This window comes from Centropristis striata, chromosome 3, assembly GCF_030273125.1.
Source record: "Centropristis striata isolate RG_2023a ecotype Rhode Island chromosome 3, C.striata_1.0, whole genome shotgun sequence".
Classification (NCBI taxonomy): Eukaryota; Metazoa; Chordata; class Actinopteri; order Perciformes; family Serranidae; genus Centropristis; species Centropristis striata.
In genome coordinates, this window is record NC_081519.1 from 12341097 (window position 1) to 12619868 (window position 278772).

The window sequence follows — 278772 nt, forward strand, 5'->3', positions numbered from 1 at the left end:
TCTTTTTTTATAAATGATTTAATCTTGTATGACAAAAAGTTTGATTAGATTTCACAGTTAGCTTTATCTGAAGGCTATTCAGGGGTTAATTATAAACACACTCACAATTAATACCATAAATATGGGATTTGGTTTGAAATGTAAAAAAAAATATCTCCCTCATTGTATCTAGCCAAGCACATAGCACTAAACAGATTTGAATAGAAGGTTGTTAGGTCGTAGGTCATTATAATAATAATAATAATAATAATAATAATAATAATAATTTGGATAATAATAATAATAATAATAATAATAATAATAATAATAATTATTATTATTATTATTACTATTATTATTATTATTATTATTATTATTATTATAACATAACTTTTCTTTGATGTCTTCATCTATGATAACTGTAGTCTGACTCCACCCAAATGCACAGATTTGCAGTTAAATCTTTTCATCTCGACTGATTCTTTGGAAAATTTAGTTCAACTGATAAATGATCATCATTTTCCAGTTGAACTACATTCTTCCAAAGAATTAGTCAGGCCTGTTTGGTGTTTCCACATCCCCTTTTGTTGATGTGCACAGTCCAGCAGCAATATCGAAAGAAATACTATGAATTTCATATCCATGCAGCAACTTAGCTGATATGTTAAATTATCTGATGTTTATTGATTCACATTCTTAAAACGTAACACCCAAGTCAGACAATTTATCCAAAATAATTATTTCCTAACTTCCCACGAAGGGGACATTTTGAGCAATCACCATATCCTTAGTATCTAAAAATAGCAGAGAGCATTAGTATTTTATGAGCTACAGAGGTTTCACTGTCTGACAGCTGTATATCGATTGAGTTTAGCAGTGAGATGAGAGTGTTCTCCAGGGAAGTCACTTCAAATGTTGATGGATCTCCGGTGTAAGCGTTCAGTGAAGACGTCTGTTCATAACCCACAAGGCTGCCATGAATATTAACTGTCAGAAATATAGTTTTTGGTCAGTAGCTGCTTGTAAGTTGAGGGCAGAGGGCATCGGTGAAGGGCTTTCATATCTTCTGGACAAGTGTCTACACCACATTTGTAAACAGAGCTCTGACCTTAGATGAATATATTTTACCCTCAGAACAGTAAATTATAAGAAGCGGCATCTTATCTTTACCAAATTAATCAAAAGTGCAAGAGAAAAAGGAACATAAGAAAGCAGTTTGTCTGACTTATATATAGACTGACAGATCCTGCTTCATGTTTCAGATACACACGTCTTCTGGACATTTATTGACTTTCTTTCACTCCAGGGGAGCAGCCTTCATCTCTTCAGAGCCGCCTGCAGGGAGTGTGTACACTATATTCCTGTGGCCCGCAGGCAGCCACTCAGGGCCTGTCCAGGACACCAGAGCTTCTATTAGCTCAGTCTTTGCAGCTCTCTTAAATAGTGATTTATTTGAAAAAGGGATCCACATTCAAACAAATGTAAATGTAGCTGATAGGCTAACTTTCATCTGCTGTCCCTTTGTCTGATGTTGCTAGGTAAGCTATATTAATAAATGTACAATTGTTAAAAACATACTACATTGGGGTAAAAAGCATATAGTTAAACAACATGACCAGACGAAATCCAGCGAGAGATGATGCAGACACAGTTTGAGTAGTTAGGTTTAAGGTGCAAATAGCATCAGTGTTGACATTGTTCATTCATAATAAGCCATTTCTTAACTTACACTTAAATTAATAATATATAATGAAGACTCTTTGTTCGTGATACTGAATTCCATTGATATGATGCTCAATTATTTGCAGCAAAAAGAGTTAATTCAACTTTATGATCAGCAAATTTCAATAAATGACAAAAAAAAAGGAACATTGTTTTGCGTAATTCAGGAAGCAGTGTGTGCCAGATGGCATGGGTTTCATCATAAACATGTAAGTCATCGTTTAAATGTCAAACATCCCTTACAGGGAATCTAGTTTGACAGTTTGGGGAACTTGTATATTCACTTTCTTGTCGTCACTGTGAGATTACCACAAAATGACTGAATTTTCCAGGAAGTGGCAGCTTCTGGCCAAGAAATAGTAAAATTTGTATAAACAAGTTTGTTATTGTTACATTTCAAATTAAACAAATGAGATGTGACATGTTTATCATAGAATGATGGTAGATGCATTTTGCAACATTTGGACAGAGCCAGGGGAGCAGTTTCCACTGTTTGTTCTAAGATAAAGGTGTTCTGTGGAGTTTTTGTGGAAACAAACAAAAGCTTAATTTACATTCCAGCCTTGGTCTACCGGATTCTGTTTGTTCTTGATATATCGCAAATAGGTTTATAAACCAAGTAAATTTCTGTCCGTAAGGTTGGGGTTGGATGGGCAACAAACACACTGTCACCGAGGATTTTACCTTACTAAACCTAACCATATGGTTTTGTTGCCGAAACCTAACCAAGTTGCTTAACAAATGTGTTCATCAAAACCATTTTTTTTCTTTTTCTAAACATCACAATTGATTTTGTTGGTTAAACCTAACCAACGTCAATACATTTGTATAATTTAAATTTGTATTAATTTTGTTTTAAATTGCAACATGGACCAGGTGTTTAAAAATGTGGCCGTAATTTGGTAGAACATTTCCCTTTAAACATAATAGAGAAATTACAGCTAAGGGTTATCATAAAGAAACTACCTCTGCCTCAGTGTTATAACCATAGACTGTATAAAGGTTATAACAGAGCATACTGTTGTCAGTCAATCTTTAGTAAATCACAAGAGGCTTTATCAAATCTTGCAATATTGATGTTCCACCTCTATTCAAGGGCTGAATCTAGATCAGCCAGTCAGTCAAACGATGCTCTCACATCTCCTACGGAGTGATGATTTCTCGCTCAGAATTTGGTTTGCAAAAATGGTAGCAGATGTTTCATGAAAATATTTACGCTGTCAAATATTTCCTCAGTTTCCCTTCAGTTGTTAAGTTATGTTTAGTCAATGCCAACAACATGTCATTCTCGTTATATATTGATTCTCACTTCTCATAATAATCTCATGCAGAAGAGACACTACTGTGTTAGTTATGTTCACTTATGTTTGGAGGAATGTTTGTAGAAAGACCTCTCTCAGAAATGTCAGACAGCAGACTGATGATGATTTTGGCCGAGACTAACGGTTGGCTGATTCTGAGTTTTTGCAGCTTCACTGACGCTATCAGTTTTCGAGTTACTGAACAGAAGATTCAGGTCAGCCTTGAAAACAGTTAACATTCACACATCACAGGCTGACAAAACCTTGATATAAAACCACAGATTTCTAGATTACAATTCTGCTTTACAGCTCTGCTCTTAGGTTCATGTTGTCTGTGGTGATGATGACTGATTACCTTGCGAAAATGATCTAATCGATTCAGTGGTACTCTCGGCAAACATGATAGCTCTGGATGTTTTCATTTCTCAGCTATCTCTGGTTTTACCCCAAACCATCACACAAACACACACAAACACACACATACACGCGCAAGCTGAAAACATTAATGATAGGTCAATATTTTCTCACACCTCGCATATCCCGCAGCTTCTGTCCGACATTGATCTGCTCTTCACAGAGAGGAGACGGCAGGATTTCGCCTGTGTCTGTATGATCCCTGTTTCATCTCAAGATACAACACCGCCTCTGGAGGACTGTGAAAATTAAAGTATATATTGTAAGTTGGCAGGAGGTTAAGTGATTTGAGAGCCTGACAGAAAGATGTGGCTGGCTGCATGAATAATGTTTCCTCAGTAACTACAGAGGCAGTAAGTCAGTAATGTGTGGCTAGTGTGGTCTGTAGCTGATGTTAGTGTGAGTTTATAAAGGAAGTGGGTGATCCACAGTGACACATTGGTACGGCTCTGAAGTCTCAACTTTGGCATTTCTGCCATCACTAACTTGTTTTTTGGAGCCAGAAGTGACCATATTTGGACAAGACTGGTGGTCTGTACTGGCAGCCTGACTGCTCCTGGCTTCTGGCTAAGCTGTGTGAAGTTTCTGCTAAGAAGTTAGCTTCCATAATTTGAGGTAAACCAAAACCAAAACCAAAACCAGCTATTTAATGTACGCAGTCCCACATCTGCATGGCATTGCTATGCCTCTATCCTCAGGTTCCTGTAGTAGTGGCTTAGTAATTACAAGGTAGCCACGCCCTATAGTATACCCTGTTTTATAATTTATGTTACTCTAAAAGGGACCATAATTTACAAAGTGAACATAATGCAGAAGATTGTAACTAGTGATTAAGAACATAAACTTGTTAGGAAAATGTCTACTGAGGGAATAAATTAAGTGACAAGTAGGATCATTTTTTCATAGACTAATGTAACTTTAGGCTCATTTGAACTGGCTTCACTTTTCACACCTGGAGGCTACATCCACTTCTTATATACAGTCGATGGTGATATCCAACAATCAGTTGTTTCAATGTAGAAGGTCTTGACAGATAGATAATTTAACTCAATGATGAAATTATACACTGTAAATGTTATGTAATACTTTCATTATTTAGGAAATTGTATTTCTGCTTCAAATTCCCCTTGAAACTGACCTTCTTGAAACAGAAGTGCCACATATTAAAAACTCAAGGCTATTAAGTACTCATTCCCTCTTAAGTCAATGAGGCCAATGTTTCTTGTGCCATTAAGAGTTGTGGCTTTACACTAATATGATTTGCCATGTGGACTAATTACTATATATAATCTCGGAAAATCCATAATAAGCCTCACAGGAGGCATTCATTTGTCCATAATAGGATTACAGACCTCAGTCACAAATACCATCAACAGTAGGCTACATGCCCACTTCACCTTTATTTCCCCCTCTTACTTCCAGCTGTAGAAAGGGCTGGAGGGAAATGGTTGGACATAAAATTCTTCTAGAAATTGAGTTGTTCAAAGGATCACAAGGGTGATACACATATAAAGAAACAAAAGAATTGAAGTTTGAGAACAAGTTTAAAAGAGAAAAAGGTAGATCAGAGAGGTATTTAGAGAATTATTGCACTACAGTCAAATGTCTGGATATTCAGTCAGATGCCCAGAAGATGAGTCATGCGTCTGGGTCTCATCCTTTCATCTTCCTTCCTCTGTTCTTCCTCCTTTTTTCTATTTAACTCATCTTTACCGCTTTTCTTACGCAATAATATCCTGTTTATTTATCCCTTCTCCACCTCTGCACACCTCACTCCTTCCATTCCCCCACCCCATCTATCACCTCCTCCTCCGCTCCCACTCTCTCCTGCAGCCTAGTTCTCTCTTGGCCCTGCCATCATATTTCACGGCGGCCTTTTAATGTTGATGCCAGCCGAGGTGCACATGCACTGCCATAAGTCCTCAGGATTACATGGCCAGCTGTATTTCTGATCCCCGTACCCAGGCAAACAGGAAAATCTGTGTCTTTTTACACCTACTGTCTGTGATCGCCTGTAAGTGGCAAAATAAATCACCCAGCTTTGAATTTCATGATGCTGTGAGGGATAGGCATTAGATGACACACATGTTGCTGGCTCTCCTTATGACCACAGTTTGATAAAACAGATCAGAGGTGTGCTGGGTGTATCTGACACTGTGGAATAAAAATCTATGAAGTTAAAATTTCATGTATGAAAATGCCTAGAGCATATTTCACACAGAAGATGTTGTGAGAAATCTCACCACTGACCGTTTGCTAACCCCTGCCTCTAGAATAGTGGCTATCTGTAGCTTCACAACTGTAACTAGACACTGAGGCTTGTCAAGCTTGTGTTTCTCAATATGTCAAAACGTGTGAGGCTCTAAAAGAGCTGTCACAACACAAAACAAGACAAAAAGTGAAAGGAAAGGATTAAACAGTGGGTTTATTTGCTTCAATGTGAGCTGCAAACATTAGCATGCTTGGCTAGCTAGCTAGCCACTTTAATAGTGTTACCCTGCGTTCATGTGGTGTGGGAATAATCCAAAAAAGAGTTCTTGACTGGAACTACACATGCCCCCAAAAGTGTGAAGAACAGTTCAGAAAGTTAGTGAAATGTTTTGTATGACTCGGCATCATATTACGCAGAAACATAGTCGACATAGTGGATCAACGGTTTGCTCACATATTTTGTAATTTGGTATTAGGTTTCTGCCCACAGAGAGTGATTGAGCTCTTGTTCATAGAGTCCATGTTGTGTCTACGGTATGACTTAAAGCTCTTAAATGACGTACCAACATGGGAAATTGGACCATCTGAGCTGCATGTGAATACCATTACTTCCAAACCCAAGGAGCATATAGTATCTATCATTTTTGTGACTCCACAGGTTAATTAACCCTGTTCAAAGTCACAAAGCCATACTATAATACTGAGGCTAATTAGTTCTACCCTACAAAAACCTTGCTACTCCTTTATTTCCATGTCTTCTATGAGTCATCAACTTGTGAGCATGCTAACTTTTTTACCTGTGAAATGTAGCTTTAGCTTCAGCCTTGTAGCATTTTATCATGTAGCCCTCATATTAAAGACCCTTTGACATTTTTTTTGGTTTAAAAATTAAATCAGATGGTAACATTAGAAAGACAGCATTTTCAGTCAACTCACAATTCAGGCATAAACGCAACAGTTATCATTCTAGCTGACACAGCTGTTTAAATGACAAATGAGAAGCTTTTTCTCTCCTATGTAAAACACCATAGTATCACCCATTGTTTAAAAAATTATTGTGAATTTCAAGTGAAATCTGCTACTGAAGTGATTGTAAATGTGCATGTGCCTTGTGAGAATGGGAGGCTTGATAGGTATAGCGACAATAGCAACAGCGTAGCAACAGCAAATACAGAAGCGTGACTTATATTTTCCATCACTTAGCTTTAAATGTCACCATGACCCCATTTGGGGTCTGCTAGGATATCTTTGCAATATTTTCTTACTTCTACCCAAACCCTGATGTGAACAGCTCATTTCCCACTAATATTATTATAATGTCATTATCATTACTATGACCTATATATGTGTGCCTCTTCACATTGCCCCCTGCAACACTGAAACCATTTTCAATTTAATTGAATTTAGTTGAATCATTTACTTATTGTTCCATACTGGAAACTACTACCAGCACCTGTTATGGTGCAGCTTGCTTCCTGTTGTTGTCCAGCACTTGTTGGTTATGTATTTATAGTCACATGCTGTTTTTACAAGATCCTTTTATGGCCTTTCTGCTTCACCAGACAGTTTTAAGTGGTGAATCACATGAGTAATGAACGGATGACATGCAACATATGAGTTACATGAATCAGTCCTCACATCTGCCCTCTCTCTAGGTGTTTGTTTGTTTGTCTTTTTGATCTGGTAGCTTTGCCTGTGATATCCACTAAATTCCTGCTCAATTGAATATCATTTATCAATTCTGTCCAGAAATATTGAATTTGGCTTCAGATTCATCTACATTTTCACTCACAGGAACCAATTTTCTAGCCAACTTTCATAAGTAACTACAAGAACTTTTATAGATGCGTCATCCTTCCTTTCATTAATTTTTTACTGTTTTTGGAATTACTGTACTTTAGTTTGGCTACTACTCTGTGTTGACAGAGGGAGAAAAAAGGGGCAAGAGAGAGCAAACAAGAGCATGACGAGGAGGAGTCTTGGTTGACTGGGCGCTGAGTTTAGTGGGCCTCATTAGAGCTGAAGCTTTATAATAGAGGATACTTGCTAACAACCTCGGTGCTCTGACCCCAGTGAGGCGACGGGGTGCAGAGATGACAGGCTTGGATGAATACATCAGGATTAGGGGTGCCCCACTTGGGTCGCTGGGGTTCATCTGTTGTCCCTCCTAGAAAAGATTTATCCTGATGAAAGATTTACCCTGAAAATCAGTAACATTAATAGACTCATCCATTAGTCGAACTGGCCGAGCTCCAGGAAATGATTTAGGCAAGTGATGGAATTGATTTACAGCACTCTTTCTCCAGCATCCTGCCAAAAGCTGGACTGATTATTAGAAGACAATAAATACTCTCAAGCCAGAAAGATGTATCCATCCTGTACGTAAAGCCATTTCATTACTGTTGCCACGATAAAAGAAAATTGTAGTGAATTTGGGGATAGCAGCTATCTTGAAACTTTATCTGGGGAAAAACCTGTCCTTTAGAATAGGCTCATCTGTCTTTTGAAATATATAACAGTTTATTCTCCACAGCCTTTTCCTAGACACTGACTTCCTTTAGTCAAGCTTGAAGGCAGGGTTCATACCAGTCATGCATCTGTGGAGTATAAAATGAAATGAGAGGCTGTTTAGAATAAACGATAAGATCAATAAGATACTGAGTGTATCATCAAAGCTCTCCCTCTTCCACTCTCCATCTAAACAACCATCTCTCGTTCACCCTCATCTCTATGCAATTTCAAGGTGCGCTGCATCATTTCCAGATACTCAAATGCCTTATTATTCATTACTGTGTAAGAGCTCTGGAGAGATGTGCATTTGGAAATGATAAACTCACCCACTGCAGGTTTACAGTGACCTTGGTGAGTGAGTGTACAGTGAGTGTAATTCAGTTTGGTTGTGCTGTGTGCACGCAGTCTTGCTGTTATCTATCAGAGATCTTTCTTCTATTTTTTCCTTCTGAAAAATGGCGGAAACATAATATATGCCCCTGATATCTACCCTTGTTTTCCAATATAGTTTTGTTGCAGAGTTGCAATATGATTAGAATGCTATATTTTTCATGATATTTTGTATTGAATGCATTTTGAATTAACAATACCAAGGCATCTTTTGTTTTTGCTTAAATCACCCCAAAATCAGAAAATCCATATTTTTCCTCTTATTCTTCCTCCTACCTGTGATATATGATATATGACTATATTTTTTTTATCCCGCAGTGGGGACATTTTGTCATCACAGCAGTTCAAGATACAGACACAAAAAAATACATACATTTCTGCTATTTATCATTTATTATTATTAATAAATAAAAATAAAAAGTTTGTTTTCCTGAAAGTACTTTGCATTTTACAGATATAACACATTGGAGAAAATATATTTTAGCTATTAAATAGGTTAAATATGTTGTTGCATGTATGTGATGCTATTTATCAATCTAGAATCCAGATTGTTTCGTTGTGAGTTGCTCAGTGTTGGAGATATCAGCTGTAGAGATGTTTGCCTTCTCTTGAATATGATGGAAGTAGATGGCACTTGGCTTATGGTCCCAAAATATACATAATAAAACTCAACAGCAATGTCTCTTCCCAGAAATGATGACCTGGTTACTCAAGATCCGCACCCATTGTTGTGAGCAGTTTCATGGAGTAACCATTTTCCTTCTACAGAACTAAACCTGCCAACTTTATTACTGCACAGAAGAAAGGTGCATCTACTCATGGACCGGGGTTTGTACTCATGACAGCAGACGATGTAAACATTATTCTCCTCAGCTGATCTGTAATGTTAGCTAAAGTTAGCTAGCTTCTTTTTTTTCTTTTTTGTGCTTTGAGCACCACAAGCCAAGTACCATCTAGTTCCATTATGTTTGAGAGAAGGCAGGCATTTCTCCAATAATTGGCAACTCTCACTAAAACTACTAGATTAACGTTTGCCAGTTTATTCAGTACACATTATAGAAATTATGGGTGAACAGATTACCTGTCAGATAAGTATTTCTTAAGAACCCAGAGATACCAAAATGTGAAGAAAACCCCTCAGCTGTTAGAGCTTTTTACATTACACTTTGGAACATTTTGTGAACACACAGTGAAAACGTGACAAGCTGCCAAGGAAAAAACATAATCTTGATTAAAGTGTATGTTTGGGCACATCCATGCAAACATCCCTCAGCCTCAGAGGTAACTCTTCATTTAGTGCAGTCAGTGATGAAGCTAGGTTTATCAAAATGTCAAAAGTGAAAGGCAGGAGCAAGCTGAAGCCAAGACACGGAATCCTTTGAGTCTGCGAGCGTCTCGGCCCGGTTCCTCGGAGAGGAGCAGTCAGTCATGGTGGAGGGTTTCTGCATGACTGGTCAGACTGTTCTTTGAGGCAGTGACGTTTCAAACAAATGTCAGAGCACCGACCACCACATTTACAGCGATAACACTGCTGCAGCCCATAGCTGTCCAAAGCGACAGCATTTCAGCTCTCTCTTCTCTCTGAATAATATCACACTTCTCTTTCATGTGCTCCAAACTGCGCTGCTGTTGAAAAGCACTGCTCTAGAGGGACACAATATGAAAGGCAAAATAGTGCTTACCATTTTCCTATGCTTGAGATAAGCCTCTTTTTGTGTAGTGCGTAAACAAGATATGATTTATGCTTTTTCCTTTCTCTTGTCAACCTTTTTGTGAAAGGTTTTGTAAAAGGTCACCTGGATGGATGTTATATGTTCATTGCAGTCTTAATGTCCTGTTATCATGTTTTCCTAACCTGCGATCTCAACCCGCCATGGTGTCTGAAACCCTACAGTGCTGACATTTGTCACTGCAAAAGTGTATCACAGACACAATGACCTACCTGCAGAGAGACAGGCACAGTCAATTAGAAGAACATTTGTGTCAGTGTCATATGATGTAAATCAGTGAAATGCAGCAAACATCACATTGTGGAATTCAGCTGCACGTATCCAAAATATTCTGATGGGACAACAAACACTAACCCCCCATGGCTGCATACAGATCAGAGGGAGGCACACATAGAGCATAGAGCTTCCTGATGGTTTGACACAACATAACAATCATTACACACTGAGAGCAACATGGCATTCACAGTACAATCAAAGCCAGTGGAGGCTGAGGAAATGAAGGGAAACAACAGAAACAACAGTTTCAAACAGACAAGTCATAATAACAATTGATCAATAAACAGATGCACATTATTTGTTTATAATATATATATATATATATATATATATATATATATGGGAGCCAACCTCAAGCGACCATTCGTGCAACATTTTTCAGCCCAGGTGGTTGCCACTTGGTTCGCACTCCCACCTCAAATATAGCTTGGGACAGTGGCCTTACGCTTCAAATCAAAAAATCAAAGTGAAAATCAAAATCAAATGACTCTCTACATTTTTATCACCAGTTTTTGCAAGTCAGGTTCCCCACGTTACATGCATACATTGTCTTTCCATAATTGAAGCATGGAGCCAATGACCAAGCTGCAACTTGCTGGCTAGCTGTTTTCTCAACGCATTTTCATCCTAACTCATCAGGTAGGCACCACTTTGCTTCGGTTTTGGACTAGCGATGATGTGTCACTTTTCGCTAGTACACAGTTGCTGATAAAGTTGGAATAATTTGTTTTCAGACACAATCCTTAACTGTGGTTTCATTTTCAAATCAAAATCAAAATCAAATCAAAATCAAAATTACTTTATTCATCTCCAAGGGGAAATTCAGTTAGTCTGGTAGAATCTCTTGAAGAATGAGACAGCCTGATGGCTGTAGGAGCGAAGGATCTTTTGTATCTCTCCGTCCTTTTCATTGTGATATGTTTTGAAGAGATTGATTAATAAAGTTTTGAGAAGGTATAAACTGTATCTGTCAAGAATAAATCACATTGTCACAATCACTTCATGGAAAGAGGCACAAAAATATATTTTATTCCAACTTTATGAGCAAGCATGTATATGCAGGGTGGGTTTCAAAATAAACTTCCATGTTCACAGGAACTTTAAGCAATACCACTTGACTTTTCAACTTACTCTTTGCAATAAAGTTAATGATTTCCCAAAAGTTGCACTACACCTTTAGTGTTAATTGTGACAGTTGTTTCTAAAGACATTGTGGCAGCAAAGTGTCAACATGCCAAATATCCACTCAGCTGATGAGCTCTTGGTCTGAGCAGAGTCCTCATATAGTGACATTCAGTATTTTTAGTGTCCTTTCAAGTATAAAAATAACAGAAGGCCTTTCAACCGCCAGCACTATACATAAGTGATGGTATGCTGTCAGCGAAACTCCTTTTAGTGAGTGACATGCATGTTTTTTATAATCTCAAGAGGACATATACCCTCCTGTGTGACTCTATACTGTTTGAACATGAGGCTGCATCGACCTAAATTTAACCTGGTAACACTTGATTTGAGTAGCTTAATAAATTCTGTTGTAAGGTATGGAAATAATTTCTCTCACTCTGAATTCTAAAATCATAGAGCAATGACTTTGTTGCAATTGGATCCAGGAGTAGAAGGATAAAAATGATTACTGACATCCACATACAGTATATAGGTCGACCACAGATTTATGTGGAGGTCGTTGTAACAGTTCAGTTGGGAGAGACACTGTTCGGTTCCAGTGCTGCGTTGTGCAGCATTACAATGAGCTTCTGCTCTCAGTCTGTCTGAGTCGATACAGGAGCCAGAGGAGACGAAATAGAGATCAGAAGGGAGAAGGAAAATATAGGGACAGGGTTCAGACGAGAGACGACAAGGTAGATTAGGAGTGAGAGAGTGAGCAGAGGTAAAGAAACTCCAACATGTCAATATCTGTTTGTTTACCCTCCATGTGATAATAATGGAAATGATCTTGATTGTTGCAATCATGTTATTTTTAGCCCTGTGTGGAGGGAGATTTAGAAATTATTTCTTGTGATGAATATAGTTTTTAAATTTTAACCTATTACATATTTTGATTAAATACCTTAATTAAAGCTTGTTTCGGTACACTGCTCGTCTCACTCTTTTGGACTCTCTGATATATGTGTGCAACTGGCTCTGACGGGGTCTTGATGGTGGGTGGACACTGTTGGAAAATTAATTTTGACAGTATCGGTTTTAGTGAACCCCCATAACCAAACCTCTACACCATAGATCTGCTGACAGCAAGGACTTGTGTGGGCACGTTTGCAATTTATAATTAATCTTACATCCGAGTGCCATAACATGGCAACTCTAGGCAGTGTGTTGGTGCTCTTGCCTCTTAGGTAAGCAGTTTTCTTAATGAAACTGACCTTCAGTAAATTGCTACTCAAGCCCACTGTTTCTTCTGCTTCAATCAGTTGCTGCATGGATTTAAAGCAACAGTTTCACATTTTTGGAATGTTTGATTAACCTAAACAAACAATATGGTGTAAAAAAGACACGCTGTGGTTGTGTGCAGGAGTATTTTTTCTTGACTTTCCTTGAATACTCCAGCACATAAAAACCAGAACAAGTCCTTTTTACATTTAACACATTAAACAAATGGATTACAACAAAGAGAGCTGAAGTGAAACCAGAACTTCTGTTTTATTCCAGAAGTAAGAAAATCTTAAACATCATTGTAGCCTAATAACCTAAATCAAGGGTTCTCAAAGTTTTGATGACTGACTGCCAATTTAGGAAGACAGAATTACGATTAATTGAACCTTGATTATTAATTAAGACTATTAATGTACTATTATTTCCATATTCTCATAGATCACTGACATGGTCTCTATGCATGCAAACAATGTTTAAAGTTGGGGTATTTTTTCTATTGAAATAGTGCAGACTTTGTGATTTTAAAGAAATTTAAGAAACATACACAGATGATCTCTTTTGTGGTTATTTCTTGAATATTTCAAACTTAAATCAAATCACTTGAAATGAAATCATCATATTTAGTTTTTAGTAGTAAATAAAAATACTTGCATTTCTTGCAAAAGTTTTTCCACAGTGTTTACATTTGACTTCATTTTGTTTGATGTTGTCTTCCCTAAAGACAAAATGTGTCATGGCACTTCTCTTGGGTACAAGCCGCAAAATTAATGGCCAGGGGAAAAACTACATCAGCTAGAGGTTTTGAATGTCAGTTTCAATTAGTCTTTGACTAATTGCCCAGTGCTAAATGCACACATCTCACTTCGGCATTACACCGCCAAGCTGTGTGCGCAAATGTTAACTTTAGCTAACAGCACTAGCCTTGATGAGAGAATGTAATTCCAGGTACCACTAACTGATTTATGTTGGGCTTTTATAGGAACTCAAAGTTGCTTTACACAAGGCATGAAACAAATACAGATACAAAATTCAGAGAGCAAAAACAGAAATGAGAGTTTATGAGTTCAGGTTTGGCGGTGGGAGTCAGGTCTTGTAAGCTGTCTCGAAATGGTGGGTTTTGAGGGATATTTGAGGGTATTTGATTTTGAAGGAGTGGAGTGAGTCTGAATTGGAGGGAGAGAGTTCCAGAGGGTTGGGGCAGCAGTGGAAAAGTCTCTGTCCGCAGCGGTGCAGTGCTTTGTCCTGGTGATGGAGGTCAGGAGGTTGGCGTCAGAAGTTCTGAGGTGGCGGTTTGGGGAGTGATATTGGAGGAGGTGATTGAGGGCTTTGTAGGTGATAAGTAGGATCTTGGAATTGATTTGGTGCTGGATAGGGAGCCATTGAAGGTGCTGAAGGATGGGCGTAATGTGTTACTATTAGTGGGAGTGGGTGAGCAATCAGGTAGCTTATTCAACGTATTGTAGTTTTTGTTGGTGGCTGCTTAGAATGCTATTGCAGTAGACCAGTCTGGAGGTTATAAATGCATGAGTGAGTGTTTCAGCAGCAGAGGACGAGAAGGCAGGATGTGTCATTTCCAACAAGACAGACACCTGTTAAGGTGGCACAGTAGCTGAGTATTGTATTAAATATAATATATTGAAAGTGAAAGAGCTGAAATGGGACTGTACATGATTAAAATATAATGCAAGCATTTCATGCCACGTTCAGGGGCCACAAAACATGTTTCTGAGGGCCGTCATTGGCCCTCAGGCCACACTTGCAGCCTCAAGACAGAGGCTACGTTTACACGAGGACGGTCTGAACAGAAGACGCAAAAGTGGCGTCGCGGTGACGCAAAAGTGTGTGAAATCCGATTGTATGCAGCCAGGCGGCATTACTTAAAGCGATAAGAGCATCTTTGGGCATGCAGAAGTTTTCACGCCACACATTTTCATCAGCTACTCCTTCCACAAAGTTATCCACTAGATCTCCCAGGTCTCGTTCACAGCCGTCTGGCTCGCCTCCGACGAATTGCTGCATCCAAAATATGATAGAGGTAATTCCAGATCCTTCTCTGTTCACTAATACTATCTCTACATATCCTGTACATTTTGTGGAAAGACTCCTGTAAGTTTATTAGAGCTGCCAGAGAAGCTTGAAGGTCCGACGCATGGAAATAATCCCACGTTTGTTTGTTTTCCTGTACTGGAGCATGTATGTGACGTAAACACGTACGTGACGTGAGCAGATCAGATCAGAGTTTTGTGTCTTGTCAGTGTAGACGACACGCTACGGCGGAGCGTATTTAACTTTTCCACTTTGGAAGGTGGTTTCAGATTTTTGCGTCTTTAAGCCCCCAAAACGCCGTCACCGTCTAAACGAAAGGCACTTCTGATAAAATATTTTGTCATTTTTACCCGCGAGCGTCCTCGTGTAAACGGGGCCAGAATCTTACCGGACAGAGTCAACGTGTCATGTGTAATAGCAAGTCTTGTCGTGGGTGCTAATGTGTTAGAAGATGGAAAGTAGGGCTGAAGAACATGCTTCTTTTTTAGATCAATGAAAGTAATGCTGAGAGGCGTATTGCATTGTGTTACAGAAGCTCGTGGAACAGAAGCTGTAGCCTGGCCATGATGTCAGGACTGTTGCTCTCATTGGTGAGATTCAGAGGTGCTTCTGGGCGGATTTCATAATCTTACAACACACCAAAGCTGTTTCCCCCTGTTTCCACTCTTTATGTCTCTTGACTCCAGCTTATACTTACCAAAATGTCAAACTATTCTTATGAAGTCAGAAAATACACAGCTACAAACAAAACCGGTTTTATCAGGTTCCCTTTTGATGCAACTGGTTTCACTTTGAACTTACAAGTAATTTCCAAAGTCTCTGCAGGCATCTGAACCACTAATCCTATTTTTTTCCCCTCAATGGCTCACTTTCACAGCAAGCCCCCCTTGAAAAAAAAGTGTTTCTGTTCATGACAACTTTATTTTTGACAATTTGCTTTATCTCAATACATTTAAGTCTGTATTAACCAAGAAGATTTACATTTGTGGTATGAATTGTTATAAAAAATAGTTTTCTTCACAAACTGTCTGAGAGAGACAGAGACAAGAGGAACAAGTCAAAGCTCCGAGCAGTAAAAGGTTTTGGATTGGAGCACAGCCTTTGTGGTCTTTTTAGTCTATGATCAACGTGAATGTCACATTGCGTACTAAGAACGCATAGTAAATTGAGGTTGACCTTATTAAAAGTGAAAAAATACAACATGTATTCCATCCTGCAATATCTTTTAGAGGGCAATATAATGCCAAAGGCTTTTTGGTGGGTTTCTAATTCATTTAAATTCTGGCAGCCCTCTAAAGGTGCTGTGAACAGACTGACCTTGTGAGGTGTGATTGAGTAGAGATATTGTAATGCCGAGCGAGATTTTGTTTGTGCTACATCTCGATTTGAATACATTTCTGATTAAAATGGAAAGTTGGTTGTTTTCTATTCAAACAACACAGAATCAGAAGGAGAATTGTTTCAGTGAAGTGGAGGATAAAGGGATTTAGTTTAAAAGGATGCTTTTATTTCTTGCCTTTGACTAATTTCTCTTTAAAGAACTGTCACAATGTTCCAGTCATTTGCTCACTTTAAAAGACCTGCAAAACAAGCTTATTTTTTTGTAGCAAGACAGAAATGCGACACAAAGGAGAAAGGTTGCAGCAGGATTTCATGCTAAGCCAGAAGACGATATGTTGGTTCAGCAGCAGGGCTCTTAAAGTACACCACTGAGAGGGAACAAATAGTGATTTGGTCTTAGGGAGAAGGAAATTACTATTTTTAGTCGCAACTGAAAAACAGCAGCAGCATTAGATCCGAATAACGGCCTTTCTTCTTATTACACATGAGGAGGCAAGCTTTCCCCCCCAAAATGACATGATGCTTAGATTAGGTGTCGAAACAATATCTGAATTCATCTTTCAAGTAGCTGAATCACTGTGTTTTGTTTTCTGGCAGACCGGCCTCATCCAAAAAAAATCAAGTAGATCACCTGTGCAAGCAGCTTATTACAAAGCATGTTTATGTTTGGTACTAGGTAACAACCTCTGGCTGTAGTAATTAACTTTGACCCAGAAGACCAAAAACAGATGATAATTAAGTCTTGACAGGAATTCTTTGACCCTAGATCTGTCCGTCAATCACAATAAAGAGAGGCAGCAGCAGGATGATAGGCTAACAATGTATGTGTAACCCTATACTATTGGATAGAAGTGACCAGCACCGCTCCTAACAAGACTGACAGCTCCAGACAATGACAGCAAGGAAGCTATGAGTGAGCGTGGGAGTGGGAGTGGATGTATGAGAAATAAGACACAGGCCAAAGCATGCAAAAGAATAATATTCCTTACTGAACATTTGCTCAAACATCATAAGTCAACACTAAGTCATTTTCACTTCAATAGGTAAATATTTGAGTACAACCATATCACATACTACGCCAGATATTATTTTTACTGTAATCATGATCTTTTCCTAAACCTACCCAAATAGTTTCATAATATTAACCTGCCGCTTTGGATGTTATCACAGGATTGAATGGGTGTTTATGAGCGGTTATTATCCCACGTATGTATGGGTGAGTAGGGACCTACTCCACCAGCAGCTCATTAGGGTTGGGTACAGAACTCTGTACTTTTAAAGGTACTGACCGAATGATGTCAGTACAGTTTCACTTTAAAACAATCGGTACCTGATTTTGGAGAATGTTTTATGTTATTAAGAAAATGTTAAATAGAACAACAATGAAATTGAAAAGTTTGGACTTTTACAACTGAAAAAGTTTTTTGTTACCACAGAGAGTAATGTCTAGAAAAAAGGTACTGTTATGTACTGGTACCGAATTCCAGGTGGACGAGGATGTGGATGAGTCTTTCACCCAGGACACCACGGTTCAGGTCCCATGTGAAAACAAAATTCAGCAATGTTATTTGAATTAATGTCACATGTTTAGCTAACTAACGTAACTATGTAAATTCATGACTGTTCAACAGCGTCACATAGAACAATCATATGTCTATCTATATCATATGTTGAGACTCACTGGCAAGCTATTCTGTTGTGTAGATGGACATGTTGTTTTCTGTGGATAAAACGGCCTATTGTTTATGTTTTTTTGAAAACTGCAACACAACTTAATTCTGACAATGTCAATTTGCCTTTTTGTGTGTAAATCACATCATTCTTAGAAAAAACAATCATTTTCCATCATTTTAATGTGAACATTCACGCTCTGAAGCATCTTACTACAGACGTCTTGGGCTGGAACTTCACAGCCTTGTGGCTGACAGTTTGGAGATTAAGATTTTGGCGAGCTCAGTGGAGAAATGAGACAAAATCAATCAGAATATAAATCTATTTACATTCAACCCCTAATGCCCAACATCCTTTTGTTGTGAACAAACTCATTTCCCTGGCGACTCATCTGAATGATAGATGGACGGTGCCAAGGTAAACCACAGACTCGTAGCTCATAGCGATGTGAGGGAGAGGACAGAGTGGTGCAGAATTTAACTAGAAATATTACATCTATTTAAGGAATGCTAAAGCATAAACTTTGCCTGGCAGGGTGGGGAAATGTCATGTTTTATAGCATGTTTTCTCATATCAGTGTTTGCTGGCTATTTGGAAAAAATTGTTGCAGTCAAAGAGTTGATCTGGTCTCATTAACTGTGATCAGGCTCCAGCAACTGCAGAGCTCAGTTTTATGAAGTCATGCACTGACTCAGATCCTATCATGACTCTCCACTTTAAAACCTGATGCATTGATAATGAATGAATTGTCATCACGAGCATGAAATTACTCCACTATGATATTATGATGTTGAGGTAAGTAAGTTATAAAAGAAAATGTTATGGGTTACAGTTCTTAATAATTACCAGAACTTCATTTTAGTTTCAGTAGTTTGTCATGGAGAATTCTACTTTACTTAAACCTGTTGTATACTATGACAAATACAATAATCATGATGGTAGAAATGTGTTGCCAGAAAAAAACAACATTGTTTTCCTATGGTACATCGAGCCTGCCCTCACACACCATAATTTATACTGTCTTAATACTGTACATTCACATCCAGCTGTTTATTTTGTATGTAATGTTGACCAAATTTAATAATTTTCCACACACACTATATAACTCACTGTTCATACAAAGCTTAACAAACATGCACTACATAATTACACCAATTACTTTTTATTCCTGCAATTGCTGCTGCCGCAAAGCTGTATATAAGCACTATATTTATATATTCTTGACCATATGTACATACTCAGAGCTTGGGACTGGGACATATCAAAAGTTGATATTGGTAGTATTTAATTACAATGAACTATATAATACATGGTCACCCCATTATTGAAATACTAATGTGGTGAGTATAATGTAGTTTTCTATGCTGATAAATAGGATAGCTAGCTAGTTAGCAGTTTGTCCGCTTGACGCACTTTGCCTCAGCATTTTTAGCATGTCTCAGTGTGACTGAGCTTGTAAAGTCTTTTTAATTAGTTCAGTCAGGTGAAAAGCTTTGATGAGGAAAGTGCAACTGGAAGTTTGAACGGAAGGTGTCATAATGGGCCAAATTGACAAATGAAACATGTAATTTGATTATTTGACATGTGCACACTGGTAATTTTAAAATTAATCTACTACTTTCTTCTGTCTTCAGAGAAGCTTGAAATCGATTGCAGATTTAGTGCATTTTGTTTCACACTTATTTACTACAGTTACTTTTCAAAAGACTTCACCATGTCCTGGTTGTTTGGAACAAACCTCCTGTGCCCATCAAAAAAACCCCTTTGCAATCAAAACACTGTTCTGTTCCACAGTCCTGGACTGAAAAGAAGTAATAATCAAAGCTATACTATTGACCCCAAGCTGATGCTGAAGCCTTTCAATTTTCCAGACCACAGCACAGGAGCAGATCTCATATTTGCTTCTCTTCCCAATGAGCCAAACTCAGATGATGTAATGGGAATCATCAAAACCAGCATTGTTAGAGCAATGTTATAGTTTTCTCCATTAACTAATTGGGATAAATATGCTGGCCAAGTTCCTGGTTCATCACACTTAGAAACTCACACACACAGCAAAAGCTAATGGCCTATGTAATAATTACGTCTCCAGGTATTTTACACCTTTTGTAAAAACACACAGCAGTTTATTGTGTGTGTGTGTGTGTTGCCCTGAACAGCTGTGGCACCATACTGATTTTCTAAATTAAAGGCAGTCTCTTGAATAGATACAACTGTGCGGGACATCACAATATTCAACAGATTAAATTCAATTTTGTGTTCCGCATGTATCTGATTAATACCTTCAAGGTTTATTGCATGAGGTTCAAGCAAGAAAAATATGGGGCACCTGTGCAAAGGCAGTTCTCAAGCTGTGGTTATTGATACTAAAATGGGGAGTGTTAAATTCTAAATGCCAAATGCGAACTCTGAATTGCTTGTTGAATCCCCTGTTTTCTGAACGGACTAGATTTCACACTTCGTCATTTTAAATGTGAAGCAGAGATTCAGTGTTTGCTCAGTACATCACATCAGTGATAGTCGTATATCTGAACCCTCTGACAACACAATGCTAACGGCTCAACTGTCTTAATGAATCATGCTAACAGCAGCAGCTGGACAGATGCTTTCTTGTATGCAACCTGTGAAATCTCAGGCTAAGCAACAATCTTTCTCATCTCATTGATGATGATGATGTGATATCCCAACTGCTGTGAGACATCTTACTGTGAAATATGTCCAATACATGTCGGCATGCTTGCTGCAAAATAATCCCCCAGGTCCTGCTGAGACTATCACAGTCTGATTATTATGTAGCTCGCTTCCTCCATCAGAACCTTTTCACTTCCACACGCTTGTTTGCTTGTTGTTAACACGCCTGTGGAAGTGAGGCGGTGTAGACTGATAGATAGGTCACTAGAGGTGCACTGTGCTCAGGGAGAAAACAATGAAGAGAAGACACACACACCGAAGACAGTGTTCTCACCGGGAGAGGAGCTGACAGGTAAGGGCACAGCTGTCGGAACAATACCCAGCTCTGTCAGAGCTGTGGCTGTGAAAGAGGCTGACTTTATGCAGCATTTACACATGGGATACTTCCTATATTGTGAGGGAATCAACCCATGTAAAAAAAGGCTGTTCTCATCCACTGTTCATAAGAAATGAAGCCTAATGAGGGGGAGGGGGAGGCCAGGTGATGCAGTATAAAGAATGACAAAGTCCAACTAAGAAGGAGGTTGGTCGGACTAAACAAACACAAGGCTTCTATCCAAGACATATTTCATAACTTAACCCTTGTGTAATGTTCATATTGTTGTTACTCAGCCAACATTTGTGGGTCGATGGACCCGTTGCATTTTGTGGCTTTTAATGCCTCACAATCAAACACTTTTATGTTAAAATACTGAACAGATGATGCACAACAAAAGCTGAACACACGAACACAGAGTAAATATATCAGTCAAGACAACACATCAGCCCCATTGAACACATGGCCTTTAGCCACTAGCCTATACAACACTTGAGGGGCAGAGCTTTACTGTGTGTGTGTTGCAGATATACTTTTTGCACTTGATGCATGTATATTGTGTTTTCCTGTCCATCTTGGGTCCGCACACTTCGCGGTTCCCACACAAGGTTGCAACATTGTTTGTCAACACTGTCTGCTCTCATTTTCTCGCACATTTGACCCTCTGATGTTCTGTGTACCTACACTCTGTCCTCCTCCTGTCTAGGCCTGCTGTGTGTGTGTGTATGTGTGTGTGTGTGTGTGTGTGTGTGTGTGTGTGTGCGTGTGCGTGTGCGTGTGCATGTGTGTGTGTGTGTGGTACACAGAACATCAATTTCCACACTTCTATTTTCCCCGGGTCCAGTGGACCCGGACATCTTATATGTAATAGAAATGTGTAGGGGGGGTGTATGGTGTGTGGTCATTAAATATGTATTCTGATATATGTTCTTCACAGAAAATGAGCCAAAGTCAGTGAGTCTCAGTTTGAAAAATTAATTAATTGTATCATTTTTCTTTTAATAAAAAATTAAAACGGGTCCCACAGACCCGAACACCACACAAGGGTTAATGCAAGTTACGTAATAAACTTAGTTATTGTGACTCAGACCATGAGCTTTTCCTACCCAACCACATTGTTTTTGTTGCCTAAACCTGATCAAGTAGTTCAAATTTACTTATATGAACCAAAAGCATCCTAAACCTATTGAAGAAGATTTTTTTTGCCTGCAAAGGTTTGCACTGCAGGGGTTTGTGCAGACACAGTGTGCGCACAAAAATGTAATGCATAAAGCGTGGTGCATAACTTTAAATCTTAAAAACTGCTGTATGATGATAGACTGTTTCAAATAACATACAGTAAATGTATCTATGTATCTTCTGTGTTTTTCACTAAATTAGATAAATAAATGATTAAAGCAATGAGTAAAGTAAAGTAAATATCTGAATGCTTAGATAAAGAGAGACTGTAATTAAATTAAATATCTTACATAGTACAGCAAATAAAGTTGCATTATAAAGAGTACATATTATGCCCATTTTCATTTTTGTATTGTATGTTTCTACAAGAACATGGCTTTAAATGTTCAAAAAACACAATATTTTTCTCACATTATCTGTCTGAATATACATGTTTTCACCCTCTATTTGTTTTTGTCTTGTTAAGCCCTCCTCTCAAAAAAGCACAGTTCGCTCTGATTGGTCAGTGTTTCCTGATATCAGGCATCTGCACTTTCTGTAACCTGAACTGTCATTGCAGCTGGGGAATGACTGTAACAGCACTGCAGCTGCACTTTCTACCCTAATATAGTGTAGATGTGACATCACAACCTTTCAGAGGTCCTGACAGCTCATTTAAAAGCAGTTTCTGAACACATATATGTGTATTTCTCTGTGAATTGAGTTTTTTGATACTTTAACAGTATTTATAAAGCACATTGACCTGCTTTATAATCATAAAATACATGGAAAGCTCACTTTAAAAAAAATGTGTTTTAAAATGTCAGCCACTCATTAGTTCTGCAGACTCTCACGTGGATGTCTTTCAGTATTTGAACAATGATAATGAGCAGATATGTGTGTTTATGTTTCTTATCTTCTCAGGAGGTACTCAGTAGAGGAGTGAAAACAGATTTCGAGGGATTTAAAGATCCCCTTTCCACAGACCGTTGATCCAGAGCATTAGCTTCATGGCCCAGAGAGACCACCGGTGAATGTCATTACCCAGTCCGACTGGACACAAACTAAACCTTCAATCTGACCTCAGTGTTTACCTATCTTCGAAAATGCATGACTTCTCTCTCGTTACATCAGTTTAAAAAAAAATGTTTTCTGATGTTGGAAAAAATGGAACTAGTTTCAGCTACGGGTCGCTGAGCTGCTGCTCTGTTCTAAATCAGCAGCTTCCTCTCTGGTAATATTTTACATTACCACAGCTCCCACCAAAGCCACATAATCTTCTCACAGCATACTATGCAAAACAAATTAGCACAATATAAAAGGAGACAGGGTTGAAAGGACGCCTGAGGTGCAGGAAGACGTGAGACAAACACACACTCAAACAATTAAGTCATTTTTTGCACACAAAAAGATGATGTTTACTCATTATTGTGCTCCATGTGTGATCTGCTGAAAGAGATACTGTAAACACTGAATGGCTGCATAATTAGCATGTTGTTTACCAGAACCTGAGACATGAAACAAGCCATTTCCTGGGTTTGTATAATCAGAAATAAAATGTGGTGAGGAAAAATACTCATACATGAAATGTATTGTTGAAAATGCTGTATAAAGATATCTGCATCTAAATATACATTCAAATACACAATTATATAGTGTAGTAAGAATGTATCTGTGTGTTATTGCTCGAAATGGTATAATGATCAAAAGTGAGAAAAGCAGCAGTACACCCAGAATCATTATCTCACCGTTTCACTACATTCCTGATTTCATGCACAAACTCTTCCCTACTGTCCATTCAATAACATCTAACCAGCAGCTGTATCACTTGGTTTATTATTAAGTTTATTCTGTTCAGGGTCATGGTGGTTTGAAGGCTATCCCAACATGCACTGGACAGGTTGCCATCCATCAGAAGCTATAACACAAATAATAAAAGACAAACACATTCACACCTTCCGGCAATTAAGAGTTTATCTTTCGACAGTGGGAGGAAACCGGAGCCCGAAGATGAAACATGATAATCAATCACACAAACTCACCAAGTAGAAGTTGCTGCCGTGTGTCTGCACAGCCTTCTTTAGCCATGTGCAGAGGGGGCACCTGCATTATGAGGTCTCAAGTGTCCTTTTATTTTTATGGAGGCCTGTCAGTGGCCCTTATCAAAAATTAAGTTTTATAACTAAGTTCAGGAACAATGACCACACCTTAAACACACCCAATTTCTGCCACTTAAGCACACCTCATCTGTTCCATTCGTTTTGGTCTCTGTTTGTCATATCCTTCCCACCCAAAGGAACCCCTTTTCTTCCTTGCGTTGTCTTTCTCTTCGTCATGCCATCTCTTGTCATCATACTAACTCCTCTCTTTGTTTGTTAGTTTTCCGGAACCTGAAACTCTTCCCGTGCAAAGGCTCGGCCAGAGGCAACTCCATTCCCCCACAGGACTCCCCAAGTTTTACCTTAGCATCCGACCTCAGAGGATCCCGGTCCATCGTACCTCTTTCCGATCCCAAACCTACACCTTTATCCCTCTTGACCCTTACCCCCTCATCCCCACAACCCTTCCCTTCCCTCCCCTCTTCTCTCATCCACTCATCCTCTTCATCTAACATCCCCCAACCCTCCTACTCAGTCAGAGAGAGCCCATACATGACCTGGCTGCATCACATGATGACCTGCAGCAGGTGAAAGGTCATCATGTGACGTGACCTCCGTTTTGGTAACGTGCAGCTGTGACGCAGGACGCTGCAGACACACAGCGGCAACATTTAGATGGTGAGTTTGTGTGATTGATTATTATGTTTAATTTACAGTCTTGGCGTTATGCAGAGTCATAATAGCGGTCCTGAGTGCTGCTTCTTCTGATAAATAATTGAAGCACACTTGTTACTTTTCAGTATGCAGTATTGATGTGTTTTGTCATTTAATGCTGTCTACTTGTGAAGCCATCAGCTCTTAAATAGCATCAATGGGCCTCTAAAACACGACATGATTAACATGATCTAATCTCTGTTGCACGTACTGTATTTCTCCTTGAAACACAACCTCATTAGCTAATGTACTGTAATGCACAATGTATTTCGGCCAAAAACAGGTGGAGTATATTATTGAATTTGTCTCGAGTGATTTTATTCTGTTCAAGCTCTGGTATTTGTATGTCATACTTTGACTGTAGTTTTGTCTGAAATGTAATAACCATGGATCTGCTGCGCATGAGAAAGTTGTTATCATTTAATCATTGCAAAGTAGAAAGTTGAAGTCAAAGTCAAACTGTGTAAAGTCAAAAGCATGCACGATTGATTCCAAAAGTGATAATATATAATTGGATTACATTGTCAGGGTTATATTGGAACAATTAACTTTTGAGGTTCTGGTAAATTATGTTGAAATCTGATCCAAACTATTCAAACCCCTTCAGGACTTTTGTATGTAATCTCAAGAATCTACTGATTGTGTATCAAGATGCTATCCTGTTGTTCCCTTTAAAGCTTATGTGATATTCAAAGTTTTTATCTTACTGATATTACATTTCAGTTATATTTGATCTAGTGTGTCTTCAGATTTAGAGAAAATAAAACAAACATAACATCTAAGGACTACTGTAGTAGACATGCTTTCCTCATCTGTCTCAACCTTTAATGTTTGCAAGACATTTCCAGTCTTCATCACAATCATAGTGAAGCTCTGAATATCTTACCAGACATTTCTCTTAGGGCTTCATTTGAAGTGGAGATTTCAATTTGAACTCTTAAACTTGAAATGGTCATCATGGTAATACTTTAAAACCAGCTGGTTCTCCGCTCAGCTTGACTGAGAAAGAAGAAAACCTCAGAGGAGAAAATACTCACTTTCATGTTCAGACATCATTCAAAGTATTTTTTTCCAAATTAAAACATAACATATCTTCAGCACTGAATGCAGATGATTAGGGAGGGAGAGGAGCATGCTTGGCCGAGACAATGTAAGCCTTACTGACTTCTGCCTGTGATGCTGCAGTTCAAATAAACACCATATTAGTGCATAGCAGAAACACCAAAAAACAGTGAACTGAATGCTAAAACTACTATAATTTAACTGACACCTATATGACAGTGACATTATAGGCATCGACTTTATGTCAGAATAGTTGTATTGTATTGGATTGTATAGGATTCTACAGGTATACCTAATAAAGGTAAATTATTTCCCCCCTTTAATAATACTAATTGGTGTTGTATTATATATCGTTGGATAGCCTGATTAGTCATTTTTACAACGAGGAAAAACTTGTAAGGATCGTGCATTCATGGAATGAGCAACATAGCAAAACGTATAGTACCCCCCCCCAAAAAAAAAAAAAAAAAAATCTCTGGAAGACAGCCTACGGTTCCTCAGTGAAGCAAGGGTGAGGAACCGGTCTTCTTGGGGTGTTGTCTTTCTGGGACGCCCACTTCACAGTCGGTCTTTGATTTCACCAGTCTCACAGAACTTGGACCTAAGTTTGGAAATGGTACCAGGTCTGACCACTAAATAATTCTGCCACTCTGCATACTGGAACACCAACTTCCAGTTGCCCTATTGCACAGGCCTTATCATGAAGGGACAAACATAGCATGTTCATGCTTGGAGCACAAGGTTGCACTCATGCACACTAGTGCTGTCAATCAGGTGCCAATCAGGTCACACACCTGGCAGCACTTGAAGCTCAGAACAAGAGTGAACACCAGCAGGAGAATATTGCAGGGGATTTCGACACATTTCTTTGAGCACTACCCACATGTTTAGCTGTGTTGCTTATTCCACGAATGCACGATCCTTACGAGTTGTACCTCATTGTAGAGGTGACTAATCAGGTTTTCCAACACCGTAAAATACTATACCAATTGGTATTTTCAAAGACGAGGAATTGTTGACCGAAAATAATGTTTCTAAACCTTTTTTGAGGAGTTTATATTATACAACTGTTTGCAAAGGTTGGTAGCATTCTCTGCGGAGAGTATAATGGGTGGAATGCCCCTTTAAAATCAATAAAAATACAGCTTTACTGGAAGGTAAAACAACCAAGGAATGTTTCACATATGTCATTTTTATCACGTCAGCAGCAGACATTCCTCTCAGGATTAACAAGCCTCCCCCTGCCTCAAACATTCACGCTCCACTGAATATTTAGCTCTGTTTCTAATACTAACACACACACCTGCCATGCCAGTGTTTTATGGACCATAACTGTAATGAAAATAAAGGCTTTGTGTTCCCAAAATAAGGAATTAAATTAACTCAGTTAAGTCTCTGCAGTTACTGTGGCTCTACAGTCTGTGTGTGCAGTAAAAAGGCAAACAGGCATCTGTTATCAGTGATCCCTTCACTCACCATCTGAACTTGAACCAATCTGCTCCTCCCATCACTGGCATTTTCAATCTCTATTCCATCTTCACTTTAATCCAGCTTGATGCTTCTACCTGATCTCTACTCCTCTCCTTTAATATTGCACGAGGGCATCTGTGCAACAGTCAAGGTCACACAGTGGCACTTGAGAAATGTTTTTTAAAGTTTCCCACTAGATGAAGTGTAGAGGTGATGCATCTTAAATGGTCATTATTATATAATGTGTCATCTTCCCACTGAGGGGGGAAACGGAAGATCCCTGTATGTCCTTGGTCTGTTCCTCTTGAGGTCATCAGGATTGGTTTATATCTTGCTCAGATTCTGCATGAAAATGTCATTGAATCTTTTTTAAAAATGCTTTTAATTAATAAATATTTTTTTTTATTATATTCCAGACAATTGTTGTCCATTGCAAGTTTTTTTTAAATACTTTTTATACAAGTTAAAAAATCAATAACAGATAATCACTAAGAGACATAAAACTCAACATCAAACAAGGGCAAGATTGAATAATATGCCATTATTTATAGTATCAGAACATTTCTTAGGGAGAGGTTTGAAAATAGCATGTTTTTGTACATATGTGCTGAGTCACAGAACACAGTAATACATCTGATATTGAGTACATACTGTATCCTTTTTTTGTTACCGGATTTGATGCAGTGGATCGGTGCAGTCGTTCTATTACAGCTAGACTCTGGAATTTTCTCACACTGGTTAACGAAAACAAAGTTAGTTCCAACGGAATTCCAGATAAAAACAAGTGGGTGGAAGTACAACTTGGTACATTTGAATACAGCCTCCAGAGACTAAATGTCATTATCTATTGATTTGGTATGTGCACTACTATGTCCAACTTGAGTAGTGTAGAAAAAGTTCTCCATGGAGACATTGTGCAGTAAAAAAGACAACTAAATGACATGAAAACAGGAGAGGTTAGATTATTGACTTTTTGAAAAACAACACCTTGGAGGACCCCCTGATACACCATCTGTAATGATAAATATCTTTATACCGTAATGTCTAGGAAGACCTTGGGGTGCCAGAACTGAAATAATGCATGGAGAGAGGTTTGGCTCTTTACCTACTGAAGCAGCACACCTGAGAGCTGTTGAGTGGAGCTTTGCCAAGCCAATCTTGAGAGAGAGAGTGAGGTGTTGGATTTGTTGTTTTGGGCACTCTTCCATCCACCTTTTACCCATAAAATAAATCGTGAATTGCCTTCATTATCAGAAAATTGTAGGTAAATAATCTTTCATCTTTTTTTTTTTTTTTTTTTTTTTTACTTATGAGTGACAGTGCAGCCATAGAACGTATTAAAGAAGTGGGGGTAGCCACTGTCACGTCACCCATTGGTGTGTGCTGGATTATGGTTTTGAAGCCTCGAGTTTGGCATTCTGGTCATCTCCATGCTGTTTTTTGGAACAAGAAGTGACCATATGTAGCCAAGAGGCTGTGGACAAGGCGCTTAATAGTTAGCTAAATGCTAGCACTAGCTGCAGTCGTTATCTTGGTTAGCAAGGTGCATCTGCAATTAAAAATGAACAGCCGATGCCTTAGTGTTATTTTAGTAGCTGATGTTGTGGAAGCAACCTGTCAAACACAAGGTAGCCACACCCCCAAAGTATACCCTGCTTTATCATCTTTTTTACTCTAAATAGGACCATAATTTACAAAATGAACACAATGCTGTGTTGACCAAGACTTAAAACTAGCAATTGAGTACATAAACTTGTTCAGAAAATGTTTAGTGAAGAAATAAATTAAGTGAGAACTGTGGTCATTTTCTCATAGACTTCTTTTTGGCAGCCAGTGGAGTCGCCCCCAGCTGCTCAGTAGAAGAATGCCGTTTTAAGGCCATGATACTGTGAGGTCAGATTGTGGTGATTTCCCGCAGGGTTGCACAGTGTTGGGGGACTGTTCCTCACATAACCTGTTTATGTGACATCATGTTTTTACCCTCAACCCCAAATATAGTAGACTTTATATTTTCACTAAGGCACTTCCATCACTTTTCAGACCCAAAGGTTGTTGCTTTGCTGCAATGTGAAAATACTCTCAGCAGAAGGTCTATTTAGTAGCTTCTGGTGAGACACAGGGCATTTACTGCAGATGTGGGAGTGCAGATATGCTGAGACACCACACATATGGCTGGTAAACAAGCTTTGGGGGCCTAGTGAAATTCATTTTTTTCATTCTGTGTTTCCTGCAAATGTGTCTTCCTCTCTTATTACTGGAGTGTTGGTTGCACAAATAACATATGTCATGTATTTTACAACTTGCCGGTTCCGTCGGGTCACATCGATCCAGCCTCAACCAGTCCCGCCAATTTAACGGCTCTGTTCCTACCTCTAAATCCGCTACTGGAATCCCAAAACAACAGAAGGGTTATGAATTTCTGATGTGACAGAGATGGTGATTCAGCATTTTGTGGGAATGGTGATGATCGAGCTTTGCGAAATATGCATGGAGCTTTTTCAGAATTCAGTTAGTTATTTCAACAGCAATTTAACAACAAATAAACAGTGACTTAGCACTTAGTCGTCACATGATCTATTGAAGGTAATAAGACCATCTTTTGGTGATGCTACAATAAAGAAGACAGCAATAAAAACTCTTAATTGTGTTATGCTACATAATGACAAAAACCCGTAACGTCATTATCATATTTTTCTCCTCTGATAATGGTCTGGACTAGACCCAGTAATAGTACAGCAGTGTAATGTTTGTTTGTTGCTGTGTATTCAGTATATAGGACATAATGAAGGAAACATCAGACCCATAACTCAAGTATTTGGCTGCCATAACATTACATATTTAGTTTCACTTCTATTCCTTTTAATCAGCCAGTATTACTTCACATGTCCTAAATACATTTTCTGTTGAGGTGACAGCTCCGACACTTACAGTATGACACTGATTCTGCTAATGAATCTGCTCAGCAATTATGTCATCAGGATTATATCAGCTTGAGACTAAATATTTTTTAACAGAAAGCCTGTGTTACTAAGACACTTTTCAGTTGCACTATTAGAAAAGTATTTATAATAATAATTGGCCCATAACATTTAAAAGCACTATAAAAATTGGATGTATTATTATTATTATTATTATTATTATTATTATTATTATTATTAATAATAATAATAATAATACTTATTATTATTTTTATTGTTATATTATTATTGTTATTATTATTATTATTATTATTATTATTATTATTATTATTATTATTATTATTATTATTATTATAACTTGGTATCATCTTGGGACATCGGGGTGTTTAGCCTCTGTGTTGATCATGATCATTTTTAAATAAAAATAACATATTTCTTTTTAAATATTTTACTCTACTAAGTCCTCCAGATCTTTGGAATAATAATACTAAATCACTGCAATGCCCCTGTAAACTTTTGGTATTGTGAATTAATTATTTAAATATACTCACAGATTGCATTGTCTTTGTATTTATTCTATCATGTGAGCATTTAGCTTTTCTGTGTTGCTTTATAATGCTTTGTTGTCAACAGTTTGTGTTATTTAATTGTTCAGATATAAGAATGCTTCTCTTAAGCACACTGTCAAGTTTTGATTCATTATCTTAGGGACTCACAGAGGTGGAAAAAGTATTCAGGTCCCTTATTTAAGTAACAGTACTATTACCACACAGTGAAACGACTCCTCTACTGCATTCAAAACTTACTTCAGTAAAAGTACAAAAGTATCAGCATTGAATTGTACTTAAAGTATTAAAAGTAAAAGTACTCATTATACAAAATTACCCACTCAGATTGTTTTATATATTCCAAATATATTATTGGATTATTATTATTATTATTATTATTATTATTATTATTGATGCATTTATGTAAGCAGCGTTTTAATTTTCTCAAGGTTGGGTTAATTTTAACTACTTAACATACTGTCATGAGGTTTAATTGAAAAAAAGTCTACTCAATTTAAATGTATCATGTTAAATGACATAAATCTTGACCTGAAAAGTAACTAAAGCTGGCAACTAAATGTAGTAAAGTAAAAAGTATGAAGTTACATAAAATGGAAATACTCAAGAAAAGTACAACTACCTCAAAATTGTACTTATGTACAGTTGGGTAAATGTATTAAAAAACATTCCACCACTGGGGGCTCTGACATCTTTATAAGGTGGTTGTTCTTTGTGTGAATGCACATACAGTACTATATAAAGGTTTATTCAAACCGAAATAAAGTAAAAATTCCAAATTGTGCTAATTACTTGTAATATTGATGAGATGGGAGGCAGCAACACCAGCTTTAGTTATTGCACTGATTACAGGTTTTCAATTTGAGCTCATATTTTGATTTATCCTGCAGCAAATGAAGCGCTGTAATATGAGGCTCATCCCTGCAGCAAAGTGTCTGAACAATTCCCCTCATTTACACAGGGCTGGAGAGGGTTGATGAGGAGCTGCACGTTCTCTCCTTAAATTATCATGCTTCAACAGCCGCCACACAGATTCTACACAATAGACCCCAATGCACGCTGGAAAACATCCAGCAGGCCTGTGGAGGATCATTTCTTGGAAAGACAGAGAGAGAGACAGAGAGAGACAGAAAGTTGCTTTTAGACAGAATATTGATTTTACCTGCAGAGCAGAGAAAACGATATGCTGTTTGAAATCATGATCACTGCAGCTATAACATAAAAACATTCAGACTTTTACTCAAAAACAGACTGACGCCTCTATTTGGACAGTGACATTAAAAAATATATTCAAAGTGACATTAGTTTGGAATTTAATTCAGTTGAGTTCAGTTTTGATCAAACCTTTCACATCCCATCTGGTGTCTCAATGACACATGCTGTATAGATATAACAAACAGGGCACAGTAATGGCTTCAGAGTGTGGATCAGCATCATTATGAACAGCACTCTTGTTTAATTTCCACCACGAGTAGTCTTTGTAAAGCAACTGCTTAATTGCAACATGTGGTTTAAAGTTATTAAGTAAAAAGGCTGTATTACATGAGTAAATGAGTGCAATTCTATGAGACAATAACAAATTCAAGTAATAATGTTGCATCACTGGTTTCAGGGTTTATGGCCTCTGTACTTGTATTAAGATTATATAAGCCTTCAGTCCAATAAAACGGCCCTCCCCTCAGTACTGAAGAGGAGTTTGAGCAGAGTGATCTTTATAGACTGTTATCTGTATGAGAGCATTGCTGCTTTTAGTCTGGCAGTGTAATGCTATACAAAAGAATGTGATTGCACTATAAAGAATAAACTTTCATTATTCAACATTCAGAGTGAAGCTGTTTCCTTTTACCTCTGCATGACCTTTGAACAATTGCATGGGCTTACACTGAAGTTAATGTCAGACAGAGCTTTTTGGTGCTGTAGTGTCTTTGCAGCCTGGCTCTGCCTGAAGAAAGGACTTATCCAAACACAAAGTCTCCTGTCTTAGCCAGATCTGTGACAGAGGAACTGACTCAGTTCCTCAGCCAGCCAGAGCTGCCTATTACACCTGCTGCCTGTCTGTGTGGGGGCACAGACTGGAGCTGACAGTCTGCAGCTAAAGTGGGCCATGGGGAAAAAATTGGCTTAACAATTCTGTCTCGTGAAAAATTACATTCCCATACAACAAAATTGCATTTTCAATTATATGTCGTGGGACACTCAGTTTGCAGTTTTAAACACCTGGTTAAAGTTGTGAATTGAAACAAAACGACAATAAGGTTTAGGAAAAGATCATAGTTTAGGTTCAAATAAGTTTGCAAGGTAAATTAACTCACGAGCATAAGTTTAAATAAGTATGTGTTATTTTGGTTTAACATGGGACACAAACAGCACTCTTGGGTGAAAGCCCTCTCTTTCTTCCTCTATTTTCTCATCCATTCATCTCCTCCCTGTGTGTTTTTCGATTAGAAACAAATGTATTCATTCATTCATTATCTTTCACCGATTATCCGCACTCGGGTCGAGGGTGGCTGGAGCCGATCCCAGCTGACATTAGGTGAGGGGCGGGGTACTCCCTGGACAGGTCACCAGACTATCACAGGGCAGACACATAGAGACAGACAACCATTCACACCCTCATTCACTCCTACGTGCAATTTTTGTCAGTGGGAGGAAGTCGGAGTACCCGGTGAGAACCCACTCTGACACAGGTAGAACATGTAAACTCCACACAGAAGAGCCGCAGGCAAGAGTGCTTACCATTACAGCCAAAACATGTTTTATGATAAGTCAAAAGTAAACTTAACCAAGGAGAAAATGTGTTTCTCTTGAAATTGAGACTGGAAGTTTTCTTTGTATGGGAATGCTATTCTTAGAGAGGGACTGGTTTTAATTAAAACAGCTTCCAGATAACTTGTTACACTCTTGTGATTATTGAAGTTTGGATTCCAGGCAATGCTGTTGTACATCTGCATACAGTGTGTAGAAGAGACTTCCTTGCTGTTGTAAAAAATAATACATTATTGGTATTTCTCTCATGGCTCAAAGGAGTTTTTGTCACTGAGTGAAGAATTGTTCCCTAGAAGTTCCCTAGAAGACTTTGCTCAAAAACAAGAGTTTTTATGATATTTCTGCTGTGACTGATTGCAGACAGTCTCAATGAATCACATAAAAGACATGGCCATGTTAAATAAATATTAGGTTGTTTCAGCCAAGATAAGGCCTTTAAAATGTAATGACTGAGAAACAAGTCAACAGTCTTTCCAGTTGAGCACTCTCACACATTTCTCACAATCTTTTTTTTGAGGAGGAATGGTAGTAACTTACTGTTCATGTTTGTTTATGTCTGTTCATGTTTTTAATGTTTATGAGTCAGAGTAATGGAAACCATTGATAGAGACCACCCGGTTGCTGCCGACAAAGATCCCCTCAGTTACAAGGAAACAATTAATCTTCAGCTTGTTCTATTTTTAAATGTCATTAAATTCAGATTGTTATTCACTCTGATTACAAATGATATAAATATGAACAAACATTAAACAAATGAACAGCAAATAAAATGCATAAGTACCCAAACAGGATGACCTATTGTCATTCTTTTGTCCATTTGGGAAGCAAATATGCTTCAAGTGTCAGATATGATCCAAAGTCAGTTAACTTCTCCAGCACTCCTGGCAAATACTATTTGCCATTGATCTATTAAAATATTAAGAATTTAATTTAAGCAGTATGAAAATAAATGACAATATATGAGTATGATAAACTGTAAAGTTTTATCTTAAGCATCTTTTTTTTTTATGGTGAATAAATTGAAACTCTCCCGTTTTTATGAAAGCTCTGACTTGTTTTTTTAGTTCGAATTCCAAGTCAGTTTACTTTTTCTACAATATTGAATTTCTGAAATTAAAATGCCAGACACAATCCTTTACTGTGAATAGAATAGGGAATAGATTCCACCCCAAATCAAGTCACATTGCTTATTAAAGGAGTTGTACACTGTGACTTTCAGAATACACAATATTCCTCCACACGGCTCCCACTGGAGTTTGATTGGCATTCAGAGTCTGGGCCGGACTCTCCGCTGACATTACAGGCAAACACGGAGGTAACATCGTATTGCCACAGTCAGTTTTAATCAGCAGTGCTAACAGCGTTAACCATGCTAAAGATGAAAACAGTGCTGACAAGCTAACAGTGTTAGCTCACACTTTAAACATGCATGAGCCACTGGCCAGGCTACAGAGAAATTCGGATTACAACACACAAGGATTGTGACTTCATTCACTGCTCACAATGCCATTATTCCACTATATCTTGACATAGGAACATCGTTTGCTGCTATATTTATGTTCTGAATCAGAATCAGTTTTATTGCCAGAATCAGTTTTTATTTAGGTTTTCACATACAAAAAACATACAGTACAAAGAGTTTGCTATGTTATACTGGTGCAGAAAAACAAAGTGCTAAAATATATAGAGATTAAGGTAAATGCTGCAGCATATTTTCTGCCTTTTTTCACCTGAAAAACATATTGCCCGTCTCCGTTCATCACTCTCCTTCTCTCGTTCTTCACTCTCTGAAACATTGATCCACGCTTTTTTCACCTCCAGAGTAGATTACTGCAATAGCATCCTGTACGGCATTTCCACCAAACTACTCAACAAACTTCAGTACATTCAGCACTCTGCTGCTCGCCTACTCACCTGCACCCCCTCCCGTGACCACATGTCCTCCAAAACCTTCACTGGTTACCAGTCCAACAACGCATCCACTTCAAAATCAACCTCCTCACCCACAAAGCCCTCCATCACCAGGCCCCCTCCTACCTCACTGACCTCCTCCACCACCACACCCCTTCCTCTGAGGCCAATCTCCCGTCCTCTCTCATCAGGACCAAGCACTGAACCTGGGGTGACAGAGCTTTCTCAATAGCGGCCCCCTCCCTATGGAACTCTCTCACAAAAAACATAAGAGACTACTAACATCCACCCACCTTCAAAAAACTTGTCAAAACCCACCTATTTACAACGGCTTTCAATGTATGACCAATGCTGTTGATTTTAATTGTTTGCTTTTATTAGTAATTTTCATTGTGTTTTAACTGTAAAGCGTCTGTGAGTATCATGTAAAGCCCTCTATAAATAAAATGTATTATATATAGAGAATATGAAGAATACAAAAAGTCAACATACAAAAAACCCCCCCCCCATAAACGTTATTACTGCTGTATATAAGACTCTTAAAGTCAATCAAACACATAAAGAGCTGTTTAAAATAAGTACACACATGTTTTTGAATCTCTGAAACAGTGTTTACTGTATGACAGACTTTTATAGAAAAGAGAAGAAAGTACAACTGTAGACAACGGTCAATTGAAGTCAATATGAGGCTTCTACCACCAGTTTAGCCAGTTTCTTACCCTTACAGTCTACTGTATCTGTGGATTCTTTTAAATTTCAACAAGAAATATCAGTTTAGACAGGCATTTAGTTGACTATATGTAACTGGTCAACTAGATGTCCAGGCTTTAATTATGTTTTCTTGATGTATTGTGTTTTTCTGTGTTTGCCTGTATGTTGTATTATACCTTTATAAAGCACTTTGTGGTTTTCTTTTCCTGTGAAAAGCACTTTATAAATAAAATGTACTTACTTACTTACTTTTGACTGTGAAAAATGTGAATTACATCTCTAAAACAAATTGACATTCTTACATCATAAAGCCAAAAGATTACAGGCACATCTGCATTGTTTTCTGTAGAAGGTTGTTAAAAAAAATTGAATTTAGCTTAGAGTGTCCCTGGTCTGTACCCTAAAGATAGATAGATAGATAGATAGATAGATAGATAGATAGATAGATAGATAGATAGATAGAGACAGAGAGAGAGAGAGAGAGAGAGAGAGAGAGAGAGAGAGAGAGAGAGATTCATTTTCTGACCTTTACTGGACTCAAGGAGAGGGATATAAGCCTCATTGATCGTTTTCTATCTCTTAACAACCTGTCAGAGTAATTTTGCCACCGAGATTTGAGAAGATGGCAAGTTTGTCCAGAAACTGCACTTCATTTTGCAATCACATGCAATGCATATGAAGGCGTTACATGTACTCAATTTTTGTTAACAACATGTGTGTATATATGCTTCCTCTGTGTATGCAAAATCCTGCCTTATGCAACTTGTTTATGAGTCTCATTTGCATCTATATAGGTTTTTGTGTGCACATCTGTCTTCCAGCTGCAGTTCTCCACTGATTCCAATCTGATGTTGTCCAGTATTGTTTTATTATCTCCCTCCAACATAAAGCATTTTGTCTTCATCCAGTTTCCTCTCTATGCAGCCTCTCCAGAATGTCAAGGCTTTAATACTTTTCACCAAATCGTCACTTCAGGCTGCAAGAACAGTCAGAAGTGGTCAAATCTTCTGTTAAAACCACATTTGGGAACTTAGTGGTCTAAATAAGTATTTTTTTTTGTCATATATAATTAAGTCTTAGTGGAAAAAAGGGAAATATTGTGTGATTTGCCTTGCAGTAACGTCGTGCATCACTGGCTATGCACCTGTCATGTGAATGAATGTGTCCACTCCCATAGAGGGCGAGCTTCCAGTCGCACATGTGACTTAGCAGAGAGAAGATACTTTTAATAATAATTTGAACTCCCAAGGAAACATATCTAATCTGAAATCATTTCACAAGAAGCAATAACCCCGAGGAAAACAAACATTTGCCTGTCTTGGGCCAACTAAATCAAGTAAAAATAAAAAGGAGATAACCCCTGATGGTTGTGGGTGATGGCGCAATTATAAAAATGGCTCAGCTTCAGCAGGAAACGACACTATTTTGGACAAATTCTGTTTATTTGTTCCGTTCTTTGACAAATGTCAGACTGTTAATCCGCACTTTGGGAACCCGGTTGTGACTCATTCCGGGGTCCGTCCTGTCACTCCGCCCGCAGGGGCCACTTCATTCTCGGAATCGGACCATATGGAGGAGACCAAGTTTTGCGTCTTGCGCGCCAGCTCCGTGACCTGGATCTGATCCTAAAATAATTCTGAGCAACAGACACCTCTGCCTCTGTGGGGACATAAAACATGCCAAGTCAGGGTGTCTCAGTCGGTGCCCACAAACTCCAACAGGGAACTCCCTCGCCGTGTTCGGACTGTTTCTCCGCTGAGCGCGCACTCTTCCAGCATCCGTGAACATGCCGTCGTCTCTGCCTTCCTCTAAAGCCCTGTATATCGGGATGGAGGTAGTGATCGCCGTGTCGTCGGTCATCGGTAACGTGATGGTGGTCTGGGCTGTGCGTATTAACCGGTCTCTGAGGGACACCACGTTTTGTTTCATCGTCTCCCTGGCCTTGGCTGACATTGCAGTCGGGGCTCTTGTCATCCCCCTCGCCATAACCATCAGCATCGGACTCCAGACGCACTTCTACAGCTGCCTGCTGGTCGCCTGCACAGTGCTCGTCCTGACGCAAAGTTCAATCCTGGCGCTCCTGGCCATCGCCATCGACCGCTATCTGAGAGTCAAAATACCCATGAGGTAGGCCGAAAGGTGAATTCTTCTAGTTTCCAATATCTTGTCTCATTTACAGAAGCCTTTGTGTCTGGACCGCTGCTCGGACCAAGGGCACCCACCAGAGCGGTCATGCACGATTTTCATTACAGCTCCAACGATAAATGACTGTAATATGTAAAGTAAAGGTGTGTCTAGTCATTTTAATTAATTAACAATATCTTTAATGTGGAGCTGCGTTAATCTGCTCTGACTTATCTGTGATATCTCAGCTGGAGATGACACTGCCTCTGTGATAAAAGTCAATGCCATTTTATAAAACCGTTTTTAATAGAGGTTCTAATTATATGTAGACCTATTTATCATTATTTATTCATGTCCACGAATTCATTCATTATATATTCCCAATTATAAGATGTAAACTGAAACAAAATAATTAACATATTAATCAGAAAAATCTACTTAAAATCAATAATTAACACAGATTGTAATAATTAGGCTATAGGGTTGTTTATACATAATTATATGAAGCCTTATTATGTGTTTTAGCTGCAAATGGAGACTATTTATACAAGGCATGGAAGTTCCATACAGACAGATGTAGATCAATAAAGATTACTTTGGTGTAAAATAAAAGGACAGTTCATTCTATCTACATATTTAGGATTTATATTGGCATACTCAGATTCTGATGAAAGGTCCAGGTCCTTTCGGCACTTTTAAAGCTGTTGAATTTCACATCTGTTTGGAAGCCAGCTGTTTTCCAGCCTGAGCTAAACACACACAAGAAGCACGTGGAGGTCATAAATGTTGTAACTCTTTCTTTACTCCTTACAATCAGGTTTGTTATCAACTAACTTGATGGTAAGCAGACATTTTGGTTGCATGGAAACACAGATTTTTTTTAATTGGCACTCAGCTTGCTTTACCCATATATTTAGTGAAAACTCAAGTTTCCACTTCCAGTTCCTTAATTGGACAGTGAGCCTGGACGAGTCTGGCAGAGAATGCGTGATTGGTCAATAGGCTCATGGTGGCTGCTTGATGGATTGCATAATTTCCCAAGCTGGCAACCGACACACACACGCACGCACACATAGACACACACACACACACACACACACACACGCATGCACGCACACGCACACACACACACACACACACACACACACACACACACACACACACCGCACAGGAACAATCAGTAGTATGATTTCAACACTACCGGTGTTCCTGTTATTTATCAGGGTGCATTTCAGCCCTTGTTTTCCACACAGTGGGGTGTTAGTGTTATAGGTGCCCTCAATTTTTGACACAAAGTGCTCTTATTTGTCTTTTACAAATTACTTTAATACCTAAAAATCTGTGTTTTGCACAGTTCTTTACATGGTTATTTTCACCTGTAATGTCAGAAAACAAAAAGCCATGACTCCCCCTTCTTGGTGAAAGTGGTATTGTACTCTACTGGATTTAGTAACATTATTAATATCTTACAGTTTTCCAATTCAAAACAGGATAAATGGGACAACTTTGTGCATTGTATAAAAATATTGTATTGTAATGATTGTAAATATTGGTTTGAATTATGTTCTGTATGAGGCCATATAATATTTCTCCTCAGGATTAGCTGAAAAGGTGTTCTGCACCCCCACCACAAAGAAAACACTTTATCCCAAATCTGACAAAAAATCCCCTCCATCTTACTGTTGATCCATTTTTTTGCAAGACGCTCCCATCAGGACATGGAAAAATTTTAAACACCAGTGAATTGTTTTTTTTCTGTCTCCTGCTAAGTGATAATGGAGCAAGTCCCCCTCCCTAAACCACCCCTGAGACTCTAGAGGAACACAGTATGACAGACGCTGATTGCTTTTTATAGCGGAGGTGGTTTGGAAGCAGTCATGATAAGGGTGGTGTGTCTGAGATTTGAAAATGCCACAAGTATTGTTAGTGTGCTTAGTTGGATGATGGGGTTTTGCAGGTGGGAGATGGAGACGGAAATCCCACAGGAAAGTAGAGATAGATGGAGGACAGTTGTGTCCAGAAAGTGATTTTTTGGCAGATGGACAGCTAATCTGTATGCAGACAGTCAGCCAAGCTTCACGAGCGGCTGGACAGAGAGTTAGAAATATACAAGTCGAGATAAAAACTGTCGTCACATATGGAAATACTCCAGACTACAGATCCTTTGAGTATTCATTCATACCTCCTGTGTTGTGTCTGTCTCACCCTGTCTGAACTCCTGTGTGTGTGTGTCCTTTATAGAGAATAAATGGCAGGGACACCTTAGAGAAAGCACACAGGGAAGAAGAAATATGACAGCTTGGCTCTGCCACCTGTCTCTGTGTGTCTCTGAGTTACCTTTAGCGAGGATAGCCAGGGAGCAAGCATGATATGAAGAGGGAAAAAATGTGAATCACAAGTGAAAGAGAGTGAAAATATTTACTCACCCCTTTGTCTGATTGAGTCAGCACTCACTGTTAAAAAAAAAGGTTGAATTACCAAAATCAACAGCCCAGTCTACCACAGGAATCTTTCATGTCCGCTTGAGAGTGACTCATCACAGACCTATCCAATAGCAGACCATTGTGTGGGAGAGAAAGGACAAGTGACATCCTTCGAAAAAAAAAAAAAAAAAGGTCAGCAGATGTATTAGCCAACAACTCCCACGCTTTCCTGGTGGTTTCTTTCCAGGGAAAGGAGTTCAAATTAAAACGTCACCTGCTGCCATCACACAGAGTTACAAAGAGAGAAGGAGTGGTGTTGCAGGGATAACTCATTTTGGTTGGCCAACCTAGAAGTTAGCAATGCCCAGTTTCCCTTCTTCTGTGCAGAAGGACTTCCAAGGACATGATGTGGATCTGAGAACTCCACCTATTATGCCTGGACCTCCACAACGTTCCAAAATATTAAGTCAGATATGTGCTAAACCCAGTGGAAAGCCATGTGCAAAACTACGTCATGTCTAATTAACTGTAATTTCCCAGCTTGGGATAAATAAAGTATATCTATCTATCTATCTATCTATCTATCTATCTAAAAGGGCCTTGACCCTTGTCTGCTTTTGCCACGCCAGCGTAATCAAATGAGATTACTTCTTCATGAAGTGAAAACGAAAATACGAAGCAACGTTGTGCCCTGCCATCAACTTCCCTCGAAAGTACTGGCTTTAAACTTCATGCCAGTTTTTGTTTGATGATGATAGGCCGAGGAAAACTGGAGATACTGTGAAATATATTTAGAATAAAGATATATAACTAGATGTTACCCTCATTTTAGCTGTTATCTTTTATGTACAACCTGTCTTCACATTTGCAATATTTAAAATTTTTCACTGAGCAAAATTGCATTTTTGAAAGTAAGAAACCATTTATTTTTTTGTGCTTTTGGGGTTCAAAATGTTGAGAAAATAAGGTGAAGTTGTGCTGGAAGAAATAAAGCCAACATGGCATGGTAAACATTTTTTTCAGTGGTATATACAGGCAGAAAAAAAGTATTCAAAAACAGCAAAAAAAAAAAATAGCCCAAGACTCCAAAGGGTAAACATTTATCATTATCCTGTAACCATCACTTGGGGAAACACTGGACACTGTTCAATAAAAGTTACATTGTCAAGCTTTAAGAGTTGAAACAGCAGCCCTAGATAGATTTGCTGACATTATTAGCATCACAAAGAGAGTATCTGTTTTAAATCTCTATTGTAGTTATTTGTATGATGTTTTGGACTGAATTAAAAACAAGATCTTCTCCTTTGTTGCCATAGCTACAAGCGGGTGGTGACTCCTCGGCGAGCTGGAACGGCCGTGTTGTTGTGTTGGCTGGTGTCCATCATAGTGGGCCTCACGCCCATGTTGGGTTGGAATAACCTTCAGCTTCTCCGCGACAATGACTCCCTGATCACCGATGACCTTTTGGTGACATGTGAGTTTGAGACGGTCATCAGCATGGACTACATGGTCTACTTCAACTTCTTCGGCTGGGTGCTTCCCCCGCTGCTCCTCATGCTGGCCATCTACGTTGAGATTTTCTATATGATCCATAAGCAGCTCAACAAGAAGGTGAGCATTTCCTCTTATTGTGGTTGCTTTGTTTGATATGCTGCAAATTAAACACATTTTTTTGTGTCTTGGTAACTCACCAAGTTTAGCGCGTATCATTAAGGCTAAAGCTGTGGCTGGAGTTCAGGTCAAGTCAGGGGTGTATTGCTGCATGTCAACCCCTCTATCTCCCTGCTTTTTCTAACTGTGTCTCTCACTATCAAAAATAAAGCAGACATTTAAAAAAGACAATTATTTTGCTTCCTAATGTGTACTGATTAGACTAAATCTAAATGTATACGCTGACGATCCTCTCCTTTATCTCTATGCAGGTGACAGCTAGCCATACGGACCCCAGCCGTTATTTTGGCAAGGAGCTCAAGCTAGCCAAGTCACTCGCCCTCGTTCTTTTCCTCTTCGCAGTCAGCTGGCTTCCTCTTCACATCCTAAACTGCATCACCCTCTTTTGCCCTGCCTGCGATAAGCCAATGTTCCTCATTTACATCGCCATCATCCTCACCCATGGCAACTCCGCCGTCAACCCCATCGTGTATGCTTTCCGCATCAAGAAATTCCGCACAGCGTTTCGGAAAATCTGGAAACAGTACGTGCTTTGTCAGGATCCAGTTGGACGGCTTCCTCAAAGAGGGAGCCAGAGAGGACAGAGTCATGAGAGGAGGCTGAGGCAGAATGATGATGACGATGATGATGTGTGACCCTTGGCAACTAATTGGATTGCTGTGTAACTGTTAAGTTTCACTCCACTGGTTCACAGAATGGAAAACACTCTGGCTTTATTTTCATGCTCGAGGGATTACTGGTCCAGATCGGCCTTAATGGCATCGCCGGATATCAGAGGATTGAAAGAGAAGGGGGGAACTCCATCATGGACTGATGGATTTCTTCTGTCCAACTCATTCTAAGAAGGCATGATGACAAATCAGCATGGAGATGGAATAAACGTCCTCGATAAGACTGATTGTTTATTTCTCCACTGGCTGATAGAATGAAGATGATGTCATATGAGATAAGGGGATTCTCATCAGTTTTCAAACACAAACCTGTCAAACTTGAATCAGTAAGTTAGCACACGTGGTACAACAGTAGTGTATGCTGTATTGCATTTTTGATCTGAATTAAAACTCGCCTTTTTATGTAAATTAGTTAAGCATCGTATTATGTGCTACATTTACATGCTTAGTTCTGTGGCCTTATGGAAATGAAAATGTGATTAAGAGGAACTAAGACTCTGATGATAGTGTGAATCTGATAAAAAAAAAACGAAAGCAGGAAGTTTGCGCAACCAGCTTGGTGCTTTGAGACAGACCAGGACACTGGACGGACTGTATGCTGACTGCATGGATGAAAAAACATAAAATCACTTGGAATTACAACCCAGGATCTTTGGTGGGATAAACATGTGGACTCATGGCCTTTACAGATGCATGTGAAGGTTATGTTTTTTTGGTCATAACTGAAAACATGCAAGATAAAAGAAAAATACTTATTAATATTATTAGTAACTGCAGGACTATGAATCAAAGGAACGCCGGACCTCCTCCATCCAATAAGCCTCATTTGATCTGGGTGATAATTTAATCCTATTATGTACCTCTACTGTACATGCATTAACAGGTATTCCTCCAAGATTAGCAGTTTTTTTCAGTTGTATTTTAACATTTATCTTAGAAGTAGGTATACCAATGTAACATCACCTCTCTGTCATTTCCAGGGCTGACATAAAAGCCACCAAACTTCATTGATGAAAAAAGAGATTTTACCTCCCTGGTCTACCACTGCCTCGATCGTATAGCTTGTGCTTTTGTGTGACTTTGGTGTTTTTGAGGGTTAGTTCAGAATCACTCAAGTCAACAATAAAATGAGCAAGATTTGACATAAATAGAGTACATGTTGAGATAGGACTGCTGACACTTACAATATGTACTGTATGTAACTAATATATGTATAAATGTTAATCGGAGATACTGTATAAATTTCACCTCACTGAGCCAACAGCTGTTTATATCTGTCACGTCCTCTTACTGCTGTTTATTTAGTAGGCTGTTCAAAATCAAGCATTTCATTAGATTTTTTTAATGATATAGACAAATGGAGACAGTAAAGTAAGCAAAAATGTGACAGCATATGGCGAGCCCTGATTTAAATTCATAATGCACTAGCAGGTGGAAGCATTAATATCCAGTCTGCGCTTTATGACAGAAATAGCATCTCACTTTGTCTCCATGCTCCTCTGTATCGAGGCTAAAACCATCAGTTGTGGGGGGCATTTTCTCATGTGCATACATTGATCTTCTGTCACTTGGCAGAGAGGTGCTCGTGTGTGAATAAGTGAAACGGTTATGGGGAAAGAGTCCAAGGGAGAGGTGGGACTGGGTGGAAGGATTATTCTGTTTACAAGGGAAGGCGAGAGTGCAGCCGAGGAACTAATCAGAAGGCTCTGCGGAGGTCAGCATCAAGTTCACTCTGATGCTTTCCCATCAAACAAACAGGCCTGTTAATGTGACCCCGGTGATCTCTGTCTTAAACCTACTGTGACACTATGTTTTACAACAAACACACACACACACACACACACACACACACACACACACACACACACACACACACACACACACACACGTGTACTCATTGTATTTCCAATGCTGCTCTTGTAATAATGTTTCCATGTTATTCTTTTCTCACTTTGTGCTCTTGTGGTTTGCTTTTAAAGCCGTTATGTGTAGAAGTAGGCTAGTAGGCTAATAGAAGCTATGAGATACTACAACAATAATATATTTAAACTTATTTTTGAGTGAGTTCGTAGAAAAATTTGACAAACCAGAAGGAAATTGGTTAGCATGTTGCTTTCAGCCCATTCACTCTGTGTCCTTGAGTCTGGACAAGGTGTCGGGGATGGGGTTTGACTGTATATAAAGATGTATGACGCGTCTCCGCTGCCTCCCACTATACAAAGATCAAAATATCCTGGATCGTGGCACTGCCATCTTGGTGGTAATCTGTGCAATAGTGCTCTGGTGGTAGAGCTGCGGTATCGAAGTCCCGCCTTCACACCCTCTAGCAATTGCGAGTCAGTCGCAGCTGTCAATCATCAGAAATTATTGGATTTGTAAATTATAAGAAAATGATCAGAAAACATGAGGGGGCGGGGTTTATGACCTATACTGCAGCTCGTCTTTCATGGAGCTGTCATGTCATCTGTCTTTATGTACAGTCTATGGGTTGAACATATCTAACACGGTCTCTCTTTTGATTCTACCACTGTTGGTGCCAACGTCAGACATTATTAATTCTGCACATAGTGGCTTTAAGTTTTGATCTGTTTACTTTGACTGAACTGGTGTGAAAAATGATTTGTGCAATATTCTTGGATGTACATTAACGATATCAAAAGAGAATCTGTAGCTTAGATGTTGTACATGTAGACACTGTTAATCAGAATCAAGGGCAGTATGTGCTAATATGTTGAGCTAGATGGAGTCAAAACATGGAAATTGGACTCTTAATCTTGGCTCAATGTGAACATTTTGTCAATGCAGTTTATGTTTACTGCTGTGCTGTTGGAGAATACACTTACACTGAACAATAGAGAAATAAAATAAAGCTGCTTTTATAAAGGACCCTGACTTCCCAGAATCTGATGACAAAACTTTTTCAGAAGATCTTGGCAAGTTGTAAGAACATATTTGAAATATAAGAATATGTCTTCTTATCTCTCTCTGTCCCTCACACACTCATACAGGCGAAAAAGTTTATGTATGTATCTGAAATCACAGCTTTGTCCCAAAGGGCTGCACAATTATCAACATATATGACTTACTGTATGATACAAACACACAGATCAGTGTCCATCAAATACTTATAGACTGGAAATCTATAAATTGATGTCAGGACATTTTTGTTTGTCTGTATTTTTTTTTATTTTTTTTACAAAACTTCCAGGAGAAAGATGTAAATTGAATAGATTTTTTCACAGCAGTCATTTTAAATTACTGTCTTCAATAACTTAATCAGTTGTGGCACTGCATTTCTTACAGGGCCATGTTTCCCACGGGTCCTTGAAATTGTGGACAGTTTGAAAGTTTTTGGAAACCGATGAGATAAATAGACATAGGTCATTCAAAGTGCTTGAATGTAATATTCCTGGGTCGATGAGTTCTGCTGTTAAAAGGTGCAAGAATTCATTTGTTTAGGAGCAAAAAAGACACAAGAATGTGCTTCAGCTTTGTTTGTGTGACAATGAAGTGAAGCTTCATAGTATAATACATCTCTTCAAGGCCCCTTAGTCTTTATCCAGGAATTGCTGCATGTCTGCAGAGTGTATGGAGTTTTGCCATATATAAATGAGGTGTTTCTAATCAGCTCCTTGATTATTATGGTGCTTTTAAATGGAACATAGACTTAAAGGCTGTCTGTTGGAACTATCCGCTGGATAGAGAATGGATTCCAGCTCTGTCTGGGGTCAAAGATTAATTTCCCCTTCATCCTGTAGAGCCTTTAGCTGTGGATCTGCTTCCCAGTTGGTTTCATACCTGGCGGCGTGCCTGGTCCAGAACTCCCCCGCCATGTCTCACAGAGTTAGTATTGAGTTGACGCAGACAGCCAAACAGCAGCAGGAGAATGAGGTGACTGTGCCAACAGCTTGACTCTGGGAGTCATGAAGATCTGCTACAAACAAATAATGCATTGGCTGTGCATTACTAAAAACAAAGAAAATTCATGTTTACTTCAAATTACTTGTTTTGTGAAGAAGGTATAGCAAGAATTTCTCACATATTTACGCACGCTTGACTTTCAGCCTTCCTCACAGAGGTGAAAATTTACAGCAGATGCCTTTACATTCCAGTGTGAACGGCAGCCAAAGAGCTGCAGCCTCTGTGATCACGACACAGAAAAACAGATACAACAAAAAGGTTTTGTTTTTTTATCCGTCCTTTCCTCCAAGCATACATTCTGTTAAAGGAAGAGAAACAGATAGCATATAAAATGAGATCCAGCTTCCTCCTCTTTTCCCAAACAATCACTCTCTCCATGTACATCATGTTGCTATGGCTGGTTTTTAAATATAGGTGGCTTCTTACACACTGGCATCAAGTGATGGAAAGTGGTCAGTGCTGCACTCTGCTGGTTATTGTGCAGTAATGCAATGATATATGAGGCAGGGATGTGGAGTTTAGCGCTTAAAGGTCCCCTATTACGCTAGTTTGAACTGTGTAATACATGTCCAATGGGCCTTTAAATCAAGATTATGAACTCAGTTCTAAAAAAACACACAAATCCAACCTCACTGAGCCTCAGCAAGGTTATACTTTCTTTACTTAATGTTGTAAAAATACATGAATATTGGTACAATATTGTGCAAGTGTGTGTACTACCAGGTGTAGAATAAAATACTGCCAACATTTCTTATTTTCAAATTTTATTTGTGTAACTAATTGAAGAATATATGCTTCATCGGTCTTAAAAAGTAGCCTACTCACTCTCCATGTGTTCAAATATGTGTTGTTCTGTGATCACATATTGGAGAATACAGATTTAACTGACTGGTGATGTCAGAAGTCAGTATCAGATAAAACACATCTGCTTGCAGTAATTTCATCTTTACAGATCCAAAAATTTGCTCTCATCTTAAACAGATAAACAAAGGGTTTCAGTTAAGCCAGTTTTCATAGAAACCCTCCAAACCTGCAGTAAAACTATTACATGTTACTCTAGAAATTAGCCCATCCATGTATTGGCATTTTTTGTTTATAAAATGCTAAAACATGCTTGTTTGAAATATATATAAAAGCATAAAACACCTCAATGTCATATCCAGAATGTAAGAATTCACTAGCCATTCTCAAAGTTTTTATTGAATCATTAAAAAAAATACAAAAAAAAGGATCCCTTTTAATCACGTATTTAACAAGCTGCGAGGACAAACAAAGCTGCTGATAAAACATTGAATGGTCTTTGTGCTCTTTCAACCCTGCACGTGTGAACAAAATGTTTAACTTGTAGCTACAGCAAGATATCACATATCACACACAGATATATCAAATGTGTTCCACTTTTGATGAAACAAACGTGTATAAAACGATGTAAGTGCACATTTATATTTGAATATTTCATTTAAAATGTTTCATTGAATGTAAACACGTTTGAAATGTTGCACTATTCCAAATATAACTGTATGTGATTAAGATTAAGACATTTCAAAATCAGCATTTAACAGCTCAAGACATATTCAAATACCCGTATATGTGTTGTGAAAAAAAAGGTAAGCCACAGAAAACACACTGAAATCACAGCCCCAAAATGGCTTTACCTGATTGAAGTCACACAGTTTATACAGATGTGTGAACATGGTGGGTTTAACAGCTTAATTGCTGCAACTTGCAGAAATTACAATGACTTGGCTAGAGCTTTGCTGGCACTGTGATTTGTTCATAAAAAGGCAAGCAAAAAGAGACATCAGCAAAATTAAATAATTAGTGAGAAATGTAGGAGCACCATAAATTAACCTGCATGTGTGAAAATGCATGAAATTGCAGCCTGATCACTCAGAAAACTCCTCTGAAGACAATCAAAAATGTATACTCGTGTGACATGGAAGTGTCGTAGTGGAGAATAAATCCAGTAGTATCGTGTGATATTAAGTGCCTTCTAATGACAAATAACATGACATGAATGAAAGCTTGTTTGCTTTATAATAACCCTCTTGGAATAACAATTAATTCATGTTATATATCAAGAAATGCAAGTCAGAGGGAAGTGAAACAATTTCTCTCAACGGCAGCTGACACAAATTAAATCAACTCTCATTTATGGTTATAACACACATGATTGCATTAAGATGATGCACTTGCATCACGAGAACACAGATTGTCTAAAACAGAAACTGTGTAAAGCGCTTGGGAAATCTAATGAAGAAGTTTAGTGTGTGTGATCAGATGTCTGCCTACGTGATCAACAGACAGATACAGATTCTGGCTCAACAAGGTCATCTGGTGAAATATTATTCTTCAGATGGGTGCATTTCATACAGAGAGGCTGGTTTGGTGAATTCATTTTGAAGTGTCTGCCACTTTATCCTGAAACAAAGCAAACAAACACAAAATTTGTGTCAAGAACTCACAAGTCACTCAGAACGAAACTGGACCTCAAGACCCAAAACAGAACTACAGCTGAAGGATGCAGATGAACACGTAGTGGTTTAGGGCTGTGGTTTGAATCTTTAACTTCCTGGTTACTCAGTTTGTGGAGAAATCAAATGACATTTTGCAGAAGACTAAAAACAGTAAAGTTTTGTATTGCAACATACTAATAGTTGGGTTTACTTAACATTCAAGAAGTAATTGGCTTCAGTATTAATGCAGACTTGGCACAATAAACACAAATACAAATTCTACATGTGATCAAAATTAAAATGACTAAAAATAATGGTTCCTTCAAACTAAAGAAATTGGTTGTTGGTTATAGGGCTGCGTGAGAAATCAAATTTTATTTTACATTACAATTTTTGGCTTCCAGCCAAAATGAAAACAAGATAATAGAGATAAAATTATTATTCTGTTTTATAATGATGCTCTAATTTTTGTGAGTGTTATAAATCAAGCCCTTTCCTTTGTAAAAGAGCACTTTTACCCATTTTTGCTGAGTTACAACCAGAACAGGGCTGTTGTTTTCAGTAGGATGTAACAGTGCCTTACAACATAATTGATCATTTGATTTTAGATCTGATTTATTATATATATATATATATATATATATATATATATATATATATATATATATATATGTGTGTATATATATGTGTATATATATATATATATACACATATTAGATAAATTAGATTTAACGTTCAACAAAATACACTGTTAATGATAGACTATGTAATCTGATTAAATAATCCATATGGACCAAAATAATTGTCCCATAACTGAGCAGTCCTAGTTGGTTGCGGTCTGTTGTTTCGGCACTGGTAATATAGAGAAAAGTATGATCTAAGATACGCAGTTTGAATAACAGATCCATGAGTTAGGTTTCACTTACAGTAAAACTATATTTAACTTGTCTACTATTTCCTGTAAATTTAAGGACGGTCAAGTCAAATCTGCCTAATGCAGCTGGTGAAAGAACTGCATTGCATTTTGATTTCACAAGAGTTAAACTGGTGTCAAGGAAGTAGTGGAATGACTGTAACTGGGTGGCAGGAGGGCACAGTGCTGCATTCTTTCAGTCATTTGATTTCCAGTCATGTGGGGTGGTTAACAAAAATGAAAGAAGAAAACTGTAGACTTAGGAATGCTTGTAAAGTAAGGGATGGGAATGAAAAGAAAAAAAGGAACCTAACTTACATGACATGTAGAGAATACAAAACCTCCAATAGTGATGTCATCAAATAATTGATGTTTGTTGTTTCAGATTCAACAAATCAATGCTTCCTTTTTTCTTCACTACTGTCATTATATTGCACTTAAAGGTCAGTGGTTGAACAATGTGAAAGGAAACTTCCTGGATTCATCTAATTAATTCCTCGAATTAGTATTTGCAATGCGTGCACCACTGTTTAACTTGTATAAAAATAGATGTCATAAATATAACAGTCAGGTTCCAAGGGCTGATGCAAACCTTGACCTTTGCAACAATAAACATCGTATCTCATGTCCTTTACCTTTTATATTTTTATTTTCCAGCTGTTCTGCCCAGTGTGAGTAATAATGTTTTAGAAAAGAAAAACATTCTTACCCATCCACCTTGCTGAGTCACCCAAGAGCCCACACGCCTGTTGAGGAATGAAGTCATGACATTCTGGACTTTACTTTTAAGCTCTGGGCATGATTTCTTGACATAAAGTCCAAAGGCCACTGAGGCCCTGATCAGCTGCATCTCTGAAGCCACTTCTGCCTTCTGGGAGGCCTGAGTCTGGCACAAGGCTTCCACACCATGGCTAAATGCTGTTTCTAAGGCCTGTGGAGAGATGACAGGAGTACAGATACTATACAGCAAAGAACTCAATACAAATACATTTTAAGGTGGGTCCTGACTACACCTATAACTCTTTTTAAAGTGCAGAAACAAAGAAAAACCCATCCAAATCTAGACAAACACCAGATTATCTGCATGGCTGGGAAACACTGAGGTTGGGTGTATAAATCACTGTAAAAAAAAACAATTTACAGTGCATTTGCACAACAAAAATAGTCAGCTGTAGTAAGAAAACTGACATTAGTCATCAAAGATCTATTGTACAGTGTTAATCTGTGTGTATGTGTATGTGTGTGTGTGTGTGTGTGTGTGTGTGTGTAAAGCTGAAAAAAGTCTGATACATCTAGATAAGCCTTAACTGATCCCCAGAGTGGCCATTTAGTTGTCACAGCAGCACACACGAGAACAGGTAGAACAGGAAAATAGAAAAAAAAACTAAAATAAATGATTAGAGGTATATAAAATTAAAATAAACCCTTGTCTGAAGCATTCACTATGTGTACCTCTTGAGCTGCTGCTTGCTTCAGTTCAGTCAGTGCAGTTCTGAATCTGGGGTCATCATTCAGGGAATCAGCCACACTCCTCAGTTTATCAGCTATCAGCACGGGGTCAAAACCATCATCTGAAAATGAAAACATAATATCCTGTTTTAACAGTCAGTAATAGCAGCAGGCTAAATATATGCACACACACAAGTATAAAGTGATTCACATATAGGATAAAATACACACGTATATCCTGATCATCAATTGTTAACAATTTCTCATGCAACAATGGCAGAAAATGCCGTTTTCATCATGTCAAAAATGAAAAATTTGCTGCCTTCTCCGTTTTATATCATATCAAACTAAACAACTTTGACTTTTGGACTGACAAAACAAGACATTTTAAGACACCACCGTCGTCTTTGTATACAAGCAGACATAGCTAAATAGATACAAACAAATAAGCTCCACTTGACACATAGCCAAGACGATAATTATGGCACACGAGCAAAAATAGACAAAACTAAAAGGTGTAGAAAGTATAGAACAATAATAAAATAAGCAACAACCTGTGCTGAGAAAGGAAGAGTGATGTGAAGGAGCCTTTAGTGTGAGAAAAGGGTCACCCGTTTCAGGGTTGAAAACATAAGGAATGGACACTACGTGTTAACGCTATCTGTCCTGAACAGAATATCGACGGTACCAGAAAACACCCTGAGAGAGCCTAAATATTAGCCTAGCACTTTGACCTGTCTGTCTTGTTCTGTAGCTTACCTTAGAAAATGAAACTTCACTGACAGTCATAGCATACACACACTGACTCAGTACAGTCAGTTCTCCCTCTCATACTCGCATATTATATAATGAACAGTCAGAGAAAAAAACAACTAACCACTGCACGGAGCTGGGCTGTCAACCTCCAAACTAGCTGCATCTAACATGCGACATTCAAGTTCCTCCTCGTCCTCAAGCAGACATTGAATAATTCTGCTCGTCTGCCACTCGACAGTGACTGCTGTAGGAGCCATTGTTGCTCATAAAACATCAACTGAGCGACTGATCGCGCGCAGCCGCAACACAGAAGAGGGCTGGGTCCTGATCGGTTACTACGCTTGAACTTCCGGTGTGCGAACAGGGGTCAAGCTGCAGTCACGTCTCACCTGTGTTTCAAACCCAGAGCAGAGTAATGAGGTGAAAATGAACTACTGGTCAACTATATGTTTGTTTAGGGCTGTAGAGCTCTTCATTGAGATCAATATGTGACTTTAATGTGTTTAGTTAACACTGGTAGACAGCATATCGTCACACTGTTAAATAATCGCCGAAGTCATTTTTTCTTTTTTCTTTCTTTCTTTTTTTCTTTGAAGTAACATTAATGCTCATGATACTTGTCATGTCATGTTTCTGACAGGCTTGTGTGACTCTTATGTAGACACCTTCAAAATAAAGTGTTACTATATCTTGCTTAAGTCACAAAGGCATGTTCAAAAAATTGCCTAAGTCATTTATTTCTCTTAAGTTGCATAATTTACACACCGTGTTATTACTATGCCAATAGCCATCCTTTGTTGCATCCTTTTTGAGTGAAAAGTTTTTTGTGTTTCCTGCAAAACGAAAATGACTTTATTACTTTATTATTTTAACAGGGTGACGATATGCAAACAGCACTCTATTGCACGTCCCCCTACATTTTAGCACAGATATTTGCCTGTGAAATTTAAAGAGATATATTTTTGGAGGCATCTATCCATGCAGATAGTTTTGTCTAGGTGTTGAGATCTGAAGTCTTTATTCATATCATGTGTGAAATGATTACAGGGAAGCAGTTGTTGTCAATAACATTTCAGGCCTTAGACACCCTCCAACAATGCCCATTAAACTATAAAAAGAAAAAGAAATCAAGCAAATCTGAATCTAAGACAGCAAATGGTGCTAGATGAACATAGGGATAAATATGATGGGCATGTGTATGTGTGTTGACAGCATTGAAACCGAATGAACTGAATGTAAACAGGAATGTAAATAAGATCTCTGTCTCAACCTTTAGTACATATGAGGTCAATTGACTTTAACTGCTGGTGTACACATTACAACATTAAAGAATTCTTAAAAAACAGCAACACAAAATATCTTTCCAGAATCAGTGACTGGATGAGAGAATGATCCACCAAATTAACTGTATATTATTAAATATGAAGTGCCAAGAAGTAACTCCTATGAAAATGTGTGTTTTGGAAACATTCACCTCCATTGTCTTAGTGCAGAGGGGGAAATATCAGAGAGTGGTCCCACAATCTCTTGACAAATAAAAAATATTTGCATTAAAGCTGCAGCATTTTAGACAGGAGGTGTCCACCTTACCTGACAATGACTTACCTCGACCCTAGTTTATATAATGATTGTGGCATGTGATCGGCAGTATCAGCTCATGTTTGCACCAGAGGGAATTACAAAGTCAGTCAGCTTCCTCAGAACTGGATTAAAAGTAGATGGTGTGGATATAAGCATCCATCTCTCTATTATTTGTAAACGCGTATCCTGTATGAGGTCATGGGGGACACATAGGGATAGAGACAGACAACCATTCACACTCCCAGAACCAGTACCACAGCTGCCAAATTACCAAAAAAAAAAACACTAAAAATAATGGAACACAATGAAGAGGAACCATTTGCAGGGTTGGAATAAAAGGCCCAATAAATTGAAAAAATAAAAACAAAAAATCAGGTAATTAACGCTGCAAATAATTAATTTAATGTGCATTTACAGGACATCAGGACATAAATCCCACTGGGTTATATTCTAGCCATAAATAGAAAATTATATACACCTGGGGGACCAAGACTGATACTAGCTGGATATAATTACTGGGCCTAATTAACTACATCAAGGTTCAGAAAGCAACTTCAGTGTGAGGCCTGTGGACTGATAACCATTGCCTTGTAACACAACATTTTTGTTATTCTGCAAAATGAACACCTATGTTCATCTCTTAAACTAAAATAAAAAAAACTTTTGTTGAGGCTAATTTTGTTGGTTGAATGAAGGTGACAATCACTGGGATGAAATAAGATGAATCAGGTGATTTCTCTTATAAACTAAATTATTTTTTGTATATTAGGGGAAGCTCAGTCCATACAAAGCACTGGGAACATTATGCTCTGGAAGCCAGATTAGACAACCCTTTTCTAGCTTATTTTAAATAAGTAAGTAAGTAAATAAGTAAAAGTTTTGCCCAGATTTGACCACTGATCACCACACATGTACACTTACACACTACCTCCAGAAGATGGCGACCTTCACCTACTGAAGATGTTCTTCGCTGAGCGCTGCCCCACCCTGGTTCACACACACTGTGACTGAAAATAAATTGAACTTGATCACCAAAACCATTCTATTTTTTTCCGCAGCATCTACATTATTCACATTGCTAATTATAACAGATGTCCCCTGGTGTTCATGTATCTATGTAAGAGCCTGATGTGCAAACATATCAGATTGAAGCACAACCAAGAAGCGCCATTGGATCACAGTTCCACTTAATACATGCACAATAAGCTTTTCCCACCATCAGACTGACTGGTTCAATCACCACCAGTGAAGTGTTTGAACCCTACATCGGTCACTCGTCTACAAGCAGAATCAACAACACACAAGAATGCTTTCGCCATATTTGTCCTGCAGTGCAGGCAAAAGACAACAAATAAATTATTCAGTGTTGATACCATTGGGGGATTAAAAAAAAGTAACTCATGCTGTACCTGTCATAATTCGTAATCCAAAAAGACAGATCATTAATAACCCAGATTGTGAAGTGTGTCACAATCAGACTCAGGCTAATTCAATAATTTAAATAACCTGTCACCCCTCTGGGCTCCTATCAGTTCATATGTTTTGTACGTTACGTCACCTGGTTTGAATGTTATCAATCCATTAAATGGCCATCAGTGGTTATCACTACCATAGATTTGAGGTGGTAGGGTCAAAATATACCAGTGCAGAGTTGTTATTATCAATTGATAAGCCGGATCACTGCAGGGAGTTTCAAAAGTGTCAAGGAGCGACCTCTAGTGGCCGTAGTTATTATGATGGAGACGCAGAGGAAGTCATTTGACATAGTCTAACGCATATAAAGTCGACATGAATGGATGGGTCAAACACTGTTTATAGAAGACCCTTCTAAGAGACTCTGGCTTGTGGCTCTTCTGTGTGGAGTTTGCATGTTCTCCCCGTGTCAGCGTGGGCTCTCTCCAGGTCCTCTGGCTTCCTACCACAGTCCAAAAATTTCCCATAGGAGTGAATGAGAGAGTGAATGGTTGTCTGCTCTGTTAGTCTCGCGTCCTGTCCAGGGTGTACCCGAGTTCAGATAAGCAGTTAAGGATAATGAATAAATGATTACTGCCCATTCAAATTTAATGGTTACATAAGTGAACTTTTGTGTGCAATTTATAAATGTAATTGTGATATGTCAAAAACAAAATGCAAAAAAACAAAAGCAAATGCAATCTACTATTACATCATAGTGTAAATACTCGGCACCCCTATTGCAAACGATTAAAAAAATACACACAATGTTACCAGATAGAGTATACTAAGTACGCTGTGGCTGATTTAGTTAATCTAGAGATAATGTACAGATCTGTTTGACTCCATCGATCAAACGGTTAAAGAGTACATCATTCCAGTTAACCAATATTTTCTTGGCTGACTACAGACCCTGCAGTTTTGTTGCATGGGACTGTAATTTGCTGCTGATTTTCACTATTGGTATTCCTCTCTCTCTACACAGGGCCAATCACTGATCAGCCTGCTCGATATTAACCCACCTTCGCCTGTTGAACCCTGCATCTATCTTGTGGCATTAAAGCCGAGATCCAGCCACAAACCAGCAGCACCAGCAGCACCACAGACTCCACTCCAAATCAATTAGATTAAGGCAAAGCTGGGAGGTCTGTTAAACCAGTTGTGGTGTTTAATTGCATAAAACTGGTCACATCATGCTTATCCTAGTAAAAAAAAAAGGGGAAAAAAAGCTGTTTGTGAGGACAAGAGGAAAAAAAAATGAAAGAGCATGTTTCATCCACACATTGTACTCTGGGATGTCAGAGAATGATATGAAAATTGGGTTGCCCAGTCATGCAATTCCATTTCTTCTGGAAAGAATAAAGTCTTGATTAGGAATCGTGCACCAAGATAATCAGCGGGGATGTCACACTCACTTCTGTGCTGTCTGATACAATAAAGTCGGTGTGATGCCATACACACAGAAAACTGCTTGCAGATGAAAAATAACACATCAAAGCTTGTGTACTTCTCCATAACAGGATTCCCAAATGTTAACCGGATCATGCAAATATGTAAGGTTAAGTATCATAAACTACATTATACATAAGGAGATTATAGGGGCTTTAGTTATTTGGTTATCTGGTTTAGGTATTTTGCTTATTTGTGACATTACAGCACCAGCATTCAGATTATAGAGCCCCTTCAAATGTGCAAATCTTCAGAAAACTTTAATAAGAATAATGCTGGTGTCAGGAGAAACTCGTCACATATGAAATGTTATGATGAAACCAACTACAAAGACCAGAAATAAATGCAAGGTCTGGGAACTCGTTAAAATCTGATATGGTGGATGATGTGAAGGTGGTTGAATTACATTTCAAGAATGAAGGTGATAATTTAATCAATTCTTCAAAGTGCATTTGCCAAATGTTTGCTCTTACTTACTTAAAAGTCTCAGAAGACCACATTTAACGGAAAACATTATTTGCATTATTTCTCATTAATGTAAAGAAAATAACAAAGAAAACGAAAGATCTTAAATAAAGCACCCGATAGATACAACTGTGAAGGCAAAATACATAAAGTACATGAGGCAAAGAGGAGACAGTCTCTGCTGATGGATCCTTTTCTCTGACGTAATAGCTTCCGCTGCCATGGAGGTTATGTTTTTGGTTCGGTTTGTTTGTGCGAAAAAAATACAGGCCTTTCATGAAATTAAGTTGAAGGTTGTAGCATGGGTCAAGGAAGAACCCAATACACATTTTAGAGCACATTCGAATTATGAGGAAAATACACAAGAGAGATATTGCCAGACAGGGCATGGCCTTGACAGAGGTCTGCACTCTCCCAGTGCCCTTCAAGTTAATGCTGTGATTTTAGTCTCAGGTGAATCAGAGGCATCAGACAACGCAGCATGGGATTCAACTGAGAAGCTGGTGGGAGACCAAACAAATCCATAGATAAATAAAACAAAACAACTAAGATAGGCCTTGACAAGAGAACAGAGTAGTTAATTAACATAGACAATATGGCAAAGAATTAAAACTAACTTTTTAAGAATAAATATAGTGGGGTAGACTGGCTGATGTAGAGCAGCTCAGCATGTAAAGTGAGGTCGCTGAAGGTGACGGATGGTCAGAAAGGGGATAACCAGGTCTGGAATAAGAAGAGATTGATAAAGCAGAGGAGGTAACTTTGACACCAATTATAATGACATCAATAAATATTACACAGTGGCAGTGTGTACAACTAATACATACATAGATACAAAGAGGTTGTTTTGTTTTTATTTTGTTTTTTCTTCTTTTTTTGCTGGGACAGTTAGATTGTTTAAATTATATGTTGATTGTAATTCAATGATTGTAAATATTGCTTTCTTTTATTGTTATTAGTTTTTCTTTTCTTTTAAAATGAATTACAGAATTATAATAATTTATTGTAAATATTGCTTTCCTTATCTTGTTATCTTTTTTCTGATGCTTGCTTTGGCAATATATACATTGTTACGTCATGCCAATAAAGCCAATTGAATTGAATTGAATTGAAATTACAAAGAAAGAGAGAGTTTGCTGGGTAAAGAAAGACATGTCACATGACTTACATGACTGTTTCTGACACCATAAAACGAGGCTGGTGATGTCTGACTGTGAATCTTTGGATGCACAGCTGCCAGCAACCTTGGTGTGTTTTCTGAGTTCATGATTGTAGCGCCAAAGGGAGTCATTTCTGTGGCTTTTGCATTATTATAGAGAGAACAGGAGAAGCCAGTGAAGAGAGGCTTTCGATTCTATTCAGTGTAGCTGGGATCCTCTTCTCTGGCTCTGTGTGATGAAATACCTGATGAATAGTTGCAGGGGTTTGTTCCTCCAGTGCTGGCACCAGTAAATGTCCCCAGCATATCACTCTGCATTATTCCACCTTATTGCACTGTTTCACTCTGAAGATCTTTTATGTTTTGATAAAAGCACATGCGTTTGGCTTTAAATGGCTCTCATTGAATCATGTTCTCTCCAAAATTTAAATTATTTGTTAAGTTAAAAATAGATAGTATGGCTTAGCGCCACTTCCTTTTGTGTACCATTGTATCCATGTTGTCTGCTACTACCTCCTACTCAAGTGCTAAAATAATAGAGTAAAGTCTGCTTAGCCATGGTGAAAATGCATATTTACTAAAGTAGAAATATAAGGCGTACTTTGTGTGTTTTTCATTTTAGGTGCCATAATACTTCTGCACCACTGCAACTAAAACACAAACATTTGACTTTTTATCCCACTACATTTATTTGACACCTTAAGTTACAAGTACTTTTCACATTAGGTATATTGTATACCTAATATATATACAACAACCATAAATCATGATGCATTATTACATGAGTTTAAAAAAAAAAAGTGCTTTATGAATAAATGTCATGACTTGCCTAGATGGGAAATTCACATGCTAGCCTACTGCAGTATGTTGAGTTATTATTATCAGCTCCACATTTTCCAGCTGTTACATTAAAGTAATAAAGACATCAATAATTCAAAACATCATTCTGAAATGACGCATTTTGCATGATATACTACCTTGACATTTGGTACTTTAAGTGTGTTATATTTTAATGTTAATTATTAATAATAGTTATAACAACTCCGGTTACTCTTTGAACGCTGGACTTTTAATTTCGGCTTTTTGGTAGACTACTGCTAGCTAGGTTATTTTGTTTAGGTATCTAGGTAGGCCTGCATCTTTCACCACCGCTGCTCAGACAGTTCAATAGACGACCGCTGCTAAACTCCACATATTGTAACCATATTGTGATTGTAACGCACTCTGAATCAAACGCACCTTTAGCAGGGAGACGGGCTGTTCAAACTAACACCCTGCAGCTCAGTTAGGTCGTGTGCTACTTTGCTAGCTTAACCTCCACAGCAAACACCTGCTAGCTCACCTGTCTCCCTGTCCACGTGGCTTCATGGAAGGGCTGATGGCGCTCGTGCTGCTCTTTAAACAGGTGATTATTTGGTTTCACTGTAGCTTGAGTCTGGAGTTTTTCTTTGCTACAGCTGTTCCCAAAGGACCCTCTGCTTGGACACCTAGGACCACTGCTGCACTTCAACAAGGTATGAGCTTACTTTTGTCTATGTTTATGCTAATATGGATGTCAAAAGTGGACATTGACTGTCCTTTCAGGTTTGTGTCCTCTGCAATATGAGGCTCACACTGCTGCTAGCTAATACTTTGCATTAGTATGGCTGTTGTATTGCATGTGCTTTTTGTTGTTTGTCACATTATTTATTATGATAACTGATCGTTTTGGGTCTCTGCTGATAGTTAACCTAACGTGAAGCTATAAATATTCATGTTTGGCCATTGTGAGTTATGGGCTGAATTGATTTATGCTCAGGTCGTTGCCTTTGTTTTCTATCATCCTACTGCAGACTCAAGTTGGAGGTATTGGATTTTGGCTTTAGGGACGTAAACTATTGTCTCATTGTTCATATAATTATGTACTCGCCTGCAGTAATGCACACTTGTTCCCTTGTAATATTGGCTATAAGGGAAAACTTAACATGGCTTGTCATGTAGGACACTTTTCGACACACTTGAAAGTGTTGCAGAGTGATTTCAATTTTAACAGTGGGTCAAAGTTTACTTTAGAAATTTCTAGAAAGTGCTAAGCTCCTGTCTACTGCTGCTTCACTAAACTGCAGTCATTTCTGAGGTCAAGCTTATAAGCACCTGCTAATGGAGCTCTGCTTATCACACTATTACATATCACAAGAGAAAAACATGTGCCCCAACCATGCCTTTCCATGCCTTTGACAGTTTCATTATTACATGTTTGTGTTTTATTTATGATTATCGGCTGCATACCTGTCATCTTCTTTACCTGCTGCTGCACATTAAGTGAATTCATGATTTATCCATCTCAGCTCATTAGATTGCATTGGAGTGGAGGTGCTTTGTTGGGATCGGCCACATGGTGTCTGCTGTCTGACCGACACATGGTAGATTCCATATAATAGCTGGTGTTCAGATTTGCATCCTTTAGTTTATTTTTCTCACTCCTCGGTTGCTGCTGTGCTGCTCTTGTTGTTTTCTTGTGTAGAATGATGAGGCCGGGGCCGAGACTCCAAATATCAACACTATACATATTTCATGTGTGTGGGCTGAACTGAGTTAATATTTATATGTATGGAGTTAGCTGAATGTTAATTTTACATCCTGAATCATTCAGTGCCTCTAAGCAGCATACGTCATAATGTTGTCATATTGCTATTATTGGTGCCTCCGATTGGTATTTTAAGAATCACAGAATTATATTTTTCTTAACATACTTTACATATACATATTTTTATACTGTATGAGTAATATTGCACTTAATTTCATTATGCATTGTATAATGACAAAGATATTCTATTCTATTCTATTCAATTCAAGAGTAGTTACAAAGCAGCAGGTATTTACTTACTTTTGGACCATTGTCATCCCAAACCCATATTTCCCTCAAATCAGGGCTCGGAGGAACCACCCATTATATAGTTCCAACTCTGCATTTCTCTACGAAGGGACTAAGATAGCTTGGAATACATGGAAGATTTGTTTAACATGGAAATTGATTATAGACGTAGTTATAAAAATAAAATTCACAATAATACATACACATCGACAAACATCGGAAAGAAGGGTAAGTAGTTGTTGATGTTCAGGCTAAGGTTGGGCTGATGAACAATGCCGTCATCCATTGCAGTGGCAACATTCAACAAAATTTTAAAGCCCCGCCCCCCCTCCACACTTAGACCTGACAGTGGTCAGGTGGCTTTAATTAATTGCTTAAAATTAACAATTGTGATTTATTTTCAACAGAGAAAAGTAGAAGAGAATTGATTTCAACTAATAATGTTAAAGAACGCACTTGTTTTTACAGTCTATGTAATGCACTAATTTCTGGCAAAAAAATAAGATGATGATTATTCTTAATGGTAGTTCTTAAGTTTGGATGGCTTGCTCAGACAATATCATGCCAATTTGGTAGACATTGTCAAACCCTAGTTCAGGCGGTCACTGGACTGTAAACCTGATCGACTTTGTGTGTGCGCCACGTATAATCCACAGACACAAGGATGTCATACAGGGACTGTGTGGCAGTAAAATCTATCTCCAATGTATATTTAATTTTCTTAATGAGCATTGTTTACAGATTTGTTTAGGGTTCAAAGTTCAGTGCAGTGGTGAGGGAGCAGCTCATGAATTATTGAGCAGCGATTGGAGGTGATTGACAGCGAGGTTACATTTACGTGACAGCTTACCCTTGATGGTAAAGATCGAGGCTCAAGTTTTAATTGTGTGTTTTGGTTTGTTGATTCTCTGGAGGAAACAGACGTGGACTTTCAAGTACATTAATTAATTCTCAAGGATTATATACTTAGTTCTTCTCTACTTGTTTGCTGTTTCTTTTACTAATTATCCTCTTCACATTACAGTTTGCACCTCCTCTCCTCTTTAAATACCCTACAGCACAGGCCTCCAGATAATGAGATGGAAAGCTAGGGAATTGCGGCCTATTGACCAATTAGGGCATTGTGTTGCTTACTCTTTGTAGCTTCAATTAACAGTGGTGCTGATTAATTTAAAATATCCTCATATTTACCCTAAAACCACAGAGTTTTTAAATTACAAACATTATAGTCTGGTTTTCTAAAGTTTATCAGATGATTTGTAGTTTTTGACATTAAGTTGTTTGTGAACATGTGAGCTATTTCTGTTCTGTTTTATCTTTTGAGTAAGTAAATGTTTTTCTCTTCAGCGGTCCAGCGGAATACCTACAGACACTCTGACCTCTGTGTCGCCTCACATGCACTGTGATGTTTACGATATCCAGTCCTACATGGAGTTAGTAGCACGAATGGGGGGAGGGGGGGGAGAAAAGCTCCTGCCCTTTGTGTCTGTGTGCGAGTGCCCTTTTCAAATGGCAAATCAAAACATTTGTCCTCATTTGTTGTCATCGCTAAAATAGAAGAAATGTCATAAATGATGATTTTCGCCCAAAACCTTGTTTTACTTGATATCCAGTTTCTGTCAACAGACCAGATGAAAGGAATATATGATAAAATCTAAAGTTATCCAAATAAATGTTCTGCAGCAGCTTCAACAGCCATGAGTGCACAAAGATGCTTTCAGACAAAGGTCACCAGTTAATCCAGCGACCAGCTGATCCGTTTGCTCCGGAATGTTGAACACATAAACACAAAACTTTGTTGCCTTGTTACAGCATTCCCTGTCAAGTGTGATATCCAAAACTTCGACAAACATTGACTCCAGTACCAACCTCGCATGCAGTTCTACCCCAAGGTCCTCTGAATGTAGGTCATGCCAGACGCCCCCTCAAAAGGTTGCATGTCCTCACCAGGTGTGTGAATCACCTCAGCTGACTTCCCTTGTTATGAGAGGAGCAGCTGCATGGAACTCCTGTACTCCTCACTTTATCTTGTGCAGAGTGAAGCCTGACCTCTAATGATTGTATCTGCAGTGTCTTTCATTACCCACAGGCTGTAGCCAGAGGGACAAAACTTGTAAGTTTGCAGCAGCTACAGTGAAGAGGACAGGAGCATAGATTGTTGAGGTCTTGCGACTGCATTGAATGCATTAATTAATTAATCTTTATGCATCACTGAACTCCCTCGGGACTGCTGGTTCCCACTTATCTTCATTTGTTGTCCTGCTCCAAAAAGACTTGCTTCTTTAGGGGGCCTCATTTGCGTGAGTCACCTTTTTTTTAAGTCTAAGAGAGACCGGGAGGAAAAGTTTCACTGGTGTAAAGAACTAAGGACAAGCAAAAGGAAACAGCATATATATATATATATATATATATATATATATATATATACTGAAAGACCTAGTGTTTGGGAGAAAGGATATTATTAATAGATTGACAACAGCATATATAATCTGACAAGTGACTGAGAGTGATTGTCTCTGCTAGAACATCTGTCTATCCATCCATTTTCTGAAACTCTGAATGGGCTGATAAGAATACTAAACTCAAATATATATTTCAGTTGTCAAAAAAGCACACGAAATATGAGAAAAGAATATTTGATTTTGGGAAAGAAAATGCAGCTTTCCTGACGTTGTCTGCCTGCTGTGTTCTGTGTGGGCCACGACACACAATTTACAAGCGTGAGTTGTGTACCAAAACTTTAACTGCCCACTGTTAGAAACATGTGTTTAGGTTAGCATGCAACAAGCATGCATGAGTGGGTATAGCAAGCAAAAATTAATAGAAGACGAGAATAAAGTGTCGACATTGCTCCACGGCTATAGTCTATAGTCGTGTTGCCATTAACCAATTTTTATGCGCATTATGAACATTTGCTTGAGAAAAGTTTGATGGAAACACCAAAAATCAATAAAGGTCTCGCTTGAGGTTTTTTTTGTCATTTTCAAAAATAGTTAATGTGCTAAACAGGAGATGGAAACGCCTTTTCCGAATAAGTTCTGATGTAGCAAACATTTAACTCACGACTGATTAGCTGTTTCCGCTCTGCAGGTCATGACGAGCTGACATGAAAGAAAAATTATCTATATCTATCCATCTATCCATCCATCCATCCATCCATCTATATCTATATTATTTCTTCTTCATTGTTGGTTTCTTATTTTTGCATGAGTTTTATCCATGCTTGTTCTGTCAAAGTACTTTGTGAACGCTGTTTTTAAAGGTGTTATATAAGTAAAGGTATTATTATTATTATTATTATTATTATTATTATTCTACTGTTTACTGACGGATTAGCCTACAGCGATACAGTACGTATATGCAGCTTTGTTTATTTGCTCTAAAAATAGTTAATGGAAACAATCCTAATTCAGATTTTCTTTAATGTGAAATTTCAAAATTTTGCTTCAAAATTTGCTTTGACTCTAATGGAAACACGGCAACAACAAGGTATTCTCCACCAGGGCAAGAAAAATATAGCAATGTGTAGTTATTTAGATCTTTCAAAAGATTTTTTTTTATGTTGTCTTATATTCTAATAGATTGAACCAATGTGTTTCTCTAGAAGGAAGATTTGAATGGCATATTTTGGCAGTCCTAGTGATTGGACAAGGACATCTAGAAGGCAGATGTGGAAAAATAAATCCACGGAAACAAAGACAACAGAGACTGGCTGGGATAGCAAACAATTTGGTTTCATCCAAAACTTTCTGGATAATAAAAGCTTCACTCGTGAAAAAGGATTATCATGGGGATTTGTCACTCCCTGTAATCATGTAAACAGCTTATCAGACTGTTGCTTTACTCACAGTTTTGGCTGTAGACTCATTATTACCTAGAGACTAACACATCTGTTTAATCTCATCGATGTTGCAAAGTTGTGTCTTTGATTTCAAGGGGCCAAGATACTCTAATATTTCTAATAAGCTGGCTAGCTTCAGTACTTACAATAAACAATAAACAGGCAGCTTGACATCAGCCTGCGACTTAGAAAGATGTTTGCCCAGCTGATTTATGATTGTAGAAGTCAGCTCACTCATAGATATTTTTTCCATGTACTCATTGGCTAAGATATTTGTTGGGTGAGATTTCTGAGTGAGTCTACACTCACAGTGAGGTTTTGGCTACTGAGAGTGTGTGTTTAGAGCTCAGTTAAGATGCTCAGGGCTTAATTCAGCTCAACATCTGTGATATTAGCCACTCATTTGATGACTCCAGCGACTGCCAAGTCAAATTACTGCTTCTTTTGGCAGTGGTCAGATAATTGTAAACTTCCCAGCTGCTTCTGCCATCATCATCTCATTTGTGGGAGACATTGTAGCCCCAGAGTATGGCCACAGTGCTGCTGCAAAAGGTTAGAGGCAACCTGCTGTCCTTTGCCAAAGCACAAGTGTTGTTTGATACCGCCACACATTAGACAACACGGTAAGGGCGAAGGGCAAATGTGGGCCTACTAAAATAGAAGTGGAAAACTGTTCTGTGTGTTCTGTGAAACGGATCTTCTCACTGGCTAGAGAACAAGCTGAAACATTAGGAGGTTCCTTGATGACAGTTTGGGATTTGAGATTCGTAGTTAGTGCTGTAAATTTGAGTACTGTAGGGATGCCCAAAGCAAGTTTTCTATGGCACGATCCAAGTCCAATCCAATACTTTACATTCACCATTAAATACCCACCCCACCTTTGCACACTACTTAATCCAAATACTGAAGGTTCAGGTTCAAAACTATGAACGAATGCAACTCCCTGAAAGAGACAAAGTGATCAGCTAGAGAGAAGATGTAGCAATACAAGAACAAAGTGCATGTTTTACTAACTGCAGTGATGACACTCCTCAAGATCGTGCACTTCACGGTTTAGACACACAATAAACCTTGCAATGTCCTCAAAGATGTATGGCAAACTTTCCAAATGAAAATGAAGACCTACACCCAAACTGAGAGACTGTTGTAGTGGATGGGTCCCCAGAGAGTCTGGCTCCATCACTGTGTCCAGCTAGCTCCACAGCTAAGCTAAAGGATGCAGTATCATGTTGTCCAGATTGTTGACAAGAAAGCAACGTGGCGAGAAAGCAGCCAGGTGCAGCAGGTTTATGCAGGGTCGCTCCTAGTCTAACCAGGATCCCAGATTGCTTACCTCACTTCTGCTTCTTTTGACATCGCCACCACTGAGCCAGCAGTTCTCACTGGGATGGAGCTAGATTATCTGCCTGACCAAAAAATATGCCAGTGCTTAAAACCTCCATTTCTTACTCTTTGCTTTTTTTGTATGGATTCAAATAATAAAAATATAGCATGTTAATTGGCAAGCTTTAAATCTGCTGGATATTATATTTTTTTCAACCTTTGGACATGCTAAGCTAAGCTAGCGGCCACCGGCCAGAGAGGGAATATGTCGATCCATTCCTTTAGTTACTTTCAGTCACAACCATCCACATCCAATTTTAGTAACAAACCATTACAGTATACACTCCCACACAGACAAACACACACTGTAAGAGTAACAAATGAAGACCATTGGCAGTAAATGTTTTTCACACACAGTACAGTTAATAGGGACTTTGTGCTTGACATCTGATTCTTTGTTTTTAAATGTTGTTTTGGTAAACAAGTAGTTGGATACCAGTTTTATTTATTTATTTTAGTTCCTGAAGTTTGACATTCCTTTACTTTTTTAAACCAGGGGTAGCTGCTTGAAAACTTTATTGTGCAAGGTAGTGCAAGGATTTGTACTGAATGCATGTGACTCGCAGGAGCAACAATACAACAAAGGGCACTTACAACAAAAAGACATTTAAGGAGGATGACACTGGAGCGTACCTTCTTTTTATCCAGACCTTATTTGGCTAACCTTTTATGCTCATTAGTTTCTGTCTGCCTGAATTATTCTCTCAGCCTGTGAATAATTTGGTGCGGTAACTTGTCAAGTACAAAAAAGTCCATCCAAAAACTTTGCAAATTACTTTCTTTCCCCCTACCTTGTTATTTCCACTTGACCCAGAAACTAAATATACTCCAGAAATCTCTCGAGTGTGTTCAAATGTATTTCTTCCAGACAGGAAATTCCACTTGAAATGTGGCCAGGAGAGCCCAGTTAAATACCTGCTTTTTAGACTGAAGATGGATAGAACTTTTTTGAGATGATGTATGCATATGTTAATTGTCAGTGCAGCGTACATCACTTGCTATGTTCTAAGCAGCAGTACTCTGCAGCTGCGAGGCTGCTGTCAGCTCAAGTCAGATGCTTTATTTTTTTTTAACATTAAGTTTTGGGTTTGATTCAGTTCTGTGACAGCTGTTCCCTTCCAGCCCCACAGACTGCTGAGACAAGGTATCTTCATACAACATAATTCAAACTGAATATTTTAGGAGGGACAAAACTTGTGTGAGGAAGGAATGTGGAGGACAGTTGGAAATCCACCACACTTTATACAGTACTGTTCAAAAGTCTTAGGCAGGTGTGAAAAAATGCCTAGAAGAATTGATGCTGGTTTGAAGGCAAAGGGTGGTCAGACTAAATATTGATTTGATTTAGATTTTTCTTCTGTTCGCTCATTTTGCATTTTGTCAATTGATAAAAACGAAACTGTTAACATTTCTATTTTTAAAAGCATTCTTATTTTACAGCATTTTTCACACCTGCCTAAGACTTTTGCACAGTACTGTTCCTCACACTCTGCAAAGGGTAAGAACGATGGCAAAAAATGCACTTAAGTGTAAGAAGATATTTGCATTCAAAGTGTGCCTAATTTAGGGGACTTATATAGGGGACTTTTAAGGGACTTCAATAACCATCTTTTTTTAACTATTTTTTTTTTTTAGATATCAGATTTAATCAACCATATAGATGTGTGTGTCTGTGACTTTTTCTTCACTGTCTTAATCTTCAAGTCTAATGAGTTTAATGTTATCCATATATTAAAATGCATACTGAAGACAAAGAAGAATCAAAGCATTGCTCAAATATTAATAAGTGTCTTATGCCTATATTCCATGGCATGGTTCGGTTGGACTCAACTCACCGGTCACCAGGTCCTTTTTTCAATTCCATTTTCCACTGCAAATAGTTCCGAGTCTGCGGAATTCTCAGCTGATCAGCTTCATCGACCCCATGTGAAACCACCGTGACATCATCCAGCATGTTGTTTTGACATAGGAACATTAACATGACTTCTGCAGACTTTTATATTTTTATTTTGTAGGAATACCAGTGTTGTGAAAGTGATGTATAACTGGAATGTTTATGATGAGTTTCCCTCGAGCAGTTAGCACTCAGCCCCTCTCAGTTTTATCAGCAACCAGCAGCCTGAAGTGAACTTTGTTGTTGCTGAGTTTAAGTAACAAATTAGAACACTGACCACTGAAATCAAAGTATAACGCTCCAAGAACTTTTATAAAAGTAGTCATTTTTTAATTAATTTTCAATTAAGGCAATCCAATACAAAGCATTTCACAACCCACCATATGACAATAATCATGTACAATAAAAACCCATTTAAAGGAAAGTAGGGAGTCATGCAAATCAGAAAACTGAAGAGATAAATTGTGGGTTTAAACAAAACAAAACAAAATGTAAAAGTGTTAACTGTAACATGCTAACTTTGCTACAGTTTTTAACCACCGTTGAGACAAGAAATGTTTGGAGAACCAGGCACAAGAGAGAAGAAATAGCAAACAGTCCACAGAGCTTACTGCCATGTTTGGCACTGACATGCATGGAATCTGGTTGGGCTGGTTCCTATTATACAGACGCGGCACTGTTCCATGTACCCCACGAAAAACATGCAGTCGATCCATCACAGTAATAAATCAGGGCATAAGAGGTCACCGTATTGACACAGACGACTGGAGCGATGGCTTGTCTTATAAACTCCAAAAATAGATAAATAAATATCTTAAATACAGTAATATTCCCAAAAATATATCAAACATATACAATGAGCACTCCTTGTGAGGATAAAGTGCTGTTGGGATCTATTTGCAAACCTGCTGTTCATACACTTTACATTCTGATAGAAGTCCACTTTTAACTTGTCACTTCTGTTTCCCTCTTACACCACACAACAATTTACAAGCAAATAGCCGTTTGCCATTTTGACCACCGTGAAATAATTTCCTTTCTTCAAACCCAAGAGCCATACTTATCCACCTGAGCTGCTTTTCTGTACAGGACTAAATGAGATGCAGTGACTGCCTTTCACATTATTAAGGCCTTTTAGTTTGCTACATTAGATATTTGAATAGAACCTTTTCAGCTCAGATTAATTCTGCTTCTGCCTCACTTTGTCACTTTAAACCGAAAGGACATCTTTTACAATCTATTATACCCTTTGTAGCATTGTTTTTTTGCGTCTGTTTACTCTCCATTCCAGTGAGGGGCGCATGAAGGTTAAAGTAGTAAACAAAACAAAGTGAAAATGGAGTAATGAGAGAGTGACAAAAATGTAGATAAAGCTTTGCCTTGAGTTAAATGCTAACATCAACATACAATGACAGCACTAAAATGGTGGTGTTTAGCAGGTAATGTTAGATGGGACACAATGTGCTCATGAATGTACCTGTTTTCACCCTCTTTTTTTGAGTGCGCCTGTCTCTTTAAGCCCCCACGCTCCCAAAAAAGCCCGGTCTTCTCTGATTGGTCAGTGTTTTCGGCTCTTCCGCATCTATGATATTGGTTTCTGCGATGTCACTGCAGCCAGGAAATGACTGCAACAGCACAGTAGCAGCACCATGAAAATTCTACCATGAAAAATTACCAATAAAAGCATATATGCCAAAATCGACACATTGATCGTGTAGCAGCAGGAAAGTAATCTGTAGTTTCTGTAATTTAACAACATTGGCAGCCAAAATTTCAGGTTTCCCTGACATTAGCCTGTAGCTACATGTAGCCGTGTATGTAATGTAAACACTGCAGTAACATGTCTGTAGCAGATGACCATATAAAAAAACAATTGGAAATGGAGTGCTCAGAAACCTGAGGTTTTTGCTCACTGGGATTACTTTTACATATATTTTTTTACCACATCATTTGAGACTTTTGCCACTTTTAATATGAACATGCAACATTTTTACATGATATACTGCATATGACAGAAAATAACGGAAAGCGTAAAAGCCCCATTAACCATGTTCACTATCTCACTTTAGCGCTTTAGCATGCTAACATTTGCTATACGGTTATAAATAAAAGTATTGGACAAATCTGAAAATTCAACCTCAAGATGGTGTTACAGGAAAAGTCAGGGAGGCACCAGTGTCATTTGAATTTATCTTCTGGGAATATTGTCTGAAACACATTTCCGATACATGTGGAGACATTTCAGTCTTGATCAAAGACATTAGCATCAGAATTGTGGTGTTTATCTGCCTACTGAATGACTTTTTCTATTAGGTGTTCCATTCCTTTAAGTTTAGCTTAAAAGCTATAAAGAACAAGAAACATTTTTACTGCAACATGAGCAGAAGTACTATGGGACTTGTCAGATGGCAAACATGAAGGGAGAGAAGATCTGAGTGCTGCATTGTATTCTGTACAATTTTAAAAATAAAAATAGCTCCTTGTGGTTGTTGAAATCCTACATGTGTACTTCTTGATCATGGATCAATGATGATCATATCTTTAAATGTCTTAATGTTTACAGTATGATCTCTGCATTTTTGTAGGGCAAGACATCATAGGACCGTCAGGACTCACAACTTGTTGTTGCATCATGGTGCAACGATGCGTCGTTACTGATGCGGTAAAATTGGATTTGATACTTGAAAGCCAATTTGTTTTTGTTTTTTTCTCACTGAACTGACGTCAGAGATGGTAGGAGGCTACAGAAAGCCAAACTAAGATTAGCACAAAAGGATCCCTCTTTCCCCTGTGGAAAAGCACAGTGTTAATGCCTTTACACATGAGAGACTTACTTATGTACTGAAAGTAATGAACATAAATCCTAAAGCTCTGGAGACCACTTGTGAACTGTTTCCCACCAGAGGCTTGAAATACACTGCAGCAAGAAGAACTGGGCCAGATGAAATGTAAATCTCAAGGGAGGAACACTGGCTGTGATAGTAGCGACAGTGTGAAGTCCATGACTGCGGCGGTTATGTGGCTTGTGATGCGTGGCCACAGGGGGCTTACGGATTTCCATTGACATGAGAGTCAGTGTGGTATCATGTCAGGACTGGATTAAGCTGCCATTGGGCCTTGTAGCCCCTATGGTTGCTTTGTGTCAGTTAGTTATATTTTTTTTAACAAAAAAATGTTTTAAATATGTAACATGTAAGCATCAACTAAAATGGGAGAGCTATGAAAATGTAATCATTGCTTTAGGACCCTTCCCAACCCGTGTATATTGTGCTTTAGAGGCATATATTACCTAAAAATGACAAGTTGTCAAATCACAACAAAGTAATGTGGAGCAGTTGCTTACTTTGTCAGGTTGGTTCTTCCGCTATCTCTCTTCTATCTATTTTGCCAGGGCACCTTCACTGCATGCAGGACTTTGCGCTGCCTGAGACCATTATGAGTGGTTTTGGAGCGTTGTTTCTCTTAACCCAGAATGATAGGTTGGACTACTTTTATGGTAATGTTTTCTGTAATTACTGTATATTACAAAACCAAATGAAAAGAAACCAAGGTTAGGATTAACTGGGTAATGTTTCTCATGTGCAACATCATCCTGTGTGATGGGAATTTATTCCTACTAGATTTGAGCCTTAAACAAGCCTGAGTCATATTGTGAATGCTTCAAATACATTTGGCTTGCATGAATAAATTGGGTACTATTTTCAGAATGAATGAATGAATGGCAGCAATTAAAATGATTAAAACATGATTTACCTGGTAGAAGAGTTGAGCCAGTGTAAAAGATTTCAAACCGGTTTGTTATTACGTCAAACACTGGAGCGGACCAGACCACTGCACGGAATTTTACCATTCGGTGTTGCACTTCATTGAGCTGCCACTTGGTGGCAGTAATGGAATTTTAGGCTGGTTTGCAAACTGCCAGTAAACACTAAACATGAGAAAAAGAAGAAGCAGTTGTTGACATTGGCGTAGTTTTAGTTCTCTTTGAGTTGAGTATGTTTTTAATTCTTTGCCAATGAGGCCAGCCTTTTTAAATAAGGTGCTGACCGTTTATTCTGCACTGACCACATCATATTGCTTTTTTTGTCTGGTGGCCTGAGAGTTGAAAAATTTTAAACCTTTGGTAAAACGTTGCACTTGTCACTGTTTTTTCAGCTGTCTAATCACAGTGGAGGAGGGGTTGGGCAAATAACACAAAGACCAACTGTCGTACCCTCCTGATACCCAGGTTGCTGATGCAGGCATTTTTTTTATTTGCCAGAAGATGGCATAATGATAAATGCAGAATCAACTGGTTTACATAAAATCAAACCGGTTTAAGCTTGTACACTGGACCAAACTGGATTTCCCCACACTCTAACTAGTAGCATAATCTAAAATAATCTTGTCTTTGATATAAAGACAGGTTGTGCTTTTTAAATGCAATCACTTGAAAATAATTGGTGACCTTTTCACAGATCTATCAAATGTCCATGCCACTCTGAATAACACTGGAGAATAAATATAGTGGGATATGGGGAATTTACTTCTCATACAACATGCTCTTATAAACATTTACCTAATAAAGAAGAGGAGACACCTCATAATATGAAAAGCCTGATTAATGTTTGTCACATAATAAACTGTAAACTACACACCTGTACTTTTTCCTCCATCATAACTGATGCATTAGAAGATATGGAGATACTCTCCAAATATAAAAACTAATTCCAGAAGGGAAAAGGTGCCTAAAAAATATCACTGGATTAGGCCACACAAATGGTTGACAAGCAAGGCTAAGGTCAAAGTTCACATGTCCTGATACAATTTGAGAAACAATCACAAACAGGCACAAGTTTTGACCACAACATGACCTTTTTGAACCAACCTGCTGTCAAATTTAGACGTGAAACAGTCACTGCCAGATGTGTCCGATTAAAAGGCTTTCAACAACGAGTCCTGGAAAGTTTGAGTCCCTCTTTAAGGGAAATCATCCAAATGAATATATCACAGAAAAACAAACCAGGAAAAAGAAGCTGCTCCGATTGTCACTGGGAGGATACGGCACAAAATTCGACACCCATTACCTGGTGCGTCGGCTCCTGTTTGCACCAAAAAAACTGGATGTAGTGAGTTCCCACTGGACTCTTGAGTGGCTGCTGCATGCTGTCAGTCCTCAGTGAAAAGCCAAGAGGAGGGCTTCAGATCTGTGTGTGGTAGTGTGTGTGTCCGGGTGGTGTGTAGGGAGGTGGTGCCGGGTTGGGTTTGATCCCCCGGCTCTTCATGTAAGAGATGAACTGGTCTGGGATCTCCGCTAACACGTCTTTAGCGAGTCGAGCCATGCTCAACACGTGGTTGCCTGTCCGGTCCATATAATCTCTGAAGGGAACAAACTGAGGAAGAAGAGAAGAAAGTGGAATATCAATATGTTTATTGACAGCAGTAACTTAAGGGACTTGATAGCATGTGGTTTTCTCTGTCTAGCATAATTCCATCTAGGGTTTTTGGATTACTGTTGTAGTGATTCATGAAAAGCTCTAAATACTTGATGACAATGTACACAAGTAGGTTTTGGGAGCAGGGTGGTATACTGAATGGAGAAATCCAGAGGGCTCATGTTTAAGCCCCTTTGTTCGTCAACATTTGCCAGACTCTGCCAGCTTTAGTATGCTGATCTGTCACTAATCCTGTGCTGCGGCTCCCCTCAGGAGTGAGAGAAAATAAGTGAACCCAAATGAAAAAATAGGGTTTTCTGCTAGGGTTTGATGAAATTACTTTGGATATTTCTGTCTTTTGTATTATTAGTCCTAGCACATCAAGGTTTCTCCAGGAAACTGATTAGCAAAGGAGGTAAGCTACCCGAACTCCTTTCCCTACTGTTCAGTCATTAACTTATTAGTTTTGACATGACAGAAACAAAAAGATGATGAGTTGGTTGAAAGACCTCTTGTTGTGTGACGTATAAAATCAAACTTTTTGCGTGCTTGCAAAGCTTGGAAAGCACACAGATGTCAGATCTGTTGGCGTTGCAAATGCCAACAGATGGTGTTTTGTCAGAAACAGACATTTTAATGTACAAGCACAACTGAGGCAACAGCATGAATGTACTCAAATGTAAAAAAAAATATGACAGCAGGTAATATAATTCACTGTAAATACTGTTTTCTGGGTAAACCGATATTGGAACCCATCGGCTATCATTTGATAACCATTCAACCTCTGGGGGCAAGGACTCCTATTTCTGGGTCTCCAGAAGCTGGTAGATATCTGGGCTGAAAATCTTACATGTTTTGACAATAGTAATGTTTCACTAAAGTCAAATCGAATTTTGAAGAAAATTTCTTCCACTGGTTCAGAGCAAATAAACAAAGCTGCATAAATATATCTGTCAGAAGATGGCAGTGTGATGTGTTGTTGTAGGGTAATACTAGCAGTAGAAGAGTGTGCGAGAAAGAAAACAGTAAAAGAAGAATAGATGGTGCAAGAGAGAATTAAAAAAGAGTTTGCTAATCGGACAACTTTTGCCACCCATGAGAGTAAATATGTCTTCAGCAATTAAGATTAAATTGGGCAATTTATGATTGTCCTTTTGGGTTTTCCCGTCAGAGCGGAAACAGCAGATCAGTCATGTAATGACAATGTTCGCTACGTCAGAACTTATTGGATAAATTGTTTACATCTCCCGTTTAGCGCATGAACTATTTTTTCCCAAAAGACAAAAACCACTTCAAGCAAGCGGAAAAACTTGTATGCGCATTTTCAAAAGTTTTATCAAATTTTGGGGTTTCCATGAAGATATTTTCATTTTCAAAATGTATAAATTACTTGATGGAACATGACTACTGTTTCAGTCTCATTAGCAACTTGAGATGCTTATAACAGGATTGTTTCACATGTTTTATATGCACTGTTCATAATTATCTCCTTTAGTTAGGTTTACTAACTTAATAAAAAACTAAATTGTCGTCAGATGATAACTGATGGGTTCTAAGATTGATTATTTCGTTCCGCCTCTTTTGTTTATCCACACAGACTGTTGTGACTACTCACAGTCAACCCAAGCCTACTCAAATGCAATTGATTAATACTATTTGGTCTACTATCAGAAACCAGAACACTTCTGATACCAAAATATGGTCCCTTTCCTGCAGATTCTGCATTCATCTGCAGCATTTGACTTTAGAGATTACAGGGTCATAGACTGCATGAATTCATGCTTGATTTATTGATATTTATTTATTGATAATAAAATATGAATATTTTGAGTTATTTTCGAAATTCTGTGTTTGTTTTTCAAGCTCCTGGTCTCGATCTGCAGAAAACATTAAAGTTTCTTTTCATGAAAGTTTTTTTTCACGCTTTAAAGGGCAGTCACCTGAACAATGTCTCTCTCTGCCAGTTTCCCCCGGGACGAGATCCTGATGTCATCACCATCCAGCTCCACCATAGCTGCGGGAAACAAGTTCACACACATGCATGACTGCACACACACAGCGTGAGAGCCGAGCAGAAGCAGCTGTCTTTAGGGCAAAGACAAGGCTGATACACTATTGATGTACAGGTTTAGTTATAATAAATCATATTATTGTCACATATTTTTGCTTTAGCATTAGTGAAGAAGAGAGAGTGTTGAGCTATGCAGCTGTAATCTGGCTTTATTGCTCGTCTAATCAAGCAATAAGTACTTTATTACAGTCTCTGTGCAATTTAGAATCATCTGTACTAAACACTGCAAACCTAGCAATTAACCTCAGCCATTTCTTCTACAGTCATGGCTGCATCCACCCACACGTTCCCTCCTTTACTGACTCAAATGAGTTTGTACAGAGATTTTCTCTCGGGTGTTTTTCTGAGTTGGTGCCAGAGAGGTTAGCGCTGGCTGTAACAGTAATAAACTATGAGCTGCATGAATTAAAATGTCAATTATTGGCCAATGTTTTAATCTGTTTTAACTGACCTGATTGATGTAGAATATGACAGAATATGACACCGCTTCAATTTCCAAAATGTTTTTACTATGACCTGACTATGACAAAATTAAGAGAATATTTAATGTCATTCATGCAGCACTTAAAAAATGTAGGTCACCGTACCGTCAAATTCAGCCTGACCCACTCCAACTATGATGATGGACATGGGAAGCTTGGCACCCTGCAGAGAAATCAAAAAAGCACAAGTTAAAAGTTTTTTCAATGAACAACATTCACATATTGTCCTTACAGAGAGGAGAAAAGCTTGCCCACATCACCACTGACCTGAAGCTCTCATTACTGTCTATCAGAAATTATAGCCGTAACATGCTCACCAACGTCGGCTACAACCCCATTAATGTTCTGTATCACACTTTAACAAGCTGATTGACCTTTAAGTTAAGACAAGGCCTCCCGAGAGAAAATCAGAGGGCGAGCTGGAGACCGGAAGTCAGAGAAAGTCAGCGAAACACGGAGATGCTTCAACAGAAAGTTGTCTTTATTATTTCTTTCTTTGTTCGCAATGTTTTATGTACCTGAATCCAATTTTCTGTCGTGCGAATGCTCCCCGGCTCTTATCTTGGGTTGACACACACTGTATTTGCCCAATGAATGGTGGTTATCTGGCTGGGGAGTGGAGATTAAACTCACTGACAACACTAACAGCATCCACTGAGATAATGGGACAACAGGTCAGCAGTATCCGCACTGAAGCTCTTTTAATAGCCAAAGAAAACCAATCAAATTTGTCTGACTGAGGTAAGATGTTGTACAGCAGAAGATGTTAGCTGTTTTATTGAGTTTCCTTTTAGCAAAATGCTCTGAGTGAATTTGATTTCCTTCTGGTAAACAGTTACACTGTGTTTATGTCTAGGGCTTTTATTGTGAAAGTTAAGAACAGGAGGAATGGCTCTGGTATGTGCTGCTTTTGTCAAGGTTGAAAGGAGTCCGTTCTGTTTCATCTAATGTCTTTATTCTTGGTGCAAAAGCTCAGAAAAATCGACCTCGTTCCAAAGAAATTTGCAGCATAACATTCTATAATTATGACAAGAACAGAACAGTGCGAGAATATATGAATTAAGCGCATGGAAAATGCCTCTTGTGAAAAGGACTGTTGAGGCTTAAAGGAGACATCAAGGTGTCAGTTTATCTATCTGTGAACTGATAAGGTCTTGGCATGGCAGGTGTGGTATGGTGGCCTTTGTGAGCTGGGGGAGGAGGGAGAGGGAGGAGGTGCTAGCATCAATCAGTACAGCGACCATCCTCAGTCACCGCCCAGCCACTCCCAAGTCACAAGTCAGGTAACACTACTGTTAGTGTCTCTTCTGTGGAGGGTTACTTTCTCCAAACTAAAAACAAAACATGGATTGAAAATCGGCCAAACAGCAAAAGATACCAAAATTTAGGCCTGGAAAATAAGCCATGTTCTGTTCTGCATTATGTCAGACTTTGTCTGACATAATGCAGAACAGTTGGATATCAGTATATTTTTACTTGTACATTCAATTATACATGTATTAATAAATATCGTTAGCCTCATAGCATATTTGCCTAAGTCATATTTGAACGTTTTCGGGAAACAAGAAACTACACAATTTTTAGTAAGCCCATTGGTATTTTTAATTGATATTGTAACAGTAAGTTCAAATAGAAGTGTGAACAAGTTTGCATAAAAAAATCAAACACATCGATTTCATAACAGATAAAAGTGACTTAGGCAGAATATGCCCTGACTAAGACAATTTTTCTCTTACATATAAATAATGTAGTTTGGTTTGTATGTAGCCGCAAAAATAAGTCAAGGAGATGACTAAGGCAGAAAGTGATTTTGGACTCTAACAGGTGTTCTGATAGGGAGAACATAGGCAATAAGGCAGAAAGATGCAGCAGTGGTAGGAGAGTAAAGTTGAAAAAATGACTTAGGCAATTATGCTAACGATATCATAAATTAACACTTACATTGCTTTCAGCCAAACCAGCCCTTGTACCCTACATCCTGACACACTGTGTGTTGCAGTACATTTTTCCCTTCAGGCAAATAGACCACCTTTTTTGTCCTCCTAGAATCATCTTTATGAATAAAATCTAAAACATCTGACTTTAAATGCAACTAAAGTGACGATTGAGTCACAGTGGCTGCACTGCACCCTGACGGGCAATGTTAGTGTCTGTTGTAATTCCTGCATGTAGATGGATGGCACCATAAATGTTCAAGACAAAAGCTGCTATTATGTATAATGACTTTTTTTCTGCAGTCATATTTTCACAAAGTGCAGTTTTATCTCTGGCACGAGACAAATGTACCGTGGCAAATCAGGCAACCTCTTTTGCCACGGGGGTGCGAGCAGTTCCTGTCGACTCCACCTCAGCCGCAGCACATCAGCGCGATTATCAGTGTTCAACACAACTCCTGTCAGAGCCTGTCCTCCCACGCACATGCACACACAAACACTTACACTTGCGGATGTATGCGCACACATCAAATGCCACCAAAAATAACCTGGCAATCTACCGTGCCCCACTTTTGCCATTCTCCTGTCAGAGATCCAGTTTAATGAAACATCAAAACACAGCATCAATCAACACTCAACAATTCACTCTGCATGTGCTGCTCAAATCCAAACTCATGCATGTGCGTGCTTTGATGGGTGTGACACACACACACACACACACACACACACACACACACACTGGTTTATGGATATATGTTCGGAGAGGTGACTGTCCTGTCAGCAGAGGGGGTCACCTGAGTCACTGACCGTCTCTCATTGGCTATTTTAGAGCTCAGCTCAGGGAAGGCAGCAGATTGAGGACACTTTAAAACAAGCTGCAGCTTGTGCAACGAGTGCAGCCTCTATCCCTTCATATGTTAACAGACTAAGCAGTGTTGAAAAAACAAAGTTTTTAATGATTCCGAATACTTAATGTGATCACATGCAAATGATTTATCCATGATCACCTCACATTGTTGTTGATTGTTTTTATAATAATATGCTCATTGTCTTTTTATGCACTGCTTCAAGTGTTTTACTTTACTGACTTTAATTTTGAACTAGTCTAATCACATGTTTACACTGAGAGAGCACATACCTCTGCCAAAACAACAGAGTTCTTAAAGTTTGTTGATAATATAACAGAAAATGTTAGATATCCTGCTAATTAACGAGACAAACCCCATCTTGGAAGGGGTAACAACCTTCATTAAAGAGTAATTGCCAATTAAGGTGCAGTATTTAGTCACACATGTCCCTGAGGGCCCAGCATTTGTAAAGCCTAACCTTGTTCACGTTGGCAAACCAATAAATACGTGTCTGAATCTGTCACTGTTTTAAAGCTCCTGTTTTTAGACCGATGCAACTTTAGCATCAGTGTTTCTGCACAATATCATGTTGCATTTTAGTTTAAATGCAATTTAAAAAAACAAGTCAGCGAGAGACATTTAGAGTCAGTTGAAGGTGGAGACGATGGGCTGTGGAGCCTTATCTAGAGGTCTGAACGGTACTTGTTGCTGTTCTGTATATATGGAGATTTTTCTCTTGGTTTCACATCACCAGGTATTCTGTTACCACTTGCACAAAAAAATCCTGCATCCAACTGTGAAGTGAAGTACTTTTGGTGGGCCCTGGCACTGATAAAGAGATGAAGCACAAAACACTGACAGATAACAAGAAGAAGATGCGAGAAGAAAGAAATGAAAGGCAGCAGAGAGTTTTGTTATAAACTGAATGTGGTGACAGAAGTTTGAAGAGAGAGCAGATGAAGAGATTAGATCTGTGAGAGGGTACGAGATGGAAAGAGACAACAAAAGTCTTTGTATTTGAGAGCGAGGGCTCCACAGACAGAAAGACAGCAGAGGGACTCGAGCTGAGAGCAGAGGAAGGGGATGCTGAGTGATTGACAGCTGGATTTATGTAGTGGAACAGATTCTGTTGTGATTGATAAACCCCCTTCTTTTCCACTCTAGTGCCAACCTCCGGTCCTGAGAAGTCACTGGAATGCCTTTAACCTGCATTCAGGTTTTAATGACCAGCAGGGGGCGACTGGTTACAAAAAGAAGTCAGATTGTATAGAAGTCTAAGAGAAAATAACCCTACTTCTATTTACTCCGTTAACATTTTCCTAATGAATTCATGGTCTTAATCGCTAGTTTCAACTCTTCATTAATACAAAATGATCTTAATTTAGTAAATTATGGTCCTGTTTGGAGAAAAATAGAAAATCAGTCAGGGTGCTTTAGGGTGTGGCTGCCTTGACCTGTCAATCAGGATAAATGTGTAGCAATGCATATATATATATGGCAGTGTCTTAGATCTTTGATCCTTTCACAATGTGTTGTCTGTTCAAGTCAAATGCAGAATTTGGTTGTCACTTACAAATGTCTTTCATCGTTCAGCTGTACTAAAGACACTCGAAGGAGTCGGCTGTTTTTTTAGTGAGTTCATTTTGTTTAAACCCGTTTTTCGCTAGCTTAAGCTAGTTATCCTTAAGTACGGATGCACCTTGCTAACGAGGCTAGCCATCTAGCACTGACGTTAGCTGATAACTTGGTGTTCTTCTTCCCAGTTACACCATATCATCCAAATGTCATCCAAAAAACCCTGACGGCCAAAATGCCAAACTCAAGTCTATAAAAGGGTCGTCCACGAATCGATCGTGACATCACTGTGGCTACAATCTATTATGGAAAACATGGAGTACACATGATGTCAACGCATTGGTTGAAATGCACAAAAACACCTGCATGCACAAATGTAAACCCACTACAGATGTAAATGCTCAGTAAGTAAGTGCAGGCTTCTTCTTACTTCCTCTTGCATATATGCGTATAAGGAAAGACTTTATATAACCTCAGCAGCGTGTCCTCCCTTGCCCAGGATCCGTGGAGAATTAAAGGGAAAGCAGTGGAAGCATCAGTAGACAGAGTGGAGGCAGTGAGATAGAGCAGCAGGCAAGATCTTAAAAGGAAGGTGTGGCTGTTCTAATGTTTTGACTAACAGTCGCAAATTCCCTTTAAATCCAGTCTGCTGGGTGTTCTGTGCCTGCGGTGGGCTGATGATGAGGAGGAGGAGGAGGAGGAGGGAGGAATAGAGGAAGAGGAAAGGAAGCCAGCCAACTACTACTTAAAGCTGTGAGGGAAAAAAAAGATTTAGGGCAAGTTTTGCGGAAAGCTCAGAGGAATAAAGCACAACGATGTTTTTTATTTACAGAGGCAAGTACATCTCTCAAATGCCGTATTTCATAAATATATTCACTATATTTTTTTGTAAAATGGGAACACATTTTTTTACCTTCAGGACAGTCGCGGATTTATTCATAGCAACAACAAATATATAACCTTGGCATTGAGCTGTGAGGTAAATCATTCATTTATATATTGATCTTTCAATTGCAGGAAAGAAAATGTCAATCCTTTTGCATTAAAGTTTGCAAAACAACTGTCTGGCACACTGTCATATGTCTCCTGTATTTTAAATGGAGTGACAACCACAATGAGCTTCTACATTACAAAAATATGTAGCAGACATATTCTTTTTGCAAGAAGTTTCACAGCGCGCGCACTAAGAATATCTTTGCTTGCACAAGCAATATCAGCATGCAAGGAGAAAAACCATTCATTTAGTGCGCATGGAATCTAAAGGAGCACATCCCAGAGTGCACAATTACTATTGCTATTCTTATGCTTGCAACACTTTCACCTGCTCACTTGTGAGTGTTTTTTCATTTTAGCAGCAAGTGGGAGGGCCCAGTCACCATTATATTCCTAAAGGTAATCGTTTACCTATCTTGTATGATTGGTCGTAGGCTTAGGGAATGTGAAGTACATCATAATGGTGTACAGCGCCATTTTTTAAATCATAATAAAAGCTTCTAAACCAAAGAATACACAACCAACTGTTTCAGCGGGAAGGTGATCCCAAAGGGGGGAGCAATCAACGACCAAGAAACCAAGATTGAAGGTTTCCCCGATGTCTCGCTCTGTGAACTGTCAACAAACGCTCTGTTGGTTTGTCTTGCCAGGTACATTTTATCCGCACATATGGATTTTATTGTGCTTGTGCTTATTGGTGAGTAGTAGTGATCCACTAATCACCATATATATTGAGAATAAACTAATGGTATATGTAATATATCAATTAATAACAGGCAACGCATATTGCATCAATGTATCACCACATTTCCCGTTCTTACATTTACTATGGCCTCTTTGGTCTGTGCCATGTCGGAAATGACGCCATCCGTGATGATGAGAAGGACAAAGTACTGCGAGCCATCTTGCACTGCAGCTGCATACCTACACACACACACACACACACACAGATACAGACAGAAATAACATGTATAATCTCTTTTTAATACAAGAACAAATCTGACCTGAGGATTTGTTGATGGATTTATCTGAACATTGATGTTAAAAATGGATACAAAACAATACATGTCCTATCATGAATTCTCACTGCAGGCAAATTCAATAAAAATGTTCTGTCGGCCCGACACTCATTAAAATGCTGCACAAATACACACTGATTATCAGCTCAAACAATCAAGTTTAATTCAAAGCTGGTTTACTGTGTTTGATTCACAGATTAACACCTTTGTTAAAAATCTCTTCCTACTTCAGTTCACCTATTCAAATGGTAAATACCAATGCTGGCGGCGTATGCTCACAGCTATGGCTCCCTGCCACAGTTTAAAAAGTGTGACTCCACTTTTATCAGAATGACATTTTTAATTACGGCAGGAGCGTTTGCGTAATCAGATGGAGAATTGTTTGGATATGGCTCAACAAATGAAACAGTGATGGAATCAGTGACAGCGGGAGGTGTTAGGGGCACAAGAATCCACTCAGATCATGTCACAGTTTGACATATTACATATCATAAGAAATTAAAAGTATGCAGTCCATGTAAATAGACAGAGGCCCGTTTGTTTCATCAGCTAAATCTGCCTCTCTTTGAATAGCTGTGAGACGATCTAAATTTATATTCAAGCATGTCAGATCCTGTTTGTTCGTGTCATGCAGCACAGATGTTGTCAGAGTACTGGGTCAGAAAAGCAGTGGCACAGGAAAGCCAACTGAGGCCGTCAAAAATGTTGATGCGAATGTTATTTCCATAACTGGAATCTTGTAGAAGACCATAATCTTGATAATTTATATGCAAACATGATGCCACAAAACTGAATTCTTCTGAATGGTTGATGGTAAACAAATCAATTATTTCTCTTTGTCACTTCTAAAATATATTTGTGAGAAAATCTGCACAGGATGGAAATATAAGTGGATGGAACAAAAAACACACTATAGATCACAACTTTCATATCCTTGAAAGGGAAAGTGAAAATAGATTTTGCAAGACTTTTACTCTTTCTTTAGTATAGAAATTAAACCTGACATTGAAGGGAGTGATATAGATTTAACTAGTCTTGTCCATAGTAGAAGCCTTTCACCAGCTACATTGTTCTCTCACCTGGCAACATGGTTCACCACAGGAGCGAAGTTAGTTGGCCCATACAGCTGCACCGTTTTCAAACTCTGGTGGTATGCCTCTAAGATTCCCTCAATACCATTGCAGTACGGATTTTCGATGTTTCCATTCTAAAACAGAGAGAAACAGTGAAGATGAATTTTTAAGGACTTGATGCATTTATTTATTAACCAAAAAACACCAAGATCCTTATCTAAGTACTCTGGTTGTATTAGATGTTATTCACTTGGTTCTAATTCCATCGATTTGAAGAAACATGATAAATTAGAAGATTCATTGGCATAGTTTTGGAAGTTGGAAATAAATAGCATGAAATAGTCTTGGGGAAAAAAAATTCTAACTGATTAATCAAATGTGAAATTTAGGAGAGGTTGACTTCACCAGTGGAAACTCATGTGAAACTCGTCCATCTGGGGGCAGTTTTGCTCCAAAACCCAAAGCGGGGAACATCTTGTCACTGTCGTAGTCCTGAATGATCTCCCCAACAGCCTTCAGTGCCATGGCGTAGGCGTTCAGCTGGTAGGGGTTCATGTAATGCAGCGAAGTGGACTGGGAGGGGTTGCCTGTCGACCAATCAATCACATTTGAGGTCATTATGGGCAATGAGGGATAAAGACCTCACTTCTAGACAGTAAGATACAGTTTTTGTGAAATGACTTGACAATGAAAAACAACACTTGATCCCACTTGACATGATGCCTGTCAAGTATAGCTTACATGTTTATTCCATAGAGATGATGAATCATACATTTAAATTCAGCAGTTTGGAACAGAATCAAGGATAATCCATTAACAAACAGTGGGAGTAAAGCCACTGTGAGAATTGAATACTTCCTTTAATTAATTGAGCATATAGAGAGCTTGCAAATCTGTGACCTTTACAAATAGTGTTGGATCGAATAACAATACTTGACTAGTATTGAATCAAGAGAAAAGCATATCGCCCCAGCCCCACAAATAAGGTTGGTTACTAACAATATCCCCATAGCCTGACATCACCAGACTAATTTGCAAATGAATAATTTTCTGGAACCTTTCAGTTAGTTTTTGATTACCAAGGGGTATTATCAACGGGTAGACAAAAATGACTCTGAATAGACCAAACAAACAATCACAGCAATGACACATGCATGTCATGTTGCGCTGAGTGACGCATGGAGGTTGGAGAAGTGCCTGGTCTATGTTTGATCAACGCAGCCAAGTTTGACCATCTGCATAGGTGAGTTGCACTGGACGTCAGTCTTCCCATTAAACCCACTGATTGGCCCGTAAAGGAACACAGTGACGGTATACAAGCACGAATGAGACTGACCAGACTCCTCTGCCAGAGCAAACACAAATGACTTCAACAATTTGCATCATCACTTCGTAATAAGTACATCTCTTGTAATCTTTCACTGTAAGATAGTTGACCCAACCAGGTATAAGTAATACCCCAGTAAACTTTGCCCTATCCTCTATTACTATCGTCTTCTTTTATGTGATATTTGGGGTGAATTTGGTGGAATATGTGTTTCCAGCTTTGAAAAATGTATAATAGGTGATGTGAAATGATTAGGATTTAGGCTTTTTGTTTGTATTATAGCAAGCAAAAGCTACCACCGAGACCATACCAGAGTGAAACAAATGAAACAATTATAATGGTGGCAGATTTACCATCAACATTCTTGAGAATGAGTCCTTGGTTTCAGACAAACATTTCTAACCAGTGACTGTCAATTCTGCTGGCTGAAACGTCAGTTGCTAATCAAGTATAGTTTGCTAGCTTGCGAATTAAGATAAGTTTAGCTCCATGAGTTGGTTGAAAATGCTGAAAAAGTTATGGCTTAAAGCTGTCCCTGTCACCATCCTGGCCTGTTAATGATCTATGTACAATACAGAAACGAAATACCGCAAACTCTATCTAGAGTTTTTCTGGTATAGTAGCATCCAGGGCTAGCTTGCACACAGTGGGTGAAATTACACACCAGCTGTACTAGTCAAGTACCAGATTTTGCTGTGCTAATGAATTAGATAATGAAGTGCTCCTTTGCCTTGGCACTGGTTGTTAACATCACTAATGTAGGCAGTTAGCTAGTTAGCGGGGTATGCTAGCATTTTCAGCTCATAAAGCAGATAAACACACTGTTTAATCCATTCTGTACACTTTCCTCCTGTTTTTTTGGTAGAGTAAAAGCTAACGTAACTCTTTGTGGAGGATGTTTTTTTTCCTCCCAACAGAACCATATACACCTTTTTTACATGGCAAAAAATTGACAGACCTGCCGTGCCTTGTAATGGTTGCTAACCTAAGATTGGACAATAGCTGTTCCCGAGACAAGTTTAGCAACAATCAACTGGGAAATTTGAATTTTCCTCTAATAACTGTGATTCACACTGAAGAGCTCTTCTTGCAGATAAATCTTTGGAGCGTTGTGTTCAGGCATTATTAATGGCATAAGTACTGTAATTAGACCTCAGTGTGGTCCTTTAGTGTCAAGCTAAGGGTTCTTATTCCATTTGCTTTATTGTATTTTTGAAATGCTCTAACCTTTATTCAAAGTGCAGTGACAGAGCATTTAGGGGGAAGATATCCAGGAAAGGCTATCACTTAAAGTGACAATGTATGTACAGTATGTGCGCCCACACCGTTGGCCTGTCTGTTTGTGTGATTGATTCTGAAATCGGACATGCCACAGTCAAAGAGCACTACTATCTATTCTTGTCTCCCCCTCCACACATACACTTTGCCGTTAGTATCACTCACCATTAGATGCTGTGAAATCGATGGCAACAGTGAAATTGATTTGCGTCCTAGAAGAGGAATGGAAAGAAGGACATGGGGGAAAAAAATCAACGACAGAGACCAGCCAGCAATAACAACAAGCCAGGCCTCATTAAATTCCAGTGTTGTTGCACCCAGTCACACACACACATTTTCTGTTAGAAGAGAAGATGACACCCTAAACAGAGGAACATCATAGACAAAATATTGCTATCATATCTCATGATGAAAAAGTTACAAAGAGATCAATATTTAATTGCCATTTGTTTTTTGTTTTCATCTGCGTTAAGAAACAAAGAGCAGTTGCTCAGTCGTCGAATAAGATTTAAGTGATTACCTTGTTTTTTCCTCCCACCTCCATGAGAAGGCATAGCAGGAGGTGGAGATGAGCCTTTGAGACACTGAGCTTGGCGACAAGCAATTGATGGAGCACTTAAGAGCAAATCATAATCCAATTTTCCCCACTGATGAAGCACTCGCCTCTTCTCACTAATTTACGACAATGAGACGAGGCCTTTGGGGGCCTCGAACGACATCCTCTCATTATCTATGAGGGCCACCGGAGAGGAAGGTGAAAGAATGATAATAAAAATGAACATTTTAAAGATTCACATTAACCTTTCAGTTTGGGGTGGGGACGGAGAATATGTCACAGCCTGACCGTGCTAACCTTAGCATTAATTAAACGTGATTGTATCAGATACTGTGCATGGGAAGGCACCTTTCACTGTGCTGCTGCTTTCTTTTTCTCTTTTGAAAGTTTGGGTTTAAGGTGTGGAATTCCCATCCATTTTGTGTATGTGTGTCTTCGAGCTAAATGTCAGAATAAAAAAAAAGGTCAGACATCTTTGGCAGACTCTTGTCACTCTGTTAAACCCCTGTAAAGCGAGCGTCCTTGACACTTCAAAATTACACTGCAGTCTTGTTAAGTAGTAGTTGAACTCTTTTCCTTCTTCTTTCCTACATTTTTTTTCTTATTCCCTGCTCCTCTCTAACACAACTACAGTACAGCAACAGTTATTCTGCTTTCCTCTGTGGTAAAATGTGAAAAAAGTGTCAACTTTTGCTTTTATACGTCCTTAGACCTTATTTTCCCTTTCACAACACTACTTCATCCTAATTTAAATTCTAGGCTGGTAAAAGCAAATGCTGTCCAAATGATTAACCTGCTATGAGTGCGCTGAACCATAATCAGTGAAAAGAGATGTCCTCTATCATTATAGTCCAAACATAATACGCCCTCTGATTCCTTGCTCCTGAGCCGTCCCTGTGCTGCACACTTGGAGAGTTTGAGTTATTTGAGTAGCCAAATTATTCCTGTCCTAGTTATGATTACAGCGGCTTTCGAATAAGACATAAAAGCAGTTCACAGCAAGTGTAGAAAATATTTTTACAAGTGGTGTTTCTCGTGTTTCCATGCCACAAAGTGCTTATACAGTTTAAGTGACACACTTTCCTGACTTTCTTCAATTTTCTAAAGACCAAGAGGCTGCACATTAGCAGGACCCAACTCTCTAATGTGTCATTCAGTAAGTGCCAGAGTAATGTTTGCGGGCCGACTGATTGGGATGATATTTTTGAAGTGAGGCCACTAAACCTTAAGGTTATTGTATCGTAGATCAGCCAAAGCCAGGAACTGTCAGTGGAATCTGTCACACTTGTCAGCTCTGCCACAGCTCATAAAGCCCATGACAGCCTACTCGCTGTGATGGGACAGTGGAGATCAAAGCCGGGCCCAAGCTGCCTGAAAGGCACCTGAGACATACTTGATATTCACATGTCAACCTCCAGCTCTAAAACTAAAGTAAGGTCGAAGACTTGGTACCTGCTGTGAAGACCATTTGGCCTCAGCTAGCTCATTTATAGAAATGTTTAGCAGGTGAATACAACAGACAGAACCTCATTAGAACATATTAATCACATTAAGTTAAATATTGATTCCGCTACATGAAAGATAAAGGGCATAGAGATATAGGCATTCTATTACATTTGTAATGAAAATGCTACAGATACATAAAGAATTATTCTCATTATGAATAATTTACTATCGAGACGACCTTCTTTAATAGTTTTGCATGTGTCATTAATTCTTTAGAGGATAATTAAATTCTTTTACAACTTTATTCTCATTTCAGTGCTGCAGTTTTAGCCATCATTGCTCTCGATAGTTAATCAGAAATATTCTTTAAAGCTGCTATAAGCAATATTTTTTATATCAGCAAATGCTTAAATCACTATATGACTTAAATGAAGGGGATCTCTAGTAATGACAAACCCATGGACAATTGCTTTTAAACATGTTTCAGTCTAAATGCTTTCATTAGTGTTATTTTCAGACGCAGCCAGCAGCTGTTTTTCGGTAAAACTCTGATAAATACACTGCATATTATCTGCCTAGCAACAGACAGACAAAGTTGCTGACTAGTTATAGCTAGACCTTTTAACCGTTGTTTATTTCCTGTTTCTGTGTATGTGAATGACATCTTCTGACAGGAAGTTTATGACAATGGAATTCCATTCAAAGGGTCGATAGAAAATATATGAGAGCATTTACAGGAAGAACTAAAGAGCCAGATATTTTACTTGGAAGTTTGTGTAGAGCAAAATGTAGCTTCAAGGAGATGAAAACATCTGCCTCATGGCCAGAAACAGGACTACATGACTAATGTTTCTCAGTGTCTTTTGAATGTGTAAAAAGGCAACAGTTTGCTAAAGTTGTAGTATATTAAAGTCCATCCATCCATTATCGTTATCTACGCGGGGTACACCCTGGACAGGTTTCCAGACTATCGCAGGGCTGACATATAGATACAGACAATCACGCTCGCTTTCACACCTAGGGGCAATTTAGAGTCACCAATTAAACCTTAGTGCATGTTTTTGGACTGTGGGAGGAAGCCGGAGTACCCGGTGAAAACCCACGCAAACTCCACACAGAAGAGCCGCAGGCGGGAGGCGAACCGGCGACCTTCTAGCTGTGAGGCAATAGTGCACCTAGTACACCTTCAGAAATCTGTGCCTGAAACCAAAATGACAGAAATGTCCTAACCAGGACTGAACCCAATATTACGTGAAAGGGGGGACCCAGACCCATGCAGAACTGATAAATTTCTGATCCGAACCTGGTCTGGAAACACTGACCCTGTCAGCAGCTAATTGCTATTAGTTTCTTACCTAATGTAACAGTAACCTTCTAGCCTGTGCCTGGCTGTGACATATATAATCCATCCTTGAAATAGCGCCCTTTCTTATTGAAACAGCATGGCTAATCTAATCGTTATTTCAAAGTCCACTTGCTGTCACGGTGAAAATCATCTTTGCAGTTTCTTTGCATTTAGCATAATGCAGATAATTTCCACCATTTGCTCTTTCGAACTATAATATTGATGCTCGTGGCCACGGCTGCTAACATTAGCATTGCATATTTAAGCTGTGCTCTCTGAGTCTGACCTTGTTGCAAGTTACAAGACACACACACAGACACACACAAACAGCACCTCCATGTAGATCAGTGCTGTATGTCACAGCAGAGTCCACTTGTGTATTGCAACTAATGTTTAATGGACCCGAGAGCCACAGTAATGGAATGAAACCCAAACCTGAAACCGATTGACTGTGTAAACTAGGGATGGGCGTTTGGAAGAAACCTGCCAACTCGATTATCTAGAACGTTAACGATCAATTCATTGATTAATCGCTATGTTTTTATACATACAGTATGTTCAAAAACATGCATACATGGACAAAATGAAATATATATAAACAGTACTATGCAAAATTGATAATGGACACTTTTATTTTAAAAGGAGGAAAAGAGACTTCCTGTTGATCGTAACACTAACTCAAATGAGATTAAACTGTAAAAATAACATCAAGGAGTTCAGTGTTTTATGTTTTAGCCCCCGAAGAGGCATGAGGTTAGTTTTCACAATAATCTTGCATATTTAATGTGTTTAAATAAGTTTTGGATCAAATTAAACGTAGTAATTCATGCTTGCAAGGTTTGCTACAATAAGCTAGTTTTGCTCGAATTAATACTGTATTTCTGTATTTCTGTGTGTTTTATAATTTTTATTGCAACTTTCAGTTTGCAAACTGTAGCTTTATCCAACTTAATTCTCAGTTCATTGGTTTATCGACGTAAGGTTGCAGAACTGAACGCTCGGTTCAGTGAGTACTGATAAGCAGTCATAGATAAAATGAAAATGAAAAAATACACAAATTGATAAAAAATTCCATGTCATCAACCATTAATCGATCATTGCTTAAATATTCCCATCTCTAGTGTAAACGGTGGATATCATATTGGTCCCAGGTCAGGTCTTGGGTCCTGGGGTTTAGGTTGACCCGTCTGCCTCTACTGACTAATCAAACAGGCTTTCTCTCCCTAACTGATATTTCATTGGCTTACACTTGAAAAATTAATTATATAAAATGCAGTCATACACACACACACACACACACACACACACACACACACACACACACACACACACACAAAAAAGGTAATTTCTTCTTTCTGTCTTTAAGTATGCAGACAGTCATTCCCACTCACCCTCCTTTGATGTAATCTAAGAATGTGAACTCTGACTCCACTGAGAATGACAGCAGGGTCACCTGGAATTAAAAAAAGGATACACATTTGATTAAACATGGGGGTGATGATCTTTTCCTCCTGAATACAAAAACCACCTCCTCCTCCTCCTGCTTGTCGTGGTTCAGCTCTTGACACTCGGTTTCGAAAAAGATTTTCATTTTCATTGCCAGAGGACAAGTTGAATGAGAGGATGAGATGCATTTGTATGCATTACTTGCACATGCCCACACTGCTGGGTGAGTTGTGTGGAAATCAGTGTCTCAATTGGTCGTAGATGTTGCCAACTCTGGCCTCTCAGATCTTATATCCTTCAATCAATATATCCTGCAGCGCCTTCATCAGTTTACTGTCTTATATAATACTTGTGTACAAGAAATGCAAAGTCTTTTCTTTTTCCTGAGCTGAATTTCAAAACTGAATTAACAAAGCTTAATTCTTTGCTTTGTACAAAATCTTTTTAATTAATTGGCATGTGATACAAGAATTAATGAGGATATCTACTCCTTTTTTCACAACACAGAAAGCAGAGATTGACATCTTCTTCTAACACTTGTGTGATAATTAAAGAGGGAATCATGTAACAGAAGAGAAGTAGGTGTGGAGCAGGAAAAAATAGAGGCACAGTGCCAGTCCTGGTTTGCTGCTGGAGCCATACTCACTGTTCCAGAGTTGACATATTTCTTTTTCTTCATTTTCTTCTTAGTATTTATGACCTAAAAACAGAGGTACATGTGATATAAAGTGGAAATATTTGAGCCAAAACATGCTGATATTGTGGCTTTAAAGCACAGCACATTATTTTATATAAAAGACTATATAAAAGCACTTTTCATAAATGGTTCATACATACATAAACATTACAGCTGGGTGATATGGAGAAAATCACATATCATGATATGATTACTTCCTTTGATATTGTAGAGTTGACTATTGTTGCTTTCACAAAATATTTACTACAAAATAACATTACTGTAATGAAGCCTTGTGCTGATTTTCAAAATCTAAAATGGTATGTAATAGTCTCAATATATCTTATTTGTATATAAAATAATAATGACTATAATGTACACGTATTGCAGGCAGGTGTGTAAACCACTGGCAGTAATACAATATATTAAATATTGGTTTTAGTTTAGATAAAATTGGTGAGAAAATCTTGCAATGATTAATAAAAATATTTTAATATAACCTAACCAAGTCATTTTAAGAAGGCACGTGCAACAATTTTAAAATTCTTTAGTGCAAACTCTTTATTCAGACTGAAAAAAACAATCCGACTATGATTATAAAACTCACACAACTTGTCTGCTTCACTTGGCTAGCAACTATGTATTTTTACACTCATTAGAATAGAATTTCTATTACACATCTTCCCTTTTACACACATTCACAGCCAGTATGTGGGCGACATGAGACGTACATGCCATCACATCACATACGTGTGTCCGGTTTCTTTATCCATGTGAAAAAAAGGGAAACAAAGGAAGGTGAGAAAGGACGTGAGAGGATGAAGTAAGAAGGGTTGGAAGTGTAGCTTGTGTAAGATAGAACCAGGATGCTGGGTATCTTATACACCTCAGTTGCACTATTAAAGCGGACATATTTGGAAATTGGAAACATCTGCAGCAACAAAGGATCGAAGGATGCGGCAGGCTGAAGCTGCAAGCCTCACAGTGACTGTACCGGGATTCTACCGGCTCCAGAACAAGAGAGAAATGTCAATCTGGAGACCAAAGACGTCTCAGCTCATTACCTCGATCCTCTGTGGCTGCTAGGCATGAAAGTGACAGCCCCTAATTTAACATGGAGGGATGGCAATTTGTCTGACACACTGAGCAATCTGCTGATGCAAAAACTAAAGGGCCTCTCAGTCTCACTGGGAGGGAGAGAGGAATCAAAAGTAGCATATAATGGAGCTGACATCCAAAAGACAGGTATTTGTCCTTCGGCGAGGGGCCATCAAACCACAGAAGCACGAAGGTATTGACATGTCCTCCTTTATGGCAACATTTTGACTTTCACATTATTTGTTTTTTTAGTGCGAGCCCTCATTCTCATGAACATTCCCTCATAAATTAATATAATAAATCCTGCTCCGCACAAAATAAGTAGTGATTACAGTAAACACAGGAAACTACTATATCACTTTTTAGGGCTTTGCCATCACCCTTGGATTCTGGGACATTGGAATGAGTTGGGTTTGTAATTTGCATACAGAGCTGTATTGTGTGCTATAAAGGGACACGTTAAGCTATCCCATGAGAAGAACTGAGAAATAGCTATCATTCTAAATCCCTGGATTGTTTTCCTATTAATCCTGCTTCATGCTGCTGCTAATAGCTCCATTTCTATGTGTGTCAGCATCCAGGTGATTATAGTGGCAAAATAAATCTAATACAAATGAAAAACCTAGTAGAGGAAATATTTAATTGGATGCATAATTGTGTGGGGAAGGTTGAGGAGACATGCACAAATTCGGTATCATATGGATGCCCTTTAAAGAAATGAATCAGGAATGTATGGAATAACTTTAACAACAATAACATGTCGTTTTTAACTGCAATGATAAATATATGCATTGGTTTGCCGCAGGGGTAGGAGATGGAAAAGAATGTGCTAGAGTAATGGAAAAGAGTGCAACGGTGATGTCAGAGATAGAAATGTCACTTGTGTCAGAAATGGGATCCAAGACGCCTGGAGTAGAGGGATTCCAGATCTCAGGAGCCAACCGATACGCTGCTGAACTGTGAAAACACTGGAACTACTCACCTCGTACACATTGAACTGGCTCTGCCCTCGAGCTAGCTCTCGGTAGCTGGTCGTAAAATCCCCAATGAAGTCATGGCTTGCAAAAGGAAAGGAAGGAGAGAAACACCAGCGAGTTAGAAAATATCAGGTACAAACAACAGGGCAGATGTCAAATGGAAAGTCGTGACAGGAAATGATCGGCTCCTTGTGTGAATAGTAAACTTTTACCCTAAACTTGGCTTATGTTGGAGTTCAGATTTTATATTTGAAGACTGTAATGATACTCACCTGCCATCCCTATCCCAGTCGTAGACCTCCACCTTGATTGTTCTGGAAATAAAAATCACACACACAGAGTCAGATTAGGTTTCAAAGCAGCAGGCTAGTTGTCATACAGTCTTAGCACCAGGTTGTTCTGGAGCTTTAAATCATATTGCACAATCTTTCTTAGCGGATAAACATTCAATAGTTCTGATGGACTTGCCCCTAAAATCTGCTCAGAAAATTTTTAATTTAGAACATCAACAATGGAAAGATTGAAATCTCCAGAACAGCTACTAATAGATCTTCTGGAAAGGTCTTCCCAACTTTTCCACGGTCAATATACCGTGGTGGTACAATTGTATCACCTCACTGTATTTGGACAGACAACTCATTCAAGCAAACAATGTATAGAATAAACCATCTACAATGGAACTAATTCAAACAAGACAGAGAGATAGTTATCTGAGACATTGCCAGATGCAAGTTACACATTGATCCCATGTTGTTTAGCACTGTTTAAAAATGATAGAGCTACAACAGTGTGCCAAGGCTTTGGTGATAATTTGGATTTTGCACACAAGACAAGTCATTGCCGAAACTGATTGTTTACTGCTGTCAAACTGTCTTGTTAATTGGGCATTGACTGACCAATTTACAGCCAATTTTAGGTGTACTGCTAGCCAATGTCTGTCTTCTACATCTTCAGAATTACCTCTGAGGCACAACAAGTAAAAAAAATGCCCCCTGGTGTCCTGTCAAAATCAGTACCCATACTGCAAGTCTTTCTGGGACGCTTGAAACATGCTAGTGGACAAGGAATGTTTTAGAGTGGCCTTGTCGGTGGCCGTGCTGCAGCTGAAACGTGGCACATCTGCACCCGATGGGGTTTTAGTGCCATGAACATGCCAATGTATGGATTTACGAAGCCTACTCAACACAGCTTACACAATCTTCAAAGAAAAACCAGAAACACAAAGTCCAGACAAAAAAAACCCCTAAACAGAAATGGAAATTTAGGAGTGAATGGAAGTTTTAAGTGGCTAGAATATGAAAAATATATGAAAAGGAGGTTAATTTAAATGAAGGAAATTACTTTGGGGTTTTTGTTTTAACCACAAGGCCAGTGTGCAACAAGAATTTAGAGGTATACAGTGCAAGTCTGAATAGGTGCTATAGTGATAAATAACCTCTCTGTTCAGCAACGACTTCATTAGCGTCATTAAGGCTTTTATAATTAACAAGGACAGGAGCAAGCAGCTGCAGGTGAGTGTTTATATTCCTAGCCTTGGAGTTCTCAATGCCAAATACATAAAGCATATCATAGCTGTGGAGTGGTATGAGGAAAAGAAACACTGAGGATGTTTAAATGTCTCAGAGTTGTTCATTCTGGTGTCTTATGCCTGAGAGATTCAGTGGATTTTCAGTAGTCATTGTCTCAACATAGCTATTTTTATATATACTAAGTAAGTTGATGTAATTGACTTTAAAAGTGTTTTGACAAAGAGCGAGGGGAACCCTGAAATCAATTAAAATGGATGTCACTTTGTTCTAAAACTGGGATTCTTGCCAGTTTAGCACAAAGCAGAGCAGCTGCTGCACGTTGCGGGAGAAAAAGTCAACTTGTTTAAAGCACTCCCTCCAAAAACTGGTAACTTGCAAACTGCAGCACATGTTAACTTCCACCCTTCAAAGGAACATCAGAAGGAAAGACACTCTGATGACATTTTACACAAATGCAGCAGAAACAATGTCCCTGCAGAGCGAAGAAGAGGAAAAAAAAAAGAGAAAAGTTTTTTGGCACTTTCATTCCTGAGTCACATTGATCTCACCCGCATGTCTCCCCTCTCCTCCCCACTTCGTCTTACACAAGTAGTGACACCAGCCCAGATCCAAAGGAAATAGAAGCAAGCGGCACATCAGAGACTCTCTTTCTATCACTGAGGAATTGAAAGATGCCTGAAATAAGCCCAACTTCCTCCCTGCCACCTGGCCCCTGTCGTTCTGTGGTGACAGTTTGTTCTTTTGAGGTTATCTTCAAGGCTGTGAGAGTAAAAATGTGCACCTGGGTAGTGGGAACATGATGCTTCTCTTCCAGTGTGGAAAAAGAGATGAGATAGAGGTAAGGTAGATATAGAAAGTTACAGCATAAACAGAGAAAGACTCCTTCTTCCCCTGACCAATTCGTACATAGTGCTAGCGCTAAGTGCAATTGGTGTGCTTTTAATGCATGCCGTATTACCCGAAGTAGCAGGAAGCTGTCATCACCCCAGCTCAAAGCATTCAACATCGTTTTATTTCAAATTCTAACTTCCAGCTGCATCAAAGCACTCAGATACTCCGATCCTTGAGTGGCCCCTTGAACTCTCAGAACAATATACACTCCAAAACTAATCTGCTGCAGATATCCTCTGCTACTATTCTAAGACATCTTTAATGAACATGACTCATCTGCCGTAATGGAGGCGCATATAATTGAGGGAAAAAAGGGAGACTGCATTGACACTGAACAATTCTTCAGCTCCAATTACACGGATCCATGTGTGATCTTTTGCCAGGGACGGAAATAGACTATGCTTCAGTCACCTGGGCGGGCATATAAATGACAGAGAATTTATCCTTTTGATGTTTTTAATGAATTATCAGCATAAGAATATATACGTTACATACCGCCCACACAGAGAATTACAGGGGGTAGGTACAGTAAAGAGGTGGAAGGAATTTCAATATAAATTTCCACTATATAACTCTCTATTTCTCTCCTCACTTCACAGTCCTTGACTTACTCGTCTGGAACAGGGCCTTTGACTTATTGGATTTCTGCTTTTCTTTCTGTGAGTATACTTGTCTTTGCTGCCTGTGATCAGCCTCTCTCCTCTCCATCATTTCTCCTCCCTTTGCTCTCCTTTCTTCTACTCTCTTGTCTCTGCTATAATGTAATCTTCCAGAACAGAGTGTATATATGCATGTGTGTATGTATGGATGGATGGATGGGTCTTGCTCAGGTACTCAACTGGATCTTATCACTTGAAGGAGATTCTGCCTAATTAGTGCGCCACCAGTAATCAGTGTTTTTATCCTCGTCTGTTTACAAGATATTCTAAAAGGTTACCAACAGATCTGACTAATATTTGATAGCCTTTGGCAATGATTCAGATCTGGGATAACAAGCAACACTTCACCGATGACAAATTTCATGCAGCAACAGTTGTGCATGATCCGGTATCATTTAGCCTTTGTTCAGTGTGGCTGCAGAGTTTAACATTATAAAAATATTTTCTCTATAACGAAAAAGGTAATGCCTAAAATCCTGTTCTTTGTATGAGTGGTTGTTGCATTATTGGTCCAACCTTTTCTGTCCTTATGCGATACAAAAGCTAATTATATTGGTCAATTCCAGATACTTAGTCAGTATCAGTGCTGTTTATTTCTTTTTTCAATTTGGATCTATGTCCTGTACCTTACTGTGTGGAACAGTTTGGGATCATTTTATGTGTGGGCTACATAATGGGAATTACTGTATATTTTTCCTTGTAAGTTGTGAAATAACTGTATTTGATAGGAATTGGTCACATCTATCTGATACCCTAATAAGATCAGGTTTCAGGGAGTGTGTCGACCAAGCCACAAATGTACACTATGCTGCAAACATCAGTAGTGTGACAAGGCACTGTGTGCTGCACTTTTGGCGTTCTTTTCTGGTCGATGAGAGTTTAAAAATTTTCCACTCTGGGTAAAATGCTGCACCTGTCACTGTCACTTTTTACCCGATAGTCCAGTCACTGTGGAGGACAGATGGGACGAATACCACAAAGACCAACTGTCACATCCTACATGTACAAGCCCTGAACACCAACAATGGAGGAGAAAGTAATAATGCTAGTCTCTCCCTGCACGCTCCAGCCATCAATTCATCCAGAGCAAGGGGACCTTGTGCCAACATTTTTGCTTCTGTGGATATTCCAGCAAACATATGCAACCAAAGCCTCTCAGCTGGAAAAACCCTGCGCCTCCAGAGCGTTCACAAGAGAAAAAAAATACTTTGGTGGACACATGCCTTACTGGTCATAACATTTGGATACCTGCTTATTATGTTTCCAGATTGTATTTGAGATTTTAATATATAACTTGTTGTTGACGGCAATCAACACCACACCCAAACAATTTCTGCCAAAGAAATTTTTTCAAATGTATTAAGAAGTCTTAATAATCTTGAAGTGAGTTGAGGATTTGACTTGGATCTCACATTTAAGGCCTATCAAAGTAAGTGGCACTTTATTCCAGTGCACCACTATTTCAGCTGGTTGGAGCCTGTGCTTATTTGTCTGGCTCGGGAGAGAGAGGGAGAAAGTCACACAATCGCCTGGAAGGACGAATCGTCTCTTTCCAAAGAGCCACTGCGTCTTCCTCCCTTTGTTCCTTCAGGGATGTCAGTTTCGTGACCACTGTGCCTCCTCTGGAAACACCCTTTGTCGAACTTTCTTCAACTTCTCCTTTTGCCCTTTGGTGCATCTAATGAGAGGAACATGTCCAAAGTAAAGCACTGATCTAATTAGAGCAAAGTAAATCAGCAGTAGGTCATCCACTGACATACTTGAGCGAGCTAATGCTCTCGACACACAGAGGTGCTTCGATGCCTTCTCCAACATGTGCCGGAGTGAGAGAGCAGAGTGAGTGCCAACTCTGATAACGAGCAGTGGGAGCCACAGCCACTGGCTCTCCACCCAGATACAACAGCAACAAACACAGCAATGCTTCTTATACAAGATGCGGATTGCTCGTATAAGCCTTACTATTTATAATTTAACAAGTTGTTTTTGATCAAAGGCTGAGCCCTCTGACTTGAAAACAAAGCATATAGAGAAGTCAGAGTGTAGTTCAGCACCTCATACAGAGCAAGACTAAGTAAAGAGACAACACACATACTTGAGGTTATCCCTGTAAGTGTTTTGCAGTGGAAACACTGGACATCTCTTCAATGGTTTAATGGCACCCGACTGCAGAATAAGAGGTATCAACTCTTTATCTCAATGTGTCCTTATCCTCAAAGTCATTTTCATGGAAACTTCACTATTATGTCATTCAATCCAGAGGCTGTGTGAGTTTTTGGCTCTATCAAAATGTCCATACTCCCCCACTTCCCCTGGGAGTGTCAGGGGCTCTCCAAATGTACAATCTATCTGCTCAAGTGGACCTTCTGCAGACAACCAGAGAGACTTTCTATGGCATTTTTTTTTTAATTAATTTGTTACGAACTACAAAAACAGACAGGAAGTTGTTTGGTTTTCGTCCATTTATGATGTGAGGATTCTCAGCTGAGGATTTTACACTTCATACCAACCATATTTAACTATTAGGGGTTAGGGCTGGGCGATATGTTGGAATAAAAAAAAAATCAATATATTTTTAAATGTGATATGAAATTAGACCATATCGCATGTATTGATAAAGTTCAAAAATTGTTTCTTTCTATAAATGCTGCCCTTACTAGGGTTTTTCATATTTAGTTCTTTTGTAATGTTTGTTATTCTTTTCTCATATAAATATATTTATTTCAGAAAAAGATTGGCCTATTTTATTTCATAGGCTATTTTTATTTAAGATATTTTTTTATTTAAATGTGCGCTTTATGGAGCTTTGATTTTTTTTAAAGTACTCCTGTTGTTATACAGTATTTATGTTCACTTAAATAAACACCTTCAATAAAACTATTTGTGACATGTCATATTTGGCTTTGACTTTGACTGAACATTTGTTCTCACTTGCCGATAATAATATCGGGATATATATCGTATATCGATTTTCAGCCTAAATATATCGGGATATGACTTTTGGTCCATATCGCCCAGCCCTATTAGGGGTATAACAATTCTCCAGAAGGAAATTTCACTTAAAAGCATTGTGTGGCGTCAGTAGTTTAGCGATCAGCGGCATCATCCGCTACATCTACAGCAGCTGATGCAATGATGTAAACTCAAACAAAGATGGTGCATGTCAACCCTGTCGGCAGATGATAGAGACAGAGACTTACAGATAACAGTTCGTTATCCAGGTGACAGAAGCTTTCTTTAGGGGTTATATGCCTGAGGATACACCACCTGCACTGCAACCCCTTCTCTTTTCTTTTTACTGCTTTTCCCAAGGTCTTTGTCCACAAGCACCATCTGAAAGTCATAGATTGTTGCGATTGCTTCCAGAATACGTCTGTTTATCTCTGTGAAGCACGTAATGCTGCATTCACAAGACCGCAACACAGAAGACAGAACTCTGACATGAAACTGTGGACATTTTTGTTGCAGATTCGGTTGCTGTTTCAGAACCATTACACCCCTACTTAACTATGTATCTTGCATAAGTTGCCAAAATAAATATAGGCAAGAACTGTTTTAATTTTAAGTGTTTGGACTCATCTCCATAGAAGCAGCCCAGGCCTTCAGTCTCATGTTTTGCTTTGACCTAATGATTGAGAGCATGTCACAATACAGGCGTCTTTGAGTTTGAACATTGGGACTTATGGCTTATCATGAGAACTCTTTGGGTCTTGCAGAGCCCCAAAAGGACAAAATAAACAAACAAACAATCAATATTACACACCATTCCTTGTCATATAAGTTAGTGTAGGACTGCCGGACGTTAATCTAGCCACTTTATTTTAATTAACAACAAAGAATGTGATCCCTAATTCGTTTAAACATAGACTGATTTAGTTGTTTTTGCTTTTCCTGGCTCTTTCGGGTATGGGCAGCACCACATTAGCACTTTTCCAATCACTGGAAGCTTTCCCTCTGTTGATGGATGTAAACAGTAATTACATAGATCAAAAGAACTGCCAGCTTTAGTAGTTGTGTTTCTTGCATGAATACAACTTGGATGATAATGTACCATCACAGAGGTTGAAAAAATCTATTTATTAGAGGGTCTTCAGAAGTATATTATTAAATAGACAAAGAGATAGACCTTACCACTGCCCCCTCATAGAAATATGGACGAAAAAACACTGACACAGATTTTTCCTCACCCACACACAAGTATAACCTGTTTATAGCGCTGTCTTGGTGATGTTTCAAGACTTGCAGAATTTCAGGCTGTTACAGCTTGTGGCTTGTCATATTTCATTATACTCTCAAGTGTAGACGTGTGTGCATGTTTGCATGGCACAGTAAAGAAATACCTTTGATGCCCAGCTCAGTCTCTTGTGTATGATTGGCTCTGACAAAGTTAGTGACCCCTACTTGAGCTCATGTGTGATTGGCTGGCTCTCGCAAATTCACCCAAACTTTCACCCAAAAGTATCAGATGCTTCCTGAGATATCCCCATCAGAAGCTCTGTTCCCACCTGTCTGTTTGGGATTTGTGTCAGTTTTCTAAACACACACCAGGTTCTCAGCATTGTCAATAATTAGTTTGACTGCATGAAAAGAAGACAGGACAGACACCTTTGTGAGAGGGACCAGAATAGGGGGAGAGGCAGAAAAAAAAACTGGTATGCCACATGAAATATTACCCCCTAAAAAGGATAATGTGTCACTCCTCTTTCATCTTCCCTCACAGCTCCTTCATCATTTAGCTTGTTTTCTCCCCAACACTGTCTTTTAAATTGAAGGCAGGCAGATAAGCTAAGAGAAAAATGAATTTATATTCCCTCTGACACAACATGTCTTCATTAATTATGTGCCAATTGGGAAGAGCAACCCATCATTAGTTTAGCAGTTTAATCAGTAATGTGATCTAGTGTCAATGATAAATATACTTTTTTTTGTTAGAAATTTTTAGTAGTTTTCATGTCAGTGGATGACAGTATTCAAATTTCATTGCAATCTTATTCCCTTTTATTAACTTTCCTAACTTTTGCAATGCTTGCATTCATCAGCTGACAAATTTTTTTTCTTTTAACACTGCAATGAGTACTTTAGTTTTAAGTTCTTAGTAATTATTTAAACATTTAATCCTCCATTTCAGACAGGGGTAGACACAAGCAGGCTTCACATTCTAGTCTGGTCAATCAACAGCAACCGGTTAGTTACCGGTTAGTGTGAAGTACAGAACAGCTTTAAAGAGTGCAATCCCATACACTCACATGAACTAACATGCACGGCCTGGCTGGTCGAATGTTCAGTTCTGCGGCCGTACGTGAATAAGCCAATGAGCTGAGAATTAAGTTGGTTAAAGCTACGGTTTGCAAACTGAAAGTTGTAATAACAATTATAAAACACACAGAAATACAAGAGAATTAAACACAAAACACACTCAAATATGCAATATTACTGTGAAAACTAACCTCATGCCTCTTCAGGGGCTAAAATATTAAACATTGAACTCTTGACGTTATCTTTACAGTGTCGCCTAACTTGAGTTAGGTTTACGATCAACAGGAAGTCTCTTTTCGTCCTTTCAAAATAAAAGCGACCGTTATCAAAACAGGCGTTTGCATGGTACTGTGTATAATAATTGATTAATTGATCGTTAACATTATAGATGCTAGAGTTGGCAGGTTTCTTCCAAACGCCCATCCCTAATGCATGCTCCCGGCAGGAAACGAATGAATGTATTGTTGCAGACCGGGATAAAAATAAAATTTATTTTAACCACCTACTGAAAAGGCGTAGATGGCAACAAAAATGAGTGGACATATTGTAAATATAGCATGCACATAAACGGATATATAACATTTTTTGGGTGGGCCTTGTGTGTTCTGGTTCTCCAAACTGGGAACATGCAGACCATCATCTACTGCAGGTAATACACTGACTGTAGGTAAGTATACAACCAGCATACAACCTCACTTAAAAAAATCAGAACTATCCCTTTAATGTTCTGAATGTAGTGTACCCTACTGTTTAATATGAGCTCCACTCCATGGCTGTTTCCTATAGTGCATTCACATTTTAATCAACAGATCTCTCTAATGTGCTTACCATCTGTAACCACACTTTAAAAAACTTCTGAAAATTACTTATGCTTAGGCTCAGTGGGGGTCTGATTGACCACCCTGCTCGCAATACAGTGGGGGAAACCCTGTGAAAAGCTCTTGGAAGTAATGCTCGGTTAGGTTCATATTAAGCTAGTTAGTCAGACATGCCAACGTTTGCAACCTACATTAGAGCGTCCATTCATTAAACCCCTGTTCTTGGGGAGCATATCTATGCTCTTAGGGTCTTATGTTCCCCAGTTCAGTGTTCTGTTGATTTGTGAGTCAAATTTGACCCATTTCAAGTTAAATTATTACATAAATATTATCCAGGTAACCCTACCTCAAGTCATATTCAGCAAATACAGAGCTGGGGAACACGGGACCCTTTATCTTGTTCCCATTATGTACCAAATAAATACATCTGGGGAACATAGAAAAAAAACACCTGTTCTTGGCAGGGGTTTAGTGAATATATCTATGAAGAAGAATAGGGTTTATAACAGAAACACCACAAGGAGGTCATTGGAGATTAGAGACACTCTTTGTGGCTGACCCGGCTACTCTAGCAGAGATCGATACCGAGGGATGTCCTAAGCACACAGCAGCAGAAACAGTGTGACAGTAGAAAGAATTGGAGGCTTAATAATGTACAATGTTAAACTGGTATTGATTTCTGCTGGTTAAAGCCATCAATGCTCAGTGTAGTAATGGCTGCTATCAGTATGCAGTTTGTCACTCAGAGAGATTTTGATTAGAGACACGAAGACAGTCGATGAATTAAGCCTACAGCGGTCGATGCAAGCAGAACATGTCAATGGGGTCAACATTATAGACGATTCAACTTGTAGTATGTGTGTGTGTGTGTGTGTTTGTGTTTGTGTGTGTGTGTGTGTGTGTGTGTGTGATGAGGTAGAAACAGGAGGGATAAATGGAGCCGAGTGTAGAAATGAGAAGATAAACAGCAGCTGTGTGGATCTAAAGCTATCAAGAACAGGCGGTAGCTGCATTGTACCTGTCATAGTCTCCATTGCAGAGAGCTCGCACTGGGATAGTGAAAGGCTGCCACACGGGATTTAATGTGTTCTTCACCACCTCTGTTTTATGGCAGATAGTAAACCTAGAGCAGGAGGAAGAGGAGGAGGAGGAGGGTAGTTAGGAAAATATGTGTTCTAAAGAAACTCAGAGAACATTTTTTTATTATTAATTCTTATTTGTTAATTATAGAAGCCAGGGAAAGAGGTTAACATAAAAATAAGGGGCAGAGCATGAAACTGAAGAGACGGAAACAGGGGAGACAATGTCAAATCCTACAGTGACAGGAAAGATGCTTTAAATAGGGCTGTAGTTCAGCCCTTCACCCAGCTTTGTTTACCACTTGGCCTGTCTCCCAGCTCCTATATTGTGTTTTAGACCACAGAGAATAATTTGATATTTCAGTCTGGCTTTTAAATCCCTCCCCTTGTCCACAAGTGTGACAATGATATGCAAATGGATTTTTTTGTGATATCTGAAATGCTTCACAGAGCAGGGCCACATAAATTCCTATCAATTCCCCCCCAAATATCCTCTCCAAAGGCAACAAGGCGTATCACACATTTTTTTTCTTTTTTTCTACCCAAAGCCTTGGATTACTTGTGCTTCACTAAGTGCCTCAAGCCTTTTAAAACCCTGTTAGTCCTTTAGCCGAACAGGCCTCTAATTTGTACCCCCCTCTGGCACCAACAACCGATACTTCTAGCACATCTGTGGGGATCCATTTCCCGCCCTGTTATGTATAAAAAAAAAACATTGTGAGAAAAGCTGGAAGACGGCTAATGAAGCACTTGCTAAAGCATCTCTGGCTAGATCGGGCTGACGCTGCGACAACTGCACAGCCCCTTGGGAGACTGAAAAGCACTCTGGGAAGGCGTGAGGAGACGGAATGTTGTGCATCCCTATGTGAATTGCCTCAGAAACTTGACAGTGTTTTTCCCATTGATGCAAAATGCAGATTGCGTTATATTTTCTCTCGCTTTTATGCGTCTTTACATCAATTGCCTCTCTTTCCTGTTTGCTCTCCTGGAGTCATTTATGTAAGGCATAGTCATGGGAGTAGTGGTTGTGTTGTGAAGGGGATACTTGCCTGTGTATGCAGCCTCTTATGTTGTGCAAGTAACCACTGCTGCTCTTCTCTCATATACTGTACATATATTCTCATCCCGCAGGACTGTGTCTCCTCTAATGCTCCTCTGTTTTGCCTCTCCTTCTCCCTAAGATAATTTTATTTTTTTATTAAGTTACTGTAACCTGTATTATATCGTACTTTAAAACTAATTTCTTAAAACTGGTTTTCGAGGCTCTCAGAGGAGCTAATTTATCCCGCTTCAGGAAAGACAATCTCATATCTGATGGTGTTTTCTTTTCTTTGGAGCGCTTTGGGAACACAAAATTCATCAGCAGTCATTACAATGTGTTTTTTGATTGCCGTTACTTCACTGTAAACATCTTAGCAACCTTTTAAAATACTCTGAACGACACATCAATCAAGCACTCACGTTCCATCCTCGTTGCTTCTGTAGAAGACCATAAAAGGGTCCGACTTGCCAAAGAAGTCCTTCTTGTCCAGCTTGTTGGCACAGAACTGCATAGTGGCGCTGTCCTGCAAAGAGGCATGGAGATGTAGGGGGAGAAGTGTAGGGCATATCATAACTTCATGATAAAAGAATGGGTGGTGTTATTCATGAAGCCTATAAGCTCATCTTCTCTTGCTTCTAGCATTTTATCCTCTCAGCTCACAGCAGGACAGCAGATTGAGGAAGCTGCCTGAGCAGCACACAATAAGATATACAATTACTGCATGAATACCGTAGTCTGTCTTGTTGAGTGTGTGTGCACCCTTATGTATATTTCTTGACATATTGTGAATATCTATTTTTTTTTCATATATTTTATTAGATTTACATTGGGAGAAATAAGTCGATGGTAGGCATGTGTGCAAATGAATCCCCCCAGAACATCTGCATTAACAGTCACACTAACAGCTCAACGAGGCAACAGTGGTCATGACATGCCATAAAAACAACCGTTGGAGAGAAAAGATCAGATAACTTTAATCTTAAACTTTCATTACTATATTTATTACCTTGCCAGCCTCAACTGTAAGCCCAGCTGAACTTTTAGCATAGTAATAAGTTACCATTTTGCATGTTTCAATGCCGTTAGGAACCGTTGCAAACCAGTAAAACAGCAAACCAAAAAAATAAAGTAAAGTGCTGCAGAGCAAGGTGTGAGTGGGACTTATAATACTAGCAACTCAAAATATCTATATCAAACATATTGGTCTATAGAGGTTGAGGTTGAGTAAAATAACACGTCTAGTCAACACTGAATGAACTGGCATGGTAGCCCCTGAATGCCCCAGGTCTCTATAGTGGTTATACAGTTGTAAAGGCTGTGGTGTTTGGTTTGTTTAAAAATGGTCTCACTGCAATAATAGTGATGAGTAGTAATGCTACTATGTGGCTCAGTTGTTAGAGTGGGTTGCCCCCCAACCGAAGGGTTGGTGGTTTGATCCCTGACCGTCGCAGCCTACATGTCGAAGTATCCTTGAGCAAGATACTGAACCCCAACCCCCAACTCCCGATGCCCGTTTAGGGTAGCCTCTGAAAACTTTATGCCAATTTTTACCTTGCCCAAATTAAGCCCCAACTTTGGAGTGTTATTTAGCTTGTAGACAAGATATTAAGAAATAGTAATAACTTGTTGTACCAATGGATTACTTGAGACTTGTAGTTTCATATGTTGCCATATGACCAAGGGGAAGAGAATTGGGATTTGCACTATGTCAACATGTGGCATCACAACCACCAATTGTCACCTCCTAACTGCTGGAGACGAGCACAGTAAGTTTCAGCGGAGTGCAAGAATAATAGGACCAACAATCACAAATGTAACATCTGGTGGAAAACTCAAAATTATGCTCTTCACTTAGGGTTGGATGTGGATGTAGACAAGGCTCCATTGTTTTAGTCTGTGTTGTGTTAATGTCACCTGCTTACCCTCTATTGACTACTGGCAGTCAGCCTACCATACACTCTAGCTCTATCTATATCCACAGTCTAACGGTGTGGTGTGTGTGTGTGTGTGTGTGTGTGCATGTTCGAGTATGCAGGCATTGTAATCCCTAACCACAGGACCGTATCCGCCCACCTACAGTTCGACTAATATTAGTGCCAGCTGCTTACCAAGTCTAATTCTAGCATGAGTAATGGTCATCAAACAAACTTCTTCTGATCTCTGTCACAGCATTTGCAATGCTTTTGTAGTATAGTTCACATAAAAGAAAAGGCACAGTTTCTGCTGTGGGCTTTGTCTTTTTCTAATATATATTAATATCTGCTTAGCTTCTTGTTTAAGCCAAATAATATGATAACTGATATCCAGAACTTTGGGTATCATTTAGGTCAAGTATTATGTAATATATAAATTATAGCCATGTTTTTTGCTTCAGGAGTTGTTAAGTAAATAATTGGAAGATCAATGTATCATATTGTCATATTCTTTTTTTCAACTAATTGGCTCTAAATTAGGGTTGCAAATGACTAATTTAATCATAGAATGTCTGATATTAATCATGATTAGTCCCCATTATATCCTTAATTGAAATTATGTTCTAGATAGGTTGCCATAGCACGTTCCTTCAGTACTTGATGATCTCTTTATCAAGCGTGTTTAGTCTTTGAAATTGCATTTGCCTTTTTTTTGCATACATTTGACAAAATCACAAACCTTAAAAATATGAACAGGGCAGTATACCTTCATTCAGCTCAGTACCTGGTGCAGCAGAATCTGAGATATTTTTTTATTCCACCCTTCCTTGGTGGAAAACCCGGTGCATTTGTTCATTTTAAAACTTGAAGTCTTTAGCCCCCTTGCAGCTCCTGTCCACGCCACAAAAGGGTTTATACAACTTTGTTTTCACATATGCTCCCACATAGTACCCAGTGAAATCAGACTTATGTGTAAAATTGGTGGAGTTCCCCTTTAACGCTGCAATGAGATCACAAATCCAATTTTACTAACTAAATGTGTTGCTCCTACATGCTGTTTTTTTAACAGCATAAGTGTTCAGCATTCCACTTTTTATTTGAATAAGTCAGTGAAACACAACCATCATTATGTTTTCCTGTGAGAACAGTGGGCTGCTTCTCTGCTATTCAAAAATTGCCCTTTACATGACAAGATTAAATCTTTGTCCTGCATCACCTGAATCCTCAAAATATAAATAGAATGAGTGCAGTTACAAACGGCAGATGCAATTTCCACATTTAATGACTAGAATCGGAGCTTGGCGATTGACAATTAATCATCAACAAAATCCTTTATGCGCAGGGGTATATTTACATGAATAATTAACGGTGTCTGAAGGTGACCTGAGGCTATTGTGGATTCAAAAGATGAACTAATGAAGACCATAAAAATGTTTTATTTACCTTAAATAAATCAAAGACCAGCAGCAGATGCTGGGAGATTAATACTCACTGCAGACCAACTCTTACTCTCTCTGCAGTGCATCCTCTATTTCACACTAAATAAGCCTGATTGTGCATTTTTTCCGCCAGTTGTTTATCATGAAATGTAGCGTTTCTACAATCCACAAATATAAATCACTTGGCTGCTGTGGAGGCTTGTACTACTTGTTTACTATTACCCCTCCCTGTTGTTGGCTCTCGTTGTGTGGCAGCAGTGCGGGGAAGGGGCTCGACTTATCTCTGGCATATGGGCTGTGGCTAATCTCTGAGACACAGTGGGTTCATTACAGTATGTTCGATGCTATAACAGTAGATTGCTGTTGCTGTCGGGGGCCTTAGGCCTTACACTGGGTAGCCACCGTGCCACTAATGATAGCTTAATAGCTTTTTAATGTTGCAGCTTGCACCTTGTGTTCTGGCTGTGTGCCGAGTGGCAAATCAGCAAAAGAATGTGTGACAAACTGTGTGTTAGAGTGAGAGCAGGAGTGTTTCTGTACACATATGGCGCTGCCCATTTTAATTTTTGTATGCATCTTACCACAGTGTCCTCTCTGTGTCTTTATCACACACAGCCAGGCACCGTGCAGTATGCACTTCCCTCTGACACACTCATGATCACATCCACTCCACTCCGGCAGCGGGAGGAACTTTATCTGTATTCAAGCCCTCACCCTGAGGACACACACACACACACACACACACCACACGTCTGCCATTTGACACATCCCACCCACACAGAGGACCCACTCTGTCTCACTCTCTTAAAAACACTCCTTTAATCCTCCTGGGGTATGTTGGTGTCCATGATTGACACAACAGTTGAAAGCTTGAATATGTGACGGTAGAAATATTTACTGTAGCAACAGATTGCATTTCTGTTGCTTTCTGCCTTCTGTCCCGAGATACTGGATGTGTGTGCTTGTGCGTGTGGGTGCTTTTTTAAATATTTCAACAAGAACTTATTGTGACATTGTAGTCTCTCCACACATGAAAGCAGTGCTCAAGCTCTTGCAGCATGCATACATTTAAAAAAAAAAACCCGAAGATGCACATTCTGAAGAATGTTTGTCCCTGCCACTAATAAAAGTGATGGAACAAACAGCCCAGATCCAGTTTTCTCCAGGGTTCAACTATCCGCAGAATTAAATTTTCATCACTCCCAAGGCTGAATTCCAAGATACAATGCAGTAAACTAAAGTAAAGTAAAGAAAAATCACAGCACCTTCCTGCAGTCACATATTAAAAACAATGTCAGTTTTCCTGTCTGATACCCCCCCCCCCCCCCCCCCCCAAACACACACACACTCCTGCATGCAAACCATCTGCTTACCTTCATACAGTATGTGCAAGCTCTCTAACATAAAGCACACACATTCCTAGAGTGAAATTATGAATTAATTGTGCAACTGATGGTGCATCCATGCAGTGTTTGTCACTAATGCCACAACAATAACAATACATGGAGCTGCTAATTCAAATGTATGGATGTTGATAAATGTTGCATCATTGTTGAATCCAAAGGGAAACCTCCAGGTTTGAAAAGTGAAGCCGATGCAAAAGTGCCTTAAACCTGCCATTTTTTTCTAATGACCAGCGGGATGCGACTCCAGTAGCTGCTGCAAATAATACTGTTACAATATAGAAGTCTATGAGAAAATGACGCAACTTCTCACTTGATTTATTACCTCAGCAAACTTTTTCCAAATAAATTAAAGGTCTTAATCACTAGTTTGCAGTCTTCTTTAATTCAACACGATGTTCATTTAGTAAATTGTGGTCCCATTTATAGTAACATATAAAAGTGACAATAAAAATTTTATTATTTAGGGCGTGGTTACCTTGTGATTGACAGGTTTCGACCACCGCAACTCTTTGTCGTCATCTCAGAACTCTGACCCTTTCACAGTGTGATTTGAGTTCATGAAAGTTGCAGATTCACCTTGGGAGCTACCACTACCTGATAACTTCGCATCACCCAATCATCCAAATCACTTCTGGCTCTGAAAGAGCAAGATGCCATTAACCTTGAGGATTCAAAATGCTAGTCCACAAATCAATGGGCGTTGTCAGGGTGGCTGCATCCACTTTTTTTATACAGTCCATGCTTCTAACACTTTAATGGTTCTTAGCAAGTATGCAAGTGTGGCCCTGAAGGACAGTTAATGCTTCTGCAACCCTACAGTTTCTCTTTTTTTCTAGCATTGATTCAATGAAATGTTCTTAATGGAGTTTAACTTGTCATGTTGTTGCTTTACCACCCACATGGACCATGTCATGTTAACGACTGCTCATGTATTATTATTATTATTATTATTGGGAAAAACAATAAAACTGAATCGATCTTTAAAACTGTCAAGAAGAGAATAAAAACCATAATACTTGATATAATTTCAACATCATGGAAAAAAGATAATAATTCAAACTGCAATTTCTTGAACAAAGCCCATTACTGAATAACTAATTACTAAATTAATTGCCCTCTGTGTTTAAACAATTAAACCCCACAGTGAATTTGCATAAAATACCTTCATAATATATCATTTTGATAAGTGACAACAGTCTAAAGGTTCAATTAGCGACGCTTCCTACACCCAACTGGGCCAAAGTGGATTAAAGCACCAATCCACCAACATAAACTGAGCTCATTAACTGTAAACACAGGGGTTCACTGGGTTCCTCTATAGGAATGAAATGCTGATCAAGTTGCTCACAAAGTAAATTCAGGTTTTTGGTATTCAGAGAAGCGGAATTTGGCAACGCTGCCGCTCTCAGTCAGCGAGAGGGAGGACACACTGGGAAACCTCTGCGGGGCTAATAGGCACATAAAAGCATTTATGGTGATGGAATGTGTTGAGGATATTAAATATTCATCTGCTCCTGCCTCATTAAGGTTCCGAAGCACGAACACACACTCTTGCAAAGGTCTGTGATCAACAGCCATTTGCTAATATGGAGGGAATCAGAGTATCAATATTTAAAGAGGGGGGCCAGGCTAGATAGAGACTCATTCACGCTCTCAGGAGAGTAATGGAGGAGTGTTTGTGACAGGAGAGGGTGTGTGTCTCTCTGCAGAAAGAGCTATAGATGCACTAATTAACAGAGAAGAAATGAGCAGAAGATGGTAGGAAAAGTATAGGGTGGGGGCCAAACCAGTGCATTTACATTGCAATCGAATGGGCAGGAATTATTGTGTGCCAGAGTGTGTGTGTCTCTTGGGGTTGAATGTAGGAAAAAAAAAGATAAAAGAAAGGGAGGAAGGGTGTCGGGGATAGGATAATGACTCAATTAAAGGCCAAAGTGATGAAGATGGGGAATAAAAAAGGGGAGGTGGACTTAACATGATAAGTAACACTGTTTGTGTGGTGGTTCCCTGTGGTGTTCTCAGTGTACACATGGATACACACTCAAATTTACCAAAGATAACATGCAGAACATGCTCCTCAGTGATTATGCATGTACATGTGGTTCTACGAAGAGGCAATTCCTTGCCTGAGAGAGCTTCACTTCTCCTACTTGATTTAAAGCCACAGGATCCGAAATGTGTGTTTCATGTTGTCTTGTAGCATTTATTAAGGGTTGCCAAACACGTACGTGACCGGAATGGAGCGGCAGCAGTCTGAGCTTCCCACTGTCCACCCGCTTCTTCTAATCGCTCCTCTCCCAGCTGCTCCAGGTTTTCTATTTTCTACATTAGATTTCTTTCTTTCTTTTTTTAATCCCACTTGTTCTACGCACATGCTAAAAGAAAAAAAATGTTCCAGTTTGCTCCGTAGCAAATGTGCTGAAAGCTGCCTTTCAGATTTTTTGCACAATGCGAGGTGAAATTTAGAGGCATCAAAGGAGGCAGTGAAAGGAAGCACAGGAAGTGAGTCAGATCTGTCGTGTGCAACGATTTAGAACATTTGATCAAATTTCTGGTTTTCGTGATGACATAAATGTGCAATCAAAGGATCAAAAGTAGAGGGCCGGGAAGGAAGAGAACCATATACATACACTCAACACAGATACTGTCAGTCGTGGAACATCTCCACTGGCTGTTGGTGGCCAAAAAACACACACTGCAAAACAGTCCAGTGGTTAAATTTGTGCAAATTAAGCGAAATGAAAATCCTTTTGGGGTTGTATCAGCTTGTTCCTGTGATGGAGCTTTATCTCGAAGCGAGAGGGAACACAGAGATGCTTCAGGCAAAATCATGCCGGTCTGCTCCCACACTACTCTCCTTATATACCCTTTTTCAAATATGTTAGAAAAAAGAAAAAAACTAATTCCCTCATGGACCAGCATTAGATTACATTGCTGTATAAATCTGCAGCTGGACTGTGATCCAGTTGTTTCAATAAGATGAATTTATATAATTACTCTAGTATTATTATAACTCTGTGTGGGTGAAAGCAAGCAGTCAGTATGGTAATAAATTTGAGATGGTATTTTGAGATGGGCTTAACTGTTTCCACTAAACAAGTTGTATTTCTCAGGAGTCCTGCAGGGTCAAGGTTGACTGCAGCAAACCTCTATTTTGAAAGCAACAAAAAATATTTTATTATCAAATAGCTGTAGCCAGCCCTGGAAATGAGTTGCTTCAAATGTGTGTCAATAGTGTTCACAAGTAGAAGTTAATCAAGTTTACATAAGCCAATATTGTGATAGAAGATAAAAATGTTTAGATAACTGCCAAAACTTTTAATAACCAGCACATGGAGTTGGAGGAATGTTTCAGTATACTTACATTGATCACTTTACTGCACGCCTCATAAACCTGATCAAATGGGATAACAATCTTTTCCTAATTACCAGCTCTGTTCCTCAAGGTCTCTTGGTATTTTGTCCATATGGTGCAGATTTATCAAAACAAAACTGTTGTGGAAATTAGTTTCAATTTCCTCATGCACTACATTTGTTTGCTGAATTTGTTGTAACTGTTGGTATTACACTGAGAAATTATTAAATAAAGTCAGTAGGGGGGTCATGTCGAGAGTGCAGGGTAGTATCACGTGATGTTTGCTGCAATATTCATATTGAGTTTGCATTCAGATTATAGCAGGGCTCTAAAGATGGGCCAAAGATCATGTTCGGAAATTCCTCCTTAAAAAAAACCAACCCACATTTCAACTATTCGGAAATCGAAGCCAGTACAACAAGATCTATAACTTCTTGTGTAGGTATATTTGTGTGTATGTGTATGTCTTTTAAAAGATCTCTACACCTATACATTACATCAGAATGAAAATAATGCCTGATACCCTCTGTCTCTGAGTTGGGTTTTTCGCAAGTTTGTTTTTTCCTCCTGACCAGTTGATGTTTTAAACATGTAGTTAACATTGTGAAACGGAACTGTAAAAATGACTGAAAACAGAACAGGGTTAGGGTTATAAAAAGAACGACTCCCGTTTATAACGTTCAACGGGACACAAACACAGGACTCCTGGTCAAAAGCCGGGGTTTGTTTGATCCTTTTACTGCCCCACCAGGTCACTCTTTAGAGACCGGCGTGGTTGTTACACAACCTCACCAGACAAGATTTTGCAGGAAAGCTACAATTTCTAGTGCATTTCTTTTTGTACAGAATCATGAAAACGTTAAATCCAGCAGGCTTGTTTCATCTTTGCTCACCATTATGTGACATACTCGCATACCAATTTGATTGTTGTTAACAGTGCACAGCTAAGTGTTTCTAGGGGAAACTTGAGCTCGTGAACTTTGGTTCCACAGCCTTTCAGGCCCATGAGAAAATATGCAAGGCAGAGGGCTGCCTTTCACCCACTATTGAATGTATATTTGAGCCCTTGTTTACAGCAATTCACTGTCTCCACATGATATCTCCATTACCACAAAAAAATGAACTGCTTATGTTTTCTCCAGCAAGTTTCCTGTGTAAGTTGAGATTGTGGGGAAGTTGAAAAAGGGCACGGTGACCTTCTGTTCCAGCAGAGCTAATTATCAGATGATAACTGTTGTGTTATGACCTCAGTTTAACTTAAGCTGCTCTTCCTTTGGTGATTATTCTAATGATGTTCAACTCCTGAAGTGAGACAAATGTTATCTAAGCAATTAAAGTGTCTCTCTCCTCAGACTTCTTTACACTTTGTAGTTTTATAATGTCTTAAGAATAAACCTGCCAACTCATATCAATAAAAACTGGAGTCCCCAATGCCAAATTAAAAGTGGAGTATTCATCTTCTTGTCACCCAAGGTTTATAATATATTAAATACTGCTATAAAAAGTTTTCAATTCATCCTGAAGTTATTAAAAGCAATAACCAGGGTTGTTTGATGCAAAGTCTTATTTCAAACTGGTAGAACGTCACAAATAAGTTTTAAATTAGACAGTTCAGAAAAAAAGCAAACACCTGAGGTTGCCACCAGACGACTGTCTGTGCTTTAAGCTGAAGATTTAATAATGAGCATGTCCAAAGTATAATATTTACAGCAGTTACACATGCTCCTCTTGAGACTGCATCATGAATGGAAACTGATGAATAATGTCAGTTCATGAATGCTAAGTGCGTGTTAACCTCTTGAACCCAGCCGGACCCACCAGCAGGTCCATCATTACAAACTCTCTGCAGACAAGCCTGTCTGCAAAATGCTTAATTTTAAATTCAGAATTTTCCAACGATGCTAAATGCGTCAGGTTGAATTTCAGCAAAGCTTTGAGGATCCCAAAGCTTCAGCAAAGTGTTGGGGGGAAAAAATAAATATGTTGTTGTTGAATATGGTGTTTGTCATTTAGTCAGGATATAAATGCTTACTGTAAAGCTGAGGCTTCAGAAACAAGCTGTTTAACACAACATTGATATCCTGCCTTATGAAATAATATGGTGACTTTATAGTATATAGTTTATTATTGACACTGCCAGCAGTTACAGAGCAATATCAGCTTTCATTTGGGGCTGTGTCGCGGCAACTTCCGGGTCTGAGCAGTGAGGCAAACTAGGAAGTGCCTTAAGCTGCATTCTTCCGAAAATTCCAGCGCCGGGTGCTAAGTTTGGCTGCAAAAAAAATCTGTCCATTCATTTCAATGCAAAATTTTTCTCAAAAAATTTCTCACTTGATTTATTTCCTCAGAATTTTTTTTTTAGGACAACACTATGGTCTCAATCCCTAGTAAAAAATCTTCAAGACAATTTCATGTTTATAGTTCAAATAAAGGTCCTGTTTAGAAGAAAATAGAAGGTAAAGAATCGTATGATTTGGGGCGTGGCTACCTTTGATTGACAGGTCACTAACATGGCAAGCCGTCATCAGGAGAGAAGCAGAGCAATGTGTATCCACAGCAACGTGTCAATAAAGTCATATATAACGTTATATAGATATAAAAAGGACGTTTACCAGTTTGGTCTCATAACTTTGACCCTTTCACACTGTAATTTCACTTAATGACAGTTTATTTGAATGTTTTGGTCAATAAAAATGTCTTGCTCAGCATTTGGTTGGGCTAATAGACACTCCAAGGAGTCGCTGTTCAGTTTTCTGATGTAAGTAACATACATTTTGTTTTTTTGCTAGCCAAAATTAACATCCCAGTTAATGCTCCAGTTAATGCTAACATGAATTAGCAGCGGCTTCGCTCAGTCAGGTTGACTTACGTCGCAAAAATTTCGTATTCCATAGAGAAAAGTAATAGCACACCGATCCTGATCAAACCGCACGTTTTGATATATAATTTGTCCTGCAACTCTTCAAGTTGTAGGACTAGTAGTGGGACGAAATTGCGTCCGGAAGAGGAAGAAGAAAAAATCCACAGTATAACAATAGTGCTCGGTGCGATTGCCCCGTCGCCCTAACAAGTACCAAAGTGTGCATGTTTGTGTGTATGTGTATGTTGTGTGTCGGTGCATGTGCTTGCCTCTATTTGTGTGTCATAAGCTACACGGGACAAGGTTGCGTTTTAATTAACTAACACTCTGTCTCACACTATCATCAGCCGAGCTGCTGTTATAGCTGAGGGCTGCTACCGTACAGGCCGGGCGTGAAATAATACTCTATTGATTTACTTCAGTGTCTTTATATCTGTTTCTATCTATCTGATTCTTTTTTTCTCTCTCTCTCTTCTACACAAACACACTCATAGATCTGTTTCTCTTCATCTCATCACTGCTTGTTTGCTCTTTCATTTTCATAGTGCAGTTTTTCATTCTCCTTTACTCTGCCTGTCTCTCTCTCTCTTTGTTCCATTTACTCTGCTGCACTTTCTTACCTTTCAATAGCCTCTTGTAATCTGCGTGCTGGGAGCCCGCTGAAGCATCCAAAGCTTTACAGTGTTGGACATTCAGCACTCACCTTATGACTCCACAGAGTGAGAGCTGTCTGTTATATTCTGAGAGGCCTGTGTGCTTTTGTATGTTTACTGCTTATTTACCTTTTCAACACTAGATCAAGATAAAAAAGTTAAATCATACACTTCTAAAGACTGTATAGGATGCATATTTGCAATACATAAATATATATATATAGATAAACACTAGAGATGGGAGAAAAAAAATCGATACAGCGTTATATCGCAATATTTTGAGCGGCAATATTATATCGATTCATTGCCACCAAGTACCAATATTTAGCGTTCCAGCGGGCATAGATACGATAAACGATAAATAGATATTATCATGTCCATCATAATGTCACGTTTATAAGCATTTGAACTTTCAACGAACTGTTGTTATTGTTGGTAATGTTTCTGGTCAAAACAATCATAGTAAAAATGACAACAGCGCATTGAACGTTGTTGTAATGTGAGGTTACAACATTACTGTACACATTAGCTTAGTGTCCAGATACAGTAGATGTCCATATAAGTGTGTAGATGCATTTTTTATGCCAGTGCCACTATGATATTAAAGACTTTTAATTTGATATATTACTTTGAAGAATAAAAACATTTTCTCTTCAAAGGTTATGTACACCTTTGATTTTAGCCTGGCTCCTCCAAGCCAGATTCTTTTTGATACACTTGGCAGCAGTATGGGAACACAAGGGACAGAGACAGATAGACTATCACTGTCACATCATCCATTTTTAGCTGGCATGGATAGCGATGACACTCAGGGCACTTTCACCACAGCAGGATCATAAAAGGAGGTGGACCTGCTGTGTTTGTGGCTGAGTGTGTAGGTGTCGGGTTCATGTAGGTTCAAGAAAGGACAGGAGACATAACAAGCTAGTTTTGAGCAGCATAAGCACAATATGTGATTGGTTGTTTTTTTTTTTAATGACCTGTAACATAATACCCAAAGAACGAGAAAGAGTATTAAAAAAGTTATCAAAGTGGGCAAAACAAAGTCAACCATAAAGTTTCTCTTGTCTCTATCTGTGAGCCTGCACCTATTTGCCCCTCTAAGCTTCAATCCTGCTGAATCCACTTTATGTGCGAAGACTGTTTAACCAGGCTTCGCTGACAGATGTTTGCCTGCTAATGTGTGTTTGGCAGGGGAGATTATTATGGCTTACTCACTCGACAATTGCTCAGCTCCTCTGCGGACAGGATGATAGTGCCACATTTCTTCCCTTGGATCCCTCTGTGGAGTAAAGGGAGACAACAATAAGAGCTTAACACACATTAAAAGAGAATACATCTTCTGTTTGTCCACTCTTGGCTCTTAAGTGATTATTAAAGGCTGCTGCAAGAAGAAAGGCATGTTAATGTCAGAAGTAGTCCTTCTGATTATACTCAACAACAAGTCAATTTCATGTAGCTTATCCTTGACATTTCTTGACATTCACAGTCTCACTCAGGATTTTTCTTTTTATTGAATTACAATATTTAATATTACTCAACCTTAGACACCTCTGAGGAGTTTACTTTAACTGCTCTATTGTTAACTTTTTTTTAGCTGACATGTTCCTAATATGTTGTGCAACTTATATCCTAAATTTTAATGGTAACATTGTATATTGCTGACTACCCTGTTAGGACAGATTTATCACAAGCAGTTTTAGATACTGATGCCCGTAGTCCTTTAAGCTGTCAAACATGATATGGGGTCAATTCATATTCATGACTGAATAGGTGGACAAATTGGTTTTCCATTTATTGGTGAACATGTTTCACTTCTTGTCCCTAGAATTTAAAAGCACATATCATCACAGCTAGGGATGTTAATAATTATTAAGTTATCCGACACTGGGACATGGTTGCAAGGTTGAAGAAATAGGCATACAATCTATTTCTTAAATCCAACTCATGGGGGTGACTGGGGGAGAGACAGCTGAAGTCACATGATACCACCCGGCCCAGGCAATGCCCTCAACAAGCTGATGACTCAGGTGGGCACCAGTGGACACCAGTATGAGGTCATGAGAAGTGCTTCCCGAGGCTGGACACTGTATTGAGGTGGTGCCTCTGCAACATCAGTACCATCTGAGCGGGTATTCTCCGCCACAGGACTCTCAATCAACACACCAGCAACCAGCTGGAAAAGACATACTCCCATCCCAGTGCCGTCCGGGGACAGCTTTGGACGCACATACAGTTGCAATCACGGAACTCAAATTGAGTTTGCATCTGTCTGGCGTTCCACTGAGAGTCGACCTGTTGCTATTTCTGAATAAAAAACAGTAGACAAGCTGTCTGCTGTACTGAGGACTGGCCTGTTTATTATTTTTTATGACGCCAAGATTATGATGGTTAACAAGGGTCAGCTATCGGTCAGAAAAAGATTAAAAATTAACATCCCTAATAAGGGCTCATATTACTCTCTGTCTCGCAGAGAGAATGTCATTGATGCTCTTATTACCTCTCCTCTTGTCTTGATTATAAGAACTCTTACACAGAGCGGTAGTGACACATCAATCCATCATCCCTTTGCTTCTTCAGATCACAGAAAGCCTTTAACCTCAGCTGAGAAAGATCATCCAACCGCATAACTTCAGCTTATGAGTTCATAAGCCTGTTACAGTAGCTGTTTTACCACAATTTCTACACATTTAATGTCTTACTCAACTCCACATTTTTGGTAATCACACATCTTCTGCATGTTCCAATAAGGCTCTGTCCACTACTTTACATTTTAATGCCCCTTTGCAAACATATTATTTTCTGTATCTTGTGCTATGCTATGATTGTTTTGTGTTATTTTAACAGTGCCAGTATGTGTGAAACTTGACATCCCTGTGTTGCAGTATTACCATGAACCCCCAAAATAATCACTTCTGTGTTCAGCGTCAAAGATCCTGACCTCCAAGTTGTGAGCTACTGATATATGCAGATTAAGGTTATATGCTTCTTATTTACATCTGCTTTTAATCCATTTCAATACAATTATTTTGATAAAAATCTATTTCAAATGAAAAAAGAGATGGCAAGATTTTAGAATCAGACAGCCATCAAAAGCTCAGCGCTTGCTTATCACCACAGATGAGGAATGGCCAATTACTTTACCGCCAGAATGTTTTTTTTATGTCTGTGGTATTTAAAGTTCTGGTAGCCTGTAAAATAAAACTAAATCTCCTCAGTCCACTCAAAGTGACAGGTGAGATTGATTTGTAATGCCCATGAAATGGAATCCATATTTTAGGACATAAAAAGTGAAAGTGGAAAAGGGTAAATGGACCTGCACTTATAAAGCACATTTCTAGTCACTTTGCAACCACTCAAATCGCTTTACACTACAGACTGCGCTCATTCACCTGTTCACACACTCATTCATACTAGTGGCAGAGGCTACCCTAAACGGTGCCACCTGCCAACATTGGGAATTCATTCGTACACCGATGAACGCAGCATTAGGAGCAATTTGGGGTTCAGTATCTTGCCCAAGCAAACTTCGACATGTAGTCTGCCATGGTCAGGGATCGAACCACCAACCTTCTGATCAGTGGACAACCGATCTACCAACTGAGCCACAGCTGTATGTATAAAAGGAAAAGAAGGTAAAGATTTCTATTCAGCATTTTGTTGATGACACCCAACTTTACCTGGTGTTATAGCCACACAACTATCATAAAGTTAATAAATGCCCTAACTGGACATACTTTATACACATGCATGAAAGAAAATCAGGGCACAACACTAAAGGCCCAGTCACACCAGAAGGCTGTAGCTGGTGAGCTAATTGCTAACACGCTAGCCAACTGTGTTAATCATTTATAACTGTTTTACTAGCTTATTGTATTTTCTATGCAGTGGATTCTTTACTGCACCAATATAATTTTATTTCAGGATATATTTATTCAATAAAGAGTTAACTGAGGGAGATAAAACTTTTCAAACTGCTGACTGCTAACTCAATCTAGTGAGCTAGCAACAGCTGGTATAATTCGCTCGTTATCCCACCTTTCAAAATGAGGCTCCATGACAGTGCTAGCCTGTTTTACAGAGGACTTGCCACCTATTAAGGGCTACAGGTAAGATTTAAGTTGTTAACCTATTCATACTTTGGAACTATTTGATCTGGTGAAACCCTTAAAATGTTGGTAGTGCCTAAACTCTGACTTAAGTAAGAAATTATGTTGAAATCGGGCTAGGTTTGAACTTTTCCATAGCTGGTGTAACCAAGTGCAGCACTGTAGGGATGGCTTGCTGTCAGTCTTAGGAGTGAATGGTAAATCCAGCTTCAGTCAGGAGGACCTTACATGTGTGTCTGACTTGGAGAAAGTCAACATCTTCATATCCAAGCAGCTGTCATTACTGCAACTCTTTATGCTTTATATCACTCAGACCTCTTAATTCTGTCTCCAGCTTGTTCAGAATGCTGCGCCAAGGCTTTTAACTTTATTATGAAAGAGACGGTATTATACCAACTCTCTCCTCCCTTCGCCGGCTTCATCTTAGTCATAGAACTGAGTTGAAAAGGTTGTTTTTTTTGTTTACAGAGCACGATCTGGCCCCTACTTACATTCGTGAACCTCTGTCCTCATATCATGCTGTCACAGACTGGTGATGCTCTGACCAAAGGCCTCTTCTGTCTGTCGCTACAGTGGGTCCAGGTCCCAATGTGTCAGTACACATTAGCTTTAAACTGTGCCTGACTTTGTTTGTCTGGAGCTGTCTGTTGTCTACACCTGGCTGGTTGGTTGGTTATGCTTATGTACTTTTTTGTGATTGTAGTCTATTGTTGAGTGAAAAATTATATCCAGGCAAAACCCTTTCCACCTTTTTGTCAATATGATACCATGTAGAGATTAAATATGCTCCCACTTAAGGCCTATGGCTGTTATTAAACGATATTAAAGCATTTTGCATATTTCCCCAATGTATCACCTTTGATTTACAACAGTGTCAGATCTCCCAGACCAGCATGTCTCACTAGAGGACTGTGAAGTTTGCATGTGTGTTAATTGCCTCATTCATCAGCTGTGTTTCACAGTTAGATGGATGTGCCTTATTAGTTTGAAAGTGTTCCACATAGGGAGACACTGTTGGAATCTAATGCTGCTTTCAGACCAAATGGACTTATAGAAAATAGTTTCTTTCCTGACCGTTTACTTCATGCTTGGGATATTTTTTTGAATCAGAGTTTTACTTAAAAGTACTTTCCTTCACATAGAACCGTCTCCATAACTTCCACCTCCTGCCAATGCCAGAATCACATTGTCAGGGTATCACAAAACACGAGCATATAGTCACTTTAGTGCATGCATGCATGTTATGGTCACTCAGCTGCCCAATAGGGGGCATCCAGATAGTTAGCTAGTTAGTATTTGTTTTATTGAAGTGCAGTTAAATACATTGACAGCATCAAAATGAGATATATCCCACTCATTTTGATGAAGGTAGCTCTGTCTCCTATAAAATTACATGGTAAATGGAGTGCACTTATATAGCGTTTTATCCAAAGCGCTTTGCAATACACACTACACTCATCCACCCGTTCACACACACACATTCATACTGGTGGCTGAGGCTACCAGGGCAAACTGGTGTCACCTGCCACCATTGGGAATTAATTCACACACCACTGACGCAGCATCGGGAGCCATTTGGGGTTCAGTATCTTGCTCAAGGTTACTTGGACATGTAGGCTGCCATGGTCAGGGATCGAACCACCAACCTTCCGTTCAGTATGTGACCACAGCAGCCGCATGCATAAAAATAATAATAATAATTTTTAAAAATGAAACTAGATTGGATGATGAAATACATTTTTGAAATATTTTGAATGCAAATTGCTCACTGGCAATGTACATTGTTAATACTGTGAATGTATTTCAGTTGTTATCTTATATGTTCCTGGTAACTTAAGCATGATACATGTTTCTATGTTTGTTTGTTAGGCAAATTAGACCACTTGATTTAGTTTAAGGAAATAAGAAGTCTTGGTTAAGTATTAAAAATCAATGCTGACTTGAAGCACAACTCCAGATACAAACTTTTAACTTTAAAGTGTTGAAGCAGGCGCAACCTTGACAATACGTAAGTACGACCATTCATTTCCAGCTGCATTTTTTTCTTTTTTTGAACAATTTCCACAAAAGATTGACAGACTTGACTTGATTGCCTCTGGTTTTGCACTTAACCTGCTGATGTCAAAAGATGGAAGAAAGTGTTCTCCAGCTGGGTATATAAGTGCTTTCTGCTCTTTGTGGGTGCGTTGTAAGAGGTATGGAGACCTTTGAGACTCACATTGATCGGCATGTTTGGAGACCATCCTGGTCACATGGGCGACTGTGTGAGGTCTGTTTTTTCCACACCTCAACTTGCACTCACGTACCTACTTATGGACATTTGGCACTCCATCAGCCACTGGCTCAAAAATACAGCTTTTAAAAGACAAGTAACTCCATATCTACATCCTTCTCCATGCAGTCCTTCCTTCACCTCCTGTAGACGAATCAATTCCGTATCGGTCCTACCCAGAAATAGTCCGTTATCTTAAGGCCACTGAAAAGCTTAAAAAATCACCAGACAAAAAGAGTGGGTTGCATGAGTGAATCTGTGCTGTGCTGACAAGCTGTGGTATACAGAGGCTGCAGAGCAAAGCAGCTATGGCTACAATAATCACCACGGTGAACAGCCACAGGAACGGGCTTTCAGCCACAACCCAAGGTTTTCTGGTCATTTGTTCGCTGAAAAAACTTTAATGCTGTACACAAGTTATATCTGAACAATGTGATGGTGCACTAAATGGATGTTACTGAGAATATTAGCAGTCCTAAATTACAAAAGCTCTAAATCATCATCAAATGTGTTTAGTGTTAACTCGACAATGCCCCTCATTGTTTTCATGCAGATTGTGTTGTGTTAACACTTTGCCCACAGTTGGATGGCAACTAACAGCCATGGATAAAGAAAAATGTATTTTTAAAAGCAAATGGAGCTAATAGCCCAGATGGGTCTATCAACTGGGAGAGCATCAACAAGTTATTTGCAGTTACTGTCAATGTAAATTTAGTCTTATAAACCATTTGTAAGCCAAGCACAGCTAATGCAGACAGTCCCATTAGCCACGAAACAAGTAGCTTGCAGCGCTGCCAAGTAATGTTGTGGAGGACAAGGGTACTGGACGTAACTCCAGTGTTGTGAATAATTACTTTGATTTTAATTTATTTCCACTAATAAATCTACATAAATTCCCTTTGCCATTACCTATGGACAATCATACCTTTGTAGGGGTCACAGGTATCCCACAAGTTTCATTTGGATTTATGGACTGAATGCATTGAGAATTGTGTCAACAATTTCTTGATTTCATGCTTCCAAAATGGAGGTGTTTCTTTGTTCCCCTTAAAACAAAGACAAACGACCCCCATCCCCCACCATCACCATGGCCACGGCCATCTGCATATAACTATGGGGCTTCATTGGCTGGTTCTACCAGGAAGTACAAATCCCAGGTAGAGACACAAAAGTCTTCTGCAGCCATCGCTTCTTGCTGTTCTTCTCAACTCCCTCAGAGGGACAGCATGGCTGCTGTCCTGGTCTGATCTTCCAGGAGGTAGATCAGACAATTTCCCTCTCTCTCCAGCTCTAAGGGAAGGCCTGCAAGGCCCCAAACCAAGCTTGGGCCCACCACCACGCTCCAAGTTTGCTGCCTGTGATCTATACAGAATATAATCCGAGACCTTCACCAAGCTTTTGGAGCCAACAACAGCGAATGACTCTGAGCACACCGAAACCCAACCAGGAGCTGATTCTTCTTCAAAAGGATTTCTGCTTTAATCAATGGTGTTAATCTGTTGCGTGTTTGTTAAGTATGTTTGCTGTGATATTTTGTGTAGCCACATCATTTGAAGTTATATGATTAATCTTGCTCTACAGACTTTAAGTTTACATGTAAATTAACTGTAACTCATTTGATTTGCTCACACACTAATCCACATAAAATGTACTTTAATTTGGCTTCCTACAACACATAGACTTTCAAGGCCGCAAGGTCTATTGTTCTCCAAGAACAAAAGGGCTTCCGCCATTTTGATTTGCTTCAATGACCGCCCTTGGTCAGCCATCTTGTTACACCTAATCTTTCACCCACATTTCCACTGTAAATAGTATTTTAATTTAGCTATTGTGTGTTTTGCTTGCTTTACTTTGTTTTAGAATAAATATCTTTTTGGATTAATACGCTTCTCCTTTTAATGTTGCACATGAATGAGTGATTCGCTAAACCTCTGCTATGAAAAGAACTCCAAGACTGATTTACTATGATTTGCCATCTTTCCTCTTTCTAAGTAAAGAAGTGGTGCCCGACAGTAACTTTAATTTATTTAAAGTATGAATATTAATATAGTCAATTTCTGATAGCAAAATTGATCTAAATAAGCAGACACCCATTACATCCAGGGTGTCCCCTGCTGGAGGCGATTTGTATCTGCAACCAGATACCCCTACACCTTTAATTGTCATTAAATACTTAAATCGATAATAAAAACATTTTCACTACTATTTTTATTAGTTGGTGATGATTATTATATGACCATCAACACTTCCCAAAGCCTGGTGTTACAGTATAAAACCAAAATATGTTCAATTTATTACCACAGAAGACGACATGAGAATGGAATAAGGTAATGTTTTGCATTTCAGCTTGAAAAAAGACATCAATTATCAAAATATTTGATGTGTGATTTTCTGTTCATTGTCTATTGGTTTGCTTACTTTACTCTACAGATATAGCATACTGTGTATACTGTATATCTGTGTGTAAGCAGCAATCCCCAGGATCTTTCACTTTCTGCAACCAACAATATTTTGTAAACATAATATTCATAATTCAGCTGATGACTCACAGAAAGGAAAACAAATCAGTTGGTGTTAAACTGCAATCTGTCTGCTGTTGGATGTCTTTTTTGCCTGTGCACGCCAAAAAGCCCACCCATCCTGTTGCTTAAGAAAATATTGGAAGAAAGAGCTGAATATGATGGAATAGGATCTTATTTGCACCTTACTATTGATTTGCAACATAAAAAAACAACAACTAAGACTTGATTAATAATTTGTCACAGTTGCGGGGGATAGACCTGCTGAGGGTGCCACACAAGGTACTGCTCCTAAATATTGCTAAAACCTCAAACGTAATCTAATAAATCTATCAGGCTGTCTTATTCTTTGAACTGCACCTGGGCAAATTAGAAAGCTCTTCTTGCATTACTTAGTAGAAGTAGAAGAGTAAAAGCAGCAGCGCATGCATAATATAACCTATCCATTAACACAGTGCTTCAAAGACCCAATGGTTACACACACAAGCTCTTTTGAACCTCCCATATTAAACAAAAGAGAGTTGTATATTGACAGAGTGCGCACACACACGAACACTGACAGACATATTATCGCCCATAGGAACATGTAAACCTAGAAATAACACTTGCACCAAAATCGCTCAAAGCATAAAGACCCACTGACATATTGGCACACACATGCAACCACACACCACTTTGTTCACAGTGGGGAGAATCTGTAATTAAAGAAATCTTCAGGGAGTCAAAGACTAAAGAAAACTAATAAACCTGCTGTGAATAAAGAAACGGCTAAATTAATTTTGCCGAGGGGGATATGAGAAGGACGCGAAAAGGAGGGAGGATTGAAAGGATGGTAACTACTGGGCTCATTTGGAAGCTACTCTGTTCCCTTCCCAGTGTGCATTATATGGCTGCATGTACCACTAAGATCTAATTTTGCAACCAATTTATTTAGTTTGCGCTGTCAGTTTGTGAGTGACCATCACTTATTTAACAAAGCGTATTTAATGTCATCAGTTTCGCAGGTATTAAGTCTTAAACCAAGGTATTGGACAAACAGAACTGTAATAGTAATTTAAATCTCCTTGTCTCTGCCACTTGAGATGCCCAACCTCTCCCTTTCTAATACAAACATTAGGTTTTTTTGTGTTTTAAATTGTGATGTCCAGACTTAACTCTGCACCTAAATACAAGATCCTGCAGGATACCCCAGGTGTGAAACACACCCGAGGGGATCGGTGCCAATGCCTCCAGCAGACAAAGGGATGTGAACCATACCCTAGGGGTGTTCCTCAGGTATAAATATATAGATTTCCCCCAGTTCAGGGTCTTTCTTCATCTGTGATCACTCACGTGTTGATTGACCTTTTCTTTGCTAAGAAAATAAAAACCTTGTTGGTAGGAATAAGTCTCTATTTCATTCTTCACCAGCAGCAGAGACATTTCTATAACAGAACCTTTGGAATGATGGTTGATAAGTGACACATGAATGATTGCACCAAATTTCATGGCAGTTCGTACCAAAATTTTGAGGAAAACCTCAAATGTCAGCCTAATGGTGGCGCTACATTAAAAGTCAGGGGATAAATAAAGTCATTGGGATTTATTTTCTAGGAACCATGAACATTTGCACAACATGTTATCTCAATTTTCTGCAAAGTAACACTCAAAGTTAGAACTACAAAACTTAACCTGTAACTGGTAATAAGCAAACAAGGGTTTGAGTAGCACAGCGTGGCTTGTGCCCAGTGCCAGCAGCCATTGTACATAATCAGACTTTTTGAGTGTGACATTGTGCTGGAGGCCTTCCAGAAGAGCACTCTACCGAAGGGATCCACAGTTAAGAATAGCCCGTCATTGATTCAGTCTCTGCAAAAGCCGGCAGAATTCACCAGTCATTAACAGAGAAAAATGAGAGGTTTGAACTGATGGAGAAAGACGAAAAGGTTGAAGAAAGAATCGAGCAATTTAAAGGACGGCACAGCACGGCAGCTCTTGAAGGGTTTAAAGTTTTGTAGAAGTTGCAATTGTACAATTTTATCCTGGAGATATTCATATAAAAATCTTTTTTTCTGACACTTGTTATTCTAGGAGATCAAAACTAAAGTACAAAATTGTGACTGTAGCTTTACTCCATTTTCAGTGTCTAATTTCAGCACAGGATAGAAAATGCACAGATGTTTTGTCTGTCCCTGTTTCAGTGAGCATCTGTGAATAAGGTATTACTTTAACAAAAGCTGTGCAATATATATGTAAATCTGTAAATGCATATTTCATTTGCCATTGTTACCACATTGCAAATGTCCACAATAGCTGTCCAAATAGCTGCAATAAGCACACTGAATAACCCAACAGGACACAACAAACTGGGCACATTGAATGTGTAGGAACCAAAGTTAGACTGATTACTATTATCGCCAAAAAGTCTCTCTGAGAGTTTCTATTTCGCTTTATTATAAGAAAGCGAGTCAAGTGGTCTGGTGAAGCCTTTCTATTTTCCAATTTATTGGAATGCGAAAACTATAGATAATCACATCAATGGTTTCTTGCAACCATTTCCACTTGAGGTGAGCAACATTTAGCTCAGATATAATGAGGCTCTATTTCTTGTGTGCTGCCTTTAAATATTAAAGTCTCAGCTCCATTGTTTGTCTATGAGTAGAATCACTTTGTAACACAAACCGCTTTAGCCTGGATTTGATCTCTGGACACCAGAACACTTCTTGCTCTTGAACCATTTTAAGAAGTACAGATTCACACTGAAGAGTTTTTGTACAGAACTGTACCATAGAAAATTGCCCAAGGGTACATCATGCTTCAACGTACCGGCACTTCCTGACAGACTGAAAGCAATTTATTCAGTTAGAACTGGACATATACCTCTCACTCGATCTTATCTCACAACAAAATGTGTTTACCGCCTCAACTCCTGCAACACAAATCATTTTACATCCTGCCACTCATCAGTTAGATTATTGCCATTTGCAGATGACGCTGCCCTTGTGGACCTCGTCATTAACAGTGATGAGTTCATGTGCAGGAGACGGGCAGTTCACTTTACAACATGCTGTGCCGGCATCACCTTTTAGCTGAAGACTTTCAGACAGTAATTCATTTCCTGTTGAAGCATTGTGTTCATTAACGCTTGAAGAACAATAGCGAGGTCAGGGAGTAGGCTTACCCAGCTGTGTAATGCTGTGAACTACCATCAATAACCCCATCAAACAGAGTGCAGAGCATCGTCTGCCTACGCAAGAAAATTGAGTGCTGGTAATAAGAAGCTCAATATCACACAATTAGCATTATTCTTTTTAAGGTCAGTAATAGAAAGTGTTTTTCACTCTCCTGAGCTTTGTTATTTGCTGTCAGCTGGCTGCCAATAAGGCCCTTTATAGCCTTTATAAACAGATAAATGAATATGAATCCAGTATCTATAGGGAGCCGACAAGATTTTGGTTTGGAAGTTATTCTAATTTCCATTTGTAGTCCATTTGAGCAAAAGAGGCGGAACACATTTGACTAAATGTAATCTGGGAACGATTTGGCCATCGTCTGACAACTATTTAGGTTTTTAGTTGCTTTTTAAATGCAGTTATCTGCATTTATAAGCAGAGAAACATTGTAGCTGTCAACCCCAACTCCATTCTCGTGTCTCAATTTGCTAATTGGACTGTAAACAATGATGCACGGAGGAGGAAGTCTTGGTTACTCCTGCAACCCCACAAATATTGGCTCTTGCCCCCAGAGGCTTAATTGTCGTCAGAGTGATAGTTGATGGGTTCTGAGATTGGGGCTTTCATGACTCCACATTGGATAAAGGTGGGTCAGAAAAGATAGCAATTAACTTTACTCATATAGACACCCATCTGTTTCAAAACCTCTCCAGAGGATACACATACATTGGATGACGATTTCTCAAAACTGAAGCTCCATTGCAAAAGTTTGCACTTTTACTACAATTCCCTCAAAGACTCACCATCCTTCACAGCCATCTGGAAACAGCTGGTAGCTTACTTAATAGTGCACATCAAACTGCCCCTTTGCTCTATACTGTGTGTGACGTTCTGGCTTCCTCTATAGACAAGCTTTGTATGTCAGTACAATACATGCATGTTTTCATAGCAAAAGCTCAGCAAAAGAAGAACAACCCTTCATAAGTCACACGCAGTGCACACAGTCCGTTCAATACACTGCACCATGTTGGTCAGGGAATTGCCTTCCAGCTGCACTAGTGTTTGGGTTTGTCTCATTGCCAGGATCCCACCCACAGGTCACCCAATCCATTCCACTCTGCAGCCTTTGTCTGAAATGGTGATCAAGAATAAAAGACGGCAGAGCGTTTAGCCTCCCGGTGGCTTTTACTGATCTTCAGGCCACAAATTGCACACTGTGACCGAGCGGAGTAAGAGGCAGGAAAGCAGAAGCACCATGGGGGAGTGCTTTGTGGAGCCTATCAGAGATGGTTATTATCGCCTGCCATTAAAAAGGACCAAATGCTAATCAGTATGTTTTGGGAAGCTTAAAGGTGAATGGGTGCTGAGCAAGACTGCAACTCTAGAAGGCACTAACTGATGATGAACACTTCCTGCTGTTGTTGCAATATCACAAAAACGACTTATGGCAACCTCATTTTATAGACACTTATGCTAACCAATTTTGGCAAATTGCTTTATCTTGTAAAGGCTACAATGCATTGAACACAGATGGTGTTTATGGATATTGTTTTTAGAATGGGCCAAAGAAATAAAATTTGTTGACCATACAACAGGATGTTTGTGTTTCAGAGTTTTGCTACAAATTCTGGATGAGGTTACAGTACGGTTGACTCGCTGCAGCAACTTATCATCTGATCATTTCAGGATCGCATACAGGTCCGAGCACTGTCAGTTCAGATTCACTTTCTACTATCTAATGAGGGAAACCACATGTGGACACTCGCATTGTGCCTGTGATGATATAAAAATCATGCTGTGCAGCCAAAAGTTGTTCAGACAAATAACTTTATATTCTAGCTAAGATCTCAAAGCTTCATAGATACCAGAAATGTCATTGTGGGGAAATAGAAAAAGATACATTAGACGTCTAAAACATTTCTATCTGATCTAATTGTGCAACCATAAAACTTGGCATCTATGAATATTTCACTAAGCATTTAAGATTCATATCTTCGGTGAAATGTTGGAACTCATACTGTCATGACGGACGGAAATAGCTCTACATTTTACAACATTTAAGGGTAAAATAAAGAGGTTTGAAGAGGTAAAAGAGATGGAGAGGCAGAACAAGAAAATGTGACGGATTATATAAGTTAAAACACTATAACCATAGCCTCAGGAGATGTATAATTTCTGGCCCATTGCAGATCCCCACAGATACAGCATCTGTGTTAAAGAGTTGTAACATATTGTAACCTCTGTTTAACATACTGCAGGGGGGATTTTTTGATCATCACCTCATTCCAACCCAGTATCCCCAGGAACTGCATCCATATTTATTTCTGCTCCTCATAATGTATGTGCCAATGCAGGGAGCAGTGTGCCCTGTATGAAGCACAGTGGAAAATGAGGGTGTGGTGTTCAGCATGGTGGATGAATGTCTGATGGATGAGAGATTCTCTAAATGCATGGTTCAGTTCAGACCTCCACTTTTGAGCAACAGTTTGGTCCATAGCCTTTTTTTTTTTTTTTTTGGTGGCTAACGAAAGAGAAATAACATCCCAAAACATTTTTCTGCGTTTCATTAAATAAATTAGAAGAACACCAAAGGACGATGAGGATGAATTCAACTTTATAAATTAACTTCACATATACAAACTAAATTCAGAGGACTAGTCTACACATTGCTGACAGTTGACTGTCCATTTTTAAACTTACAAATTAAATACATATGCTGTACAATATCCAATTAAACAAATCAAATTATAACATGTGGCATTGACCAAAGCTACTGTTCCAAGCATTCATGAATGCACATATATGTAATATATGTCTGTTAATGAGACCAAATGCTACTTTGTAGACATAAAAAACTTCACTGAAAACATAACAAAGTCAAACATCAACAACAGCTTTAACAACTGATAATGTAGTAATACAAAAATGTTAAGTTTGGGACGGCTTAGATTGCATTTCACTGCCCAATTCTGGGAGGATGGTGAAAAAATGTAGGCCAAGTGCCTACGCCAAGCCCACAGTCCCACGTCAAAAGATACTTGCCACTGGGCCTAAGAGATATTTCACTTAAAGCACTGGGGTGTTGAATCTGTAGTTTAGTGAAGACATTCAATATCCACTTCCCTCCTCTGACAAAAAGGTTGGTTCTCTTTGAAAAAAATCTGATCCCATATTGACCTTATTCACTTTCTTTTATCTCATCTGCTTTGATTGCCTTGGTGATGGACCCTCAGCACAGCATGACGGTAGAGATACCAATTAGTAAAAGCACTGAGACTCAAGTCTTTGGGGTTAGTGTTTTCAGCTTAATTTTGCTTCCATTCAGACTAATGAACTGAAGAAGAATTAGTGTGGGGATTTACTTTAAATTCACTTCGGAAGGATTAGGCTGTGTAACAAAGTGCTGGCTCTAAATCACTGCTACAGTATGACGTGCAGTGTGTATCAACATGTTACATGATAATTACCCTGAAACACTGTTACCACTCTACCATGACACAGTGTTTCTGTCCTTTTCAACTGACAATTCCTTAGTAAACAAGTTTGTTTTATGAAGGATAATTTGGCTAATATCTGTTGTTGTCAGTTGACAAAGTTTAATATCTCTTTCTTTTCAAGCTAATAGCTTATGATTAACTCCCCACAAGTTAGATTGTGCAGTTGTTGGGCTTCTTATACAAAAAATAATCAGTTGTAGTTCTTCCCTCCAAATGGTGGTACAATGATAATCAAACTAATTAAAGTACAGTAATTGATGGTGGTGTTTTTGATCTACAAAGAATCCATTTATAATTAAAATGCCATTGTGGTGTTTTTTCTAAGCTCACTTAGTTTCTTCTGGTGACAAAGATTTCATTTTCTATTGCTGCCCGTGTCACTTCGTCAGTCAGTCTCGATGTAGCCCCGCCCTAGAGCATACCCTGCTTTATCTTCTATTTCAATGGGACCATAATTTATAAAATAAACATCATGCTGTAATGTAGAAGACTTGAAACGAGTGACCCAGACCATAAAGTCTATGTCTACTGAAATAATAAATCTAGAAGTAGGGTTATTTCCTTTTGACTTTCATACAAACAGACTAATTTTTGTTGCCAGTGGAGTTTCCCCCTGCTGGCCATGAGAAAGAATACGGGCACTTCACTTTTCTGTGCATTGGCTTCACATTTCAGGTCTGGAGATTGCCACTTGGACGGATACCAGAAGTCAAGTTGTGATCTTATTATGCCAGCCGGTGGCAGTAATTAGCTATAATTCACCAGGAACTGTTGTAAGTGGGTAAGTGTCTCATACCAATGTATATTTGTGCTAAATGGCTCTTCATAATAGCGAACAAGGAGTATAGAACTGAGAAGTATTTAAATGAGGAGCTATTAGAAGGTGATTATTTAAGGTGCTCAGTTTTTAACTCCAACATCGACTGTTTCAGTTTCTGTCTAGCCGAACAAGATCGCTGTAATTATACATTAACGCTGAAATCCAGCAAGTGATTGTGAAAACACTTGAAAGCTACAGTAGCCGTCTATTCACCACCACCACAGCAGTTGATTCTTTTTAAAGCAATTTTACCCCACTGCTTCCCTCAGTGACCCTCTGCTTGAAATTAAATTTCCCCCAACGTCCCACAGCAAGATCTGCCCATTTTAAAATTGATTTTTTTATTTTTTTAAAACCTGTATTCTGCAATTATCTTGTCTGAGAGTTTTAAAGTTTAAGAAAGTACTAAAAAAGACTCCCACAGACCGATAGATTAAAATGTGGTGACGTAAACCTTTTATGTCCTTGACAGTGATCCACAGTAATCCACTGAGGGAAGACTTGGGACACCTCGTTGCATGAAAGCTTATGAATGTCTTCAGTGTGACAAATATGTCATATACTGTCACAATAGAACAATAACCAGTCAGCCAGGTTGTAATGTCAGTCCTGACATGTTCATGAATCACTTTCAGTCTGTCTTTAGGTCATATTGTGTGTGTGAAGCTGGGCTTTGTTGGCTCGATGTTTCCACAGAATGGACTGAATTTGAACCCAAGAGGTGGAATCTGGTGAGCCATATTCCCAGTGGGAGTGGAGTGCTACACCTACTATCCATTAAAATCCCAAATAGCCTATCGCAGACAATCCCACATAAAGCAAAGTATCTCTACACAAAAGAGCAAAGTCTTGCCTGGTGAAATGAGATACTGAGGATTACCAGGCTTCAGGGAGGATTTCTCTGGAAATTCCTGTGACAGATTTCAGCGTGGGAAGCCAAACACATCTCTCTGACAAAGGAACATCACAGTTGGTTAAAGAAGATACTGTGGATTACAACGTTTCAATTATCACTCCTTTGCTGCTGTTTTATTCAAGAGACAAACTGAGCACACTTTGATGCATCTGGGGAGGAGACATGTTTCTTCCACGCCACCAGTTTTGTAACCTTTCAAACCGAACACGAGCACAACCATCCAAACATACAACAATGTGCAGTGAAGCAGGGCCTCTCTAACACAATTACTGACTTCACTAACTCCGCCGAAGGGAAAAGTGAAACACTATTTCACTGCCGTAAGGACAGAGAACAGACAGACACCCCCCACCTGAGACATCCACCTCCTCAATTACCCACTGCTGATTCTACAAAGCCGCAGCCATTCGAGACCTCATTTGACTTTATTACGACGGCCACCAGAGAGATGGTGCCATTAATCAAACAGAAGAGGGAAAGAGTGAGCAGCCACCCAGGAAAGCAAAGAAATGACGTGAAATGGCTGCTACAATGAGAGAGAGAGTGGCCGAGCATCCCTCATGCCTCAAATGAGGCACACTGCATCAAAAGGCAGCGCTGCATTGTCTTTCAAGGTAGAGGAGCTGTGCTTTATAGCCAGCCTCATTCCTACCTGGATATAAAGGCAGTTAGAAACAGATAAGCTGTAATTTAGGGCAGTAGTACTTCATTGATCTCTTATTTTCCAGTTTGTAGTTAATATTACATTTCTCCTCTGAAGCCTTTTCATCTGCCAGAACAGAAGCAGTCAAACATCTGGAAATGTCATTTGAAAACAAGACAGATAAGGAAACGTGTTGAAAAGAAGTCAATTTTCGAAGTGGAACACATGAAAAGGGCTCGACACATTTCATTACATGTGTTCTCTCTCTTCTTTGTTTATAACCACAAACACAGAGGGTGAAATGAAAAGGAAACAACTCTTGTTCCCTTTTTCTGTTGGGGAGCAAATGACACCTCAGGCAATTAGCATCGTAACAATAGCAGCCAATCTCTCTAATGCTTTGTTTGCCATCGATGCTGCTGAGTCCTCTAATTCGTTTTGGAGGAAAATCAATGCTATTTGCCAAAATGGCTGTCTCCAAATGTTTAAACAGACCGGGTTTAGTGCAGAAGTAGTGTGTCCTGTGGATTTCCAATCCAGATGACTGCCAGGTTTAAGTTCACTGTTAAAATGATAAAATGGTTCACCAATGGTTAATTCAATGCAGGAAAGCTCGTCTGTCAAGTTGATTGATCGCTCCAATTGAACCTGCAATGACAGAAAAATTGTTTTCCTAACAGATGGCTCTGCTTGGAGAGAAAAAGTGAGCCGTGATCAATTGCTGCCTGTAGGAAGAGGAAACTGAGTTTTGCTCAGAGATATTAGACACAAGGGTATCAATACTGGATGAGCTCTCATCCTGACAACAAACACCCTTTTCTCTCCAAAGCAGCGGTGCAGGAAAAAACCTGTTTGCCATTTGCTGAGAATGGGTCTGCAGGGGTTATCCGTCCTGCTTCAGGATCCTGCTCACAACCGTCCTGCCGTGTTCAGACTGACAATGGGGCTGGGTGGAATAATAAAATCCCATCATTCATTTGAATGAGACAACTATACTGGCACACAGGGGGTGCCAATGCAGGGTCACCTGGGGAAAAAAGTTGAATCTGGCTGAACTTTTGTAATTTTTCATCCTAAAGGGATTATTGTAACCCTAAATGGAAATCAATGTGAACAGCTGGTCAGTTTATACCACACTGATTCTGCCAAGGCTGGATTACACACTGCGCAAAGTGGGCAACTGCCCCAAGGCCTTCGGGGCCACAAGGTCCACATGTCAATAATTCATTTAATTTGTAGAAATTTGGTTAACTGCAAATTAGTTTGGAAATGAGCATCACTTTTTGCCTCATGTCCTCGAGTGAGTTAGTCAGGCCAGCTGAAACAATTAGTCATTTAATCGATTAGTTGATTGACAGAAAATTAATTGGCAACTATTTTGATAGTTGAATAATTGGTTCAGTATTTTTTTATGCTAATAAGCCAAATATTTTCTGGTTCCATGCTTCTTAAATGTGAGAATTTGTGTCAATGTGTCAATTTAGCAGATGGGACATGGGCCAAACTAAAAAAATGAAAGTATAAGTAAGATGGTTTCTGTCATTTTGGGTATTTCGCACTGATGTTTGTTTAAGTGTTCTTATTAGTTATTTAATTATTTATTTATTAGCTAAAAAGGGGGGTCATGATTGATAGCTGATTGATGAAATTAGCAGATCCTCGCTGCTGTGCAGAAGTACAGTAGTTACTTAAGCTGGCATTGCCTTCTCAATACAGATTTTGATTTTCAACTGATGCAAACAAAAATGCTTCTGAACAGACCTTCAGCCATTCAGAGCAACAAAGTGTGTGATGTAGCGCTGAGCAACACTTGCAAGTTGTGTCTGTTTTTACAGCTGGAGAAGATGGTGGGCAGATCACAAACTTTCTCAAATTACAGGTGAACAGTAACAAATGTGTTTCTGATAACATTTGAAGTGAGAAATAAGCAACACAGTAAACAGAATCTTCAGTCATTATATCTTCATGCATTGACATCAATCATTCTATCAAACCTGCTGATTCCTGGCGTCAATCATAGTGGCTGGAAATCAGTCTGTTAGACTCATCTGTCAGAGCAAATACAAATGAGCTCGTCAGATTCTTCAGGTTTCAGGGCTAGTCGTTACTGTCAGCCTTCTCAGCTCTGAATTCATCCTTCACAGTTATTTTCAAACATGACTGTAGAACATACTGCACATGTCATACTAACTTTTAATGAGGTGGCTGGATTAAGAAATGTAATCGTGGTATTACACCAGATCATCTGCACTGTCCGCCGTGCAGGATAAGAAGCAGCCACTTGTAATGATGAAATGTGACAGCCTGTTAAAAACACTGAATCATATAAAGGTTTAATGATGGAGCAATGAGTTCAGAGTGTATCAATGTGCTCTGATCTCAATATTCTGTCAAACATCAATTGATTTTTCTCCCACTAATTATTAGTTAATTAGCACATCAACCTTTAATGAAGTTCCTTTGTGATTAAAGATGCTATCTCAGAACTGACATTTGACTGATGGCGGAGGGCAGTTAATCATCATCTACATGCTATCAACATACTGCAGTTAATACAAACACAATCTGAGAGAGTTGTTTATTGAGAACACAACACGTATCGAGCCTGTTATTAGGGTTACTTGCTTTTAATGAAGTTCGAGCGAATTCTGCATTGATGTAAATGGATCAAACTCTTGGGCAAGAAAACAAATTAAACTGAGCAGTCAGACAGAAAACTCTTATTATCCTTGTTATCTCCCTGGATCAAATGTTCTATTTTTTATCACAAAAGAGATAATATGTTTTCTTTTTTTACCTTCTTATCATCTCCCTTCATTTATTTTCTCAATTTGAGTCGCTCTTCTTACAGTTTTTTGTTTTGTTGTTGTTGTTGTTTTTTCAAATGTGAAACAAAGAAATTCTCCCAGGTCTTACTTTTGCCACAATGCGACTAAATTAAAAAGCAATTTGTTTTGTTTCAGTTGTAAAGGGTGAAAGATAAAACATGAACCAGTCATTCTTACTGCTTGTGAATGTGAAAAATACCGTAGAGCTGATTTCTATAATGGAGAGGTGGATCAGTCACACATCATTCTCTACACATAATGCCTTTAATGTGTTTGATTTGATAGACTTATTTAACATAAGCTAATTATTGAATTATGGTCATGTTGCATAAACCAGTCTGAATATAAAATTACCTAAGAAACAATACACCAACACTTCAGTTTGTCGCAGGAGGGCAATGTACTTCTAATACAAAATTAATTGCAGCATCTGTTACATCTTCCCGCCATCAAATCAATTTCTGAGCAGAGTGTGATGCTGCCTTCAGCTCTTACACTGACATTAAAACTACATTCAGGCTTTTAAGCAGCTACAATGAGTTTTGAACTGGTTATTTCAATACTAACGCCTCTATATGACCTACATAAGCAAACGAGATTATCAATGAGAAGATAAAACGTTTCCTATCTGTGTTTCTTCATGCCTGTCCTCGGGTTTGATTCCCTGCAAAATCAGATAAAATGACTAGAACAGCTATGTTTACATTTTCCCAGGCAATGTTTGGCAGTGAGCAGTATGTTAGCCAATATAAGGATGCATTTTTCTTTAGAGAATTTTATATTTTGTGGTTATGGCTGATCCTGGTGCAGGATCAGCAGAGTGAAAGAGTTCTTCACTGAAAAACGAAAAATAAAGGTAATAGGGACAGGGATAGAGCACGGGCGAAAACAAAGTTATATTACAGTCATTAATCTTACATAACCAGAAATAGAAACATTGCTCCATAGCTGTGCATCCTGCAAACAGCTGTGTTTAAAAAGAAGAATAGAACCAAAAACGAGTTGCGTCTTTCTTTCACTTGCTTCCAAATAAATGTGTACCCAGATCAAGATCTATACGACATGAGTTGGTGGTGCCCTACACTACTGTTTTTGTCCATAAAGGCCGCCAAAATCAACTGAAATTGAACTTTGCTTAAATTAATGCATTATAAACAAGTGTGGGTCAGACACTTTTACTTTAATTAATCAAAGAGTGCACATTTCAGACTCTGAAATACAATCTTTTCATCCTAAAACAACCAACAAAAGATAATTTGAAGTCGTATGAACCGCAGTTACATTTGCATAAAGATCTTTAGTTGAGCTGTTGAGGATTTTAGCAAATCCAGTGGGAATTACAATGGGACTATTCCTCGTGTAGATATGTGTGTGCTTAAACAGAGTAGCTGGGGTTTGTGTAGGAAGTTTGATTAAAACATGAAGGGATAAAGGACATTTTTACAGTTCTGAAATTATTATTATCAATTTCGGAAGTGTCAGCGACTGCAATATGACCATATCTACAAAGCATTGTTCAAACATCTTCCCTTTTGATTGAGTCTATCAGTGAGGTTCCTGGATCAGGCTGGTGAGGCTCCTGAGGGGCAAACCCCTTCTCTGGCGAACACATTTCCATGGAGCTCAGCACCCCTGAACCATCCGTTTCACTTCACCTAGCCCCACAAACATGAGCTGCCCCGGGCATTACACCCGTCACTTTTCATCACAGCATCAAAGACTTCCCCTGTCAGTTGCAAAGCAGGAGCTGGAGGGGGAAGCGGAAAATATGTCTTCCCTTTCCTTTCTTTCTTTCCTTCTATTCCTTCCTTCCTTCGTGAAGACACTGGGTGGTTTGCACTTCAAAGATTAAAATGACACTAACTTATTTACGAGACACAGCAGCCATAAGTAGCTATTGCAATCACACCGAGAAAATATTTCTTTCAGCGCCATCAGTTAAGTGCTGGACCCCTGTGACTGACACAGGCAATTAATTCATAGCGCTGTTGCACAAAAGAGAGCCGGGGTTCAGCGAATGGTCAGTTGGTCAGAGCCTTTTGTCTCAAAACTGCGTTTTAGTGCAATGTGAGTTTAAAAAAGCCTGACATATCAGCCTCTAATGATCCAATACTAAAAAAGCACCCAATTTTGTTCAAATTCTGTTATCGCCCATACAGACTGGAGCTGTCAGACTTCCTCTTTAATCCCGGGGGGGCTTGAGAGCGCAGCGAGGTGGAAGTGATACAGAGCAGCTCAAGAGTTCATAGCGGAGAGTCGCCGCTGCTGCAGGAGGTGTAGCACCTACACATTTGAATAGCAATTTAAACATTTCATTAGTATTGATTTTTTATCATCTACTTATATTCGATGGTGTATATTTGTTTAGCCCTAATAAAGACACATGTAGGCAGAAGGAATCCTAGTGACTCACTATCGAATTGAATTGCCTTGAATCTGACTTCATGACCTGATTTGCAAAGTGCTACGCGTAGCTCCTTTTCCCATCATGAAATATCTGCTGCAGCCATACTCAATACAGACCTCCCAGAAGACAGAGAGGCAGCTGCAGCTACTGGGAAAAAAAACCCAGCAGCTTCCCATCAGCTGAGACCTTAAAGAGAGACAGATAGAGTAGGAGGAGAAGAAGAGGTTAGGTGCTCATGTGGAAAAGGAGCCCTCTAGTAGTAATTATGCTCTTGGCCATTACTCTTTTCTGACCGGCCGAAATGTCCCCAAGGAAATAAGTCTTAGACCTCATATTTACTGTATGATTTCTGTCTCAGAGGAAGCCTCATAGTACAGTGCAGGTCACCGGGCCACCAATGAAGGCTTCCCTAGAGAGCGAGCAAAGCACTGTCGCTGGATCCAGTCGAATGTAGTCTAATATAGGAGGGAGATGTGTGTGCGTGCGTGTGAAAGAGATAGAGGGTGAGAGAGTGAAAGATACATGATAGAATAAAACAGACGAGGACAGGTGAGGGGATTGTGTTGAGAAGCTATGAATAGACACTCTTATAGCCTGAGCTGAGGCACACAGTTCTAATGCATTTGTCTGTGATATGTGCACATCTGTGTGTACGCATGTGTTAGCTGACAGAAGTCTCTTTGTGGAAGTGATGCCATTGGAGAGACTTGATTTATCACTCTGTGTTACTGAAAGAAAGAAGCAGAGAGGGAGGTGGTATGACAGCTTTATCAGTCCACTGTTCCAGACCTCCATTAGCACACCATGCCAGAGGAGGGAAACACAGATGGATCTGTGTGTGTGTGTGTGTGTGTGTGTGTGTGTGTGTGTGTGTGTGTGTGTGTGTGTTTGTGTGTCTTTACACAACTTGGGGAATGAATCCTTACAGATGGGCTTGTATTGTCCACATACTGGTGCTCACATTTGCTCATCTTGTTTTCCTGCTTGAATTTTGTTTTAAAATCTTGTTGTTTTTTACGTTATTTACTATGTCTGGTAACCTCCCGCCTGTGTGACCACTTGGTAGTTTGTTTCCACTCTCTGAGGAGGAGCGTTACATGGAAACAGGGCATCTGACAAAAGTCAAGTTGATACACCGTTTGGACATTTACATTGAAAAAAATGTTAGCCTACGTTACATGCATGCCTTAATTTACAAAAGTGAACTTAAAGATGTGAGTTAAAATAACTTAACATTGACACCAGACATAAATAGCCGTCTCCTGGTTCAACAAAGTACTGTGATGGTTTGACCCATCCATCCACTCAGAAGACCTCCCTTTGTTGACATTGTCACTCTTTATACTTTGTCACTGCTTTTTATACCTGACTTCATTTGCTCTTGTCATAGCCCACTACAGGTGGCTCCCCAAAGTTCAACGTAAAATATGAGTCATAATAGAGAGCAAACAAAATTATGTATTTTTGTAGGCCAACCTGGAAGTAGCATTGCCATGAGGTCTATTGTGTATTTGCCTATGTGATTTTTGCATTGGATTTTGGATCATGGCAGAAAATGACTTCTGTGACAAACACGTTTCTGATGCTTACATGTTTTGTTAAGCACGATAATCTTAACAAATTAAAACCACTTTCATGATGTTTGAGGCATTAATGCAGCGGATGAAAGTAAAAAACTAACGTTGTGCTATAGCGAACTACTCCGCGGTTGAATGACTTCTGCGGCACTACTGTTATGCTTCCGATGGTCTCCGAAAAAATGACCAGCGCTTTTGAAAAGCTAGCGAATCTGCCCCGATAATAATAATAATTATATAATAATATAATTCATTGTTTATAAACCTAATTTACAATCTACAAGACTTTGCAAGACCACTGAAAAACACAACTCATAACATGGTCGGCCTTTTTGAAGTACTTACCCCCGCCCCTCCGGGACACTGTAAATAAGGGGAGATACGTTTTTGACTGGAATACCTCTACTGGATGATTATGGTTTTATATCTGTTATTGCCAGTCTCTAGTTCTCCCCTTTTTTATATTCTATATTTTTGTATATATATATATTTGTTGTATTGATGGTTTCATTTAATTTATTCAGGTATATGAAATTCATTCTGTTTCATTGTGTTATTGTTTTGTGTACTTGTATAATTTCTAATTTTACTTCGATCCGACAGCTGGGGGTGACTGAGACTCTTTTTTCTTCTCCCTTTTCTTTTATTGCTGCCTTTCTTACTTTTTTTTTTTTTTTTTTGGAGTGAGGTCAGCTGGAGGTATTTGAAGTCATTTTGGTTTGGATGGTGGTTTATTTTCCTATCTGTTGTGTAGGGATGGGTACCTTTCACATTTGAATCGATACGGTACTGATACCCGGTACCTGGGAATCGGTACCGGTACTCAACGGTACCAATTTTCGGTACTTTTGCGTAACATATTTATTTCTCAAAATATAAACTTTAAAAAATATATCAAAACAATATAAAATCCAGGATGAGCTGTGCTTTATTGTTGAGTGAACGTGCATTTTGTAACATGAAGGTTGCAGTTTTATCAAAGAATGCAGAGGAGCGCTCTCAGGTGGCAAGTGCACGGAGGAGAAAAAAAAAAAAGTTGCAAGTGCACGTGTGATTTGTTGTGATGACGTCGTAGCTATGCTGCGCAGCACCGGTCAGACAGTATTGTGGGCATGGCATGATGGAATAAACAAAGTTGAGACGGGCTGCTCTGTGCACATATCGGGGATGAGGCAGGAGTCCAAGGGATTTAATTTCAGCGAGGCAGTTTGGAGTAAAGTGGCAGGTAATATTCCTGAGTTGAAGAGCGGAGTATTAGCGGAGGACCAGAGATGCAGCAGCTAGCTGCTAGCTGCTAGCTGCTAATGACTAGTCTACGGATGAATGGAGAGAGCAAACGGAGTAAGGAAGGTCTAATCTGGAGGCAGACGAAGGCCAAGCCCGGGTAGAGACATTGGAGAGATAGTAGCTGGCGGCTAGAAGACCTAGAGCCGGCTGTTGGTCTCTGTTCCGCGGTGGAAGAGGGCAGCAGCTAGCGGCCGCGGTGAGCAGACAGGACCAGACGAGGAGGTAAATACATTTAAAAAAATAGTGCGATCGTCAGCACGCTTGTTAATCAAAGACGTCAAATGAAAACGGGTTGAAATCAATGATTAGTTTAAAGTTAACGAAACATGGTACCGTTTGATTTTACATGAATCGGTACTCGGTAGTACCGACGGAATTCGGTCGGTACCTATAAAAGTACCGAATTCGGTACCCATCCCTACTGTTGTGATATATTTGTGAATAGAGAGAGCACTTGTATGTTGTTTATATTTTTGTTTTGATAAAAATCCATAAAAAACTTTTTTTTTTAAAAGGAGAAAAACACAACTCGAGGCTGTGGGGAGGACTAGTGAGAGAGCCGTCCGTGTCCGGCGTGATGAAGTTTAATGAAACAACAACTGTAGTCTCATTTAGCCACTTGTTAGCAACCGCCTTATTAATGACATGGAAAAACTTGTACAACGTATTTTATGTCATACACCAAAACATCAACAACAATAACATCTCTTCAGCTGGTGTAAACCACAGACCTTATTTCAGACATCTAAACAAAAGCCCATTCAAAATCCTTGTTGAGTTTGAGAGGTTAGACTCCAGGGCGCTTAAATGCTAACTCACTTCCTGGTTAAAGAATTAATTCCTGTGGCGCCCTTTAAGCTTTTTGTTCGTTGGTGTGTGCATATGTAAACCGTAACGGAGACAGTTCACAAAAGAGATGGCGCACTAAGAGTAATTACTTATCTTACTTATCTTGGTGATTATTTATCTCTGCCACTTCAAGACAGGTCACGTGTGGGGACTATATTTATGTTACGTCTTTGAGAATTAACAAATCTTATAAAGGAAAGCTAGCTGGTTCAGTTAGCCTAAAGACACAGCAGTTACACCTCACAGTGAGTTGGTGTAAAGATTTAGCAACAACTAATAAACTTGTGTGTTGGAATCCATTTTCATTTGGAGAATAATTAAATAATTATGACTTTGTGTGAACCAGGCCCAGTCACTTTTGTTAAAGCATATGCATAAAACAGCTATCTGGTGTTTGTTAGTGCACCTGCACCTGTTACGAGAATAATAATTCAACAACACAGGCAGCCAACAACACAACATCCAGTGTTTAAAGATAAAAACTAAATACTCAAACAGTTTTTATTCAGAGGAGCCAAAAATACACAAGACCCTTATCACACAGAAATGTCACCCAGAGCAGACGCCAACTGGAGCTGTTACAGCAGGCCATTTTGTTTCAGGGCCTGTGTTGGTGCGCATTTGCATATCCGATAGGTAATGAAGAGGCACAGTGGAGCATGGTGGGGGTTAGAAATAGCTGGTAGCCATACCAACAGAAAGAGATGTGTGGTTTTCTGAAAGATGAGGTGAGGAGGGAAAAGAGAGAGCAGAGATGAGAAGCATAAAATGGGAAAAGATGAGTATAAAGAAATCAGAAGCAGTCAGACAGATACACCTGGCCTGCAGAGAGAATCCAATTGTTCAATTTTCAACACTGCTGGAGAAATCTAGACTGATGAGGTGAATGAAAATCCATCCTCCCTAACAGCTATCACTGAGCTGCTCTTGAGCAAGGCACATTAGCTCAGCAGCTAATAGCTGAAAGTGTGATTGATCAGGTGTCAGTGTGTATTAATTCATCTGTAGGAATAGTGAAGCTTTTGCTGACGCGGACATCTCCTTCACAGACAGAAAAATACACAAGGAGTTTGAGAAACACAGCTTCTACTGTAGATCTGAACTGAATCTTACAGTGGCCTTTAACAATGCATAAATCAAATGAGTTAAACTGGGAAGAGAGCCAGTAGAATGCATTATTCTGACGAGTGTAAGTGGATCTCGAAGTTAAAATTAGGTCTGAGAAAAGTTAGAAGGTCACAGAGGGGACGATCCAACTCTGGCAGCTATGATCCAAATGATTTCAGGGACTAAAGGTTTCATCAGGGATCAGGATTATGATAATAAAATAGAAAAATACAAAACTCCTTTTCAAGTGTAAATTTAGTGTAAATATTATTTGCATATTTTCATAAAATATACTGTTTTAATATCAAAAGTCAGGTTGTGATGCATCTCCCCTTACCCTGTCTCGCACAAACATAGCTTGTGGCGATTTGAAATCCCATAATGAAAATTTTCTGTTTCTCGCCTTCTCTCATGAGCTCAAACACATCTCCAACACATGCGACAGCACTACATTGGGGTACTGAGGCATGGCTTAAGGCCATGTTTGCAGCCTCCGCTCCCAGTATGGCTTCCCAAGAGCTCAGCATGTTGTGCATTTCACAATTAAGTTTGCAGCCCACAATTTAGCACTGAAATATGTGATAGTTGCTTTATTTTTGTTTTCCAATTTTATAGGTGATTTATGCCTTTTTCACTTTCAGTAGAAAGGGTGAGGATTAATATCATGATAGCATGTGGGACTGAAGAATTTAGGAAAAAAATGCTGTGAATCCCACAGAAACATCAGACCTGCTTGCCTTGTGTTTTTTGCAGAAGGTGAGGTTGGAAAAATCTTCCTGAGAATTGAAAATGATAACCATACATTTTAAAAGCATTGGCCTAGGGCTTACTGAAAAAAACTTCAAATTGCAGCACAGCTATGCAAAGTTAAGGAGGCTTGTGCTGTTTATTAGATGTCATCTATTTAAATTGAACATTGTAGCATCCAACGATGTAACACATCACATCACAGACACAGACCACATCAAATGCAGTCATGAAGACGGGGCTTGAAATTTTTGTGTTTAAAGTACTGACAAATTACCATAGACTGTATAAAAGAGGTTGACATATTCTTTCTAATGTCCAGCAGGGGGAGACTCCACTGGTTGCAAAAAGAAATCTGATGAAAAAATGACCCTACTTTAAACCTGATTTATTCCTTCGGTAGACAATTTCCTAATGAGCTTATGGTCTCTTGTTTCAAGCCTTCCTAAATACAAGATGATGTTTATTTAGTAAATTATGCTCCCATTAGGGTAAAATACTGCTACCATGGCGACCTGTCAATAAAATACAGCCATAACAATGTGTTTCAATGACACTGTTTACTAATAGTCGTGAATTTTTGGTTACATCAAACTATGGATGCTAGCTTTATTCTTAGTCAAAGCCAACCTCTTTATCCAAACATGGTCACTTCTGGCTCCCAAGAAACAAGATCACAATGGCCAAAATGCCACAAAAAGTGGCTGCTTCACTTTTATTATCTATGGAAATTACATTTGACATCTGCAGCCGAGTTGCATTTGACGATTAAACAAATAAGCCAAATGAAAAGTGTTGTAAGAGAGGTCCTTGATTTACTGCAAGATGGGACAATGTTTTTGGAAAGAAATGTTGCTGTTGAGTTTTCAGAAAAAGTCCATACAACTCCATTCAGTTCAATTTTGGTTTGGTTTTGGCCCAAGTTTTGGAGAGATAAATCAATGTGCAGCCTTAAGATGTCAACCTTAAGGGATAAAATGTTTTTTTACCCTCTCTATTCTCTAAAAGTGTAACACTATCTATTGCAGTTAACTATATTACAACGGATAATCCCAATACACTGTATAAATAAATAATGTCCTATTTCAAAGGCTGTTATGGTTGCAGATCTTACAGTCTCTATCACTTCATCCAGGAAGGCCTGGGGCCAACTGTTGAAGACATGGAGGCTATGGTGTCAGGCTTGGTTTGTCATCATACCCAGCTGGGGTTCCCGCCTCTGCACACATGCCTCTATTCACATTCACAAATAATTTGCTTCCATTTCGCTACTGTGCTCTAGTAATCCACCCTGACATTCAGGGAATATCGAAACGGGAAAAGGCCAAGAATGCACAAAGACCTCCCGTCCCTCCGCAACGTCTTTGTGAAGTCTTTTCTGTGGTTTTAATCATGACTCCACTTTCCTCTCTCTAATTTCCTTCTTTGTTGTCAGTTCCTTGCATCTCCTTCCCTTTACTCTATGATTCATAACAGCACAGGGTCTTCATCTGTACACTATTCATTAAAATGCTATTTACAAAGTATTCTGCCTACATATTGCGGCACAGCAATCATACAATGCATTGGGCTAAGGGCTGCATTACCCATTGTCTGAGCCAGTAGTGTCACCTAGATAAAACATGGACAACAATTAGTGGGTATTGCAATACAATATCAGTGTAATATGGTGCATAAACACAATATAAAAGAGCTACAACTATAGTTATCTGCAGTGGCTGACTGTTGATGATACAGTAGCAGCCTGAAGGTTCAGGAAAGGCAAACATGCAGTCTGAGTGTTTAAGGTTTGAGTGATGCTGTGAGGAAAAACTCTTGTGACTGACAACACTTCTCCTCCGGCTGCTATTCTGTCATCAATGGGCCCCTAAGTGAGCCATTTAACCCCCATCTGCTGCAGTGGAGCTGCTCTGTGGGCTGAAATCTGTGGTGTTTTATGGTCAGCTGCAGGATGCTAACTGTACAGGTGCAGGGGGTGCCTCATAGAAAGATGCGTACACACAGCCCAACAACCCAGAATAAATGAAAAGCAATAAAAAACACAATCTTCTCCCTCTTTGAATCCATACCCCCCAAGGTCTCGTCAATTTGTTTTTTCACTCATAAGATGTTTCTAGTTGTTTCTTGCTTGTCTTTGCTGAGGGTTTAAAGTTGGTGGTGAAACTTGGCTGAGCTTCATAGGTTAAATAGATTTGTTATGTCTTTACATGTTGGATGTGATTAGCCTCCTGTTGTCTTTTTATTCTATCCTTGCATTATCTTGTTTTTTCATTGTCATACTGAATTGCATCATGTGGTTTTGTAGCAGATTTTTGATTGGGTTCTTTCCGACATGTCTTTTGATCATATAAAAACTGAAACATTGAAATATATCACAATTGAAGTTCATTCTAACAAATTGTAGCAGCATGCTGACACAGATATCTAATGATGTGTTCACGCCCAATGCGAAGATAACTTTTGGTGTGGAGGAATTACATACAAAGTCAATGCAAAGATAAATACACAGATAAATGTGATGCGAATGGAGCAAATCTCTACAATCTGCATCATTTGTGAGAGTTGACATGTTTTGACTTGAGTGAAAAATTTGCGTGACACTGTTAGGGATGGGTACCGAATTCGGTACTTTTATAGGTACCGACCGAATTCCGTCGGTACTACCGAGTACCGATTCAAGTAAAATCAAACGGTACCATGTTTCGGTACCTAAACGGCGTTACCTTTAAACTGATCATTGATTTCAACCTGTTTTCATTTGACGTCTTGATTAACAAGCGTGCTGACGATCGCACTTTTTTTTTATTTACCTCCTCGTCTGGTCCTGTCTGCTCACCGCGGCAACTAGCCCACTAGCTGCTGCCCTCTTCCAACCCGGCGCAGAGACGAACAGCCCGGCTCTCGGCCTGCTCGCTGCCAGCTGCTATCTCTCCAATGTCTCTACCCGGGCTTGGCCTTAGTCTGCCTCCAGATTGGACCTTCCTTACTCCGTTTGCTTTCTCCATTCTTCTGTAGATCAGTCATTAACAGCTAGCTGCTGCATCTCTGGTCCTCCGCTAAAACTCCGATCTTCAACTCAGGAATATTACCTGCCACTTTATTCCAAACTGCCTCGTTGAAATTAAATCCCTCAGACTCCTGCGTCATCCTCGATATGTTCACAGAGCAGCCCGACTCAACTTTGTTTATTCCATCATGCTATGCCCACAATACTGTCTGACTGGTGCTGCGCCGCACAGCTACGACGTCATCACAACAAATCACACGTGCACTTGCAACCTTTTTTTTTTTTTTTTTCTCCGTGCTTTGCCACCTGAGAGCGCTCCTCTGCATTCTTTGATAACACTCCAACCTTCATGTTACAAAATGCACGTTCACTCAACAATAAAGCACTGCTCATCCTGGATTTTATATTGTTTTGATATATTTTTTAAAGTTTATATTTTCAAACGCAAAAGTACCGAAAATTGGTACCGTTGAGTACCGGTACCGATTCCCAGGTACCGGGTATCGGTACCGTATCGGTTCAAATGTGAACGGTACCCATCCCTAGACACTGTGCTGGGAAAGCCTATCACCGTTGAGTTTTTACTGCATGGCCCTGATCACTCCAAACTCCATTCAGAAAACAAACATTTTAAAAGTTGTTTGCTTGTCATCTCGCAGACAGACCTAACGGAGCATAAATTCAGACTTTTTACATATCTGCAACATCATGTAGTTGTTTTGGCATACTTTTGATCAGGTTATTGCAGTAAAATCACAGCCAAATCTATTGAGTTTGAGTTTCATACCACTAATAGTAACAGTCATCCAGACACAATTCCTAAAGTAGATGGATGGAATTCACCTGATAGATCTGATTTCCAACGTATGGGACTACCAGAACACATACAAACCAGCAAAAGTGGTTAATTGCACCATAGTTGATGACAAAAAGAAACAATGGAAATAAATGTTGTTGGTATCCACACTAGGGATGGGTACCGAATTCGGTACTTTTATAGGTACCGACCGAATTCCGTCGGTACTACCAAGTACCGATTCATGTAAAATCAAACGGTACCATGTTTCGGTACCTAAACGGCGTTAACTTTAAACTGATCATTGATTTCAACCCGTTTTCATTTGACGTCTTTGATTAACAAGCGTGCTGACGATCGTACTATTTTTTTTAAATTTATTTACCTCCTCGTCTGGTCCTGTCTGCTCACCGCGGCCGCTAACTGCTGCCCTCTTCCACCGCGGAACAGAGACCAACAGCCGGCTCTAGACCTGCTAGCCGCTAGCTGCTATCTCTCCAATGTCTCTACCCGGGCTTGGCCTTCGTCTGCCTCCAGATTAGACCTTCCTTACTCCGTTTGCTCTCTCCATTCATCCGTAGACTTTTCATTAGCAGCTAGAAGCTAGCTGCTGCATCTCTGGTCCTCCGCTAATACTCCGCTCTTCAACTCAGGAATATTACCTGCCACTTTACTCCAAACTGCCTCGCTGAAATTAAATCCCTCGGACTCCTGCATCATCCTCGATATGTGCACAGAGCAGCCCGACTCAACTTTGTTTATTCCATCCTGCTATGCCCACAATACTGTCTGACCGGTGCTGCGCCGCACAGCTACGACGTCATCACAACAAATCACACGTGCACTTGCAACTTTTTTTTTTCTCCTCCGTGCTTTGCCACCTGAGAGCTCCTCTGCATTCTTTGATAACACTGCAACCTTCATGTTACAAAATGCACGTTCACTCAACAATAAAGCACTGCTCATCCTGGATTTTATATTGTTTTGATATATTTTTTAAAGTTTATATTTTGAGAAATAAATATGTTACGCAAAAGTACCGAAAATTGGTACCGTTGAGTACCGGTACCGATTCCCAGGTACCGGGTATCGGTACCGTATCGATTCAAATGTGAAAGGTACCCATCCCTAATCCACACAGGTGCGTCTAATGTGAGTAACGTGAATAAACACAAATGATAGGCAAAATAAAAAGTTTACTTTTGGTTTGAACAGGCCATTCAACATCCATTCTCCCTTTAGAGTGAATACATCATGTCTTTAATAAATGTCATGGTAATCCATCCAACAGGAACCATGCCAAGGCACCATGAATGGCTGTTTGTACAAACCAATACATCTTGTATCGTGACCTGCTGCTGGCACCACATGAGAAGTAAGGGCATCACAAAATGCTGTCAACACGGTTGAATCAACACCTTTCTGTATTTGTATAAGCTTTGCTTAAGAAGTACCTCTACCTGTGTCCATGACCTTAGGATGTCAGATGTGTTTTGAATTACGGATAAATGCCTTCCCTGGAGACATCACTGCCTGGAGCAACATTACTGTGAGAGGTTACAGTAAATGCAGAACAAATCATAAATAAGAAAAATAGGTAAATGGCCAATGATTTTTTTATGCGTAAAGGGTAGTGAAGTTCTGCTACCTGTCATTTCTTGTTAAGCAGTAAACACAAATTTAAATTAAGTAGGAAAATCAGCTGGTAATTAGAGTGTTTGCATTTTCACTGTTATCAGCAAACCTGCAATTGACTGGCAAATAAGCTATTCCCTGCAATCACAGGCGTTTTTATCTCTGCAAGCTCAGCAAAACTGAAGGATCCTTTGCACTATTAATTTCTCACTTGTGTAAACATTTTGTTTTTCAGTCGTACCAGAACAGAACAGCAGCAGCATGCTAAATGAGCTTGTGGTTTGTTTGGGTAATTCCAAGTTGTACTGCTTATGGTAATATAATAGGCCTTATTTCCTCCTCACAGTGAGCTGCTGTGTACTGTAAATGCACACACACACACACACACGCAGTAGTAGACCTACTAGTCAGGCTTTTAACAACAGCCTCCTAAAGTAGTATGGCTCACAGGAGAGAAATTTAAAAAAAACTATTTGCTTCGTCATTACAATCAGAAATGCCAGGGGCCAGATTTATAAGACTGTGTATACATAAAGTTTGAGTCTAGAGCCTCCACAAAGGCAGAAATATGCTTACACACTCTTTGCATCAGGTTTCTAAAGCCACGTGCATGCATCATTCTGTTTTATGAATCTCAACTCGTATTAAATTGTGTACATGTGCCCAAGCCTTATTTCCACTCCGACATATAGATATAACGCACCTTTAATTATCCGTCTGCATATTAATACCTGATGCATTTTCACCCAATGTGTGCGTGTGTGTTGGATTGGCAAAGACCTCATAAAAACTCTATACCAGCAGTTCTTATGCATAACAGAACTTACAGCTGTAGCTATTCATAGCAGCTAGCAGTATCATTAATTCATAACACATGCATGTCTAATTAAGCATCATCAGCAGAGATTTCTCAATCATCCAATTCTTAAGATAAAAATTAAAAACATAATGGTCTCCAACTGAGAACACTTGAATTACACTAATTACAAAAAGAATAATGTAATTGATCTCTTAAAAGCAATTCATTAGAATAATTTTTGAGAAATATCACTTTGACCAACATATTATGGTGAAGATAATGTGTGTGTGAAGCCTGCAAAAATAATTTTGCATGTTGCGTACTTACAAAGTTTGTGTGAGATGCACGCATTTTAACTGCATTTTCTGTTTCATAGCTTCCGGTTGACTTGTGTATTGTGTATTTTTTCTACATTTTCTGAAAAATGAAAGTGCAGAGGAAACAAATGGCATTGTGCAGCCATTTTCATAACTGCACTGCCAGTTTAAATAGTTTTTCTATGTAAATATAAATACAAGAGAATGTTAATCTCTCTTTAATAAAATATGCATTTGAGGCCTGTGGCAAGAGAGGACTGTAAAATCTGAAGCAATCATAAAAGAGCAGAGCGCCTTTGATGTTCAGATGAAACAAATGTCTTGTTTGGCCGAAGCACTCTCTTTCTATCTCTCACACACACACACACACACACACACACACACACACACACACTCTATGAATTAGTTTCATTAACATTTTAGGTAGTGGAGAAGTCACGTGTTGCAACACACACAACCCTGTAAATTAGTGAGTGCATCACATTATAGTGACACACTGTGTTTCTGTCTTTGTGCACTGGAGGTTTGATAAAATGTCAGTATGATTATTCATGGCAGACATAATGACAAATAGTCATTTTAAGAGTAAAGTATTCTTTTAATTGTGGCTCAGTTCCAGTTTAAAGTGACTCACTGAGCATGCACAACACTTTGAAACTGGAACATCGAAACAGAACAATCATTATAATATTATTAAGCTATGGACATAGATAAATTATTCTCACAAAAAAAGGTTTATTGGTGTGATATTCAAACCCTAGTTTGAGTTTCAGTCGAAGTCAAAAGGACCATTTATGCTTGATGGTAAGATGGAGTTAAACATATAAACGAAAACGTTTTCTTCACATCAGTTTATTTCCAATCCATTAAATCATGTTTGACATACACTACATCTGCTGAGTGACGTTGTTTTTACCAAGAAGATCCCCAACCTAAATAACAGAATAGACCGTTTGTCCATAATACCACCCATAAGGACACATATGAGCATTTGTCAAAATCAGCGTTTGGCGGCTCACCGTACCACGGATCGTTCTAAAAAATAGTGTACATGTCATTATACATACACGTATGGTTTGTGGTTGTAAAAATGCTGCAGTTTCGGTGAACTCAGGTCGCAAAACCACTAAAAAACCTAGGTTAGGCGTTAAAAAACATTTTGAACAGTAAATAAATGTACGTAAATGCCAGAAGTGAAGTAGTTACGAGGTTGACCTGAGCCACGGGAGTTACGTACAAAACGTAAGCTACTTCCACAGCATAAGTTACATAAAACGTGATTCACAAACCCTGAGCCATGGAAGTTACGGCAGTTACGTAAACAACGGAAGCTACTTAAACAACGGAAGTTACGTAAAAAGTACTTTAGTTTCTACACAGGACACAAACCTTGTTCTCCTGGGTGAAGGTCCGCTGTTTGTTCGATCCATCCACCTCACGCCCAGAGTGTGCCATCTGCCATTTAAACTCTCCATCACCGTTGATTATTACTACTATGTTCGAAAGATGGCGGGGAGGATAGTCTAAAATGTAAATATGAGTCATATTTTACAGCATGTACATATTGACGTTTTTGAGGGGAGACGAGTCTGGTTTTTGCCCACCACAGACAGACTGCCTAGCTAGACTTTAAGTATCAATTCAACATAATGTTACAACATCGAATACGACAGTGTTACCTGTTCATTCCCAGCATCCTGCTAGTGGGTAAGTACCAGAAGAAGGCAGACTAGTTTTTTATTCATAACTTTATAACAGGAGTGAGGTAACATATAGAGATGCACAATATGGATTTTTCTCAACTGATACAGTAACCAGTTATTACTTCTCATGGCTGATACTAACACAATCAGCGATAGCGTCACATTTTTCTATTTTAAGAAAAAGTTCATAACCTGTAGCTTATGCACAGCTGAAAATAAGAAAGGCTAAGATATAGTGAGCGAAGGTGGTGATTTTCACCCATGGGAACAATGCCGGGCCTTGCCAACGGTTTTAGAATTGAAGAAAAAGCCTCACACTAAAGAACAAAGAATACATAACACTATAACTTTCCTATTATCTGCGCAATATATATCTTGCATCCCTAGTTATACATTCACAACTCTGAGCATGCCTGTACATACTAACAATACAGACACATTCTGGCATGTACGCCAAGTTAATTGGACCGTGTGCCTGTTTTTGTGTGGCTGTGTGTTTGTGTGTGTGTGTGTGCGTGTGTGTGTGTGTGTGTGTGTGTGTGTGTGTGTGTGTGTATTTCCTGTGTGCGTCAGCGGCCTCAAAGGGAATCTGTAAATAATACAGCGCGGTAAACAAAGACTGATGAGGGAGTTTGAGGCCACACAATCTGATACATTCATTGCAAGTCCGTGTTAATTACTGTGTGCCTTACAATACAATCCAACCTACTCAAGATTGTGATACCAGAATATGCAGATTTACAAGTAACTGCGATATCAATTAGCACCATGGAGGCCTCTGTTGACATGGAGACCCATGGGAACAATGCTGGGCCTTGCCAATGGTTTTTGAATTGAGGAAAAAGCCTCTTCAGCGCATTGTTCTCTTCAGTATTCACATTAAAAGTGAAGCAGATTTTCAAATCACGTACATGTATGAAATTTGACCACGGGATCATTTATATTTATTGGTGTTATTCATGTAAGGTGTGCCAGTGTTAACAACCCCATCATTTCTTTACATCATCAACCATGGCTGAAATAACCACTATTACTGCTGTACTTGTTGTGGAAGTCCCAGATATGTCAGAAAACCAAATTATGTCTGATCTTGGATCATAACATCATTCAGAACTTCACTGCTTCTTCCAGCAACCGTGTCTGGATGACTGCCATTACAGTACTACAACATAAAACATATTTTCCTGTTATTTAATTGCAATAAATGGATCAAAAGAAAGCCAAAATAACAACTTCATGATGCCAATCACTAAAAAAACATAATTCATGCTTTGTCAGGTCTATTTAAAAGACAATAACTTTTAAATTAGAATGTTTTCTGAATGGAGTTTGGACCGATCAGAAATATGCTATGCAGGTGAATCGCTGATAGGATTCACATATTATCCGTGACCAGTCTTCTCTGAAATGAATAAGTCCCATGTTTTAATATCTCATTCAATGTTTATTTGCATTCATGTCAGACATCTTCAATGCATCTTGTCTTCTGCTTCTTCACTTCTACTCTAATGCTTCTTTTTGCTATTTCCTTGTGATGTGCGTCAGTGTGCAATCTATAGCAATTGATTATTTTGAGTGTCCTGGTCATTCTGTCTCTGTCACACAACCACTCTCCAGACTGTCATTGACCGTCTCTCTCTCTCTCTCTCTCTCTCTCTCTCTCTCTCTCTCTCTCGCTCCTCTCTCTCTCTCTCTCTCTCTCTCTCTCTCTCTCTCTCTCTTCTCTCTCTCTCTCTCCCTCTCTCCCTCTCTCCCTCTCTCTCTCTCTCTCTCTCTCTCTCCCTCTATCTTTTCCTTCAGGAGCCTTTTTTCCATAATGAAAATCACCATGCCTACTGCCTAATTAAACAAGCACTAATTTCTGAAAGATTAAAGCCATTACAATTAGCCAGAGAAAAGAGAGCAGGGAAAATAATAGAATGTACTATTATGCATTCATGTGCCATCTAACCAAGCAACAGGATTTCTGAAATCAATTACTAAAATGTGTATACCTCTGATTGTGTGTATATGTGTGTGGATGTACATTATATGCTAAGACGCAAAGAAAAAGGAGATTATCTCAAGTCAAGGTTGTGTGTATATATATATATATATATATATATATATATATATATATATATATACATATGTAATATAAAACATACTCTGAGGTAGGAGGTGGACGGTCAGAGACACAGTTCCACAGCCTGATGCTACCAAAGATCCCCTCACTCACTTCAAACAAAGATTTATTCAATTGTATGTGTCGTGTGTGTGTGTGTGTGCAGGTGAAAAGAGAAGCAGAGGACTGCTTTAGACGGACATGAAAAACAAACAAATGCTCTAAAACATCTCCCATTGGCTCAGCACAGCTCAGACAAACGTCTTGACATTTCCAAGCAGTGAAAAATAAATCATTCTTCATTTCCACAGAAAAAGAAAAAGAAACTCCACTGGGTAGCGCATCTACCAGGGCAATGCATCACTGTGCCCTGTGTGTGTGTGTGTGTGTGTGTGTGTGTGTCTGCTCAGTGGGCCGCTGTGTGTTTTTCTCTCTGCTTCTCCACCTCTGTGACTCTCCACTAAAGAAAGCTGCTGTACAACCTCTCCAGTATAACTTGAAAAGCTGCTGATCAACAGTTTAATGCCAGTTCAAATTAACCTCAAGAACTGAATGTAGTCACCCTGAAGGTGAATATCTGACGGAGAATTTGAGGAAACTTCTATATGACCCCAGAATGGATTAAAGTCATTACATTCTGTAATCCGTGACCACAGAGACCACCTTGCGATGGGATCATGGGATGGCCCCTTCCCAACTTGCTTACCCCAGCCTTCATGTTTATCTCAACCTGTATAGTTTTGTAACTGCCTCTTGCATGGTTGTGATGCCATCATGGTGACAAAATCAGACGAATAAACACGTGGCAAAGTACTAAAACTGGCTTTAGTTGTACTTCCCGCTGCGGTAGACCTGTATTAAGAACCAAGATTTAGGGCTAGCAAGGTAAATTCTGTTTGCATGTTAACTTATGCTGCACACCTAACATGTTTCAGAGCTGGTTATGTTCAAGATCAACACTTTTAAAGGACCGCCCCTGACCAAATTTTCTGATTTTGTCTGTCTTCTACATGGTGTCTGTGCATCCTCAGGATGATTTTTTTGCAGTAACATTATATGCCTATAAATTATGCATTCACAATGTCTGCTTTTTTGCCAGCAGTCCTTCCTTCACTTAGCAGCTGCAACTGTTTTACTTTTAGCCTGGATTATGTGTTAAACTTGTATTTGTCGAGTGTTAAACTAGGGGTGGGCGATATGGCCCTAAAAGATTATCACGATATTTCAGAGTATTTTCGCGATAACGATATTCTTGACGATATTAAAAAATACTGAAAAATATATAGAAAATTATTTTTTAGTCTGTATAAATAAATAAAAATTGTACAACAAAATAAAAATCAATCATAAATCTAAATGTAGTGTAAATTGCAAATCTCAACAGTTGCCAAATACAAAAAAATTACTTACTTGAGTATTAGCAAATAATAATAAACAATAAACTTCTAGGGGGTCTGGGGGCCCCCCTGGGAGAAAATTTTGTACATTTTATAGTACAATGTGATCAATTTCGTCCACTTTGAGAGCTAAATGGGAGCAAACACCTCACAAACACATCATTGCCTATTTTAATTAATTATTGAAAAGGAGAATAAGGGTTCTTCTATGTTTTATTTAAGCCATCTTATTTTGACAGTCTTCTTGTAATTTCTGTGGTGGATTCTGTGCTCTTATTTTGAAAGCTGCATTTGTATAGCGACAGGAAGTAATAGTAGCTTTTTGTGATTAAAACAACTTTAATTGTTAGCTAATGTTAGCTCACGGCTAACGAACGGCAGAATGCAACAGTGTGTTTGGACCGTTTGGTATATATTGGATAGTATTTCGATCGACTCACGCACACACAGACGCACAGAGAGAGAGAGAGTGGGGGCGGGACTGATACATTACAGACAGGTAGGTGCTTGTTTTGAAGCGCAGTGGGAGGGCAGCTCGGTATATTCAGTGCGTGTGTGTGAATGCGTGAGCATGTCTCGGAGGAGGACCGAGAGGTGGGTCGGGGTACGCAAAATAACTATGTTATGAAAAGTGTAGATATACTTTCAGTAGCTTTAAATGTGACGTTAGCGCAGCGCAGGAGACTCTGGCGGGCCGCCAAGGTCTAGGTAATTAATAGGAAATCCTTACGTCACTATGTCAAGAAGTAGGGCATGTTGCCAATATCGTGATATGCATTTTTTTTACCCATAAAAAAAATATACCGGTATAATCGTGAACGATACGATATGGCACACCCCTATGTTAAACACACACGGACCAGGGTATTGTGAAGGAAATTTGGTACTTCCTGTCATGGTGGTACAAGAAGTAGGCGGCGACCTACTTGATATTCAAGACACAAGGCCTTGTGGGAACTCACTCGGGCCTTAACTCTGATAACACCATGACTGAGGGGAACATGTAGATCAGGGTGCTCTGTCCTGATGTGTTGTATAGGGCAGGAAGAAAGGGCCGCATTGAGTCTTGCTGAAAAGCCAATGCTTAAGAGTGCAACAGTCATAAGTCGAGCGGTGTACGGGACTTTGTTGTATTGTAAAATAGCCATTCGGAATTGTGCGGTGTATGGAATACAAATGTGCTAATAAAACTTGCTGAACAGAGTATTGAGTGCTTTGTGTTTGGCCAGCTCACCCATTAACTTAGTGCAGTTGTTAAAATTGCCACGACAGTATGACAGATGGCAGCAATTCAATGCATTTGGCATGTAGACATGGTGAAAACGACCTGCTGATGTTCAAAACAAGCATCAGAATGGGGAAGAAAGGTGATTTAAGTGACTTTGAACATTGCATGGTTGTTGCTGCCAGACGGGCTGCTCGGAGTATTTCAGAAACTGCTGATCTAACAACCATCTCTAGGGTTTACAGAGAATGGTCTGAAAAAGAGAAAATATCAAGTGAGCAGCAGTTCTCTGGGCCAAAATGCCTTGTTGATGCTAGAGGTCAGAGGAGAATGGCCCGACTGGTTGGAGATGATGGAAAGCCAACAGGAACTCAAATAACCACTTGTTACAACCAAGGTATGCAGAAGACCATCTATGAATGCACAACACATCCAACATTGATGAGGATGGACAACAGCTGCAGAAGACCACAACACCACTTTATTAGTTACACCTTGTTAGCTAGTGAAGATGCCGGTGAACTCGCTTCATAGTACAGGACCCTGGACCACATTCTGCCATTACTGCACATGCAGGGGTTCACAAGGTGTTGCTGTTGTGGCTGGTAATGAATACCATGTGCAAAAATTATGTGCTGTCAGGATTGTGCTAGTTTTGTGGCAGTCGACTTTATTTTTGCAGCCTTTAAAAAAAAGATTAAAGGCCCTTATTAGAATAAAATTTGGCAACAGGTTGTGTTATCTCTCAGCTGCAGAGTGTCTTAAATTAAAAATGAATAATTTGGCAAGAGTTCCATGCCATATAAATTTCTCATTTGAGAAAAAACTGGTTTGATATTACACTTGTAATAACATTATTAAGGTTTATTCTCTCAATATAGAGGCTCAAGGCACGTTTATATTTGCACTGCTTAAGTCCCCTTAAGTATGCAGCATCAATAGTACATTTACTATGGGGAAAACACACACACACACACACACACACAGACAGTGTCACAAAAATGTTTTTGCAACAGATCTGCAACTGTGTCACGATCAGGACATCTGCCTGTCTTGCACTTCCCTAAGGATGACCAACTGAAAACACAGGTTGTGATGTCTGAATCATGAAACAATAATATGCATGCTTTTCAGTGGTTTCCCAGCAAAGGAAACACAGTGCAAATGCATTAATACATTTAAGAATAAAGTTTGTGTTCTGTGATGTTCTTTAACCATCGGCAAAAATTGTCACGTAGTTCATAATTTGATGAGTTTGATCAGAATAATTTGGGACTTTAGTGTCCCTCTATGTGTTGAGTAAATTCTCCTACTTCTTGAGCTACATAAACCATTTAAAAACCCATTGGAGGAAGAAATGTATTGGCAAAAAGCTATAAGCAAGACTGTTTTATTATTCTGTGAAAAGTTAATGTTTGGGAGATCGGTTTTCATAAATGTAGTTGAGGTTTCAGAGGTTTATACTAACTCTTCTGCCAGCCTCTGGGACCTGCAGTTACAAGAAACCCCTTCCTTGGCATCTCTATGTGCTTTCCCATATGCGGTTCCACTACTGACAGTTTTTGCAGAGTGTAAATACAAATAGACATTTTATCTTTAAGTGAACATGTCATTTATGATCTCAAAATTGCACTGTATATAAATGAAAAATGAACAAGGAATGAAGACCCAAGTTGTGAAAAAATTAGGATTAGCCTTCAAGATTCAATTTGGTTATATTAAAGCCTGATTTCCACCGGGCGCATTACAGCAGCGTCACGTCAGCGCCTCGTTCGCCGTTGCAAATAGGTAACACTCTAATCAATGAGAGCATTTCCACCGGGGGCGCTGCGTAACGTTACAGCAGCGTCTCAGCAGCGTCTCTACGCGAGCATTAGGTAGGACTTCTATTTCTCCGCGAGACGCTGCCAAACCGCGTAAATCAGAAGCAGATCGCACCAGACAGGAAGTCCGACTCAGAATCAGCGTAAAACACTTCCGCCCCCTTTCAAAATAAAACACAATACGCAGTTCATGCAGCCTAAAACTACTTCACATCAACATTATGTTATGACCGGGGCACCAGATCAGCAATCAATCAATCAAAGGGTCTCAGAGGATCGGCGACACGGAAGACAAGACACTGATTGTTGAAGTGGAACATCATACAATCATTTATGACATAACATATTGTTTTTATCAGCATAGATGGTCAGATCAACAGATCTTTCACGTCAGAGAAGCAAAGTAAGCTGTTGGTTGTTGTTGTTGTGGTTGTTTACTTTATACACACAGTTTATCCATAGACTGTATAAATAGAGTTTATCACGGGATCTCGCAGTCTCCAGTATGGTCAGGATTATCTCGTGATCTCGCGTGTATACGACCGGCTCGCTAAGCTGACGTGACGCTGCTGTAATGCGCCCGGTGTGAATTGACGCCGGGCAGAAGACGCAGCAAAACCGCGGTGGAGCCGTGCCGCTGCTGTAACGCGCCCGGTGGAAATCCCCAGTTAAAACTTGACAAATGAGAACCACAGCCCTCTGTCTAAACTGTCAATATCATGTGTACCCGGATCAAACGAGTACCCAGTAGATAATGTACTTTTCACGAGTATCGCTAGAGTGAAATAGGAGTAGTGCCACTATCCTTTCTTCCGATGAACAAAGTGGTCATTGGGTGGTTGTGTTCTGTATATAGTTCTCTCACTTTTTTGATAAAAATATATTGATCTGAAGCTCAATTCTCTATCCCTTATATAAATAATAAATATAGCAACTTCTGATAAACCCATATCAAAGTCCGGTTAGGTCCCACATACATCTGGTTGAAGCCACACCCACCTCTGGTTTAAACTCAGAGATAGTTAGAACACAGATAATTATGCACTCCCTCATCCCTGACACATATTCACAAATTTATAGTCAACAGATTGTACCCTGTGATATTAAATCATAGTTTCTGCCACATAACTAATACTAGAACAGCAATTCCTTCCTAATATTCTCCACATTACCATATCCACAACTAAGAACCAGCATTTCTAACTAAATGTGGCATTTAAATGACTTCACCTGAATCACACAAGAGCTCGGCACACTGATGATGATGATGATGATGATGATGATGATAATGATGGATGTATAAAGACAGATTACAGGATAACCCATTAAGACAAAATTTTTCTCAGCCAGTGTGAGAGCACTAGCTGAGGAAACAGGCTGTAATTTGGGTAATTTTGCACCGTGCTTCACCCTTTTCTTTAATGACAATAATTATCTGAGGAAAACATCTGTAGGATGTGTTGTTTCCCCCTCCCTTCCTCTCCTTTGTCTGATCAATGTCTTGCTAAATCACCAATGCGTTTCCTATTATTATTCCTCCTCTTTCTCATCCTCCTGCCATTTCACTCGCACTCTCTCTGTGGCCAGTTTCTCCCAGAACAAATGAGACCAGGTTTATACCTTAGAATGGTCATTGTATTTGGGTCCGAAGCATTTTTTTTCTGTCTTAACTCCCCTCTTAGCACAGAATGGTGTGCCTCAATCACATTTGGAGTCAGGGGTATTTAGGCAGTGAGAAAATGGCATGGAGCTCTTACTCACCCAAGTGGTTTCTCCAGTCGACTGGCTGGTGATCCAACAATCTCTCCAAGAGTACAGAACGTCTGACCCAAAAAGTCCTGGAGGGAAGGCAGGAAAGAAAGAAGGAAGGTAGGAGGGAGGGGGGGCAGGTTGGCGTATGTGAAGTGGAAGAAATCAGAGTATAGTCAGACTTAAAAACTAAAAACTGTTCTACTACCACTGCAACTCATGCAAATGACAAATTCAAGAGTTTGTTTCTGCCAAAGAAGCTTGCTCGTTCATGCTGACAGTCAGTTTAAAATGTGCCCGTGCATCCAGACGTTAAGGCATTAATTGTGGTGGTGTCATGTGAACCCATTTTATATAAGGCTTGCAGGCTAAAATCTGCAAAACTTGATGTTCGCCATCAGCTGTGAAACAGAATAAGTGCTCTCTTTTAGTTTAAAGACACCATCAGTATGCTCTGTGTGACATTGTGCGCAGTTTTGGTGTGAAATTTAAAGTATGTTGAACTAAAATCAAAGTTTGCATGGTAGGCTTAATCCAGTGGTTCCCAACTGGTCTGCCTGTAAGGCATTATCAGTAAATCAGTGGATTCAAACCGAGGAGATTCTTGTTGTGAGGAGACAGGGCTCATATTAAGTTTTATTTCACAAAATTTAAACTTATCTGTGAATAACTTAAATGTATACTATGCAGGGTTTTCTAAAATAGAATAAAAAAATTATAGGCTTATAAAAAAACAATCTGTTTCCATCATCACTTCTGACCCACTAGAACTGTGTCAGTGTCTGTGTCTGCAGTGACTCTGCCCTCTGACTGTATTTTCTCATTTCCTTTCATTTTGCTGTTTACTGGGCATCTCTAAGCTTTACCTTAATGCATTTAACTACAAAATTTGCATAAACAGCAAACCCGTGGCGCAGCCGTTATGCGGCCATTACGTAGTGGAAATCCCGTGTAACCCAGTGGAAATCCCGTGTAAGGCTTAACGAAGTAAGCAGTAAGAGATGGGGCTCTCCACCCCACAACATTAACAACAGTATTTTAGTTAGCCAACTGGCATAGCAGGTAGGTCTGCAGATTTGTCATTCTAGAGTAAGGCAGCTTCTTTATACAAAATCACTATGGTTTAGAAACCAAAACACTTCCAGATATTGCTTCTCAAATGTTTTGATGTGGCTCTTGTCACTGGTGTCCTCCATTTTAATAGCTAACAACACAACATCACTAGATTAATAGAATGATAGTGAATGTTTAAAGCGCTCACTGCTGCCGTTCTGCCTTTTTAACCATTTATCTGTTAGTGGCGTTCAAATGAATGTTTGAATTGTGCATAATAATTGGGACCCAATCAGTTGGACCCCACTTGTGGACCACAACCCATCTGCTGGGAACCACTGGTTTAATGAATTGTGGAGGATAATGGTCAAATGGGAGAAGGTGGAAGGATTCAGCACTGTGTGAACAATGACGAAAAACATTATTCATATTGTGGGGAATTAGTGTAGAAACAGTGTTGTAGTATCAGTCATTATCATGTTTTTAACAGGACAAAGTTCCTCAGTAACAGCCAGCATTGATCTGGTACGTGAGACTCCAAGCAGATAAAAAATGTGTTTGGTTTCAAGACAGTCCCTTTTTTACTAATCACAGTAAAGATGTGGGACAACCAAACCAAAGAGTCCTTAACTTTGGTCTTTACAGACAGGCGCACACTAAATAATTCAACATCAGGCTATAGTGGGATTCATTTCAGTGGTCTGTTATGCCCACTAATTCCACTGACTGTTGCAAAGTGGAGCCTGGGAAATCTCAACATCTTCATCGGGTTACAAAAACATGCAACAAAAGCTGCTGAAAGACATAATGACTGAGTATTTATTTTCATATTGTGGTCACTGTGGAGCCCTTTGATTCTGCACCGATGGTTAAGAGCTGCACAGATGGGTTGACTCAGTTCACTGCTTTTTGTTCTGATCAGTGACGCCATCGTTCCTCCTGAGAAAAGGATTGTTAATGTGAGACAGCAGCCATGCAGTGTCAGAAGTGAGAGAGATGCTGGGACCTACGTTGAGTTCTGCGGGCTTCCACAAAGGTTGGGCAGCAGCAGCAACAACAGCAATGACAACAACAACAATGACAACAGAACACATCATATACCAGGACACAACACTATACCAAATACCTAGCACTCCTAGCACTGCTCAGGATGGAGAAGTGAGAGTGTAAAGACAACATGCTGTGCCAGAACCAAACCAAAGCACACAGGCAGAAGTAGAGCTAGTGATGAAAAAATGCAAACCCCGCTCATCCAAATACGTCAAATAATCATCAAAACTGATTATTTTCAACATTTGTCAATGCTTTCTGTCACCATAGTTTCCAGACTTATGGATAAGAAATAACATTTTTCTAGTGAAACAAAAAATATAATGTAATAATGTGCAATGTGTAAAATATGGCTAGAATTGTTGTTCAAAACATGAAACATAAAGACGCTTATGCATTGTGTTGCAGAGATATCTACAGAAAATTAGTATGCTAACCAGTTAGCCTCAGCTCATGATTATGACACTTGCACCTCGAGAGCCAATATTGAGTTCAGGCTGAGAAAGTAGAGCTGCCGTCAGGGCTTGTCAATCAGGTTGGATGTTCAGCCCCTGGTAAGGAGCACATTTAACACAATGATGGCTGAAGCTCTTGGCAAACACCATTTTTCATCCCTAACTTATCCGAACTCAGGTCACAAGGGGAGCCGATCCCAGGGCTGACACATCGAGACAGACAACCAATTACGATCTCATTCATTCCTACAGGTAATTTAGAGTAACCAATTAAACCTAAGCTAAATGTTTTTGGCCTGCGGGAGGAAGCCGGGGTACCCGGAGAGAACCCACGCTGACACGGGGGAGAACATGCAAACTCCACACAGACAGAAGAGCCGCAGGCCAGAATGGAACCGGCGACCCATTTACTGTGAGGCTAGAGTAAATATAAAAATAGGAAAAACAAGAGTAAACATTGGTGTGGCTTTTTCACCCCTGGAGACAGCTTGAAGCAAGTGAAAGAGATGACGTTTGAGGCAGAACTTGAAATCTTTATTACTTAACTGAGACAAGACTTTAGGTGTCAATGAACACTGACCCCCTGCAGAAAATCAGTGGGAAAAAATAAAATAAATTGAAACATTTTTGATTGAAACCCAGACTTGTCTAGCCTTCTACTTTTGTTTTTTCTCACTCCGAAGCATCACTACAGGAAGTTGTTGCACTGTGCCAGTCTCCATTTGTTATATCTGCATCCCCATGAGATCGCATGAGAGAGATCATATCAGGGGGTGCATTGCTCCCTCTGGCATGATCATCATAATGATATCCTGTAGTGTGAGATGCACCATTATTTTAAAATCCTGTGGTGTGTGCATGTTTGAGATTAGAGAGAAGAACATGTGTGAAGATTCTCCTATTGTGTGAGATGCTACCAGATTTCAAAAGCTGCTAGGATTTTGCAGTGTGACCATCTAAAATGGTCTTTTTTTTTAAGGAAACTTGTGTTCGGTGCAACTAATAACGACTCAAGCCGTACCAGAAAATGTTCCAAATTGTGTCGACATATGGTTTAAGTGTGGCTGTTTTTGTATGATAAACCTATGGTATGCAAAACCTGAGCTAAGGAAGCTATTATATAAACTATAGGCTGATGCCACACATCAATATTGTAAAATAGTTTTATATTGACCGGCTCTCAGAGTTTCAGCTGTTTGATCACAAATTTCATATTCTTGCCCTGCTTTTAGTTAGTATTTGGCCTTTTTTAAAGTCCAATTATAACTTTGAGAATTATGGAAAGAGGTGGAGGAGAGTGGGATGAGCTGAGTTGCTTCCTCCTATTTGTTTGGAGCATGTAGCCAGGAATTACACATTGCAGCTTTAAAATGGAAACTAACAGTTAAAAGCATTGCATAATCCAAGCTTTTCTACATGACATTGTAGCAAGTTATTACACAATGCCTATCACTGCAGTACCAATACTGGAACAAAGAAAAAAATCCATATAAGATTTAATCATAGATATATAGAAATGTAATTAGCATATTTATTGCACAATTATAGCATGGATAATCCATGTTGAACTCTAAAAACAAAGACACTGAAAAAGGAAATAAACAAAAAATTGTATTTGGATACTTCAGGCAATAAAAAGGGTTTGCTTTATTCCATCAAGAAAAAACCATGCAGCAAGCAACACCCGATCGAAACAAACAGAAAAACACCAACATTGCCACCATTAGAACACTGATAAATAGAGTTCTGCCAATCTGGAATCACTTTGAACACCATATTCCATCAATAAATATTTACTTTCTTAATTTTCTGAGCTATCCAAGCCACTAATTCAGATTTTACTCGCGGCTGGCCTCCATTTATCTGTAGTTCAAGGGGAAAGTACATGCACTCACATGTTTGGACAGGTCTGGGCTTTTGGAGTCGACATCATACCTGAAAGGAAACAAAATAAAAGCAGCAAATCCATTATAATATATATATATATATATATCTATATATATAATAAAATATAAAAACCTGCAGAAGAGACTCTAAAGCAGGGACATTTTGATTGATATGCAAGATTTTTAAACCAACCCTGGTGATCTGTCATCACTTGGAGCAGAAAAGTAATACTTTCACCACACTTATCTCATTTTGGCTTTTCAGACTTTTTGTTTGTTTGTTTGTTTGTAGGTTTAAGGACATGGTTTGACTCAGACGTCTAGGGTATGAATCGAAATGAAATGGAATAAAGTAAAAAGGAACATCAGGACAAAAGAAAAAATGATACATTTTAATTTGCTAAATTGAAAACCACACTATGTAAAGGAGGAAAGACAAAAGACAGAGGTCATCACATTACACATCACACACTAAAACTCACAATGAGCCAAGATGAAAAAGAGGATCTTAGAATCCTTTCAGATCTTCCTATATATGTGGGGCAGAGTAATTGGAGGAGAGTTCAATACGATTTTTTCCGCTTCTTTCATAATAAGTGCTCGACCTGGTCTGATTTGCATATCAATATAAAGCCATGAAAGTGAAGGAAATGGAGCCCATGTGATGTACCAAGCTTAAACAATAGATCCTGTTTGCCTAAAGATTATTCAGGCTGCAGACACTACAATGTTTATGGGTTCCTCTCACTGCTCATTAGAATATAAGATCAAGTGATATACTTCAGAGTTGACAAATTGCATCTATTTCTCTATTGTGTGGCATAGATGTAGATGATATAAAGGTTGTGCTAGGGGTCATTCTGTTGAAGGAGCCTTGAGGAAAGGTTTTTATTTATGTGATTTCGAATGGAGATTATTTGTGTCCATGAAATAGCTTAACCACAGCAAGCGTTGAGGAAGGTTCCTTTGTGTGTTTATCTGGTTAAAACTGGTTAACACTTCTAGCTGGCCAGCATCAGAAGTAGATTAAATTGTACAAAGAAGTCATGAATGGAAGGCAGATAAAGTGACTTTATTAAAACTGAATGGTTCTAATGAATATTAAAATCAAATTTAAGCTACAAAATTAATCATGGGGTCAGTTACAGTCAAGTCTGTAAAGCTTTCAGTTCCTGCACAGCACATAATGACTTTGGCATGTTTTTCAGATTTTACAGAGAAGTTAAGAAAAGTAGGCTTCTCATGTCAGGCCAATGATTCTGGAATGTGTTGGTTAAAATGATAACTCATTAGCATTATATCAGCTGTAGATAGCTAGCATGAGCTTCTGCTAACACTAATGCTGAAATATGAGGAGTTTGGGGAAAAATGAATGTAAAAAGCCATGTAGGTCAGATGTCAGGTGGGCAAGAGTGGTGGAGGATTGACTTAATCCCAGGAGACCAATGGCCATTGTCTGGAAATAGTGTTTCGTTTTAGCCTTACTTTGTTCTTTCACCCAAACCTTTGCCTAAATCTAAAGCATTAGCATGTGTTTGAAACAGTGATTGCGACCTAGGTATACAACAGCCAATTTAGATGTTTAAAATAGCGGCCATCATGTGTCAGCAATGTGTTGAAAGCAGTTGAAGGCATTGCTCATCATGTTTTACTTTCCATGGTTTTAAATTGAAATTGCGCTGCAAACTCATCTTCATGAAAATATGTTGGCTGATTAAAGTGAAGGAGGTTAGTCCCTAAGGTGAATTTCCCTGTAAGCTGTTCCCCTTTAGTAACAAGCCACACCTCCAAGTTAAAAAATAAAATAGTTGCCAGTCCTAACAACGTTTCTAGCGGAAACCCTGATTATAGTACTCTATTATAAATGAGAGATTGTTGATTTGTTTTTCATTCAGCATAACCCTTATTTAGATATGGTAGATGTTTATCATTGAAAATATAGCATACTTGGACAAACACCATTTAAAAAAAGAAAAGGATTTAATGACGTAAAAAAACAAAAAAAAACAGCAGAGTTTTGTAAATGTAACTCTCTCTTAACAAAAACTTTTCTACGAGATGCTGGAATGAAAACAACCCTAAACCAAATAAAGAACAGGACCCAGTCGCTATTTTTGCTCTAATAAAGCATCACAAATAAAGTATCACCCCACAAAATAAAAAATTGCTAATAACATGCACCTTGCTTTGAGAAATAACGTCTGTAGCTTATTACTTACTACTTTAGGTAGTAAGCTAGTTAGCCAGGCATGCTAATGCTAAGTGTGCAGATAAACAGTTAATCTGTTCCTTATTGCACTTTTGTCTTTGTTAAAGATAAACACCCTGCCAACTCTTGATAAAATGCTTCTACTAGAGCCCCATACCCCATACCCCATAGCGTTATGGCATGTGGAGAAAACTGAACCTTGACGGTCTGCTGTGCCTAGTTAGGATTGCTAATCTACGATTGGGCAATGGCTGTTCAGGAGCAGGGTTTAACAATGGCCAATTTCTGGCAGGGCTCTTAATCAGCACAGAGATCAGGGAGAGAAAAATACATCACAGTGAAGGAGGACAGAGGGCAGGAGAGAAAATACAATGCTGACACGACTTCAAAGGAAATCACTCACAAGTCGAAGCGAAGGTTCTGCTTCTCCTCAAAAAAGTAGTCCAAGATGTACTTTCGAACAAAGTCTGGGTTTAGTGTGTTGTCTATCACCTCCGTTCTGCCAAACTGTGGAAGGAGAAACACAGATGGAGGTCAGGAGAGAAAAACGATGAAACGAAAAGCAAGACTACAAAACAAATAAACAAATACAGTTAATGCTGTTGTTGCCTTGCACTTTATCTTACTTTGCTCTTTTCTTCTCTCTCCCAGACTCTCGCTTATCACACATGCATGCACATAAATTTACAGAGGCCTGATTAATGGAGGTGCTTTCACACGCTGCTGCTGAGCACAGGAAACCAGGGGTGTGATTCCTGGTTCCTTGATCCTCACTCCTCTCCCACATTAATTACAGCTGGATAACTCAGTCATCCCCACAGAGAGTAACAGATAAAGGAAGAGATGAGGAAAATGTAGAGAGAGAGAGAGAGACAGGGGGGTAAGAAAAACGGCTGATGATATATGGAAAAAAGGGGGACATAAGTGGAGTGGATCGCTTGTGCAGAAAAGGAGGAGGGGAGAGTAGGAGTGGGAAAAGAGTGGGATGGGAGAGTGGGAGAAAGGCAGTGTTTAAGGCCTGCTAATTAGTGGGATTCACAGTCCCAGGGAAATATGCCAGAAAGAAGGCTGGCAAAGAACCAGCAACGCCACATGCATATGGGCCACTGTACAAAAAGCTGATGATGGGTTTCAAATATGAGATACTGTACATACATAAATCATTTAAAGCCTCCTGGAATTACATTATTACATAATCTCTGTGAAGATTTCAAATGGTAACAGATGGTGAACAAAAGAAGAAAGTCAACATTTGTGACCTATAGCATGGCAGTTTCTGGTATCATAGACGGACATTAACTTAAGGCATCAATGTGCTTCCTAAATTCTTACTTGATTCTTGGTAACTACTCAAAATTTTGTGCCGGATTAAATTGTTAGAAGGCAGCAGAGCAAAAACTTGTTTTTAGGCCAATACGTCCTCATATATAATGATATAATAAGATGTTTGCCAGTGACTCCGAAAACATCATATATGACCATCAAATACTGTGAAATGAACAGAACTACTTGGTTATGGTTAGGAAAACACCATGATTTCGGTTTAAATAACTTACGTGACTTAGTTATGTTACATGATGTTGCTACGTACTAATATTGTTATGTACAGAAGTAATGCTCTATGACTTTTAAAAGTGCTGAAGTTTTGTTTAACACAGGACACCAACACTGCAGAGTCCTGGGTCACAGTTCTGTGTTTTTTTGGCACATCCATCCCAACCTCCTATATGTGCGGACTTTGTCGCTCTTTATATTACTAACCAGATGCGGTGAACCTGGGCCTTTTAAAGGTTTTTGCCCTTTTTGCCATGCTGGTAATCCATCTTTGATTGCTCACAAAAACATAATTTCTTGGTTATGTAACTACAGCACTGCATGTGTTGAGTGAACTTCTTTAACAGTTTAATTTGAAGAAAAAGATAATAAACCCTGATTCCAGTGTCTCCTAATTATTACTGTTTCTCTACTGTTCTCTAGTAACATTTTCTTTATTATACATACTACAATGCTTTTTAACTGGTTATGAAACCGTCTCAATTTAATAATGATGCCTCAATATGATCTACATAAGCAAACTAGACCATCAGACAGAATATTGAACACTTCTATCTAGTTAGTTAAATGTCTATCACAATTCCAATTAAATCAGGCTAAATCATGCCTTTTCTCCAGAACCTCCTTTCTCAGACTCTGGCGGAGCCCACCATGCACAGACTCAGATCTGGCTTTGCTGCCACATTCAAGCTGTAGTCTGAACTCTGGTATGAGGCATCAGCTTCCAAGAAGCCAACACTCTCTTCACGCTGCTGGAGGCCCACGCTGTTTTGCAGGTCCTGCTGTGAGGGAAGTGAAGCATGGGAGAACCGGAACCAGGACTGAAAGGGGCAGACTGTCAGACGCTGCTGCAGTAAAATGACACTTCTCTAATATCACTCTAGTTCTCATGGAAACAGTTGCTTTTGTCCACAGGGCCCCCCAAAGTCAACACAAAATTAAAGTTCCTTGTAAATGCTTGATTTAATTATCTTAATTAAATGTATCTTAATAAATGAATCTTCATCTTAATCTTTCATTCATTTTGCCACAACTGTTTGAGTGGTAATTTAATTCAAGCACTAACTGGAATCAGAGGATTGCTGTTTTATGTCTTTTGCCTGCAGTGTGCAATAAAGATATATAATCTGCTCTCATACAACTGAAATACACAATCTGTATTGGAAAGCATGCCCTGTTTTATTGGAAAGCTTCCAAACTCTACAATTTCAATCAATGTCGAGGAAGCCATCTGCAAGTAGGAGTCAATGTTTTTCCATAATGTGGAAGCAGGTACTGTAGGTGGATGTATGAGTTAACCTCGTCTTCTCAATCAATACAGTAAAAACAACAAATACAATACAATGTGGGCAATTAGGCCAACAGTGCTGTGATAAAACAATGCACTTCTATATTGTTACACAATGTTGGACACCTCTTTGAACTCTGTTTTTCGAGGTTGTATTTTTCTCCGTGTGAACTCACTGACTGTACATCTAAATTTAACAGCAGCGAGGGAGAGAGTAGAGAAAAGGACACTGATGTTGAATCCGTGAGCCACCCATGCTTTCTAAGAGACCCCAAGGTGTTGATGAGGCTGTGAGCGCATGTTAGTAAAGAGGCGGGTGATGGCGAAGCTCAGCTCCATAATGTGATTTCCCTGCTGAGTGGAAGAGACAATACCGTGCTGCAGAGTTCATTAGATACCGCTGTGCTGCTGCGCCTGGCTAATGAGAATCTGGCATGAAGTCCCTGACCCGCATACTCGACATGTACACACACACACATGTAGAGCAGCTCACACATACGGTCTACATATGGCAAATTGAACTCTTCAGGCTAGCAACAGCGACTAAGGAGACCTGCAGTGTCTGATATTGAAATGTGAGCATGTCACTAAAACACAGTCGCAGGAAAAATCACTCACTCTCACACACACTGTGGGTGAGAGGTGTAAAATAAAGGCGACAACTGGACATGAGTGTAATCCTTCATTATTTTTGCAGGGTTTTTTGGTCAAAACCTGACAAAGATTTCATTATCTTCCTCCCTGAAGCACACATGAATCCCCTCTGAGGATTGTCCTTTGGCCAACATGGATTTTTATTCTCCTGCAGCACATTGAGCAGAATGGGCTTGGTGGAGTTCTCACAGAGAGGGAGCAATGAAAGTAAATTAGTGTCGACTACCTGTGTGTAGTGTATTGAGCTTTTTTTCTAGTTTGGTCCTCAGTGAAAAGAACTGTGGTGTGTTTAAGATTCCCCAAGACAGAGAGAGAAAAGCTCATAGAATATTGAACAGCCCCCCAGGAATGATAGAGAGTTAAAGGTACTTCAGTTGTTGAGGGAGGACACGAAGCCAAACAACCAGCTGAATTAATTTATTTTTCACACGTTTTTCCTATGAAACTTGGAATCATGGGAAAGTACTTCCCAAAGTGTGTTAGAGCTTTGAGCGAGAGCTGTGAGAATGGGACACAGGTACACTAAGGCTACGTTGAGTCTGCATGCAAAAGTGGCCCAAATCTTTTTTGCTCATATGTGAGTCAGATCTGTGTGAACAGCACAAATTACATGGAATCCGATTTTTTCAAATCAGCCCTGTGCCACTTTCATATGTAGTCCTAAAGCAGATATAGGTTTAAAGTTTTCAATTGCAACGCTAGTCGGAACAGTCATATCGCAGTTCATGCAACATTTACATCACTCAAGCTTAGACTTCAAAAGGACGTTGTCACACTTCTGTGCAAGCTTAACTTAAAGGGTTGAAACGTAACTGGTCTTTGTTTGAAAGCATACCCCAAGAAATGACTGAGCGGGGGCAAAGAAGAACTTGGCTACAGTGTGAGAAGAAAGCTAAGAGCCTCAAAGTCAAGTTTAAAGAAGACTCCATCCAACAAAGATCATGACTTCATTAGCCTTCATGTTTACTTCTGTATACAGTGTGCTGCATGTGATGTCTTTGTTATTGTTCTTCTGCCCATGCAGGTCAGTTCAGGACTGTGAGCAATTCAAACTGAGTCTGATAGAGGCCAAACAAAAAAAATGGATCTGAGCAAATAATCGGAATTGAGCATTAAAACCTGCAGTGTGAACGTAACCATAGATGACAAAGCAAATAGACACACATATACAATGGTGCAGCTACACACACACATAAAGCACTAACAGTATTCGGTAGCATGTGATGTCAGAAACAAATTAGACAGTGGGAAAAAGACAGAAAAGGTCAGCCATGCCACATCTTCATAAAACTGTTGGCAGCATCTACCTTGTTTCTCACTCCGTCTCTTAAGAAGCCTTCTGTACACATGAGAACGGAAAATCCCTGTTTCACTATGTTGTGTAAGTATTGTGGGTTTTCTTTCCTGGCGACGGTCCTGCACTGATGTTACCAGGGTGCTACAAAGGCTTCAGTACACAAAATGTTAAATTGTCCTTTTTGCTTAAGAAGGTTCCTAACTGAGTGAAATGACCCGGGAGGCTCTAGGTTTCAGTCATGATAAGAGCTGGTCAAATTCATAAATGCTAAGGAAAGGTGCTTCAGTGCTTCCTTTCTTATCTCCTTTATCACATCATTTTCTCACAATAGTAATTGGGATTCAGGACGATGAATATGAAAGACGAGAGGGTGAGCAACCATTCTTAATATGACAACCATTTGGTTTCACTTTCTTGACCGGCACTATATTCCTTTTATAAATTTAAATTCCAACCTTGGAAATTAAGTATGTTTTACCTGGTTTTCTGTGGCTAAGATACATTAATCCTTTATTAGCCCCACATTGGGGACGTTTGCAGTGTTACAGTAAAAAGGAGTGCAATAAAAAAATAGGATATAATAAGTAAACAGTAAAAAAAAAAAAAAAAAAAAGCTTAATATGATTTATAGATACACTAAAAAGTTACTCTCTCAAAAGGGTCATAAATGGGTACTGAAGTACACCTGCACATTGTTGCAGTGAGGTGAGAAGTTAAACCACTGGAGGTCGACTGAAAGGGAAAAATGTGTTTTTTTAAATCTTGCTAATAATAATAATAATTAATTATTGACTACGAAGATTACAGGCATGTGTTTAATTCCACTCCCAGTTTTATTAGTTTTTCTCCTTTTAATAAAGAAAAAAAATGAGGCGCTGAACCTTTAGAGATGGATATAATGAGGAGAGGAATGGTCATTTAGTGTGCTTCTTTTTTAAGATTGTTTCTTGGCATGGTGTGTTTAATTGACACCGGGTAGATAATCAAAGCTGTCCTCAAACATAACTTGTGTGAGGAAAGGTCTCTCTGGTTGTCAGAGTGTATTTCTTACAATGTTCTCAGTACTCCACTGAGGTTGTATTAGTCAATAATACTTAGCAAGAGAGCAGTTGATCTGACGCCTGGCAAACATCTCCTATTATAGGACCTTAAAGTGTTTTTACGCTCTGTCTAGATACTTTATTTCCTGATATCATATAAATTGAATGAAGTATTATACACAACAACAGATAAAGTTAGTGTCATGTAGAACAATCATTGTGTTAAACAAGCAGAATATGAGATTCAGACCAGTTTTCTACGTTCCTACTGAGTTACATAACATCTTTAACACTTTTCTGGATGTACTGAACTCTGACAGAAAACAGCCTTTGGACGAGGAAAATCCCCTCCGATCAGCCCAGGCGTGTAATCACCCCAAATGTATTTTCCCAACACTCCCCCGCAGAGGAGAATGAACATCTGCAACCAGGAAGTTGAAAGCACACAGATGAGTTAGTTCTGTGATCTCGCATAGTTGCAGCTAAAATGACGGAGACATTCTTCATCAGATCAAGAAGCTTTGTTGAGAGCACCAAAGCATTAACATGACACACGACAAATACCAGAGGAAGTGGAAATCATCATCAACTGTGACCCAAGCCTGTCGGATATGCTACAGGGTCCTGTCACAAAACGTTATTTAGAAGTCCCCAGTGAGTCACCTGTTTGGTCTCACACAGTGTTACCTGGAGCTGCATCAACATCCACCACCTTAGAACGATATGATTATGAATGTGATGGTTTATCTCCGCAAGGAAGTGACTGCTTTAAACGTTTCTAGTTAAAGTCAGCGAACTTGACAGAATGAAGCCTAACTTAGCCTGAAAATAAACTAAAGTGAAATACTTGTTATGCTAATTATGGTTTGTGTACATGATGGGATTAACGGCCTGTCCTACAACCACGAGTTGTCAACAAGAAGACAAAGTGTCTTTTGTGAGAAGTGCGAAAGAGAGTTTTATGATGGAAGGACCTTTACATATGCATACGCCCATGCTTTGATATATACACATATGCATATGCATTTTCACACACACACACACACACACACACACACACACACAACACAGTCCCTCTGCTATATTTAAAGCCCACACAGCCATCTGCTTTGACCGCGTAAACACATAAGCAGGAGGTGAGGGTCATCTGAATGTATAAATTCATTCAATTCCAGTAAATTGTGGCTCATTATATCTCCACAGTGGATTAGCTCTGTAAAAATAATGCATGGCCACTTCGATGCATTGACAGTTTGCACTGTAGGGTGAGTTAGGATGTCAAATATGGGGGCTGGCATCAAAGATGACTACTCTGTCATGGGAATGTTTTTATAGGCTTGCACAGAAGTATATTTTCACTGTAACACACACACATAAATTAACTTAAAAAATAGGCAAATATCATTGTCTGGGTTATTTATCATAGTCTTTCTCCATGCTTTGCTCTTACCAGATGTTGATATGTTTTTGTGCCAAGCCTATTCTAATTGACAACCAACAAGTCTGTTTAAAATGGAGCCACATGTCTGCATGCTGACAGCATTCAACACCATGCATGATTTTGAGGCACTGACAACCCTGTCGCCTCAAATAAGATATTTCCATACAAAAAAACTACATTCTCAACTATGTTGAAAGCTAGCATCCTGAAAAGTGAAGCCAATGCGCAAGTACCTTAAACCTGCATTCTTTCTAATGGCCAGCAGGGGGCGACTCCAGTAGTTGCAAAATTAAGTCTTAGTTTTTATGCAAGTTAATAAGAAAATGACCCTACTTCTCACCTGATTGATTACCTCAGTAAGCATTGTGGTCTCAATTGCTAGTTTCAAGTCTTCTTTAATACAGTATGATGATTTTGTAAATTATGGCCCCATTTAGAGTAAAATAGACAATAAAACTGGGTATGCTTTAGGGCGGGGCTACCTTGTGACTGACAAGAAACTACCACAGTTCACTGTGTATTTTTGTATTCAAATTTTGACCCTTTCACAGTGTGTGTTCAGTTCATCAAAGATAATTGTAACATCTTGGTCGCTCAAAATTGTCTTGCCATTGGCTCTATAACAGGTTCATCTGCACATGCCGGTTAACGCACCAATAAAGGTGCAGCATTGTCTGGTTACAGTTCTTACTGTAACAGCAATATTTTATAATAAGATATCTATTCATTTTGTGTGCGTGATTTGCTGTTTGCTGTCCTTATTGTAATGTAAGAAAAAGCCAATAATTGGTTGCCAATTTCTCAAAATGGTTGCAAATAACAACCTGGAAAGTGTTGCTGTTGAGCCCCGACAAGTTTGAAACTGCAACCGTTTCACAACATAAAATATAACTGTTCCAAACATTTTTTTTAGAATCACTGGCAAACATCCTATTCTGTTGTTTAGGTATAGTGGCATGTTGGGTTTTAATAATTTTCAGACAACAATGTAGCTCTAGGGGTCAATTAATTGTGGGTTTTGGTCTTTTTTCATTCTATTCATGGACATTTATAATAATGTACAATATCACCAGCCTTACAATGAAATGTGCCACATTTGAAGTAAATGGAAGGTTTTCTGCAGTAGCTCTAACATCACTTGAGTTACCCCTCACTGCTTGACAGCGCAGTAATGTAAAGAAACAGGTTTCAACTTCAACAATGACTTCATTCGTGCTTCAATTACATTTCGGTTCATTTACTATTTGGCCATCATTAAATGTGTTTTAGGCTTTATTTTACCTGCAAAACAAAATGATGAATGGACAAACATACAGACAATAAGTAGAGAGAGTGGATAGTAAATGCAGCATAGACTGCATAAAGACACAGTAAGAGGCGGCTTAAAAGCCTCTCAGTGTGTTGTTTAGTCCCCAAAGTGTCAACATATTGATCATCACATTGTGGGCTTTTTTTCTTTGTTGGCTGAAGCGTCCAATTAGAGAATATTTCCCTGGCATTTTCAGACAATTGATAGCAGAACTGCTTTAATGAAGTGTAAAAGCCAACTAGTGCACGCTCACAGTGAAAAGAAGAATAGAGGAAGTGAAATGTCTTAACTAGACCCTCACCCGACACACAAACACACACAGTTACAGCAAACACACGGTGACAACAGCAAGGACTTAATTGGACATAAGTCTTGTGTCTCTTGCGTGCGTGCGTGCGTGCGTGCGTGCGTGCGTGCGTGCGTGCGTGCGTGTGTGTACACTCACCTCTCTCCACTGTTTGGTTTCAACACCTTGCGTATAGAGAACGCACACTGTGAAAAGTAACAGATAGAGACAGAATAGATGAAATATTGTGAAAGAAAAATAAAATGATATGGAAAGAGAGAAAAGGGGGAACAACCATCAGAAAAATACAGGACAATTCCAAATGGGAAATCAATGTGAGGGTTTTAGCTCCAGTACAGTGAACAAATAGCCATGGCTCTCTAAGCAAACCAAAGATTTCCCAAATCACAGGGCAACACATCCACAAAAACCAGAGAAAAATTGGAGCCAGACAGAAAGCTGTTAAAAAAAAAGGCTGCACAGGGATGACAGAAGAGCACAGACAAACAATCAAACACAAAGTTTACTCACATGGATCTGACTTAGAGAATGTGTCTTTATCCAGCAGGTTTCTGGAAAATAGAGAAAAAGAAAAGAAGCAATTGTTACTGAATGAAAAAAAACTCTTTTTCATGGTGACATGTTGCTATCATGGAGGTCAGAATTGCTCAATTTTAAACCACTTTTTGGTGAAATTGCACTTTTTCTTTGTTACCTGTTTACTTTTGCATTCAATACACTTATTATTTGTAAATTTTTTAAATAAATAAATTTCCATTAATTCTTCAGACCTTCCATACATCCATGTACTTTTAATGTAATGTTGTAATACTAAGTGTTTCTAAGGAATCTAGTTTAAACTATTGTCTTTGTAAACAAAACACAACAGATTTCGGTTACACTGTTGGGACATTTTTGCTGCATCACATTTCTTTTCTTTTTTTCCCAATCTTCTGCTACTTCTCCATTGTAGATTCAAACAAACCTTTACTCTGTTGTTTGACTATCGAGCCCTCATCCCTTGGCCTTTCAGATAATTTTTTTAACCACCACACTTGGCATCAAAGCTACTTTTGCAAATAGCTCCAGGAGCCAAAAACACAGTAGTAGGTGGCAGTGTTACTTTAAATTAAACACCAGAAGAAGACAAACGATGGCCCTTCACACCCTCAATATTAATCTTTAATAGTGCTGTTCTGCCGCCAGCTTCTGATCATTTGTTCAAGTTGTTATATGATTTGTGTTTTTTGGGGGGGCTTCTAAAGTTAAGTGATTCCAAAAACAAGGTAGTTAAGCACTTCAAGGACACTTCAACTAGCAATGTTACCTGTGTTTTTTCTAAAGGCTGTTTTTTGAAGCCTTAGGTTTGGCATTTCGGTCGTTACCATCTTGGGTTTTTGGAGTCAGAAGTGACCATATTTGTACAATAAAGTGGGTCTGACTGAGAACCCACTATGTATGTCCATCTATACTTTAAACATGACTGTGCCTGTGTGAAGTCGCTGCTAATTAAGTTAGCTTCTATGGTTTGAGAAAAACAAAACTACTTCATCAATCTTTAAATGTACACAGTGCCATCATAGATGCAGATTGCTACACCTCGATCTTGATTGACAGGTCACTGTGGAAGCAACTTATCAATCAAAAGGCAGGCACACCCTTAAACATAACCTGCTTAATTGTCTCTTTTACTCTAAAAGGGACCATCATTTATAAAATAAATATCATGTTGTATTGAAGAAGATTTGAAACCAGCGATTGTGACGATAAACTTGTCAGGAAAATGTTTACTGAGGTCAAGTTAGAAGCAGTGTCATTTTCTCACTTCAAGGCAATTTAAATTTTTTTTGCTACCAGTGGAGTCACCCCTTGCTGGCTATTATAAAGAATGCAGGTCTAAAGCACTCCTGCATTGGCGACACCTTCATTTAGAAATGTTTCATTTTCAGCCAACCTTGCCTCAGGCAGGCCAATCACAAACGTTCTATCTAATCTATCTAATGGGGCTGGTTTGATACAATGAAGGGTGTGCAAATTACGAACTAAGCAATGGAAAACATATGAATCAAGATTCAGTTTCTGCGTTGCCTTATTCTTTCTTCAAAAAATATTTCTTTTTCAGAAGCACATCTCAGTGTACTGTTCAGCCTTAATGTCAGAATGTTTGTCATCAGGTTGCCATGCTTTTTCATACTTAAAAACAGAAGCAAAGAGAGAGACTCAGAATAATACAGATAATTTCTCTGTCTTCATAAACCGGTAAAATTCACTGTTGTCATCCAAATCATTTTATGATGTGACAACTCTAGGTTTAAGGGATATTTCGGTTGTCCCACAATAACAGTTGTAAAAAAAATAAAGAATAATGTTTTGTTTTTTTAAAAAACAGATGAGTCAGGAAGATGTCAATCAGGCACCGTCTGTGAACACCCACGCTCCTGGGAACAGATTTCATCCATCAAAATAAATCAAAGCACCTGTGTGTGCGATGTGGCTGTCAGAACCATCCTGTGTTTAAGTACAGCAACCTTTCATGTTGTCCAGTAAAGGAAAAAGTAAAATACAATACTATGAGGACTACCCTACACTGTTGCACTTTCTAAAGCCAGTCAAATCAATGTACCCATTTGCTTCTAGTTTTAATCAATACATGCTACCTAAAGGTGGTTTTCCCATGTGGCTGGAGATAATAACATAGATCAAGTTCTATATGTCTCAGAGATAAAGAGTGCTTTTACATGAAACCATGGCTGTAAATTGCCTTTCCATTCACAATGATCACAGCACACATGCTCATTTATACATTCACTGAGTAGAAAATCAGTTGGATAGCCAACATATCAGCACAGAAAATTGTCGGGTTTGGTGTCTCCTACAATAGCTGCCTGATTACCAGCATGTCTGCGTGTTTACTGAATGCTCATTTGTTTCCCTGCCCTTATAACGCCCACCACGACTTCTTCTTCTTTGTGATAGCATTCAGAGTTTAACCTCACACTTTTCATATTAGAGTAAAAGTAGATTCAGGGTAGCAAACATGCAGGATTTAAGCTGTGACTATTTTCCATCCTGTGGATTTAAGAGTTGAGCCAGTTACCCTCAATTATAATTAGTCCCATTAATTCCAACACTGACTGTATGTATTTATTAGTAACTGGTAATTATGAGACGTAATGCCAAGACTCCTAATTTGGGTAGGTACCCTATCATAGACCAGATTTTAAATGATTCCACTGAACCTGAAGCTTGATTAGTGCCTGCAGCATTGATTGAAGCAAAGGTTGGAGACAGGAAATTATAGGTTTGTGTAATGCCAGGAGAGAGACCAAAAAGGTCGTTGTCAAGGGTCTCTTTCAAGCTTCGTGCTACTCTGCCCATCTGTCTCACTCCAGCATCCAGTCTCTGTCTCCTAATCTCTGAAGCAGGGTCTTTCTCTAAATGCTAATATGTGCCTCATGAAAATAGTTATTTCAGTCATGTTTCAAATGTACATGAATCTATGCTACTGTGTTAACTTACTATACATTGTCTGAAATACTGCCGACAGCACAGAGGTACTTAATGTATGCATTGTTATGGGAATCACAACTTTACCTCAAGATTTTCTTCAACTTTAAAGGTTCTGATCTTTAATGTAGAGACCATTAGTGTCAGAAAAAAGAACAACTCTTATTATCTAGTTTTTGTTTTGTGCCCATAGATAGATCAAAGTAATGCTCTCAAAGACTCGTGGGTTCAGAGGTGTATAGAATTCTTTTATCTGTGAAAACACTTAACATTTAACACAATTAGTTTTGCTCCTGACAGTAAGATGTCCAGATGTCTTGAAGTGTGTGCTTGAATGTGTTCTTTTCTGGGCGATACAGAAGGAAACAAACATGACTGCCAGAGTTGCCTAAAACACAAGATGTTCGATTGAGCTTAAATTTCTTCTTGCATGACAGGGTTTGCAATCGACTTTCAAATTATTTGTACTTCAAGTTAAAGCCCTACTTGAATGAATGGATGAATGATCAAATAAAGATATTCTTTGGAGTCAAGGGTTACAGAGAATCTTACAAAATGTAAATTAAATTTCAATTTACACTGAGCTCCCTTACAACATGTCCCCATGCATAAACGTCACGGTCCCCATTTTAAACAGGTCTTTAACGTGGCAACAAAACTACTTCCCTTAGGTTAAGGCAAAAAAATGCATGGTAAGGTGTTATAAAAGATAGTTAATAAAGTAAAATAAATGCACATAATTGCTGGAAGTGAGTTATGTAGCTGATGCAACTACAGGAACTTAAATAGTGACGTTGCTCATGAAAAATGTGATGCACAGAAGTTCCATTTCTTCAAATAACAGTGTTTTCACACAAACATCGGCCTCCTGGGTGAAAGTCCACTTTGTTTGACACTATCAGTCAATCAGTCAGACTTTATTTGTATAGCACTTTTCATACAAGAGAGATGCAACACCAAGTGCTTTACATAAAAAATGAGAAAGTAATAATAATAAAAATAACAAAACATAGAAACAAGCAAACACCCTCCGCCCATCCCCAACCCTCCACCCCAGTACCCTTCATCCCACCCATCCTGTTAAAAACAAAGCACAAACTGACACTAACAAAATGACACGACTTCTCCGTCATCCCAAACAGAACATTTACCTATTCTCTATTTCCTCGCTTCCTCCTTTGCTTTAACACTCTGTAACATCACTTCTACCTTCGCGTCATTCATGTTATGGTCACTAGAGGGCACCGGCAACTACAAATGTAAAAATGCTTTGTAATTAGGTGCTGTACAAACGATACATGGGGTTGTTTTTTGGGAGGGCAGGATTGTCATTTAAGTCGTAAATGGGTGACAAAGACTGAGGAATTTGGATTCAAAAGAATGAAGTGACAAAAATACCAACAGGTTACAGTTACAACACAGTACTCCATTCATTCATTGAAAAATGTACATATAAAGGAAGGCATTGGATGAACGCTTTCCTCTTCTCGCCTCATTCATGAGCTGTTCCTGCATTTTCTATGAATCTCTCTCTGTCCTTCTCTCAAACTTAATCTATCAACCCCTGCCCGTGTTTCGAGTGTCTGTGTAACACCTCTATCATGCTTGCTTGACCTTTTCATTATGCCTGCCAGAGGCTACTGTGTACCCAACACTATTGCCCTACTTGTTTCCTTTTGCTCGCTCAGTCACTAGTGACATGAAAGCCCTCACTCGAGATGCCAAAGCCCGCTGGCTCTTCTTCATTCTTGTTTCGGTTCCTTATATCATTTTCTTCTGAAATCTTTCTTGTCATAAATCTTCAGCTGTGTTCTTTTATCGGCCTCAATCTATTTTGATCTTTCCTCTGCTTCTGTATTTCTTCCCCTCTCTCCCCCTTTTTATAGCTTTCAAGAGCGAGTTGAGAAGACAATCACTGATAAAAAAGAAAAACATCCTGAAATCTCATGTTTTTCATCTTGATACTTGCTGATGTTCTCTGATTGAAGCGTTGCTACTTTTAAATTTCCAGCTGCAGAGTCCAAGGTTCCAGGCAAAATTGGCTTTCATTACAATTTGATCTAAATTGAAAAGAAAAATGAATATGGTACTACCAAGGCAAGATAATTAAAACAGCAAATTGGAGCACACCCTCCGCTGAAAAGTCTTTTCATCCTCATCAGAAAAATTGTATAGTGACAACTTCAGCAGAAGAAAGTTTTGGGGGAAAATAAACTTGCTGTTTTTAGTTTAGCATGCTTTTATGCAAAATGTCTCAGGAATGTATTGTTTCATTTAATTGGATGCTTTGTTTGCTTTAATTTATTCAGGCCTTCTCCAAATTCACATTCAGAGACATTTGGACTGTTTCCATCCACCAACCGTCCTAACAGCCCTCAAAGGCTTCATTAGCACACAACTAGATGCAGCAATCCCTGTTTCTTTCTGCACCATTGTTAGAGTTTAAGTGTGTATCCTCAAGTAAATACAACACTACAAATTGTATGCATTATATACACTCACAGGCCGCTTCATTAGGTACACCTATTCAACTGCTCCTTATCGCAAATATCAGCCAATCAGCCAATCACATGGCAGCAACTCATTTAGGCATGTAGACATGGTGATGGCAACCTGCTGAAGTTCAAACTAAGCATCAGAATGTAGAAGAAAGGTGATTTAAGTGACTTTTAATGTGGCATGGTTGTTGGTGCCAGACGGGCTGCTCTGAGTATTTCACAAACTGCTGATCTAACAACCATCTCTAGGGTTTACAGAGAATGGTCCGAAAAAAAGAAAATATCAAGTGAGTGGCAGTTTTCTGGGCCAAAATGCCTTGTTGATGCTAGAAGTCAGAGGAGAATGGCCAGACTGATTGGAGATGCCAGAAAGGCAATAGTAACTAAAATAACCATTTGTTACAACCAAGGTATGCATATGATCATCTCTGAACGCACAATACATATTACCTTGAAGCAGATGGACTACAGCAGCAGTAGACCACACCGGTTGCCACTCCTGTCAGCTGTGAACAGGAAACTGAGGCTATAATTTGTCCGGGCTAACCAAAATTGGCCAATTGAAGATTGGAAAATTGTTGCCTGGTCTGATGAGTCTCGATTCCTGCTGTGACATTCAGATGACAGGGTCAGGATTTGGTGTTAACAACATGAAAGCCTGGATCCATCGTGCCTTGTATCAACAGTTCAAGGTGCTGGTGGTGTAATGGTGTGGGGGATATTTTCTTTCATCTTCTGATGGATACTTCCAGCAGGATAACGTGCCACGTCACAAAGCTCAAATCATCTCAAACTGGTTTCTTGAGCATTACTATGAGTTCACTGTACTCCAATATCCACAGTCACCAGACCTCAATCCAATAGAGCACCTCTGGGATGTGGTTGAACGGGAGATTGGCATCATGGATGTGCAGCCGACAAATCTGCAGCAACTGCATGATGCTATGATGCTATAGTGTCGATATGGAGGAAATCTCTGAGGAATGTTTCCAGCACCTTGGTGAATCTATTCCATGGAGAATTAAGGTAGTTCTGGAGATAAAAGTGGGTCCATTAGGTACACTAGCAAGGCGTAGGTGGTGTAGAGATCCAAGAAATGTACTTCAGATCATAAAAGAGCAGTTGTATGATAGCTCTAATTAGAAACTTAAGCATAAATCATATACAAGGAAGATTAATTTTCTCTTTCAAAACTACAAGGACTGTGGATAAGGCTGCTGCTTTTCTCACTTTGTTAGTTGCAATGTACAGTTTTGTTAGAGTGGGAGTCTATACCTGACCTTTCATTTACTCCATTTTTATTTTATGAGCTCTGAGTGCATCAGGCTGTGTTTCCTATAGGCTGTCATCTCAAATTAGAAGAAACCAAAGCCAGTGTGAATAACACCAAGTGCCTTTACATTTTTCTTGTGTCTATAGAAGAGTCAGGTAAGAGCAAATAGGTAAATGTCAAAGATATTTTTACTGTATTGGAGCCTGCTGGAAACCTGTATGTGTTAGAGAAGCTAATTAAAGTCATGTCTTGTGTTGCAGGAGACAACACAAGACATGACTAATTGTAGCTCCTGCTACAAGGAAACAGAAGAGATCTGCTGCTGTATGCTACAAGCCTGAAAAAATTGGTATGTTTCTAAAACATAAATAAAACAAAAATTGTTTGTGACATATATTCAACTACAAGCTGTACAAACACAATATATTTAATGTAGTCCTTCATTTTCCAACCAGCACTTTAAGATCTCAGGCACCAGGAGCTCTTTTAAATTCATATAACACTTCATCCAGCACATTATACACATTTCCTCCTGGACAACTTTTCTGGCTCACAAATCTTTTATTGCTTCAATCTCTGTCCAACATTCACTCTGTCAATGCAGATATATTGTTTACATGTGCCAGCGGCCAGTTTAAATCAATGTATCCCAGTGGACAATCACAGAAATAAATGATTCAAATCTGACAATCTGACTGCGGATAGTGTAAATGTGTTAGAAAAACAGTTTTAACTCTGCCAGTCATGCATTATAGAAGCAAACAAATGATTAATAGAGTGTTACATTGATGTGATAAAAGATTTTCTGGAAACAAAGTCGCTCTCATGCTGCAGCTAAGGCACTGTTGACGCGGTGGTTCAGTCTCTCTATGAACACATCTCAGACCAACAGTTACTTTATTTTAGCTTTGTGATCTCATGTAAGCTTTTGATTAGAAGCCATCTTTTATAGTCAAAGTGTGAAGATGTCAGCAAACGCCACAAAAAGTACATAACAGTTTATTTCTAATCTGATAAATTTTGATGGAAAGCTAACACTCTGTAAACAATGCTTTGTTGGATATGTATTGCATTTTGGTCCTCTGGGAGCGGTGTTGTCATCCTCTCAGGAAGATAATTGGTGAGGAAGATGGATTAATACTTTGGACCCAATATCCAAAACATGATTTTCTGTAGAGCATGATGGATGAGCAGTCTATGTTGCTATGGTGATGTACTTCTAACCAGGTTTAAGCCCAAAGATAGCGCAATAGGCTACTAAAGTATCTATGTGAGCCAAACCCCATCCTCCAGTTGAATACTGTTTAATAATGTGCAGTTTAAGTTTGTTTTTATTGTTCACCCTCCTGATTGGTTCATTTCACTGTCAGTGACACATGCTACATACTGTATCTTGGATGCCACAAAGATCAAATGAATAATTGCCCTCATGTGTATTTACCATCAAAGAAAAAGCGAGGTCTATTTATCTCTAAAATAAAAAAGCTTTTACATATTCATAAAAACACACATTAAAATGAGAGGCACTTGGTTTATGTCCATTAGTAAACAATGCAACAGCAAGAAGCAAAAAGGATACATAATTACAGGTTAATTAGGCATCCTTGTAATTACAACAGCATCAAAAAAGTGAAAAGGCCAAAAGAATATAATTCAAAATATTTGCTATGAGGGGGTCATTTTCTGCTGCTGTTGAATAATTCAAAGCATGTAAGGCCATTAAATTATTAAAAGCTTCTACTTTCTGATGTGTCCACTTTAAAACCTGGGCTCTACACCTCATAATAAACAATTTTCATGTCTGCACTGACTGGAAATATTAGTATACATAGATGAGATGTGATATTGATGATACTTGTGTTTTTGGTTTTACATGTTCTATATAAAACCAAGAATTGAATCATTGTCATTGATGAAGCAGCAATGTGTCTTTAACTTTCTTCTCTGCCTAAAAATATGTGGAAAAGGTGAACTGAGAGATGTGGTGCAGGAGCAGCATTCCTAAGGTGAAAATATTCCTAGCATGCCTGCATTTGATAGAAAAGGGACAAAAATAACACATTAGAAGGACATTAGTATTGCTACTGATAGAAGGAGTAACCCTGGTGTCGGAGCGGAGAATGTTCCATTCACAGTGTGTCTGAATAAAGATGCTTTCACCGCCTGTGCACTGTATTAGGACAATAAGGACAAGGACAATAGCCCTGCAACAAACACTGCCGCCATAAACGTAACATTATTATTAACGCTGTTTTATTCAGGTGTCTCTGTTATTCTTTTGAGGACATAGTGTGCAAGTGTTTTTTTCCTTTTTACTTTGTTGTTATTATTCCCACAATGTGTTGAGAGGACACACTTAAATATTATACATTTCTCAAATAGTGGAAGGCTTTTATTTGGGGCAGGCTTTTTTTCCTTATTTATCTTGTTATTCGGTTACTGCAAAGTCAAAACTCCCTCTATGTTTACCTCTTATCTTGATCAATTCAGTATAATGTTCATTTCCACAGCACTTATTCCATCAGTACAACAGGCTCATGCAATGCTCAGCACTCTGCTACTCAGAGTTTGTATTTGTTTCTTTGTTAAAGTCCCCCTTCAGACACATTTAAAATATGTTAAGATAGTGTGCTATTAATGTGTTTTAATATATATAAAGTAAATAAAAAACTTTTAGAAGGAGCTGTAAACACATCTACTCTCTCTACACCTCTGCCCCGCCCAACACTGCTGCTTGTGTACTAGGTTGACCGGTGAAAGAGCAGTGCTAACTGCCTGTGGTTGCCATGTTCTGACTGCTGGGCATCTGGTCTATTTTCTGTGTTGCAGGAAACATTGGTGACCCCTGGAGACTCAGACGAGGAGTCTGTTGTGCACCAAACTCTGTGACTATGAATCAGAATAAGCATCAAAATAATCTTTATGTTGTTTGTAGCTGGTAACTGGTAGCAGCTGAGACAGTGTTAGTGGGTGTGAAACAAAACATCTGCTACGATGTAATAGTGTGTTTTCACTGAAGTTTAAGGTTCATTTTATGGCTTTTGATTGTCTTTCGATGCTGTGACTAACCAAATCTAGCCTGTTAAGAGTTTATCTGAACAGACATCTTCACCTTCAGTAGAGAAATGTGAAAAGGACTCTTGTACGGATACAAGTTGGTTTAGCCAAGGTCAGACATGGCTATGCAGGAGACATGAACAAAAATATATTTTTGAGTGGAGGTGATCATCAAACTTGGCCATTATTTGAAAGCCTACGGAGAACAGCATTTTATTAGATTATTTTTTTGGCATTTTTGCTTTTATTGAAAGTGATAGATAGAAAGGGGGAGACAGAGGGGAGGAAGGGGCCTCAACCCGGATTCGAACCCGGGTCCACCGCAGGAAGCCTTAATGGTAGGCACTCTACCAGTGTGAGCCACCGGGACGCCCCGAGAACAGCATTTTAAAGTTCAGGAAATATTAAAAAGCCAATAAACTGACATCAAAAGTGATTATAGGAGTTGATTAATTTAGGATCACTAATTTTTTATCCTCATGACAACCATGTAGAGAAGAGCACATTTGTATACAGTGAGATGTGTATGAAGACTATGAACCAGGAGTTGGGACAGAAACACAGCAAAATGCTGCATTATCTGCAGCTTCAAACACCAACACCCTGCCAGTAGAAGGAGCTCAACCTGGGTTTAGTCAAATCTAGGTCTGCTCAAACAAAAGCTCATCAAAGCGATTCTTTTATTACCCTGTGTCAAGGGCTTCCCACACAGCATATGCCTTCCTACACACCAGCCCCAAGTCAACAACGGTCCTGCCCTAAATTTTGAAGTAAACCTCACCCAAAATTTCATCAGATGAGCTGCTCATCTGTAAAAATCCACGGCCACATCAGACTTTGAAAATGGTTTTAAAGAGTTTATGTCTTCAGGGTTGCAGACTGTTAATTACTGTAAAATACAGTCCTCTTTTACTAATAGTGGAATCTCCTGATATTTTCCCACAAAGCAGTGAACTGAAAAAAAGGCACATAGCAGCTCCAAAAATGTTACAAGAGTTCATACCAACATTTCACCAAGATGATGAAAAAAAGAGCTTTTTTCAATTAGATGCAACTTAGCATTAAATATGCCTTTAAGTGCAAGAGCAAACTTTTCACCAAGGCATCAAAACAGCTATCCCTATGACATGAAATATTTAAAATGTGTCACCAGATTTGCATTCGGTGTTACATAATCCATTTCAAAGGGAATGGCAATACTAAAGGGGTTTCAAACTAACTTCCTGAAACACAACTTCCCTTATGTAAATGAGGTTATGAAAAGATCTGAGATGCACAGAGGCAGCGGGGGCAGGATTTGGGTATGTATGTCTCCGTGCACAAGGGAAATTGTGAAATCAAGAGAGCAGGAATGTAAGGAAAATCAAATGTAAGAACAAGAAAAGGAGAGGGGAAAATGTGTGTCAGAGGATGTGTGTGATAGGGAGTTGGAAAGAAAGAGAGATTGAGGTAGAAAAATGAAGTCCTCAGAGATTAGATCAGAAATAGATTGAGTATAACGGAGTTCCTCTTGCACAGGGAGAAGAAACAAGCCCCTGTTAGACAGATAGACAGACATAGCTGACTTTATTTACAGAGATCTAACACAAACCACAGTAATTAGGCAGCCCCTCTCCTCTAACCTGCGGGAGGTTCCTCAGCTCTCCTACGTTATCTGCTCTGAGTGCGGGCTGAAAAAAAGGGTGATAAATATCCAGGGATGAGTGGTTCCTTTTGAAAAGGCATTTCAAGACATGACAACTGAGCTGAACGTCAGCATAAATAGGCTGCCATAGGCTAATAAGTAAAAAAAAAAAAAAAAAAGGACCCCTCACTAACACTGCTCACTTGTAAAATATAGCCCAAATGCATTCATTTGCACTGTGCTGCATATGTTATGTATTGTTAGTTAAACTGCCATGGATGAAGAAGAGTCTCAACACAAATTCTATGGAAGCCAGCGTGCCTGCAGCCAACATATCATCGTATTGCATCCATTTAAATAATGTCTCCAACACAGTGTTCCCTGGAAATGTACAGCTAAGAAGCTAAGAAAAGACTGTGATATGCATGTGTGCATCGAGGGTGAAAGGTTGCCATCGAGGGTGTATTTTCCCAGTGCAAAGAGGACGGCTTGTGGGTGTATAGAATGAATATACACTGTATTCATACAACACAGGCTCTGTGCTTGACCTCTTGGTTGCACGCATTGCAGCACAAGGGAGGTGTGTGTGTGTGTGTGTGTGTGTGTGTGTGTGTAGGAAACAAAACTGGATATTTATCACCTGCAGAACTGAATATATATTGAAAGGCATTACTGAAAAAGAGCTAAACTGATTTTGAAAAAAGTACTTTTTCGGAAGATTGTACAAAGCAAATAACACTTAATAATAATTAAAATAAATTAATCATAACATCATACAGACAACGTAGGTGAACGCGGACAGATATTTCCCCCAGGAGTTGGTGGAGACCAAAAACGGAGCCTAAAGAGTGAATATTTGACTTCCATTCACCAAGTGGCAGAAACAAATGTAAATAAGTTTGCTATAGCTACTGGATACTACTGAAAATACTGTAAGCAACTGTTGATAACACACATTTTACATTAACTTAACAGCTGATGATTCTGTAAGTTGATTCTGTGTTAATAAGTGGCCAAAAACACAACTGTTGGCCCTCTTCATAGCTCCACTAGTGGTCACAATATTACTTCTAAGTAATTACACAATTAACTGATGTCAAATTTGAAGAACATGACTGCTTTTTAAAAGTATATGGCAAGAAACAATTACTGCAGGTTGAATGTTTTATGAAATTGACTGATCAATTTATTGATTTTTTTTAATATAGTAGAATTCATTGTTGATGGAGTCCGCCAATCCCACAGAATCAAATTGCCAACCACACACACAAGGGATTGGCAGGAAACGATGAATGCATATAATCCAGAATTACTGTTTGCAGTTTTATCTAATATATATTAGTCTCAGTGTTTACTGCTGATTTAATGCCATTATTCTCACTTCACTTTTATTGTGAAGAATTCATTGGAAATGTGAATGTATTTGTCACCTAGGTTAACATTGACAATGATTATTCACCAAAATACTTCATCAAAAATGTTTACCATTATATAACTTATATGACTTGTTTTCCCAGAGTACTGTCCAGCAATGGGGAAATGAATACAACTGTTACTATTGTGGGTTTTAACATAATCCTAAATGTCTCTGCAGGAGATATCCATACACGTTGAAGCTCAAGTGTTTTTTTTATGTTTACCAAATCCCAGGCTCACAAACCAAATTCAAATTAATTTAAATTAAAATAACAAAAAAAATAAAAATAAAAAAATGACATTGAATCTAAAAAAAGGGGAAAAAGTAAAGCTTTTTTATCCACTATCCTAAGTTGTTACTAAGGGGAAGCAGAAAATGGACACGTGTTTTTCTCAAGGGTATTTAAGCAGGGAAGGATTGTAAGAAGAAGGCTATCCTCACACTCTTGGAATGGAAAAGCACTGCCAGTGAGACAAAATAAGAGGCGGATGGATGGTAGCAGTGGATGACAGAGGAAGGGAGGAGTTAATGAGGAGGGAGGAGGGAGGTACAAGGTAAAAAAGAAAGTTCAGCTTAAAGAGAGAGAAAGAAAGCAGCAGACAGATGAGGTAAGAGGAAAAGAGGTAACATAAAGAAAGCAATAGAGGAAAGTGTGGAGGTGGACGAAGGAGGGTAATCTGTTTATAAGAGTGGGAGAGGAGCGTTGGGTAAAGCATTATGCAGCACAGTGTTATTAAAGCCTTCTCTGGCCCTTCATCACTGTCTCTCATCTTATCACTGCCCTGTCATTTCTTCTGTCATATTACTGCCTTATTATTTTGCCGGTAGCAATATATAATTATGATCCTCATATGGTGGCATAAATATCCACATTTTGTAAAGGTTGTGATAATTGGGAAGAGCACCTCTAAAATTGTGTTCTCTAATCCATTTTTCTGTAACAAAACGAGCAGCAGGAATTCATAAATACTCTTCATTGCCTCAATCATCTCAGTCCAAACTATAGTGCTGGCATTGCTTTAGTGTCGGATCGATGGCAGAACCAAGCAGGATCGTTTTTCCCACCAGCTGTTGAATTATTCAGGCCAGGACTTCCTCTGGGGAGATTCCCGCTCAGCCTGCCAGACAGACACAGCAAGCTCTGCAGGGAAGCTCAGGATCATCACAAAAGTCCCAACTGCGTAAATTGTGCCGTTGCCCAAGTCAACAGAGGTCAGGCAATGGGCAGCCTTGCATACTGCATGGTCTGGGCCCTGACAAACTGCAGCTCATTGATCATTTATGGTGTGCATCTTCGGATTTTCTCTGAGCTGCAGAATTTGCTGTGCAGCTTTTTGTTTTCAAAGTTGTCAGGTAAAAGTGACGGTTGCTGTATGTTGTAGGTGAAACAGTATCAAACTGTGAGCCCCTCCTCTTGTGTCAAGAGATTTCCAGCTCTTTGCCTTGAATTTATGCTGGAAGTGAATGCAGCAGGGTTCTCAAGATGAAAAGCAAAATGAAAATGAAATGAGCCCATACTGTACAGATAATTCCCTAAGAGAAAAAGTTTGGAAACAGCTTTAAAGTAGGTCAGTGTAAAATGCGCAATTGTTTCGGTGAAGTGGATCACTGTACAGAGAGGATCTGGTCGGACGTCATTTGCCTGTCAAGACATTCTCCTTTAGCTAATGACATGCTAGCTCTTACAAATTTGTGGCTCATATCATTCACTGGCGCTCACAACATGCAGCAGTCTGAATTAAAGTTGAGACAGTCAACAGCCATGCTAGCAGCTCTGTGTAGCTGTGCTTAGACTTAGTTGTGATTTTAGCTACATGCTATTGTCAGCATGCTAATATGGTCACAATGGCGACGCCAACATGCCAGTATTTTTGCACTAATGTTGCCATTAGCCATGTTCACAATTTTAATTTTGTATGTTAGCATTCTATTTTTCCAGTTTGTACTGAACACACTGTAAAGTTGAGGCTGATGGGAAAGTTCTGTAGATATTTGGTCATTAATAAACACCAACTTTAGAGCCTGAGAAGTGAAGCCAATGCAGAAGTGCCCAAAACCTGCATTCTTTCTTATGGCCAGCAGGGGGTGACTTCTGCAAAAATAAGTCAGATTGTATAGAAGTCTATGAGAATATTACTCACTTACCCTAATTCTCACATGATTTGTTAACTCAGTATACATTTTCCTACTGTGTGTGGTCGTCTTTTTTAATACAACATAATACTCATTTTTTAAAGTATGGTCCAATTTAGAGTAAAATAGGCAAAGAAAACAGGGGCGGGTTTTAGGGCGTGGCTACTAAAGTATTGGACTACTTGAGATTTTGATGTTTACTGAATTTAAATCTATTTAATTGTCGTTGACATATTTCATTCTGGACCACAGCGGTGGACCAAATGGCTGAAAAACCGACATTGCCATTCCTAGAGCCACTAGTGGTGCAAAAAAACCTGCAGCAATCCCCAAATAAAATGCAGAGGTTATAAAATTAGATTGTTCAAAAGTTTAAAATGAGAAAAAACAAAACCAATTTTTTTAAGGTTTTCTATCAATACCACTGGGATTAGAAAATGCTAGCATTACAGTAACACCTTGATGAGATGACTATGGTGTTCTGAGAGCTGTCAGAAAAGTGTACACACAGCTTTATTTCCAGTCATTTGTTTGAATTGAAATCCTCAACAATAACTGTCCTAAACCATCACAAATGCAATCACCCCCTTATGAATGCAGCCAGGAGAACAAGTTATGCACTGACACTTACACAAACACACACACACATCCCGTTATCTATTTTCCCTCAGGGCGTTGGTAGCTCCATAATCAAATCCAGTTATCTCACCCACACACTTTTCACACATCTCCAGCCTGGCTGTACCACACAGGATGATCTTGCCCAATCATCCTGTCCTGCACTGGGAGGCACAGGGCCAGGGCTGAAATAGCACCGCGGGCTGAGAATAGGCAAACAATCTCACATGCACTCCTAGGAGTGAACTCAGTCCTGCGTCACTCACTACAAGATGCTGACTGGCCCACATTTTTTAAAACTGGCATTATAAACGATGACAGCATTAGAGAATTCATTTCTCATATTTGCGTATAAAAAAAAAGAAACAAAGTTAGATTAATTATATTGCTGAATGTATTTTTTACTTTTTTTCTAGAGTGTCAAGAAATCAGGATCCACAGGTACAGAATGTGAAGGATTTGCAAATAAGCTGTCATTTCAAATTAACTGCACCCATGCTCTGTTTTGACAAATAAAGCCATAGCTGCTGCAAGAATGCCTCATGATGCAGCATTGTGCTTTCAGTTTGATAATAATGCTTTGTGTCTTTGACCAAAAATCCTATCAATGTCATCTTATTGTATGTAGTTTAACTGGACAAATGATACACCTGTTATTTTAAGGCTCAGTGTTATTGCTTATTGGCTTCATCGGATGCAGGTAAGGACAAACACTGGCAGATCCAAACCTGAGGCCACATACCTGGAGCAAACTGAGCTCATTAGCTGAAGCATACCAGGTACTGTTTCTAATTTTAAGCACCACAGAGACAAATTACTGTCACCATGTCAGAAAAATTTGTTCAAATAAGATTTTATTATTGTTGGAATATGTCAGAACTACGAATTCACTACACCTGGTGCGACTGATACAACTCTCGAAAAGTCTTGGCACCAATAAACATTCTTGCTGTTGCTCCATCAACAACTGGCAGCATCCAGTGACCTGAGTTCGCCGGCATGCCATTCACAACAATTTAGTTTATTATATTCCATTAGGATGCATCTCTTGCAGTGTATGTGGTCCTAGTGAAGATGGGAAAAAGCCCACTGTTTCTAATTGCCAGCTGACGGTAGCTGTCCACAGCTGTGACTCACCTTCCTCAATAGCTCCGACTGAGAGCCATTAAGCTCCCATTACTCAATCACATATGCCGAGGACAGATGCTTCTACCTCTGCACATTGGGTGCAATTCACGTAGCTAAATGACTATTCATGCACCTGTCTTGTTTATCAGAAGGTTTTGATGCCCAGAAATGTAGTTTTTATGTTTTTTTCCTTTAGGTTTCAGGCAAAATTAAATCTTTGTCAGGTGTATCTTTGAGATGACTTTGGAAACTTCCATAATGATGTGAAAAAGTATGATACCTCTGAAAAGTTTTTCTATTTGCAATTTCACACATATTCAAAGTACTCACAGTGATTTATTGCAGCACAGAATGCGGCAAATCTGTGACTGAGAGAATTCAATGATGTGTGCATACATTTTTCACATTGTTGACTTATTTTCTGTCCTTGCATTATTGTGTGTGTGTGTGTGTGTCTGTGTGTATGTGTGTGTGTGTGTGTGTGTGTGTGTGTGTGTGTACGTGTGTGTGTGTGTGTGTGTGTGTGTGTGTGTGTGTGTGTGTGTGTGACTATACTAACAGCACCTGCAGAACATTGAGAAACTCTCCTGGATTTGATTTAAGTATTTGTTGTTGTAATACACATTTTGGCCACAAGAGACTGAAGTACACCATACCCCTTGTTCTAAATAGGACTAAAAGCATTCATGATTTTTGCTAGGTGAATTTTAGTATCTCCATGCTCTCTGAATACAACACAAAATATGTACAATATTACAACACAATGTGTACCTTGTGTTTCAAGTGCATGGAGAAATTAATTGGCATTAATTTTCCTCTCAGCTGGAGGATAACGTGGATGCTTTTAGTCCTATTAAAACATGGGGTAGTGGTGCACCTCAGCCTCTGATAGCTTAAATGAGTATTAAAGCAGTAATAAACACTTTGATAAAGGATCCTGATAAGAAATAAAAAAAAAAACACCCACCTAAACTTTTTCCTCCATCTGTTTCATAGATGAAAAAAAAGGAACATAGACAGATTATCCTCTCAAAATTGTTTTTTCCACCTGTTGTTAAGTCATAACCACAGAGAGAAAAACAATCAGACTTAGAAAATGGATTACCAGATTTTTTTTTCTCACTTGCCTTTCAGGGCTTCTGTAGTAAATGTCTCAGAGCATTAAGCAGGTCATCTTACTGTACACCAACACTGCATCTGTTTTCCTGCACAGACTGCATTTCTTTGCTGTGTGCCTGAAGAGATGTGGCCTCTTGGCTTTGTTGGGTATAACTCCAACTGAAAAGCCAAATGAATCCAATTACTCAATGAAATAACAAGACTCACGGGATGGCACTACCTTCAGTCCAGATAAACTTTGATGAAATGCTAATCAGGGAGTCGAGACAAGAGAGTCACAGACCCTGGTCAGATGTTAATAATGGCTCCTCCAATTAGACAGATGACTCCGGCAACCCATGATTCCCCACATGCAGATCAAACATGTATAAACACTCATCAATCCCTGACCTGAGGGAGGACTGAGAAAAAGTTTGGCAGCAGAAACAATATGTATGTAAATGTGCAAATGCCTGGATTGAATCTGTGTGTCATATGGAATACAGTTTGTGTTATTCCAACACATTGCTGCTGTCTTTTAACACACTTCCCATCATGTAAACATCAGTCCATACTTTAGGGACAACATAGCCTTAAACACTCTTCACAGTGAAGTCGGCCGCGACTGAACTGATAACATGAAAAAGGCGAGCACAACATTTTAATGCCGCAATAAAATGATAAAAAATGTAATGGAAAACATCTGATTTACTTTCAAAAACAGGAAAAGTACTTTGAAGGTTTTAGTATGTCAAAATGAAAAATTGCAGCGAAAATCTAATAAACTGTGGATCATAGTGAAAAGATTGCTTTTGTTTGGAGATTCAATTACACCAAAAATGTTTGCTAGGATGTATTCTAGAGCGGGGATTAATTTAAGGGTGGATGCATGTTTGTTTTTTTTGCAAAGAAATATATTGTTGTGAAAAAACAAAATGTTGTAGTTGTATTTATGCTCCTCAGATAAAAGTGTCCTTGAGTGACTGTTTTTTTTGTTTGTTTTTTTTAAATTAAAGGTTACATTTCATGGCTCTTTGTACCGAATGAAGGCCACAGACTCCATCCCCAAAACTGAAATTCATTTGAACCTTCTAACATGTTTACTGGTCACAGACTTTTAGCTATTTGGGACAGAGAGAGAGAGAGAGAGAGAGAGAGAGAGAGAGAGAGAGTGTGTGTAGGTGGTCCTCTATTTCCTCAAGTCCTTCACCGATAAATTTGACTTTGTCTTCCCATGACTCCTCTGCTCTTGCCAGTCAGCCAGCGATCCTGTCAGTTAGAGAGCAGAGATCAAAGCCCTGTTTCAGCCACTCAGCCACTTAAGCCAGCATGACAGTGAACCATCATTAACACGCGCAGAGAGCGTTGCCTCCTCTTCATTTTGGACTGAACATCACTTCAGTGTGACTGCTGTTGACCACAGCCTCACCAGGCCTCGTTTGTATTCAGGGAGAGTCCGTCGCTCAGGCGTAAGAGGCAGAAGATACGAGCTTGATACGAGGGTGCGGGATGGAAGAATTTGATGGGTACAGGAATGAGACAGTTAATTCTCAGCTGCAGAGCTGACAGAGCTGATTATAGCCACGGCTGTGTTAAGACGCTGACAACTGAACAGTAGTGCTGTCAAGGCCGTAGGGAATTATGGGTGTCGCGTAAAGAGTGACGGATAAAAATCAGCATCTTTATAATATCATGGTGATGAGAGGAAAATCATTAAAATTAATTGCAAAGAAGTGTTTTTTTTTATTCTTGAAAAAACAAGCACATAAAGGGAAATATTGCTTTTATGGTGTGAATATGTGATGTTGAATTTCTAATCTTTTCAACATGCCCACAGACCTTATTGATTTAGTGAAAGCATTAGTCACAGTCCGTCCATCAGTGTACAGAGGGTGCAGAAAGAAAGGCATTTAAAGAGGCAAAAAACAGCAGTGAACTGTGAAAGATAGTAAATGGGACGCAGAAATTATGTTTGCTGTCTAGAATGCACTCACCCAAGGTGTAAGTAAGTAAGCAAGAGGGTAGAAAATAATTGATTGGTTCTGCCAGGTCAGGAGAAGAGAGGGGCTTCATGCTGTAAAAGCTTTCAAATGTCTTTATCCAAACAGTTCTACACAGACACGCCAACATACAACCTGCTGTCTGTGGATCAATGCAATCCTGGAGGTGGAAACAACAAACAAACCGTCACAGTCCAGTACACACAGCCACAAACAGAATACACAGTATGTAGATTGACGCACGCAAGGCAGAACCGAAGCTTACAAAGGCAAGTTTCACCTGGAAACTATTGTGCCTCCAAAATTAGGCTGCATACAGAGGAAATATTGTGCGTCAAGTGATCTGTTTCATTCTGAAGAGTCAGCTTTTTTAAAACCAACATGGCTCAGTTCAAAATTTTGTTTTCTCTTCTCTGACATGATTTTGACATCAAATGATTTGCAAAAGTACCAACAAAATACTAACAAATAAGCATAGGGTCCCGCCTTTGACCAGGCTGATAGCCAATCACAGCTAAGGGTAATGTTGTGGCACCTGCACCTGCGGTTGCCAATCAGATTTTAGATGTGGCCACGCTGCTCCCTGGACACGCCTCTGTGTGAATGGTAGATTCACGGTTCAGTCAATGCTTTGCTCATATAGGCCTACCTCTTTTTCAACCAACGCGAAACTAGCTATTTTGCTGTGCTGGTGCTGGTTTGCAGTTGGTTCAACTTGCAAATTGCCTCGGAACCTGTTTGCTTTTCCACAGGCTAGAGAGCCACGTCATTACATATAATAACAACAATGGCAGGCTACATCATCTCTTTACAAATGTTGGTGTACAACATATTTGTGCTGCTCGTCTTGATCTTTAAGGACTGCGATTACATTCTTATTAACACTAAACGTAATTATTTGGTGTTAGTCTATGTTGTTAGCTAACGCTAGCCCGTTAACGCTAGCCCGTACCAATCACATTGCAAATAAAATAAAATGAGTGATACACATTTTAGTTGGTCTTGTTGGTCATGATAACCCCGCCCCCAGCTCCTGGCATAAGTGGTTCATGGTTCAAGATCAGCAAAGAGTTGAAGCTGCTCTGGCCATCAAAAAGTGAAGAACTGGTTCAAGATTAGGCATCGGCTCTGAACTGGCCAAGAACTGCCTTGGTCTAAAAGGGGTAATAGAGACTGAAGACAAACCCCCAGGTTTCATTAATAAAACTCTGTGGAAACATTAAAAAAAACCCTGCACTTTAGAGACAATTCAAAGTCTTTAAGGCAGTACCTCATATGGGGCACTGGTGACATGCAGAAGCCCTGTGCTTATAAACACTGTCCCACTAGTAACGTGCATTGTAGGGTTAGAGTTAGGGTTAGGCTCAACCTCAATCAACAAAAAAAGTCCTTAAATTTGTGGATGTCTGTTGCTTTTGCAGCGAAACACACAACCACACACCCATTCACCAGCTCAAAAGGGTACCTGCTCCTCGAGAGGAGCATGTTTTATAAAGTCTTTAAAATTGTTCAAAAATGAACCGTGTTGCTGTTAGAAAACAGCGTTGACAAGCGCACACACAGGTGACCAAACAGCTGTCTGCTTGCTCTCTGCAGAACAGCTACCAGCATAGCAGAGGAGGTGGAGTAGAAAGGTTGTGAGCTGCTGTCACCAGATTTGATGTAATGGCCCCCAAGAGGCCAGGTGTGTGTAGGAGCTGGTTGGAGTCAGAGAGAAGCAGAGAGGCACACTCATCAGGGTGCAGGTGTTGGCGTGCCATGATCCTCAGTGCTGCTCCAGCTAAATAACACTGCAGCTCGTACAGGGTGAATCTTGAGAAGTGAAAGGAACAGAATCTGTGTGTACAGTGAAGAATAATAATACTGAATGTGTGTGTGTGTGTGAGAGGGGAGTGTGAAGAGTCAGTAGGTGGAGGTCCAAGTGTTACGCCCCCTGGGGTGGCACAAAGCAGCAACTCACCTCTGTCTCTCTTTGGGTGTTACAGGGTTGTTTTTATATCATACTTTTCAGATAATTTATCTACAGAGAAGAAAATAAGCTTTTTGCTTTTTTTCTCACTTAATTAAGTCATTGAATTTTAAAACTCTCTCTCTCGCTGTTGTTTTTCTTTCTTCTTCTTCTGCCTTCGTTCTTGCTCTCATGTACTTGCCCGTACTCACAATGGCTTAACGAGCATCGTTTCCAAAGTACTAATGGAATATTAATGCTTTGGAAATTATTCTTCAGAGCTTTATATAAAATGTATGTCTAGCTTTCGCATTCTTTTCAGAGTTTTTGGAACCCTGTCATATCTTAGCAACCATAATTGGCAGTTTTTAACATGCCAATGCATTTCTATCGAAAAAGTTTTTGTATTTCTTTTTTTGTCTTCTAAATATATATATATATATATATTAAAAGTAAAGGGTTAGGAAGAGCATGTTTTTCCTACAGCTAGTTAGCTAACTTCCCACAGTATTAAGCAGCATTACCACTGAGGACTAGCATATGATTAGCTTACTACATCATTCTATGGGGCTGCAGGTTACATTACGAAAAGTGCTGGTTAAGACTGGCACATCTCCAATGTGGGAATCTTTCCTATAAGTTCCAGTTTCAAGACATGTTTGCATTTAAAAGCCTTTTCTGTTTTAATAGTGAAACAATAATTTGTCTGTCATCATGTTTTATGACATTATCAACTGGGAAAAAAGAAATAAATAAAGCAATTTTTGAAAAGGAATTGATCACAAATATTTTTTCTAAAAAAGAAAGAAGAAGCTACACAGCATTAAATGTTGTCTTATTATTCAAATGTCAATGATGTCACTTGTCCTACGAGCAAACCAGTAAGTACTCTCTTGTGCCCCATATGCATAATACATTCACACTTAAGCTTGCAGGCTGTTATCGAAAGGGTAAAAAATTATAATTTGTATTTTATCAACGAGCCCCAGTGTGTGTAGTTGGAAGCTCATTTAAGTTGTGCTTTTCCTCCAACATTTTTATTTTTATTTTGAAATACCTTCATTCTTCTCATTTGCTGCCTCAGCTCACATTTCACATAAATGTTGCATCACGACTCACTTGCAGCCCCTGTGCAGTAGGTGATAATAAAACTAAATGACCTGCCAGCAGCAGAAATGTAACATTACTATCATTCTGTGTGTAGGTTTCTCTGTAAACATGTTGGGCTCTCATTTGCATTTCTTAATGAATTAACTTCACTGTCCTCCAGTTACTGTGCAGTGATGAACATGCCCACCTCCGTATGTTTCTCATCTCAGTCTGTCTTTGTTTATCTGCTCCCTTACATCCACACTGTTTTTCCTCTCTCCCTTCCTCTATCTCTCTCCCCACACCTAATTTTCTCTAAACAGCTTAAGTCAGTTAGGCTGTACGGCATCGGCAGTGTGCCCAGTCTGTTGCGCCACAAAATTAAAGAGAAATGGGCACAGGGAGGTTTATGTTGCTTCTGGTGCTGGTAGGTCATTTGCAAGACGATTCCGTTGCAGAGCTCGTGTTTTTACACCACATTCTTCATATTATAATTAGCTTTGATGATGCTTACATCGCAGTAAGTATTCACACCAAACATGCTCAAAACTAGAGAGATGTGATGTGAGAGAGCATGGGAAATCAGAGAGATGATGAGCCGTGGCGTCAGATCTCCTGGGGGCTTTCCCACACCGTGAGATGCTTTCATATCTGTCCCAGATCCATAAAGGAACCTATCATATGCTGAAACCAGGGTCCTCTTTAGCACAAAGCCCTATGCAAATGCAGACCATCCAGACATTTAGCAGAGGAATTTAATCATAGCAACGCATGCAATGCCCTGCACACAGGAAACAAGATGAGAAATCTCTGCAGTTAGGGAGTCATGCACTAACTACAGGAATAGAAACATTATATCACTACCACAAGCCACCAATTAGAGTTAAATTCAGCAGCTTCAAGATCCGTCTTCACCGTATTGAAGATCGTAGATGAGGTGTCACTCAAGAAAAGGACAATCCATTAATGGTTTAATTGGTTATCTCTGCTCTGTGTTCAGTCAATGTGAACTCTGATCCAGTGCTTGTAACAATCGTACCCCTCCCTGCCTGAGCAGTATCTGTTTCACATCAGCCCCTTGTACATAATTATAAGGGCTAAGATGCACTCAGAAATATATTTTTATAAACTGGCAGGTATGTCTAACCTGGTCTCCGGTCAGGTTCAGTCGTGCACTGGGGTTTTAAATTCGACAGCACCAGATCCGGTACAACCTCAAAACCTGTCAGCTATCAGTCTGACTACGATTCAGCCTCTGGGGGCAATTACCTATATCTCCAGTAGGTTCCGAGGATCCGGTGTCTCCAGCAGATAATGAACATCCAGGCCAAGACTCTCTCTATGTGAGTCATTGTTGAGTGGCAACTTCATCAATAATTTTTTTAGTTGTTTTAGGTCCAGATAAAATTTCCATGACAGCGTATTAGGGCCAAGTATGAAAAAAAAATGATTCCTTGACAATTACAAAACACTATTTTTCCGACTTATTTTTCTCATAAATCTGCTACTTTTTTCTCGTAGATTTGCCACATTTTTTTCTCATAAATCTGCAACTTTTTTTCTCGAAAATTTGCCACTTTTACAACTGTTTTCTCTCAGATTTGCCACTATAATCGAGTAAATTTGCGACTTTTTTCTCGAAATATTACCCCCATCCCCCGGGTCCTTTTTTTTTTTCATACTTGGCCCTAATACGCCGTAAATTTCAGCTAATCTCTATAAACTTTAATTTCAGCCAATCTGTTTCACCTCATTTCCACATGGACTATTTACCTGCATTTAACCAAAGTCCACCCAAACCAGATTGGTTAGTTGGATTACAAATAGAAACCTGAACACTTCTTTTACCAACATCATGTCCTGCTGCCCACAGATATCTGTTTACAGAGACTGAGTTGGGCCTGAAAGGCATATCTATGGGCCGGGTTAGAGTCTCAGTTTAGGCCTGTGCAGAACTCCAGATCAAAGACATATCTCATATATTTAACAACCTACATTTTGCATTGGATAGAATATTTTTATCCAATGTGAAGAGGAATCTTGTTGGATACTGAAAATACCTTTACAACAGCAGTGAGTGCTGTTAAACTACCTTCTGGGTCCAGTGGTTGCTGGGCTGTGGGTCGACATTTGTGTTGAAAAGAGAGTAATTTACCGGTTTCAGAAACTCTGGTTGCTTGGTTATGTGGATTTCTTGCATTGGCTGTGCAGGCTGCAACTCACAGTAATGCCAGGTGAGCTCATTGCTTATCAATATCTCTCTCAGCAGCCGGTGCTCTTCCATTGACTGACCTACTCTGCAATACACCAGACAGTCTCTCCTCAGCGGACTGGAGAGGCTGGTAAATGGCTGTCGGCCACATTAGACACATAAGTACTTCTTTACGATGTTTGCATTGACCAGACAGTGGAGCAGAAATGGAGGAACAGACTTCGACCTGCTGGTGAAAGGCAACAGAGGGATGTAACAAAGGACTGAACAAGAAAACTGTGGCTTTGGCTTTGTGGCTATAGGATTTACACCTCCGCTTCCTTGTCCACATGCCAATTGTACCCTTTTCCTTTCACTTCTCCACAGGTAGCAGACCATTGACTGACAAGCCCCTCCGGAGTGTAAACACCACTTTAAGAAAAACTACAGGTTGGATTTTGGCCCCACAAAGTCCTCTTTCTTCCTTCCTTCCCTCCTTTCTTTTTTATGTCAAACTGTTTTACTGGTTTTCTATTTCTGACAGAGCTCCTGAAGGCCAAGATTTCCAGCAAAACGAGTGTGGATGGAAATGGAAATGACACATCAAACATAGTGAGAGATGTGAACAAGGTGACAGACCTATCTCAGCTCAAAGTGTAGTTGAGGTTAGGCAACTAAAGCCACTCGGTAAAACAAAAAAATAATGACGTCATGCAGGTTACTGAACAGAATGTCTATCTTTTACCCTCCCTGAATAAAAGACAAACACAATACCATCATTTCCCCCCCTTATTTTACCGATCCAGCGCACACCCACCCCTCTCCATTTGTCACTAGTCCTGATAATGCTACGCTGTCACAAGCAGGGGGTGTAGCCTGTAATAGGGGGTATTAACCCCCGAGGCAACAGCTATCATCATGGCTTGGAGGCTTTAGAGAAACCATGTACATGATGACAAAGGGAGAATAGTGAAGAAGACGCAACAGGGAGCCTCTTCTCTTGAATAGGACTCTGACTCACACAACATCTGTACAAAGGATTTGGAGGATTTGTGAGGCCTTGAACTGTTATTAGAAGTGTTTGAACGTGACAGTAAGATTTATCTGTTGATTTATCCTGCTACACGGGTGCCTGATCCAGTAGCCTACTATCGAATATTTGTGATAACACCACAGGAAGTGCAGATAATGGAGGAAAATTGGATTTAAGGATGTGAGAGCACCCTTTTGTATACTTGAGGTGTCTTTAAAGTTCATTTACAATACCACATCAAGCGCCACCACAGAAACCCCCCCTACTAATCAGTAAGCTTGTTCAGAGCATGTTACATTTATATTCCATACAAATTACAGCAATTACTCACAAAAAGTTTATGCTTTTCTATGCCTTTTTTCCCTTTCTTGCTTTTTTTTCACTCATTCACATTCATGCAAAGGCATCAGGCCTCCCCCTTTTGATTAATGATTAATTTCTTCTCCCCAAATTCCTCCTCTTTCTGGTAGGATGCATCTGCACCACTACCCTGTCTGTCTCCCTCTTTTCCCAACACACATTAGCACACACACACACACACACACACACACACACACGTACACGTTGTCTGAGAAGTAATTTGCATAAATGCAGGGGGTTGTCAGAATAAGACTCATCATTTACCTGAATGGCGCTTAATTGCACATCACCGAGGCATGTAATCCCAATCGCCTCATCGTTACAAGATAAAAAAACACAAAATCTGAAACCATTCGGGGCTTTTCTAGCTGTCCTTTCTGCCTGAAACTAAACAGATTCTCCACCATCGCCCACCATATCCTACACAACACGAGCAAGCAAATGCTTCATTCAATAAATTGAAAAACACTAATTTCTTGCCAGGGTCTGGCTTTTTTTCTGTTGTTGTTTTGTTTTTTGGGGGGTTTTTTTCAGAGCTGAAAGATGTGGCAGCGCGCTTCTCTGAACGCCAGAAAGCCCATCAATAATGCACACACAGCTTGTTATAGCTCAAACTCACTCTGCTTCGATGGCTCACCAACCTAAAACCCAGCATCAAAGACCAGAGAGATGTGTCTCTGTGCGTGTGTGTGCGTACGTGTATGTGTGTCTGTGCGTGTGTGTGTGTGTGTGGGGAATGCGAACACATGCCAGCACTGGAGTGTATGTCTGAGAGGCAAAAGGCGTTGAAAGCCTTGACTTTAAACCCTCTCCTAATGGGAAGAAGAGCAACTGTTTATTCTCACTGAACAAGCGCTGTGGGGAGATTCATTTGGGGCAAGAGGATTTAAGTACTTCCTGAAAAGGAAAATACCTTTGTACTGGAAAATACTGAAGGATGTGACTGAGATTGAGGTCATGGACGCGGGCACTGTGTGATTGTGTTGTAAACCTTTGAATCTTTAACATCCTGAATGTAGACGAGGATGATAAAAGAGGCTTTTGTTGGTGCTGTTGCTCAAACCAGCCAGTGTTACAGTGGTTACAGTGGTTACATCATGGGCTTCAATATGAAGGGAGATGTTACAGCAAATGATGCATCTAATACATAAGCACCACTTCATATACATGTACTGTAGATGCACAAAAACACACACGCACGCACACACACACACACACACACACACACCAATAGCCTTTAATATGTTCCTGAAAACCCATAAAAATGACTCTGTGATGTGCACATAATTATTATCAAAGTTTATATCGTCACTTTCACATATTATATCTAGTTTTCCTGTCATTCAAGCAATAGCTGACTCATCCATTGCAGTAAAACCATTTTGCAAAGGGCATGTTCACCAACTTAAAGGCACTTTTAACACACTTTTTCTCCAAGACAGTTATAATAAAAACAGATACAGCAGTTTCAACATTTAACAACCTGGCATTGTTGGAACAAGCATGTTAAATGTAACACATTCCAATATGACACATTGTCATGTTAATATGGACCAAAATCACAACCTTGCTGAATCTGTACCACGAAGAATAAAGACAGTTCTGAAGGCAAAATGGGATCCAACCTGGTACTAGTAAGGGGTACCTAATAATGTGTCCAATGAGAATAATGTATCCACAAAAAAAGGAAGACAAACCAACCTCAACAAGGTGCACAAAGTAATTTTATATTTTGTGACTCTCCTCTCCTTGTTTTTCAGTACTAGGATCTAGGATGGCTCACGGTATACACGCCCTCCTATCCTTACCTTTCCTTTCCTTTCCTTTCCTTTCCTTTCCTCTCCTCTTTCCTTACCTCTCCTCTCCTCTCCTCTCCTCTCCTCTCCTCTTTTCTTTTCCTTTTCCTTTCCTTACATTACATTCCCTACCTTTCCTCTATCCTCTCCTCTCCTCTCCCCTTTCGTTTCCTTACATTACATTATATTACAATATACGTTTTTCTTTTTTTCCCTCTTTCCTTTTCTTCCCTGTCCTTTCCATGAAAACCGTCAGCATGCTTAAGTTAATGTTAAGTTCTGCACGCCTCTAAACCTCCTTTGTGATAATACAGGCCTTTCGCCTTTAGTGAGAGGTGTTCTTAACTTTTTTTTCTCAGAGAAATGCACACAAATCAATCAATCAATCAAAAAAAAAAACCCTTTAAAACTTTTTTGATAAGTGAGCATGCAGACTGTGCATGTGTCCCCACCCAAAACCTGCAGCTCATTATGCGTCCCAGCGTATCTGAACAAGTTGATTCTATATATAACAGCTCACCCTCTCACTGAACAATCCTAACTACATCCCACAGAAAGAGTGGGGCGTTGTCACAACTTTTCCACCAAGCCAGCCTCACATCTAACTTTCTACCCGTCGGTTCTGCGGACGCTGTCATCTCACCTGCAGGAGACGGTGATTTCTACTTTGGTGGCCGGGATGTTGCCGGTGATCGGGTCGAAGTCGTACACCGATGACATGTCCTCCAGTTTGTCCATGACGTCTCCCTCCATCATCTCCATCGCCAGAGCTCGGGGTGGCTCGGGTCTGATCCGAGAGCCGCACAGCCTGGCTCTGACGGAGCGTGCGGAGTCTCCAGTGACTCCAGAGACCAGATCAGAGACCAGACGGCCTCCGGTGCGAGCCGGTGAGGCAGCCACTTCACAGATGTTGAAGCTGAGGAGGAGGGAGGGAGGAAGGGGGGCACTGAGTGAGTGGACTCCGGCAGAAAAAAAGGAGGCGCAGTTGGTTAACTGTCCATGCAGAGTAGATAAAATCTTTTCTTTTTTTCTTTTTTTAAAGATGCGGGGACAGGATCTGATTTGCGCCCTCCCCGACCGATCACATGGAGAAGTGGACTCCTCTCTGCGCTTTGTCTCCAGTCTGTGCGCACAGCAGAGCGTCTGAAGAGAAAAAAGGCTAGATACACTCAAACACACCCATCCTCCTCCTCCCACACGGAATTACACTCAAGTGCTGGCAACCCTGCCCATGCCCCGGTGCTGCAACAGCCTCCGTGCTCCTCACTGACAGCGCGTGAGCGAGCGACTGTCACGCGAATTTAATTACGCGTTTTAATATTTAACACTTTGTTTGAGATTTGGTGCGGGGAAATGTAGCGCGGAATCCATCAAAAGCATAAAATAGAGATCATCTTGTCATAACGGACACTTGTGCGAACCTGCTGTTAAAGTAGATGGTGGTGGCAAAGCTGGAGGTCGGGATCCCCCAGGGCGTCGCAGGGTAAATCTAATGGGTCTTGATATGAGGAGGAATATTATTGCTTCGGTTTTTTTTTTAATTCATTTGTTCATGTAGATTATTGGATCGTTTTTGCTCTTTAGACAAAAAGAAATATTAATTTTAGTCAGTCTGAAAGGGAGCAATCACTTGAACTGCTCTCAGTCAAGGACAAGGGCTCTCAAGTACACGCAGCTTTGTTTCAATGGGTCGACTTCAGAGGGGGGAAATATTTCAGCACCACAGCAGTGGACAGCTCCCAGAACAAACCATTCAGCTCAATGAGAGTGAAAAACCAACAGTTAAGTATCCAGAAATGTCTTTAGTGCTTAATGATCCCTGAGCAATAACTGTTCATCCAACCAAAGACGTTCACTCCAAATTAATTTGACTTAATTTGACCCTTTTTTTTTCGAGCTTGTGGACATAAATTACAGATTTATGTCCACAAGCTCCAAAAAAAGGGATAACATTGTACCTTGTACAAAATTTGCATGATTTACTAAATGCAGCGATGACATTTTTCCAGATTGTGTAAAAGACCCTGCAATGTCAGCATCTGATAAGTCAATATGCTAGGTTCTTCAACAGTTAGCAGCTTAACACCTAAAACTAAAATTAAGACCTACAGCCGAACTCAGATCCTGCGTTTAAGGGAGTGTTACAATGGACAGGTCCCCGGATAGTCTAGCTCTATCCCAGCAGTGATTATTCATCCAGCAAGCAGAGACCAACAGCCCAACAAAGAAGAGGCACAAGTGGCAATCAAAGAGATACAGAAGGGAGGCAAGGGAGCCGGGTTAAAGGCAAGGCTAAGAGCGCCCTCACAAGCTGTTCTACCCATGTCCTTCTCGCCAACACATGCTCTTTCAACAAATTATGGTGATAACATACACACACATATACACACTGGACTTTTCACCCCCCTCCATATGCCTCTCTGCTCCACTGAGTGATCTCCGTTAGGATGGAGTTAGACTCTCATTAACACAGAATATCACTTTGGGTGTAGGTCTTTTGTTTTAGGCGTAAAGCTACTTACTGTTGGAGAGCGTCGGCCCGTGTGTCTGTGCAGGGTTCTTATGGTACTTCTTTGTCATACTGTCAGACCTCATATTAGACTGAGGGCAGAAGGGACTCTACAGTGACTCACCACTGCCTCTCAAGGTGTGTAGTGGTATTACAACACAGGCCGGGCCGAGGCTAACTGGTTACCATGCTCATTTCACTAGCCATCCCTGCAACTCAAGACATAGATATCAGCACTGTTACTTCCTCACATTCTGTTGATAATGTTGGTTCGTTTTTACAATTTTTCAAACTTAAAGACTGGTCATATCTTACACAGTGCACCTTCAAATTTGTAGATGGCTCAAAACTGGAACAATCTTTCCTCCCCATTGTGTTGAATTTAGTAGTTTTACGTGGAGGAAGGAGGCATGTGCATGACATTTTAAGAAATGCAGTTAGCAATTAAAATGTGTTCATGCTGGCTGATTTAAAATCAATATTAATTACGAGGAGGGAATTAAAAAGAGATTTAATGGCCACCATCCATCATTAGCCTGTTGTATGCAGCTAAAACCTGTAAACCACATTGTAATGAATATGCTAAACTGGTGCAACTGCCTGCCAAAAAAGTGATGGGTTTGTCATTTCTGGGTAACTACAGTTCCTAAATGCAGTGTGTGTGTGTGTGTGTGTGTGTGTGTGTGTGTGTGTGTGTGTGTGTGTGTGTGTGTGTGTGTGTGTGTGTATGTTTTATCCTATCTCCACTGCCTCATTGTTTATCTCACTTGTTCTGACACTCCACATCTTTCTCTCTGTCTTTTTTCATGCATAAACAGAGGACCTATGTCCTATGAGATGCACAAAACCACAAGTCATCATGAATAACCAAATAACCAGCTGTTTACCACAGACTGCTGGCTGCACCAGGAAACAAATCACTGTCAAAAACTACAGTTGTCACTTATTTGTCAAAATGTAAAAAAGAGGCATCAGATTCATTGTGCCTGTCCTGTCTGTCTGTCTCTCTCTTGCCCTCTTACTCACTTTCACACATCACACATACACACACACACACACACACACACACACACACAACTATAAACAATTTCTTTCTTTCATGAAATGGGTACGGAAGCTCTTTCCTGCAGAGAGCATAGCATCTGGATTCTGGAAATCAATTTATACCGACACAGGACGCTTCTGCCCACACAGCCCTCCAGCTCAGGATCAGGATCACACACACACACACACACACACACACACACACACAGCAATTCATTCAGAGGTACGAATAAATGTGCACATATAAAGACAAATTATTTTCTATATGTCAATGAACAACCCATAAACGGAGATAAAGAGGCACACACATCTACATACACACCCCTTTCTCTATCAAGATGATTCATGTATTTTAAGGGCTGGCTGTTTAGTGTGGGTGAACACATTACTGCAGATGTTCCAAGGAGTGGGTTTTCGAGATCAGGGCCAGAGAACAGAAAAAGAAATTGGAGGAAGAAGACCTTCAAAACAGCTGCAGTATTTGCCCTAGTAACCTGAGGTGTTCAAGTGTGCAAAACCTGGAATTTCAGATACCAAATAGAATTCATACACTCAAGTATTTGTTTCCATCCCTTGGTCTGCTTTAGTCTTAAAGATAGGGGACTATTGTAATGTAATAAACATTGAGGATAATTGTCATCTCAGCAACATTTAACCTTGATGGTATTCAAATCAGCACGGTTGTATGCATCTCAGTTAACCCTCTAGAGCCTACAAAGAAATGCCTGTACATAGTTTTATATTTTTGGCAGTTTTGAGCTAATTCTTTCAGTCAGTATGTGTTGTGAATGATGAATGATTCAGGGGAACCTACCTTTTTATTCTGGTGCAGTCTAAAGTCACCATCATGCGTTACCTTTGTGTGAGCATACCATATCTGAAGTTGTATTTAGATGTTCTGGAGCTTCATGTGAAGTTTGGTGCGAATATGCCTTTTACTTAGTGAGGTAAAGCCATTTATTGGTTGTTTTTTTATGGGCATTTTTTCATGTGATCGTGTGGACAGTCCATTGGTTGACTGCTAAGGGATCGAAATATATTTTTTAAGCCTTTAAGCCTTTTTGTTCGATTTACATCAATTTTATCCAGGCGGCAACCTCCTGGTCTGAGCAGTGAGGCAAACCAGGAAGTGCATTAAACTGCATTCTTCTGAAAATTCCAGCAGGGGGTGCTGATGGCGGCTGCAAAGGCATTTCCGTCAATTTTTTTTTCAATACAAAATGAGAAAACTTCTCACTTGATTTATTACCTCAGAAAAATGTTTTAGTACAACACTATGGTCTCATTCGCTAGTAAAAAATCTTCTTCAAGACAATGATGTTAATAATTAGTAAAGTTGTTAATAGTGTAAATAATGGTCCAATTTAGAAGAAATTAGAAGACAAAGAATCGTATGATTTTCCTTTGATTGACAGGTGGCTAACAAATCGAGCTGAACAATGCGTATCTAAGGCAACATGTCATTTTTTTCAGAAATTCCAAATGCCAGTCTTTTGGAGTTACTGTAGCAAAGTTTTGAGCACTCCTCCAATCAGATCAGCTTTGAAACAAAACACACTCCAGTCTACAGTCGGCAACTCAAAATAATGAACGGATCAAGCATAGATTTTTTTTTTTAAACTGCCAACAGACTATACTATATTTATCTGTAGCTGTAATGGTGAGAACAAAGCCACTGGAAAGAAGTTGCTGCTGCCAGTTCCTAAGAAACAAAAACCATGTTGTGCCTATTTGTGAATGTCTTATAGGAGCTGGTTTAAACAGTTATCAGTTACACAGGATATATCCTTTAAATGCTATTGCAATCCAATGGCAATGGATCAGGAGGTGGTCAATTATTTGTACTGCTGGTCACATTAATAACACCATAGGGGATTCAAATGTCCCTTCTCCTCCTTCTCCGTCCTATTCTCTCGGCTTCCTGCAGTTTTCTGAGCACTAATTACTGTGTTTATGCTTACTTGCGTCATGCTGTCCAAAAATATCGCCTTTCTGGAGGCAATTATGCAAAAACAGACAAATGCCCTGTCAAACAAGTGAAGCTCCTTACAATGATATACGTTTCCCCCCCCAACCTGGACAATAAAGATGTTTGTTTACTTTATTATTCACATTTTTCAGTTGTTTTAATGTTTGTTTGTTTTTCAAAAGGAAACAGAACAAAATTCACTAATGAATACATGTTGGATTTACAAAACCTATTCTTAAATACAGGAAGTGGTCAGGAAACACTAGTTAATTAGGGAATCGGTTCATGCCTCTGACGCACACTTTTAAAATGCAGTTATTTTCTTCAAATGTAACACCAGCTATCTACAGTATGTCTTTGTCAAAACGTGTGGCTGCTGGTAATGAAGGAGGTAATGAAAAAGAGTCAGCGGTCGATGGTAGTGCAGTTTTCCCTTGATAGACAGTTTGCCTTCTGCTGTGTAGGAAATTGTGTTGTATTTCATTTCTTAAGGAACAGTTTCCCACAGCAAAATTATTTTTAAACTCTGGGGCCCATTTTGATGTTTGGTGGAAAATCTTTCTAATTCTCATGTGTAACTAGTCAAATGAAGGTAACATGATAACATGCCAAGGTAGTACCAGAAAACTGACAACACTCAAATACATCAAAAATAGTTAGAGTAAACTTTAGATTTTGGCGTCACAATCAAAGAGAAAAGGCTTTTCTCATTTATGAACATAGGGAAAGATACTTCATAGGAGAAAAGAAGTTACTTCACAGTGAACCATAATACAGCGCAGTCTGAAGAACTGTCATGTTGCATTATTAAATAGGGGGTTTAACTACTCTTTCTCAACTTGAAAAGCTCTGACTATGCTTTATGCTTGAGGCTCATGTGGAACATTCCACTGGTGTTGTCAGAGGTCCTTCTGTGAAATGTTGGAGCTCGCTAATTGAACAAGGCAGCTTGAAGAAGAGAGAACACAATAAACAGACTATATTTTAATGGTGTGTGGAGAATATTGAGGCTAAAAAAGCATTTTTCCTTAAAGTCCCTCACTTCTGCTGTATACAAGACAATAACCATAACTTCACTTCAAGTTCACATTTTTTGAACTGCAGAGACAGACAAGCTTGTGCTGCCTAGTCAGCTTGTCTATCCACAGATGATTAAAAACTTTTTTCAGCTTCTTTTATGTAACCAGTGTAGCATTAACATATGGTAGAATTTGCAAACTAGCTAACAAGCAAGTTGTCCATTCCCATCTCACAAGCAGTGATTGACACTGTGTCAGAGACTCTTCCTGGCTCTGATTTGTTGTTTTCCTTCAGGCACATAAGATTAGAGACATAGGGCATTTAAGCTCCTTCCTCACCAGAGGGGAAAACAAAACAATTCATCTCTCTCCAGTGACTTTATATTGAATAAAGGAGCCTCCTTGTCAATTCTGACTGTTAGCAAACAACAGAAAAATGTCTAAAAAGTAGCTGCTGCTACACCATCACCCTATTCCAGCTGAGTTGAAGAGGTGTTTTCATGGTTGCTGTGCTGGTGCAAAAGTTAAGGCTCCAAAATGGAGATATAAGCCTTTTCTGCCATCAGTCATCATGGGGAATGTCAACTCTCTGCCCAACAAGACTAATAAACTTGAGATATTGGTGAAGACTCAGAAAGTATACCGTGAGTGTAGTCTCTTGTGTTTTACGGAAACGTGGTTGAATCAAAACATCTCAGGGTGTTTTCACACCTGAAAGTCCGTACCAAGGTCCGTGTTCTGTGACATTGTATACATTTGGTCCTGATGGTTTTGGTTTCACACTGCAAAAGGAATAACAGACTTAACAAGATTCTACTGGACACGTCATCTCCCTGTGTACTTCCGCGGCTCATTTTGTTTTGGTTACGCTGCCGGCCGGCATCTGACGTCAGTGTTGCTTCCTTAAGGTGTTTACACAAAATGAATCTCTGTCACAGAGATGGGGGTGAGGTTGAGGTTGGGACTGGGAAGACTTTGCTCTGGGAAGGCTGCTGGCCCAGATGGTGTGTGTCCAAGGCTGCTCAAGGACTGTGCTGCCCAACTGTGTCAACCTCTCCACAAGATCTTCAACCTCAGTCTACAGTTGGGGCACTGGGGATCTGTGTTTCTGGGACATTAATGAGCAGCACAGGGTATCCACAAGGGACTGTTCTGGCTCCATTCCTGTTCACACTGTACACAGCGGACTTCAAATACAACTCTGAGTCCTGCCACATCCAGAAGTACTCGGACAACACTGCTATTGTGGCGTGTGTGAGGAATGGACAGGAATCTGAATATAAGGATCTGATAAAAGCCTTCAGTGACTGGAGTCACAAGAACTATCTCCTATTGAACACCTCAAAGACTAAGGAAATGATCATAGATTTCCGCAGGTTCAAGTCTCCCCTTCAGCCAGTGAATACCTGTGGAGTGGACATCAAGGTGGTGCCAAGTTATAAGTATCTAGGTGTATACCTGGATAATAAGTTGGACTGGTCTCCAAACACAGAGGGGGCAAAAGGGGGCTTTTTCTTAAGGAAGCTCAGATCTCTTGACATCTGTAGTAAGATGCTGCAGATGTTTTATCAGTCTGTGGTGGTAGTGTGTTGTTTTATGCTGCAGTCTGCTGGGGAGGCAGCATCAGACACAGAGATGCAAGGCGGTTGGACAGACTGGTCAAAAAAGCTGGTTCTGTGGTTGGAGCCAGGTTGGACACACTGGAGGAGGAGGTGGAGAGATGCACTGTCAAGATGTTTGAGGCCATCTTGAAATACCCGGATCATCCGCTACACAACACCTTTATGGACCAAAAAAACAGCAGTGGATGGCTCCTCTCTCTCCATTGCTGGATGGAGAGATACAAAAGATCCTTCGCTCCTACAGCCATCAGGCTGTCTCATTCTTCCAAAGATTCTACCAGACTAACTGAATTTCCCCTCGGGGATAAATAAAGTAAATTTGAAAGTGAAGCTAAAGCATTCGACACATTGTAACTCGCGTTGTTATAGAATCTGGATAATTCAGAAAGCTATGCAGTTTTAAGTGCCTTAGCTTGCTAACACAAAGCTAACATTGACCTGCTAACACAAAGCTAACATTATATTGCTAACACATTGCTAACATTAGCCTGCTAACACATAGCTAACATTATATTGCTAACACATAGCTAACATTAGCTTGCTAACAGCCTACTTGTCCTTTCTGGTAGACATAGAGTGCTTAAACAATCATATGATGTGTTTAAATCTAATAGTTTTAGCTAGAAACAGGCATTTTGTTCTACTTTCAGTCCATGGTTGTGTATTCGGCACTATTATTATTTCTATAAGTTCTTTAAAAGTTCCCAACCAAACTGTTGGTGAACACTTTAAGTGAACACCAATAAAACACAAATACATTTTTGCCGTGATTAACAATTGAGCTGGGTTTAATCTGGCCGCTGAGGCTTTGTCTCCCTCTCTGCATGCTGTAGAAGCAAATGGGTGCCTCACTTGTACCCTGCAGAGAAGTAGACGGGTTGATAAACCCCAGTTCAAAGGGGCCACATGTTCCCTCCCAGAGTGTAATCCTGCTCTGTGGCCCAGTGGTTTAATCCTGAATCAGACCCCTCCTGAGGTGGTAAACATCACAGAGAAGCTGTTTATGAATGATTGCTCAGAGACCATCAAACAAACAGGCAGGCGAAGCCATGGAATGGCGAATGCACTCACATACATGCAGTATTTATGGAAGGCCGCAGCAGCCTGGGTGGCTGATTGACTGGCTAATGGCCCAGCGCTCCCTCAGGCTGCAGCAGCAGGGATTCAAAGAGCTGGATGCTGGATTGCAAAACAATAATCATAAAAATAACCACGGTCTAACCACAGTCGATACACAAGTGCTCAAACTAATTATGAGGTCCTTGATTCAACACTTGCTGCTGCCCTCCATCAGATGAGTAGCTCCTCATCCCAAAGTTTTAATGGTGTAATAGTTTCTCTGCTGCGGGGAAAGTTCACCACTGAGTCCTCCAGGGATGCTGCCTGGGTGCACTGCTGCTGAAAATGATAACCGAATCAGCAACAAAGAACTCCCCACAGGAAAAGTTTCCACCAGGGACTTTATTAGAAATCAAGAGAAAGTGATCTGCTCACTGGCTGCCTAATGTCAACAGATTGGACACTCTCTCTGTGTAACTTTGGCACACATTACCTTAATTAAATTATTTTTGCCTCTTACAGCCCCTTTGAGACTGTGGTGATATACATTTAACTGAAGTAGGGCTAATAGATAACATTCGTACAATTATCTGATTTACTATTTATTTTCATGATCAAACACATCACAGTTATTAATGAATGCACAAGTGTAAATACCACTGGATAAACTGTACTGGTCAATGTCAACCTGCACTGATGCTGCTCTCCCCCGTCGGTACTGTGACAAGCAAGTTCAGAATTGTTTTCCTCTTAAGTGTCTTGACGGCATTCATTTCAGATCTATTGTTGCAAAATAAAGACCACATTCTTTAGAAGGAGAGCTACGTAAATGCATGCATGTTCAAGGTTTTACAACATAATGCATTTATGGCATGTTAATCAATTAACTCAAGGTCACTTTGACATAATGTGAGAACAGTTGCATTGAGGAATACAGATTTTTGCTTAAATACACATGAAATGGCAGTATCATTGATTTTGTTAGTATCTCAACAGGCCTTTTTTAAAGGAGTACTTCATTTAAAAAAACAAACCCAGAAAAGAGCCAGAAGAGAACAACTGCCAGGTGTCCTGATAAGGAGCGCAGGAGGTGGATAATGTTTGACAGGACTGTTGTAATGACGGATCAAAGGTCCAAGTCTGTTTTCCTGTCAGATCCACTTTCACACTTCAGAGGGGCTTCTGTCCGAGCCTGAGCGTAAATCCGATCCCGGTGAGTGTGTCTCTGAAAATACTCTCGCTCAATACTTCAGTGGATTTTGCAAACTGGTTTCCAACACACGTGTACTTGTTAAACCCAAAGGCTTTCCAGTGCGTGGGAGCAATCTTGTCTTCAGCATCATGGTGGAACTGGCCTTCTACCCGGCGGTGGCCCTCATCTACTTTTTTGGAGTGATGAAAGCCACACAGGATGACCGGGTGGAGCTGGATGACCGTGCGTCGATGAATGTGTTTTGTCTATTCGTGTTGGCACAGCCGCTGTGTCTGGTACTGGCAGGATACACTGGCATGGCCACATACCTCCTCACAGCTCTCGTATCCTACAACTTCTTGCCCTGGAGGGAGACAAAACAGCCTGCGAACCAAAAAGAATCAAAAAAGAAGAGACAGTGAGAACAAGAAATGTACAATGAATGGAGCTAAAGAGACAGTGAATTTAAGAAAAAAATGAATGTAAAGAATAAGCATCCAATATGAAAAGCCTTGTTTTTAAAGAATAAATGACTGTGTTACTCAACCATGCAGTAGTTATTTAACCTGTTCCCGCAAAATTGTTTTTCATCTGCAGTTGTAAACATCTGTGAGAACATACTTCAGTCAAGGACATTCAGTTCTCTTCTGCAGAGGAAGTGGCTCATTCTGTGCTTCCTGCTGCAGCAATAGAGTTTATTTCAGACACAAATAAATGCACCATCATAAGACCTAATAACCATAATGGAGGAAATGACGAACACAAGAACAGAAAAGAACCAAATACAGAAAAACTTCAGCAACTAAAAATCTATGGAATCCACCAAATCTGGACCTTATCACACTAATGAATGGGAGTTAATCAGCCTGCACCACCTTCTCGTAGGTTCAGTAGGTTGTTATCACCCTATTCAATGGCCGGGGGCTGTTTTGTTACATTTCACTTTCAGTTTTGTTAGGTGTAGATACTGAAAAAGGCTGCAGTTTCATTTGGTTTAGACTACATAACTACTTCTCCAAGGTTAGGGCAAAAAATGTCATGGTTAGGCGTTATAAAAGACAGTATAAAAAGTAAAAAAAGGAAGTAAATCAAAACAAAAGTGATGTCGTTAGGAGGATGATATAACTAACGTACGTGACAGTTATGTAAAAATGTGATGCACTGAAGTTAAGCTGTAAAATATTCCATAAAGTGAAGAAATAATGAGTCATTTCTACCAAACATTATTTTATCTCAATGGATAACTAGCTCAGCATGCATGTGACCAATCATTGAATGAATTAAATATTAAAACACATTATTGACATTTATGAGCTCTGCCTACAAATTTCACCCACAAAGACAAATTATTACAAACACTTCAAAAATCAGCATTGTGTTTTTTTAATTATCCACCCCTGTTCGTGAATGACAGTGTCCCTCTGATGTGCATAAACCTGCAGCGTGGCTAGTGTGTGTGTGTTCTGTGTAAAACCAGGGCTCAAAGAGAGAGTGTATAATGGGATTAGACCGTGCTATTTAGTTGATAGTCCAGGCTTTGTTCAGCGGTAGGGCAGATGCTCGCTGTGTGTATCTGAGAAACAGTGGGGAATTTTTTATTGAAGATGCTCATGACTTCCCTCAGTATTAAAATCCTCTTTGAGTCCATGTTGTATGAAGTCATTTTCCAGGCTTGCACAGTGTCTCTCCCTTATACATCGCATCCTATAAGTGTGAATTTATATAGGGTATGTAAGGTGGGATCCTATTATGCTACAAAGGTTGCATCTCCATTATTAGAATTGTACATCTTCTTTCAAGGTTATACCAGTTCACAAGTAACTGTTTGTTCCATCTCTTGTACAAGCTACATATGTACAGTATGTTCTCAGTTCACCGAGCTAATATTGTCACGTCAGTGGTGCTGCCTTCTGCATCCTCCATTATTTAAAAATATCATAGTCTGCCCCTCCTGATCCTCTACCGCTCATTTATTGCCTTTTTTAGAGTGTTTTTCTTATTCCCCCACCAGTTCTCACAGCTGAATTATTTCACTTGTTGCTGTTCATCTATCCATCTCACCCCTCCTTTACATTCAACTTTGTTTCCACAGTGCTGTTTATTATTAGTCTACTGGATGTGTTTGCTTGTTATGGTTTCTTTGCATCATCAGATTTCACTCCCATTATCAGACAAGAGCTGCATTTACCAATCAACAAAAAAAGACAAGTTACAACCTCAAATGTTTGCTAGATATTTCTGTCGTTGTCTTTTTATGATCACTGCATCACCCTGATTATACAAGCTGTACAGGTAAATTATTAAAGCTACAGTCATTAGTCAGAATTAGATGTCTGACTGAAGTGAAGACGGTGATTCAAATTACAATCTGTTTGGGGAAAGTTTTTAGGCACTGTTTATTCACTTGAGCGCTTCCAAATTGTGTTTCAATTGACTATAATAGAAAGTAAATGTTTTGCCGTCTACCCAACTACTGTGGTTTATTACCTGCACTGAAAATTGTAACACAAGCTGGGACTTACAAAAACACAGTGGACTCAAGTAGCACTTGCCATCAGTTATAAGCAATTGTAATATGATTTGGAAACCTCAATCAACAGAATTTTTGGCCTCTTGGTGGAAACGACCTGTAAACACAAGATGAATTCTGATTTATTATCACCTTGTTACGTTGATATGGCAAACATGTTAGCTAGCAATGGTTTATGATATTTACGCATCCAGCAAATATTAGCATTGTCATTAAGCAGCTAAAGTATCAGATATTTCCCTCAGAAGTTGCTGGAGAGCAAAACTAAACTAAAAGAAGAGCAAGTTTCAAACTTGTATTTAACAGGTGGACACAAAACTGACTTCAAATTGGCTTGTTAGCAAGGGACAATCTTAATTCAACAAGAGCAGCTCCTTAAAATGACTTTAAGTTCAACCAAACGCAGTACAAGACATTTCTAAGTAAACTAGAGATGAAAACACACTGAGCACTGTGGTAGTGATCTGTCAATCATAAGGTAGCCCCGTCTCAAAGCATAACCTACTTTATTGTCTATTTTCACTTCTGCACTGGCTTCACTTATCAGGCTTGGAGGTTGCCCCTTGATTTGGACAGTGATGCTTTGAGCAAAATGCAAACATCATCATGCTAGCATTGTTATTAAGATTACACGTTGATGTTAGCATTTTGCTCAAAGCATCACTGTATCCATTAGAGCTTTACAGAATCACAAGCTTGGCTACTGATTAGCAAGAATGTTAACCATGTTCACCTCCACCTTGTGTTAGGTCGAGGTGTTTGGCCAAAAAAAATACACAAATTTAATTTTGGCTTGATGCTGGGGGGAAATGAAATAAGCACCAACATTATAACAATTCATCCTAGTGGAATGTCTTCTTTTTATTTTATTTTTTAGATATGGAGAGTGAAAATAAGTGGTGAACCTAGCAACTGACCGACTGACATTGACATGCCTGGTACATAACAGTATTTTACTTGTAATATTGGAGCTAAACTCACCAGTAACCATAATCAATATGGTATATTTACTATTCTCCCAGGGTATTTGGCTGAATTTCAAATTGATTTTTATAGTTACAAGGTGATTGATAGAGTAGGACAGAGATTGATGGATCAGAAAGTAAGAACAGACTTACTGGAGCGTTGTGGTGTAATGAAACAGACGAAGACATTCAAATGAAATTTCAGCAGTTTATTATATAGAGAGAGCAGATGGAGCACATACAGCTGGGACGTGACAGGGTTTGTGTATGGATGCTTATTTGTTTGTGACTGGCATCTTCAAATGGTTTTTGCCTCCTAGGAAGCGTTAATGGCCGTCGTACATCACAGTGCTTGAGTCTCCCGTCGCGGCTGGGACAAGCGCAGCCCGACACGAGTTAATGATCAGAGTTTGCGAAGGAAATTAAGATGTATGAGTATTGAGTCTGAATCTGTGGCCCTGAAGTAGAAAGCAATGCATCTGGATGAAAAACATCTCCCCATGCCTGCATCCCATCCTTTAAAACCTGCTTGCCTGTTAATCTTGAATGATCAATAAACTCCTCTTCCAACTGTAAGGTAAAGGATCATTTTATTTCTCTGCTGCTTTGGTCTTTACATCAGACGGAGAAGATCAACAGCTAAATGTTGTAATCCCAATCAATTAAAAATACAAATTCCTTTAAAGGTGCTGTAGACAGTACTCAGAACATATAGCAGTAAACAGCTATTTGCTATGTAAAGATATGGTGGAGTAATGGTGTCCTGAGCAGAGAAAGAAGTCACGCTCTCTCTGTACATGTTGCAATCCAGGCTTTCCTGATTTTTTTGGTAGCCGGTCCGGCAGTGTTTGCAAGTTACGTAGATGCTAGCAAGGTTATTATAGTTAACGAAAACTAACGAAATAACGAAAACTAGAATTGAAAAAACATTTTCGTTAACTGAAATAAAAATAAAAACTAGAGTTTTTAAAAAAAACGATAACTAACTGAAACTGTATTGTGTGGTTACAAAACTAACTAAAATTATAGTGAAAATGTCCATAGTTTTCGTTTTTGTCAACTTTTTTCATTCATAATTCAGTGTATTTATTTGAACATGCAGGAACACATGGTAAATATGTTTACTGAGACTGGGATGTCTACACTAGAACCAAAATTCAAAACACCCAGAACTGTAAGAGTTAATAACCTTATTGGGGCTGAGATGATAAACCAAAGGAAATAAAGGAAACATTTATTATGATGACATTGAATCACGCACCCAACATATAGCCCATTACAAAAAAACTAAAACTAACATTAAAACTAATAAAAACTAAACTAAAACTAAGCATTTTCAAAAACTAAAAACTAAACTAAAACTAGAAAACTCACTCTAAAAACTAACTAAAACTAACTGAATTTGAAAACAAAAATTCACAACAAAATTAAAACTAAAACTAATGAAAAATCCAAAACTATTATAACCTTGGATGCTAGATCCTGACCACTGGACAGTCGTGGTTCGGTAAGGATGGGTAAGGTTAGGGCAGTGGTTCTCAAACATTTTCTGTTGGGCCCCCTTTTGAAAGAAGAATTTTTGCCCACTCCCCAATCCCGACAAAATTGTAACAACGGATCAAGTATACCACACTGTAAACAATTGTCTTGTAAATTAACAGTAAAATACTGGCAGCAGGGTTGCCAGCATTCTACTGTTAATTTCTCAGTTCCCTTACTGTTATCTACTTTACAGTATGGTACTGTGATAAAACCACACACTGAATTACAGTAAAATCCTGCATTTCATTGATTTTTACAGTAGACTAAAACACAGAATAGTGCTGAAGCTAGTTGCAATATTGTTGCAGTATACAATGCAGTCATTTTTTGTAAGTAGATAATATATTATATCACATATTACTGTCTGAAAGCCAATTACTACGTATTAAGCGCTGTCTTCACAATAACATCAGTAATTTTAATATACCATATACTGAATGAGTTAGTTAAGTAAAATACTGGCATTAAAAAATGTGGACAAAAAGAGACTTAGAAAATATCATATATATCATATCATATCATATATATATATATATATATATATATATCATATATTTTATGGGAAACGGCAAGCTACCTACAAATATTGCCAAGAATGCATTGTTTTCTACAGTATTATACCTTTTTAATGGAAAACAGTATGTTACTGTCACAATTTGGCTGTTTTCTTACAGCAATCTGTTACAGTGCATTTATTGAAAGATTCTTTTCAATTCTTTCATTCATTCTTTTTTCTTTTATTATAGTAATTTGTTGTGCAAATGAACAAGAAGTTCAATTTCTGCATGGTCAATACAAGTAACTTAACAAGATTGCTCCCTGAGACAATACTTTTCCAAATCAAAATATAAAATGTACAATTACCTTCCTAAAACTTTAATAATAAAATATTTTTTCAAACAAGTTTTTTTCATCTATCATAACTGACATCATATCCAGAGCAGCAGGTAGTATGAGCTCCTCTGCAATCATGCGGTTTCTTACACTGTGCAATTCTGTGTGAGACCTTATAGGACGCTAGTGATGGTTTGTTGTTTACACATGCTGTTTGTTGTAAGCCGTTTTCCTACATATGGTATTCATTAAGTTTCCTCTTGAAAAACTCGAGTGGCTTACCAATCTGTCTGGAGTGTACGGTCTCTGTGTGTCTCTTCAGCAGAGGGGGGAATAGTATTCAGATCCCTAATGTAAGTAAAAGTACTAATACCACACTGTGAAATTACTCCACTGCAAGTAAAAGTCCTGCATTCAAAACTTACTGAAGTAAAAGTACAAAAGTATCAGCATCAAAATGTACTTAAAGTATCAAAAGTAAAAGTACTTGTTGTGCAGAATGGACCCACTGAGATATATATTCTAAATATAATATTCTGTTTTGTGTGTGTGATGCATTTATGTAAGCAGCATTTTAATTTTGTAAAGACAGGCCTCATTTTAACTGCTTAATATTCTGTAATGAATTCATTTATAAAAATGCAGAATCATTTTAAATTGATCATGTTCATCAAGTACAACATTTGCCTCAATGAAGTAGAAGCATAAAGTTACATAAAATGGATATAGTCAAGTAAAGTACACATACCTCAAAATTGCAGTACTTGAGTAAATGTACTTAGTTACATTCCACCACCTGGTAGTTGGTTAGTTAGTTAGTCTGTTAGTTAGTTCATTCACCACAGTTTGAATGCTTTTACATACACTACTGGTCAAAAGTTTTAGAACACACCAACTTTTCCAGAATTTAATTGAAAATTATGCAGTTTAATGTCTCTGTCTACTCTGAAATTAACGCACATTTGCAACATTTAAAATTCTTTATTGAGCATGATAGTGTTTTGAAAATATAAAAAAGATTCAAAATCACATTTTATGTTGAACGAAAGGACTAAAAAAAGACACAAAATGACCCAAAAAAAGACACAAAATGACTTACAAAGACATGAATAGAATTCAAAAATGGACAAAATAGCCCAAGACTCCATAGAGTTAAGTTGTTGACCCATTTCTTGTTCCCTGAAAAAAGGCCTACTTACATTATTCTGAAATGTACATTATCTTTCAGTTTTTGTTAACCTTACCTTTTTTTATTTACCTCTGGCAGTTCACCACTAACCTTCGTACCCTTTCAAGCTGTTCATTTGACTTGAACTGCTTGAATTTCAATAAAAAATTGAAAAATTGGGGTGTTCTAAAACTTTTGACCGGTAGTGTATATATTTTGTTTTTGCTATTTAGCTATAAAAATTGACCATTTTGACAGATCTCTCCTACAGCAACTGTCAATCATATTCTGCAACTGTAACAAGGCACTGCAGTCTTGATTCATAAGATCAATAGATTATTGGTTTATACTGTTTATACAGCTTGACTGTAATTATATTTTTGAATTCACATTTACAGTCTATATGACTCAGTCACTCAGTCAGTCACTAACTCAACCCTCATCATAAAACTGGCTCTGAGAGGAGCCGGTCAGAGCCTCTGTTCCACCTCACTAGAAGTCCACTGCCAATTTGCGCAGGCTCCCCAGGGACTGCTTAGCTGAAGAGGGGAGTCGGTCAGCTTGGACCAGAAGCACCAACCGCCTCAGGGGACTGATGACATCATCCATACATCACTTTCATATCTAGAGTTGTAGTGTAACCTTCTCACTCCCTCTGTGATCCACTGAAAAACAGTAAATTCGGGCTCTGATCTTCCATAGCAACATGGTCTCACAGAAATCCGTGAAATAGCCACGGATTTCGCTTAACTCAAAATCCGTGGAATAGCCACGGAATCGCTCAAATTTCCGTGAAACTAACACGGATTTCGCTACAATGCAAGTTAATGACAGTCATATCCCGTGGCTATTCCAACATACAAAGTGATTATGTACATTCACTGAGTGAATATTTAGAAAATAAAACATATTTCTCGCTAGAAATGTGATCAAAATCCATTTTTATGCAGAAACTAAGTCAAAATATTGATTTTTTCACTAAAAATGGGAGAACTGTCCGCCACTTTTTTTGTTCTGACCGCCGGAACCTTGAAAGTCACGTGACTTGGAACAAACCAATAGGAACAAATATCCATGGAATAGCCACGGGATATGACTCATTAACTTGCATTGTAGCCAAATCCGTGTCAGTTTCACGGAAATTTGAGCGATTCCGTGGCTATTCCACGGATTTTGAGTTAAGCGAAATCCGTGGCTATTTCACGGATTTCTGTGAGACCAGGTTCTCATAGATGCCTTACCTGGGTAGTGTACAGTGAAGAGTTGTAGCATTAGCTAGCCAGTGGGAACACAATTATTGTTAGCATGCCATAACAGCTCAGCCACCTCCGTGTTTGCTTGTCATGTCAGAGGACTCAGAACAACAGAAGACACAAAGTTGTTTTAACTTATTTATTTTCTTGAGGGAATGTTGGCTCCTTCATTAAATATTTACTTACATTATATACAGTAAGATATTTTACATGGCTTGGTCACATGCACAATGTCATATAAAAAAAACTGTACACATTTACACTTGTTTAAGAGGGAGTAGTCTGTGCAATAAAAGGCACAAATGACCTTTGACCCTGCATTTTTGTCCCATGAGTACATATTTCACAGACGCTGCCACATATTGTTTTACCATATGTGAGCTCAAGATGACAACACATGCCTGGAGAAAAATTACAGCAGCTGTCTGTGTTGGTGTGTGATAGCGATTTGCCGCCGAGCAGCAAAGCAGTAAAGTGCCCTCTCGATTGTGTCTAAATGCAATCCCATCCCCTCAGCAGCCTGAGGCAAAGTTCAGAGTTGTTTCAGCCACGCTGATAAAGACATTGGCTGACTTAGAACAGAATTTCACAATCTGCAGGACAATCTACAATCATCAGAATAAGTCTGTTACAGATTCAGGATATTAAGTGAATGATTATCAATGTCCTACATTCACATTCTGTTTCTTTAAGGCAGTAAGGCCTGTTGGCTGAGGCACGAGGCTGAAGCTGAGCTGACTACTTGGGTTTCATTTCCTAGTGGTCTTAAGATGGTTGGGCCGGGCTGGAAATGCTACAGGTGGTAATCACACAATCAGTTTGACTGGCAGCTCTTCTACTGTATCTGCCCTCTGGTCCTATATCTAACACCAGACACACACATCACAGCCACTACACTTTGAAACTTTTTGTTGGCCTGTAAAAATTGTTGCTGTCTTTGTTTTGCTTTCAGCCAATTTACCATTTGCTTAACCCCGCCCCCGATCAGTGATTGTCTAATCACAGCTTAGAGACCATAACTGGGCAGAGCACACCTCCTTTATTGGATTTTTTCCACATCCAACAGTGTGCACAGCAAAACTCCATATTTAAAAAGTCAGGATGCTGGCCTTTTCTCTTTTAAGCTTTTCAAAATGTTAGCATATCTGGCTACTACCTGAAATCAGTGTTTTTTAAAAAGCACAGGATGTCATTGAGAAACTATATTATTATTATTAGAGGTTATAGATTAAAGTTACAATCTCAAAGATTGTTTTTCTGTTTTTCTTACAGTTACCCACTTCATAGACAAGTGAGTTGAGGAGCAAGCTGGTTTGCGTTAGCTCTGCCTACACTCTCTGACAAACCAACCACTGCTAGCTGATGTAAAAACTGTGTATCACTTATTATCCTGGGGGAATTTTTTTCTGGCTCTTTGCTCTTGAAGTTTACACTTCAGCAACTCCAGCCAAATTTCGATTGGATAGTGTTGTAACTTATTGGTTTTTCTTTATCCTAAAATCCTTTTCTTTGGTAAAAGTTACGCATATTGTTTGAAAATGCAAACTTTAAAACATGGATGTATGTTCGATATATAGCTTTGTAAACTTATGTGAAATGGAGGACCCAAAGTTTCACATTATGCTGTATTTTTTTTTTTTTGTTAAATCTGCGACTATTATTGTAAACGGCATAAGTTCTGTGCAAAAACGAAAAGATTGACAGGCATAGCAACAGTATCTAGAGGGGGCGGGGCTTAGCAAATGGTCAATTCATTCTGTTCCCATGTGAGATCCGTGGGTGCACGTCATTTTCCACAATGTTTTCTGTTTTATTTAACTACACTTGGGCAGTCAGAAAATTTCAACTACACACATAGTGGCTTGAAAGAGTGAGCAAGGCATCAGCTGTTCACATGATTTTTAGCTTTGGTCAAACAGCTTTCCAATTTAAACTAGATGGTAACAGAGGCCACGGAAACCTACAACAGATTTTTTTTCATGTTTGGTGACAGAACATTGTCAGTTGGTGTACCAGTTTGGGATCAGAGAGTGGTATTGATCAAACAGTACCACATGCTAAACGGTACATTTAGTGTGATAATATCCCTTTCTGAAAGGGACATTTCATCAGGCAGTGTTTTTCTGCAGCTGATTGCTGCAGAAAAAATAGATCAAGGTTTGATCTTGTCACCCTGTGTCTCAGTTTCTGTCTTTCATGGAGTAATATAGCCTGTTTGTGGTCAGTGTTATTAAGAAAAAATGTCAGAATACCAGCAGACAGCCAGGGAAATAAGGATGGAGATGGACTCTCCTGAGCGTCTACAGAGGTGTGCATGCTGCTCTGTTAAACAGAAAATTCTCATTCCCAGGTAACACTTGCTAAAAAAGGGGACTCTAAAGGCAGGGACATACTGGGGGACTGTCTTTCTATGTCTCGACTATTATCTTACAAATTGTATCAGCACATACATTAATATAATTGAATTCTAAACCTACCGTAGCGCTAAACAGATGTGATCTTTTCAGCACTATATCAGTGCTTTAAGCCTCGTTTTGGGACTTATAAACTTCATCTTTGTAAACTAAGTCTAAAACTAGGCTTAATACATATCTGGAAAACAGTTCACAGAGTATTCACAGCAGTGTTCATTATCCAAAGTGCATGTAAATCCTAACTTGCAGAGATTTCTCTGAGGCCAGCTGATGAGGAATACGTCAGTTAACCTCGAATAAATCTCCTCTGTAATATTTAAAAAGGTACGACACACCTATTTACACATTGTCAAGTAATGAAGTGGTGCTGACATTGACAGAACACAAGCCTTTAGAACTCGGGGCAACTTTGGGTGGAGGCCAGATAATAATTTAGGGCTTCTGCTTGGATGTTATAAATCTTCCAAGCAAGCATCTTTTATGTAACACACTCAAAATTTTGTGCTACATGTTTCACACGTAAGTCAGTGACTATCAATGCTTCAGAATTCAAACAAATGGCCAAATCCTTTTAGGGTTTAGTAAGTAAATCCACTCGGATGTTAAACATCAGGATTGACAGTTGCAGAGGGAATTAATTGTCGACTAAATTGCTATATTTTGAGATGACCAATCCACAGATGAGTACCACTAACAACATGCATCCTTCAGCAAATGTACAAGCACAGGGCATCTAAGAAAGTGTCTAAAGCTACGGTACTATGCGATCTTCTAAAGCAGTAAGTAGGTGTTTAGAGAAGAGGAAAGAAAACTGAGATAAAGGCTGTCTCTTAGCTTTGTTATCACATGAAACACACCACAGAGCTGGTGAGCAGGGTCAGTTTGGCTAATGAGCCCAGATAAATACATAGTGTACAGTGAAGGGCCCAGTGGAGTCGAACTCAAGGTCAAAGTAACCCATTATGTGATCAGAGGTTAATTTCCCTACTGACCACATTTTGTACCGCTCACTCCAGTTTCACTACTATACAATTACCATATTTTATACATATTTTATAACAACTAACAGTGGTCAAAAATCAGTGCACATCTTCTCAGAGTTGCAAGACTTTCAGCTTTGGCCAGATTGGGAAGATCCATGTGTACATTTTGTACAGAAATCAGTACACAGTACATAGATAACAAGTAAAGGGAATCAAATGCAAAACAAAAAAAACAAAAAGGGGGGATACATGATAGTACCTTTTTTCTTAAAGTAAAAAAAAAAATATTTCAAACAAGGCATTTGGTCGATTCAAAGAGCTACCTAAATTCACAGGGGTGACTAAAGTATGACTAACATTATCCTCCAACCTTTACCTGAGTTACTAAGCATGGCAAAATATTAAAACCAAGAACACTTCAACATATCACCCCCCATCCACACATTTGCATTCACTGCACCCCCCCTCCCGATATAAAACCAAAACCCACATCATTGCTTTTGGAGAATGTAAGCAGCTTCAAACTCATGTTGGCTACATCAACAATCAGCAGTGTAAAGACTCCCTCTGAGAGGAGAGTTTGCAAAGACTATATTGAAAAATGTGGACTAACTTCAGCACCTGTCACTGCTGTTTTAGGATCCAACCTTTGTTCAATTAAACTACATGTTTCTGGGTCTTTTTGAAGAAAAGTGCACTAAATGACCAAAGTATGCTTTTTTTTCAGGAGTGTGTTTTCTGAGCAGAAAAAAACTGTGCTGTGAAAGTTTGAGACTTACAGACATGAATTGTGTTTTTATCAGGTTGTAAGACATGTGTACTACAAAACACTGAACTGATACAAAAAAGCACATTAACTGATGTGAATGCTTACTATAGTGCTGCAGGGATGTTGTATTTTTATTGGCCAACCGAGACACTTGCATCAGCCTGGTTCCCTCAACAAAAAGCCAATGGGACTTGAATTGGAGCCATTGAATTTTGGGTTATCGCAGACAATAAACTCAGTGGCAAAACTAATCTTTTGATACTTACACATATTGTTCAGCAAAATTATGAATTTTTAATTATATATGCAATCGGCAGAAGTCCTGGACAAACTCTGAAGTCTCATTTAGTTGTTTGTTAACAACCACCTTCTTAAAGACACATAAAAGCTAAAAAAAAAAAAAAAATAGTGGGGTTTTTACTGAAGTATTTTGCATCGTTGAACAAAACATGAAAATCTCTTCAGCTTGTATTAACCACAGACCTTATTTCTAAACAAAAACCCTTTTGTGATGAGGGAACCAGAAATGCCAACTCGTTACCGGGTTTTAGAACTCATTCCTGCAGCACGCTGTTATCTGTATTCAAAAAGATAATTGAACTGAGTTTTAAGACTTGGGTTATAAGTGTTGCCTGTAGGAGTGTGTATGTTTGTATCAATGTGTGTGCGTCAGTGCAGTGCTGAATGTGTTTCATTAAAGAGACATTAAATCAACGCAGTGAGGGGTGCCAGGACCTATCAGGCAAGATGGATAACCGAAACATCCACTGAAATCTTGTGTTTGTGAGTGTGTGTCCACGGTTTGTGCACAAGTGTGCCACACACTTAATCTGCCACATAAACAGATTTGTACATCAGTGCACATGTACCGGAAGTTTCTCTCTCTCTCTTTAAATGTAGCAGCAAATAGTGGGTGGAAGAAAATTGGGATTTTAATAAGAAATCCCTCTCAGTTATGACCTACTTTCACCCAAGTAATCTTGCCTGAAAAGCAGCTGGTTGAGCAGCGAGACCTCTAATTAAATTGGCTTTCCAGAGAAGTTCAGTAGCTGGGAGAGAGGTGGACTCTTCAGTAAGGCTGGTCAGTCTGATACAGTCACTAAACTTCCAGATCAGATGGGAGCTGAAAGTAGGCAGGGGGGGACTTGTGGGGCTCCTATTACCTTCTATGTGGAGGATAGATAGCAGGTAGGAGCCACATACTGTACAATGGTTGAGATAATGATCTGGAACTTTGGCCACAATGGAGTACCTGGCTCACAAATGTCTTAGGACTCTGTGCTGTCGGTATGTACTGTTGGTGTCGTGTGCATCTGCAGGGGTATTTTTCATTTTTGCCGCAGTTAGCACTTTACAAAGCAGATATTACAATCCGGTCAGATCCTCCGAGGCCAGTGCTACCTTAGTTGTGCTACTGGACTAGTGCTTTTCCTGTTTGCAGGGTCAGCAGCTAGACAGTCTTATAGCCAGAGGGCCACAGAGGACACATCCACACAGAGATGAAGAGCCAGGCATTAAATAAAGTCTTCAACATGTCAAGCACCATGTTGTACACAGAGACCCGTAAAAATGTTCACTCCCACCTCGCAGCAAAGTCCAAAACAACTGAGGTAGGGAAAATAATAAATTAGTAAAAGTCATTAAAAAAAATTAACACGACTTATGGAGCAATAAAGTTTCAGTGATATACTGAGAGTGATAAAAGTGATCGGAGGGAATCTCCGGTGTAAAAAACTGAAAATCAAGTGGTGTTTTATGGAATTTGCCAGTTATCCTAGATGAGCAATTTTCTATCATCCACCACAATGACCTCATACCATGACCCTCCAGTGTGTTCATGAACAGGACCGTCACTAATGAACACTAACACTCCTGGATGGAGGAACAGGAGGAAATGGTCAGAGGTTCCAGTTATGAGTTAATATCCGTCTGGGATTTAAATTCAGTCCATGTCATGACTTTCAGAGAACAGACACATGAATACACGCCTTTGAGCAAATTCGTCTGTCGCTGTTCCACAAGGACTCTCACACCTTGGCAAAAGAACAAAAGGACACTTTTTCTTTTCCTTTTAATACCAGGCCGTGGCCGTTTTCATGTCAGGGTTGAGAAATTGTTCCGCCTGTTGTATCCACGGCTGTGAAGATACGGTTTATATTGTCCAGGTAGCATCACACCTGAATGGCACTTTCAAATTGGCAGAAAAAAAAAATCTAAAAGGCAAATATTTTTTTGCCTTGAAACACATATTCCGCCTTTGCCTTTTGGCTTTGTCATTTAGCACCTTGGCAAAGAAAAAACACCTTGATTGCCTCGGAAAAGGTGTCACATCTCATTGCTGAAAGTGAGCGTGTCACAGACGAGTGGCTGAAGTCTCAGCAAGATGGCCGACAAAGGAGCCACTGCGGGTGTCACCTCTTCCTCCACACCTTTGACGACCAGATCTTCACTGTCTTGTCGCTACAGAGAGAGAGGGAGAGAGAGGTGGGATGATGAGCGAGCAGAACACAACAAAGAGAGAAAATAACATCAATCAGACAGTCTCCCCTTTCAAAACAACCCATTGTACATCAGGCACAACACAAAGAGATTGACTTCAAAGCACACTTCACACACACGCGCCCACACACACACACACTTCATTAAACCCCCTCTCATGGTGTCAGTAAAAAAAAAAAGGAAAAATAATCTCTCCAACCTCTCAGAAAAGTGGAGAAAAAAAGTACGTAACAGTGCAAAAAGTTAATCTAATCAACCTGCACACAACTCTCCTCCCAACAGACCTGGCAATTTCATTTTTACTTTCCTGCACATTCCCAGGGTGCTAATCATACCGCCTCACACTGGGTAATACCCAGGACAGCATCACATTTTCATTAACACTAGCTAAAGAAATTAGCTGTGCTCTTTGTTGATGTTAGGAGACGCTAAATGTCAACTGAGTGGATTCTGTCTGAAAGGATAATGGTGAAGGTGTTAAATAAATTGTTCCACTTTTTTAGAAATAGACTTCTTGACCAGAGTTAGATGAGAAGATCGACACTCTGTGTGATAAGCAGCAGGCAGTTAGCTTAGCTTTGCTTAGCATAAACAAACAACTATCCTAGCTCTGACCAAGGGTGACAAAATCAAACTTCCAGCACATGTAAACCTCACAAATTAAGAAATTAAATCTAATTTGGATAATTCCATTGAAAAATACAGTGTAAAAACATCAACTTGCAGTTTTACGGGGGTGTTACATGTGGGACTAGATAGTGCCAGGCGTTTTCAGTCTTTATGCTAAGCTAACCATTTGCTGGCTGTGTCTTTACTTTAAACATACAGACAGAGTGGGATTAATTAGAGCCCAACCAATATATCTGTTGACCAGTAATATCGGTTGATATTGGCCTGTCAAAGGCATATTCGTGTCTATCGGTAACAACATATATGCTGTCTAATATGCGCCGATATGAATATATATATATAGATATACTTTTATATACTTTTTTTACAGAACATGTAATGCAGAAAACAATGCTTGGGGTGATTTTGAAATGATGCTACCTATTTCTTTTATTTTTATTTTTATTTTAATCTAATGGTCAGCAATTAAATGATACTCAACATTTAGTACTGATGTTTATTTGGCTATGTATTTAATTTCTATTTATTCTTTATTTTCTCAGCTCAAAAAATCACTATGTCGGCGGCCATATTGTTTATGTGTGAGGAGAATTTTCCCCCCTTTGAGATCGGTATATCAGTCTAAAAAATCCCATATCGGTGGAGATTTAGTATCGCACTTCTTATCTAACTTTTTGTAAATACAAGTATAACAACAGGAGCACAAAAGACAAGGTTATTATGAGTCACTTGTTCAGTGAATGAAAAGCTGGCTGTCTTGACAGAGGCAGTGATCCTCAAACACAATATACAAACATAAGTCAAACATCAGCAACTGTTGTTAAAAAACTAACAAAAAGTGGTTGAACTGAATGACTTCAGAAGAATTGGAGCAAAAATTAAAAGAAGCATAGAAACGGAAAAGGAGCAAACAGAAAAGTGAAGAAAAACAAAAGTAGGAGAAAAGAAATGCAGCAGGGAAAAAAAGGGGGAAGTTAGTTAAGAGAGTACCAGAGGAAGGGAGGGTTGGTGAGCGGAGAAGGGACAATCATGGGAGGCTGGTGGCTCGGCCCTTGATGGCCAGGACCCGTCGAGGAAGACACGGGGTCAAGCCTGGCACATAGCTCCACAACTTCACCCTGCAGTCACTGAGGACGAGGAGGAGGAGGAGGAGGAGGACAGTGAAGGTGAATAACAGGAGGAGAGCAGGAGTGGGAAGGCAGAGTTAAAGAGACCAAACAAAAGGAAATATTTGTCCACAGAATAGATGGTGGAAGAGCAGTAAAAGAAGTGATTAAACAAGAGAGTGAGGAGAGGAGAAGACAGGGAGAAAAGGGAGTAGAAAGTGTAGTTTAAGCCAACTATCTGAACAGGAAGTGGAAAAAGGAAGATTGAATGTCAATCCACTCCAATCCAATCCCCTTTATTTGTATAGCACATTTAAACAACACAAACGTCTCCAAAGTGCTGTACATAAAATCAACAATAAAACAAACAATTCCATATACCAATCAGCAATAAATAATAAGTGTATAAATCTAAAATGATGCCATAAATAAAACAATACAATCAAACAGACAAACATAGTAAAATAAAATAAAAGACGTAGTTAAAAGTAGTAAAATAAATAAAATAAATAAAAGACACAGAGGACCACAAAACTCACGCAGTGTTAAAAAGCCAAGGAATAAAAATGGGTCTTGAGACGAGACTTAAAACACTCCACTGTGGGGGCTGTTCGGACATGGAGGGGGAGGGCGTTCCAGAGTCTGGGGCCCACCACAGAGAAAGCCCTGTCCCCCCTTGTTTTAAGTCTCGCTCTAGGGACCACGAGCTGGAGCTGGCCCTCGGACCTCAATTCACGCGCTGGAGTATAAATTTGGATGAGGTCCTTGATGTACTGTGGGGCCAGTCCATTCAAAGCTTTAAAAACAAACATTAAAATCTTAAAATCAATCCGAAAATTAACAGGAAGCCAGTGCAAAGAAGCAAGGATCGGGGTAATGTGTTCCCGCTTTTTGGCCCCTGTTAAAAGTTCCTCACTGATAGTCCCTCACAAACAGTAGACAGCCATTATGTTTGTCTAATGCAGCTATGAGCTCAGTTTGGAGACAAACAGGATGTAGTATGACCCACTGTGAGCTACAGAGGCAAACACACCTGCAGATAAATGCTTGAGATGAAACAAGCATGAATCATAATCCTGTATTTGACGCACATTTTCTCTCTCTGTACCAGTTAAAAAAAAAGGAGAATCTCAACAACAAGTTCTCTGGTTCTCAACCTCCAAACTTCTTCAAATACCATTCTGATACTTTCTATATACTGATATCTGCATATGAATGCAGAAGCATTAAGACTGACTGAGATTATGGTATTGGTAGTATTCTGGTTTCCATTTAGTAGTCTAGTTCGTAGTCCGGGTGGCATTGACCAATCACATTTGAGCAAGCTGACTACAGGTAAATGATGATGAAAATCAATAATAATTTCCATTATTCATAACCGGATATCCAGATATCTGCTGGCTACACAAACGCCAGAAATACTGGCCTTTGTAAATAGTGGTCAAACAGTTCGCCAATAGGTTCAGATAAAGCAGCATTATTCTGTATTTTTGACAAAACTAAAAATATGTTTATTCTTCTCTTGATACTTTCTAACTTTCCTAACACATCTTTAGCTCTGAGCTCTGAGCCCATTTATTCCTTCTGATGATAAAAATCTTAAAAATTAGGTTCATAAATGTGCAGTTTATTAGTTAAAAAAGGCCATGTCATTTTCTAAAACAACTGGGTGCTGGAGTTTTGGTGCTCTCGGAAGCATTTACAGCAGCAGTGGGTGTATGTGGGATTCATAAATAAGTTTTCGTTTTTGGAGAACAATCAAACTCTACGGGACAGAGGTATAAAACATATCAGGAAGGCAATACATGTTCAATTCATGGTCGGTTTTTGGTCTTTCCACAGAATTAATTGACAAAAAGAAACTTTAAATGCTTGTGATACTGTATCAGTTGAAAGCTAATGGTACTATAATTCACACACACTTTCATAACAGTAACTTGTTGTGAATAAATAATGAATAAATACCATTTATGACATAAAACGTTTCTTTAAGTCACAATGAAGGTAATATTTTTATAAAGAAATTAGTCTTTTTGCCCATTAATCTGTCACTAAATCAAGAGATTGTAGGATGGATTAAAAATAATTACCATTTGATAAACACTTCTATTTTACAGTACTACAATAGGAAATATTTTGAGAAGAGTTGTGGTGCAGTCCACAACATTTCTTTCATTATTTCTTACCTGGACGCAGTGAAGATCTGTCTTGAGTTGGTACAAATGGCATTTATCGGGCTGTCGTGACCTCTGACCTCCCCTATAGGAGTGAAGTTGTCCACGTTCCACACTTTCATCACGCCGCCCCGACAGGCGCTCAGCAGCATGGGCCGGCCCGGGACATATGCAAGAGCGCACACCCAGTCCTTATGGGCGTTGGGGATTTGCTGCAGAGTCAAAGCAGAGAGACATTAAAGTCAGAGAGGGATAAATATATTACATCTCATGTTTTTACATTAAAAAAACAACATCATCTGGGTTATTGCATTCTTAAAATAGCAGCAGAAAACCATGAATGTTCCATTTTTAATGGATGGGAATCATTGTCAGTCAGGCAGTTTATTTCCTGAATGGAGAATGCACCTTGTTGCTAGGCAACGTACTTACTTATACTGTACTTAGACTCAATACCGTAGTTATTCTTACCGGAGTGGCTTCATGTTCAGTATTTTACAATGGCTTCGCATATGATTCATGAACTGCACTCATCTGCCTCACGTTTGTTAAGTCAATAACGCTGACATGAGCAACTGAAGGGAAATAAAAAACATGACTCAAGTTTGTGGAGAATTTTGGAGGAAGTGTCTACAAATCAAATTGCAGAGTGAGTGTTTGCCAAAGTGTGAAGGTTAATTTTAATCAATTTCAGCCCTATAGACAGTCCTAATCTCTGTATGACCTTTAGGAGATTCAGTAGCCTACAATTTATACTACTGGGATTAATCGTTCCTGCAGCTCATCTCCACACAAACTGTAACACACAGACAAAACCATCAGATAAACAGCTTCTACATCTGCTTTTCATCACACATTTTTGTCTTAATTAAAGAGAAAGGGAAGAAAAGAGTGAACCATGTCTATATTGGCGCAGCAATGCAGAGATGAAACATAATCAGTGTCTTAAATACAGAACATGCAAAAAGTAAATTGGGTTTTACACCGAGGCGTTAACAAACTTTTACAGCGGCAACACATTGGGTTTTATTCTGTTTATCTCGGCCAGCTGGGCTGGAGATTAATTTAGCTCCAAGCAAGGGGACACATGCACAGGGTGATAACTTTTATTACGTTTATCTACTTTTTCATGTTGTGTTTGATTTGCTTCCGTCATTAATTATATTCATGTCGCATTTTTAGATTAGTGCACTACAAATAAAGTTCCCTTCTATTATTATTGTTTCCATCAGGTTCCTGATTTGTTTTTCTCTCAGTGCATGCTTGCCACACTGCAGTGTGCAGTTAGTCTGCTCTCTTTTTCAAGTTTTTATAGGCTGCAAATAACTTTTATATCCATTCCACATTTGCATGCAAGTCTTTTTTAGCTCTATTTCTTGTGATCTAAACAGAGGGCCCAGAACAAGCTTTAATAGAAGTATGTGTTATTGCTCTTCAGCTCTCTGAGCATAATAATAAATCTGTATTATTTTACTGAAGGTGATTTCACCTTGAAACAGCTCCAAGTTGTTTTCTTCCTAATGATTCCTCCTGAACAGTCCAAGCCAAAAATAATGGAACACGATTGGAGTGATATTAACCAAATGACTATCATTTGCTATGTGCCACATAATCTAGTGCGGATATCACAATCTTTTGTAACAACAAAGGAGTATTTTTAAAGCTGTGTGACTGAGGAGAATTTACGATTCAAAATACAACATAAAAGTACTATTTGAGAGGACACGTTCTCCTGCTGATACATCCTATTTGGACACAGAGACAGCAAACTGTTGACACAGATGGACGGAAACAGTGTTTGGCTACAGTGCACAGACAACAGTGGAGAGTAGACAGCAGGTAGAATGAAGTCATGCTGCTTACACAAATAAAGGTTTGAAGGTGAACACTCACTGGTAGGAAACAGATGCTTTTGACTGTTATGTTTGTTTCATCGCAGAAAACTAGGATTTTCTGGCCACTGCTACAATGGGTTTTAATATGATATTAGTTAAGCGCCAATATAAAAGTATTGTAGTATGCATCTGTCCATAAGTAACAAAAATGTCAGTACAGAAACTTGAGGTCATTTGAAAGCATTCTGGTTTCTACAGCTAGCATTGACAAATCACATTTAATAAACAGTCAGTGTGGTGGACTAAAGACATTGGCCGAAATGCTCAGAACCCAGCTATTATCTGAAAACAATTTAGCCTTTTTAAAAATGTATCTGCATTTATATGCAAAGAAACAACTCTGTCGTAGATGTCATCTCTCAACTCCAAATTCATTCTTGTGTTCTGTCTCAAGTTGATAATCTGACAGAGAAAGTCTTTGCCATGATGTCCATTATCCATTACTTACTAACTTACCATCACGTCTATAGCCCAGAGCTCAGAGCCCATTTATTCCTTTTGATGATATAAATATAAAAAAAAAATAGCAAGCTGACTGCAGGTAAATGATGATGAAAATCAATAATAATTTCCATTATTCATAACCGGATATCCAGATATCTGCTGGCTACACAAATGCCAGAAATACTGGCCTTTGTAAATAGTGGTCAAACAGTTCGCCAATAGGTTCAGATAAAGCAGCATTATTCTGTATTTTTGACAAAACTAACAATATGTTTGTTCTTCTCTTGATACTTTCTGACTTTCCTAACACATCTTTAGCTCTGAGCTCTGAGCCCATTTATTCCTTCTGATGATAAAAATCTTAAAAATTAGGTAATAAATGTGCAGTTTAATTGTTAAAAAAAGCCATGTCATTTCCTAAAACAGCAGGACGCTGGAGTTTTGTGCAAACATGACTTAAACTGCAGTATTTGTTTGGGACTATTTTTAGCAGCAACACATAATTGGTGCTCTAGGAAACATTTACAGCAGCAATGGGTGTATGTGGGATTCATAAATAATGTTTTTAATCGTTTTTGGAGAACAGTCAACCTCTACGGCACAGAGGAATAAAACACATCAGGAAGGCAATACATGTTAGCAGGATCAATTCATGGTGGGTTTTTGGTCTTTTCACATAATTAATTGACAAAAACTTGTGGATATACTGTATAGGAGCTAAGAAAAAGTAATCAACTTCATCCAACTCTGCAAATAAATTAACACAACTGAACATGATATACTGTAACGACTGACGACAGATCCAGTATCTATTATGTTCAGCTGCGTAAATTTATATGCAGAGTTGGATGAAGTTGATTACTATTTCTTAGCTCTTGTAAAATTAAACATAATTTGCAATTCTTTCTTGTCAAAAATAAATATAACTGTTGATTTATTTAAAACGTAATGAATAGAGACTCCAAGACTTGTGGTACTAAAAAGAAGTCAGTTTTTCCTTCTCTAAAATTAAGCCTAACTTTGGAGTGTTATCTTCTGACAAGATATTATGACACGGTTGGTACCAATAGATTCCTTAGTCTTAGAAGACTGAGGAATCCATTGGTACCAACTAGAATCTAGTTGATATGTTACCAGTATCTTCACTGTAGCTTTGTACAACCTCTAATAGACAGTATGTTAGCTGAGCCCAAGGGTTAAATCTTCATGAGATTAAAAAATGGCGCCATTTCAGTTTAATCCATTTGAAGCTCCCTCCATGACAGCTGACTACTCTCTTATCCTGAGGGAAGCACGGTTTTGCCATTCATAGTTAGGATCTATCGACTAGAAAAGGCTGAGAAAGTAAAATTTTGCTGCACCACAAAAAGAAAATGGAGGAGAACTCTCTGCCTTCTAATCCACGGGTAGCTTTGAGTCCACAAGAGCTGTCGAAAAAGAATGGCATGTACAAAAAATAAGAACAAAGTTCTCACATATATTACATCTACCTTGCTATCTGTAACAACTTTACACAAGTGGGTAAAAACGTGTTAATGCTCTCCAACACCTCATAGACGGCAACAACACACTGCAGCAACAGTTGCATAAGCAAGTCGACAAAGCGGTTAAATACACACAAACCTGAGATTGTTTTTGGAAGGTATATTATTTATCAAGCAACTGGGAATCACTAAACCATTGCGCTGAGTAATAATAAACAAATTGCTCCACATATTCCCCCAAGAAACACACTATGGTGTATGCATTATAACAGAGGGGTCGGAGCAGAACAGCCCGCAGCAGCAATCCTGGAGGAGGCAGAGTCTACTGTAATATACTCTATTGTACCCCGAGCCACAATTTGATCCTATTACATAATTAGACAGAGACTACTGAGTTAGACAGGCTGTAAAATGGATTGTGTTGGCTGCTTCACAAATGAGGTTAAGGTCATATGCCGCAGACCACAGCACTGACTGAGTTGATTTAATTCAGTCTTTGAATAGAAATAATAATGTCTTGTGTTCTTGTTTTCTCTGTTTGGATAGACAAAGGCTAAATAGAACTTATGCAAACAACTTGAAAGTGCTGCTTAATATGCACATCACTGTGCATGCAAATGAGCAAGCCACATCCGCCCACATGGTGCATTATTATGCATTATTAACATATGCAGCACCAACGGAGGATACATGAGAGAAACCGCAGGAGTCAACACACGCACGCATGCACGCACACACACACACACACACACACACCATGTCTTTTCTCTCTGGAACCTGTGGCTCTGATGCATGTGGGCTCTAACGCCCTGATGTTGACATAGTGCTTTCCTGCCACATTAGGCATGATGACACTCTGTTGACTTCCTCCACAGAGAGAGCACTCTGCGTAAAGGGAGACATGAAGGGAGCTGCCTGAACACTCAACAGGCAGCACAATTTTTAGCTGTCACAGCTGAGGCAGTGTCCGATAACGAGTAAAATACTGTCTCTACCAGGACTGTACGGGCACAGATGGTGTGTATGTGCTTTTATCATGTCTGTGTCATGAGTGGGATGTTTTTTCGCTACAATCAAATGTCAATGATAGGGCTGCAAACTAATGGTAATCATTCTGAATTATTTCGTTTTTCAATTTAACATGTAGCCTATACAAAGTATGAAAATAAAAAACATCTTCAAAATGGTTGATTTTTGCAGCTGTCATGCTCATTCTCAGGTTCATACTAGTATTTTGGGCATGCTTTTACATTTGTCTGTCTGAATAAAACCTGTAGCACCCTCCGTCTGAAACGCTACATATTAGCGCCTGTCTCTTTAAGTTCTCCTCCCCAAAAAATCTCAGTCTGCTCTGATTGGTCAGTGTTTCTGTGCCTTCCACATCTGGACCCTCTTCGTCTCTGCACCATCATTGCAGCCGGGGAATTACTGTAAGCGGACTGTAGCAGCACTTTCGACCTTATATGTATAGTATATTTGTGACATCACAACCTTTCAGGAGTCCTGATTGCTCATTTAAAGACACATTTTCTAAAAAAAAAAAAGTGCATTTCTCCATGTATTGAGAATTTTTATACTTTCACAGTAATTTAAGACCTGCTTTATAATAAAAAAAAGACATGGAAATATTACTTTTCAGAACATAGGACCTTAAAGGCATTAAGTATTCCTCACGAAAGATTGTAGATACTGTTGTGATCCCCTGACGTTTCATCTAGTGCCACCTTCAGGTCCAAAAATGTAATTTGTCCAATACTTTGCCCAAACTCATCGCATCACATGAGCATGTTAGCATGCTGGCATTAACATTTAGCTCAAAGAAAACTAATGCCTGACAGGGCTGCTAGCATAGCTGCAAACTCTTAGTCTTGTTACTTGATAAATTGCTTAGAAAATCTATTGATTATCAAAATCACTCCTCCACACTGGCAGAAATGAAGCTGGCATCCTCACAGATAGGAATCATTTTCCCACAATAATCTCTCAAAGCCCCTTTATACTGTGTTGGCACTAGCTGCACTGCAGGCACCATGTGGAAAGACTGGCTTTGCTCAAAAGATGATAAGGGTCAAGAGATCATGAATTAATAGCCTCAGAGAGCGTTGGACTCTGCATACTTCTACCTGCAGGCTCAGAGAACATAACGTCAGGAGCAGCGCTGAAGCACCGCCAGGGTTTTAAACTTTGATGTATGAACTCCACATCCACATGAATATGAAATCATTTTTGCTTCCTGCTTAACTCAACCCTGGTGACCTCACACAGTGTGTGGGAACATACAACACATGCCGTCCTAATTTTAAGTAATCCTGAATAGCAAGTGTCTCTCACAGCATAGTTAAAGAGACACTTTTGGCTTAAAGATGAGCATCTTCTTCATCCATAACACAGATGTTAACACAAAAACATGCTACTGTACACACACACACACACACACACACACACACACACACACACACACACACACACACACACACAAACACACACACACACACACACACACACACAAACACACAAACACACAAACACACACCTGAGTGAGTTCCTGCTGCTCCAAATCCCATTTTTTGATGCCATTATCTCTGGACCCGCTGAACAGCACGTCTCCCTGTACAGCCAAACACTCGATGCCATCATAGTGGGGTGGCTCAAAGTTATGAGCTGGGCCTACATTACCCATAGTTCCCTCTGCCACGTCAAACACCTGAGGAGAGATTGAGGGAGCGGAGTACTGTAAAAGACGTGCCTGCGTCTGTGATGCTCAGATATTATCTCAATATGTGTGTATGTGCAGTACCTTGACATAATGGTCTTTGGAGCCAGTGATTACTTGGTCTTTGCCCAGCAGAGACTGTCCCACTGTCAGACACATAACAGAGCCGATGTGGCCTGTCAGCTTCCCCATCCCTTGCATCCTACACACACACACACACACACACACACACACACACACACACACACACACACAGACAGGCAGGCAACAAGCAAAGGAGGTGAAGCAGAGGTCTGTGAAATTCATTCCTTACAAGAATTTGATTTTCAAGCTTTCACTGAATGAAATCACTTTCCGTCTCACGAGTGAAGTAAAACTGCTGAGACACAGAGATGCCAAAGGCAGAGATGATACTGAAGAAATGTTTAATACATTCATTTTTCATTTCTGGAGGTTGTTATGCATCATTAATTGGGTCTGAGCCCCTCAGCGTATACTGTCTGGTCCAATCTGTTAATCATTTCCCTCCAGACACATAAAAACTGAGAAGACGGCGTTGCCGCTGGATTTCAGAAACAAGTGCCTTGAAGAAAACATACTAATGCATCCTCCTGTGCTCTTTTGACAGCCCTTTTAATCTCTAAAGTCTTAATCAGCTCTCTGGTTGATTATCATCTGACAAGTGAATATATACATCCACGTCCAAAAAAATGTAGAGCTTGAGGTCATGAAACTGAATGTGCGGACAGAATGCAGAGATGACTAAGCATATAAATAAGTAGAGAAACTGATCAATATGTAGATACATGAATCAATTACTGACTTAATTTTTTAACAAGCAATTGGATGAGTAGTTCAATTAATAAATTAATCAATCACTCAATTAATTAATGAAGAAATGTACCTGTTGAGGTCCCACATGCGAACAGTGTTTCCAGCAGCAGCGTAGAGCACAGATCCTGACGGGTTCAGCGATATCTGATTAATTTGACACTCGCCCTGTGCAAAGGTTATTGTGCGGGTGGTGGTGCCCGCACATGCATCACCTGAAACCACTTGCCCCGATGAACTGTGGGGGTGAAGAGAAGCCAAAAAATTATAAGAGGGAGGTATAAACAGGAGGAGAATAAAAGTGGAGACATGAGGTGGAGAAACAAATGGGAGAGACAAGAGTAATGAGCAGAACTTTGCACTTGTCATTTCCTCTGAGTGCATTTTACATAAATTTTTCCCACATTTAATTTGTCACTTTTCTGCAACTTCAAACACATCACTGAACTGAAAAAGCATATCCCTAAATCACTTCTATCAAACATCTCCTCAGCTGAATTTTTTAGTTTAACCGCTGCAAACAGTTCCATCTGGCTGGTTAGAGGGAGGAAACTTACGTTAGCGTGCGGATACACTTGGCGGAGTCGCGGATGTCCCACACCTTGATGTAGGAGGTGGAGACAGAAAAGACCAGACAGGAGGATGGACAATATTTGACTGACACCACATTGTTTGGGTGGCCTTTGAGGGTGACGATCTCTTGACCTGTTACCAGGTTCCACATCTTACAGGTGCGATCTGCAGGACAGAAAAACAGTTTTTATACTCTCTTTGGGTTAACACTTGCATGCATATTATATTGAAATAAATGCATCAACTTACTCTAATCTTGCAATTATTTTTGCTGCATGCCTCATTTTCAATAATGTGACCTTTTTGATATATTAACAGTGGAAGACGTACACCACATATACCACACTCCTACAATGAGTCTTTAATGAACTGTGTAGCCAAAAAACATACAGACTGTGACCCTTTAGGAAAAAACCCTGTTGAAACACATCAAAACCACAATTTTTGATCCCAACGGCCATTACAGCATAAAATCATGCAATACATCATATCAGATTTCAATCCAAAAGCCTGGCTTCAAAACTGTAGTTTTTACTATTTTCTACCAGCCTGAGCCATTTTCTCATGTTTGCTCTATGGGCAAATACATGCTATTTTCCACAGTTATTGCTGCTGTGTTATGAAGCTCTGCAGTGTTTGATGCAATTCATCAAAACCAATTGCCAATTATTGACATGTGCCAGACTATGAAAAACAACAGTGGCATTTAAATGGTAAAAAATCTGAAAATGAAGGAATATTTGGTAGTTATGATCAGGACAGATGTTGGTGTAAAGATTTAACTTTTTGAAAGTGGAAAATAATATTAACCCATAATTTTATGGCAGGTTTTTAATGAGGACATTTTTGTTCTACTGACATCAGATCAGGTTTTTCAGATTTTTTAAAGTGAACCACAGGGGTTAAAAGAGTTTTAAGTATAGTATAGTAGAGTATAGTTAGTGGTGTACCTTTAGATCCAGTGAATAGCAGCTCATCAGTAGCATCCACACACAGAACCGGTTTCGAATGGCCCTCAGCTACAGAAACACACTGCAGGGGTGCTGTCCGACCCCCCTTCACACCCCCAATGGGATTGATCACACCCCTAAAGATCACACACACACACACACACACACACACACACACACACATGTTATCACAGTCTTTTCTATATAAATCAGTGAGGCTGATGTCTTTCCATATATCTACAGATGTATGCAAAACACCAATCACAAACATGCACACAAAAACACAAATATTCTCTCCATTACACAGGAACAATACAAACGTTACAAACCTCAAGAGATACATGGAAATGATGACTCCCCTAAAAAACTATGCACATATGCAATCACAAAACTTCCTGTTGGGTTTCTGAGCATCTCTGGCCTGCCTTAACTCCCCCTCCCGGCTTTCGTTTTGTTGTGGAGCAGACCAATTAAGGCACTACAATAGTAAGAGCTGCTTTCCCATTCAACTTATCTTTCTGTCTTCCCTCTCTCTTTCTCTCACACAAGCATGCACACACGCATACACACACACCCTCTTCTTGTTATGTGTACTAAATTTCTCTAGCTGAACCTCTGCCCCTCCCTCACCCCCCAAATATATGTCCCACTGACAGGCCAGAGTCCCAGAGTGCCTGGAGAGCAGTCAGCAGAGTGAGACAGAGCAGGCAGAGGGTGAGAAGAAGAGGGAGGAATGTGGGAAAATTGGTCCCTGGTGGGCTTCCTTATAACACCAGTGGTGGTTAGTGTGTGTGTGTGTGTGTGTGTGTGTGTGTGTGTGTGTGTGTGTGTGTAAAAGAGTGAGGAGGTTGAGAGCAAAACAGTGAGGCAGAGCCAGAGGATGTGCAGAGGGAAAAGAGAATCTGTGATTACACACCAAACTCGGGACAGGTTTTGTTTCTGCACAGAGTGAGAGAAATACAGAAGGGTGTGCTTGAAACTTGTCAAAGATGGCAACATGCTCCTCTTCTGTGCCTGCATGTACGCTGATGTCCCAGCGTGAAAGCACACACACAAATACAGACGTCAAATCAAAAAATAAACACTAAACCATACTTTCTGTGGTTCTTTTCTTTTACAGTGCATACAAAAATGCCAAACAAAATCAAAACCTGCCAATCAGTGAAAAAAAAAAGAATTCATGCATGTCTGCCAAGTCTCATGAAACATAAAAGAGCACTGACTTGTGCAGAATAAGCTCAAAACAATTGTTTACAACAGCCACAGCCTGAAAGACCAACTACACAGCAGCCTGCAACTCAAAAATAAACCGCAGCACAACAACCTGAGACGTCATCATCACCACATGCAGCATCCATTCTCCGCCAGTCAGGTGGCAGCTGACTCTCAGTTCAGCACCATCACAGCCAATCGCCTTTTTGGGGCCCAGGGAAAAGGGTATGTGGTGCATGTGCGTAATTGGAGAGATGCAACAAGTTGATAAGAGAGTCAGATTATCAGCTTCTGGTCCTCCACAGAGCTGCAAAACCTGACTGTGATGGCAGGTGTATGAAGTGAACGCAGCATCACATACAATCTATCCCACACTCTTTTTAGATATAACTAAAAGAGGGGAACACCTATATGTGGCGCTTCTATTAATATTATTTTTTATTATTAAATGAAGGGGAGAGGGGAAGGAAGATTTTCAAATATAAGGGAAGAAGAATTTGAGGCGTAGTTGCATTTGAATGAACCTTATCACTCTGAAGGGTGTTAATGCTATCATGCTGTCTTACTCTCCATTCTAATTGGTATAAAGGTGAAGGCAGTTCATCACATTTGCTGTGTTTCCATTCAACTGTGAAGCAAATGTATACGAACTTTGAGGTGCATTTCCATTAATTGGCAAATAAACTTAAACAAAACAACTGGCATTGGTCATCTGACCCATCTACAACAGAAAAAATAGAGAGGTCTTTAGGAATTTGGCTAAAATCGGAAAATTGTAATTGTTCTTTTGTCACCAAGTATGGGCAATGTTTCATGTCTGGAGAAAAAGACACTAAGATGCCAACAGCAGAAACAGCTTTGTTTACCTGACAGGGAATCATTATGTTGCATTATCTTTAATACTTTCTTAGAGTTTCTATTTTGTTTTTCTCTACAGGGACAGGTACTGCAAATGCTATAATAGTTGTTAATGCAGCACTCTATATCTCACAGCAATGTGCTGGTCCAAATGGCAGAAAGTGTTCCCATTCTATCAGCGTCTGTAGAAGATATCATAGTGTGCTGTGTTGTGCACTATGTGAGGGCTGCTAATGAATGTTGCATGGCCAAGCACCGAGAGACCAGCAGACTAATGAAAACATGGAGGGAGATCAGTGTGTGCTCTTTGCAATACACAGAAAAACAGTCTGAGTAGCCTCGGTGAGAGGTGCATCAATTTGTGAGTGTGAGAAAAATAGACAGAAATAGATCAGAAAGGAGGAAGTGGAGAAAATTCCTGTTTTTTTATGTTATGATGTAATTTTATTATTTTTGTCCCAAAGGAATTGTTGGACATTTTGGGCAAACATTTTGCTTATTTGCTTTCTTGCTGAAGGTAAATGAGAAGATGGAAATTTTGAGTCTATGCCGTCAATTTGATGCTAGAGCCAGTAGTCAATTAGCTTAGCTTAGCATAAAGACGGGCTAACCAGCTCATTAACATACTGTATTGCTTTAAATATGTACAAAAACTAAAGTATAAAAACTAGATCCTCAGCTGGTTGCTTGGCAAACTGACAGTGATGAAAGAAGCTGCTGCACCAACTCAAGTAATAGTCCAGCCCATTACTCCCTGTAAAACCACAATGTTACATTTTTAGTAGGGGTGGTTCTCCACATCCATGATTCAACTGGACTTTCAATTTGAAGGTTGCTGGAAATTTTCAATTAATTTTTTTTCAGCATTGAAGGCTGTGCCATTGTTAGACTATCAACCAACCGCTCAGTATTGCAGGAGGATTCCAGTTCTACTGTTGTGTCTCCATCTCTGACCCCAGCAATGGCCATGTTGTCTGCAGCTGCAGGTTACACAGGTGAGCCATGCTGTGTCGTCAAACCGACACTTGATTTGGATGACCAAAATTTAAAGCACATTTCAATTAATTTTCGATTTACTATCGAAATCATGGCCCTCCTAATTTTATTCCTTTTGTTTTTTGTAAAGATTTAACAAAGGGGCGTCCCGGTGGCTCGAATCCGGCCTGTGCTCCCTTTGCAGCATGTCTTCCCCTCTATCACCCCCTTTCTATCTGTCACTATCAATAAAAGCAAAAAATGCCCCAAAAAATAATCTAAAAAAAAAAAAAAAGATTTAACAAATGTGATATTCAATATAAGAGTTGCTGGTAAGCAGATATTGTATTTAGAAAGAGCCAGTCTAGTTGTTGAGCCAGTCAACAGCGACAAATCTAACAGATAGACGTGAGATCTTTCCATTTAATACACAACAAGGAAGCAACTAAGTGTATTTTAAAAAGTTTCAAACTATTCCTTTAACTAATATGAATTTCTACACCTCTGGTAGTACTTTTACTGGAAATAGAGTTTTATAAGGAATTACTGTTGTTGTTGTCTCACAGGTGATGAATCACAATATCAGGTGTACTGTTACAGTCATAAATTTGTCAGCATTATTCCTGCAGAATACTGGTAAGGTTCATTCAGGTCTCGTGTGCAAGCAACACCACAGAGAAACACAACACCACAGGTGGGACAGGCCGGCAGGTCAAGAAAGCCGCATGGGGTTAAAACATGCACCACAGCGACCTCACCCACAGATGGGACTAAAGGAGGTGGAGGTGGAGGAGAGGCCAGGCGAGGCACTGACTGCCGGTGGAGACGAGATGACACCAGGTGAGTTAACAGGCGAATGGGAAAACAGAGAGTGACAAACACAGTTCCTCTACCTGAGCACCTCGGAGAGCGAGGAGTCGCTGTCATCCGACCTGGAGGCAGAAGAGGAGCAGGAGAGGGGAGGGTGGGGCGGGAAGAGGAAAGGGTTAACCAAGCTAAGGAAAGACAGAAGGGTTACTGGCAAAGGGTTAAAGGGAGGAGTGACTGGAGGAAGGGTTTTAGATACAAAGCAGTGAGCAAACTGGCAGGAAAGCTCAGACAAACAATAAAGCTTGTCCAGAGATTATCAGGCAGTTTGCCATGAAATGTGCTTTTACCCAAAGATAACCACTGAACAGGCTGTATTCTTTGACTGCTGTCTGCAGATGTTTCCCTTGGTAAAGCATGTTTACTGTAGACACACCCACACTGAGCAATAGCTGGTTGAGTATCCCCTTGGAGTGTTAAACATTAAAGGTTACAGGTTTAAATAAACAGTTCGACAATTTGAGTCATTCACTTTCTTGCCAAGAGCTAGATGAGAACATTGACACCAATCTTATGTCTGCCCGTTCAATATGAGGATACAGCCAGCAGCTGGTTAGCTTAGCTTAGCATAAAAACAGGAAATGAGGGAACAGCTAGCCTAGCTCTCTCGGAAGGTAACATCATTCGCTACCAGCACCTCTGAAGTGTCAGTGACAAAGATTTGTGGTTTTACATGTGGTTATGTGCTGGGCTAAATCCACAATTTAATAGTCACTTGTCATATTTACACAGTTTATTGCAGATAAAAATAAATATTGAAATATTAAATTGTGTTAATCACTGAACTTTAGAGGTGCTGGCAGGGGATTTTGTAGCAGTTTCCTCTCTTTTCTCACTAGTTTTTTATATTTTGCATACAGACGTGTCGTAAATATGAGGCTACAACCAGCAGCCTAGCTAGCTAGCTAGGTTAGCTCGGCACAAAGAGTGGAAACGGGGGGAAACAGATGGCCTATATGTCCAGGTCCAGAGTTTAAGAATATGTCTACCAACACCTCTGGAGCTCACAAATTAACAAATTACATTTTTTTTCATTCATACAAAGTGAAGCCAGGCTAGCTGTTTCCTCCTGCTACCACATTTTATGCTAGCCAGCTGCTACTGATAGCTTCATATTTAAAGTACAGACATGGAAGCTGTATCAATATTTTCATCTAACTCTTGGCAAGAAAATGAAAAGACATATTTTGTGATATGTCGAACTATTTATTCAAACAACGTTGAAAAAAGGTAAGAAAGAAGGAAGTTGTCAAGGAAGAAACACTGAAGCCAGGCAAGTCAAACACAGAGGTCAAATGACTGCACAATTACAATTTCAACATTTTTGTAGCCCCAATGTTTGACTCCCCTGATGCCAGTGTCCACTCCACATCGACTTTTCCAGCCATATACAGGGAATTAGTGCAGAGAGGGACATAAGGGACCACAATCAGGGTTAACAGAAGGGAAAGACCAATATGGAGGAGAAGGTTGTCAATCAAACTCACAGGCGGGGCCCGCTCAAAGCTGTCGAGGGAAAAATCCAGACCACACCAACACAGTGCCTCCACTGTGTGTAACAGTGCAATAAAAGTGTTATTATATTGTAAATATTTTATAGCCTCCGGTTTGTCACCATGTGGGCCTGTGCTATACACCGAGCATGAAATAATAAAACAAAATGGTTCTGGATATGTCTGGAGGGAACAACAGCGTTAAAAGGTGATAAAAAAATCCCCACATATACTGGTATTTACTGCTGGCCACAGCCGCAATTAGCATAGTGATATCCGCTTCTCTCTGAGACTCTCAAGACAAAATCCTTTTAAAATTCATTGGTTTTTGGGGATGTGAAGATTAAAAAATGTCTCTTGTATTCAAAGCCTTTTTTATCCGTCTGAAGACGAGAAAACTTTGTTTAAAATTCATTTTCCTTATTTTCTAATGTTTCAAATGTGTGTCAAATGCCTGATCCTTGTCTCATAAGCATCCATATCGAATTCATATGAATCAGTTGACAGAAGCAGAAAACATCCATACAGTCCCAATCACATTGCATTTTAAAAGGTTTTGTGAACTTGCAAAGATGCACTTGAGAACATCGCTATCTTCTTTCTTGGCAGAGTAGACAGCTTCCCATTTGACACCCAATTACACAGAATTCATACAGACGATTCAGACTGGATTTTTTTTTTTTTTTAAGTAAATTGGCTCCACACATTGGCTTGTGACAAATTGAAATTGAATTAAGCGTCAGTTAGGTCAGTGTCAGTAATGTTAGGACAATGAAACAACAGAAAAAAGAAAAATATGGTCTAAATGATGAATTTTTTGGTTTAAAAAAATGTTGTATGCAGTGTTTACTTCAGTAAACTACTCACTCTGAAAAGAATGTAAATGACTAAATGATGTTAATACCTTTCATCAGATTGCAACACTGCAAATGCTCCCTGCAACAAAAGATAAAAAGGACAAAAACCTCACACCATTTCATCCTCCTGAATCATGCTCTATAGAAAAGCTTCTCCTGTGGGACCTAGAAATGCGACCTTAAACATAAAATATCCTCCCACACTGTCACCCTGAGTTAATTCAAAATGGCTTCCAATCACAACAGCTGCATGGAAAGATGACAAGAGCCAACTCATTTACCTACCCCTGCTCCAGATAATGAGGCCCCATAGGCTCCGGCACACAAATATCCACACGTAGAGGACATACATACGCACAAACACAACGCCCTAACTCATTTCACACAGCATCCTCGCTAACAATTAGGGGGTCAATAAAGCTGAGAAATGTTCCGGATTAATAAAAATTACACAACAAACAACTTTAGAGCAGAGCCGAATGTTGTCTCAAATTAACTGCTGACATTTGTCAAGGCGGAAAGCTGGAATTGATTGCGAGCAGGGAGGGAAACGGCCCGTTGCTCATTCCAGATTTAGCACACAGCCGATATCGCAGACATCTCTACGACCAATATCTCCAGCAGCCGGCAGCTCACACTAAAACGATCTGCACTGATAAACAGCACGACAGGTTAGAGGAGAAATGTGTATTTTTGATTTTGGGGGTGAACTGTCCCTTTAAAAATGCAGGTATGTGTACTTTAAAGAAGCGAGGAAAACATACTGTTCCTTTAACATGCATCTCATAACAACATCTTAAGTGTTTATAACATAATTTTATCCTTTATGTATGTAAATAGGATAAAAACTCATTAAAAACCGACCATTTAAACACCACATCTAGCTAAATTTCTCAAAAATTACCATAAATTTGAATCTAATTCTTTATGACACAGTGCCAACAAACTGGAATAATATAAGATTTATAGCAGATCTGAGTCTTATATTAGATTTAATTAGATTGCATAAGCGAATTTCGCTTTCTGCCCAGATGTAGATCATGTGCATCATTATCATGCACATCACATTCATTTAAAACAAACACATTTAGCTTTTTTTCCCACAACTGCCCTCACACGTCTGAGCTACTTCCCTCCTAATGTGCATTTGTTCCTGGTAACTCATATATCGACAGGGCAAACACACTGTAATTATGCCTTGTGTTAATGTTGCTAAATGCAGCCTGTGGTTGTGGTTTGGATGATCAGACCTTCAATGCCTCTTGAGTGCACTTAACACCTGGATTCTGTAAGTGTTTGCACCATCTGTCCTCCTCCCAGGAACTGCATTAATACCAGATGAAAAAGTCTTTTTGTGTGAGAGTAGGGATTCATCTCAAGATAAACAGCTGGAATAAAACACTCTTACATCTACACAACGCGGATGAGAGCTTTCCTCTCAAAAGGCCTGACCATCAACCTATCAACAGGGGCCAGAGAGGATCTTAAACCATGGACGAGAAGAAAAGAAAAGACAGGGAATGGATCAAAGTGAATAGATCAGATGAGAACGCAGGGAACAAAAAGGACAAAAGAAGAGTGTGAATGTGTGTGTTTGTGCAAAAGTGCACTCACTTGTCCAGAGCAGAACCTTGGGTTTGGTTGCTGGTGAGCCTTGAGAAGACGTTGCGGTCGTTCCTGGTCCTCAGAGGAGGGGAGGAGGGGGGCGTGTAGCCATCAGTGGGCCTGATAAGGGGCGGGCGGGTGAGGGAGGTGAAGGATAAGGAAGGAGAAGAAAAGTTATGAAGAAAGAAGAAAGGAAAATTACATTACACAGTCAAAAAATGTGATCAATCTGCCAAGAAAATCACATAAATTTGAGCATCACAGTGTATGTACCTGTACGCACGGTCGTAAGATTTCCTCCTTGTTAGAGGGGAAGTGTCATAACCACGAGACTGCCTGGGACTGACACACACACACACACACACACACACACACACAAAAGCAAACTAAGCAAATCTTCAAGGGAGTGCACAGGAGGATGACACACGTCTAAGCATACAGTTAGGAGTCTATAAGCAGCAAGGCTTTTATGCAATTTAACAGCATTTCTGAAGCAACTGGCAGACTAATTTCTTTAAATATCAAACTGCACACGATCAGGCGTTCCATCCCCAAAGACTGACGCTAATTTCATTGGCCTCCCCATTTTCTGTCCCTGAAGCACTTTAATAATCTAAAAAATGTCAGGCCTCTGGCAGCGTTCCCGTGGCTGTTAACTGGGAAGTGTGCAGTTAGTAGGATAAAAACACACAAAACTATGTCTTTGTTATCAGAAAACAAAACTTTTTTTTTTGTTTGTTTGTTTAATTATGATGTTCTACAAAGTTATGCAATCATCCTTATGATTTTACCGCGCTTGTTTGTTTATCACGGCAACACATTTCATGTTGACATGTCTGCTAGTTATTTGTTTTATTGGACTTTTTCATCACTTTATTGTTATTACTGTGGTTGTTATCATATGCTTGTATCCCGTTTGAATGTGAATTCAGGGTACTGCTGTAAAGGAGCTTAATTGGTAGTCAAGTTTCTGTGAATAAACAATCATTGATGAAGTTTGAATAGCCGCAAATGTTTCAGTTTAACCCATGTCCAGCATCCTTTGGCTCTTTATCTTGCTCAAGGGCACTTTAACAGAACAAGATGACATGCAATTTATTTCACTTGTTGTATTTGGGGGCATCTAACAACTTATTACTGCACTGTATGTGCATTTTCTAAGTCTTTGTTATTTATATTTTATGCGTTTTATTTAATTTCATCCTAATTTTGAAGGGGACATATGAAATGTTAACATCTGGATTAACTGCACACAGCGCTCCTTTGTTGTGCAAACAGGAAGAATGTGGATTTAAAAGGGGACATATTAGTATTGTGGGTTGCTACTAGAACATGTTTACAAGCTTTAATAATCAAAAATATATTCTGTCTGTATATACTTGTATTCACTCTTTGCCTGAAATACTTAGTTTTAGTGCCTGTCTCTTTAAGACTCCCTCCCGAAAAAGTCTGCTCTGATTGGTCAGCGAGTTTTTCATGTCTGCATCTCTTAAATCTTCTTAAATGTGAACTTTTACCATTATCGTAAAAGATTTTATTCATTTTTTTATTGCTAATTATTTTTGTTAATTATGTTTTGAATTGCCTGTTTCTTTTCTAAATAAAGCTGCCTTGCCATGACAGTGATCATCATGCTTCACTTACAAGGTGTGTCCCCTGATAGGTAGGCTGATTGTGCGGGAGGCCCGCTCCCTGTGGTAGGGGTCCCGAAGGGCCAGGCTGAGCCCCAGACTCGCTGACCCCAGGCTCAGACCGTCCTCCTGGATGTCTGTCAGCGAGGCCAGAGACTTGGTGATGTGCTGCTGCTTGCTGCTGGACGAGGGGTCCAGCAAGGGACCCAGATACTCCGCAGAAACCGCCTTCATCTGAACTGACAGACGAGGCTCCATCTGGGTAAAAAAAAAAGAGGGCCATAGGAAGCAGAATGATATGAGAAAAAGGAGGATAGCGGGATATGAAAAACTGAGACATAAAATAAAGATCAAGATTGAATTTAATTAAGGCTCAAGAGGAAATGAATACGCTGCCTGACGATATCATTCAGCAGGGAAAATGAAACCAGTAAAAACAAACGTGTCGTTGTGGGGTCATAGTCACATTAGAGAGAGAAGAAAGCAACTAAATAAACCCAATAAGGGACAGACAACACAGCATTAATAAAGAGGAATTGGAGTCATATCAGGGGTTCCTCCTCAGGATATCAAACCAAGCTTCGGGAAGTATAGGAATTTTTAAGTGTTTGCTTATACTGCCACCTCATGGTCCCAAAGAAATATGTCAGCTGCTCTGATGGACAAACTGTGGCATGTGTGTTGACAGTAAAAATCAGAGCAACGGTCTCCACGCAATCACTACAGCAAGAACACTAACAACACCTGACAACATGCAGTGTCATCATGATTCATAAAGGTCTGGCAGGCTTGGAGAGTGCAAGACACAGCACTATCTGATATTCTGAGCTTCAACACTTACAAAAGTAGAGCTATTCTGATAAATTATGGCAGTAAATAACAATTGGATTTAAGAAACAAATGTAACACAAATCAGCAGTACCTTTATTTTGAAATCGTCCTGGCTGTTGGATTCTTTCATTTGAGATACACTGTTGGAAGAGAGGAAGCCAGAGTTACAGAAATAAACATGGATACAGAGAGAAAAAAAGAAATTGAGTACATATTTTTAGATGAAAATTCTCCAGGATGAACAGTATGTTGTGGTAAATAAAAAGAGGGTCAGGGTGAGCGGAGGGTTTTGTGTAGGCGACTGCAGTCTCACCTGTTGTCAGAGGCTTGGCTGAACTCAGAGGGCTCCTCGTCTGTGCTGGCGTAACCATTTTCTGGAAGCACAGAAAACATACAACTTGTCAGCCCGCAGCACACTGTGACTGTACACACACCGCCGCTGGGTGAGTGTGTATGTGACACAGCCTAACCCACAGCCACATTTATTTTTTCCCTTTCTTTAATATATTCTCTTAAGCCAATTACAGAAAGAGAAATTAGACTATATAGTCTTACTCACTTACACACAGACCTCAACACCAGAGGTGTGGATTTAAGTAACATGACTTGGACTCAAGTCAGACTTTAGACTTGACTTGACAAAATCAAGACTTGCAACTTGACTTGGACTTAAATATTAGTGACTTGAGTCTTTACTTGGACTACTACCAAAATAGTACTTATACCTTACCCCAAGCTGTGCTATATGCTAGGAAGGTGCAATGTCATCAATATAATATATTATTTTTGTTGTTAAAATTAATTTTTTTTTTTTTTTTTTTTAGGACTTGGGACTCACCCTGCTGTACATTGTGGATGAGAGCCTGGAGTTCAGGGATGTATTCTGCCTTTTCTCTCAGGGCATCGAGGATTATGTGATTGTGAGACGAGCCGATCACATCTGTCTGTCTCAGCTGACCCTCCAGCAGTCGGACCTGAGCCTCCCTCTGAGCCACATGCAAACTCTGTGTGCACACAGTGACCAAAAATTATCAAAAATGGTCATGCACATTTACACACACAGTACTTCAGCACTCAATGTTTAGACTAGGTATAAATCATTCAACAGGAAACGAGACCACCTTGTTAACAGTGTTGTATAATGCATTTTTGGAGGGAGCCTGAGATCCAATAATTTTCTTGCCAAACACTGCTTCTTTCTTATTGTTGTGCATATCATCAATAAGGAACATGAACTTGAACTTAAATTTGATCTTGCAGTACAAAAAGGCACCACTAGATGGCACCAGTGTAGTAATAGTAATACATAATTCAAATCACCTGCACTTTATTCACTCCAGGACACAACATAAATACAATTAAGTGTCATGCTTACTTTTTTGGCAGTTGAATGATATGAAAATAGTAAAATTAACTATTTATTTAAATGCAGATTTAAATTATTAATTCAGTACTTCTGATTTTACAAATGTCTCTAAGCCTGCAAACAAACTTTTTACTTTTAAGTTTTCATAGGGGCTCTTTATGATTACTCACTTTCTCTATGGAAGCCTTCAGGAAGTGGTCCAGCAGGTGGCGCGCTTCAGCCAGAGAGCAGGAGCTGATCACCACGGAAGTGTCCACAGAATCGAGCTCATCCTGCAGAGAAACAGGCATCACTAGAAGCCTCCTGTTCTTTATCACAGCTGGACAGCAAAAATTACAGTGTGTGTGTGTGTGTGTGTGTGTGTGTGTGTTCATACCTTGGTCTCTTCTATCTGTACAATGGTGGCCTGGCAGTCAGACAGGCTGTCGTTGATGTAGTCGATGTTGGCGTTCAGCACCTCAATGTCCTCGTTTATTTCCTGAAGGAGGCGGTCCTCTGCTTCTGGTCCCTCCCCGTCCGCCATCAGTACCTCCCTCTTATGTGAGAGCGATTCCTGCTGGACTGTCAGCTCCTCTCGCTTCTGACTCGTCAAAAACACAAATGCAGACAGACCAACAAAAAGTCAGAAATATACTTATACAAAAACATCTGCAAAAAGTGTAAGGATAAGATATGGAGAGTTATTTCTACATTCATCAACTGTATTATATCAATGTTCAATACAAACAAACAAACCAGACTCATTAAAAAAGACTTTACCCCAGCTAACTATACTGCATGATTTTAACAAAAATTCTCTGTAAAGAAAAGAGGCTCACTTTGGCTTAAGTTGTACTACTGACATGAAGTCTATAAAGGTGTATCTCAATAAATAAGAATATCATAGAAAAGTTAATTTATGTCAGTAATTCAATTCAAAAAGTGGAAATAACACATGTCATGTCATAATTTTTTTTATTTCTTCTAATTGTAATGAGTATGGCTTACATTTAATGAATACCTAAAATTCAGTGTCCCAAAAAAATGTAATATTACAAAAGACCAATTTTAAAAAGTATGTTTAATATGGAAATGTTGGCCTCTGAAAAGTATGTCCATCTATATGTTTTCAATACTTGGTTGGGGCTATTTGACTTGAACTACTGGAAATGGACTTTTCCATCATATTCTAATTTATTGAGATGCACCTGTAGAAACTATATTCAACATATTTCAGTCAGTAACTCAGCAAAAATGAGCAAAACCGCACAGCAGTGAAGAAAAGGGAGGCCCTGGATTTATAATATAAGACAAAAATGATTGTTTTATGATTATCTTGTTTTCACAATCGGAAGCCAAAATCATGGATACCATTTTACTCTATAGCCACCAAACCAAGTCTAATCGTCAATTCTACAATGTCATTTAGCAGATGCTTTTATCCAAAGCCACGCACATTCGAGAATTAGTACAACACAAGGAAAGATGTAAGTGCCATGGGTTAAGTTTGAGTCCAATAGGACGTAAGTGCTTTAGGCAGTGCAAACTTTTCAAGTGCGATCTTTTCAATAGTTCCCATCAGCGTAGATTAATCCCAGTTACAGTGACGCCTCAGCACTATTATCCATCTAGAGTGAAAACATGAGGAACATTCCTACCTTGATGAGGCGATCCATGTCAGCTTCAACGTTTGAGATCGTCATTCTTTGCATGACAATGTCCATAATGCGGCGCTCGAGGGCTTGCCACTTCTGACGGGCGGACTTAGAGAAGCTGCTGGCTCTGCTCGCTGCTCCGACGCTGCCAATGCCTGCTGGCTTGCGCTGCAACTTCTTCCGACTGCTGCAGAGGAGAGGAGAGGAGAGGAGAGGAGAGGAGAGGAGAGGAGAGGAGAGGAGAGGAGAGGAATATTTTATTACATTCTTATGAAAATAACAAGTACAAAGCCAGTGTTTGCACGTACACATGTAAAGTACAAGTCACATCTTACCCGATGACTCTGGTTCCATCCATGCTCCCTTCACTCTCTGCCAGATATCCAATAGCATTGTTTTTGTTGTTCCACTGCCTCACCAGCCCGCTCACAGTCCTGCCAGTCTCAGGTTCAGAGCTGCTTGCTGTGGTGCTGGCTGAAAACTCGGCTCCGGAGTCGGAAACTGGGGGGGTCTGGTTCCAGCGGGCCACTCGCCCAGCTACACGGTCTGACATGGGCTTGGCCAGGCGCCGCAGGGCCGTCACCTCCTGGGTCTTCCTGCGCAGCACCTGCTCCTGCTGCCGCTTCTGAGACTCCAGCGCTCGGATCTGGTACTGATGGACAGGACGGAGAGAAAGAAGTCCTTTAATATGTTTGCTAATATATCGTTAATTAGACCTGAGCTGATTGAGGCTGCATTTTGCTCTACAGGCTTTTAAAGTGTTGATCATGAGAGGATTACGACTTGAGACGAAATAAAAGGATTACAAATAAGGCTGATGGTGTGACCATGTAAATGTTTCCAAGCTCATTAATAAGCCCTCTCCTCCAGGGAAAACAAATAAAGATGGAAATTAATGCATTTTTGGGTATGTGCTAATCTTCAAAACACAAAAGTGAGACAAGAAATCTGTGAGCAATATGTACATGATGCATAAATCAGGGTTTTAAAGTGAAAGGCTGGTGAACAGATGGAGAACCTAAGCACAAGCAATACACACCAACTCATCATTTTATACACAATTCAGGAGTGAGATTAGAATCTGGACCGTGTTGACAACAGCTGAAACATATATTAAACAGGCTTATATACATTATGCTCCTACTGTCCCACTTAGTGGCTCCTAATTTCCCAAAAATGATATTTCCGCATGAGACATTAGAGGGAGCTAAAGCACCAGAGTAAAGGAGAGAATATGTTTGTATGTGTAGTAAACACACACAAACTGACCTCTTGTCGGCGCTGCTCCTTCTTGAGTTGGGCGATCTCACGGTTCCTCTTTGCCTCCACCATCCTCCTCCTCTGCTGCTCCTCCTTCATCTGCTTCATCAGCGTCACCTGGAAACACAAGAGGTCAGACTTCCTAAACTGTACTAGTATACCTGTTTAGTACTTCAGCTCTTCTTCCTCTCACCTTGGCTTTCTTCATCTCGTTGACCTCTGTCTGGAGTTTCTTCAGCTCCCGTTCGTACCTCCCCTGGTTTTTGAGCAGGCGTGCGTGCTCTTTCTGTGCTGCTTGGAGCTTCAGCAGGTCTCGGTTCATCTCCTTAAGACGTTTCTCGTAGTCCTGCTTGATCCGGTTGGCCTTCTCCTCTGTGTAGTTTTCCATGGACACTGTGAAGCCGCGTTATATCGTTACTAAATGGCCTGTTGACAGGGTTGCTTTACCTTTAATGATACATTTCTACTGATTAAGTTAAGTTCCTAAGTTAATTCATAATGCGCTTTCCACTAAATAAAAGCCATTTTAATAACAGAGTCATAGTATATAATAATAATAGTATATAATGTGAAAAATTAAAAAAATATATATATATATTTTGAAAAATTTTAATCATTTGTTAAAACAATTCTGTCACAATAATTGCGACAGAACTAAATCATTATAAAAGTGCTGACATTGCAGTTTCATAGCATGTAGCGTGACTTATGGGAAGGTATCAAGTCATTTCATGTCAAAAGGCTCAAGTCCAAGTGACGAGTCATTGGTGATAAAGTCCAAGTCAAGTCTTTTATCATTCTGTCAAGTCGAGTCTTAAGACATCAAATTTGTGGAGTCTGATTCAAGTCTACGTCATGTGACTAGAGTCCACAAATCCCATGATGCATGGACTCACTGAGATTCTGCAGCACGCGGTCTCTCTCCAGCTGAGTGTCTCGGATCTTGTTCTGCAGCAGAATGAGCTTCTCCTCGTACTGCAGCTTCAGCATCAGCAGCCTCCGCTGGCTGTTCTCCAGCTCGTCTATTAGCTTCTGTTTGATCTCGATCTCGCAGGTCAGATCAGCCAGGTCCGCCTGCAGGTTGTCTGCAGGGTAGACGGGAAAGGTTAGACAGTGCAAGCGGATGCTTTGTGGAGTTTTAATACAATTATTTTAGGATAATGGAATAAATAACAGGCAGTGTCATAAACACCCAAAATGTAAGTCTTTATTCATTGTCTGTGGGTTGTTTTTATTCTGACTGACATCAAACCTAAACTTTAGGCATTATTTGATTCATGTTTTGAAAAGATTGTACATTCAAATTCAGCTGTATAATGTATTTTTCTGTCTTCCCTATCAATGTCCTTAAAGAAAAAGGAGCTGTACATGACATTAAATAGGAAGAGCAGCTCCATGAGGCTGTGATGTATGAAGCTAAATGCATCAACATCAGCATGCTGATATGTTTACTATGTTCATTTTTTTCAAATTCAAGCACTTTTCAAGCATTTTCAAGATGCATTTCAAGCTTTTCCAGCACCTTATAGGTGTGATACATTAAATATTTATATACAGAACATACAGTATGCTGGATAATTGAGATACAGTAAATCAGATGTTATTGTGCTATATACAATCAATATTATGCTTTTGTGACATCATTCTAGAAAAGGGTAACACATTAAAAGACAAAGTTTCCCGTTTCACTTAATTTTTAAAGTATATTTAGCAACCTAAATTTCAAGCACTGCATTCAAAATCCAAACAGCTGTTTAAACCTTGTAGTCATTGGATTAAAATTCAAGTGTTTCAAGGATTTCCAGCACGCGTAGGAACCCTGCACTTAACACAAAATACAGCCAAAGCTGCTGGGAATGTGATTAGTTTTGCAAATATTTGGTTATTAATAAACACCAGATGGGGGCGCTAGAGGAAAAGCCAAGGGATCTCATATGTCAATATAATACCTCATTTAGGACTCATGACTGTGTGAAACATTTTTGTGCCAAGTTGTCTGTTAGATATTGAGGTATTTCACTAGACAAGTCGAAACATTGACCAGTTGGTGGTGCTAGAAGAAAAGTCAGGAAGATTCATCCTTCATAGTGAACGTCTGAACAAAATTTCATGCCAATCCGTTCAATAGTTGTATTAAATTCTGTCATGCTTAGAGATACACAGAGATGATCAACTATAGAGCGAAGCAGCTACCACAGCTAGAAACAGGACACAAAGGATGTTGTAGCAGCAGCTACACAAACACACCTTTCTCATCAGAGTCAGAGTCTGAATCCACCAGGCTCTCGTCACTGTCAAAGCCGTCCTCCTCCTCCCTGCCTTCCTCTTCATCCTCCCCCTCATCTTCATCGCAGCCGCTCTCCTCCTGCAGCGGAGACATGACGTCCTGCACACAAACACACAGAAACATCACACTTTGTTCTGTTTTCTTGTTGTTCTTTTCAATTCGTATGAATGCCGTAACATGAACACGTGTACCTTACCTCAGTGTAATTTTCGTCAGAATCAATCTCCCCGTTCTGTCCGTTTTGTCCGTTTTCCCCACTCTGCCCGTTCTCTCCATTCTCATGAGTGTGCAGTTTCACTCGTTTCTTCAGACCTTTCTCCAGCTCAGGACTACAGGAGGAGGAAAACATGGTTGTTGAGTCAGGTGACAGCTCAACATCACTTGTCAATATCAAATGAATATCTTTCCCTTTACTGTTCTCATCTGGAGTTGATAGTTTTGTGTGTTTGCTGTCCACTATGGTGTATTACAAACACTTTCTTAATGTAATCAATAGGCTTGTCACAATATAATTATGTATAGACATGACCTTGATAATTTTTCTGACTTTGATATTGCCCATTGTGTTTCCATGCGTGTTTGTTCAGATAAGATGTCACCAACATTTTAGATAACATGATGCCAGACAAACAGCAGGGTTGTCCTGACCATTAAAAGACCTAACCATGAATTCACACAGCCGAAACAAACAAAAAACATACTGAGACATGTTTCAATGTTATTTCCAATCCCAGCTATGGAAACTATGGAATAAATGGACTAAATATGAGAATCCCACATAAATACTATCACAGTCCACAGCCCTGAGATTTTTTCCTCCTTATTATTTATGTAAATGTAGATATACATAGGTATGTATTTATGAGATAGCCCCAACTGTGTACGTTTATACATGAATGTACTAATCTATTCGATTCCTCCTTTATTTCATTTTTTATGTATTTATTTTTAAATCTTTCTCCCTCTTTCCAACGTTATTATTATTTTACTTACTTGTTTACCTAGTTATTCACCATAAAGCATATATATTTTGCAGGAATGCTACAAGTATAAAGAATATGATATGTAAACAAATGTAAATGTCTATTTACTCCTGCAATAAAGTTTTTTTTAAAACATAGTGAAATATAGGGAAAAAAGTGTCAACTTGTTGTTGTTACTAATATCCAACTAATAGCTAATATGTTTTAGGTTTACTTTATACCATTTGTCTAAAAGGGTCCTAAACATCGAGGAACTGGATTAGCAGGAGTATTTATTTAAGTATAATTTTTTGTGTGGTTTTATTTTATTCATGTTTTATTAATTCTGAAACTGTTTCTTTTCACTTTCCAGTGTCTGAATATTCTTAATAATGAACAGTTCATTGCTCTTTAAAAGGATCTTCTTTCATTATTATGCCGTTATATTATCATTATATCAGTGACAATAATATCGTTCATCACAATTATTTCTGGGAGAATAAAATGTAAAAAAAAAAAAAGAAAGTAGTTATCATGACAGGCTTGTTAATTGAGATGTCACACACCCCGAACAAGCACCATTAAGGTTTTGGGAGTGTTGCCAAGTGATGTTCTCACGGCAACATCAGACCTCTGAAGTCATTAGCAAAGTCTTCTTCAGCTCGTCTTGCCTTTTTAGCTCTTTACCTTTTATTGCCACTTTTATTTTTCCCTTTGCTCTCTCGTTTACAACCGTCCCGCTCATCACCATCCCATCGCTAAATTCCCGTCTACCTCCATCTCTATCCCATTAAACCTCAATTAGCCTGTTAGGCTGTGTGCTCTTCTCTCTCATGACCCACTGGCCGACTGAATTAGACCTTTTTGTGTCCAAGCCAGCGTTACTACTCAGCACTGGCTGCATACCAATTCTATTCAGAAGCTGGCCGTCCCAAAGCACTAATCGACTTGTGATGTGGCTCTTAAGCTCCAGGAGAGAAGTAATGAGGAGGGGAGAGTATATGGGCATGAACAATAATGTACTCATCATACTCTTGTTTTTTTAAAACATGCACAGGTTCACTGAAAAGGGCCCAGAGGGCTGAATTAGGAATTAAATTTACATGAAGAGCAGACTTTTATATATAAGAAACAAAAGCTTCCTGGAACACTATGGAGAGGTTTTTTTTTTTAAATTAGTACGTAAATATGTGAGAACATCTGCGTCCTTGTCTCCTCACCTCATCCTCCTCTGCCTCCTCTCCTTCTTCTTCAGCCTCTCGATGTCCATCTTGGCCCGGCGTAACACGTCCGTCATCTCCGCCTCCATGGATAGGGGAGCGGGGGAGGAGCCAGGTGGGTGTCCGGGGGCGGGGCTGAGAGAGGAGGAAGGGAACGGAGTACGCGAAGAAAGTCGAGCCGCCTGCCGCCGCAGCGACTCGTTCATGGCTTCGCTCTCAAGAAGCTTGGTTCTGCCAGAGGATGGGGAGAAAAAGACAAGTCATTCATTTATCATTTCTTTGTGCTTGGTTCTGAGAAAAATAAAATTGAAAAACATTCAAACTGACTTAACACAAGCTAATTAAAGGAGAGGATTGTTTTTTTTTATTTCATTCACTATGAAACTTACAAATAAAAAGTTCAATTCATAGGAAATAAAATTAACCCTTGTTCAACTCAACAGACTGAGGGGTTTTAACCCTACAGCCTTGTGACATGTAGCATTACATTACTGTGTCAGTTCATTGACCCTATGGCTCTTTTATACTGTTTCACATCAATAATCACTTGTTGTCAAGCTGACTGGCCTTCAGCAAAGTCACATGGTCTTGCTCTGGTAGTATGATTTGCTTTTTTGGAAAAAAATATGATATCATATTTAATGTGCAAAAATTGCAACCAAACATGAATCGCTTTTGATTCACAAGGTAACCACATACTAAAGCATACCTGCTGAATTGTCTCACAGTTTCAGTTTGATGATTTAAATGGAGTTTGAGTGTCATACTACAAATGACAGCTGTAAGAGAAAGCATCCCAGATGTTTTGGACCTCTTACCTAAGTTCTTCAACCTCTCGGATGTAGTTCTGGACTAAAGCTCCGATCTCCTCGTTGCCCTCACCTGCAGGTCAAAGGCAGAAGGAGGCTCAGGTCACAGAAAATATTTGATGCAATAAGGACGCACAGAAGTAAAAAGGTCAATTTAAGAACAGGACATTTAAAGCAGTTACATATCACGTACTTGACTTGGTCAGCAGGGCGCTGACCTCATTGGCCAGCAGATGTGTTACACGGGTGTTGAGGTGGTCGATGGTCTCCTGCATGGCCTTCACCCTGAGGCGCAGCGTGTCGTTCTCTCTCTGCAGCATTGCATTCTCCTGATACAGGTCGCTGTAGCCCTCTGAACCATCCTCACCTGCCACACGCTTCCCCTGCAGAGGACAAGCAGTCGGCATGAATAACAATGATCCTGAACGCCGAGAGCGTTTCAGGGAAGAAGACAATATCGGGGTCAAAAGTCCTGAAAAACACAACAGATTCTAAATCCACACTCTAGCATATACTTTATATTGCAGTCCAACCAAACACAATGCTATTGTTTAAAATGCCTTGCTCTCCCGTGGCTCTTCAAGCAGCTATTGTTGTATTCTGAATGATTAACACAGAAAAAATCCTGTTGTTTCAGCTGAGAACAGAGAGTCACTATCTAATCCAGGCACAGCTCGCAGACATTATTACCTCCGCCAATCCAACACTCCATTACTTCCAGACTCCAGTCACATCACATCCCTTATTACCACATCGAGGTCAGCTCGCAGTGTCTCGCCATAGTCACGCATTCGCTTCCTTCTAGTAACCGTGGTAACCCCCTTAATCACATATGAGACGACCCCGCTAAATGGCTGCTCGTTTCTTGCGGCCCCAGAGGTCACGGCAGATGAAAAGCTCTTTGTAGACTTTCTTTGAATTTTCTGCATATTTCTTCTTACATTTTCTTGTATCATTCTCTGAAAGTACCATAGAGAACATAAAGAGCACATTCAGCTACAGGATCAATTTATCTCTGCATTACTTTTGAAAATGCTGAAGTAGCACTGATTAATCTTCCTACAAAAGGTATAAATGGATGTCTAATTCCAGTAAAGATATTTAATTTGATCAGCTGCTGCTGCTGCAGACATGGCTTCTGCTTTTCTAATACCATCGCCACTTACTCCCATTAGTGTTTTATTTTTTCTTCTTGTGCTCGGTTACTATTCTCAGTTTCATCCATCATGTCAGCCCTCTCTTACGCCTCATTGCATCAGTAACACTGACAGCCATGTGTTGTCTCTCTCCTTCCACCTGCCACTTTTCATTCCTCGTCTCTTCCCCCTTCTGTCATTCAGCCCCTTTTATCTTTTTCTCTGGGCACCTCCTCTTTTCTGTTTTTCATTTCTCTCCCCCACAATGTTTCCTTGTTCTTTGTTTTTTTACGTAATCCATCCCATCCATCTCTCACCGCCTTGTACTCCATCAGCTCCAACTGAAGTCGAGCTATCTCTGCACGCAGGGCGCTGATCTGCTGGCTGGTCTTGTCTTGGTTCACCACCACCTTGTTCTTGATGTTTCGGGCACGGTTGGCGTACTTCAGCGTGTTCAGCGTCTCCATGAAGTCCCGGTCTGACGGACTGACACAGGCGATCATCACTGTGCGGCTGGAGAGAAAGGAAATGTAAAGTTTGGAGACGACAGTCAACAATCAGACACATTAAACCTTCACATGGCGTCTTATGTGTCCCACTGAGGGCTGAAGGAAAAATAACTAAACCAGAGAACTAGGGCTGCAACGAAAGATTATTTTCATTATCAAATCATCTGCTGATTATGTTCTTGATTACCGTAGTCATTTTTTCTACAAAATGTCAGAAAAGATTTCCAGTTTTTCACCACATTTGGCACAGAAAAGCATCTCAATCAAGTCTTTCATTTATAGAAGCTGGAACATTCACATTTTTGGCATCTTGCTTAGAAAAGCTGCGGAAATGCAAATGACTATCAAAATAGTGGGAATTAATTTTCTGTCATTAACTTTGATTCATTGCCTAATCATTTCAGCTCTACAGAGAACCAATGCATTCCAAAATGATATAATTGTCCTGCTATATAAATAATTTTTCTGTATGTTTGTGTGTGTATATATATACCTGTTGCCTCCCAGTGAGTCCTGTAGCAGACGGGTGAGTTTGGAGTCTCTGTAAGGGACGTGTCCTCCCTTCTTAGCCTGGTCTCCTAAAGCACTTATCACATTTCCCAGCGCCAGCTACAACACACACACAAAGTGATTTTTATGAAATATCACAATTTTAAGATTAGATTTGGTTGCTTTTCCTGACGGAAACATTTGGAAAAACAGTTTCTGGCTGTGATAAATGGTAGAACTTTGGTGATTTTGCCTTTCAAAGCCACAGGAAGGTTGTGGGGTTGAGAGGGTTAACATGCTGACATTTAAGAAAGCCGAAGAGAGCGATGCTTAGTACATACAGATAGTGAAAGAGTCAATGAATGCTTTCTTAATTTTAAGTTTTCATGTTTTCCATCCTTCCATCCCACATATGGATGCCAAACTCAGACTGTATATCTCTGTCTGTCTCACCAGTCCACAGTTAATAGAGATTCCCTCGCGGGCTCGTTCTCCTGTAGCTCCTGTGCGTTTCAGCCTCTCAGAGCCAGCCAGGTCCACAAAGTGGAACTTTGCCATCAGCGTCTCAAATTCTGGCTGAGCGATGGCGCTGGAGTCCACGCCGTTCAACTCTCCGTTCTCTCCCCCTCCTCCTCCTCCTCCTCCTCCTCCTGCTCCTGCTCCTGCTGCTCCTGCTCCTGCTCCTGCTCCTGCTCCTGCTCCGTTCTGCTAGCGAGGGCGGACCAAAAAACAACTGATAATGAGTTCAGGAGCAGGAGCATCTTACTCGAAAATAACCATTATTTCATCACCTTGAATGCTCATATGACTTTAATACTGAATTAATTAACTTTCTTTTCTTAACACCTCCACTCCTAACCCCACAACTCACCATTTGACCCTGCTGGAAGACTCTCATCTGACAGAGGTGGATGGTGAAGATGGCGTGCGAGCGGGAGCTTGTGGCGTTCATCTGGGTGCTGGCTGTGGTGCGGGACAGAGCGCCGAGCTTCAGGCACTGCAGCAGCTGCAGCACACACACAGTATGGAGGACATTTGGTAATGCTTTTTAGTTTGAAGTGACGAAGAGAAAACTATGATCCATTGAAGCCTGGAAAGCGGATACGTTGTTTTGTAGTATTTGTATAAGCTCTCAAATACTTTATGAATTTCATTTCTATCTGCTACAGAGGCTGAAAAATCTATTATTTAGTAGAAGCTTTGACACTTCTGTTGAATTTCCAGAAAAACTTCAGGTTTTAGGGGCTTATTTTAAAATCAACCAGAGGTTTTACAGGCGTTTTAGGCCCCAATGGGTTAAAAAAAAAGATTTAGACGGAGTGAACAAAACACATGATGCCGTTTTGAATTTTTGACTTCAAAAGATCTCAACACCCTCGTCAGCAACTTTAATGAAGGTGGGAAACCACTTATTCAGTTGACTTCAAACATTCTAGTTTTTGAGTTTTTCTAACATCTCTACATAGTATTTCTCTTATTGTTGCTCTCTCTACTGATCAGTCCTCTCTCCTTTCCACACTCCATCACCTCTGCACTTCATCTCCTCCCTGTCCCTGTTTTGACATCTTCTCTCTTCCCATCCACAAACGTTCCCATCTGTCTCTACTTGTCTCTCAGCTGTCTGATTTTTTTTTAATTTAATGCAAAGATGACTGCTCTTAAATGTGTTTAATTAAATTCTGCTCCTTTTCTTTTCCATCCCATTCTCTGCTTCCATTTAACAATCCGCTCACATCTTTCTTTCCACTCTGTCACCCACTCGAGAAAAAGAGGAATAACACTATAAGTGTCTTTTCCCGGCCCACATTAACTGTAGCCCTCCTGCTAAATCACCACCTGCCAGCTCTGTTAACCTCTTTGTCTCTGTCTCTACCAACAGACACTCCTGCTGCCCTCTTGACCCCGTCACGTCCTGCTCCTTCCACACTGTCACTGCTGATCTGTTCCTCTTCTTGGCAACTATCACTCACTCCTGATATTTGGCAACTTCTCAAGAAAAGCTACCCTCAAATAGTCTTGCCTCATGGGTTGAAGCAGTCTGGCTTGAAAGCAGCATGTAAGCGCCAAGTCTCCCTTATTGTCCTCGCCCTATTTCTTGTTTCTGATGACTGACCACCAGATGGTTTGTGCCAGACTTTTCAGGGTGAGGGTGATCTCTGGCAGCTTCCCATGCTCTGCAGTCAGCATTTATTCAAGTCTTCAAAGTTAACTCTTTGCAAGGCAACACCACTCCATACTTACAGAAAACGTATTAAAGCATTTATGATACGAGTTTTGCACTTTTTCCTTGACGCTATTGATGCCAAGCTCTTTATCGTGAGCTAAAAACAGGAGCTCCAGTTTCCTTGTTTTGTTTTAGGTTCTGCCTGGAATTTAAGACAAGTCATCTGATTATATTAAGAAAATCTGAAGCATTTACATTTTAAATGCTTCAGATTTTCTTAATATAATCAGATTTCAGTTGGGCTGAAACGTAATGAGTGCATTATTAAATCAGGGTTGCTGCATCTTTTTCAAAGTCAAATCCAAGCACTTTTGAAGCATTTTCAAGGTGCACTTTAAAACTTTTAAATTACCTTACAGCTAAAGTAAAATACATATCTATATACGCAGCATTCTACCGAAGATGTCGCCTGTTTCTTAGGAGACTTGGCATCCTATAAAACCTATATTTTAAGCAATTTCAAGCACTTTTTAAAGCTTGAAAATGCCACATTAAAATTCAAGGATTTCAAGGATTTTGAGCAGCTGTATACGCTGTAAGCTAAAAAAGTACTTTAGTCTTTTAGGATAGATATCAAATATGACACAGGGCGGGCTAAAGCAATGACGGAGTTAATCTAAAAGAAAACATTAACTTTTTTATAGTTTTATACACTTTCAGACATCAGTAGAAGAGTAACTTCTATAGAATATGAAGTGTATCCTGTGTTTCATCCACAGTCTTCCCCAAACACCCACCTCGTCCTCTGAGTGCACCAGTCTGGAAGTGACTCCGGTGGTGTAGATGCTGCCACTGGCGTCTTCATGGATCTTAATGTTGGACTTCCTGCTGCGACTCTCTGGCTCTCTGGATCCATCGAACAAATCCAGGACCTCTTCATTGTACAACTGCAACACAAAGAAGCCACAGACACATTAGCATCATTATACATTAGGCCTTTATCAGGCCTTCTGTATTTTTTCTATATTATATATGTCATATACCACTTATGCTATACTGTGTATATCTCTGCGTCTTTAAATATATTTATTCATTGATGTTCATACTACTTGCTTCATGCTGAAAAATTTACTCCAATGTGCAATATCTGTAAAATGCAAAGTTCTTTCAGGAAAACAATTATATATATATATATATATTAATAGCAAATGCCAAATATCTTATCTCATCTTATTTTATACATACACAATACCACACCAATAGTCTGTTTCATCATTAATTACACATTTAACATCTTTATCATTAATGAATAAGCATATTTGCATGTACTCCTCATGTTCTCCTCTTTTCTCACAGCTGTTTTTTGTTTACACACAGGTCAAAACAATGACCCCACAGAGAGGGCAAGGGCAAAGGTCAGCTGAAAGCTCAGCTGTTCCCACCTACAGCCACACACACACACACACACACACACACACACATCTGTTTACCATCAACAGAGATAACCTTGTGACCTGAGAACGTACAAAAAACACACTAACGAGAGAGAGCAGCACAGACGGGGAGAACAGAAAGAAAGTGAATTTTGTATTTTGGAATTAATATTACAGAAAGCTCATTAAAGTAATCAGATCATACACCCACACATATACAATCTTGTCCCCCCAGAGAAAAGCCAAACATTTGCCTGCCAGGAGCCTCTGGAGGAAATGATTACTTGTCATATTATCTCGATTCTCCTACACAAGCATCCCTGCCTCCCGCTTATCCTGGGCTCTTATCCCTCCTGTAGCCCACAATGATGAGGAATAATGTCAGAGGTAATGGCCAACATCAATCTGGACCAACAAAGCACAAGCAGGCATTTCTGCCCATCTGTCATTGAGCTGTCACTTCCTGTTTGTGGAAGAGGGGGCTGATCCTCTCGTTTCCCTGTTTTGTCCCATCTGGTTAGAGTTAATATGGACCAATATCCAGCCCAACACACACAGACACATGCACACATTTGCAAGCAAGGACATCAATACTGCATTGTTAAAATGTTAGATCAAGTGTGGTTGTACATGTTCCCTACATCCTCATCTACACGTGTCTCGCCCACCTCTAGGAACTGGGCGCTGACTTTAAACTCGGGCGGCTGGCTGCCGGTCTCCTGGGCGCGCAGCCTCCTGTTCTGGATCCCCTCAAACAGCTGGTGAACAGCCCGCGGGATGATGCCCAGCTCCTGCGGGCCGAGGCTCACATCAAAGCCCGTCCCCATGGTGTAGGTCTTCCCCGAACCCGTCTGAAACACATTTAATCAACCACGATGAGATCGCATTTACTGCTCCAAACATGACACATAATACATCTGAGAACACTAACCTGTTTTTACATGTGTGTATTGGTGGTTAATAAAACTTCAATCAAATGTGTTTTATGGTGAGTTTTTATTCAACCAACCAATTTCTGCTTATATTTGTCAGCTTTATACACTGCAAAATTTCATCATTATCAGTTTTTCCAATAAGGACAGATTTCAGAATAAAGGTTCACAATCACTTAAAAACAGTAAATAAACTGTGGTCCATAAAGTTGGAATAAAATATTTTTTACCTCTTTCCATGAAATGATTGTGATTCATTTTTGACAGATTAAGTGTATATCTTCTCAAAACTTTATTATTCAAACTCTTCCAAACATCACAATGAAAATGAAACCACAATTAACGGAGGATTTTGTCTGAAAACAAAATCATTCCAACTTTATGGCCGACCATGTATAACAACACAATGTTGTATAATTGTGACTGACATGAATGATTGGTAAACTCTATCAGCACTCACCAATAATTGTTTTAAATTGCAATATGTATTTTTCCAGCTTGATGTAAAAAAGGATCAATTGATCAGAAATCAAAACCAAGATTGCCACGGAAATCAGAACTTAATGCCAACTGAGACTATCGTGACTGTGTGTCTAAGATATTTGGTAACGCTTTATATTAAGGTCCTTGTAATAACCATTAATTAACAAGTTATAAGGCCCTTGTAAGTCCTTACAAGATGCTTATTAACATTATTGTGTGTTTATAAGCCTATATAAGTGTTAATAATGGCATTATAATACAGCTAATAGCAGGCTATAAGAGATTTATAAGCGCTTATTAGAAATTAAGACTATTTATTAATTAACATTAATAAAAGCCTCATGAGTGTCTTATAATTGTTCATAATAGCATTACAAACACCCATTAAGTCTTTGCCATGCCTTTATTAATCCTCTTTTGTTTGCTTATTGATATTAAAATATACTTTATTGCTCATCTATTATAAGTTAACTATGCACTTGTTAACAGTTAACTATGCTTTTTGCAGCTAACAGATCTAAAGCGAGAACGATGCCTTATTACTTGTTAATTAATGGTTATTACAAGGACCTTAATATAAAGCGTTACCAGATATTTTTGTTCGCCATCTCTCAAATTTGTGATCAGTGCAACTTTAAGGGGTAAAAAAAAATAGATTGAAGTTCTTGTTTTTACTCCTGCCCGCAGCCTAATGCATCCCTGAACACATGCATTACATTTAAGTGATTTATTTAAAAGGAACAATAAACAAAGACACCCTTTCAAGCACAGTGTGTCAAGGAAGCAATGACAATTGTCTGACCTGCTGTCTAAGTTGTTGGAATAAAACTGAACATAAAGAAACATTATGACTTTTTTTACTTGGAGATTTTCAACTGCCTACCAGACAGCCGACAGCGCTCAATATCAGACAGGCAGCTGCAGCAGAAGTTGACATTAACCAGCAGTAACTAAACAGTTTTGGGAAGGCAGCAGAGTTCCCTCCAGCACGGATTAAAAACCCACAAGTCTGTGCTGGGCACAAACACACTGACACTGGAACAACTAAGAAGCAATTAGGAATAAAACTAACTGTTGTTTGTGTTGACCTAATGTTAGCAGATGTGGTTTGTTGTGGGAAATGTAATGAAGACCGGTAGCTGCTGTCTCCTCTTCACGGTAACTCATACCGGCAGGCCTGTCACAATAACCACATTTTGTTGGACGATATATAGAATAACTGCAATAAATATTATGATTGTAATTTGAAAACCCACAGAGAAACAAAAGCCTGCTGATTTTGTCATTATGTTTTTTTTAATGTTTTTGTTATTTATATTAATATTAATTAACTATGAAACTACACAGTCGCTCATAAAGTTGGAATAAAATATTTTTCTTTTTATATTTTACCTCTTTCCATAAAATGATTGTGACAATGTGATTTATTCAATCAATCAATCAATCAATCAAACTTTTTTTATATAGCGCTTTTCATACATAGAAATGTAACACAAAGAGCTTTACAAAATATAGAAATAAAACCCCACATCTACACATACACGTACACATACATGCACACACACACACATAGACACGTACGCACACAAACACACACTCAGACTCACACACAGCACATATTGATTGACAGTGTAGAGACATGGCAAGGCACCGAGGATCCAGATAAGGAAAAAAGCAACATGGTGCAGAGCCGCCTAGTCCCCCGGGCCCAGGGATTCTTCTTGTAAAACTTTATTAATCAATCTCTTCCAAGCATATCACAATGAAAATTAAACCACAATTAAGTAGTAAGAGGATTTTGTCTGAAAACAAAATGATTCCCAACTTTATGGGCGGCAGTGTATTATTGATAAACTCTGTCAGCACTCACTAATAATTGTTTTAATTGGCAATATGTATTTTGCAGCCCCAAGCTTGATATAAAAATCTATCAATTGATCAGAAATCAAAAACCAAGATTGCCACGGAAATCTGAAAAAGATGCCAACTGAGACTATCGTGACTGTGTGTCTAAGATATTTTTGTACACTGAAAAAAAAGCCAACTTGTAATTTTTGGCCTAAAACTGTGATTTAATTTGGTAAAACTTGGAAATATAAATTACTGACATTTAGGGCAATAATGTAAGTTAGCACAACAAAGGAAGCCAGTTGTCTGCTCAAAAACAAGTTGGTGAGTTGTTGTTACTTATATCTTTAAGTTGGGGTTCACAACATGGACAATAGTTCTGATAACTCTTATTTCTTTGTTGTGAAATGCAGGAAAGCGGTGAAATTTGGTCATTAGCGAAAGCTAGCGGCTAACTGATGCGAGCGGCTAACTGACGCTAGCGGCTAACTGATGCTAACGGCACTGCTTGTTACAGCTAGAAGAGTAGCCATTAGCGTATCAATGCTAAATCAAAATTGTGGTCGCAACATTAGCTGACATTTCATAGCGGTGTTACAATCGTGCCAATTCAGCACATTGCAGAAGTTAGCAGAAGTAAGGATTAAAAGTTATTACAATGTAAAATTATAAGTTAATACAACTTACAGTTGAGTTGACAAAAATCTGAATTCAGAGTTGAGCAAACTCAAAAACAAAACTTAAAATATTTAGTTTAACTGTCCAACTTAAAATTTTATCGAAGTTTGTTGCCTTGAAATTTTGGGTTCACCCAACTTTTCTTTTTTTACAGTGTAGAAGGATTGTGTCTGAAAACAAAATTATTCCAACTTTATGGGGACCCGTGCATTAAAAAATAAAAATAAAGCAGTAAATATCAAAGCTGAGCGTCGGTGTCATACCTGACCATAAGCAAACACGGTGGCGTTGTAGCCCTCGAAGCAGCCCTCGATGAGCTGGTTCACACAGGCGTGGTAGATCCGCTGCTGCTCTGAGTCGATGTCAAACACAAAGTCGTAGGTGAAGGCCTTGTCTTTACCCAGGAGCACCTGCGGTTCTCCAGGTGTGACCAGCGTGCACACGTGGCAGCCCTCTATCTTCTCCTTGGCCATCTGAGGACGAATCCTGAGCGGAGAGAAGAAAAGAAGAGACCCAGTCAGTGAATGGATAATAAGATTATGTTCTCATAGATCAAAAGTGTGAAAATGTGTGTCAGTGATGGCAACTATGCCTGAAATGTTTGCATGTTTTCATGAACTGTGCAGATCCAGCATGACAATCTGATCTGCACGCTAGAATGACTCTGATTTGACCTCATGATCGTTTCAAGTGGAAACATTTCAAGTGGGATAATGGAAAAAATCCACATCCAAGCAAAAACTGTAAAATAATCATCTATTGATGAAATATGACCTTAAAAAACACCATAGCTTTATTATCGGAGACATTCAAAGACAGCTCTTACCACATATATAGAAATCACATTGGATTCTTTTTCCTGCTGTTTCTAGGATTTGAAACTTTTATTTCACTGTGAAATGTTCTAGTCTTAAGCCCAAACCGACACTGATTCAAGTGGCATCACTCAAGGAAATTTAACCACCTTTGTGCAGCTCCCTCTGGAGCCACAAAAGGCTTTATAAAAGCTTTTTCACATGTGCTGCAGTGCTTCCCAACACCTGGAAACAGGCTGTGTAAAAACCAGTGGAGGTAAAAGTTCACAGTGGTCTGTTTGAGCTGGCGGCTTAGGCAAGTGTGGTAAAATAATGCTTGTTTTTGGTTGCCTTGTAAAAAAAAGTCTAAAGTTTCTGACTGAGAAGAGCAGAGTGTATTTGGTTGAGTGGGCTAGAACATCTACTGCTAAATAACTTGATAGCAACCTTATAACTTACCAAATGTTGTTATAAATTAAAATTTTGGCTTCCAATGACGCTCTTCTTTGTCTTGTGTTATAAACCTATATCACTACTTTCCTTTATAGCAGTGCACTTACTGAGTTACTGACAGGAATTCGTAGAATGTAGTTAATCAAAAATAGAAGCAAAGTGTTTCTAAAGTCAATTAATTATCCTGTTAAATAAATGTAATATCAATATTGACCAGACTAATCGTGATTTGTGCCATAATTGAGCACCCCTACCTGTAATAATCCAAAACATTTACTAAAGAAACCCATGTTCAGCCTTTCATATCAAAGCAGAGCTGTGCCAGAGATGTGGCAAACTTCAAGACACACTCACAGACACTGAAATTTACCATCAGTTTGATTGACTGGGAGAGGAAAGTAAAAACAAACAAGACATTTGTCCAACTTTATAGAGTGGAACTATGCTGAAATCTGTAAGGGAAGAACAACCCTGAGGACAAAGATCAAACATAAACAACAGCACTTTTGTTGATTCTGAAAGTATGTGAACGTGTAGGAAATGAGTAATGAGCCATAAAAAAGGGCAGTCATGAGAGAAACTAGTGAAAGTAAGGCCACTGAAGATGATGTGGCAGCCTTTTACTGCTAATCCGGCTGCTCAGGACTCGGAGTTCTGCTGGGCTTTCCATCCTGACAGGTAGTTCACTGCAGTTAATTGCTTTCACCTGACATCCCAGTTGTAAAATAATCCCTGATTAGATGAGTCTGAAGGAAAGAAGTTACTCCGTCTGAATATCTTTGAACTCAGTGACAGAATGAGGGCTGAGTATTTAAATTTCGGGGTCATTTTATAACTTGTTTGCCAGCAGAAAGAAAGCCTTGCAGGCAGAGCTGCTGATTAGAGATGTAGCTGTTAAAGAAGTGACACATTTTACTTTCTGCTGCTGCAGTGCTGATTAACTGTGAGAAAAACAGAGATTTAAAAGAGTTTAAAAGAAGTGGACATAGACACCGGGACATCATCCACTGGTTTGTCTACTACAGTTCTGAAGCCCTGATTTTGGCATTTTGGCCGCTGCCATCTTGTTTTGTTTTGTTTTGTTTGAGCCAGAAAATACCGAACATATTTGCTCAAGAGGGTGAGCTGAGGAGGAGGAAGTTATCATCTAATGCTAGCACTTCGATAAAGTGAAAATACACTGTGAAAGTGTCAAAATTGAAGACAAAAACACACAGTGCGTCCTTGTAGCGACTTGTCAATCACAAGGTAGCCACGCCTTAAAATATCTCCTGATTTATCGTCCTTTATAATCTAAATTGGACCATTATTGAAATCAAATCAAATCAAAAAAGTGAGAAGTGAGGGTCATTTTCTCATAGATCTCTATACAATCACGCTCATTATCATGTGCAATATATCTGTATATTACATCCTGCCATGTCATCTGCACTTTTCTCACTTTACTCCTTAGACACTTTATTTTTTTTTTATATTTATATTATATATTGTTATTGTTACCTATTTTGTTCATTGTTTTTTCTTATATTATCCTAGCACGGGTAAACCCATACTGGAGCAGACGCGAAGCTCTCTTTGGATATAGCTGTAGACTGTGTTCTAGATAGTTTAGAGCAAAAGTTTATTTTAAAAGAAGAACAACGTTTGGCTTTACACTCCTGTGTCACCACGAAAAAGAATGTTTTAGCCTTGCTTCCAACAGGATTTGGCAAAAGCCTAATCTACCAACTAGCCCCGCTACCGATCGCTGCTGTAACGCCGGTGATCTCGCATGTGATCTGGGGGACAGCGGAGCCACGGAGAGACCTGCAGCAGCTCGTCTATTGACCATAAAATCAGTGGATGTGTGTGGCTGAATGACATGAGGGGGAATAAGGCGTAAAAATAAATAATCTTGCAGAAAGTGAGAACTGGAGAAGCAAAGCAGCAAGCCTCCCTCCCTCCAACACTCTCACACACACACACACACACACACTGACGCACCAACACACCCGGTAGACTGTGAGCTAAAACTACAGAGCAGCCAGAGCCAGAACATGCTGCAGAAAAATGTTGCAGAAGCAGAATTGCGCATTTTAGTCCCAAAGTAGAGATGGGCTAGTCTGGCTATGTAAACATCAGTCGTCTTCTTGCTCAATGCTTCCTCGAATTTCTGTCGCTCTACATATGTCATCTGGTATAACTGATACGATTGGCTAAGAGCTACGTACAGACGCTATGATAGACATTCGTATCGCCCAATAAACGGCTCTGGACGATCGTAAACCACGCCTCCTCTACGGAAAAATGAATAGGTGGTCTCCAGACCATATCTCATTTGTGATATAGTCTGGCGTTAGCCAGGCTAATATTATCCTATATTGCGATTGATTTTGTAACTTTGGAGTAATCTGGAACCAGAATTTCCTTCGGGATTTATAAAGTTCTATCTTGTCTTATCTTATCTTATCTTATCTTATCCTATTTTATCTTAATCTGGCTTCTTTAGTAGCCAGTGGAGTCGCCCCCTGCTGACCATTAAAAAGAATGCAGGTTTAAGGCACTTCTGCACTGCCTTCACTTTCCCAACTAGGAGATTGTCGCTTGGAGAAAACATTGTAGAGAAAACTGAAGGTTTAATGTTGCTCTCACATAACGCTAAGCACATAAAACAGAAGATCTGTCACACGGCACCGCTGTTAATCTTGGGCTTTCAGAGGTACAATGTGGACACAGTGGGGAGGTAATCACTTTAAGCTGCGGAAAAAGCCGTGAGCCAGCAGTATCCCAGCACTGGGTCCACCTCGACACATGCTAACCCCCTCCCCAGTCTTCAGGGGATGCAAATCAACTCCCCCACACACACTGAGACCACAGCACAGACACCTTATGGGCTGCTGCAACAAAGACACACACATAAATGCTATAAACTATAGAGTCATAAAGAAGCAAAAGAACTTTCCAACCACATACAGCAGCT

The 278772-nt window shown here is 39.3% G+C and overlaps 3 protein-coding genes across 3 annotated transcripts in view; 1 reads left to right on the forward strand and 2 right to left on the reverse strand.

Moving 5' to 3' along the window:
- The first annotated feature begins 37662 nt into the window (after window positions 1-37662).
- LOC131968545 (adenosine receptor A1-like) lies at window positions 37663-44823 on the forward strand. The gene is made up of 3 exons (XM_059329470.1): window positions 37663-38489; window positions 42226-42520; window positions 42832-44823. Exons 1-3 carry the CDS (start codon window positions 38149-38151, stop codon window positions 43213-43215), a joined length of 1020 nt encoding a protein of 339 aa, XP_059185453.1. The 5' UTR covers window positions 37663-38148; the 3' UTR covers window positions 43216-44823.
- A 28658-nt stretch (window positions 44824-73481) lies between these two features.
- On the reverse strand, window positions 73482-208036 carry cpne5b (copine Vb). Its single transcript, XM_059328535.1, has 20 exons — window positions 207500-208036; window positions 178618-178658; window positions 178246-178292; window positions 169621-169724; window positions 167018-167057; window positions 162577-162653; window positions 118498-118561; window positions 106073-106176; window positions 104551-104655; window positions 94655-94696; window positions 94388-94463; window positions 92278-92331; window positions 91577-91638; window positions 87004-87050; window positions 84639-84820; window positions 84240-84367; window positions 82963-83065; window positions 76897-76954; window positions 76179-76252; window positions 73482-74196 (listed from the first exon to the last, which is right to left on the reverse strand). The coding sequence occupies exons 1-20, from the start codon at window positions 207616-207618 to the stop codon at window positions 74005-74007; spliced, it is 1719 nt and encodes a 572-aa protein (XP_059184518.1). The 5' UTR covers window positions 207619-208036; the 3' UTR covers window positions 73482-74004.
- Window positions 208037-225687: 17651 nt separating this feature from the next.
- The window catches only part of kif21b (kinesin family member 21B), a 76765-nt gene continuing 23680 nt past the window's right edge, over window positions 225688-278772 (reverse strand). Inside the window, exons 2-35 of the mRNA XM_059328661.1 lie at window positions 274830-275052; window positions 271294-271476; window positions 269990-270139; window positions 267900-268034; window positions 267482-267733; window positions 267033-267148; window positions 266348-266543; window positions 265088-265277; window positions 264904-264967; window positions 264086-264316; window positions 262100-262232; window positions 261864-262002; window positions 260513-260701; window positions 259810-260009; window positions 259626-259733; window positions 258692-259008; window positions 258360-258543; window positions 257099-257302; window positions 256893-256994; window positions 256195-256360; window positions 255670-255730; window positions 255448-255496; window positions 254539-254783; window positions 253168-253236; window positions 252904-253014; window positions 248966-249004; window positions 245028-245164; window positions 244062-244242; window positions 243578-243742; window positions 242758-242875; window positions 242494-242664; window positions 236150-236349; window positions 233848-233984; window positions 225688-232188 (exon numbers count right to left, since the gene is read on the reverse strand). Coding sequence (XP_059184644.1) covers window positions 233885-233984; window positions 236150-236349; window positions 242494-242664; window positions 242758-242875; window positions 243578-243742; window positions 244062-244242; window positions 245028-245164; window positions 248966-249004; window positions 252904-253014; window positions 253168-253236; window positions 254539-254783; window positions 255448-255496; window positions 255670-255730; window positions 256195-256360; window positions 256893-256994; window positions 257099-257302; window positions 258360-258543; window positions 258692-259008; window positions 259626-259733; window positions 259810-260009; window positions 260513-260701; window positions 261864-262002; window positions 262100-262232; window positions 264086-264316; window positions 264904-264967; window positions 265088-265277; window positions 266348-266543; window positions 267033-267148; window positions 267482-267733; window positions 267900-268034; window positions 269990-270139; window positions 271294-271476; window positions 274830-275052 — 5128 coding nt within the window. The 3' untranslated portion in view covers window positions 225688-232188; window positions 233848-233884. The remainder of the gene's footprint in view (window positions 232189-233847; window positions 233985-236149; window positions 236350-242493; window positions 242665-242757; window positions 242876-243577; window positions 243743-244061; window positions 244243-245027; window positions 245165-248965; window positions 249005-252903; window positions 253015-253167; window positions 253237-254538; window positions 254784-255447; window positions 255497-255669; window positions 255731-256194; window positions 256361-256892; window positions 256995-257098; window positions 257303-258359; window positions 258544-258691; window positions 259009-259625; window positions 259734-259809; window positions 260010-260512; window positions 260702-261863; window positions 262003-262099; window positions 262233-264085; window positions 264317-264903; window positions 264968-265087; window positions 265278-266347; window positions 266544-267032; window positions 267149-267481; window positions 267734-267899; window positions 268035-269989; window positions 270140-271293; window positions 271477-274829; window positions 275053-278772) is intronic.

What these genes read in the sequence shown, in the direction of transcription:
- LOC131968545 (XM_059329470.1), top strand. Translation starts at nt 38,149, where the DNA reads ATGCCGTCGTCTCTGCCTTCCTCTAAAGCCCTGTATATCGGGATGGAG. An exon ending in AGAGTCAAAATACCCATGAG is followed by an intron (nt 38,490 to 42,225) that starts GTAGGCCGAAAG and finishes TTGTTGCCATAG; the next exon opens with CTACAAGCGGGTGGTGACTC. An exon ending in ATAAGCAGCTCAACAAGAAG is followed by an intron (nt 42,521 to 42,831) that starts GTGAGCATTTCC and finishes ATCTCTATGCAG; the next exon opens with GTGACAGCTAGCCATACGGA.
- cpne5b (XM_059328535.1), bottom strand. Translation starts at nt 207,618, where the DNA reads ATGGAGATGATGGAGGGAGACGTCATGGACAAACTGGAGGACATGTCA. An exon ending in ATTCTCTAAGTCAGATCCAT is followed by an intron (nt 178,293 to 178,617) that starts GTGAGTAAACTT and finishes TACTTTTCACAG; the next exon opens with TGTGCGTTCTCTATACGCAA. An exon ending in AGAAGCAACGAGGATGGAAC is followed by an intron (nt 104,656 to 106,072) that starts GTGAGTGCTTGA and finishes CTCCTGCTCTAG; the next exon opens with GTTTACTATCTGCCATAAAA.